Source organism: Lutra lutra, chromosome 17 (genome assembly GCF_902655055.1).
Source record: "Lutra lutra chromosome 17, mLutLut1.2, whole genome shotgun sequence".
Classification (NCBI taxonomy): domain Eukaryota; kingdom Metazoa; phylum Chordata; class Mammalia; order Carnivora; family Mustelidae; genus Lutra; species Lutra lutra.
This window is the reverse complement of record NC_062294.1, coordinates 26,321,552-26,575,660: the sequence shown is the minus strand read 5'-3', so window position 1 is coordinate 26,575,660 and position 254,109 is coordinate 26,321,552. Positions and strand designations below refer to the sequence as shown.

General features: G+C 50.7%; 7 protein-coding genes and 1 long non-coding RNA gene across 17 annotated transcripts; 4 read left to right on the top strand and 4 right to left on the bottom strand.

The window, feature by feature from the left end:
* Positions 1-11,121: 11,121 nt before the first annotated feature.
* Positions 11,122-73,481, bottom strand: CNGB1 (cyclic nucleotide gated channel subunit beta 1). The gene is made up of 32 exons (XM_047712557.1): positions 73,317-73,481; positions 71,213-71,270; positions 70,845-70,917; positions 69,922-70,042; positions 69,791-69,833; positions 69,557-69,593; positions 67,583-67,658; positions 67,267-67,300; positions 66,715-66,898; positions 65,824-65,899; positions 64,099-64,135; positions 58,499-58,661; positions 57,646-57,726; positions 52,158-52,245; positions 51,472-51,511; positions 46,139-46,298; positions 43,289-43,396; positions 40,836-40,993; positions 39,630-39,785; positions 38,404-38,612; positions 37,346-37,396; positions 36,994-37,080; positions 35,398-35,462; positions 34,425-34,547; positions 28,878-29,019; positions 28,001-28,160; positions 25,973-26,070; positions 25,791-25,874; positions 22,640-22,758; positions 22,239-22,385; positions 15,013-15,232; positions 11,122-12,370 (listed from the first exon to the last, which is right to left on the bottom strand). The coding sequence occupies exons 1-32, from the start codon at positions 73,479-73,481 to the stop codon at positions 12,104-12,106; spliced, it is 3,630 nt and encodes a 1,209-aa protein (XP_047568513.1). The 3' UTR covers positions 11,122-12,103.
* Positions 73,482-78,068: 4,587 nt separating this feature from the next.
* On the top strand, positions 78,069-86,125 carry TEPP (testis, prostate and placenta expressed). The gene is made up of 8 exons (XM_047711738.1): positions 78,069-78,151; positions 78,892-79,116; positions 83,036-83,097; positions 83,379-83,553; positions 83,945-84,006; positions 84,228-84,292; positions 84,880-84,912; positions 85,961-86,125. Exons 2-8 carry the CDS (start codon positions 78,894-78,896, stop codon positions 85,989-85,991), a joined length of 651 nt encoding a protein of 216 aa, XP_047567694.1. The 5' UTR covers positions 78,069-78,151; positions 78,892-78,893; the 3' UTR covers positions 85,992-86,125.
* Positions 86,126-92,325: 6,200 nt separating this feature from the next.
* On the bottom strand, positions 92,326-99,224 carry ZNF319 (zinc finger protein 319). 5 transcript variants are annotated; one of them, XM_047711089.1, is made up of 5 exons: positions 98,286-98,423; positions 97,373-97,492; positions 97,074-97,166; positions 96,018-96,115; positions 92,326-95,864 (listed from the first exon to the last, which is right to left on the bottom strand). In XM_047711089.1, exon 5 carries the CDS (start codon positions 95,861-95,863, stop codon positions 94,088-94,090), a length of 1,776 nt encoding a protein of 591 aa, XP_047567045.1. In that variant the 5' UTR covers position 95,864; positions 96,018-96,115; positions 97,074-97,166; positions 97,373-97,492; positions 98,286-98,423; the 3' UTR covers positions 92,326-94,087. The 5 variants fall into 5 exon arrangements, with proteins under 5 accessions (XP_047567045.1, XP_047567044.1, XP_047567042.1 ...); XM_047711088.1 differs by lacking the exon at positions 97,074-97,166; XM_047711086.1 differs by lacking the exons at positions 97,074-97,166; positions 98,286-98,423 and adding an exon at positions 98,784-99,224 and having other exon boundaries at positions 92,326-96,115.
* A 63-nt stretch (positions 99,225-99,287) lies between these two features.
* On the top strand, positions 99,288-117,625 carry USB1 (U6 snRNA biogenesis phosphodiesterase 1). Of its 5 annotated transcripts, XM_047711090.1 has the most exons (8): positions 99,289-99,474; positions 100,588-100,754; positions 103,123-103,306; positions 109,430-109,483; positions 110,617-110,722; positions 112,015-112,098; positions 113,142-113,242; positions 117,341-117,605. In XM_047711090.1, exons 1-8 carry the CDS (start codon positions 99,365-99,367, stop codon positions 117,468-117,470), a joined length of 936 nt encoding a protein of 311 aa, XP_047567046.1. In that variant the 5' UTR covers positions 99,289-99,364; the 3' UTR covers positions 117,471-117,605. The 5 variants fall into 5 exon arrangements, with proteins under 5 accessions (XP_047567047.1, XP_047567050.1, XP_047567046.1 ...); XM_047711091.1 differs by lacking the exon at positions 109,430-109,483 and having other exon boundaries at positions 99,288-99,474; positions 117,341-117,625; XM_047711094.1 differs by lacking the exons at positions 113,142-113,242; positions 117,341-117,605 and adding an exon at positions 112,901-113,134 and having other exon boundaries at positions 99,288-99,474.
* Positions 117,626-125,730: 8,105 nt separating this feature from the next.
* Positions 125,731-145,526, top strand: MMP15 (matrix metallopeptidase 15). The gene is made up of 10 exons (XM_047711858.1): positions 125,731-126,480; positions 137,559-137,707; positions 138,356-138,484; positions 139,710-140,017; positions 140,335-140,496; positions 141,490-141,743; positions 142,112-142,250; positions 143,164-143,314; positions 143,402-143,517; positions 144,923-145,526. The coding sequence occupies exons 1-10, from the start codon at positions 126,319-126,321 to the stop codon at positions 145,381-145,383; spliced, it is 2,031 nt and encodes a 676-aa protein (XP_047567814.1). The 5' UTR covers positions 125,731-126,318; the 3' UTR covers positions 145,384-145,526.
* Positions 145,527-184,053: 38,527 nt separating this feature from the next.
* CFAP20 (cilia and flagella associated protein 20) lies at positions 184,054-197,180 on the bottom strand. The gene is made up of 6 exons (XM_047712310.1): positions 196,837-197,180; positions 187,470-187,549; positions 186,658-186,769; positions 185,882-186,070; positions 184,964-185,074; positions 184,054-184,478 (listed from the first exon to the last, which is right to left on the bottom strand). The coding sequence occupies exons 1-6, from the start codon at positions 196,918-196,920 to the stop codon at positions 184,473-184,475; spliced, it is 582 nt and encodes a 193-aa protein (XP_047568266.1). The 5' UTR covers positions 196,921-197,180; the 3' UTR covers positions 184,054-184,472.
* Positions 197,181-197,468: 288 nt separating this feature from the next.
* On the top strand, positions 197,469-202,849 carry LOC125089116 (uncharacterized). Its single transcript, XR_007123859.1, has 2 exons — positions 197,469-197,538; positions 202,363-202,849. It is a non-coding gene; the product is annotated as an uncharacterized LOC125089116 (long non-coding RNA).
* Positions 202,850-204,776: 1,927 nt separating this feature from the next.
* On the bottom strand, positions 204,777-243,128 carry CSNK2A2 (casein kinase 2 alpha 2). 2 transcript variants are annotated; one of them, XM_047711005.1, is made up of 12 exons: positions 242,910-243,126; positions 242,005-242,116; positions 232,433-232,534; positions 230,010-230,060; positions 220,735-220,794; positions 215,935-216,018; positions 215,049-215,159; positions 214,706-214,807; positions 214,078-214,178; positions 212,687-212,835; positions 210,931-211,025; positions 204,777-205,220 (listed from the first exon to the last, which is right to left on the bottom strand). In XM_047711005.1, the coding sequence occupies exons 1-11, from the start codon at positions 243,011-243,013 to the stop codon at positions 210,949-210,951; spliced, it is 1,053 nt and encodes a 350-aa protein (XP_047566961.1). In that variant the 5' UTR covers positions 243,014-243,126; the 3' UTR covers positions 204,777-205,220; positions 210,931-210,948. The 2 variants fall into 2 exon arrangements, with proteins under 2 accessions (XP_047566961.1, XP_047566963.1); XM_047711007.1 differs by lacking the exons at positions 230,010-230,060; positions 232,433-232,534 and having other exon boundaries at positions 242,910-243,128.
* Between the last annotated feature and the right edge of the window lie 10,981 nt (positions 243,129-254,109).

Genomic DNA, 254,109 nt, shown 5'->3' with positions numbered 1-254,109 from the left:
AATTAGGTCAAATGTGAAGTTAAGCCAAGAGGCCTAACTCGGGTGATTTTGAGTCCTTTCCCCTGGTGATGGAATAAGCCTCGGAACACGTGAGAAAGAGCCAATCGGGATCCTTAAAACATGAAAACATGAAAAAGGCAACAAAAAGTCCTGTGTGGCATGGTCCTCTTGTTCTTTTATTAAGTTACTGCTTGCTGTCCCAATTAAGTCTTTTCCTTGGGAGGAAATGTACTTTTGAAGAACCTACGGTGTGGAACTCCAAAAACCCCAACAGAAGTACAAAATATTCAATTAAGAGTTTATATGTAGTTTTCAAATGTCATTTAGCTTCATCAGAGTGTGATAAGAAATGTGAGGGGCGCCTGGGTGGCTCAGTCGGTTGGGCATCTGCCTTCGGCTCAGGTCATGATCTCAGGGCCATGGGATCGAGCCCCACATCGGGCTCTCTGCTCAGCAGGGAGCATGCTTCCTCCTCTCTCTCTGCCTGCATCTCTGCCTGCTTGTGATCTCTGTCAAATAAATAATTAAAATCTTAAAAAAAAAAAAACAACATCTGCAGAGCGTCTGATTCTAGAAACTTGTCCTTCTACACCCTCCCTCAGCGGGGTTTGGTAGAAGCCCACTCATTGACCCGTGCCTGCTTACCTCACGGATACTCAGTAAAGGGAATTACGCGACTCCCAGAATCCATATCGTGTGATGTGGAACCCAGACCACTGCCCCGTGGTGACTGTACTTTCCAAACCTAGACTGAGGCCACTTGCAAGGACAATGACGTGTGTACACACAGATGGAGAGGGAAGTGGGGGCGGCTGGTGCATATCACCTCGGACCCCTCCTTGGGAAATGTATTACCTAGAAGTGTCTGAAAAGGCACAAATTGCACACAGAAAATGGAGCTGGACTTCTGATGGGAATTGGGAGGACGAGGGCAGGATTTGGAGGCAGCTTTGAAAAGCTTGGAAGAAAGCGGGTGACTGGCGGGCACAGTGGTTCAGGCTTTAGCAACATAAAGGAATGTAACAGTTAGGAGGGATGGACTCAGGAGGCAGGTCTGGGCCTGATTTTGGCCTTCTACCTGCCATTGAACATACGCCCTAACCTGTAAGCTGATGAGAGGTCCCGCTTTCATTTCTAATACGGTTACATTAAAGACGATGTGTTCTACTTGGATCAGCTCAAGTTTCCTGGCAAATTCAAAAAGAGTTTCACACATAGAGTCTTGGAAAACAGACTCCAAATAAATAAAAATTTTAAATTCTAATAGCGCTCACATAGGTGCCCAGAGCACTGGGTGGGGTGGGGGTGGGGGGGTTGGGGGGAGGTCCATTAGCTCCACGCGCAGGCATCAGCTTTCTCATAAATTCCAAATAAGGGAAACCCTTGCAATTAATTTCATGGGGGATTTAACATATATTATTAGGTGATTGTGAATCATTACCTTCCTAACTGGCACCCTTTGAAATGTAAATGTGTTCTTTATTCTCCAAACTCCCCCATTGTTTTCCTCCCGAAAATTCCATTTGGAAACAGTGTATGTCTGCAGATGTCACAGTCATTACCTCTTTTTTTGTTGTTGTTGATAAGTATGCTCTGCTTAGAGGTTTTTATAAGAGTTATCTTTCCTGTAATGAATACTCAGTGATTCAAGCCCGTCTTTTCAGCTTGCTGGCCCTAAGTGTCCCTTGATTAATGGACCTGTCGGCGGGATCAGCGGAGATCCTACAACAAAGGCTCAGCTTGAAAAATGTCACTTCTTATCCTGGTTGTCCAAGCACTTCTGGCTTACAAGAGTCTGTGCACCAATCGGACATCCCCTAGGATTTCATTTTGGGTTTGGTTAATCATAAGGGAAGTTATGTTAACGGAGGTAATTGAATTATTGAATGCAATAGGAAGAATTTCTTTTATTCAAACAATGCACTTCATAGGACGGAGGGTTTTCTTGTTCTATTTTTTCACTTCTGTCAGCTGAACGGCTACCTAACCATTTAAATCAATGTATAGATCAATATAAACAACATTCTTTTTTTTTTCCCCCTCCATTTTGCCTGGAGTTAAAGCCTTGCAAGAGGAGAGTTGCTTGGGAAGTGGGGGGGAAATCAAGTTCTTAAATGAAATTATTCCGCTTTAGTAAGTCAAAGACATGAAATCAGCTAAAATTAAGGCTGTATGCTTTGAAAGTCAATTTTTCCATGTGCTTTTATGTTGTTGGATTCCACTTCAGTGAGGGAATCGGAGCTCTCAGATTATAAAGGAGCAGAAGTAGGGCGACTCCGAGCTTCTAAATAGGCAATATTCTTTTTATTTTTTTCTAAAAGATTTTATTTTTATACTTAAAAATAAAATCTTTTAGAAAAAAATACTGAACATGGAGCTTGAACTCACAACCCCGAGATCAAGAGTCACATCCTCTAGCAACTGAACTAGCCAGGTGTACCTCGATAGACAATGTTCTTGAAAAATTATGTAACTGTCTGGGTAGAATAAGTTTCAAGGTAATTATGAAGACCAGTGGTCCCAAAGTCATAAAAACATTGACTACCTCAGTGTGTTCTACACGATAAGTAATGAAACGTACCAGATGCCATGCTGGGGTCCCAATAAAAGAAGGAAAACAAAACAAAAAAACACTTTCTTTCAATGTCTGGGGGGATAGAAATATAAAATGGAGGTCTCAAAAGAAACAAGGACTAGAGTTGGGTACATAATTTCCGTAACTCTAAAAATCTAGGGGCGCCTGGGTGGCTCAGTGGGTTAAAGCCTCTGCCTTCGGCTCAGGTCATGATCCCAGGGTCCTGGGATCCAGCCCCGCATCGGGCTCTCTGCTCCGAGCCTGCTTCCTCCTCTCTCTCTGCCTGCCTCTCTGCCTACTTGTGATCTCTGTCTGTCAAATAAATAAATAAAATCTTTTTTAAAAATCTAAATACTCTCGGACGCCTGGGTGGCTCAGTTGGTTGGACGACTGCCTTCGGCTCCGGTCATGATCCCGGAGTCCCGGGATCGAGTCCCGCATCGGGCTCCCAGCTCCATGGGGAGTCTGCTTCTCCCTCTGACCTTCTCCTCGCTCATGCTCTCTCTCACTGTCTCTCTCTCAAATAAATAAATAAAATCTTTAAAAAAAAATCTAAATACTCTCAAATAATAAGAAAGAGAACGTAAGCTTCGAGCCTAGACAACCAGATACAGCATCTCATGGAAAGTAAACGCGAGACTGGCAGAGCCCGGATCAGTCAGCCAGGCTCAAGGACTAACCGACTGGGCTGAAGCAGGGACACCTAGGTCCTATACATACCAGATTCAAGCAACATCAAGACTAATGCTCAAGAACCCAACATAGAACTGAGGACGACGACGTAGGGGCGTTGTGGATGTCATTCACAGCCATTCAAATGGCACTGAGTACAACCGGTTCTGTACTAAGTAATAAGACCCTCAACTGAATACAACGGAAGAGGCTCACTGAAGATACTGCAGATACACAGCTTCCACAGAGGGTGAAGATATTGACACACACTTTCAGCAAAGACCAAAGTTTACGCTGAAAGAAAACCCTAGAGAAATCCATAAAGTCTCTGCCGCTGACCCCTTTGTTATTGTCTCTTCTGCTAGGTATTCCACAAACACCCAAAACAAACTGCCAAGGAGAATAGCTCCAAATCTGCAAGCGCACAGAGCCCTGTGCACTGTTTGCTGGTTGTGCCATTCAATATCCTACCGTTTGCGGACAAATTCAGAGGAGTGTCCTTATTTTTCTTCATATTAGCAATCTCATAGCAGATACTGTTAGGCTCCTACTGTTTCCAGTGGGTGGGTGCCCTTTGGTTTCCTGGCAAGCCAGTCTGAGAAATTCTGTGATTCAGCAGGCATTATTCCTGGTTTCAGTTTACTGTCTTCAGGGGCATTACTCACATCTGGAAGAGTTATCCCAGGTTGCAATGGATAATTCAAATCTGAATCATACAAAGTTCCTAATATCCTTCTTAGTCTTCAAACATTTCTTCTCCATAGCTACCATGTAATGTTTCTAGAGAGTAATTTAAAAGGGGATCTAGCTGTATCCTCAGTTCCATCCTTTCAAGTAAATGTAGTTTCTACGAGAATGCGAGAAGTATTATTTTTTGGTACAAACTTTTGTGGCTCCTACTCCTTCCTGGCAGCTGTCTTCCCTGGTAAGTGCTGTTCATTATACATTTGCCCAAAGTCATCAATACATTTTCCTCTGTAGGACTGAGGTCAATCTGATTTTAAAATCTTTTAAACGCTTTAGGCTTATCTGTGGAAGTTTTTGGTCTTATCTGGATTATTCTTTTGGACCTATCTGGAAACACTTCAAGTTCTTTCTTACCCCTTCTTTAAGGAAGGAAAGGCTTTGGTTTCAGGAATTTGGAAGCGTGAAAGGTGGAGATGACCACAGCTGTCTATGTGTACATTTCTATATACACTGCTTATAAGGAAATTGAATTTCCCTGGATTTCTCTGTGCTCCGGGAAAAGCCCTCGCCTCCAGAGACCCTCACACATCCTGGTAATTAGACTGTGGGCATTCATCTAGCTAATTGCTCTTCTCTGAAAGGATGATGAAGTTCCTCTTATCTCAGGGAGGGAGAGGGCCAAAAGGCTCCAGCCAGATCTAGGGCTCTAAGTCAAGCCCCAAGGTGCCGGAAGTCTTCGGGGCTATTCTCGGCAGGTAGGTATTCATAGCAAAAGCAATGAAGTCCCCAAACTTGCAGGCCTCACGAGGGGTAAAAGCAGAGGCCCTGGGGGCAGTCTAGCTCTTGGAGAGACCATTAACATACCAAAAGGCTGGAGTTAGGTTTCAAACCCATTTGGTATCCAAGCAGAGTCATTCAAGAAGGAAGGGAACTATTTGCCTCCTTCCTCTTTATTAGCAGAGAAGCATTATTTTTTTCCTTGCATAGGACATTTGACCCCTGGCCAGGGATAAGATCTGGGGGACGTAGGGGTGGAGGTGATATACTCATTTCTTACTTTAAGGCAGTTAGTAAGAAATCTGTCTCGGATCCAGAACAACTTGTCTGTACATTCAGGATACTATTAACAATGAACATTAAAAAACAAACACTGACGGACTGGGTGATCTCACTGGGGTGGGTCCTTTCCCTCCTTCTCCACTAATCACGACCAGCTATAGAGAAGGGATGGAGTAAGGTGTTCAGTCAAAAGCTTGGTCTTGCCTTTGCAGCCTGGGGAGGGGGTGGTGGCGGGGTGCCCAAGGTCAGCAAGCAAGCTGCAGCCCTCGGTGGTGCATTTGGTCTGCACTGAGTGGATTGCCAGATAAGACACAGGACCCCCAGTGACATGCGAATTTTGGATAAATAACAAATAATTAGTAGCATAAGTATATCCCAAATATTGCATGGGCCATACTTATGCTTTAAAAAAAAATCCTTCATTCACTCATCTGAAATTGAAGTTTAACTGGACATCCTGTACTTTTATTTGCCAAATTTGGCACTCTGCCATGATGACAGTGACCTCTTAGAGATGCCAACAAGTCATGTCCATTGAAAGAATAAACTTAAAAGTGCCCTTTTCAGGAAGTGGGGGGTGCTTTCTCTTCATTTCTGAAGGGATGTTAGAGAACACTGTGCTCAGATACTGAATCTGGTCAATGTTGACATTCACAGTTATATGTTATGGGCTGAATGTGTCCCCTCCCAGTTCCTGTGAAGGCCCAACCCCCGCCCAGTGTGGCTGTGTTTGAAGAGGAGGCCTCTGAGGACATAATTACGGCTAAATGAAGCCATACAGGAGGGGCCCTGAGCCAACAGGAGTAGTGACCTTCCAAGAAGAGACAGCAGAGAGCTCAAGCTCTCTCTCCACAAGCCCAGAAGAAAGGCCTCGCAAGGATGGCAGGAAAGCAGCTATCTGCACATTAGGAAGTCAACCCAACCCTGTCATCTGGGGCTTTCCAGCCTCCAGAAGCATGAGAAGATAAACACCTGTCCTCTAAGCCGCCCAGTCGGTGGTCTGTCATGGCTGCCTGAGCCGACTGAGGCAACATGGGCACAGTTAACCTCCTAGGCGTCAGCTGAATTTTTTTTACAACCATCCTGGGGGAGACTGTTTTATTTCTCCTGGCTCAGAGATACAACTCCCGAGGCCTAGAAAACGGCAGACCAGTGCTGGCGCATAGAAACAATTGTTTAAAATATTTAATGACTGAAAATTACCGAGCTGAGGAGGCACCGTATGTCTGTGGCTGAGGCAGGACAGTGGTCTCTGGGCTCCTTTCTCTTGGCTGTTTCTGTCTCTAGCCCCGGGAGGCTGAGGCCCTAAGGACGAATCCCTTTGCCTGTGTAGGTTTGTAGGTTTTCCTCTTCTCTAATCTGGATTTACTAACTCCCTTCCTGATCCCCTCACAGCAGCTCGGTGGACACAACTAGTTGAACGGGAAGACTCTCTGAAAACCATAGGACACAATCCCCTGTGTTCTGAGCCTTACCTGGAAACGCAAGCAGTGAGAGGCAGATGCTTCTAGAAGATCATGCAAGAGGGGGGTCTGCCCCAGGGATCTTTGCTCTTGTGTCCTCGGCAAGACAGGAGGGGACGCTGGAAAGGTACCTTGATGCCCACATGCTCCTTGTGGGGTAAATCGCCGCTTCCCACTGAGTTTCCCATCCCCAGAGAAGCATTTGATCTTGGTCAAAATGGCCTCCTCTGTCCTCTGTTCCCTCCTCTGAAGGTCTCTTCCTGATTGAATTTAGAAACCACAGGTGCTTGGACCAGATCAAAGACATGGCCAGAGTGGGGGGCCTAGATCTTGAATTTTAAACAACCAGGAAACTCCCAGAAGTACTTTCATCCGCCTCAGTGAGGCTTCCTTCATTGTGAACAACGGAAGTTAACTCGGGCCAACTTCAGGTGAATGTAATCAAAATACACGAGGTAGCCTATGTAATGAAGAAAGAGCTGAGGAGTGGGCCAGGAACGACAGGAACACAGAGAGTCACAAGGACCTGAGCGACAGGAACAAACAGCATGTGTGGCCAGGGTGTTGGGGCTGTGAAGTCTCTGCTCCCACGTTCTTTCTTTCCCTCCCCATCTCATTGCCCTCCCAGCTGGGTGTTTTCAGCTGCAGGCAAGAGATCAAGGCTAAAAATGGTTTAATAATAAAGGTATATCAGGGATACCTGGGTGGCTCAGTCAGTTAAGTGTCTGCCTTCGGCTCAGGTCATGATCCCGGGGTCCTGGGATGGATCCCCCCGGGGTCCTGGGATCAGTCCCCCCCAGAGTCCTGGGACTGATCCTGCACCTGCTCAGTAGGGAGCCTGCTTCTCCCTTTCCCTCTACTGCTCCCCTTGCTTGTGCTCTCTCTCTCTCTGTCAAGTAAACAAATAAAATCTTTTTAAAAAAAAATATTTCATTGTCTCATGGAACAGTGTTCTGGAGATCATCGGTTTGGGATTGATGTCAGGCTCTGATTCGCTGATTCTTTGGCTGTTTTCTATCACAAAATGGCTGCCGCAGCTCCAGATGTCTATTCTCTCCCCAGCATTGCAAGCAGGAAGAAAAAGGAGTAGCAGAAATAGGGAGGTTCCTTTTTTCTTTAAGGAGGCCTCCTATCACCCTCCCTTTACAATTTTTTGGTTGGAACTGGTCCCCTGGCCACCGCTAGCCCCAAGGAAGGCTGGGAAAGTGAGCGTCTGGCTCACTTTCTGGATCAGAAGAGTGGTGATTGGCTTACGCCAGCGGATGTCCTCTCCTGGGGCTGGGCATATTGCTGCATGAAACTAAATTAGGACTCTGTTAGTGAGGAGGAAGGGGCAGGGGCTCTCCTGATTCAGATTCCCTGGAAGGAGAGCCCATGAGCGTGGTTCAGGTCACCTTGTCCGAGTCCCAGTGCATGACTGAAAGGTGCTGTGTCAAAAAGGGGCAGGATCCTGTGGCTAGAAGAAGGGAGATGAAAGCTGGGTGCCAAAAGGACACATCTCTACTTCCCTCTCCCTTTGGCCTTTCCAGATATCGGTTGTGGGGGCAGGGGGTGGTGGAGATTTCCAGCCTAGCAAGGACAGGCTCTATAATTTGTGGGACCCAGTACAAATAAAAATGTGGGAATGCCTTATTCAGAAATTATTAAGAATGTCAAGATGGTGGCAGCAGAGCATGAAACAAATATGGGACTCTTCAGAATACACATGGTAAGCTCTGTTTTTGTATGCAGCTGGATGAAATACATTCATGGATGGAGAGGAAGCCTGTGACTTATAGTTAAAATTCACATATGCCCAGGTGTTCATGCAAACTCTCCGTTAAAGAGCAAAGAAAGGGGTGATCACACCTCTTCTGTGTGTACACCCCTGGGAAGAGGCAGAATTCAGGGCAGACGGATTTCTCTGGGAGCTTCCACTGTACCCCAGCTGCAGCAGAGTAAAGGCGATGGCAACTCAGATTTACCCCTCATGCCCATTCAGACGTGGTAAACCCCATCTATTATTTAACCATCACTGCGGTCTTGTGCAGGGGCACTGTATCATCTGTGTCTTCTAGATGAGGTTGTTGGGGCTCAGAGAGGTTCATGGTCATCTGGGGACCATCAAGTTAGGGTTGGGAGCTGGGCAGTCTGAACCCAGAGTCCATGTTCATCAGCACGCTTCAACATTGGACAAGTCTAACAGAGCAGGGGTCGTCGTAAGCAGTCGGAGTGGTGAGACCAGTAGGGTTTGACCAGATGCAAAGGGGCTGTTTCTGAGGCTCTTCGAGTCCTGGGACCCATGGAGAGGTGTGCCGCAAGAATGTCCCTCCAGCAACAGGAACGGAGGATGGATGACAGCCCCAAGGATGTCACTTGCAGATAAGAGGAGACTGAACCAGGAAACAAACTTAGTTTTCCTCACCAAAGCAGCTGTCACACATGGTCAATTTCTGAAATGAATCCATAAGCCAGAAACATTTGTCTAAACACTTTAATTAAAATGCATTGTAATAGGATGAAAGCCAGCATCTAAGTGCAGTGTTCATGTTTGCTAAGAAAACAGATGAAAATATTCTAGGTAGCCAAACACATTGTGGTAATGAAATTTTACACAGCTTCTGTTTTAATCTTATTTAAAATATTTATATAGTTAAAAAAATAGTTTGCTATTCATTTTCTACCCCAGTACAGGAAATGTGGAGATATTTGAAATCGGTACATATTCAACACACATAAGTAAAAGATTCTGTTTCATCTGCAGAATTACAGTATTCTGAGCTGTACCAGCCATACCTTGGCGACCAACCAGTCCAATTCTATTTGGAGAATAATGTTAGCCTCAAATTCGATTTATCTACTATCCAACTTTCGTGAAAGCATCAAGTTTAATGAAATATCACAGTGAAATTAAGACACCGCTAATCTCATTTCAAAATCAATTTTCTTTCCGGGACAATTCTTGGGAACCTCAAGAATCTCTCACTTTATATAATAAGCAGTATACATTCAAGGGTTGATATCTAAAAGAATGAGTGTGTCCATATTAAAAAAAAAGATTCCTGGGGCACCTGGGTGGCTCAGTGGGTTAAAGCCTCTGCCTTCGGCTCAGGTCATGATCCCAGGGTCCTGGGATCGAGCCCCGCATCGGGCTCTCTGCTAGGCAGGGAGCCTGCCTCCCCCTCTCTCTGTGCCTGCCTCTCTGCCTACTTGTGATTTCTGTCAAATAAATAAATAAAATCTTTAAAAAAAAAAAAAAAGATTCCTTATAAAATAAGATCTCACAGTGAAGGTGCCTTTGAAACATTTTGCCATCTATTGGAGGGTAATACATGGACTGTATTGATATATCTGAAATACTTGGCTATAGATAGAAGCATTCTCTATGCTTGCATCTTAGAATATGCAGTGCAAATATGAGTATGATAAATGGGGACAATGAAGACAAAAATTAGCCCAAACCTCCAGACTTCCCCTATTTGGAAACAGTGCTTACTGTATGAAATTATGCATAAGATTTTTGCGTGTTGCGGCCTTACTTATTTATTTTTTTTAACAGCATGAGATTGGTAACATTGCCAATGTCTGTCCTCGGGAGATCGGTTCAACATCACGGTCCTTGCATACAATGGACCAGATTGAAGGCATGAAAGATCAGCACGTCCTCCATGTACTAAGAAGGGAGGACCTTCCAAATAAATCCAAGGAAAAACAACAGCAGCTCTAGTATGTTACTATTTGTGTACAGGGGAAAAAATAAAGAAAAGAAAAGAAAAAAAGGAAGGGTGCAAGGAACTGATGTAGTGGTTCGCTCCCAGCCTGGGCACCAGGGGTAGGAGAGATCATTTGAACTGCGTGGCCTTTCGTATCCGTGAAAATATGGTATTGGCTATGAAAGCAAATTAATAAAAGCTTTTTAAATGGCTAAAATCATGCCGCCCATCATTCTATTCAATGTGATGACTCAGATCACGTGGCAAGTCACCAGCTAGATAAATCTGTCACCCTGGGATCTGGAAATGCTTAGAGCAGCCTGGCAACTTCCATATTGTGTCATTTTTTTTCACAGGGGAGATGAATGTCCTGCGTTCAGTCTGATGGACAAACACACACGTTTGCAAGCCCTCGATGGCCCCTGTTGCAGGGCGCAAGGTCCTGTGATTTTACATAGAGTGGGCAGTATCTATTGGAATTCCGGGCCTTTTGTGTTCATTGTTGCCGGTGGAAACAAATAGCCCAATGCTAGTTTTCGTTGTTAATCACCCACTCCCCCAAGAGCCATTAGGTATGCAAATAAAATCCTCCCAATATTCAGTGACTGACTGATTCCTCCCCTCCCCACCCGCCCCCCTTTTATCTTGAATCATTAAAACAACAGGACTTGGGGACACCTGGCTGACTCAGTTGGTTAAGAGTCTGCCTTTGGGGGCGCCTGGGTGGCTCAGCAGGTTAAGCCTCTGCCTTCGGCCCGGGTTATGATCTCAGGGTCCCGGGATCGAGCCCCACATCGGGCTCTCTGCTCAGCAAGAAGCCCGCTTCCCCCTCTCTCTCTCTGCCTGCCTCTCTGCCTACTTGTGATCTCTCTCTCTGTCAAATAAATATTAAAAAAAAAAAAAAAGAGTCTACCTTTGGCTCAGGTCATGATCCCAGGGTCTTGAGATCGAGTCCCTCACTGGGCTCCCTGTTCAGCGGGGAGTCTGCTTCTCCCTCTACCTCCCACTCCTCCCTGCTTGTGCTTGCTTTCTCTCTCTGATAGGTAAATAAATAAACCTTTAAAATGAAACAGAACAACAGGTCTTATCTGGAGAAAGTTCAGGAATGTCAGGGATGTCAGCTGTGATTTCTGTCTCCTAGGATTAATGGAAGTTGCTGCCACCACCGTTAGAGCAAGGGTGTGAAAAGCAAACAAGCATGATCCCCTGCAGACCAGACTTGGCGGACTGGCAGGTTGTCCGAATCGCTCCTAGCCCACTGCCGGTAAGCCCACTTGCATTTTATCTGTTCTGAGATACTGGCATCGGCCTGGGAACTGAACACAGCCTGGGGAAGATCCGCACTAACCTCCCTAATGAGCACAAGGTCCCTAACGTGACTGCCCGGGATGGATCGTCAGGTCAGGTGAGCCGAGATTCCCATTTAGTCCAAAGAATATCATAACCGCCCTTTCTGCTGACAAGGTTTTTAAAGAAGTCATCTCTACACCCAACGTGGGGCTTGCACTCAGGACCCTGAAATCAAGAGTCAGATGCCCCATGAGGCTGAGCAAGCCCGGCGCCCCATCTGCCGACAGGTTTTCTATCCTTGAAATGTGGGAGATGAGATTCCAACATTCCATAATAACCCTGTAGCCGCCAACGGAGCTTCCCAGGTGCTGGAGCCCTGTTCTCTGCTCTATCAACTTTTAAAATAGGAAAAGAATTTTGTTCTTAAAAACCATAGTCGGGAGAGGCAGGGTTCTCAGGTGAGGGAACTTAGGGACACGAACACTACATTTGTTGACTTCAAGACGAGCCGTGCCAGAAGCCGAGGCCGGAGCAGGTACGACAGCCTCTATTGTGCCCGGGGAAGCTGGGCCTGCGCGAGCCGGCGCGGGGCTGGGGACCCGCCTGGGGCGCCGGGAGGGCGCGCCGGCACCTGCCGTGCCCGGAGCGGCGCGCTGAGGGCCGCCTCACTGGCCCTCCTTCTTCTCCTCCGGGATCTCCACCGACAGGGTCTGCTCATCGGGATCCGGGCCCGGGCTCACGCGGATCCGCACGGAGGGCTCTGAGGGCGCGGCCTCCGCCTCCCCGCCTTCCTCGGGCCTCCCACGGGAGGCGGGTGGCGGAGAGCGCGGGGCTGGGGGCTCTGGTTGCTCCGGGGGCTCCGGCTGCGGCGGTGCTGGCTGTTCCGGGGCGGCCGGGCCCGCCTCTCCTGCAGAGTCTTGCGAGCTCTTGGCCTGAAATCCGGAAAGGGCGATTGGTGAGGAGCAGAACGCCTGAGAGTTCTTGGAGGGGTCTTGAACACCTCGCCGTTCCCCTTCTCGGACCCCCAAGGAGGAGGATGGCGGAGCGCTCAGGGGTGCAATCTAATGAATGGGAAGTGGGGGGTCGGAGCGGCATCAGGATTATTTGGTAGAAACAGAATATATTATGGGGAGACTTAGGGATTAAAAGTCCCGGTTGGATTTAGTGGATATTTTTGGTCTCTGTTGATTGGCAGGGCTAGAAGCCAGAGAGAAGTTGCAGGTTCAAGCCCGCTCCTGAGCTATGGAGGAAAGAGAGGCTGTGACCAGGAGGGGGAGCCAGGGAGGACTTTGCAAAGCTAAGCCCAGTCCACCTGGCTGCCCTGTCCACCCTGGTTACCAGAGCTGGATGCTCCTGGGTGAATGAGATAATTTCTAAGCAAACAAGATAAAGGCTGAGATGGCGCCCTTTCTGGAAGGTCTTAAAGGTAGAGACCCCCACCCCCATGCCCCAGGAGAATGGGCAGGCTACCACTGGCATTTGGCTGGGCTGAGCCCCCATGTTTGGAGACTTGATGGGGACTTCCAGCCTCCAGCCTTCGGGGTTCCTGGGGACATTGGCCATAGTCTGTGTATCAGTAAAAATCCAAGCCTTCGTGGATACCCATGACCTGCCCTGCCCTGTGTGACCCACCTCTACTTGGACATAAATGGAAGGGAGAGGCCCACAGAGGAGGAGACCTGAATGGTCCCCAGCTATCCAACACCTACTTGAGATAGTGTAGGTAGATAGTGTAGATAGAGAATTTAAAATGAGAGCAGTCAGCATGCTCCTGAAGAAGAAAAACCCCTTGAGGTTTACTCAAATCACAGAGTGATGAAGGAAGGGAAGTAGGGCGGGGAACCCCACTCCTAGTAGAACCCAAGGCAGCTCTGGGGACATGTCCTGCTCTCTGCTTCCTTGTTCCTGCATGTTTGGGTGCACCTGTTCTGCCTTCTCCTGCTCGTCCTAAACTCTGACAACTCCCTTCCAGGGCGGGATGGTGCCTGTTACGGGACTTCCAGAAGCTTCCTGCTATGAATGGAACCAGAAGAATCATGGGCAGGTTGTCAGGTGGTTCATCATGTTCAAAAGGCTTTTCAAAGCTCTCCGAGCTATCCTGCTTCATCCCTGTGGCCACCAGAGGTGATCTGGTCTCAGGGATCGTGAAGCGCTTCCTCAGGGCACGGTGCTGGCGGTGACAGGGCTGGGAATCAGACCCATGTCTCTGGATTGTTATTTCAGAGCTCCTCTGCCATTCTGCCCTGATTGTTCTAAAACTGCCTTTTATTAGAATTCTCATGCAAATTTAATGCACCTCTCCAAGCTGCCTGGGTGAAAAGCTAATAAATACTCCGGAGCAACAAGCCCGGAGAAAGCCTTTGACCGGCTTGAGACAGCCTTTGAGACTAAGAGCAGTCTTGGAGTTCATGTCCACTCATCCCCACGCAGCAGCCAGCACTAAAGACCCCAGCTTGCTGGCTCGACCTTGACCCTGGCACTTGGTGAGCCAGACAATACTGTGTGTCCTCCATCAGGGGCCAAGGATGACTGCATCTTGAGAATATCTTGGAACCCTGCATAGCTTTGATGTCACCTCCCAGACTCTAGATGTCAAATGATCTCCAGATGGGTCCCCTGGACTCTGACCGGAGCCTCAATTGAGACTGAGTCCCCTGGGCTCCTTTGAATTCTATCGTGTAGACTGCCGCACCCTCCCTGCCACTGAGCTCCTGCCTACCCACCGCCCCCTTTCCCAGCAGCCTCCCTAAAGGACAGTCGTGAATAGTCATAATTAGTGCAATCATTCTAATTGGCATTTTTGGCATTAGTCACAGAAAAGAGTCCCAGAACTAATTTTAAAATTCCCTTCAGATTTCCGAGGGTGGGGACAAGTCAGCATTGTGCCTGTCGGCAGGGTTTTTTCTCTTCAAACCTCTTAAATTGTCACCGACACAAATATTAAATATGAGAACATCACTGCCATCTGGGGAGAGACATTCCCTGCCCACACCCACTGCTCCCACCTCTGCAACAGCACCAGGACTCCCCTTGGGGGGATGGCCCCCCTCAACCCAGGGGTGGGCACAGGAGCCTGGACTCCCCCAGGGCACCACAGCGAGTGGCTCAGGAATTGACACGTGACCCGATTCCGTCCAATGACAGTGAGCCCTGGGAGTTTCGCTGGAGTCATGGGGCGAGAGGGGCTTTCCGTGGGAGCTGCTAAACCAGGACGCCAGCCACCGTAGTGCTCTTGCGATCTGCAGCCATCCTGAGGGAAGCAGCAGTAACGGGATGGCAAAGCGAGTCCCACTGGCAATGTCAGAGATTTTGGGATCCAACCTTGCCTGAACTTTTCCGCTACTTGACCCAATCAATTCCCTGTTCCCTTAAGCTAACGTGAGCTGGCACAGTGACCTGCATTTCTGTCACTTGCCTCCTAAGGCATCTCTACCGATAGGAAGCCGGTGGGGGCGGGGGGGGGGTGGGGGCGGGGGGGGGCGGGGGCGGGAGGGACGGACATTCCCCACAATGAAAGGTATGGTCCATGCTCTGGCACCAAGTTGGGATGGTGGCTAGTTCCTCACCACGTTACCTGTTCCAGCAGCTGTTGCTGCCTCGCCGCGGCCTCCAACGCAGCCAGCTCTTTGAGCCGGGCCCTCAGGTGGGCAAGCTTGCCGCCTTTGGCCCCCTTGCCGCCCATCTTTCCCGCTACGGCGAGGGCGGCGTTGAAGAGCTTGGGGGTGCCTGCCCGGGGTGGCAGGATGAGCACGCTCTTGGGCTCCTTGGGCTTGTTGTTGTTTCTCAGCATGCGCCTGAAAGAGAGACGTGCCGGCCGGGTCATAAGCTTGCCCCCGGAGAGGAGAAAGGTATGTCTGTGGAAGGCTGTCTGGTGGAGCCCTGGGGGGCGGGGGAGGGTGGGCCGTCGTCGCTGAGTCTGTGGGCAAGCCCAGCGCTAACTGCCTGATGCACATGTCAGGGAATGATTGGAACGACCGGAATGACATGGCTCTTACGGTCTGGACGTTCTAGAGGAGGGATCGGAGGCTCAGAGGGGCTGAGTCACTTTTGTGAGGTCACACAGGAAATACTGAATGATGTTATAATAGATGGACTCAGAAACAGGGTACCCAGATGAAAAAAGACCAAAGCTTTTCTTCTCTTCCTTTGGCTTTTTTGTCATGTCACCATCCTTGCTGTCACCTCTGTTAACACTTAATGAGTAACTATACGTGTCAGGCCCTGGGCTTGGTCTTTTATAGGTGTTCTGGTGGCCCCTGGGGGTGCCCCGTCCTGGTGTTTGTGTCTCTGTGTGATCCCCTCCCAGCGAGGGCGAGGGGAATGGGTGATTTGCTTTTGACCAGTAGAATACAGTGAAGGTGATGAGACATCCTCTTTGTGAACATGTCACAGAGGAAGGTGATCACTGTCTTGCAAGGACACTCTCCCTTCCCGACTTTGCTGCAGCCAGGGGCCATGCCTGGGGGAGGCCCACGTTTCAAGAACCAAGGACAGCCACCAGCCAACAATTAGCTGGGAACAGAGGCCTCCAGTGCTACAACCACAGGGAACAGAATTCAGGTGACCTTGGAAGCAGGTCCTTCCCCAGGGGAGACGTGAGATGAGACTCAGCTCTGGCCAGCACCTTGATGATGGCCTTGGAACAGACCCACCAAAGCTGTCCCAGACTTGTGACTCACAGAAGCTCTAAGATAATACGTATATATGCTTTTAAGCTACTGAACGTGTGATATGGATAATCAATACATACTTTGTCATTTAAATCCCACAAAATCCTCTTAGGAAGGCCCCTATTTTTCTCCCTCATTTCAAATAGATATGGAAGACCAGAAGGGGTAAGTAATTTTCCCAAGGTTACACAGCTAGGAAGTGGCAGGGGCAGAATTAAAACTCAGATCTAGGGGCACCTGGGTGACTCAGTGGGTTAAGCCTCTGCCTTCGGCTTAGGTCATGATCTCGGGGGGTCCTAGGATCGAGCCCCGCATGAGGACCTCTACTCAGCAGGGAGCCTGCTTTTCCCCCTCTCTCTGCCTGCCTCTCTGCCTACTCGTGATCTCTCCCTCTGTCACATAAATGAATAAAATCTTAAAAAAAACAAAAAACAACCTCAGATCTAAAGGCAGTATGCCACCCTGCTCTGTAAATAAGGATAGACTCTTCCATGCAACAGAAAGCCCCAGCCTTTGATAGGAATTGTTCACGTTATAGATACGTGATGCATGATTTGGCTCAAGAACAAATGGATTTCATCTGCAATCTAGCAGGCCTCGACTCCTAATTGGCAAATTCATTCATCAGGGCTCCAGCAAACTTGTTTGTTTAAAAATGAGGCCGTTGCTGGCTGCTTATCTAATCAGAGGCAATGGATTTAAATTGTGCGTATTGATATTAATTGGCCAAGACTGGCGTTTTCTGGCTGGGGCTCCCTCAGGAGAACACAAACACGAGAATTCAGAGAATTCATCCGAGGCCTCTTCATGCCTGGCACTGTCACCTGTGTTATTCAGTCCATAATTCACAGCACGACAGTCTGTGGGAAGGCTCAGCGTGGTTCAGAGATGACACAAAAGAACTCTCTGTGGGACCTTTGCTGAGGGCTAATGGCCGTCTCTCTTTTGAAACATTATGCTGGCTTCTGGGACGTTTCCAGAGTCAGGAAAATTTCTCCTCACTTTCAGATGACGTGTTTTCCTATAAGCAGGATCGCACATTCACCCCTGGAGAAAGTGGCATGCATGAAAGCTTTTTGCCTCATCCCTTGGAGCAGCCAAGCCAGAGAGCTGAGCCCTCCCTGTCTCTGGGACCCCAGGTCCCCCATCTGTAGAGCAGGGAGCTGAGACAGAATCCCACACATGGCTCTCATCAGCTCAGATGTCCCAGGCCCTGGGGTTCTCAGACCGTGTTTTTCCTTTGATGGGCAGAGCTCCCTCACCACCCCTTGCCTCTGTCCTGAAGCCTGCCTGTCCAGGGAGCCCGGCTCTCTGATGAATCAGGCCACAGGGCTGGTCCCAGGGCCTCTGTGCGGCAGGACCGGATGGCTCCTCCTCTCTCCGCACCTTCTCCAGCGCAGGGCGGCATGCTCTCCGCACACGGGTCAGCAGCCTCTGCAGGATCCTAGCTGACTGGCCGAGCCCTCACCTACCCTAGCCAAAGGAGTGGGTGGCAGCTACAAACCTGGCTTTCATGGCCTCGCTCCTCTTGCGTGGGGGAGGAAGGGCGGGCGGGGGCCGTGGGGACAGTGCGCGCTCTCAGACAGAAACGGTAGAATTCTAAGTATTCGAGGTCGTTCGGTGGAGTCCCTACAAATGCTGCATTACTGAACACCAAAACCATCGCTTCCAGTGGAATTACAGGGTTAGGTTTCTGGTGAGCCTCTCACGACAACACTTCAGCAACTGATCAATACTTGTTTGTGTTCCTGTTTAACGACATCTGATCGAACCTGCAGTTTCATTAACATTGAACTCATCCCCCACAGCTCTGTGAGCCATGCCTGAGCAGAGCTTATCCAACCCGCGTGCCTTCTCCGTCCGGGACATCCCATCCTCCCTGCCCTGGGGAACGCACCTCAGCACCACACTTCGGGGCGACATCGCCAACGACAATCATAGAACTATGGACACTGCGGCGCTGTACGGCCCACGGAAAGACTCTTGTTGACCAGTGTTCAGACGCTTCTGGGTTGAAACAATAAAGCAGAGCGTCCCCTTGGTCAGCTTCTGCTGGGAACGTGCGCTTAGGACAACTCAAATCTCTCACTGCTCTCTCTACGCACATCCGAGAATGACTGGGGCTGCCCATGAGTGCTGATTTGGAGGTTCCGAACACATTTCAGTGAGTAGGTGAATTGCAGATACAGAATCGCAAATACGTGAGTAATGAGGACTGACTGTGCTTCCCTGCTCCTCGGGAGAGTCAGGGGAAGTGGGCAGATTTGGTGGGAGAAGGTCGGACAGACCAGCCTTTGGAAGGGCCCCATAGCTTCCTTAAGAGCAAACTGGTAAGTTGAGTTATGGGGCAGCTTCCTTCCTCAGGGGACCCCCCAGCATCCTGTGTGTATTATGCTCTAACCTCGACACGGCATCCTCTCACCTGGGCTTGCCAAAGGGGTCCTGTGAAAACCTAAGTCACATCAAGTCACCAGTCTGTGTAAAACCATACAAAGCTGCCATCTCCCTCAGACCAAGACCCAAAGCCACTGCAGGGCTTCACCTCCAAGACCTACCCACTCTCATCCCCTTGACTGCTCCCACCCCGCGTCAAGCTATGCTTATTTTCTGGCTGGTCCGCCCACACACACCGAGGCTGCTCCTCCGCAGGGCCTTTCCAGCTGCTGTTCCCTCTGGCTGGAATGTTCTTCCCTGCAAGCAGTCCCGCTCACTCTTTCATTCTGTGCAGGTCTCCCCTGAAATTCCACTTCCTCAGAATGGCTTTTCCTGAGCAACCTATCTCAAGGAACTCCCTTCCTCACCTATGTCTCCTCGGTGTGGCTTTCTGTTTCCTCATAGCTGACACATCACAGAATCATTCATTTCACTATGGTCGGCCTCCCCTAGTAGAAAGGCAACTTTATTTGGACCCTGCTGTGTCCCCGGGGCCCAGAACTATGTGCTCAGTAAATGATTATGAGCTATGAGTGGATATTGGTAAGTTTGTGCCCTTTATCATGACCTCCCTCTGTGTAGTTTATTTTTTGTGTCATTTCATAGAATGAGATAGAAAATAGGAATATGGGGTAAAAGGCAATGGAGGAAAAACTAGATATGTAGATTTAAAAGGCTTCATCCAGGGGTGCCTGGGTGGCTCAGTGGGTTAAAGCCTCTGCCTTCGGCTCAGGTCATGATCCCAGGGTCCTGGGATCCGGCCCCGAGTTGGGCTCTCTGCTCGGCAGGGAGGCTGCTTCCCTCTCTCTCTCTCTCTCTACCTACTTGTGATCTCTGTCTGTCAAATAAATAAATAAAAAATCTTAAAAAAAATAAAAGGCTTCATCCAATGGGAAAATTACGGAGAGAATTTAATGGATAAAGAGGAACAATTATTATTATGAACATTCACTGAGCTCTCCCACATGTCAGGTATCCTGCTGGAGACATTCGCACACACGCTATTTTATTTAATTTTCCCAAAAACAAAGTAAGGAGTTAACATACCCTTATTTTACAGAATTGCAGAAAACTGAGACCAGAGAAGTTAAGCAACTTTTTCAAGGCCACACAGCCAATACCTCAAACGGATAGGACATGAGCCCCATCATCTTCCCAAGCCTGTTGTAGATTTTTCTAGCACACCCATGCTGCCTCTGTCACTCAGCTTGAAACCTGATCTTAAGGATCTGAAAGCAAAAACCTGCTTCTCTAAAAAGTTACCCACTCTAGGGACACCTGGGTGGCTCAGTGGGTTAAGTCTCTGTCTTTGGCTCAGGTCATGATCTCAGGGTCCTGGGATCAAGCCCCACATCGGGCTCTCTGCTCCACGGGGAGCCTGCTTCCTCCTCTCTCTCTCTGCCTGCCTCTATGCCTACTTGTGATCTCTGTCAAATAAATTAAAAAAATATTTTTTAAAAATAAATAAAAAATAAAAAGTTACCCACTCCTCAACAGTACAAAATACAGAGGCACAACGTTATTCACTGTGATGCTGTTTATAATTGCAAAATATTGGAACTCTAACTCCCCATTCATAGGAATGCTCTGCAACTGTCAGAGGAATGAGGAAACTGATGGGTCTATGGACTGAGAGAGAACGTTTTCCAGGATCGGTTGGTGTGAAAAAAAAAAGCAAAGTTTAAAAGAAAATCTATAGTATGCTACGTTTTGAGTAAGAAGGGGAAAATAAAATATTCACCCATCTGCCTATTTTTGCAAAAGGAAACACTCTAAGGAAGCAGCAGAAACTAATGAGACTGGGCTCCTGTAGGGCTGGGCACAACAAGTCGGGGGAGCTGGGACTTCTCCAGGCACACCATTTTGTTGCATTGTGACTTGCGGTACCCTGCTGATGCTTGACATATTCAAAACAACAATAAATCAACAAGGATCGGGGCAGGAGGAATCATAAAAGAAGAGAGCGCAAACTGAAACACATGAGGCTGGGCAGATTTCAAATGAACAACTGTCCTTAAGGGAGGCAAAAGAAAACGAATCCAAATAACTCTGAACATAACACTTACCTCATAGGTACTTAGGCTAATGACAAGAAGAACAGCACCAAATATTAAATTCTGCTGGGAAGGCTTCCCCACCACCCCAGGGCTTTGGGATAGCAATTCTGAAATTTCTTTGTCTGTATTATAGGACTGAATAAATGAATGAACGTGATGAGGGTAAAGAGAATCAAATTTCTCAGTGATAGGGAAGGAATTTACAAAATATGGAAAAGGAGAAGATTAGAAAGACTCTGTGGTGTTGGACCGAAATTGTTAGATGGATACAGATAGAGATACAGATGGACAAATGCAAGTTGATATATACACAGACTTAGATGCGTGTGTATATGTAGATTTGCAATTGTATATATACTGGTGGGCATGTGGGCCTGTTTCCCAGCTCTGTCCACTTGGGAGCCTAGAAGCCATGAGCACACACAGTGCACAGATGGTGGTTTCTAAAAACCATTCCCACGTGCAAGGAATCAAGGCTCCTTGGAGAAATGGCCATTTCCAGGGATGTGGCAGAGAAAGTCACAAGATGAGCCTGGAGCATCTCACTGTGCTTGTAAGCAAGGAAGAGCTGAAATATTTCGGAGACATAACAAGGAGTCACAAAGGCCAGGCTGAAGAGGGGCCTCCTGGCCAAATCAGGAACAATCTGAGCACCAAAGGGTGATTGTAACAGGATATTTACAGAACAAAACAAATCCACATTGATATAGATAAATGAATAAACAAAGAAATGGGAAAGAAGAGGAAGCTCTTCCTCACAGTAGAAGGCTCCTAATAAATGTGGAAGGCATGACGGAATCAGAAAAATCACCATTCTGCAACCATGATGGCAATCGCTGATTTAGCAAGGAGCTCTCAGTGGATGCTGAATGTATCGAGTGAAGGCTTACTTGATGGGAAACAGGAGGTCTAGATAGCTTCAGACTGACTCCCCACTAAATACTTATTAATTACAAAGAGAAAAATGTTAACTCTAGAGTGCAGAAACCTTACCAAGTGATCAAAGGGAAAATCATCAATACTGGGAGAAACCAGCAGCTGGTACCTCTTGATATGCTGCACTAAGAAGAATGCAACATCACTTTTTTTTTTTTTTTTAAGTAGGCTCCATGCCCAATGTGGGGCTTGAAATCACAACCTTGAGATCAAGAGTCGCACACGCTACCAAGGGAGCCAGCCAGGTGCCCCACAACATCACTTCTCAGACATTCCTTCCCCCATGCAGAACCTGAATATAATCATGAGAAAACATCAGAACATCAGCTAACCCTAGGTGAAGGGACATCCTGCAAAATAATAGGCTTGTTCTCTTCAAAGAAGTCCAAGTCACCAAAGACGGAAAAAGGCTGAGGGGCCATCCCAGATCCAAGGAGACTGAAGATACGAGCCTATGTGATGAAACTGGGGAAACCCACACTGGATCCAGGAACAGAAAAGAAGACAGAAAAGGCCACAAAAGACATGATTGGGACAATTGGCCAAATCTGAAGATGGATTGGGGATGAGGTAGTAGCATCATTTCAATTCTGAATTTCCTGATTGGGATAAGGTACTATGGTAGGTAAGATAAAGGTTTAGTCCTCAAGAAATATGCACTGACAGATATGTGGATTTTTTTTTTTTTAATAAAAAAAATGTACCTGGCTTTCTTCCGGAGTAACTTCTGAGACTCAGGATAATGCACCAAAATTTCATTCAGGTCCTTCTTGTCCAGAATGAAGAGGTTGGTAAACCCGTGGGCGACCACATTGGCTGTGCGCCGATTCCCGCCCCCAACAGCCAGCAAGCTGGGGCAGAGAAGGGAGGAGGTGAGACCTGGCAGGCTGGCGTTGGGATCCCGCTAAAATGTCCCTTTCCTCCCGTTGCCCAGAGCAGAGGGCGGCCCCACACACCCAAGAGCTGGGTCCCACCCCCATATGTCAGCATCCACGCATGTTTTCCTCAGACCCGCCAAAGGGTCCCCTAAGGATGAGGTCCCCCCTTGACTACCACCACCACAGCTTGCTCAGGCCTGCCTATCTTATCCCAGCTCCCCCCTGACCTTATTTCTCCAAACACGGATCCAGCCTTCAGTGTCACCAGCACGGCCTTCCCATCAGGGCCACCCAGGACCTGCACCTGTCCCGCCTGGATGATGTACATCTCTCGACCAATCTCCCCCTGAAACAGAGAAGTGCTGAGCCCCTCTGCCATCATCAGAAGTGACCAGAAGACTGGCAGGGCTGGGCCCGGAGGCCGCTGGCACAGAGCAGAGGAACCTGGGGTGGCGTCCAGCCCACCACTGACATGGTGTGTGGAGCAAGGCCACTCGCTTCCTCTCTGAGGCCTCAGTCTCCCCATCTGTGGATTGGGAAGAGTGGCCACCTCTGGCCTGCCTGATGAGATTCTGTGGGGGAGTTAGTGGTGTGATGGAGAGGAAAGTGCTAGGTTAGCGAGAAGGTGCGAGTGTAATGGTATTCTACAAATTCCCAATTATACACGCCAATGGAGGGCCGGAGACATGGAAAAAATTAGCAGTGGTTCATACAGTACGTTGATACCTGTGCCTAGGACGTGTCACCTTAGGAGCTCGATAAGCATTTGCTAGGTGAAACAGCAGTGATAACGATATTGGTCACGAAGTCCAGCTCTCGTGCGACAGTTTTCTGAGGGAGGCATTGCTCTAAGTGCTGGGCCTGCTTAGTCCTCCACAGCTCTGGGGTAGGAACCCTTTGCCCAAGGTTGCAAAGCTAGGGCCTGGGAAAGTGGGGATTGGGGCCCAGTCTGGTTTCAGACCTCATGGGTGCTGTGGGTTGAATGGTGTCCCTCCCAAATCCATATGTTGAAGTCCTCACCCCTAGATGCTCAGAATGCGACCTTTGGAGATAGGGTCATTGCAGATTTCATTCGTTAAGTTGAGATGAGGTCATACTGGAGGTGAGTGGGCCCCTAATCCAGTGTGACTGGTGTCCCTCTTAAGGGGATATTTGGACACAAAGACAGGCATACCGAGATGACGATATAAAGTTACACAGGGAGAGGACAGCCATCTATATGCCAAGGAGAGAGGAACAGATCCCTCCCTCACAGCCCCAAGAAGGAGCCAATCCCACTGACACCTTGGTATTGGACTCCCAGCCTCCAGAACTGAGACACAATGCATTTCTGTTGCTTAAGCTGCCCAGTCTCTGGTCCTTTGTCAGAGCAGCTGGAGCAGGCTAAGGCAATGGTCTTAATCCCAAGTTAGAGCAAATGAATGGACGCATGCCTGCTTGAATGGCTTGCTTTGGACTGCAATCAGAAATACGCAGGCTGGGCGCCTGGGCGGCTCAGTCGGTTAAGCGTCTGCCTTCAGCTCAGGTCTTGATCCCAGGGTCCTGGGATGGGGCTACACATCGCACTCCCCGCTCAGCAGGGAGTGTTCTTCTCCCTTTCCCTCTGCCCCCTGCTCATGCTCTCTTGCTCTATCTCAAATAAAATCTCTTAAAATTAAAAAAAGAAAAGAAATACCCAGTCTGCCATGCACCTTCTAATCCTCATGCCCTCACAACGCCTCTCTCCCTGTCCATCACACCTGACATGTTTAAGAGGAGAGACAGCAAGGATAGGTCAATTGATGACACCTTGGATTCATTCAACAAACGTTTCCTGGGCTTCTCACACAGACATGGGAGCCTTAACAGGAAGAAAGCTTCGTGTCCCTGTTTCTGTGTCCAATTTGACACAGGGCTGAAGGGTCTACAGAGCTCCCCCTCAGCCCTGGGATGGGCGGCGGGGGTGGGGGTGGGGTGCCTGGTGTCCCAGGGGTGACTCAGCGAGATCATCACATAGCAAAACTGGACAGCAGGGGCATTCACACTTGCTTATCAAGTGTTCACTTCAAGGTCCCTCTGCCAACCCCCTCCACCTTGTTCAGCCTTCCTCATTTGCCAGCAAGTTCTACATTACCCCCAAAGATAGCTACAGCAGCAATGGCACCTAGCTCTGTAGGTACAGCTGATTCAACCTTCACAACCCCCCACCGTAACCCCAGGAGGGAATACCGGCAACATCCCTACTTCACCCATGAGAAGAGACTCAGAGAGGGTAAGCCACTGCCCCAAGGCAGCACAGCTAGGAAGGAGCCTGTGTCAGACAAATCACTCTATTGCTCTCAATCCCCTCTTGGCCTCTAGGGCTGCAGCTTTAAGTTTTCAACCACCTGTAGCACTGTTTCCCCATTTCTCCAGGCTCTCTGCTTCCAGAAACTTCACTGCTATACGGCATACAACTTGGAGATGGGGGCCTTCTTGGGCTGAAGTTTTCTGAGTCGCACAGGGGTTGCGTGGGCATTATTTTCATCTCTGTACACACACCCAGCCTTTACAGCCCTGTAACAAGGGGACTGAATTCCAAGTTCGTGCCCTTCCGCCCTAACCACTCACTCCCCAGAGGGCACTGGTCTCACCTTGAATGGGGAATGGGAGCAGAAATGGCCTTGACACTGGGTATCCCTAGGTTCAAGTGCAAGTATTTTCCAGGATCGGATGGGTGGTTGAAGGAGTGAAGAGAGCCTGGTATGGGACAGCGGGGAAAGGTGGGGCCTGTGGCATTGGGAGGGAGGGTGCCATCCTCTTTGGGGGCAACCCCTTCTCCACCCAGTTGACTCTTGCTATTTGGGAAAATGGGGCTCTGTTTTTAGCTAGACATCTGGATTTTTATGTGAAACCTTCATATTTGTAAAGGTTGGGGACAAAGTCAACATTGTTTTTTTAAGATTAGGAAAAAAAAGAACACCTAAAAACCACAAAACACTGTATGGGCTGCTCCTATGAGAAGGCCCTCGGTTTGCAGCCTGTGACCTATCCCAGCCACCCCCCCCCGACTCCGTTTTCCTGATAGGAAGACCAAGACCCTGGAAGCTGTTCCATCGGCAGAGTCAGGGCCCTACCTCTCGTGAGGTTCCTCACTTTCCTTTTCTGGAAAGTGGGGTTCCTCGCCCTGGCTCCCCTGGTCCTGTGTCAAGGGAACAAGGTCTGAGGCGCACTGGAGCTCAGTGCCCGCCTGGGGCCAGACAAAGGCTCCTCTGGCCAAACAAGTGGGGAGGCCTGGGCACAGCTCTCCTTGGGCTTGCTGACCCTCCTGGCCTTCAGAGCGCCCCCTTCTGCCCAGCTCAGGGCCGGCGGGTGCGCTGGGAACCTCAGCTGGCCTTGCAGCTGTCTGGGGCCACCCACCTTCTTGCACACGTAGTCGTTGGGCAGGTAGACGACAGAACGGAGCCTCTTCAGCATGTCAAAGATCAGCTGTCGGTCACAGCCCTGCCCCAAGAGGAGGGGGAAAGAATGCCCATTTAGAGGAGGGTGGGGTCTTGGGGCTCCCCAGAACCCCGGGGACAGGGGTGCTGGGTGGGCACTACCTGGAAGAGAGCCACTTTGCTGACGATGTTATAGTTCACGTCGATGGCAAGGTCCAAACGCATCTTGTCTGGAAGCTGCACCATCAGTTCTGACTCGTCTGCAAAGGAGACACTGGCAACAATCAGAGGCACATCCCGCCACCCCCCGCCCCCACACATGCACACACAGGGCCACACCATTCCTCTGCCACCCAGAGCCACACTGTATTGGAAGAGTTCCTCTCTGGGCTTTTTTCCCTCTGTGGGGAACACCACCGTGTACTTCCTTAGTTAACTTCTACTGCTTCTTTAGAACCCCTTACTAAATGTCACCTCCTCCAGGAAGCCTTCCCTCAAGATCCCCACACCGACTATTAGGTTCAGCAGTCTCTGTGTGGGCGCGCTGACCACACCCCTTATTGCAACGGTTTGCTCCTGCTAGTCTGCGCTCCTCACGCTCTGAGGATGTTAGCAAGAGCTAGAATACATCGAACACTCTTTTTACAGAGTGTTTTACAAAGATGGTTGTATTAAATCCTCCCAACAACCCGACAGGTGCCCACTACCACCATGCCCAGTTTACAGAAACTATAACAGAAACCGCCAGGCAGGGGCGGGGGGGTGGAGAATGGAGTCCATATCCCACCTGGGTCCGTGGTGCTCCAGAGCCTGTCCCAGTCTGCTTTGCCCATGATGAGGGCTGAGTGCCCAGCAGAGAGCCTGGCACGGAATGAATGCCTGTACTAGGGATGGGAAATGAACTAACTTGACCTAATCTTGATGCCCCTCCCACTGTACCACAATCATTCATGGGTTCAGGTGCGGATCTGCATGACCTGGGCAGCTGGAAACCCGCTCTGGTCCTTCATATGTGCCCCTGGAGAAGGGGGCAATGATTTAGATGTCACAGGGCTGTCCCTAGAATGGAATGATGCGACGGAGGGAACCATGCCTTGTACAGAGTGAGCGCACCAGCCAGGGACACTAACGCTGCCTCGACCACTCGCTGTCCACCCTCGGCTCAGGAGACCTTGGAGCTCAAGTGTGGCTTCTTTGAGGCCAGAGGGAAGCCTGTGGAAGCAGGGGGCCCTTGAATAAGCTGAGTGCGTTGAGGGACCCTAAGACACAGTGCCAGTGGCCCACCAGCTCATCAGTAGCCTCCAGAATGATGTCTAAGCTCTGAAAACAAAATTACTAGCTCCCAAAGATAAAAAGAGAGAGAGAGAGAGAGACTGGGGGGGGGGATTGTGACTTAATTAACACAGAAGTAGCATATTCACATTTCATTAAGCATTCCATTTCCAATTCAGGAAAACGGTACTACACCTGAAAACAGTGCACAGGTCAGATTCTCCCACTTCCCAGGAATTACTGAGTACACCCCATCATTGCCAAAAAAGGAGAAACAGTGGGGAGTTATATGCATTGTTGCAGCCGAAGAATTTCAGAAGCAAAGCATAACATCAAGTTTACAAAAAGTGTATGTGTAGGGGCACATGGGTGGCTCAGTCAGTTAAGTGTCTTCAGCTCAGGTCATGATCCCAGGTTCCTGGGATCGAGTCCCACATTGGGCTCCCTGCTCAGTGGGGTGTCTGCTTCTATTCTACCCTTCCTCCCTGCTCATGTTCGATCTCTCTCTCACTCTCAAATACGTAAATAAAATCTTTAAATATATATGTGTGTGTATGTATGTCTATGGAAAGAGAAGAGAGGGGATCTTCCTTCTGTCCTGATTTCAGCTGTACTTCCATCTCTGAGAGGGATGCATTTCAAGGCAGGGGAAGAGAAGGGAGGGCAGGCAGGACATCCAAAAGACAAGGCCCTCAAGTCTTCAGGGGTCTCCTGATGGCCCAGCTTGGGGCACCTCATGGGCTTCCCTGGGCCCCCCTCACTTGAATATGTTGGGGCCACAGCCAAGAGGCACCAGTGCTCAGGACCTCAGGGACACGGGTTAGAGGCAGGACCAGGGGATAGCTGGTAGGAGGAGGGAGGGGGATCAGGGAGGAGGGGGCAGGGGATAGCTGGTGGTAGCTGGGGCACCTGTCTTACCCAGCATGCCTTGGGACTGCCAGGTGTACTCGTACCAGGTCTTGACCCGGTTCTGCACAGACCTGGGGATCTTGTAGAAGTTCATGTACTTCACAGTGCTGTCCATGCAGCTGCGGTAGTAGGTCTGCCCGGCGGTGGCGGCCCCCACCACGTCTCTCATCTAGGCGCAAGGAGGAAGTGTCAAGGGGCAGAGTGGGGCTTGGGGCCCATGCGTTGTGAGCATGTGTATCTACTCGGACTGGGGGTGCATGAGGAAGGGGCCCAGGAGAGAGGGGACCCATGTCCGCACACAGAGGAGGCTACCGACGGGAGAAGTTCTGCTTCCAGTGTGGACATGGGCAGGGCGGGATAAGGCTGCCGAGAACAGCACCTGCTATGAGGAAATGCCTCGCTGGGCCAGGCTAATTGTGGTCTGACCTGGCCCCTCGGTGCCAGAGGCCACTTCGACCTCACTGGAGGAAATGTGAACCTGGTGTACTACTCCTTGTGACAGGACTGGATTCTGAGGCCATGGGACTGTGGCTTCAGGCAATGATTAGAATAAGAGATGCACCCCTGCACATTAGACACCCCCAGGGGTTTCTCTCCAGGGGAGCAACCCAAATCCCCAGCCTTTGCAGAAAGCCTTTCAGCCTAGCTCTCCAAAGATATCCCAAAGGGACCGACCTTTCCAGTGGAAGCCAGCGTACAGAAGAATGGGACCTAGACCTCTACCCCGTCCCCTTCACCCAGCAGGTTCCAGAGCTCTAGGCTCCTGAGTCCAGTCCTAAGGTCTCTCCTGGACTTAGTCCGAAAGAAATGACCACAGCTGGTGACATTTCTGACAGCAATGGGAGGGAGAGGGGCCCTGCGGGCAGGCGGGTGGCAAGCTAGCTACCTGTCCGATCATCACAGAGAAAGCGAAGACACCCGTGAAATAGTTCAGGCCCTGGAAGACGATTTCAAAGAGCGTTTTGGGGTCAGGCAGCCCACCAATGGTGATGAGGGTCTTCACAGCCCAGTAGTAACAGCGAATGTAACTAGAGAGAGAAGAGGAAGGGGACCTCGGTCAGCAAAGGCCCCCTTTTGCTGAGTCTGGGGGGCTTGGCTCTGACGGATGTGCAGCATGCAGAAAAGAAAACCCTTTATTTCTACGTGCAAGGAAAAGAGCCTAACAGCCACAGGGCACACGGTGTGCAGAGCACGTGCACAGATACAGAGGCATGTTGTCTCCTCTGTTTACATATGGGGAAACTGAGGCTCCAGGAGACTGCTAGAAAGACTTGGCAGGAGGGTAGACCAGGGTCTTCTGACTTCTGATGCCTGGACTCCTTGATATTATTTCAATTTCCACTACCTTCCCTTTGCCATCCTGGCATGTTGGTTCCCCAAAACCGAAAGCAATGTCTAACTTGGAAGATATCTCAAAGACCACGTTTTCTGACCCTCTCCCCTGCCCATCTCTTTTCCAGATGGGGAAACTGAGGCCCCAGAAGGCAAAGGAAACACTCATGGTCACCAGTGGGCCAGGTCCAGAGCTGGGATTAGAATTCAGGCTGTCATCTGCCTCTCTGAGCCTTCATTCACAGTTGGTAACGTCTCTCCATGGGTGCACGAACCAGGGAAGGGAGGTATGGGCGTGGGAGATGCCCTAAGCTTATCTCATTATCACAGAGGAGTAAGAGTCCCTCATACATCTGTTCACACCTTCAGGCTTGGCCGTCCCAGGGGTCAGCAGTGGGTGAGGTCAGCAGGGCTCAAGGACAAGATAATCCCAGCTGGCTTTCCTGTGCCTTCCTATCTTCCTACCTGGGCACACAGGTGGTGTCCAGAGCCTGCCCTGACCCCAGTGTCCTGATATACCCACATTTTTGAGGTCCCTGCTCAGCTCCAAAATCAAGACCATCATCCACTGGCAAATCACCCAGTCTGGGGATGACCCCAAGCGGGTCCTCCCCCGGACTCCGTTCACCATCTAGTTCTTCAGAGTCATAGTTAGAACATGGGCTCTGGACGGGACTGCCTGGGCTCAAACCCAGCTCTGCCACTTCCTAGCCGCCTAATGAGGACAAATTACTAATCTCAGCAAGCTTCGACTTCTTTCTCCTACGGTGGACATGGCACCACAGAGTGATCGTGAGGACAAAATGAGGTAGCAAAAGATGCCTGGGACATGACGGGCTCTCAGCCTTCTCTGTCACTGGTACCTGCCACATGCCCGCGGTTAGGGAACAACAGACTCACCAGTGTCCTCAAGAAGCTTACCATCTAGTGCAGACAGGCAAGAAATCGGGCAAAGAATACTGGGAGGGGGAAGCCCAGAGCTTGTTGGCGAGTTATGTTGGAGGAGGTCTCTGTCTCTGACCACTAGCTGGGAGGCCTGGGCTGGGCGCTGCGCCACCCTGCACCTCATTCACCACCTGGTGCGTAGAAATTTCTGGACAACACGCGGCTCCCCCATGAAGCCCCCGTCATACTGTCCCGGGCCACCAGAGGGCGTGCAAAGCAGCCGTAAGCAGGGACTGAGCTTAGTGGGTGCTCCTGGACCACCCCCCAAACTCTTTCTGATTAAGGAATCTTCTGTTGGCATGGCAGGTCTTAGGGGCCTCCCTGAAGTCTTCTTGTCTTCAATGCTACTGGGTCTGTGGGGACCCCTGCCTGCTCCAATCCAGGCAGAAGCAGAACAGGACCCAGATATGTTAAGAACTTGGGTCCTCAAGCCCCTGGGCCAGAGCAGACTCTCAACAAATGGTCACTATTTTGAAAATGATTATTACCCTTGATATTGGACTTCAGGAGGGATCCTTCACTCTTTGTGCTTTTTTGCAGATACTAGGGCTTCCCTGTAGGATTTCATCTGGAGAAGAGTAGGACTGCCCAAGACAGCATGCCCCTTCCAAGGTTGGCAGAAGGAAGTCCCTGACAGCTCTCCCCTGTCCTCCCTTCCCTGCTTCCCCTTCCACCCCAGGCCTGCCCATGATTGGGGGGGCCAGGCCCAGTCCTCGGACTTGGGTTCTCAGCCTCCTGGGGCACAAACCCCTTTGAGAATCTAAGGAAAGCTAGCCACCTTTTCCTTAGGGAAGCCAGCATGTCCTCAAAATTTAGCTCCAATTTTGGTGGTGGGTGGTGGTGGGACCCCTGTACAACTCTGGATCCTGGCTTAGCAGCCCCTCTCCTGGTATGCTGGTTTCCCCATAAGAATGATCATAGCTGGGGCGCCTGGGTGGCTCAGTGGGTTAAAGCCTCTACCTTCGGCTCGGGTCATGATCCCAGGGTCCTGGGATCGAGCCCCACATTGGGCTCTCTGCTCAGCGGGGAGCCTGCTTCCCCCCTCCCCCCGTCCCTCTGCCTGCCTCTCTGCCTACTTGTGATGTCTGTCTATCAAATAAATAAATAAAATCTTTTAAAAAAATGGGTTAAAGAATGATCATAGCTCATCACTAACTCTTGTCCAGGCATGACCCAGACACATTACACAAATGAGTTTATCATTCCTCACAAGAAATCTGAATGTACTACTATGCTCAGGCTGGAGAGGGGAAATTGAGTCCCAGAAAGGGGAAGAGCCTCAGCCAAGGTCACAGAGCGAGTTTTAATGAACATCTTCTGTTCTTCCCTGGACTCCTGTCCCTTAAGCCTGTGCCCTGCCTCTCCAGGCTCACGGCCCTAACCTGGACCCAGGTACTTAGGCCTCCCTTCCCGCACTGTCCTCCCTCCCCCAGACCACACAAAACCTTTGTCTCTAACTGGTTCATCGCCTTCACCCCTGTCCCTCGAGTCCATCTCTCCTCAACCATCACCAGCAGAGTCACCTTTCTGAGATCCCCCTGGGTCCTGTCATCTTCCTGCTTCCAAGGTATAGAGGCAAGAGGTGAGAGGGGAGCCGGGCTATCGTTCCATATCCTTCTGACATTGAAAAATATGGCAGCCTGGGGAACTCCCTGTACTTTCCTACCAACTCTTCTGGAAATCTGGAACTGCTCTAAAAAAATAGTGTATTGGGGCGCCTGGGTGGCTCAGTGGGTTAAGCCGCTGCCTTCGGCTCAGGTCATGATCTCAGGGTCCTGGGATCGAGTCCCACATCGGGCTCTCTGCTCAGCAAGAAGCCTGCTTCCCTCTCTCTCTCTCTGCCTTCCTCTCCGTCTACTTGTGATCTCTCTCTGTCAAATAAATAAATAAAATCTTAAAAAAAAATAGTGTATTAATTATAAGAATAATAATTTTTTTTAATCTTAAAAATGTTCTTATTCTTGGCCTAGCAATCCCCCTTTGGGAATTTATCCTGAGGAAACAATCAGACCAGAGGACAAAGATTCAGATACAAAGATGTTCACTGCAGCATCACGTGTCAGACTAAGGAACTGGAGACCCTCCAGTGCCCAGGGATGAGGGCATGATTAAATAAACACTGGCCTCTCTCCATGGGGAGGATATCAGGATTGTGGTTTTAAAAAAATTGATGATGGGCAAATATGCACAATATTCTGTTATTCTACATCTCTGTGGGTGACATATTTTTCCACATTATCACATTTCTAAAGTTGGGATGGATCTTACAAACTATGTGTCCATTTACTGTAATATTTCTCTTTTTTTCCAAAAAGCTACATTGACCCAATAATGTATCATAGAAGGAACTGCATCTTAGAAGAAAGAAATATAGTGAGGAATGTTCCTGATCCTTCTTCAATAATCAGGATAGGGGCGCCTGGGTGGCTCAGTGGGTTGAGCCGCTGCCTTTGGCTCGGGTCATGGTCTCAGGGTCCTGGGATCGAGCCCCGCATCGGGCTCTCTGCTCAGCAGGGAGCCTGCTTCCCCCTCTCTCTCTGCCTGCCTCTCTGCCTGCTTGTGATCTCTGTCTGTCAAATAAATAAGTAAAATCTTAAAAAAAAAAAAATCAGGATAAATAGATATGAAACAAAGAACCGCACAAAAGAACCCCACACTGGCTCCCCATCACCTAGAACCAGATATGAAACAAAGAACAGCAAAATAAAAAAAACCCACACTGGCACCCCATCACCTAGAACCATGCTATCCTGTAAAAATACAATGTGACCGGGATGCCTGGGTGGCTCAGTTGGTTAAGCAGCTGCCTTCGGCTCAGGTCATGATCCCAGTGTCCTGGGATCGAGTCCTGCATCAGGCTCCTTGCTCGGCAGGGAACCTGCTTCTCCCTCTGCCTCTGCCTGCCACTCTGTCTGCCTGTGCTCGCTCTCTCTTTCTCTCTCTCTCTGACAAATAAATAAACAAAATCTTTTAAAAAAATATGATGTGACCCACCTATGTAACTTAAAATCTTCCAGTTGTCACATTTTTGCAAAAGCAAAGGAAACAGGTGAAATTAATTTCGATAATGTTTTTTAGCGACCCAAAATATCAACGTTAATATCATTTCAACATGTAACCAATATTTTAGGCATGAGCAACAAGGCAGTTGACATGTTTCTTCATGTCTTCTGAACCTGTGTGTATTTCCCATCTCAGTCATGGTGACTTTTGAGGACTTGGTGGCACCCTGTGGCCAGCGGCCACCGGATTGGTTAGTCCCTGCCACCACACAAGATAGCTCTCAGAGCCTTGACAATGACGCCATTTTGCAACTCTGCACCTCTCTTCCAGCTGCTCCCTTCCCCAGAGCTTCTCTGCCCCTTCTTTCTACCTACCAAGGCCAAAATCAAACATGACTTTTTGTAATTGATGGTCCCATGCCCACGCCTCTCCAGCACCAGGCAGATGGTACACTGGCTGAGAATGCAACCATGCTGCCCCAGGTTCAAATTCCAGCTCTGGAAATTATGAGCTAACTGTGTGACCTTGGAAAGTGACTTCCCATCTGCTACCCCCTCTGTAAGATGGGAATGATGACAGTGCCCATCTCGAGTGATGACTGGAAGGACTAAGTGAGTTACTGTGTGCAGTACTTAAAGCAGGGCTGGTGCAGAATAAGCGTTCTCTGCTCTAAGTACTCACTGCTATGATTATAGTAGTACCATTGTCATCGTCACTACATGAGCATGTCCCACACATGCGGCAGCTCTCTGGACTGGCAAGTAGGGTTCACCTTGTTTGCCAGATCCCGCATGGCTAGCGATGCCTGGGGAGCTATGTTGAGAGGTGTGCTCTGGCCTCCTTCCCACTTGGCTTTATCCATGGGATAAAGGAGTAGATGCACGTGGGAGGCGAATTTGCCAACTCTCCTAGGCTCTAGGAGGCTGAAAGGACCTTTCTAGCAAGTCTTGTTCCTGTTTGTGCCCCCCTCTGCCTGGCACATGGCTGGTGCTCAGGAAATGTTAGCTCAGTGAGGACACAGAGATGTGGTCCTCCAACTTCCTCATGTCAGTGGCTCCTTGGGACTACGACAGCCTCAGCAACAGGGCAGCAATGGGACCTCTTTCCGGGACCCTCAGTGAATTACAGCCCCAGGAAGAAGACTGTGGCTCACCTGTTTCCCACGCCGTCGTAAACCCAGTGAGTGGATCCAATGCCCTGATAGGCTGATGCCCAGTAGTACAGACAAGAGTTCACATGCAGGCTATAGAGCAGGTAAGCCGTGGTCCTGATCACCCTGCAGAGGAAGGACACGCATGAACACAGTGGTGGAGCAGGTGGCCATGATCTCTCGCCCCAAGGGTAGGGACTGCAGGGAACAAACCCACCTTTACCCACCCGTGACACGTGCCTAGGTCATGCCCCTGATGGAATGTCACGGTCCGGCCCCACTGCCTGGCAGGATGGACACGTGGCAGACACCTAGCAGGATGGACATCCGGCTGGATGGACTGTGCCAACCACATGCTTGCTGGAGACTTTGCCAGCTAGGGATGGTGGCGTGTGAATGGCAAGCCGTCAAGGCCAGGGCCTGGGATGGCCCTGAGCCCCATGTGCCGATAGTTCTGGTGGTGTGAAGGACAGCAAAGGACAGCAGGAGCTGTAGCCTTGGAGGGGGCGGGAAGGGACAGACATGTGCAGAGAAGGACCACGTCATGAGAGACGTGGAGAAGCTCTGCCCCTGCCCGTGGCCCAGCTGGGCTTGTGCCCCACTCCAGCATTGAGAGAGGGCCCACTGTCCTTCCAATCACGCCCACTGTGATCGAGCAGGATTGAGGGGCCCAGTTCCCCGAGCTGAGATCAAAATGATGCCCAGCTCCGTGGAAATAGCGGTGAGCCGTGCACACGAACTTCTGTGTGCCCTCCTCACAATTGGGGGAAATAGGACATTCCTGGCTCTCTAGAAAAACAAACATCCCTTCAGAGAAGGGCCAGGAAGAGGCCTGGCTTCCGGTAGCACTGGGGCCCGTGGGGCCAGAGGAGCTTAAAAGGGGAAGAAATATGAGTAGAGAATGCCTAGGGCTGTTGCCGCAGACAGCCTGTGTTGTGTGCGCTCACGTGCGCGTGTGTGTGCATGCGTGTCTCACCTGTAAACATAGGCTTTGCTGAGGATGGCTTCCAGGCGGCTGTTAAACTCAAAGAAGGCCATGTACTGGGAGGAAGAGCAAAGCATCAGAACGGCCCCCACCCATGGCGTGCGGTGTTAGCCTCCCCCGGGCCCCAGCCCAGATGGCTCCTTCTGCAACGCCCCCCAGAGGAGGCTGGACAGTGAGCGTCCAACATCAGAGGTCTGGAGCCCTCTGAGGGGTGGGGGCCAGAAACTCCCTTTATCAATCCATGGGAAACCGTGACCTGTCTTCCCCTAGAAACTACGCCTAGTCCTGTTCTCACAGTTTGCATATGTGTGAGGGGCTCCCAGAAACCTCCCAAAGCCTATCATGACATTTTCAGGGGTGACGCTTCTCAGGTTAAGAACCCTGTTTGCAACATTTGCTTATGACGGAAACCATCTGATATAGAAACAGCACCCCTACCGCCCCTTACTTAGATCCCAAAGGCTTGTTTTTATAATAAAAGTGTGATAGTAGCTTCTCTTCTTTACTGAGCACCTTTGATGGCCGCGCTTTCTATTCATGACTTTCTTGCTAATTTACACGTGAGGTACGTGGTACCATTCTCCCTTTACAGAGAGGACACGGGCACTTCATGACATTGAGGCAGCTGCCCAAAGCACACAGCTGCTAAGTGGCAGAGGCAGGATTCGATCCCAGAGCATACTCAAAGTGGCCACACGGCACACGTGTTGTGAACATTGGAGAATGACTGTGGGGGAAATTCCCCGAGCCATGAGCTGGTCATCCTCCAAGGGGTCCTCCTGAAGTCCCTCCAGAGTTTACATGGGATGCAGGGCTCCAAGTTTTGTCCTGAGTCATGCTAAACACCAGATATGAATCCCATCACTATGGGCGGGGCGGGGGGTGTAAAACTCGGCTTGTGGATCCACAGTTGGTCTGCCAGGAAATCCCACTTGGGGGATTCCAAGAGCTCCAACTGGCTGTCAACCCTGGTCACACTAAACAGACCACTGCCTGGTCTCTCCTTTACACTGTGTCACCTTCACTGGGACACTGGCTCTGCCCCAGTGGCAGGAGGGACGACTGTCATGACACCAAGCAGCAATGAACAATGAGACAGGTATTAGGCTGCACGTCCAAATCTATCCTGGGTACTTCCCGGCTCCTGTGACCTTGAGCAAGTCACCCAAGGTTTTCAAGCCTCGGTGTCCCCATCTTTGAGACGCAGACAATCATAAAGCAGAAGTCCCTCTCTTGTGTTTCTGTAATGACTGAAGGCACAGACAGTGGAGGCATACTGCCTAGGTTCAAATCCGACTCTATTCCTTCTGACCTGTGTGACCTAGGGCAAGTTACTTAACCTCTCTGGTAAAATGCTGGTACTAACAACACTTGTAGGGTTGAAGACTATGTACTTATTAAGCTTCTGGAACAAATCCCTAACACACAGCACAGTAAAGAAGCTCTAAGACTTTCAGGGAATTTCCCATCCCCTCTGGGGTCACCCTGACGCCCCGCCCGGCCCCACTCCCCAGTGCTGCTCAGGGGGGACATCATGATGCTAGTGCAGAGCACAGGAGAGCTGAAGGCCCTGGACGGGAAGCCTACCTTCAAACAGCGGGGCAAGCGCAGGAGGGGATTCACACCAAACTTCAGGTAGAGCAAGTCCAAGGGCAGGAGGCAGAGCATGTCCATCTGAAATCCCCGTGGGACACCGCAGTGTATAAAACAGGCAGCCCCAGGGGGTTGGGGGCTGGGGGAATGATAGGGTCTCTACCTTGGGCGGAGGGGTGAGGTCAGAATGCACCCAGAGGGGCAGAGAGCCTTGTACCCACAAACCTCCCCGTGCCTAGCAGTGGGATTCTGGTGGGATTCACATCACATTGGCCCCGAAGCACCCAGAGTCCCCAGCCACACCTCCCTTCAAGGCGCGGCGGAAGCTTGTACCCTTGGTACACACCTTAAAGCGGCGAGATTTCAGGTAGTTATTGCGCATCTCCTTCTTGTCGGTCTGAAAGAAATGGAATGCTGACTGTGAGATGGCCAGCGAGCTTCATTCCTGACCCCAGGGGAGCCGCCTGGACAGCCCTGCAGAGTTTCCACCTTCCTATCAGAGGAACAGCCTCAGGAGGGCAGCTGAGCTTTGGGGAGAGAAAGCCTTAGGGTCCACAGGTCTGCAAGGGGGGAGGATAGACCTCCCGGAGAGCTGGAAGTGGTCCAAGGTCACCCAGCTAGATTCCGACTTCCTGGCTGGGGAGTCAATATTAGGGTCGTTCTCCTAGCACATGGGTCTTAACCGGACCCTTTGTAACCTGGTTTTCCGAGGAAACGGCTGCTGCTCTCATCAGGCTGCGGGAAGAGGCTGCCCAGGGAGTTCTGTTTCCTTTAAATTGTTCTAGAGACACAAGTGCCCGCCTGTGTGCAGAGGAGCAGCCCCCGCTAGGGTGACGTTTGGGAAAGTGACCTGCACAGAGATATAGGGACTGGGCCCTCTGCCTTCGCCAAGTCAAAATAAGGATTCAGTTTCCTCCCCGGGGAGTGGGGCCTGACCAGGGCACAGGGTCTCACACTGGTCCAGGCAGTGTGTTCTTTGCAGGACCCCCAGGAAATGTTGCTCACCAAGCGGAAGGGCTCTGCGGACATCATCTCAATCCCCCTCCCTGCAACGGTATGAGGTGGGAACAATGAGTTCCCCCATTTTAGGATGACAAAACAGAGGCTCAGAGGGGGCCTGCAGAGCTATCAGTGGTAGAGCTGGGATTTGAACCAGGTCGGTCTGAAGGTCGTTCCCTGGCCCACTTTCCCTCTTTAGGTCCACCCGGTGGTCCAGGAGCCCCTTCACCCATGATCAGGGTTTGGTGTGTGTAATTTGAACAATCATGGGTGCACGTCCCCGAGACCTTGTTCAATCGTCTCGTCTATCACAGCAGCAGCCCGGGTCGGGCTCCTGAAGGTCCTGCTGCGCCACCCCACCCCCCACCCCGGCCACAGGTCCCCCTCCCCCTGCCCAGGCCTCACAATGATGTCTCCCCCTCTGACAAACTGCAGGCGCATCTGGAACACAATGATGTCCAGGAGGTAGACGAGGTCGCACACATAGTCCATCAGCAACCACAGGTGGACGTTGTCCGGCGTCTGGTAGGGGAAGGCCCAGCGCACGGGAATCAGCCAGCAGTTCCAGTTCCAGGCCAGCACCACGAAGAACAGCCACAGGATGTACATCAGGTCTGTGGGGGAGCCAGGGGGCGGGACTGTTCTAGAACGTCGGCCGGAGGAGGGCTCCTCGCAGGAGCATCAGGGGAGGGCGTCCTTCTTTCCACGAGTCTATTCCTAGATGTGGCACTTCTGTAAGTGGGGTAGGCACGTGTGTGCGTGAGCCTGTGTGCCTGTGTGTGTGCGTCTGCCTGTGTGCCTGCGTGTGTGCGTGTGCCTGTGTGTGTGTGTAAAACTATCTCTGATTTAAAAATAAATCACTGCCAGGCCCTAATAAACCAGAATACTCAGCGGGGGGATGGGGTGTATTAGATAATAGGCAGCTAACTAGAAAACACGTTTGCTCTCATTCTCATTGAAATATTTCCAAAAATGTATTTCCTGCTTTAGTAAATACACAACAGTAAATAATGCCTGGAAGATGGGCACAGACAGGTGGGTGGGTGCATGGATGGAAGTCATGGGTCACGTGGTCATTTTAGAGACCTGGTGGACACCAGGATTGGCATCCTGTTCCCCCACGACTTCTTGTGTGACCACAGGAACGTCTCTCTCTGGCACCTACCCTGCTCCCCAGGGAAGGCACAAGGAGAGGTCAGCTAAGAAAGGCTGGGAGCTTCATAAACTGTAAAGTGCTGTGCCCATAGAAAGGGTTGTCATTGCCAAGGATGAGAACATGGGCTAAATAAAAGCAAAGTGAGAGGAATTCACTTTAGATGTCAGAAGAATCTCTGCCCTTCTCTGCTCAGAGCAGCAGCTCCAGGAAGGGGCCCTCGAGAGCAGAGTAGAAGGCAGACTAGGGTAAGAGTCAGGGTAGGGCTCCTAGTCTGCCACCAACTAGTCGTGCCTCGGTTTCCTTCTCTGTCAGGTGAGGGTGATGGTAGGTTCCTATTCAGGGGCTTTGCTTGTTTGCTTCTGGAGCTCGCTCGCTCTCCCCCACCCACCCACCCCTGGCTCCTCTCACTGGGCCCCCTGCCCTCACACAGCACACAGTGGCAGCAGTGGCTGGCCCAGTCCCACCCAGGACTCACTGGTGAGAGGGTCGATGCTTTGCGGAAACCGGTAGGACTTCCAGGGGCGGCGCTTGAACTTGCAGCAGAGCATGTCGCAATAATGCTCCTCCTCGGTCTGCCCGGCCTCAGCCGCCTTCTCTTCCGGGGCCGGTTCCGGGGCTTTCTTGGCTGGGGCTGCAGGAGGACATGGGGGACCATCTGAGAGGCTCCAGAAAGAGGGCAACCAACCACAGACTCTGGACCTGGAGCCGCAGGGATCCTGGCGGCCCCCCCATCCCCTGCTGTCAGCTCTGCGTGCGGAAGCCCGGGTGCTGTCCACGGCAAAGCCCACGGCACCCGGCCGGATAATCTTACCAGCTGCCAGGCTGAAGCTGCTTCTCAGGGATGGCCCAGAATGAAGTGTTTCTGGGCAAGTTAGGCGTTTTCAGAAGTCTGTTTGTGCATCTGTGTTTGGACCCCCTTGGTTCTCTTTGGAGGGCTAGGGGCGTTCCGTACCCCAAACCCCGCCCCCAAGAGCCAGAAACCAGGGAAACCTTGCTCTGGGTTTTTCAGAGCAGAAAACTGAACTCCTTCATCTCTGAAATGAGACACTGAAGGAGACCACAGCTTCCCTGTGCATTGAAGTTGATGGCGTTGGTGACCTAGGCATTGACTTCTTTAGGTTCAGTATGACTGTGTTTCTAGCTTTAGGACTGTGGATCCAGGCCCTGCTAGGTCTGTTGTTAGCGCCCTGAGCTCGAAGGTACAGTCCTCCTTTGGAAAGACCTGGAAAACCTCCCTGACAAGAGAGCACTTCTCTCATTTCCTCCTGGAACCTGGAAAGCACAAAACTTTGAGGAAGCGCCATGAGACTATTGCAAATGAGGCCTCCAAAAAATAAGACTGAAAAGAAAAGTGGGGGGTGACACCATCTGTGTACAAGGCCATGAGATCCCACCCAGGCTGGACCACCTGCCTGCCAGTGGGAAAGGGCCAGAAGGGTCGAGGAGGAAGTACTTGCCCTGTGGGGGGGTGGGGGAGCCAAATCGGATTGGATCATCAGTCACAACTTTGACCTTATTCCCTCCCCTGGTTCCATAGCTAAAGCTGTACATACAGGACCCAAAAATCCAGAGAGTGGGGAGCACCCCGACCATTTCCTTGGGGGTACCCTCACCATGAGCTTACAAGGGGCTCTAGGGGACCCATTTCTGGCAGGTTGAACCATCCCAGCTCTGGGCTTACAGGGCTTCGGGCTCTCCTCATCGGAGGTGACGTCAGGGTCGATGAGCTTCTCCTTCACCTTCTCTGTCCGCTCCTTGAAAAGCTTCACTAGCTCCTGCAGCCGGTCGTTGATGATGGCACTGTTCTGGCTGGCCACCGAGGCCGCACGATCCTGGCCACTGTGGACACACCTGATGCTGAGCGGGCTGGATGGGAAGGGACCCCCATGCCCCCGGGCAACAGCCGAGCAGCCTCTATATCCCACCCGGCCCCAAGGAGGCAAAAGCTGCCCCAGTTTCCTTCTGACACCAGAAACATCAAACCCACTTTAATAGCTTCTAGGAGGAAATTCAGTCTGAGGCTCACACCTGGGTGCCCAGCTTTTAGAGAATGTACCACACAGGATCTGATTCCGATGGGCGGTTCTGAGAAAACTTTGATCCCACTTGTGATTTAGGGGGAAACTCTTGGAACTCGGGTCAGGACGGTTAGCCCCAGTTTGGGGTTCCCAGGAGATTGGCGTCTGGGACAGATCAAAGAGGGGACAGGGCTATGCTTTTGGCTCAGGAAATAGTTGATGGAAAAAAAACAGTGCAGATCCATTCCATATCCTTTTAACTTCTAGGAATTTAAACTGTCTGTACTGGCAGCAAGAGAGACAGATGGACAGAGAGATGGACAGAGAGAGAATGAATGGGAGTCTGCCCGAGGCGCCGGTCAGCCTGGGGCAAGCACTCTGGGTGGGCTGAGACAGGCCGCAAATCAGCTGTCCTCTGCGTGGTGTCCTTCTGACCATCATGCTGAGCTGAGTGCAATCCTAGTGTTTTCACATCTATCTGTTTTCTGACATGGGGGCACCGGCAATCAAGTCCCCTAGTCCCCGGGTGCTCACCTGACGAGGCAGCTGGGGACCAGCAGCATGGGGACCCCAACAAAAAAGGGCACACAGGTATGCAGAGACGCAAATTGCTTGCCCACATCCGCTCCCTCCCGTGGGGAATGGTCGCTGGGGTGCAGAGTCCCTGTGAGGGCGGCCGGATGGGCTCCCCCAAGAAGAACGTGAGCAGACTTGCTGTGTGCATCTTCTGGACCCCCTGTCTGGCATTCTCTCCATCTAGGGCTGACCCGCAGGGCCTCAGAAGCCACACACAGGTAGCACAGCTGCTGCCACCAGGGTACCTAAACGACTGCCTGGAGGAGAACCCACCACTGACCTGAAACAGGTGTCTGGTGACATGATTATGATAAATGAGACATTGTGTTGCTTAAGCCACTGCATCTGTGGGGTCTAATTGTTATAGCAGCTGAACCCACCTCACTAATGTATGGGTCCCCGAGATGAACTCCTTAAGAGGCTTCAAGGGTAATTATTATTATAACTGATTCCTGCCCTGTTTTCTGGTACTAAACTCCAACCCTGTCCTTACCCTACTGCATAAGATGGAACTGCACTGTATATTCACATGGACCAGTGAACTATGGGTGAAGTTTGGATTTTTTTTCTTTCTCTTTTAACTTTTCTGAACTTTCCACAGCTCCCTAAAACATACTCCATAAAATTATGGGGGGGGGGGGTGCGTGGGAAGGCTGGCAGGAAAGCCCAGTGCCTCCTGTGGCCCCTCCAGAAGCTGAGGCTGGGAATAGGATGGGGATCCCAGGCCAGAGCCTGGGGCCGGGGGATTCACCATCAGCCAGGCATCCCAGACTCTTCCAGAAAACATCTTCTGTTGGCCCAGCCCTTGGAATAGTTAGATGTCACAGACCCAGGTCCTAGTGCCCTCACTGTGGCCTCTAAACACTGTCCCACAGACCAGTTTATAATCAGAATCAGCTGGAGGCTTGTAAAGATGTCAGTCCCCCAGGGCCCACTGTCTGAGCTTCTGGGTCTGGGCTGGGAGCTGGGAATCTGTATTTTTTTTTTTAAGATTTTATTTTATTATTTATTTGACAGACAGAGACCACAAGTAGGCAGAGAGGCAGGCAGAGAGAAATGGGCGGGGAAGCAGGCTCCCTGCCGAGCAAAAAGCCCAATGCGGGGCCTGATCCCAGGACCCTGAGATCATGACCTGAGCCGAAGGCAGAGGCTTTAACCCACTGAGCCACCCAGGTGCCCCGGGAATCTGTATTTTTAACAAGCTCCCTGGGTTTAGACCCCTGGAGATCCTTGTGGTCCTCGATCCCCCTGCTGACCTTCTCAGGGGTTTAGAGCCGGGACCCAACCTTGGCTGAGGGGCCGGGAGCCTCTCTCTCCTTTACAACAAAGACTCTGTGCATTTTACAGACTGTACAGAACCCCTAGGCCAGCCAGAAGCATCCTGGACAGGAGACCCAGCTCAGAAGCCGTTGGCAAAGTGGTGGAAGGTTCTAGAAACATCCATACTCTCCCCCACCAACCCAACCCTCTCTCCTTGTCTGCTCATCCCCACCCAGACTTCCAACCACCCTCTGAAACCCTGGGGGTGGTCCCCACTCACTCAGTGCCCTGTGGGCTGGACGGGTCCAACCAGGCAACCATGGGTGATTCAGCTGGTGACAGTGCCTTGAGCTCTTCAACGTCATAATCTTGGGAGGGCAGCCTCTTCCTGCAAGGACACAGACATGGAGGGGCCTTCAGCGAGGGCAGGAGCCACAGGGGGAAGGGAGCCAATCTTGACCGCTGCAGATCACCCAGGGCTGAACCCTGGGCAAGGGGGGAATGGGGCCAGGGGTGTTGGTGCCACCAAAGGGTCCTCACTTGCCTTCATGGAGAAAAAAAGAGAGAGGGAAGGGACACAGTCGCCCTCTGGACCTCAGTCTCCACATCTGTTCAATGTCCTAGTGTAAAAGTAACAACATTGACTTGGTATCAGGCAAACTGGATTTTGCATCCCAGTCCTGCTTCCCACTAGTGTGTGACCTTGGCAAGTGACTTAAACTCTCTGAACCATCTCAGTTTCCCCATCTGTAAAATGGGACCAGATCTACTGAACTCAGTGAGATACTCAGGACTCAGTGGGGCCTCAGCTAAAATGTTCTTCTGCTTTCCCCTCCTAGCACACGCCTTCCAGGCTCCCTGTCTGAGGAAGGAAGAGCAAATCCTCCCCGGGGTCCCCTGTCATTCAGTCCACGTCTTCCACAGGACTCTGCATCTGGAGCCATCAGAGTCCCGGCTGATGGTGTCTGGGTGTGAATTTACCTGTCACTCTGCCCATCCTCAACCATCTCGACTCAGGATCTCAGAGGCTTCTAGAGGGAACAGATGGAGGGATATGCAGCCTTGCCTTTATTCCAGGAGGCTCTGAAACTATCCTATGGCCTTCTGCCAGCTCACCAAGAATGGCAACACTCACAGATTCACCTCCTTCACACTCTAGTTAAAATTCCCACCCGTGAACACCAAGGCCAGAATTTGCACAGGTGAGAACCAAACTCAGTCCTCTTGTGCCCGGCCTGGTGCCTTCTCCTGAGCCAGGAGGGCACATGCTGCCTGAGATGCCAAAGTGTAGAACTCCATCAGCAGCCAGGCTCCCATAGCCCTGCTTCACGTGCAGCCCTGAGCTGAGCACCTTGCACGAGTTAGCTCACTGAATTCTTCCAGCAATCTCATAACAGGTGGTGTGTCTATCCCCATCTTACAGTAGGAACACAGAGGACTAGGAGTGTTCACTGGCTTGCCTCAAGCCTCACATCGGTAAGTGGTAAGATGGGAGTCACCTCAAACCAAGGCTTTAAGCTATGAGGCAGGGCCCAGCCCATGTGCCCCTCCATCAGGGTCTGTGATTTCCATGGCTTTTTGGTGCCTGTCAGTTGCCCACAATGCTCATTCCACCCCTGACCATAGGCAGTCCCATAGGCTTCCCAAGTCAGGTATCAGAATTCTCCCCTCTCGGGGTCAAGCTGAGGCAAAGATTCAGGTAGAGGTTCCCCTGATTTCTCAAAGTCAGGTTCAACTTAGAGCTCTCTAGGACAGTCTTGTCCGTTTATTTAATTCCTTGTTCATTGTCTATCTCAGTCCCACCAGAACATCAGCTCTGGGACAGTAGGCCCCTGTCAGGTTTCTCCGTGATGCATCCCCCAGCACCCAGAGAGAGCCTGACGCATAAAGATGTTCAATAAATGTTTATGAATGAATGAATGAGTCAATGAGTCAATGATAAGAACAAGAGAAGGCTCATAGGCCCATCCCATAAACAGAAGGCAGAGGGCTTAGATTCTATCCCCAAAGGAGCCTACTCTCCTCTCTGTGCCCAGATATCCACCGCCAACCTAGCCTATAAAAAGAAAACAGAGAGAGGTAGGCCAGATGTCTGTAACAATATTAGCTCTGTCTTTTTGTTTGTTTGTTTGTTTCTGCTGTGTTCTGCATAGTTCAATGAATGAAACAAAAGAATTAATGGGACAGTGAGTTGTGTTCCAAGGCTAGATGAGATTATGACTCTTTTCTTCACATTAAAATCAGAGAGCCCTCAGTTGGCCACATCTAGCTATCTCTGTTACAGCAGGCTTTTTACTTTGGCTGAGAGAGTCCTCAAGGACCCATGGACGGGGGAGCAATGATTAATCAAGAAAAAGGAACTATCTCCCAGTGCGACCACCACAGAAGAAGCACTGGCAGCTCCCCTGCAGCTTAAATGCAGTCATTCGCAAAGCATTGAACTGCACTTCACAGTTTGCCTACAGCTGTATACAAGAACTCTCTGTTACCTGGCTCAGGATGTTCAAAACCAACTCCAATTGTGCAACAAATTTCTATTAAGAAGCATAAAAATGTGCACAAACTTGACCAAGATTCCCACTTTTGAGAAAGGAGCCCAAGGACAGAAAGAAGCCCAAAGATGTCCAGAGCTTCACTATGGACGGTGTCCAACAAGAAGGGATTTGTGAAGTTCATTCTGGCACACAGAGCTGGAGGAAGGTCAGATGTGGTCTCTAATGAAATGTAATCCAAGTCACCCCTCCAGTGAAAACCACAAAAAACCATGAGCCCATAGACAAGGTAGTGTAGTGGGACAAGGGATGCTTATTTTTCTAGTGTTTTTTTGGTATCTCCATTCCCTTATTTTAAAGTAAAACAAGGGGGTGGAAATTAGCCTTGTCACATTTATTACCCACCTTCTATCTTACAGCTGATGGTACTTGGGACAGGACTTCCTTGGAGAATTCTTTATAGAGTCCTAAATCAGGGTTGAGGACCAGGAAGTGGGGCCATAGTCCCAGTTCTGACACCAAGTCACTGAGTGACCTTGGGCCAGCTGCTTTCCCCACTCTGGCCTCAGTCTCTCCTTCTGCCAAATGGACAGAGGGCACAGTGCTGTGAGAAGCCCAAGAGAAGCATAAAAGCTGACCTTTCGGACCCTGTGGCAGATCCCAGGACCGCGAGGGTGTCAGATTTGGCAGGAGAAGGTGGTGGCAGCTCAGGTGTGGGTGGGTTCTCCACGATGAGGGGATGGTGGGTCGTGTCAGCATCTTCCACCTGCACTTCTGGGAGCTCCTTTGTAGCCGGCACTTGGAGAGAGGGAGGAGAGGACAGTCAGAGAGAGAGAAGCCAGGTCCCAAGGGCTTTGCTCTGTTCTAAATAAAGCCACAGAAAGCATGTTTGGAGGGGCCACCAAGAGCCTCCCCTCCCAGTGGGGCCCACCGGATAGCTCCATGCAGGGGTGCAAGAATGCAGATCCCGGGGGCCTCTGAGGCCCTTGGCCACCCCAGACACCAGCCCAGGAGCTGCAGACGAAGCCATGACACCTTTGAGGCCTCAGAAGCTCTGGAGCGTGGTCTGGAGTCCAGGTCTCCCAAGCTCCGGTTTCCCAGGGCCTAGGGAAGACTCAAGGACCTGGGGTTTGGCAGTAGTGGTGGGGCGTAGGAGGGGCAGCACCCAGAGAGGGCAGGGGGAGGCTGAGAGAGTCCAAGTCTGAGGGCCTGGCCTAGCACATCCTCAGTGCTTCCCCTCTCTGGGCCTCAGTTTTCCCATCCCAAAGTGGGAGTCACAAAGGCACACGGCCTCACATTCTTGAAGGGCCTCAAATGGAGACATTGGGCAGTTCCTCGCAATCAAGGATAACAGCCTGTCCTTGAAGTATGTGTCACCCTTGTTTGGGAATGTGTTTTGGTACCTCCTTGTTTCTGGACATGCCAGGACCCCCTGAAATTCATCAGCCCAACTCCTCTCCTGACCTCTGAGAGGCCTGGTGCTGGGTCCAGTGTCCCATGACAGGGTCCTCCCTTGCAAGTCTGGGGTGGCCCTGCCTCAGTCTTTATCACCCACTGCAGGGACTGTGGGGACAGGCCTGCCTGAGGCAAAGCTCAGAGGATGCTCAGGGGCGGAGATGGGGCCCCCCTCTCTCGGCCATACCTGAGGAGGACCACTCTCTGAGAGCCGGGCCTATTGGACCCAGAACGAGGAAAGGGAGCATTCTGAAGCCCTTGGAGACTCAACTTTCTTTTTAAATGGCCGCCATGGGGAAAAACCAGCACTTTGTGGAATGTGGCTTAGGAGGGAAGCTGAGCAAGACCTTTTGGCATTTGCTCTTCTAAGCCTTAAGCCCTCAGAGGAAGAGGACGAGCAGGAATAGAGAAGTTTCTAAACGTTTAAGGAAGAGGTGTTGCCAGACTAACAAGAGATTTCCCCAGGCTGTGGAAAGCAGGAGAGAGCGTAAGGCACGAGGGACCTCAACCAGCTTCCCAGACCGGGCCGGGGTGGGGGGACTGTCCAAAATGCTCAGCGCCCCACACTGCCCCCAGCATAGCCCCAGGAGCCTCCGTAAGGCCGTCCTGGGGAGCCTGGGAGGGGGCAGGTCCTCCCCAACCCCGCCTCACTCTGAGCAAGACTCTGCAACCTCTGTCCCCCCCAGGAATGGAGGAAAACCCCTAAGCCCGGTGTTTCATGTTTATAGAACAAAAATCACATTATGAAAAATAGAATAACATGGCATGATGAAATTGGTTGAGAGAAGAATCATATTTACTATAAAGCCCTTCCTACGTGCCTGCCATCCGTTTCACTAAACTCTTAGTGCTTTATATAGATTAATTCTTTCCCCTTTCTGGGCCCTTCTAGAAGAGCACTGTTATTGCGTCCCCATCTTGTGGGTAAACTGAAGCACAGAGCGGTGAAGGAACCAGCCGCAGAGCTAAGATTTGGACCCAGGCAGCCTGGCTCTAAAATTTATCCTCTTCCTTCGTCCTGAGGCTAGTGACCCGCTCACGCAGAGGTCTCCATTTAGACAAAAGCTTGCTCCAGGTCAAGCAGCATCCTGGACACGGGGCTGCCTACAGGCTGCCATGCCGTACCCGCAGCATCTCACACCATCGCGGGCAGTACCACCATGGCTGCATCAGCCCATGGTCCCAACCCCGAAGTGGGACTGTTTCCCCAAGTGGGGAGGCTCCCAGGGACGAGGGAGGACACAAGGTGACTTTGGATGGCAAAGACACGACAAAGGAAACGTGGAATGAGAACATTCCTCCCATTTCAGTCCTCTCTAGCTTCTGAACGCACAGAGACAAAGTCTCAGCCCTGTGCCCCTCAGCCTTAACACCTTTGTGGCTAAGAGGGCAGGTCTCCCCTGGGAGCCTTCTGCAGGCCATCACCCTTTGCTGAAATTCTCCGCATGACTTGGTTTTCAGTTCATTTGCAGTTATTTCTATTTATGCACTCTACTTATGGCAAGCAATGCTGGTTGCCCACTGGAATAATATGGTAAAGGTTCCTGATTGAATAAACTTAATTAAATTTAAAAATGATTTCACTGAAAGAAAAATGGCAAGCCAATCAAAGTAGAATTGGTACAGAATATAGCAAAAATTCAGAAGGGATCTGTGGGGGAGGTGGAAATTAGGGGACACTCAGGAGTGAGTGGATCTAGGGCTTGCCCAGAAGACCCCGCCTGGGGGCGTCAACCCCTGTGGTGGGGCTGATCACCCTCGTTCTGTGGGTATTGCAAGCCAGGGAGAGAAGACAGCAGTGGATCTCTACTCACGAAATGTTCCATGCTGCCTGTCTACTGACCTCACAGGCAACCTTGCACACTATCCCCCCAAAATAAACAAATGAAAAGGGAAAGAGGGCGGGTCTGGCTTAAGTTAAAGGAGAAAGTGATAGGGGTTAGTCCAGAAGCACCCTGCTGTCCCTGAGTCCTCTTGTCATCCCGAAGCAAGCAGCGGGAGCCCAAGGGCTACCAGGATCCAGACTTGCCCTCCTTCCTCACTGGCCCCTGAGGATGCCTCCCTTTCTAGTTGGCCTGCAGCCACCTGGGGTCCTCTCCGTTCCTAAAATGGGATTTGCTAGGGAGGGATATTGACAATCCTCAGAAAGTCCAAGTCCCAGAAAATCCTCAGGATCGGTAGGATTCTGTGTGAAATGGGTCCCCACATTCCACTTCTGCCTCATTGCCCTCAATTTATTCTCTTTCTCCACCCAGATCTCCTAGCCTAGCTATCTTAGTAATTTATTTAAACTAGAGTGTGATTGACTACCTATAAAAAATGATGATCTGCAGAATGCAATGTTTAACCCAAAGAAATTAATTGCTAATTATGGGATTTTAGGTACAGAGATAAGTGGACTAATACCCCTTAAGTCACCATGTGGCAAGATAAAGGCATTGATCAACAGAGGAAGAGGAGGTGGTTTTCTAGTTCAACTGCTAATCCCATCCCTGGACCATGGCACCCATGCAGGGAACAGCCCAAGCCATGCAGGAGCCCACAGCACACGTGCAAGCATGCTGGGTACACGAGATCACACTACCTAGGCGACGGACCGAATTCCTGGTCTCCTTGGCGAAGTTGGAGTTGGACAAGGCCGTCCTCCGGTAGATGAGGATGGGGATGCGGGTGATTGAGGGGCGGTAGCTGGGCACATTGGGGAGATGCTCTGCCAGGATTGGGGGAGCAAGCCCTGGGGCCACCTGGCCGGGCGGCTGGTCCTGGACCAGGCAACTCAGCTCCACGTCCTGGCCTGGCTGAGCCATGGTGCTGGGGCCAGTGGGGCTCAGGCAGGTGTGGGACCCTGGGGACTACAACCAGGAACACAGGGTTGGGGGAGGCGGCGGGGGGGCCTCCTCCCCACCAGCGCCAACGTGGACCCGCCCCGTGCCCGCCTGTGCTTGTAGCAGCTGCCCCTAACAGCTGCCCCTAACGCCCGAACACCGTTTGTGTCCCTGGAGTGAACACTGAATGCGTCACCAAGTCATGCTGACTGGTCTACTCGCCAGCTCCAAGGGACAGCACTGGACTCCCCTCCTTCTTCTCTGTTAACCAACCACATGTAGCATTTTCCACCTCAGACAGAAAAAGTTAGAATCAGGGACGCCTGGGCGCCTGCCTTCAGCTCAGGTCATGATCTGAGATCAAGCCCAGCATGGGGCTCCCTGCTCAGTGGGGAGTCTTCGTCTCCCTCTACCTGCCTCTCCCCCTGCTTGTGCACTCTCTCTCTGACAAATAAATGAATAAAATCGTAAAAAAAAAAAAAAAAAAAAAGAAGGTGCTTTTCAAAGATCAGGTGGGGAGCAAACTTGGGACACCTGGGGTCAGGACACCTGCGTCTAGTCCTGTGTCATTTGCCGGCTGGCTGGTCCCCATTATGGCCTCCTGCCTCGGTGCCACACAGCTTTGGGTACCTTCGACACACTGTCCCCCTGCCACTCTGACCAACTGCCTTATGAGGCAGGTACTACTCTTGCCCTGTCTTTCTCGATTTGGGCGCCACAATTAAGAGAGGTCACACAGCCTGGCTCCAGGTCCCACAGCAGGCGGAGGGAGGAGCCCAGAGTGAAGTGCAGGTCTGTGGCCTTGAGTGCTCAGCCACTTCCTGCCCACTCAGAACCTTAGTTTTCTCATCTGTGAAATGGTCTGTCTGTCTCCCAGGGTGGCTTGAGAAGCATGGAGTCTCACAAGGCCAGGGCTCCATGTCCGTCTGTCTGGGGCTCCCCAGCCTGGCTCCCCGAGACTCTGCCACACCAAGACTGGAGTTCTCAGATTCAGGAGTGGGAGTGGCAAATAAGAGCAAAGTGCATGTGCTGGGTTCAGCCTGGGGATCTGCCCAGGAAGGAAAAGCTCATCAAGACACGGGGTCCACGGGGCGCCTGGGTGGCTCAGTGGGTTAAAGCCTCTGCCTTCAGCTCAGGTCATGATCCCAGGGTCCTGGGATCGAGCCCCACGTAGGGCTCTCTGCTCCTCAGGGAGCCTGCTTCCCCTCCTCTCTCTCTGCCTGTTTCTCTGCCTACTTGTGGTCTCTGTCTGTCAAATAAATAAATAAATATCTTAAAAAAAAGACACGGGGTCCAGGATGGGCCCTTTGCAAGCTTGGGTCCCGATTTTCACTCAGAGATGCTCCGTTTCATCCAAACCCTCTCTAGATGGTAGCCCAGAGAGCTGCGTTCCCAGCGAGTGCGGGGGTGGGGGCAGGAAGGGCTGACTGGGAGTGGGGTTTCCACGGGTCTGCTGGCGTCCCGAGAGCCTCCCGCAATTCCCCTGGGGCCTTTGAAATACATCACCAAGCTCTGATAATGTGGCCCCAAGACACAGAGGATGGGTTTTGCCTGAGGATGAGACAGGTGCAGGGGTGTGGGGACAGTAGAGATGGGGGTGGTGAGTGCCCTTGTCCCCAGGCTGCCCCCAGCCTGAAAGTATCATCTATCAAAGCGCTGTGCCCCGCCCCCCACCCCCAGCACACCCCTACCTTCTGGACTGACAGTCACAGCCTCTTCCTTTGGCAGCTCCTGCGGACAGGAAAGTGGAAACAAAAGCTGGACCATCAAGGCCCCTCCTCGCCCCAGGCCAGCCCAGATCCTGTTGGGAGATCTGTCTTCAAGAGGTCACCTGGGCCCCTATTCAACTCCTTGCTCTGCCAGATTGGTCAGGCCCTGCCCCTCCAGCTGCTGGAGCACCAGGAGATGGCCCCCACCATGTAGAGGGGAGGGCACCCAGAAGCCCTGGGCTCCCGCACCTGGACTTGGCGGGGGGTGTTCCCATGCAGCTCTGTGCATGTGGGGACCAAGCAGCCCCCACAGCACCCCTCCACCTGGGCACTGCCCTTCACAGTGGACGACTCTGTGGGACTCCATGGGGAGGGGTTTTCAGCCCCATTTTATAGGCCCAGAGTGGGGAGGTGATGTGTCCAGGGTCACACAGCCATGTGAGGACTGGCCTAAGGACCAGCTGCTACCTACCCATGGCCGTGTCACCCCAGGCCCTCCCTGACCCCATCTGACCCCTGGTATAAGCCAGGCCCTGCAGTACCCACCACCCTGCTCCCCTTTGTCCAGGAGGCATCTCACCAGCTGAAAATCCCTCTGTAAACAAAGTAGACAAAGCCCAGCCAGGCCCCAGAAGTAGTTGGGTACCAGGCCTGGTGCTGCTCTGTACCTGCTGCGAGGCCTTCTGGGGCTGGGTCCCGTCTACTCCACTTGGATCCTCACCAGCCTGCGCCTCCAGACAGCTATCCAGCAGGACACTGTGACCCCAAGGGGGAGGAGGAAAGGGCTAGTGTTAGGGGGGTTAGATATTTCCTGAGCCCTGCCTAATGGCAGCCAGACCCTCTGTTGGGAGCTAGTGCACAAAGATGGCCAAGAATAGGTCCTCACCCTCATGAGGCTCCCCAAATGGGACAGGCAGACCCCCACTGTGCCTAGGAAGGAAGCCTGCCCAGAGGAGGTGGCCTCTGGGCTGGACCTCAGGGACAATGAGTTTACAGTGAGGAATAGGCGAGGAAGGGTATCCAGGAACGGGGAACAGCATGTGCAAAGAAAAGCATGGTGGATGGCTTGAGGGATTGTCCTCTGCGGGGTGGGAACAAACCGTATTGAACAGTGTTCAAAATGTACTCCCAGCATCTCCCCTCTGCGAGCCTCTAGGCGACACTGGTGATGCAGGTCAGGCGGGGAGTATAAGAAAAGTGAGGCCCAGAGAGGTGATCTGAGCTGGCCAAAGTCACACAGCAGATTGTCTGACACCACACAGATCTGAGTCGGGAACCCCACTTGGCTTGGAAGATCTGATTTTTGAGAAGAGCCTGAACTCCACCTTTAAAGGTGGAATCTCCAATCTTTAGATGCTAGAAATTAATCCAAGTTAATAGACTCCTAGCAATACGTAGATAAACAAAAGAGCCCATCTACAGGTTAAACTGGGCCCTTCGAAGCCTGTGTGCGGCCTGTGGGTTAAAATGGTGACTCAGATCCAGGGGCCAATGGGACTTCCATAATTAGAACTGCATCCTGGTTCCTGGTGGCCCGCCCTGCCCCACAGACCTCTGTCAGCTCATGGAAGGCTGTCTGCTGTGTCCACCATCCAGAAAACCCAGATTCACCATCTCCTACCCAGAGCTCCAAACTTCAGCCCTCCCAAGGTGGGTGAGGAGGTGGGGACAGAATGGCAGCCCCAGTCAGTTTGGAGCTAGAGGCCTGGGAGAGGGACTCAGTCAGTGATCACACGGTCACAGTGGCCCCCATCCTCACCCAGACCACCCTGAGAGCCGGGGGCTGTGACTGGTCCCATTCCAGCTCAGCGATTGAAGGCACAGATGGTCCATCCACAGTCACACGGCTGGCACAAGGCAAGCCTAGATGAAACATGGGCATGTATGCAATGCTTGGCTGTCTGCCTCTGAGGTTCTACACGGCCCCACGGGACAGAGGAGTGAGGCAAGTGTCCTGAGGATCCCGGCACTCAGTTCTCTTCATTTCCCTTCATCGATACGTAGCTATTTTCCATGTAAGGGGCCTCAGCTGTCAGGGTCATACTCCCCACCCTGCCCAGGAAGAAACAGATTTTCTTCAAGAGATTCAAGTCTCAAAAGCAAGGGCACATGATGACTCTGCCTGAGCAGTTTAGCCTTCTTGGGTCCCTTCGTCCTTAAAAATAAAAATTATGTTTTGTGACTGCATTTATATAAGATTCAATACTATATATAACCTCTTCCATTGAAAAATTCATTTTCGGGTCTGACATTAAAAGAAATTAAAATGTGCTTGAAGGCCCCTAGATGTGAGATGGGAACCATGCCCTTCCCGGTTCTCAAAGCACGAAGGCCAAGGACATGAATATCCACAGCCTGGGGTCTTGCCCATTCTAGAATGAGGCCAGGAAATCCCTGAATGGCCCTGAGCACAACACCGGGAAGCCCTCGGGCTGCCTCTGTTTGCCCATCTGTCAAATCGGCAGGACTGCTCAGCCTGTCCAGCCTGACTTCTCTGAGGGAGATCAAAAGGGCCAGTGAGAATCTCATGAAAAAGTCAAAAAAGACACCCCATGTCTGGTGTCATTCTTGATCCTCCATCTCTCAACACTGATAAGCAACTCTCCTCTCATGGGGCATCAAGTGTTGGTTTTGCTCCCAGCTCTGTGCTCACTGGCAGCACACCCTGGACATGGAGGGGACCGTGGCTGAGCACCAGTTCTCTCGTCTGTGAAGCAGAATGAATACTCAGTGCCCAGAGTCTGGCATGGACACCAAGCATTACACAAATGGCCACCGTTGTCATGATCGTTCTCGTCATTATTATTACTAATAGTAAAGGAGGCAGCATCTGTGGGATTAGGAATAGCCCACGTGGATTGGGAAACATCTAACAAGCCCTACCGTGGCCCTGTCAGTACTACCAGGGGCTGCCTGGGGAGCTATGTACTCAACGTTCTCTTACCCCTGGTCAGCAATGTGCCCAAGGCCCCCTCTTGCCTGGCCCAGAAGCCACAGAGAACCCACTTCTAGAAACCTCCCCAATCCCAGGGCAGGATCAGAAAGACTGGCTGAGCTGGGCACCCCCGGACGACCCCCGCAGCCGGCCATCTGAGTTAAAGGTGCAGGGAGTAGCCAAGAGTTGACTATCTGCTCCTTGTCCCCCAGGTCACCTGGCAGGTGACAGCCCAAAGCAAGGGTCTTCGGCACACTCCTCACCAGGCACCCCAACCCTGATAGAAAGAAGGGGAGCCCTTAGGAAGAAGGAGCCACCTACTTGGGTCTCGCCGTCTTTGCCAACAAGAACGCCCATGATGCAGGAGGTCAGCTGGGGGCGATGACATACATCCCAAGCCCCTGGTCGGGAGCACACAGGGAGACAACTGGGAGAGCCCCAGCCCAGCCCCAAGCCTGCCAGGCCAGCTCTGGAGCCAGTGTGGCTTGGGTCGCTGATGAGCCACTGATCCTTCCTGCTTCTAATCAAATTGAGGGGATGTGCCGGGAACTCTGCAGAAATGCCCCCAGGGAGGCCAGGTGGGGACCGAAAGGCTGCGGTTGCTAGGAAAAGCTGAGCTGTTGCTGGCAGAAACCAGGTCGCTAGGCGACCGTCTGCCTGTTACCAGGGCCCGTGCACGTCATCAGTAACCCCTGTGCCTCCACGAAGCCGGCCCAGAGCATCCTCCCTCAGCCAGGGAAAGCCCAGTCCCTCTGCCTGTGCCCCACGCCCTCTGGCCCTCGCCCGGACACCACTCACTCTCCCAACTGGTGCCCCTGTCCCAACCTAGGGGCCCAGGGCCCAAAAGTTCCCGGAGTTGGAAACTTTGGATAGAAATTTGTATGGATACTTGCGTGCCTGGAGCATTTGTGGGTAGCTACATACATGTGCTTGTGTGCAAGAGTATGCGTGCAGGGCGTAGGGTGGCCACGTGCGAGTGTGTAGCAGTGTGCCTGCGTGTGCAGGCTATGTGTGGGTGTAACTGTGTGCATACCTGCGCACAACCCAGCGTGTCGGTTTGTGTGTATTTGTGTGTACATAGAGTGCAGATATGTGTGTGTGCCCATGTATACTGTGCACTGAGAACACATGTGTTTGCTACATGTGCGTGTGTGTGAGCACACTGACTTGCTGGCCTCTGAGGCGGAAAGCAGATGGCAGATGGGGCTGCACGAACATGGCTGGGCTGCACCTAAGTCTTCATCCAGGAGATCGGGTATCACCTATCAGGGAGGGCAGCCTGGCTCCAGGGGACCCAGAGGACAGAAATCAGACTGTGTCACAGAAACCATAGGGAAACATGCTTATTTTTGTGGAGGAAATAATTTCATAAGTCAGAGGTGTATAAGGATGGGATGGACAGTCCTCAAGAGGTTGTGAGCTCCCTATCATTGGAGGCAAGCAAGTAGGTGTGTAGCCTCCAGCCAAGAATGAAAAAATTATATGTGAACTAGGGATAGGTGGACTAAAACCAGAAGCCACTGAGCAGGCCTCCAGCCCAGAAGTCCTGTGTTGGTTTCACAGTGCAACGATTTCCTGCCTGGGACTGGAAGGGACCCTCAGTGGGGATGAGAACATCAAGGACATTTGATGGGGCGCCCACTGCAGGCCAGGCCCTAATATGCCTGCTACACAGCTGGCCCTGTCACCACTCTACTGGGGCTGTGTGTGTCTCCATTCCACGGATGCAGAGGCAGATGCTCTGTGCGGTGTGAACTTGCCCAGATCATTCTGCCAGGAGGAGCAGAGCCCATGTCTCAGGCCAGGGAGGAAGGGTGTGGGCCAGGGGACACCACAGAGGGCCCAGTGACAGGGACAGGGAATAATGCAAGGGACAGGTTAAATCAGTCTGGACTGCCCCATGATAACAGCCTCCACACGGCTCTCCCTGCCTCAGCCTCTCCACAGTGCAGCTGCCAGATCACGCCACTCCCCTGCTCACAAACCTTCAGTGGCTCCTCATTGTTCCTGGGAGAGCAAGTCCAAGGCCTTCACAACTGGGTCCCCTGCCTCTGAAGCACCATCTCCCCCCCACCCATGTCCACCAGCTGCACTGTCACTGTCCCCAGACATGTGGGCTGCTTTTGAGGCTCTCTTCGAAACCCCCAGGTTCTATGCTCTTCTCGTCTCCCACTCCCCTCTTTGGTACCTTTGGGCCTCTCCTCTCTCCACACCGGCTCCCCCAGCATCTCCTCCAGCCCCGTGGTTTCCAGTTCCGTCTATGCAGCCAGACTCCTGACTTTATATCTCCAACCTCTCACCCCCAACCCCACCCTCAGGTCCAGCTGTCTGCTCTCCATCTCCCCATCTGTCCCCTTTCCATCTGTCCTTCTGTCCAACACACATTGGGAAAAATCTTCTCCATCTTAGTGGTCTTTTTGTATTATTATTGAAATATGTTTGATACAGAACATTATATAAATTTTAGATGAGCAGCACGTTGATCTGACGCGTTTGTAGATTATAATGTGATTGCCACCGTGATGACAATTAGCACCTCTACTGGGTGATATAATGATCATTTCTTTTTAGTTGTTGGAATAATTAAGATCTAGTCTCTCAGCAGGTTTGATGACTAAACTTTAAGTGGTTTCTGATCGCCATTCTTGAAGCATTATTACGACTGATTTTTCTGTGTGTTCAGGTGTAATCTTTATGGATGAGAGCAGAGAATCAACCATTCCAGGAGGACAGAATCCAGGGTGGCCTTTGCGGGGTCAGAGGCATCCATGGTACCATTGTGGGCGGGGTGGAGGGGGACGCAGCCCAATGTTTTTGTTCTATGACAGGGGCTGTGAGCCCCTTGCATGGGCCCCTTCCCTCCTCCATCTATGCATTCAGCCAACACTCATTTGGCACCAAGGATCTAGGGACGTGGGAGTGAGCACAACAGACAAAATCCCCCACCCCCAGGGAGGCTGTATTCTAGTGTGTGTGTGTGTGGTGGGTGTGGGTATAGGTGTGTGGGAGGCTGTGAAGTGGTGGGCCATAGGAATTCCAGGTCATTGTGAGCACAGTGGGAGACCCCAGCTTCCCCAGCCTCTCTGGTCAGTGCCCAGCAGCACACAGCACAGAACAAACGGAGGTGCTCCCCCCGCCCCAACCAGAAGCCCCACTACCCCCACTGTAACCCTCCCTGGGTCACCCTTGCAGAGAAGACGAAGAACACACAAGCGCCTTACTCCGGCTCCTCCTCCTCTTCTTCCTCTTCCTCTCCATCCTCCTCCTCATCTTCTCTTTCCTCTTGAATCTGGGGCAGCTCCCTGAGTTGAGGTCAGAAGTAGGAAGTGAGGCCACCTGTAGCTCCCCCCATCTCACTCCTGTCTCCATTTTCAGGAAGATGTCCTGCAACCCCTGAGACCAGAGCTGAACTTCTCAACCAAGACTTGATCTAAGGAACCCCACCTGAGCAGCCTCTTCATGATACAAGGGACCTGACCCAGCCCCTGCTGTCCTAGTGTCATCCCTAGATCAGCCCCTGAGCCTCTCTGAGCCTCAGTTTCCCCATCTTTACAATGTAGGTCATGGGCCCGAGGACCTGAGACCTCCCAGCTCGAGAGGCTATCACCAAGATCGCTGGTGGGAACAAAGATCATGCTGTCCCTATGGAGGGCAAGTGGCAATCATTACCATGGTCACACGTTCCCATGCCCCATGACCCCATAGCCCCCCTTCCAGAAATTTGTCCTGGACACCTACTCATGTGCCTGTGTAAGGACATCTGTGCCAGAGTGTTTGTTGCACAATTATTTATAATAACACAATTTCAGAATCATAAATGTCTGTGGTGGGCAGATTAGTCCAATTACAGCACATTCACACGGTGGAATATTATGCAGTTGTAAAAACAACAGTGGGTGATCTTTCTGGGCATGGGAGGTAGAAAGACCAGAACAAACAGAGCAAGGTGCAGCAAGGAGGAGTGGAAGCAGGTTCGGTTCCTGTTCTGTAAGCCCCTTGGTACCTCTGGGATTCCCTACCACATGCCTGTTATCTTCCCAATCACTTTTTTCCAGGGCTTTTTCTGGGTCCCACCTGGGCATCTCCTCCACGGCTTCATTCTCCTCTTCATCAACTGGAACCACCTCTGAGCCCTGCAGGTCAGTGCCGCCGTCCTGACGTTCGTGCTCCTCCCAGTGAGGGTCAACCTCTTCTAGGACGAGATCGGGCTCCTCTTGGCCTCCAGGGAGGATGCAGACTGCAGGGGACACAGGGTGGGTGGGGGAGAGTGGGCTTGGGCCTCTGAGTCCCAGGGGCCACATGGGGGGGGCCTCGGCCATCACCCACCGTGAGCCAGCTCTCAGGCAAGCAGCAGGAACAGCACCATTAAGCGGGGAACCTCAGCAACCAGATCAGTGCTAAGGTGCCAGGCTGAAGCTCGCGATCAATCACACTGTCTCCTTCCAGTCGTCTTCCCCCTCCTTTTCCTCTTGAGATAGAGCTTCGATTACAGTTAGCCTGTGTGTCCCCTTGGGCCTCCTTGGAAGTTTGTGCAAAAGCAGAACCATGGCCTCACAGGTGATATGAAAGTTCCAGGCTGCAAGTGCACGGTGGCCTGGACTGTCCCGAAGGATACAGAGAGAGCTTGCCCCCTGCCTGTTCTCTAGATGCCGCCCACTGGTGACAGCATACTCATGCTCCTAACCTCAGCATCGGCTTCCAGAAGTCTTTCCCTTCTGGGCCTAGAGGCTCCAGCTTCCAATGGGATTGACTTTCTGGTAGTGAAGGTCCCATCTTCAGATTGGAATTGGTCATTTTCACTGTTTCTCCATGTACCCGGGTCTCTGACAATGCAAACGGTGTGGGGCTGTGAGCCTGGCAGAAGTGGGCATAGGGTAGTCTCATCAGGAACCTAAGCCCAACAAGCAAGAGAAAGGGTAGGGGGAAGAGGGGAGATTGCCTGGATGCCAGGTGTTCCCAAAAACTCCAGGTCTTGGCTGGTTCTTGAACCAAGCATGAAATTATGAACAGTGACTAATGGAAGTTGGTCTCACATCTTATCCTGTGGCTGGAAATTATGGCTCACAGTGTAGAAGAAAAATAATATAATACCAGCAACATTTACTGAGCACTTACTATGTGCCTGTAGTGATACACACAGATTAACTCAATGAGTCCTCACACCAACCTTTTGAGGTGGGAATAATTGTTACTCCCCATTTTTCCCCTCTTTTATATTATTCCCCATTTTACAGATGAGCAAACTGAGACCCAGGTTAAAACCTTCCTTTACAGGGTGCTTCCCATGCGCCTGGCACAGGGCTGTCTGTTTTCTGAGAGCTGCCCCTTCTGCTTCTGCCTCTAGCTCTCAAGAACAGACATTATCCTGCCTCACAGAGGAAGGATCATCCTGCCCTCCAAGGAAGTTTCCCCCGCCCCACCAGCATGCATCCTGAACTAGCCAGCCTTTTCCACGCCAGTCCTGGCTCCTCCGGCCCTACAAACACCCCTGGGGTCTGACCAGGGAGGGTCTTCCAAGCATGGCCCAAGTCCAGTGGTGGAACACATCATACATGTCATTCTAAAACACTGTCGTCATGGGGCAGCATCTCTACCCTGAGCAGCCACTTGGGGTGCAAGGCCCCACCTGACACAGCCAGGGACACCCAGGGGACAGGACAACCTCTGGCCCATGGGCTCATTAGCTTTCACCCCCTCTGCATGGGGAGAACAGGACTCTTGCCATTTTATAAACCACAGAGCCAGCTCAGAGAGCCTGAGCAACTTGGCCAAGGCCCCACAGGATGTCAGAGGCATTGCCAGGTCTCCTGACTCCTGATTCCCTGGGGTGCTATCCCAGGAGATAAACATGCCCTGGGAGTGTCTCCCTAGCATGGGGGGGCCTCTCCATAACAGGCACTGGATGAGCCCATATTTGGTGTTTTGAAGAGTTGGTGTGATCTTTGTTGACAGCCTTGCTTTCTTTATCAACCCTTTCTATTCAGGAGCTCTTTAGTGAGTAAGCATTTTACAAGCTTTTCCTCCTTCCATGTCTGTGCCAGGCCTGTGAGCCATGACTCTGTGGCTCTGAGAAGAGGACCATGACCAAGGCACTGGGCAGGCGGGCCAGGCACAGGGTACTCTGCCACACTGACCCAGAGCCGGGGTTCCGAGACCCTCTCTGTAGGCATCCAATTCACAGCTCTCCTAGCTTTTCCAGGGCCCCACCCTGGGGTCACAGATAAGGCCACTGAGGCACTGTGGGTGCTCAAGCTCCCACGGAAAGCCCTGCTCCATCTGGGGCTGAAACTTTGCCCCTGGGGTGCCTCACTGGCACACCAACTCCTGGCCAGCATCATCCCTGCCAGGCTCAGATGTCCCTCAGGGCATCTGAATGGGGTTCTGAGTCCAGCAGTGAAGTCCTCAGGTGCATCTGGGGACGGAGCTCCTGTTTCCAGGACCAGCAAACAGGGAGGGTAGGGGCATGGATTCCAGGCCAAGGCCCCCAATAGACCTGAGTTGCTGGCAAAGCCTGAGCCCTGGCTCACCCTCTCCAGCGCCGGGGTCCTCAATGCTTCGGGTGTGGCCCAAAATTCAAGAGCCTTTGCTTCCTCCACCTCCAGTGCTTGCTCAGCTTCAGAGTAGTCTTTGTGAAGTCACTCCCCTGCTCAATCACCTTCAATGGCTCCCCATTGCCTACAGTCTAGTCCCCTAAAATCAGGCCCCATCTTTTCTAGTTTCACCTTCCGAACTAAGAACTCAGGATTCACGGAAGCACCCACCTCTCTCCCTCTCCCACCTCCAGGCCTTTGCTCACTTTATTCCCTCTCCCGCATTGCCCTCCCCTTGCCGCAGGGTTGGGACGTGAGGGGTCTCCAAGGCCAAGGCCTGGGGGACAGTGTATGTGGGTGAGGGGGAACATGTTCCCCGTCTTTGGGAGGCAGCTGCTGCTCAGACTGTCCTCACGAGCACAGTGCAGGTCCATTACAGCCAGAGAGTCCCCATTTTTGAGAAGCCAGACTTTTCCTCTGCAACGCCACCTCCCTTTTAGAGGCTGGCAACTAATTCTAATATTGACAACCATTCCATGCCCCAAACACAGACATCTGTGAACCAGTTGGGGCCCAAAGCAACTGACTTGGGATCCCCGGCAAACTCCTCCTTCCTGCTCCCCCGACACCACAGGCCACGTGAACCCACCCATCTTCTGAACCTGAGCGCTCGTATTAGGTTCACCTGAAGCAAGGACATCATGCAGTCATAGTTTTGATGTGCCAATGTACGTTTTTTAATGTCAGTGAAGGTATGTGTCACTGTCCACTGGGGGACCCCAACTCTTTGAGGGAGAGAACACAGCCAAACCTAAGGGAATCCTCTTCTGGGAAAAACTGTGTCCCATGGGGCACCAGCTGGGGGCCTGGCGCCACGCTGAAGGCTGTGCAGGGGACCCCTCAAAGAGAGTCCTGCATGGCCTTTCCCATAGCCTTCTGGTGGGAGGTCCTCCTGCTTTCTAGCCAGCTGCCCTTGGCCGCCCTTCTCCTTGCTTCTGTGGAAAGGGGCCGGCCTTAATCTCGGAGAGGTGGCTCTGGGACTGGCTGCCCTCGCCCTGCCTGGGAATGTGGGGAGTGGCAGGGGGGCGTCACTGTTCAAGTAGGGTGCAGGGTTGACAGCCACCTCTTCCCCTCCCCTGCAGGTCTTCGGGGCACCCTTCTTTCCTTCCATCCATCCATCCATCCATCCGCTTGTCCATCCGCGCGCTCCCAGGACCCCTTCTGTCTTGTTTCAGAGGCCTCCCGCTGCTGCTACGCCTGAAACAAGACAGAAGGGGTGGGTGGCTGGGTGGGCAGGCGGAGGGAATGAACGAGCAGGTACGGGAGCGAGTGAATGGGCAGAGAGGCTAGGGGCAGAGCCAGCGGCGGGGAGGACACTCATCCCCCAGTCTGTTGGGCTCACCTCATAGCGTGGGTTAAACAGTGCCCCCACCCCACCCCGAAAACATATACTCAGTCCTAATCCCTGTAACCTGTGAAGGTGAGCTCGTTTAGAAACAGGGTCTTTGCAGACATCATCAGTTAAGGATCTCAAGATGAGTACAGCCCAGATTTCAGGTGGGCCTTACATCCCTGACTGGGGCCTTTCCAAGAGAAAGGATAGGAGACTGGACAGACACAGAGGAAAAGGCAGGAAATCTACAGGACCCTGAGCATTGCCAGCAGCCACCAGAAGCCAGGGGAGAGGCACGGGATGTTTTCTCCCCAGGGCAGAGGGAGGAACCAACCCTGCCAACACTCTGAATTTGGGCCTCGGGATCCTGGGCAGGCAGAAAATGCATTTCTGCCATCTGAAGGCCCCAGTTAGTGGTCCTTTGCTCCGGTAGCCCTATGGAGCTCATATACCTGCTTCCTGGCCCTGGGGCCCCCGTGCCCACCCATGCCCCACATACTCTGGGCTCGCGGGGAGGCCCCGTCCACAGCTGGCTGAGTGCCCTTCCTCCTTCCAGGGGAGCAGAGAGCGGGAGAAGAGGGGCCAGGGCCTCCATCTTCAGAGCTCTCTGGGGTCTCTGCGCCAGGCAAGGTCTTCTGTTCCTTTAGCCTCGACAACCATTACCAGGCCACGTGGATGCTAGTCACCACTCCGTGACAACCTGCACTCTGACCTCAGGCACATCCCTGGGCCTCTGCAGGCCCCAACAGGCATATGGGGCTCACTATTCTCTGCAGGATATCCATGAGACCAGACAAGCCCTGCACTGAGGCCTGCCCCTCACAACATCTTTAGCATCATCCAAATCCCATTTCTTCCTGTGGTTCCTAGGCCAGACCCCAGCTCAGCAGTCGCTGGCCCATCTGTACTCCAGGCTGTGGGGCCCTCCTCACCCTCAGCAGGCTGGTAAAGACCACCATCAGCCTAGTGGAGCTGGGGTGGACAGCCGGAGGACACCCAAGGCCCGTGCTCCAAGGGCCTTGTTCAGGGTGTAGCAGTGCCTCTACCCACAGGTCCTGAATTCTGCTTTGCTCACCTCTAGACTGTATCCCAGGCCTGGCACAGGGCAGGCCTTCCATGACCTTTGTGAGTAAATACAGGCCCCATGGGCCACATGCTCTTCCTGAGGCCATGAAATGAAGGAAGGACAGAGTTTGGATCCTAGCCTTCCCCTCCTGGCCTCCATCCATCCCCCGATACAAGTGCAGGTCTGGGATAAAGGGCAGCACGCAGCTCCCCACCCCACCCATAGATGAGGGGAACCCTCCTGGCTCAAAAGAGCTGGAGTTTACAGGACCTAGCTTCCCCAGGGAAACTCCATGCCTCGCCCCTCTCCTCTCACCCGGGGACTCTGCTCAGCCCCACCCATTGGCCCCGGGAAGCAGTGGGGGGCTCTCTCTGGGTGTTCCCAGAGGAAGGGGGTCCATCCAACTTGGCCTCAGAACAGTTTTCTCTGCATAGAAACTGGAAGGCAAGCCAGGTCCCCCAGCATGTCTCTCCCCAGCCCCGCAGAGGGGTCTCCAGCCACAGTCTGGCGCTGGGCCAGGCTGACCTGAGGGAAGGTCTACAGGGCAAGGGCTCTCTCAGCTCCAGGTCAGGGGCCCTGAACCCCCAAAGGAAGTCTAGGCCTGGCCAGCTACCAGCCCACTGTGCACTCAGACCGAGATACCCTCCCAGGGACGCCCATTAGGACCCACTAAGGTGTCACTTACTTGGCTGCATGTCACATGTCCCAGGGGCATCAGGCTCCTGCATGGGGAGAAAGGGGGGAAATGTCATGTCTCCTCAGCAGCCTCCCTGCCCCCAACACCCCTCCCAGCACAGACAGAAGCAAGAGGGTTTTCCTTATCCCCTACCAGGACACCCACAGAAGGTCCAGTTCCTCCCAGCCCCTTTCTTGCCTGCTTCTCCCCTCCTGCCTCTGCGCTTGCTCCCTGCTCCAGGCTCTCCCCTCCCCGGATCACCTCTTGGTCCCCCCTACCCAGCTCCTCTGCTAGGGCTGGGCCCCCTGCCTGAAATGCCTGATTACATTCTGCTCTCTGTGTGGGGAAAACCTCCTCCCAGCCTTCCCTGGGGAGCTGTCTCAAAGCTCTGTCTACAGGAAAGGCCTCTCCCCACCAGCACCCCACCTTCCCTTGCCCCAGCCCCATCCTCAGGGGCCCCTGCTCTCTGTGAGGGCATCTTCCTGGACACAGTGTTCTACCAGGACCCTTTTTTTCTTTTGGAAACCTCCAAAGCTGTGTCTCCTTTGCCCCCCCCCCCCCCCCAGAGGCCACATGGACATAGAGCCTGAGGGCTCGGCCTATAGGGAAGGGGACCCTGAGGCTTCTCATCCACCTCCTGCCGCAGCCAGGACTGGGACCCAGGACTCCCACCCCCCAGTTTCAGGTGCTGCTCTCAAGATACACAATTGTCCCCAAGGGAGAAGGGCCAGGTGCCAGGTTCTTTTTTATTATTTTTTAAAGATTTTATTTATTTATGGGGCGCCTGGGTGGCTCAGTGGGTTAAAGCCTCTGCTTTCGGCTCAGGTCATGGTCCCAGGGTTCTGGGATCAAGTCCCGCATCAGGCTCTCTGCTTGGCAGGGAGCCTGCTTCCCTCCCTCTCTCTCTGCCTGCCTCTCTGCCTGCTTGTGATTTCTGTCAAATATATAAATAAAATCTTTAAAAAAAAAGATTTTATTTATTTATCTAGAGAGAGAGAAAGCATGAGCAGGGGGAACAGAAGAGGAGGAGGGGCAGAGGGAGAGGGAGAGAAAGAATCTGAAGCAGACTCCCTGCTGAGCTCAGAGCCGGAAGTGAGGCTCAATCCCATGACTCTGAGAACAGGACCTCAGCTGAAATTAAGAGCTGGCTGCTAAACCAACTGAGCAAGCCAGCACCCCCAGGTGCCAGGTTCTTGGAGAAGGAAAAGAAGAGGTGCTCCCCCACCTACCCATGTAAGAGTCCTAGCTTCTCAGAAATGCACAGAGGGCCCTCTGTTTTCCTGCAAGCCCCACTTCTTTCCAGAACATTCCATGCCTCTCCTGTCTCTGGCCCTTTGCATATGCTGATCCTTTGCCTGAGGGATCTTCCTACACTCCCATCCTACTTCCACCTCGGGTCTCAGCTTGCAAGCCACCTCCACCGGGAAGCCTTCCTTCATGTTCCTGGGAGGCTCCTCCACTGCACCCCGCATCCTCTCTGCTCCCTCCCCTGACTATGACCCCTGGTTAGCAAGGCTGGGCCAGCACTTCTCACCCCTATGGCCAAGCTGCCCCACAGTGTGTGTGGAAGAAATGTGAGCCAAGCAGATGGGCAGATTGCCTGGGCTGCACTCCCACGACAGGCTCCCTTCTTCCTTCTATGCCCCCCAGACCATCCATCTGAGCTCCCAAGACCCTTCCCACCCCGACCGAAGCCCTGCTCCGCCCGCCCCACTCCACTCGCTCCACACAGACCTGCTCCCCAGCCTTCCCGTGGAGCGTGGGCTGCGGCAAGGCCCTCTCCAGCCTGTGCAGGAGCCAAGCCATCAACCTGCATGTGGGAGAGAACAGGCCATGTCTAAGCGGCAGGGCTCATGCAGAAACTGAGACCAGAGCCGGGTCCCCACCACGGCAGACAGCAAGCCCAAGGGAGGCAGATCAGAACCCAGGTGTCCAGCCCCAAAGACCGTAGCCCTCCGCCCTGGCGTCCCTAGGCCAGCCTCTGGGACTGCTCAGACCCTGGCAGGCAGCCCAGCAGCCTCCCACCCGATCTGGAGGTGCAAGCCAGCCTCTTCCCTGCCCCCAGGGTGGGAGCATTTGGCCACACCTGCCCCGATTTTTAAGGCACACAGCCTTAGGCTCAGCAGCTCCAGTTCCTTGGACTGAGCTACAGATGGACTTGCACGTGAGCCAAATCATGCTTGTACAAGGCCACTGAGTGCCGCAAGAGTGGAAACAAACCTAAACGGCCAGCAAATGGCTAAAGCGAAGCTGGTATAGCTATATGATAGGGCACTTGGAGGCTGCTGAAGGAGCGAAGCAGGCCCACGTGTACAAGACCACCTCTAAGAGACACTTTCCAGTGAAAGAAACGACATGTGGAGCAGTCTATAGATTTTGCTGTTGTCTGGTACGTTTTCAGCTACAGGAGAACTGGACCCCCCGGCTTGTGTGTGCAGGCAGAATGTGTTGGGTGACAGTGGTGGACAGGGCTGCCCTGGGAAGGACTGCTGGAAATCCCTTTAAATTTTCCCCCAGGGGGATATGTTTAATTTAAAAAACTAGTTTGGTGAAGTGTTGGGTGTGGGTCTGGAGCAACGTACTGGTCCCGCTCCCCAGGAAAGGTGCAGCATTTGGGGGACTCACCTGGCAGGGTCACTGGGGGACAGCAGGGAGGAAGCCTGGGAGCTGGGCTGGGGCTCTGAGGTCAGCTCCTCCTTGGGCTCCGGGGGGCCCGCCGTGGGCATGCAGGGGCTCTCTGGGGCCTGCAGCATGGGCTCAGTTTCCAAGGTCGGTTCTGGGTTCTCCACGCAGTGGGGAGAGCAAGAATCTAAAAAGGACAAGGCAGGGCTCCATGTGACCCCTCATGGGCACTAGGGGGCCAGATGCCAGGCCCCAACATGACTGAGTAGGGAGTCCCTTGGGCCCACTCCAACTACCCCCTCATCCAACGGACATGGAACAGAGACTCAGAGAGCTCAAGGGACTTGTCTGAGAGCTCGCAAGACCGTCCCACACGACTGGCTTCCCAGCCTGGACTGAGGAGGGGTTCCAAGGCCCACCACAGCAGCCCACTCCTGGAGAGCCTGGGTGATGGCTAAGATCCTCCCCCAGGATCCCTCAGGCCCCAGCAGCACCCCAGCCCAGCCTGTGACCATGCTGGGTAGCCCATCCCAGATCCCCTCCCTGTACCTGGGCCCAAGGCAGCATCGTCAGGCTCATCTCTCCAGTCCTAGAGCAGAAACAGGGAGTGGGTGCATAGAACAAAGCAAGCCCTGTGCATTCCCCCCGCCCCGGCCAGCTGTGCCTAGGGCAGGTGGGGCAAGGGGCTCCATCCTTCCCTATGAACCCCCCTTGCTCTTTTGCAGTCACTCCTTTCCATCTAGAACCCTCCAAGGAGGACAATACCCCCTCTATGTGTCCCAAGGGTGAAGACAGCCTGCTGGGTCCTTCCTGGGGCCCCAGAAACCCTCTCAGGTGGTCATCTGCCTGCTCCCCCTTTTCATTGACTTACCTTGGAGGTTTTGGGGGGCTGAGGCAGCACTTTCTCCAGATTCTGCTCAAGCCACCTGAGCAGCCAGGGTCCAGACCTGCAAAGGGGCCAGAGGTCAGTGGAACAGCCTAATCACACTGACCTGAATGTCTGTTGGAGTCCCAGGCTTCGACCAGCCCTTCCTCACCTCTGGTCCCACTGTGCACAATGGAGACCCTCTCCTGGATACTCTGGAAGGGCCTAGGTTAAGGGGGGAACTTCCACCAGCCTCAAATTCTGACCCGTGCCTGGACCAGGCCCGGAACAACAGGCCTAGCCCTGGCCACCTGGGCAGCAGGTGAGGAATAAGGGCTGCCTGGGAACCTGAATGCAGCATGGGGGAGAGGGGTGGGGATGGCAAGTCCCTGTGCCTGGCCCAGATAAGTCTGGCTCCACTGGTCTGGTAGCAGTGCAGTCACACAGGGGCCGATACTTACAAGGGCCTAGTTTGAGTTTCATGCTGTTGTCACCACCTTAAACTCAATCTTAAACTTAAATTCTTTAAAATATTTATTTATTTGTTTATCTTAGAGAGAGTGAGAGCGAGTGCACAAGCATGAGAGGCAGAGGCAGGAGAGAGAATCTCAAGCAGACTCCCCTCCAAGTTGCAGAGCCTGACACAGGGCTTGATCCCACCACCCAGAGATCATGACCTGAGCCAAAACCAAGAGTCTGACACTCAACCGACTGTGCCACACAGGTGCCCCAAACTCTTACTAATTTTTTAAAGGAATCCTGCCTTTTAATTTTGCACTGGGTCCCACAAATTACATAGCTGGTCCTGAGGCAAATGAGTCCCAGATCTATCTGGCCTCCATGGGGCAGCCTCTCCATCTGGGAAGAAGGGAAGCTCCCTGTTCCTAGGGGAACGCATCCCCCCAGGTTGGGCCCAAAAGAGAGCTGGCAAGCCCTCTAGGGGCCTTCATCCTAAATGGCTTTATTGGTCTTGTGAGTCAGCAGAGTGGCCCTGGGGACCCCTGAGCTGGGCAGCTTCCAGGAGACAAAAAGAAATAGCCTGTGAACTAGAACAAAGAGTGAATGAATGGAGTACATTCATTCATTCATTCATCCCCTCTGTGCTGAGTCCCCTCCTTATGGCAGGCACGGTGCTGGGTGCAGGGGGAGGGGGATTCAACAACAACAAGACAAAAGCCTCTGCCCTCAAAAACCCAACAGTCTAACAAATGAATAAGGGGAGGAATGAATGAATCAATGGGGTGAATAAGGACGAATGCATGACTCTGGGATTCCAGCAGAAATTGCGAACTGGAGGCTTCAGGCTTACTTGGGAGGTCCACAGGGTCCCAAAAAAGTTTCAATTAGTTGGCAACAGCTAAAAATTAAGGATTACATAAAAACCTAAATTTCTAGCTTCTCTTGAAAAATTAGAGGGTCTGTCCACACTGGGACTGAACTCCTCCAAGGCACGGGCAAGAGGGGCTGAGTAGGGACCCGCATAGAGAAGGCCGTGGGCTCCCCTGTTTGACATAGCCCTCACCCAGCCGGCCATTGTCCTTGACAAGACAGCCAGCTGCCCACCTTGGTCAAGTCTGAGAAGTTCCGAAGCTATTGCCAACTGTGAGGCCAACCTGGGTACCTCTGTGTCCCCCACAGCAGCCCCAGCCTTGCCCTTGGGCTCTACACGACACCCATGTACACCAGCCCATCTATGAGAACCCATTCTTGCCTATTCCCCAGGGCCCCTCACCTGGGGATCTCCCAGAAATCAGGACAATAAACACAGGGGAACACAGGGCCCTTTGGCTCCATTTTATGGATGAGAAAAGGGAGGTCCAGAAGAGATGAGAGGCAAGTCCAACATCACACACTGAGGTGGTAGTGGACCCTGCTTCTGAACCCAAGACCCTCAGCTCTGCACACATGGCTCCTCCCACTTCACACGTTACACATGAGGCTCAGGGGCTCCCAAACCAGTGCTCAGGGATGGGGACTCACCTGGTGTCCTGGGCCCCAGGGGCCTCCATGAGTCCATCTGCAGAAGAAAGGAAGGTGGTCAGCAGCAAGAGGCCCATTCAGACCCCCTTCTCAGGTCAGCCTCACTCAAACCCAGGCTCAAATCTGGGGCCACTCTGCTAAGAGTCCCCCACCTGTGGGCTTTCTGCAGGGGCAGGGCCCACACCAGGCTCCCCTAGTCCTATCCCCGAAGAGCCATCCCGCCTCCTGGCCTACCTGAGCCCCCAGTGTTGCACTGCCCGGATGTCTGTGCTCCTGCCTGCCAGGACAGATGGACAGTGAGGACAGAGAGCCCAGATGCAATGGCCTCCCACCTCACCCACCTCAGCTCCCAGCCCCAGAAGTACCTGAGTAGGACCCTCTGGGCCAGCAGCAGCGCTCTGGACGGGCCCACCACTGGGGACCGGCTGTGGGACAACCTTCTCCATGCCCTCCTTGAGCCAGCTCAGCACAGAGCTGCTGGAACTGCTGAGGAACAGAGATACAGACCTACCCGCCAGCCCACAGCCCCTCCCTGGTCCGAGGGGCCCTCCACAGTGTCTTAAAGAACTCAGTTTGAATCCCAAACGCCTATCTCCCAACTCTGAGACTTCAGATATGCCACCTTCCCCGAGTCTTGTGTCCAGCTTGGAAAATAGGGGACACTGCACCTTGGCGAGACCAGGTATGTCCAGGGCCATCCTGAGCCCACCCCTATCAGATGCTGGGTACAGAGCAGCCAAGTTCTGTCATCCTGCTTTCCCCCTAACCCTGGCTCCAAGGGGTCCCCTCCTATACCTGCCACACATCCTGTGCTCCAGAGGGTTGAGGGCTTCCTGTGGGGTGCTTCCTTGTGGCTGAGGCTGGGTAGCCTCAACAGGAGGGTCACAGACTCACTGCCTGAGGCTAGCCCCCCACAGGTAGGCTCACTTGGATAAGCGCTAATGGTCTAAAATGAGCCAACTTGGAGACGTCATCTAAAAGTCTGGATTTCTGGCTCAGTTAGGAAAAGTGGGAAGCTCTGGCTGCACTGGATATGCATTTCCCCCAAGCACTGAGGACACTCTGGCCCCTTCTCACTGTTTCTCTTGGTCCCACTGTCTACCTGGCCCAGGAGCTCCCTGCCCTCTGCCTGAGGCTCCCTTCAGCCAGTTTCCAGGATGTTCTGTGCAGTTGCCTGTGAATGACTAGAGACCTGAGAGCAAGGCTGGCCCCCACCCCCAAGTGGCTCCCTAGTTTTGGGGGGGCGGTGAGGCGCTGGCCCCCAGGAGAAGGAAGGGCGGTGTGGTACCTGTTCACTTCAGGAACCACAGTGACCTGGGCCTGGAGGGATGTAGGCGAAGTAGGGGCAGCCTCCTGGATGTCTGGAAAAGAGTCCCTCATACTTTAGATCTGGAGCTTCAGAGTGGTCCATTTCTACCCTGCTAGCAAAGTCAAGGCAGAGGCAGGGGAAAGGGGAGAGCCCCAAGGGAGTCAGAAGGGCAGGCTTCCAGCTCAGCTCAGCTATAAGGTCCCCAGCAGCCCAACCCTCAACTTCTCTGAGCCTCAGTTGCTTAGTCTGTGAAATGGGCCCGCCAGCCTGTGGATGGGGCAAGGTCCAGAGGGGGAACACACTCCTCCCGGCTGCCCTGCCCACTGACCCAGGCTTCCAGCACTCACCCTCAGGGCCTGGATCAGCTACAGCCAATTCCTCTACCCCCAAAGGCTCCTCAGGTGGCTGGAAGGTTCAGACAGGACCATGTAAGCCCTCAGTGAGACCAGCCTGGTTCAGACTGGGGTAGTCCCTGACCCACCCGCAAGGGACCCCCTCACCCCACAGGACCAAGCCGCTCTGTTCTCACAATCGTCCCAGTAAATCCTGTCAGCTTCAGCTTGGGACACTCCCTTCCCACAACCCCAAGGGGCCTCCATCACAGGTGGGGCCCTCACCGCGCCCCCCATCAGGGTAGCCCCCCGGGGCCTTCCACATCCCTCAGGAAACCGCCCCACTCCAGCGGCCAAACAGGGAGGAGGGCTGGCACAAACTGAGGTAGGGGGAGCTGAGCGGACCCCTCACATCTAGCCCACGGCCAAAGCTCTCTTCCTTCTTCGCACCAAACCTTCCACTACACCCCCCCCCCAGCCCCCGGGGGCATTCAGCACGTGCCAAAGCCTCTCATCTGCTTCCCTGGCGGCCGCACCTACGGCTGCGCATGCGCACTCACGTGTACGGGCGAACATGAGCGCGCACGCAGAGACGCTGACACTGGCGTGCTCACCGTGACGTGTAAATGTATGAGCTCCCGTAAATCTCCACATATGTGCAGAGGCATGCGTACATGAGCACATGCGTGTATACAGACAGTAACACAGGGTGTAGACACACGTGAACAGACACAAAAACAAGTTTATCTGCCTGCACGTGCATGTGTCCGCACACGTGCATTTGCACTCGCATGTGCATGCATTCCTCACCACACAGGTGTGTGCAAACAGGCACATGCAAACCTATTCATATATATGTGTGCAGGCATGCAGGTGTACACATGTGTAGATATCTGCAAGTATCAGACACAGACACACAAGTGTGATCATATGCACACAGATATTTGCATATACACACAGAAACAGATATTTGTGTGTATACACAAGTACATATATGTATGCTCAGTCACATAGACATGGGCTTATACACACATGCACTGACACAGACATGTCTCCATGAGCACATCCTTTCATGTGTGTATTAACACAAACACATATAGATGAACATACATACACGTGTACACCTGCACACACAAAGTTCTGCATCTGAACACGCATATGTGAACAGGCATGCACAGACATACAAAATATGTACATGCACAGACATGCAGATACATATAAACCTGTCTGTACATACATACATGCACAGATACACAGACATGTGCGCAAACACAGGAATACATTCACAGACTCAGAAACGTTTGCATACACACACTTACATGCTTACAGCCTGCCCCACGTGCACATGGAACACTGATGCATGTATGCGCACGTGTGCATGTATGTGTATTATGTGCACACGTGCACACAAATATGTACACGTTTGCATGCACATGGCTTGCTAATGCTTATGTATGTGCAGGTATCCCATTAAGGAAACAGGGCACGCACATGTGTGTACACACGTGCACATGGGAATACTATGTGCACAAACCCTATCCCAGGGTAGTCACTGTTTCCTGAACATGCCCTGCACTTCCCAGGACTCCCCCTTCCTCTGCCAGGGACACTCCACCCTCTTCATCTCCAGTCACACTGGGCCCAGCCCACCGTGTCTGGGAGGCACTCCCCCACCAGCTTCCACTCTCCAAATTTAAGATGATTCTCTCCCTCTTCTGAGCTCCTGTAGTTCTGCCTGATACACTTGCTTGGCCCTCCTGGGAGGGGAGAGCTGAGCCCAGCGCTGGACGCCCCGGCATTTCCTTATCACCTCTGTCTGCTGTTAGAATGACCTGGCTGGTACTTGTCTACTAAGCCCCCGGGGGGCGATGCCTTATTCCTCATCAGGCTCCCGGCACAGCGCACAGGCCTGGCATCAGTTAGAAGCTAAGTCAAATCTGTGTCACTGAGCTTCTGGACTCGTGGTCATCAGGATCCTGATGGATGGGAGGCAGAACTGGCAAGTTTGGATGCACTCGAGTTCCCCCCACAATGGAAGGTCCCTGCAGGGCTGCTGACCCACGGTGGGGATCCCCTGAGCCGCGAGCCCAGCTGCCCTTGCTCAGCCTCCATGTCTTACCGAGGATTCAGCCCCTTGCTCAGCCTCCCCCGGGGCTGTTTCAGGTTCTGGCCCTGGTTCCGGCTCCACCTCTGGCTCTGGTTCTGCCCCCTCTTCTTCCTCTGTCTTGGTCTTCTGAGGGGTCCCTGGGGGCTGAGGCAGCACCCTCTGGACCCAGCTCAACATCCTGACACCTGCAGGAAATGGGTCCTTAGGCACCCCCACAGTGCCCACCATGGCTCCCACCACTTGGGACCGCTCTTGTGGGTCACACATTTCCTTTCTCTCATTCATCTTTCAAAACATTTCCACAAATTATACCTCCAGGTACTCACCTGATAGAAATACTCAGGCAAAAAAAAAAAAAAAAAAAAAGGAAAGAAAAGAAAAATACTCAAGCCAAAAACATGTGTATAAAGAGGTTGGTCACCACAGTGTTACAACAAAAGATGAAAAAAAATCCAAGTATTCATGAGTAGGACCCTGGTTATTGGAAAATACCTGAATGTTCATCTATAAGAGAGACACGTATTAAATAAATTATAATACATCCAATAATGGAATATTATGGAGCCATTAAAAAAAAGTGGCTCTATTTGAACTAATATGGGAAGATGTACATGCTCTGGACTCCAGTCATGACCAAATTAATTAAACTCTCTGTGCCTCAGTGTGCTTGTCTATCAAATGGGCATGTTACAGAACCTATCTTGAGAGGATTGTGAGGATAAAATAAACAGATACAAATGTGACGGGCATACACTGGGAGCTTAATAAATGTTGACTGAGACTCATACTTGGTGTCAAGCAAAAACACCAATTGTAGAATATCATGTTCAGCATGATCCCAATATAAATTTTTAAGGATATATTATGAATTGCGTACGAATGGAAAATATTTTAACATAAACGTGAACCTATTTTCATGATGTAAAAATGCTTAAGGTGACAAATTCCCTTTTCAAGATGTACTGTCCTGCCTTATTTGGGTCCAGTCTCTGGCATCCTTTCCCTTCTGGGGAGGGAGGGGCCTCCATCCTTACAACTAAATCCTTGTGGGCTGGCCTGGCCCAGGGAGCGCCACACAGGTTCGTATGTGGGAACTCCCACCCTCAAAAGGCCCTTCTGAGGTGATGCCCCATATGACAGAGTGCCTCTCTGTCCCTCCTCTGCCAGGGACCCTACCCCCACGCTGAAAAGGACAGGCACAGGGGCCAGGATCCCTGCCCCAGTGCCCAGCTCCCCACTGCCCCCAGCCATGCTCCCTGCCCTTCTACTCACAGCCCTGACTTCTGCCCCAACTCTGGCCTCAGCCACCCAGCTCTCTTGGGAGAGGCTGTGGTGAGGGGCAGAGCTCCAGGTGGGAAATCAGATGCCTGACTCCACGTCCAAAAATGGGAACCTGAGCCAGACATGAACCCCTCCGGCCTTCCATTTCCTTGCTGGATGGAGGTGCAGACACAGTGATTTCCCAGGTGGAGAGAGCCCAAGATCATATGTTTAGGATGGCGGATGCCACAGCCCCAGGCAACCCCATGAGCCCAAACGGAGCTAAGTGTCGTCTACCCCGGATCACATTCACCTCATTCTCCCGCCTGCCAGCAGCCTCAGGAAGGTAAGTGCTACCACTTTATAGCTAAGGAAACAGAGGCACAGAGGGATCGGAAGACTTGCCCAACACCACACAGCTGGTAAGCAGCCAAGCTGAGTCACACTCAGGTCTGCTGGCCTCCAGATGTCCCACGTCTACCCCTGCAGGCCAGTCCCGCAGACCCTTTCCCAGTGGGCAGCACTTCTGGTTTTCTGAATCTTCTGGAAATGACCAGGGAAGCCTTCCCCTCTCCCAACTTTTCTCCTTCCCCCAGATCCAGTCATTTCCTCCCTCATGAACATACCTGCACGTCCCTGCCCACTCCACAATGATAGGGAGGCAAAGGTGGGAAGGGGGAGCTGAGAGTCCAGGGTAACTATGGCGCTGGGACCACCAGCCTTTCAGAATCTTCTGGGAAGCTGGTGACAGCAAAGATTCCTAGGCTCCTCTCAACCCTCTGTGGGACCTGGAACCTGCATGTCACAATCTGCCTTGAGGAAGCTCCAGGTTCCCAGACTTGCCTTATTCTAAATGCCTTGGTAGAAGGAGAGCATAGGGGTCCCACCAGAGGTCCCTCTGAGCCGCGACCCCATCCTAACTTACCCACTCAGATGCCGACCACCAGCCAGGAATCGCCTTCTCCCCACCACTTGCCTCTGGTCTCTCAGACACAAGGCGGATTAGGCAGCAGTGGGCCGTGTGCAAAGGATTAGTAGGTGCCTGACAGAGGTGGGGTGGTGGTGGTGGAAGACAGGAGCTGGACAGCCAGGCAGCCAGTGGCAACCCTCCAGGGGCCAGCAGGGATCCAGGTCCCAGGGAAAGAGCCCCAAGTGGCCCTGGTTGGGGCACCACAGGTTGCCAGGGGACCCAGTGCACCACACACCTCGGCCAAGGCACACTGTGATCGATGGGAGAATAACACCTTTGTGTCCCCATGTGAGGGAGTGAGGTGCCGGGGGAGCAGTTATCCCATGGGGCCCTGCATGGCTGAGGCTTGCCCTGTGGCCCCCTCCCAGAGCTGAGCAACCTGGAGGTAGCAGAGACCCTAGGGAATGGGCAGTCGGATGTGCCTGGAGGAGAGCAGGTGCTCTAGGGTAAGGGAAATGAACAAACTTTGGCCATATGCCAGCTGGGAAGACCCGCATGTTCGAATATATGGAGGTAAGAAGCCACACTCAAAAGATACCGATGAGCCATATAGATGAAGCTCAGAAGGGGCAAAATTAACCTGTCTTGTCTACGGCTGCGAGTACAGATGTAAAGCGACCAAGAAAAGCAGTGATGTCTTATAGCCAGAGAGCGGTTACCTCTGCGGAAAGTTGGGCTGGGGAAGCTTCTAGGGGCTGGCAGGGCCCTCCCTGTTTCTTGCTTGCTTTAGCTGACATCAATATTTTATTCTTTTTTAAGATTTTATTCATTTATTTGACAGAGAGAGACAGCGAGAGAGGGAACACAAGCAGGGAAGTGGGAGAGGGAGAAGCAGGCTCCCCGCCAAGCAGGGAGCCCGATGTGGGGCTCGATGCGAGGACCCCAGGATCATGACCTGAGCCAAAAGCAGACACTTAACTGACGGAACCCCCTAGATGCCCCTGGAATCCGTTTTTTAAAACAACTTACTGAGGTATAATTTCTATGCCATAAAATTCGCCCATTTGGAAGAAATTGACTGAGCGAGGCAATTTGCACCACCCAGACTTAGAACCTTGCCATCGCCCCAATGAGACCCTTCATGCTGGATGGGAGTCAACCCCCATCCTCAGCCACAGATCTGAACAGCCACCGATCTGCTTCCCGTCCCCCTAAGTGGGCCTCTTCTGGACATTTTCTATAAATGGCTCATACAACACACGGAGTGTTTTTGTGTCTGATTTCTTTCATTTACCGTGTTTTTGAGAATCACCCATGTGGTACCATGTATTAGGACTTCATTTCTCTTAAATTCCTGAATATTCCTTGGTGGGGATATACCACAGTGTAGGAACGGACACTTGGGCTGTTCTCACCCATCGGCTATCTGAAATCGTGCTGCTGTGAATACTTTCATGCCAGCTTCTGTGTGGTCATCTGTTTTTCCCATATGCTTGGGAAGATTCCTAAGTGTAAAATTGCTGTGTTCTGTGGTCATTTTATGTGCCGTGTTTCAAGAAGCTGCAAAGTTTTTGCAAAGTAGTACCTGTTGTCTTGGCCTGAATAATAGATCGTGGGCTCTCGCATCATAAATTATTAGTTACGTTATATATTTACGCACTTGCTGCATTTCGTTGTATTTTATAACTTTAAAAAAAATTAACAACCAATCAGGGGTGGGTGGTGGGTAGAGGCAACTGTGGGAGAGTTTTCTCGAAGGGGTGGGGCTCGGGGATGCTGCCTTCGGGGTGGGGAAGGTGGGAGCCCTGAAGGTGGAGCCACGAGGGAGCCAGACCCCACATGACCCTTCCAGGAGGCATCTGCCAGGACCCAGGAATCTCCGCACCTGGGCAGAGGTCTGTGGAAGATACGCGAATACAGGCAAAGGCATTAGACTCTCCCCAGGTCTCCCCACCTGGGGCCTGCCGCCGCCAATGGCTGGTACCAGGGTGGTGGGCAGGCACCGGGGCTTTCGGGTGCTGGGCTTAGCCACTTGTGACCTCTCTTTCCTGGAAAGGAGGGAGGGAGGCTGCAGGCCCGCAGAGGGCCAGGGCTAGAATATCACCTGCTAATCCCTACCCCTGCTGAGGCCACCACTCTCCCTGATCCCTTTATGCTGACCCTGGCTACTGGGCACTGCTAATCGCCACCCCCTGGAGACCCAAGGGCTGGGGGTGGGGGGCAGGGCAGCGCCCTCTTCTCTTGGTCGCCTAACATGGCAGGGCCTAGGGTCTCGCCCAATGTAGAACCTTGGGGCCCAAAGAGAGACAGCGATTAGCCCAGGATCACACAGCAGGCCCTGGCTCGCCCTGGCAGGGCCACCTCCAGGGGGTTCCACTTCCCATCTGACATTTCTCAACATGCCTGGTTTGTTCTAAGGCCTGGGAGACGGCAACCTTCAGGAAATCCGAAAGCGGGAGCCAGTGAGCAACAGCCCAGGTAGCTGGCTCCTCTCCAGCGTTGCCGAGGAGTGGGTGCCCTCACAATCAGGCGGCAATGGGCGTTGTCTCTCTGCAGAATGTTCCTTTATTCTCCTACTGTATAAGGCACTGGGGCCAGCCCATCTCCCTGCCTCTTCTCCCCACTGAGTGGTCAGGAGAGCAGGAAAGCCTCACAGGCCTGTGTGCCTGCAGACCAGGTAGCTGCAGTTGGGGGTCCAGGAGCAAGGAGTCCCTTCCCCCCTCTTCTCCCTGCCCCACTTTCCTGCCCTCCCTGGGAAGGTCCACCCCCTGAGACAGCTTCCCTAGGGCCAGTCCCCTTGCCCTCTCCCTGCTCCTCCACCATCCAAGGTCCCTGCTTCTCCTGCTCACCTACCACTCACCTCCACCTCCCGCACCAACTGGGTCAGGCATAAAGCAAGCCGACTCCACAAATTCTCACTCAAGTTTCAATGACGGACAAGCCGTGGGAATAGCCACTCTTTAAAGGGAGGCATGGAGCAACCAGGAATGCTTTCCTACTTCATATCTCTCATGCCTCGCCCCTTATTTAAAACTACCCTATGTCTCCCTGTAGAATTTTGAGTAAATGCCAGATACTTTCGCTAAGGCCAGAAGTCCATAATTAGCTACTCAGAGGCAAACGAAGCTAAATTCTGAACCCACTTGCCGGGGCTGCTTCCCGATCACGATTTAAGAATAGACTCCCATGCGTCTGCTTTTAGGCAGTTCGGGCCCCGCACACCTTGTCCTGACCTGTCAGAGCCCTTAGCCAATCACATGTGTGCAGGGGGCGGGGAGGTGAGTCTGAATGTCCCTGACTCCGCAGGGGGAGCCCCCAGCTCTGGGGAGGAGTGTTGGGCGAGTAGAGAAATCGGCAGCGGCCAAGGTCGTGTCACTCCATAGAAGAGTGTTGGGTCGGGGTGTCTCTGCTCCCCAGCCATGGCCCGGATCATCGACCTGGTGCCCTGGGACGACGGCTCCACGCACGTGTACGCGTCCCCCGCCATCCTGCTGCCGGTGGAGCCGCGGCGCAACGCGCTGGCCGGGGTGAAGCAGCAGCTCTACCACCCCGCCCTGCCCAGCCTGCGCCGCATGGACATGGACTCGGTCAAGGCCTGCCTTTCCGACGAGCACTGTCGGTGCTCCACCTACTGCCGCAGAGGTCGGGCCACCTGGCTGCCGCTGGCCACCTGGCCCTCCCTGGGCCTGGGGCTGGGCAAGAGGTGGGGCGGGGGGGCAGGGCGTGGATTCCAGGAGAGCTGGAGGGGCCCGGCATACCCGCCCAGGTCTCAGCCCTGCTTCCTTATCAGGAAAATGAGATAACAGGGCCTCCCTCTTATTATAGTGAGATTAAAACCAGCTGGGAGAATCCGGGAAGGGAGGGAAAAAGAAAACCAGATGAAATCAGAGAGGGAAGCAAACTGTAAGAGACCCTTAGTCATAGGAAACAACCTGAGAGGGGCTGGAGGAGAAGGGGGTAGAGGGATGGGGTCACTGAGTGACGGGCATGAAGGAGGGCATGGGATGGGATGAGCACTGGGTGTTACCTACACCCAATGAATCACCGAACTCTACCTCAGAAACTAATAATACACTCTGTTAATTAATTGAATTTATATAAATAAATGACAAGCTAAGAGAAGCACTTAGAGTCCTGCGGAGGCCAGAGTATGTGCTTAAGATTAAGGTATCGGTATCGGTGGTTACTCACAGAGAGAGAAGTGTGCAGAAGTCAGCCATCGGGATAGTAGGAGATTGTAAAGTGACAGCTTCGGCCCCGTCTGCTCTCCATGCGGAAAAGGAAGAGAAAGACCCTCCTCACACTTGAGAGTGTGGACAGGAGAATCTTTGGGCTGAAGAGGCCGAATGCACCCAAGGAATAGCCCTTCATCCATTGAAAAGCTTGGGTGTGGAAGTGGGGGTATCTGTGAATGAATGAATGAATGAATACATCTTCATTTCAGCACAGGTATTAAGTTCTTACTTTGTGCCTGATGCTGCCCCAGAGGGAGGGAAACAGGGGTCAGCATGCACAGGGGGCTGGAGGGGAACTACTGCCTCAGGTGTTGGGGGAACTCAAGGGGTTTGGCTGGGCTGAAGGACAAGGCTGGGGCAGCAGCAGGAGCCGGGGCTGGGGACAAGGATACTGCTGCTAAGATCAGGGAGCTTTGGAGGCAAAGGGGACCCTCCAAAGACTTGAAGCAGAAAAGAGGTCTGTGCATCCTGGGGCGGTGGAGGGGATGGAGGATGGCTCAGAGGGACCAGAGGTGAATGGGAGCTGGGGGATATGACACTGGGAGGGACCACAGTCTTCAGGAAGGAGTAACTGTGTTTTGGCCACTAGAGAGGGTTTGGGAAGGTATTTAGGAGAGGAAGGAACAGGATTTGGTACCGGTGTGGGTGAGGGGGAAGAGTGGAAAGTATGGAATGAGACCCAGGTTCCAGCTTGGGTGACAAGTAGGGTGAGGGTGTCAGGGATGGCATGGAGATCTCCAGAGGTCTCACATAGAGCCCTAAAGGGCCTAGATGGGAAATGCTGGAGGTGGGTAGGGAAGCAGTGAGGAGGGAGGGATGACAGGTGAAGTGGAGCCCCTACGCCTGGCCCTCTAAGGGGGAGCCTCCAGCCATGGGGCCCCAGCTAACTGCGGCGTGGGAAGGCTTAGCATGCTTCTTCCAATTTCCTGGGTTCTCTTGGAAGCCAGGAATCTAGATCTTTAGAGAAAGCTCTTGATTTAGATATGTATTTTACTGCAGGCATATGCCTTATGTAATAAAAGCAGTAGAGTCACGGGTTCAAAATTCAAAATGCTATACCAATGTACATCCTAACATCTCCCCACCCTCCGCTGACTTACAGGTAACCTGCCAGTTTCCAACGTATCCTTCCACTGTTTACTAATGCAAATACAAACATAACATTCTTTACTCCCCAACCTTTTGTTATGAAGATATTCAAACATAAAGAAAAGTTGAAAGGATATACTATGGACACCTGTGATGGACACCCGTGCCTTCCAACTGCTTCAGCTAATCCATTACCATACCTGATTATTCTCTCTCTAACACACACACACACATACACACACACACTCACATGCTCACACACACTACAGCAAGCAGTTCCCAGGGACAACAACCTCCTGTATGATACAATACCACGATCACATCTAGAAAAGTGAACAATAGTTCCATAACACCTACTCTTCGGTCCATATTGAAATGTCCCATGGGGTGCCTGGGTGGCTCAGCAGTTAAGCCTCCGCCTTTGGCTCAGGTCATGATTCCATGATCGTGGGATGGAGCCCCATATCCGGCTCCCTGCTCAACGGTGAGCCTGCTTCTCTCTCCCGCTCTGCCTGCCGCTCTGCTTACTTGTGCTCTCTCTATCTCTCTGTCAAATAAATAAAAAACTTAAAAAAAAATGTCCCAAGTGATCCGTAAAGATGTCTCATAGCTTTAAGATCCTTCCGGAACCAGACTGCAGTCTAGGATTGCGCATCCCAGCTGGTTGCTATGTGTCTTGTTTTAGTCTGAAATAGTCCTCCCACTTTCCATTTTCCCCTATTATCAGCTTTTTTTTTTTAAGATTTTATTTGTTTATTTTGACAGAGAGACATCACAAGTAGACAGAGAGGCAGGCAGAGAGAGAGAGAGAGAGAGAGAGAGGGAAGCAGGCTCCCTGCTGAGCAGAGAGCCCGATGCGGGACTCGATCCCAGGACCCTGAGATCATGGACCTGAGCTGAAGGCAGCGGCTTAACACACTGAGCCACCCAGGCGCCCCTATTATCAGCTTTTTAAAGCTCAAAATAGTTACGTTGTGGACAGTCCCACGTTGTGAATCTGAGTGATCATTTCCTTACAACGTTGTTTACCTTAATTGTTTTCTGCGAACTAGAAACTAGATGTAGAGGCTTGGTTAGCCAGGTAACGTGTTGCTGGCCAGAATCTTACATGGGGGATGCATGCCACGTTTGCTCTAATACTTGAGCGGGAGATTCATAATGTTATTATCCTGCTGTCGTGATGCGAAGTGTGATGACTTGGTCACGGTGGTGACCTGAATATATTCTTCTCTGCCTCCAATCACCTGTTTTAGGTGATAAAGCAAAAGGTAGCGTACAGCATATACCCTTGTGAACCTTGGAGGTTTCGTATGGAGAATTTGCTCTCTTTTAAGTAGCTTCCTAGTGAGGATGTATCAGAGTGTTTTTAGTGGGTCCTTTCTAATGACAGACCCTTGAGCTGCTCTGTCATTCTCTGCTACCAATAATGCTGAAATGGGTAGATCTTTTGCCCATCTATTTCCTGGTTGTACACCTGTCATATGGGATAAATTCCCAGAAGTAGGACTGGAGAATCTGAAGGTATGTGTATTTATACTTCTGGTAGATAATGCCAATTGCTTTCCATAGGCTGGAATCAATTTATACCCCCTCTGGCAATGTTATGGCAGCGGCCCTGTTTCCAATAACTGCACTAACTTTTGGACAGTTTCCAATCTGATAGGCAACTATTGGCATCTTTAATGTAGTTTGAATATGCATTCATCTTATTGTGAACGTGGCTGAGTGTCTTTTCATGTGTTTTAGGGACCATCTGCATTCCTTGTGTTTGTGTGTGAATTACCTATGCAAATGGCTCACTCGTTCTCCTTTTCTCGTCTTGATTTCTAGGAACTCTTTAAGGAAATTGCACCTCATTAAAATAAGTGGAAATATTTTTTTCCCATTTGCCCTTTGACTCCTGTCAGTTTTGCCAAGCAGAAGTTTGTTTTTATGTATTCAAAGTCATCAATCTTCCCTTTTCGGCTACCAGACTGTGAATGAGCTGGTATGGCCTTCATCACCCCAAGGTTTCAAAGGAACTTACATGATTCCCTCTAGTACTTTTATGGTTTCCTTTTTCTTACATTGAAATCTTTGATCTACTTAGAGTTTATCCTGCTGTAAAAGTAAAAAAATCTATTTTATCTTCGGTTTTTTTAAGTTGTCACATATTTCCAGGAACTTTTAAAGCAGGGTGGGCCAAAGTTCTCCTGAGTGGGGGAGACACTTCTTCTCCCTCTCTCTCTCTCCTTCAGATGACTTTGACAATGCCTACTTCACACTTTTGGGTGTCCCCAACAAACCCCTGCAGTGCTTGGTGAGTGTCCTTTACATCTGGCCCTGGGTTGGCTCAGGGGAGAGGGTGTGAAGGTCCTGCCTGTGCCCAGCCCCAAGTACCTGGGGTTCTTCACCTGCCTGCTTGGGCCCCTGCGTCCTTCTGATGTCCTATAAAGGGCTTCAGGTTCTCGGCAGGAACCTGGGTCGGAGGAGGTTGTCAGCCCTTGTCAAGTTGTCAGCCCCCTGCTATGGGATGGTCTGGGTCGAAACCCTAGGCTTCTGCAAATACCACTGTGGTTCTGACTCCCATCACGCTGGCAGGACGTCACGGCGACCGGCCAGAGACTCCGCAACAGGTGCCGCGAGGGAAAGCTGGTACCCATCGTGCCGGGCATCAAGCGGGTCGACTGGCCCTGCTTCACGCGCGCCATTGAGGACTGGTCCCGCTTCGTATCCTCGGCCGGCGAGTTCAAGCTGCCCTGCCCGAGCAAGAGGGGTCAGTCTACCGGGCGCGGAGGATGCCCCAGGGTGGGAGAGGCCGGAGCACAAAGTGCGGGCAGGGGGCATCGGACGGACTGGGGCAAAGACGGCGGGGAAGCTGAGAAGCTTCTGGGGCACTTAGAGCGGGCAGGATCGAAAGGGCTAAGGGAAAAAGAGGTGGGGCTCTTCTTGGGGAGGGGGCAGGGGCCAGATCCCGGCCAGAGGGAGCCATTGGGGAGGAGGCTGAGCGTGCGGCGGACTGGGACTCTGGGAGCCGGATCTAGAGGCGGGACTGGCTCACCCAACAGGTGTGGGCGTGTTGGATCCAGGGGCGGGGCTCAGGTAAGAGCAGGGGCGGGGCTTGTTCGGGGAGGGCTGGGGGCTGGAGAAGGGTGGTCTCTCCACAGTTGAGAGTTTCAGTGGATATGCTGTGCGGTACTTGAAGCCGGAGGTGACTCAGAATTGGCGGGTAAGGAGGGCTGAGCGCTGACCTGTCCCTGGGGACCAGGCGGTCCGGGAGGATTGACTAACAAGTGGTGGGGGTGGGGTGAGGTGGGGGAAAGGACGGCCAGAGCAGGGTTTCCCAGTCCCCAGGGACAAGATCTCTGGCGGAGAGCGCTGTGGGGGGCGGGGGAAGGGGTCAGTGTTCCCCTCGGCTCACGGACCCCCCATTCCTCTGGCCCGGACCAGTACTGTCTCAACCAGAACCCCAGCCTGGACCGCTATGGACAGAAGCCCCTGCCTTTCGACTCCTTGTAAGTGACGCCACAGGCCTCCGGGGCCCCATACCTGGAAGAGGGAGGATGGGGTCTTGGTCACTTTCCTCGGAGCACCTTCAGTAACTCTTGAAAGTGTGAGTCCGGGGCGCCTGGGTGGCTCCTTGGGTTAAGCCTCTACCTTCAGCTCAGGTCATGATCTCAGTGTTCTGGGATAGAGCCCTGTATCGAGCTTTCTGCTCAGCAGGGAGCCTGCTTCCCCCTCTCTCTCTGCCTGCCTCTCTGTCTACTTGTGATCTCTCTCTGTCAATAAACAAAATCTTTAATTAAAAAAAAAGGAAAGAAAGAAAGAAAGAAAGAAAAGAAAGCATGAGTCCCGGGAGAACTGCCAGGTTCCAGTACATCACAAGGAAATTGACGTTTCAGAATGAATAGTTGTTTAATCAAACAGAGGGTCCTGTCCTCCAGTCCCTGACAGCCCCACCTTTCCGAGGGGAGGCCTTAGGTGGGACCAGGATGGAATGTCATCCTTCTGGTGGGATGGCGCCTCCCGAGATGGGAGTGAGGTTCCCGAGAGGGTCGACCTTCCTCAGCTTGGGCTCACCTTCCTCATCCCTTTTTCACAGGAATGCTTTCCGACGCTTCGGTTCAATCTACAGGTAGGGGAATGACCCTGCTCCTGCTCCACACCCGGCCACTCTGGGCTCAGGCAACTCTCAGACCCCTCTCTACCCCGCCTGGCACCAAGGGATTGGTACCTCCTGAGTGACATCCAGGGGGCCGAGCTGCTTCCCTCCAGAGAGATCCACCCCAGGCGAAAGTGCACCCTACTGGGAGTTGGGGGGGAGCAGAGTGCGTGTCCCACCCAATTTGGCTCAGACTAGGCCAAAAGGAGGAAAGCCCACCAGGGAGGAGAGCAGAGGCTGATGGAGAGAACAGAGAGTTTGCCTTCTGGGATGGGGGATGCAGATAGGTCGGAAGGGCTGAGGCTCGTGTTCCAGTGGGAAGGTACAAGGTGTATGGTACTCAAACATCATTTGGCCATATCACCCTTCCCTCCACAGCAGCAGTACCACACTCCAGGGTGTCCCCCGAAATCATCAGCACAACCAAGCCACACCTTTACTGGTGCTGTTTCAGGGCCTAGGCAATCCTTCCTTCCTTCTGGAAAATTCCTCCTCACCTTGAAAGCCCAACCTAGGTGTCCCATCCTCCTTGAAGTCTTCTTCCCTGACCCTCTGCCTCTCCCCTCCTCAGGCTGGTCACCACAACTGCATCCCTATCTGATAGTCCAGAACCTATTGTCATATAATTATCAAGGGAAGGTTTGCCTTCTCCCACCTGCCCTGTGCACACACAGGGGTATTCTTCCTAATATTTTCCTACCATATAATGCCTGCCAGGGTAGGTGCACTAAATGCTTGAAAAATGAGTAAAACAGTGCAGGACTGGGGAATCAATGAGAAACAAAGATGAAATGAACTGGAAGAGGGGGTGGCTTGAAAGTCAAGCAGAGTCTCTGAAAATATATAAACAAAAGGAACTAGGGAGCCATTGAAGGCTCCAGAGCCATAGACAGGATAGAAGTTGTGTTTTCAAAGCCTTGAGGATAGCAAGATGGGTTTGTGGGGCAGGCGTACAGAAGGATTGCTTGGTTTCCCCCAGGTCACCCTGGAGGTCTCTGCCTCACTCTGTTTCTCTCCACAGTCGTGTCAACTACCTGACCCCCTGGCATTAATCTGTGAAAAGGAAGCCAAGCCCCAGGCTGCTGGGCTGTGCCACTCAGGTTCTCCAGCTGGATACAGGGTGTTTTGTGGTACCACCACCTCCCTTAATGTTCAGCCTGAGTGGAAATAAACCCAATAGTAATAAACCAGGCCTGTGTGTGTGTGTGTGTGTGTGTGTGTGTGTGTGTGTGTGAGCGCACGCTCTTTGCAGGGACCAGGAGAGGGCTCAGAACCTCAGGAGACGCTGTCTTACCTTTACCTGCCCCGCCAACTCCTGGAGGACTGGTGGGGGGCGGAGAAAAATGTCTTATGACCACAAGTAAAGAGTTGGGGGTCTAAACTGGGTCAGCTGGGAGTGAGGTGTAGGGGCAGCCTGGAAATTGGGTTTTCCCTGTGCCCCTGTCCCCTGATTGCAGCCCCACAACTGAGCCCCCTCCACCTCAGACTTTGAACTTGGGCCCCAAAGAGACAAAAGGAGGTTTGAATGGGGTTTTTCGATACTGCTCTCAGAACCTTCACCATATCTGTATACTCTGGGGGGCTTCCCCGGGCCCAGCAGGCTCCGGGGGGCTAGAGGCAGCCTCCAAGCATGGAGCGAGAGTCACCTACTCTATCCATATAGCTTCAGGACTAGCCCTCAGATCTGTCCACCAAACTACAGAGAGGAAGGCATGACATCCTGGGGAGAGTCATGGGCTGTCCTGGGCCAGATATGGAATAACCCTGCTCAAAAGCTAAGGAAGCATATTTCTGGTGTGGCTAGGGAGAGCCAGGACCAATGCATAGCTCGCAGACCTTCCAGATACCCCACTCGCATCCCACTTGTGAGCAGTTTGCAAGACAGATCCCAATCTGGGTAAATAGCCACCAAGCTCTAAGACTATTTGAAAAGACCCCTGCTACTAGGATCTGGGGCCTCAGGGATCCTTGAACCTTCTGAAATCACAAGCAAAACTGCATGTCCCCCCACATATATATTTTCCCATGGAGAGGCTCCTTGTTTTCATCTGATTCTTGGGAGAGTCAGTGCCCACAAAGGTTAGGAAACCCTTGACTTACATTTTCCCCATCTTTTTCCACTAAAAATTACTGAGCACCTACTATATGCAAGCTGGGTCTCAGGTAGAAGGAATTTGAAGAATAATACCAGCCTCTTATTTCTGGCCCCTATGTTACACTGGTCAGAACACGTTGCCATGTGACTCATTATCTCCTCCACGCCTCATCCCCCACAACTACTCTGAAAAGTGACCAGAACGAATGCTATCCTGTATCCCAGATAGGAAAACCGAGGCTGAGATCAGGAAGGAGTTCACTTCAGCCACATCCAGAACTCAGGACTCAAAGCAAGTCCCAACACTTGACACAGTGTTCACATACATACAGTCTGCGCTCGATATCGTGGAATAAATCATTTCCCAGAACGGGCGGTCTTTTGTTCAAACTTGGGTAAGAAACAAGGAGATAAGCTGTGTCACTATTGTCTGATAATGTGGACAGAGCCTGCCCTACAGACTCTAGGCTGATTTTAATTTTTTTTCAGGATGGAGGTGATGGTTACTATCCTCATATTGAGGTGAGGGACCATGGCATCTGTCTCTTTGTCCTCAATTGTGGGATTTGCTGACAACAGAGTGGGAGCATGGGGACGAGCGGGAGCACGGGGAGTGGTAAACAACAGAGCCCCTTCCTCCCTGGGGGCCTTTCGAGAAGGTACTCATCCTCCTGCCATTTCATGAGGAAAGAAACTCTTCCTTCCAAACCCAGTGAGCAGTCCCCCTGGACTGAACCTCGGGAAGCCCCTGGCAGAACCTCTTGGGGATGTCAGAGCCCCATTCTGCAAACCTGAGTGCCTCCTCCAACATGACAGCTCAGAGAAGAGATAGATTTGCCCAAGACCCCCATCACAGCAGGGATGCCAGAGTCCTGGCCTTTGTGGGACTGGGGACAGCAGGAGAGCATACCTCAGTGTACCAGATGGAAGCAGGTGCCTGGGCGGGGGGGTTCCTGGCCCTGCCTCCTTGATGCTAAATGAATGGGCAAGGCCCTCTGGGAGTTTGGCCCTGCAGACATTTGAGACTTACCCGGACCCATGCTGGGTTCAGGAAGGACACAGACCAGATGCCATCCCTGCCTGGGAGATGTTTCCAGTCCAGGAGGAAGAAGGCAGGCCCAGTTGGTTTGAACTGGAAAGCAGAAGGTGAGAATGTGGGCACACCTAGACCATGTTCCTCAAGTCCAAGACACCATAAATGGTAACCCACACGAGCAATGGAATTAGGTTCTTGCTTACCAATTGTACACTTAATCCTGATTCCACAGACCTAAAAATGGGTGCCCAAGAATAAAGGAAATGCAGAGTAGTTGAGCATTAACAAGCCTGACTCAGGATATACTTTTTTAAATTAATTTATTTATTTTTAATTAATCTCTATGCCCAACATGGGGCTCGAACTCAGGACCCCAACCAAGATCAAGAGTTACATGCTCTTCTGGCTGAGGCAGCCAGGCACCCTAACACTTTCTATTTTTTAAGTGCAAGACAATGTATTAAACACTTTGCAGACACCATGAGGTGGGTAATTTTAGACCCAGTTTATGGGTGATGAAATGGACTCAGGGAGGTTAAGTGCCTGGCCCGAGGTCACACTGCTGGTGATTGGCAGAGCTGGCAACCAAAGCCTGCCTACCTGACCCTTGAGCTTGCACACCACATTCCACTGCCTTCCCACTATGAGAGAAATACAAGCCAAGAATGGGGAGAAAACCCAAGGGGGCTTCCTGGAGGCGGGGACATCTGATAATCCCACCCAGAGGGCAAGAGATGGGAAGAAGCCCCACTCCCACCTAGTCTGGGTCACTGTCTCCTGGTCTCGAAGTCCCTTCAGCCTCAGGGGACTCCTTACTCAGCATAAATAGATCACCTTAGAAAGATTTCTTATGGCCGCTACCTTGGGGACAGTCCAGCCTCCATGGCCTCACCCACAGGTTTTCCTGGCCAGGCCTCCAATCCACGTCCCTAGCCCTGGGGCTCAATGCATTACCCTATACCAAACTCCCCACCAGCCTCCTTGCTATTCTGAACACCCAGACTCTTGCCTGCCTCCTCACCTTTGTTCAAAGCCTTCCTCCCACCAGAAATCCCTTCCCCATCTCTTCCTACCCAAGTCCCACCATTTCTCGGAAGGCAGCTTCTCTCAAGTGCTCCCTTCTCCCCGCCAGTCTTCCCCGATACAATAGAACAACTCCTAGCCTCTGGCCCACAGTTGGCTCTAAGGAAATACTGCACTTGGAGGTTTCTTTTATCTCTCTGAGTGAACAGGGAGGCTTAAGAATGGGGCCTGGGGCCACCTAGGAACCACACACAGATCTGGGCTAAATGAAACAACTACTACAAAGTAATAGTTGTGTTCATGACAAAGTAACACACAAAACACATCCTCACCCAGGGCCTGGGGCTGGCAATGGGGATGGATCAGGGGTGAGGGGAGGGTCAGGGAGGACTCACGCTTAATCTTTTGTGCTAAAAATCTGAACCTTTGACATTTCTGACCCTACCTTTTGATACGTGAAATCCTCAAACCTCTCTCCTCTAAAGTCTTAGCTGTGTGCTCCTGCAGCAGCAGCTCAGGGATGAACAAAGGCAGGAACGCAGACCTAGGTTGAGGAGGCACGCACAGGGAAGAGGGAGACCCCACGGGCACCCCCTATTCCCACCCCTCCTGTTGACCTCCTTTTCAGGACCCCGAGGAGAACTGGGCATCCCGGGCCTAGAATCTTTGTAGATTTGTGACAATTAATAGGGCCACGGCTTTTCCCGGAGGCATGACCTTCAAGGAACAAAGAAACACCCCCCCCCTCCACCTTTGAGGATGGGATGTGGACTTATCACAGCCCAGCCAGGCGCAGCCTAGGAGGCCCCGGGCCAACGTCCAAGACTGGAACAGCCCATGGGCCTGTCAGGCCTGCTCTGGAGGAGGAATGAGGGAGGGAGGTGGGAGGTCAGGATGGAGGACTGGAGACGCACAGAAAACTTCCACAAAGGCATCTGAGGAGGCCTCTGCGCAGATGGGGAGACAGAGCCTGGTGGCTTTAACCCATCAAGGAGTCGAGGGCCCACCAGAGGGCTGGGCACCCCCTCTGCCAGCTGGTGAGGAGCTTTCCTACCCCCTGGTCAGACCGGAAGCCAGCACTGGGCCCCAGCACCACGGCCAGCCACTGTGCCCGGCTTCCTGGGCCGCAAAGAGCAGGTTGGAACCAGAGCCCCAGGCCTGGGAGGTTCAGAGCCCAGGGCTGACCCATCCCCTGTCTGTTCCCTACCAGACCAGCCCCCACAATTCCAGGCCTCCTTCATCACCAATGTGTGGCTTTGGTCAGCCAGAAGGGACTACTCATGGCTGCCCAGCCCATCTCCTGGAGATGGTAGGAGGCTCTGACCAGCAGGTGGAGGAATAGGGGTTATGAGTGAGGTGTCAGGGTAGGGGTTAGGAGAGCCCCGACATTAGAGGGTAGAGTTAGGGCAGCCCCTCTGGCCTCTGACTTCCAACTGTTCTGCTCTCCTGAGTGGCCACCCATATGCCCTACCTTCCACATAAGCCATTTCACTGTGCCCTCACCCTAGAGTTGCCAACTCCCAAGTGGGAGGTTTCTGTCCACCTCTCCCTCTTGCTCCGCCCCATCGGCGGTCGTCCTGATGTCAAAGCTCACCCCAAGGTCCCACCTTCACCCTATGCTGTCAGTGGTCGGGGCAAAGTGTATGATGCCCCAGAGACCAAAGGAGGTGGTATGAGTTTACACCCTGCATCACAGGGTCCGAAGTCCCCTCATGAAAATGCTCAGCTCTACAAGAGGGAAACTCACATCCACCGTGGGATGCAGGACGTTGTGGGGGCTCCTGGGCCTGTGGGTGGGCGGTGATCAGCTGCAGCGGACACCTGCTCAAGCCGGTCTGCACCACTCCTGCCGCTTACAGCTGAAGCCAAGCTGAGACAGGAAGACCACAGACTGGAGGCCAGGAGAGGGAGGGAGAGGAAAAGGAGACAGGTTCATCCTGTCACCTTCCCAGAATTAGAGTGTCAGGTCTCTAAGGACCCTTAAAGATCAGGGTGAAGACCTCTGCTTCAGATGGGGAACTGAAGAGGGGCAGGTAACAGGTGCCTAGGGTCACTTTTTATCAAAAGGCTAGTACTTGAACCTGAACACCCAGGCTCCCAGGCTCCATTCACTGCCCTGGTTTGGTCGCAGACTGGAGTGCAGGGCTGAGGGCCAGGTGGGAGCTTTGAAGAAGAGAGGATGGAGACAGAGCAGGAGAAAGTCACTGAAGGCTCCTGGTGAGCTCAGCCCCGCCCCACCAGGGCTCCTGCCCCAGGCACACAAAGAAGACCATCATCCATTCAAGAAGGCCAACCTGAAGCTATAAAAGCTAGTGCTTTCCAGAAGTCTCTTCAAGGTAGATGGGTTTTGTCTGAGGTCATGCAGCTAGCAAGGAAGGCAGGATTGAAGCCTGGATGGGCACAAGGGGCGCTGGGTGTCCTCCGGCTGACAAGTGGACGCCTGCAGTAAGGGACCGCATGGCTCCTCAAGGGAGGTCCTCGCAAACATGGGCACACACAGAGGGAGTAGGGGAGTATGGGGTGTGTCACCTCTAGGGTCTGCCGGCCTTTCCACTAGCCTTCTGCACCCAGTTTTGAAGCCCCCCGTGGCATGGGCAGCTCCTCATCCTCTTGACTACTCTCCCCAACCCAACCTCCAGAGTAAGGGGCTGACCACCCTCCCCTGGCCTGGGTAGGCTGTTTCTCCCTCTCCCGCCATCTCTACCCCTGCCTTTGAGAAATGGAAGGAGCCTGAGTCACAGCTGGCCCACTGGGGGCCTGGGGCAGGGGACTGAAAAAAGGCAGGTTGGAAGGTGGAGAAGGGAAGCGGCTAGCTGGACATGCAGATGGATGGCCACGGGAGAGTGGGGCAAGAGCAGGCAGTCCTCTGGGTCAGGGCTCCTGGCTGGGGCCACCACTGCGCTGAGCAAGCCCTAGTTTCCCGCAAGGGCAGAGCCACCATTCAGGCTTTGCCATGCCAGGCTCCCGGCTTCTCCCCATCCACAAGCTGCCCATCCCTCCCAGCCTGGCTCCCTCCACCAGGGCGCAGTTAGACCTCCAGCAGGGCGGGAGGCCGCCCGCTCCTGTACCCCTCTGTCTCTCTCTCCATGCCCCATCACTCCCCAGGGGAAGAATGACCAGAATGAGCAGTGCTTTGGTCTGTGATGGTCAATGTCTTTACTTCTAAAGCATACATTGGACTCACTATATATTAACATCAAAAGGGGCTATCTAAAATGGAGTCATTCTTTTTAAAAATCCAAATTTTCACATTTTTATATAAGATCCAAAATGACATGAAATTAAACTATACAATGTTATGAACAGTATAACAACTGCTTTTAGAAAGCAAAAGGAAAGGGAAAAATTAGCAGTTGGGCCTGTTGTCGGCCTGGGTTCCATGTCTTTTGAGGCATTGTGACTGAGAGCCAGCACCGAGGGCAAGGACCAGCCCCTCTCTGCAGGCACAGGAAGGGAGCCCAGTCCCAGAGAGGAGGCGGATGTGGGCTGTTCAGCCTTCTCAAGGTGAGAACGAGACAAGGCAGGCCTCCCTGCTCCTCTGGGCCCTTGGTGTGAGCACTGATTAAAGTCTTTCAAGACCCACGCCCAAGGAGGGCTGGAAGAGGGCGGGGCAGGGGCACAGCTGGGTTCAGAAGAATCACTTTGATAATAAAGGTCCTTTGGGCTTCCCAAGGGCCCCCACCCCCGCTGGCCAGCAATCTCAGTCAACTCCAGGCACCTACTGGCTCCCTTAACAGCCCCTTCCTTGGCCTGCTCCCTATTGCTCTGGGCACCCCTGACTCCATGAGCCCCCGGGGGCAGGGAGAAACCTACAGGGACCCCAGGAGGACCCCAGAGAGAATCTCTGGCCTTGGAAGTCAGTGGATAATGTCCAGGGCACCTTGGCAGCGAAAGACCCCCGGGGTCCAGGCCAGGAGCCAGACTGATGGGGAGGATTCCCAGGGGCTGGGAGAGCACTGTGGAGTCAGAGTCCTTTCACTTCCTCCACCCTGGGTGCCCAGGCCCGGTCTTAGCCCAGAAGCAGAGCTGGGGCAAGCTGTTTGGGGCCGCCCTTGACACTTTGGTTCACACATTCAAGGGGGAGGGCACTTGTTTCCGTCCACTGGTAAGATCATGGACTTGGCTCTGCTTCCTCCCAGGCACCAAGGTGGTCTAACAATCCCCTTCTTTCACATCAGTAGTTCTGTCAGGCCAAGAACACACTCCCCAGAGCTTGGAACCATGCTGCAAAGGTAGGAGGGGCGCTTTCTGTATAGCAGGAGCAGCCCTCAGTACGAAAGCTGCCTTTCCTCCTCTCCCTGTGGACGGCACTGTCCCTGGCTGAGTGTGTCAAGGGAGAACTTTTCTGCCTCCTCCCTTCTGGCGAGGCTGATTCTCTCCAGGCCCACCCCGCTCACAGATGTGCAGCCCTCCCGTCTGTCTCCCTGTCGGAACCTGGGAGGCCACACCGGCCCCTAGCTGGAGCAGATGGAGAGGCCTGCAGCTCAGGCTCACCCGTCTGCCCTTCCTGGTCCCCAGGACTACATCACGAAGCTGGCCTGCTCCCTCAAACAGCGACTTGGAGGACAGCTGCCCTACATCCAGCCCACAAACGGGATCTAGCCCTTCTCCCAGGCCTGACCACGACCATCCTCTTTCCTACCCCATCTGGTTTCTAATTAGGCTGAAAAGTTTGGGGAGGTGGGGCTGACTCCAATCCCTCCTTGGGGTGGATTGAGACAGTCCACTTGACTTCCAGCCTGGTTCCAGGCCCCCAGAGATAAGGGAGGCTGATGGCTCTCAAGTAAGGGAATCCTGTAATGGGAAAGAGGTTTGTGGGATCAGGGCCAGCCACAGCAATCTGGCTCCCCACACCCTACCTCCAGGCGGGTACCAGGAGTGCTGGGCACCCCCATCCAGCCTCTGCCCATACCCTCCGGCTGCAGAGGGCACAGCGGGTAGAGTGCGGGGCAAGGACCGTTGGGGGCGCTCGGAGGCGCGCATTTGGGCGGCACTCAGGGCAGGCAGGCAGCCACCTGGTAGGCGCCCTCGGCAGCCGCAGCGGCGGCACTGTGCTGGGCGCTGTGCTCCTGCAGCAGCGCCACGTCCAGGAAACGCTCGCCGCACCACACGCACTTGAACTGCTGCTCGCGGGCGTGCACCCCCTGGTGCTTGTTGAGATGCTCGCGCTGCTTGAAGGCCTTGTCACAGTTGGGGCACTTGTAGGGCTTCTCACCCGTGTGCACCCGCCGGTGCCGCTGCAGGTCGGACGCATACTTGAAGCGCTTCTCGCAGTCCGGGCACTTGAGAGGCTTCTCGCGGGCTGGGTCACAGCGGTGCTGCACGAACTCAGACGACGAGAAGAAGCGGCGCTCGCACAGGGTGCAGCGCAGCGGCTTCTCAGCGGCCGAGCAGTGCGCCAGCTGGTGCTTCTGCAGGGCGGACGCGCGCTTGTAGGCCTTGCTACACACCGGGCACTTAAAGGGCCGCTCGGCCGCGCCCGGCAGGCACTTGTGCCGCAGCAGCTCGGCCGACTGGTCGAAGCCCTTCTGGCACACAGGGCACTTGAAGAGGGTCTCAAGGGTGTGCACGTGCTGGTGGTAGAGCAGGTGGCTGGGCTGCCCGAAGCCCTTCTCGCACAGGCCGCACTTGAACGGCTCCTCGGCCTTGTGCGTGCGCCGGTGGCGCATGAGCGCGTACTGTTGCTTGAAGCCCATGGGGCACAGGTCACACTTGAAGGGCCGCTCTGCGCTGTGCGTGCGCTCGTGCTGCCGCAGGTCCGACGGCCGCTTGAAGGCCTTCTGGCACTCGCCGCAGCGGAACGGCCGCTCCCCGCTCGGCGTGCACGGGTGCTGCAGCAGCTCTGAGGACTCCTTAAAGTGCAGCTCGCACACGTTGCAGCGGAACAAGTGGTGCTCGCCCGAGTGCGCGTACATGTGGCGCACCAGATGCGAGCGGTGCTTGAAGGTCTTCTCGCACACGGCGCACTTGTACGGCCGCTCCGAGCTGTGCGTGCGCTTGTGGTGCACCAGGTGCGACGACTGGCTGAAGCTCTTGTCACACAGCGTGCACTTATACGGCTTCTCGCCCGTGTGGATGCGCTCGTGCCGCGACAGCTCCGACAGGTGCTTGAAGGGCTTCTGGCAGATGGGGCAGCTGTAGGGCTTGTCGGCCTGCTCTCCAGGGGCCACGGCAGGCGGCGGCGGCGGTGGCGCGGGGGCTGGGGGCAGGGGGGTGGCGGCTGCAGCGGCTGCCGCGGGTTCTGCCGCCTCCGCCGGCTTGTAGGTCTTCTCGCAGATGGAACACTTCACCAGGCCGCTCGTGCCGCTGTGCGCGCTGTGGTGCTGCGCCAGCGACGTGAGCAGCGAGAAGCCCATCTTGCAGACGCCGCAGACGAAAGGCTTCTGTTCGGCCTGCACGCACTGGTGTTCCAGCAGGTCCGTGGCCTGGTGGAAGATCTTGAGACACTGCGTGCACTGGAAGGAGCGGTCGTGGCCCGCCAGACACTGGTGCTCGTGCGGGCTGGACAGGTGCGCCAGGTCGTGGCCACACACCCCGCACTTGGGGCCCGGCTCGCTGGCCGCCTGCAGGGGCGCGTGCTGCGGGGGCTGGAGGCCCGGATCTGGCTGCAGGAGGATGCCGTAGACCGCACAGCCCAGGGGGTTCTCCGCCGAGCCCGGGGGCAGGGTGTGCTCAGCCAGGGCCGGCGGGGGCTCTGCGTGGTGCTGAGGCTGCGGTGGCTGCGGCTGCTGCGGCTGCGTCTGCGGGGGCTGCTGCCAGCTCTCCGACATGCTTGGGAAGATGAAACAGGGTTTGGAGAGTAATGGCTTCAGTTTCCCGCTTAAGGCGATCCAGCCCAGGGAGAAGCTGCCCAGGATCAGGTATGGACCAAAACCTCAGACAAGGCACAGAAGAGGGACTGGTCAGACAGCCCGAGGCATTAACCTAGGCGGACCACAAGGCTCTGCCTACAGGCTGGCGTGGCTCTCTGAAGCAGGGTGCCCTCGAGGCTGGAGGGGCTCTGCCTTCCCCGATGACTGGTTCTGGAGGGAAGAGAAAAACCGTGAGCTTCACAGAGAGATACACAGCTGGTCCCTGGACCCCTCTCCCCATTCTGCCTGCACTCACCAACACTGTGGACACATCAGGGAAGAGAGAGGAGTTCCGGGCTGGAAGACCCGCTCTCTTCACACAAGACCAAAGAAGTTTGCTGAGGGCTCAGCCCCTCGAGCAAAGAGAGCTTCCTGCCTCTCCAGCCTCCAGCCAGCCCTCTTTAGTCAGCTGTCTCTCAGATAAGGGTCTGGGATGATCTTGCCCCTAATACCAAGAAGTCATAAATTCTGCTCATGCTCCAAAGGAAGAGGGAGGGCCATGACGTCCAAACCAATTTCAGCAACTTAACTTTTTTTGCAAATAAAATTCTTACTTGGAAGTCCAATATGTTATTAGATAAAAGCAGAGAGGCACTGGTGGAGGACACCCCAAGGCCTTCCAACTCCTTTCCCCTGGCTGCCCTGAATCTCAACCCAGGACATCCCTGCTCAGGGTAATAGCCCACTGGGACGGAGAACCAGGCCTTCTAGACCTGAAGCCCCAATGGCAAATGGCCTCAGGCAGCCAATATTTAAAACAAGTAGAGGAACTGAGGACCATTTCAAAAAACTTATTTTGTGGGGTGCCCGGGTGGCTCAGGTCGTGACCCCAGGGTCCTGGGATCGAGCCCCGCATTGGGCTCCCTGCTCAGCAGGAGGCCTGCTTTTTCCCTCTCCCACTCCCCCTGCTTGCGTTCCCTCTCTCACTGTCTCTCTCTCTCTCTGTCAAATAGGTAAAAAGCTTTTAAAAAAAAATATTTTGTGAGGGGCTGACCCACATCCCTCTCAACTATCCCCCAGGCCCTCCATCCTGACCACTGACCACGTGCCTATTCTTTGTCCACACAACTGTTAGGATGGCCTTGCAGAGACCTGAGCCAATGTAACAATGATTGGTCCATAGACCCACCCAGCCTGGAGGTCTCCACAGCAGAACATCCTGCTCTAGTTATCTCCCAGAGCACCCAAAACTCCTAAATCCTCCAAATCACAGTGGCCAGGCCTGCAGGAAAAAGTAGGCAATCAGAAGTTTCCCTTGGCAATGTGGAAAGAAGCATGCTAAGCACAGAGCATTTCTCCTCTTCCCAGGACAACCTGGAAAAGACAACCTTTCCAGAGACGACTGCCTTCCCTTGCTCCAAGTCTCTAACATTTTGGGTAACCAATGGAAGGTAAAGACCACCCATCCCAGGCAAATCTCTAACTCACCACTTTGTGGCAGCAGAAGGTAATGACAGCGAGAGGGAGGAACTTTTAGAATTACATGCAACCGACTTTCAGGTTTCCAGCTTCTCTGCCTCAAACATCGAAAAGTTTCTAAGTTTTCTCCTGAAGGAAAAAGGAGAAAAAGGGGGATGCCTTCAAAGGCCAGCCCTGTCTCTAACTGTTCTGCCCAAGAAACCTAAGAGTCAAACCAAAAACTGTCACCCACAGCACCTTCCAGGAAGGAAAGAAGGAAAGGAGCCCCGCTCGGGGTGGAAGCAGCAGGTTGCATGAGCAAGAAGGTAGGAAGCCTCCCCAGGAAAGAGGGAAGAGGGGCTACCCTGAGCTCAGTCTAGGTCCGGATGTGCCAACCCAGATCATTTTTCCCCCCTCCAGCATGAATGGCTGCCAGAACCAGGGTTCCAGATCCTGGGCCCCCAGCTCAGCTGCCCACCCTGCCCTTTCCAGAGGTGTAGCCCCGAGGCCTTTCTGATCGTGCCGCAAAGAGGAGAGACTAGGATAAGGGAGGCAAAGGGAGGCCCCCACCTGCGCCCCACGCCAGCCCTTCCTCCTCCCTGGGAAACCGAATGAAAGGCGATCACCTCCCTGCCGGCAATGCCAGCCTGCCCAGCTGGGCTGCCTCCTGTCAGCCCTCACCAGGAATGGCCGGGCCGCTACGGGCCAGAGGAACCCGCCCCGCAGGCGATTGGGCCCGAAGAAGGCCCCAGGGCCGCAGGCTGGGCCCGGTTAGGAGCTACGCGCCCTGGCTGGCCTGGGCCGCCCCAGAGCTCAGGAGGCCGCCGGGTCGGGCCGGAGGTGGAGAGGGGGAGGTGGTGGTGGCGGGCGGGCCGGCTGGGGAAGGGGTGCGGCGGGCGCGGGAGTGGCCCCCAGACGCAGCCCCGAGCGCCCCGCCGCTCACCTGCTCCAGGCCGCCCGCGGGGTCAGGCGCGGGGCGAGTGGCGACCGGCTGCTCTCTCGGCCGCCCCTTTATTCCGGCTCCAGCGGCGGCGGCGCGGCCTACGCGCACTGCCAATCCCCGGCCTCGAGTAGCGGCGGCGGCCGGCCTGGGGGCGGGGAACCGGCTAGCGGCGGCCGGAACCGAGGAAGAGACGTGCGTGGCCGGAATAGCCGGGCCAGGGCGGAGGAGCGCCGGGAGGGCGGGCGGACGGACCGACGGCCTTGCAGAGACCGGCGGACAGGCGGGCGGCGCGGGGGCCAGGGAGGCGGGGCCGGGGGAGGAGCGGCAGCCGGGGCGGCGGCGGCTGCAGGAGGAGCGGGCGGCACGGAGCGAGGCCGCCCCCTGCCGGGGACCCCGCGGCCGGGCCGGGTCGGACAGTGGGGCGTGCGGGGTGGCTCTCCAGTTGCCTGCCCTGCACGCCTCAGCTGACCCAGGGAGGGCGCCCCGCTTCCCACCAACCTGCTCGGCCTTAGGGGAGGAGGCGCGCCCGGCCCGCGGCCCGACGCCCGCTCTTGAAAGGAGGGGTCTCCTAGACCCTCTGATCTTCTGGAACTGACCCGCCTCTGACTAATCAGCTTGCTCTTAGGAGACGGGCCCCCGAAGCTCGGACCCTGGACCAGCTTGAGGAGGGGTGTCCCGGACCTCTGATTCCGTCTGGGCCTCGAGGGCAGTGATCTCCGCTGGGTCTAGGGCGCTGACCGCTGATCCAGCGACCGTCCGTGGCAAGGAGGTCTGGTCGCGGATGGCTGCTGACAGAGGAGCGAACAGAGAGGTCAGGGCCCAGAGCGATCTGTGAAATGGGCACACAGAGGCTAGGTGTGGGGTTCCGGAAGGCTCCAGGTAGCCGTGAAGGCTCTGCAAGCTGGCAGGCGGCGTGGTTTGAGTGGTAGAGTCCCGCCAGAGTCCTGTGGGGCCCCGCCCCTCCAGGCCCCGCCCCGAGGCGGTGCTTCCCCTGGCTCCGCCCCCGGGAGGGCACTTCCGGCGCAGCGGAATTCCGGGTGCGATCGCTCGCGGATACGGCCTGTTGTGGTGAAGGCCCCATGAGTGCGGCGCCCCTGGTGGGCTACAGCAGCAGCGGCTCGGAGGATGAGGATGAGGCCGAGGCCGCGGCCGGGGCCCAGGCGCGACCCGGAGCTGGAGGCTGCCGGCGGTAAGGAACGAGGAGATCTTTCTCGGGAGGGTGCTGGTTCGCGCGACACCTCGACGGGACTCGAGCGTCCGGGGGGAAAGGGGCAATGATGCGGGGCGGCTCGCCAGGGAAAGAAGAGGGGCACAGCGGGAAAGGAGGGTCCGGAGGACAGCCCTGGACACAGCCCCAGAGTGCCCCCACCTGGCTAGGCCAAGGTGAGGAGGCAGGAAACGTGGGCTCGGGTCCAGCCTCCAGCGCTGGCCGCCGGGATCTCCTGGTGCCGCCGGGATCTCCTGGCGCGCACCCACAGCATCGTCCTAGGTTCGTTTCCACATTTGGAGAGTGTTTTCATTCATCCGGTAATTACTCATGGAGCATCCGCTCTGCGCCAGGCTCGGACTGGGACACTCCGCAGTGAACGAAACAGTCGAAGTCTGACTTCGTGGAGCTTCTGTTCTCAAGTGCCACGCCTGGTGCTTTTAAGAGTGCCTTTCAAGCAGTGGCATCTCTGTTGATCTCACAATAGCTCTATCAGGTCGGGATACACTTTACAGATGAGGAAACTGAGGCCTACACAGTGCACATGACTGCCCAAGACCCCAAAGCTAGGAAGCGCTACCCCAGTTCAGGCTTGTCTACCTAGGGAATGTGACCTCTGAACCACACTGTGCTTCCTGCCCAGTAGTCTCCCGTGGGAACCAGGCCCCCAGCTAAAGTCAGCCTCCCAGGGCTGTTGCGAGACCCAGTGAGACAGTACTGGGGAAAGAGTTTTGTGGTTATCTAGAAGCTGCCTGCAGCACCTGGTGGGAAATGGATGCACACAATCACCCTGGATAAGGGGTTACGACTTTTTTTTTTTTTTTAAAGATTTTATTTATTTATTTGACAGAGAGAGATCACAAGTAGACGGAGAGGCAGGCAGAGAGAGAGAGAGAGAGGGAAGCAGGCTTCCTGCTGAGCAGAGAGCCTGATGCGGGACTCAATCCCAGGACCCTGAGATCATGACCTGAGCCGAAGGCAGCGGCTTAACCCACTGAGCCACCCAGGCGCCCGGGGTTACGACTTTTGTTGTAGCTACAGAGGTAGAGAATGCCAGGAGGCTAAGTGTGCTCATTTCCTTTTTCTCTCTTGCAGTTCCCAGAGCCCTCTCCCCAGCCAGAGGTTGCCAGTACCCGACAGTGTGCTGCACATGTTCCTAGACACTGAGGGAGAGCCTGAGGATGACCAGGAAAAACATGGAGGCCGGGTGCGCACCTTCCCCCATGAGCGGGGCAACTGGGCTACCCACGTCTATGTGCCATGTGAGTAACGTCTAAAGGGCGAGAGGCTGAGACTGACAGGTGCCTCTTTCTTTTTTTTTTTTTTTTTTTAATTTAAAGGTTTTATTTATTTATTTGACCGACAGAGATCACAAGTGTGGGGGGGTGCCCTGGGAAGCAGGCTCCCTGCTGAGCAGAGAGCCCCATGCAATGCGGGGCTTGATCACAGGGCCCTGGGATCATGACCTGAGCCGAAGGCAGAGGCTTTAACCCACTGAGCCACCCAGGCGCCCCTGACGGGTACCTCTTGATGGGAGGAAGCTGGCCCCAACCAGGAGGAACAAGCCAGAAACCTCTGACATGGATGGTAGGAAAGAGATGGACTTAGCAGAGAAAATTGGGGAGTTTTTCTGTAAACTTGTTTTCAGTTTCGAATTCATTGCCTAAATTTTTTTTTTTAATTAATTCTGGGTATAATGTTTTCCCACTCATGAGGAGGTGACCAAGGGAGGGTCTAGGGCAGAGTGTCAAGGCCATCCTGGAGCGTGGCTGTAGCTGGCAGTTTATTTCTAAGAGGCCCCTGGGTGTGCTGGGCAGGTCTCCCCTCCCGCCCCCACCAGCCTACATGAGTGAATGGCAGGCAAATAATGCCCAGGCTTGGCACCCTTTAGTAAGTTACTGGACTTCCCAGAGCCTCAGTGTCTTTTTTTTTTTTTTTTTAAGATTTTATTTATTTATTTGACACAGACAGATCACAAGTAGGCAGAGAGGCAGGCAGAGAGAGTGAGAGGGAAGCAGGCTCCCCACTGAGCACAGAGCCCGATGCGGGGCTCTATCCCAGGACCCTGGGATCATGACCCGAGGGGAAGGCAGAGGCTTTAACCCGCTGAGCCACCCAGGCGCCCCGAGCCTCAGTGTCTTTATCTCTAAAAATGGGGATTATAGAAATCTGTATCTCCTAGGACTTTTGTGAAGATTAAATCAGGTTGTTTATGTCAGGCTCTTTTTTTTTTTTTTTAAGATTTTATTTATTTATTTGACAGAGACAGAGAGGGAGAACACAAGCAGGGGGAGCAGGAGAGGGAGAAGCAGGCTTCCCATTGAGCAGGGAGCCCTATTTGGGCCTCGACCCCCAGACCCAAGGATCATGACCTGAGCCGAAGGCAGCCGCTTAACGACTGAGCCACCCAGGCGCCCTATTTATGTCAGGCTCTTAACACAATACACAGAGTAGGTGGTGCCCCTTAGTATTTTGTGTTAATCAGGTCAACTCTTAGAACCTCCATTTCCCCATCCACAGAAGAATGAGTCTCTACACTGCCTGCTCACCAGGGCGTTGGGATAAATTGACTAACACATGGGGCGCAAACAGTTACCCATGCAGCTCCAGGCCCACATTTGGTTAAAAAAGAAGAAGAAGAAGAATATGTGAACATTCAGTGGTGGTTGTTGTGGTGTTCTTCGTCTTTGTGAAAAATTAGGAGCATTCTAAATATTTATCAGGAGATTCAACGTCTAATAGGGACTGATAAAGGAAGTGTTGTTTGTGATTATGGATTACTGTGGACCAGTGACCATGAGCTTGCCCGCTGCACTGAAAGGAAGACTGTCCACCCTGTAGTGTTACATGAAGAAAGCCAGTGGAAGAACAGTTTGAATGGTACACTCTCATCTTTTCAGCAAATAAAATGTGTACACTAGGATAAGCACTGAGAAGAAAGGCATCCAACTCCAACAGTCTTGATCTCTAGGGTAGTGGTCTTGAAAGTTGGGTGTATGCCCCCTGGGGAGAGGTCAAGATGAACCATCTGGAAGAAAAGTATTAGAACTTCTTTATATATCTCTTTTTATCTCATCTTTTTAAAGTTTCTGTTTTTGGGGCGCCTGGCTCACTCAGTCAGAAGAGCATACAACTTGATCTCGGGGGCATGAGTTCGAGCCCCACGTTGGGTATGGAGATAACCAAAAAATAGATAAACTTTAAATAAATAAATAAAAATTTCCATTCTCGAGAGTGTACATTTTACAGTGGACATAATTTTGTAACATGCACATTTGTAATATAAATAAATACACGTTTATTGCAGGGATGCTTATGAGTTTGTTTCCTAATGGCCCAGGTGATCAAAACAGTTTGGAGGCCGCTGCTCTAGATGATAGGATTTCAGGAGGCCCTGCTTTCTCCTTTGCATATTTCCTTTTCATACTTGAACTCTTTACAGTGAGCATACGTGTGTTACTTCTATAACCACAAAAATCATATTAAAATACATAGAGCTAGGCTGCTCTCAAAGTAATTGTCCCCAAAAGTCCAGAGTAACGAAGGCCTTTCTCTGCCTTCTGGGATTCTTCCTTCAGTCACACGGCCCTGGCTAAGAGAATGGCCCGCCCTATCCACTCTTGCCTCCAGATGAAACGAGGGAGGACTTCCTGGATCTGCTGGACATGTTGCTGGCCCACGCCCAGACATATGTCCCCCGGCTGGTCCAGATGGAGGCATTCCACGTCAGCCTGTCCCAGAGCGTGGTGCTGCGGCATCATTGGATCGTCCCCTTCGTGCAGGCTCTGAAGGACCACCTGGCCTCCTTCCAGCGGTGAGTGCCTGGTGCTTCCTCTGCTTCTCCTCCCCTCAGCTCCTCTTCCTGTCCTAAGCTACTGTGGGGGGTGTAGGTGTGGGGCGTACTACCCTAGCCAGCAGACCAGACCTGAAGGTTGAACACTGAACATCTGGAGCCGCCTACCATATACCCCACCTTGGGTAACTTTGGACAGGCCACAGAAGCTCTGGAAGCCTCGCATCCTTACCTTTGGGCAGGTCATGGAAGCAGTGGTAGCCGCCTCCAAGGGGACCTATGAGAGTGAAATGAGGTCATGCGGGCCTTGGCGTGGTGCTCGGGGAAGGATGGGACCTGGACCCCGCCTCTGGCTTGGTTGGCTAGCCTCAAACTTTTTCTTCCTCAACTTTGCATATCTCTTCTTCCTACCAGAGTGCCTTTCCTCCTGTACTTGGCCATATCAAAGCCCTGCTGCTTCCCAGAGGCTCTCCAATTTGGCATCTCCCCCAGAGTTCCCCAGTCCCTGGAATCATCTCATACTGGGGCAGCTTATACCCTCGTGCTCATTGCATGCCTATCTGGTCCTTGTCCCCTGGGGAGCCAAGCTCCCGCAGGCCCAGGAGCGCCCCTTCTTTCTGAATTCCCCATGTTTCTGCTCCAGGTGCTTTGCTGACTATAGGCATCAAATGGATGTTTGTTGAATGACTGAGCAGGAGGAGAGAGGGATCCTCTGAGTGTTGGTTCCAGAAGGAGCCCAAGAAGCCATCCAGTTGGTGGTTTTCTTTGCAGAGCCCCTGCTTCAGAAGAGGTGTTACTCAAAAGCTTGGACGTGGAGTTGTGTAGGAGAAAAACTGAAGTCTTCTAGCATAAGCCCCACTCTCCCAGTGTGGAGGCCTCAGTCCCAGGAATTCCGTAGACGAACTCCACCCAGGTAGGGAACTGCCCGTTTGCTTCAGCCCTTTCTGAGGGCCAGAGGAGGAAGGGATTTGTTCCAGTTCAGTCAGCCAGAGAATTAGGACTAAAACTTCTCTCTCCACCTCATTCAGTTCCCCCCTCCCCCCACCCCCGTTTTTTTATCATCACTACCAAACTGATGGAGCAATATGTCTGTTAGTCAGGACATACTGGTCACAGATACCAGAAATCCAGCCCAAAGTAGCTTAAACTGAGGGGGAGTTCATAGGCTGGTATAACTAAAAAGTTCAGAAGTCACACTGGCTTCATGTGCGAGTGGACTGGGGTGACCAGAAGACAGATCTGACTGTCATCATCTCTTAGATCTGTGTGGGCTTCCTCCTCACAAAGGCAAAGAGGCCTCTGGCAGCTTGGGGCTGCCAGTCTACCAGTCTGGGAAGCCAGCCCTCTTTTTTAAGAGCTTCAGCAAAAGTCAGGAACGACATTGATGGGTCTGACTTGGCTAACAGGCTCTCCATCTGTGAGTTCAGCTAGCAGAACCTGTCCCCTTCTACGTGAGGCTGTTTCAGTTACCTGCTTTCTGCTCTGTTCTCTGGGTAGAGGTGGAATGTCAGCTGGGTCTGGGGCCACATGACTTTGGCAAAATGGACTTTATCACCACACTGCATGCATCTGGGCTGGGAGGACTGTGTGAGAACGAAACCTGTGGCAGGAAGCCATGATGCGGGGCTCCTCTGCATGCAGTGGTCCTTCACCTGGACAAGTCCCTTACTGGGGCCTCTGGAAACTTTGCCCACAGGCCATTGCTAGAATTACTGGTCCCTGGGAAGCCCAGATGTCGCTTATCCTCTTGCTGCCTGCGGGACCAAAGAACAGCATCTAGGTCACCAGGCTGGCTCTCCTTGCTAGCACATGGTGTTTCCACCCCTGTGTCCTGGAGAAAGCCAGGCTAGGTGGCCTCTTCAAGTTTGTCTGATTGAGCCTCTGGCCAAGAGTGGGCAGCGCACCTTTGATTCTGTTACTGCAACTGAGGGAATGCTGTGTTCTGACTGGCCAGGCCTGGGGCATGTGTGTACCCCCGGGGTAGCAGGGTAGAGACTCCTCCACCAGCAAAAAATGGGAGAACAGCCCTCCGGTGCAAGTTTCCTGGGACAAGAGGGGTTGGTTGGCGTCTTAGCCAGGGTTCTGTGAAATCCGGAGAAGTGGCTACTTGCCACTCATTAGGCCCAATCAACAGTGTCATCATCAATGTCATGGACTTGGTTAAGCTTATTCTAACCCACTGTCGTTCTTTGAGATCGTCTGGCTTCTGCACAGGCCAGAGAGGAGAGTGGAGTGGAGATGTGGGAATCCCCTCCCCCGTGTCTTTCAAGTCCTTGGTAGTGACACTGATCTCTGCGAACCCTCCAGGGATGGAGTATTGCTTCTGATTCACTACTTTCCTAGGTCGAGGCAGTTCTGGTAGCTTCCAGTGGCTCCCCTACCATAATCACCTTCGCTCCACAGGTCAGGGAACAGATGTGGGGATTCTGCCAGCCGCTGAGTGTGTATTCCAATTATGCTTTCAGAACTGGAGGAATAACCACAGGGTGGGTTTGGGGGCCCACCGAGACAGGCCTGAGCTGAAATTCCATAGGTCACTTGGCCTCCATGAGCCCCCACTCTGACTAGAGAGCCACAGTGATGTTTTGGTCTCCTGGAATTAGTTCACGTCCTTATCTGGTAGTTCCCAGAAGGCCTGATTATTTCCTTTTCTCTAATGCACAATTACCCTGGCAAAAGGCCATAGGTCCCTTTTGAGAAGGCTAGGGGAAAAATGAACTATAAAATTTTAGTAGTGTACCAGGGTCCTTCCTCAAAGGGACCGGCCCTCCCCTTCATTCAAGGGGTCTTAGGTCCATAAACTGGCTCAAGTCTGGAAATTGAGGGTCCATGACTTTCCTTTTATGATCGGATTAGACTTTGTTCACTCGGCCTGCGCTGTTTCTGCTTATATAGATGAAGTAAGACTTTTGCAGGCTTCCTGTCTAGCTCACTTCTTGGAGTGCCCTGACAATTAGCCAGTACCCTAGGCCTGCCCGAGGCTCTGCTGCCTTCCATGGTAACTACACCCACCTCTCAGCTTGGGTGTCTCCAGCTCCCTCACTGGAGCCACCCCTTGGTCCACGTTTCAGGCAACTAACCCAGCAAACTGTGAGGTCCTTTCCCATTCCCCGAGCTGCGGCATTCATGCCGGATCTCTGCCTCATGAGCCCGCATCAGGAAATCGGCCTGAGCCAACTCTACGAGGCTTGCACCATTATCCCACACCTTTAATAACCACACACGTTCCCTGGATTTCTGCTCATGTAGATCAGAATACTCAAATAGTACTTTGAAGTATGGCACATCTCACGAGTCCCGCTTTGTACCTCACCTTTAGGGGACTGCCAGGACTTTAGTTATAGGTCTAGAAGCAAAGTAGGGGGTGGAAGGGGTGCCTGGGTGGCTCGGTTAAGGGTCTGCCTTCAGCCCAGGTCATGATCCCAGGGTCCTGGGATCGAGCCCCAAGTCACACTTCCTGCTTAGCTGGGAGTCTGCTTCTCCCTCTCCCTCTCCCTCCCTCTCCATCCCTCCTCCCTGCCCCTCCCCTCTGCTCCGGTGTTCTTTCTCTCTCTCTCTGTGTTGAATAAATAAATAAAGTCTTAAAAAAAAATTAAAAAATAAAATAAAACAGCTTTTAAAAAAAAATAGAAACAGGGCGCCTGGGTGGCTCAGTGGGTTAAGCCGCTGCCTTCGGCTCAGGTCATGATCTCAGAGTCCTGGGATCGAGCCCCGCATCGGGCTCTCTGCTCGGCGGGGAGCCTGCTTCCTCCTCTCTCTCTCTGCCTGCTTGTGATGTCTCTGTCAAATAGATAAATAAAATCTTTAAAAAAAAAAAAAAAAGAAAAGAAACAAAGGGGTAGCGGGAGTGGGTCCTGAGGAGCCTCACCATCCTCCTGCAGGGTAACCCTCAGTGCCGGCTGAGTCCCCACAGATGGAGGTGGCAAAGCCCAAACCACTGTTGTCGGGGGCCGCTTCCACTGGGAAGGAAAGCTTGTAAGAATTTAGGGGCTCAGTGCTTCCCACGCATGCCCCTTCCAAAGGATCCCCCGTCTTTCCCAGGCAGTGCTCTCGCTTAAACGGTAGCAGTTCAACTGGTGTAATTCAGCCAATCACAACACTTGGTTCCACCTTTGATTTTTCTGCAGTTACAGCCCTGAGGCTATGGGACAGGAGGGTCTCCCTATCAGGGCACACCTAGAGGTTCCTAGGTCCTTGATGCTGCCTGAGTGCAGAATTCGAATCCCCAAACTCACCTTTTTCTTTTAGCACTTTGGCCACATTAGGAGCAAACAACCAATGTCATTATATTCCGTAGTTTCCCCCAAACTGTTAGAAAGTATCATACAGTCACTTAGCTCCTTCTAATAGATGGTTGCCTGGGATGATGCGGCGCAGATATCATACACGTCTCTATAATCGGTTCCCACGTGGACTACCAGCGCTCGATTTACTACTAGAAATAGTAGTGTCTTCGAATCCAATCAGATTAGAGAGCCAATTCCAGAAGCCTCAGAACCACTTCAGAAAACTCAACCTTAAAATCCTGGTTTAGAACCACTCTTGGTACCGAAATCAGTGTTGGGGCTCTCTAGAGAAACAGAACCAATAGGATAGAGATAGAGACAGAGATAGAGATACAGAGAGATTTATTATAGGAATTGGCTCACACAGTTAGGAAAGTCGAGAAATCCTATAGTCTGCCATCCGCAAGCTGGGGATCCAGGAAAGCCAGTGGTATCATTCAGCCTTGAGTCCAAATGCCTGAGAATCAGGTGTGGGGGTGGGGGAAGCGCTGGGGATAGGAGATGACTGATGGTATAAGTCCTGATAGAACCTAAAAGCCTAACAACTGGGAAAGTCAATGTCCAGTGTCCAAGGGCGGGAGATGAATGTCTCTACTCTAGAGAGCATCGGAGCACCAGTTTGCCCTTCCTCTGCCTTTTTGTTCTGTCCAGGCCCTCAGTGGATTGAGTGATGCCCTCCCACACTGGGGAGGACCTTTTGCTTTATTCCTTTCACCAATTCAAATGGTAATCTTTTCCAGAAACATCCTCACAGACACACCCAGATTTCATGTTTTACCAGCCCTTTGGGCATCCTTCCGGGCAGTCAAGTTGACACATAATATTAACCCTCACAGTTGGGCACGAACCTCCAGCGTCCACTTCAGGATGTTTGTCAAGTCCCTTGCTGAGCTCTGGGTAAACCTGATACTTAAACCAAGCTCCTGCTGGTTCTGTCGCCCCTTCCATTTTCCCCAGAAGCGATGCATTAGGAAGCTGAAGGCTGATGGGGAGGCCAAAAGTTCACTGAGTCTGAGCCCCGGACAGGTTGTGAGATTCTTGCGAGCGTGCTAGGTTGTTGTGTTCCGTCACATGGAACCTTGGCCTGGAGGCCGTCAGTGATCATTTCCTGTAGTGGGATTTGCCACGTTGGTCCACAGGGGGCCCCCCTAAGATCTAGTTTCTCAGAGAATACAGCAGGAACCAGCCAGAATGAAAGGACTTACTGACTGAACCCAATGGGCCCTGTGTAACTGAGCTGAGGGATGGGTGGATATGTGGGCGGGCAGGTGTTTCTGCCCCATTTGCACACCAACAGAGACCCACTTCCCCTCATTAAAGCATCATAGGTGACAGCAAGGGCTTTGGAATCAGACAGACTGAGGTTAAGATTATGGCTCACCAAATTCAACTTTACCTGATCACAGTTTCCGTGTCTGTGGAATGGGCAGAGTTACAGCGCCCGCGTCACGGAGTCGCATGCGGATTCCCTCAGCTCATGCCTGCAGAGCCCTCAGCTCAGCCCCTGGCGCATGGGAAATGTTCGTCTCTTATCGCCTCTTTGATGAATAAGACTTTCTCAGTTCCCGGCAGTAAAATTGAAATAGTCTCATTGTTCATTGGGATGAACTGCTATTAATAAAACTTTCGCCAGCATCTGAATGAAGTTATGTGTCACTTCAGCTGGGTGATGACGTAAGGCCTTGTCCAGCTCTAACATTTTAGGGTTCAGTTATACCACCTGTATAATAGGATAACAAAATGAAGGGTGCAGTGAGTTAACGGTATTTTCAAAGTCCTCTTTTTTAATATAAACTTTTCAGATTCTTTTTTCTTATTATTCTTCCTGAAACATGGTCTTTCCTCTTCTAAATTCCAGATTCTTCTTTACTGCCAACCGGGTAAAGATTTATACCAATCAAGAGAAAACCAGGTGGGTCTCCCTGTCTGCCCCCAGTTCCTTCTACAAGGTTCTTTGGAGTAAAGATTCAAAGGGTGCTTTGCTTCTGGCCTGGTCTGTCCCAGTTTTTTCTTTGTTTGTGTTTTTTTCTTTTAAAGATTTTATTTATTTATTTGACAGAGAGAGAGAGAAAGCAAGAGAGGGAACAGAAGCTGAAGGAGTGGGAGAGGGAGAAGCAGGCTTCCTGTCAAACAGGGAGCCCGATGTGAGCCTCGATCCCAGGACCCTGGGATCATGACCTAAGCTGAAGGCAGACGCTTAACGACTAAGCCACCCAGGCACCCTCTTTGTTTGTGTTTTAACCAACTCTATGACTACAAAAGCAGCTGTTCCCAAATCTGAACTTTCATTAAGAAAAATAACCAGAGGAACGTGGAGGGGAGGGGGACAGAGGTAGAGAAAAACATCTTGGTAAAGTGAACAAAAGCCTGCCACTGGAAAAAAACATGGGCCCCTGCCCAGCTCCATCCCCAGTTGAATGTTTAGCTCATACCGTCATCTCCATGACCTCTCATTTCCATGCCGTCACACGCCTGCCCTTGATACATCCATCACTGGGCAGTCGTGAGGCACCAATGAGCCCAGCATGTTTCAGAAGTGGTGGAGTGGGTTGAAACTAGGAGGTAAGGGATTAGAGAGAGTGACAGTAGGCAAGTCATCTAATAAGTTTCACTGAGACCGGGAGGGTGTCTGGCTAAAGATGTGGGCTCATGGCAGGATTTTTAAAGATGAGGGAGCATGTCTGAGAGCTGAGGGGAGGGGAGCCGGTGCCCAGGAGCCTCATCCCTGAGAAACAGTCCAGACTCGGGAGTGATGTGAGGGGTTATAGACACGTGGCAGGGGCAAATGAAGGAGTTCCTCGAGGGTCATGAGCCCCCAGGAATGAGGAGAGATCTGTGGTTAGAACTGGGGAAGGAAGGTTTAGGGACAGAGGAAAGAGCCAGCTCAGAGCGCGGGCAAGCGAGGCACCCAAAAGGGGAGGAGGGAGAACCCCCAGCTCTGACCTGACTACTTCCTGTCGCCTCCCCTGCCCCCAGTGCGGATGGCTTGTGTTCTCAGGGGCTGCATCTCATGCCCACGTTATCTCCACTTCTGCCCGCCCCCAGGACCTTTGTCGGACTTGAGGTCACCTCCGGGCACCCCCAGTTCCTGGACCTGGTCTCGGAGGTAGACAGAGTCATGGAGGAATTTGACCTCACCACTTTCTACCAGGTAATAGCCTCTTCCTCTCCAGTGGCCCGTGGAAGTGGCCAGTGGAAACAAACCATCCTCAAAGGAGCCCTTGTTAGAGGCAAACTGAAGAGCCCTCCAGAACTTGCCCCCGTGAATCGTCCCAAATGCCAGACTTCAGAGGACACAGGCCTCCAGGACAGAGGGGAGTAGAGGAGCCAGGGGCGCACTCAGGTGCAGCCCATCCGAAGTCCGACGCTTCATAGAAATCTCTTGTTCCATCTCCAGTGTGCACAAGATTTACCCATTCTGCTCCATATGGATCCATGTTCATGTTTCTTTTTTAAGAAACAGTGGTTTTCCCAGATTTTTTTTTTTTTTTAGTGAAATTGACACACCAGGAAGAATGGTGGTTTCCTCCGCCTTTCTGTACCTCACTCCTTTCTGTACCTCACTCGGGGTGCCCCATGCCCTCCAGGGGTATTTGACTCCAAACTGAGTATCAGGTCCTTAAAGGACCCTTGGTTTTGCTTGACGTCGTCTTTTAAAACCTTGCTGAGGCATAGGAGTATGAATTTCAATGGAGATTATTACTCATAATTTTAGACATTTTGGTTTTTGTTCACTTCATCTTAGAAAGTATGTCATCTATTGAAATGTTCTAGATCAGAAAATAGAGTTGGAGCCTGCGTTCTCGTCCACGTCCCAGATTGAATGACTGTTAAGGGAAAGCCCCTGGAAGCAGGACTGTCTTAGTCAGCTGAGCCCATCGTAACAACATACCCTAGATGGAGTGCTTTAAACAGCAGAAATTTCTTTTCTCACAATTCTGGGGCCTAGAAGTCCAAAAGCAAGGTGCTGTCTTGGTCCACTTCTGGTGCAAACTCCCTTTCTGACTTGCGGATAGCAATCTTCTCGCTGTGTCCTCACATGGTAGAAAAAGAGGAAGCCAGCATCCTGCCATCTCTCATACAGGCACAAATCCCATCACAACGGCCCCCCTTTGATAAGCTCCTCTGAACCTAATTGTCTCCCAGTGGCCCCATCTCCAAATACCATTACATTGGAAGTTGAGGCTTCAACATAGGCATCTGGCGGGTGGGGCGGGGAGAGGTCATGGACACAATTCAGTCCACAGCTTGGGCCAACCCATAGCTCTTTCATCTGTGGAGGGTGCTTGGGAACAACACTGGTCAGCACTGAGGGTCTAGATCCTCATGGAGCAGGCCAGGGCTCCGGCAAGGATACCATGACAACGGTCACAGACCTCCTGTAACCTCTGCACCTGCCAAGGCATCCAGACGACCTCCTGCCTCCCTGCTGTTCCTCCACAGGACCCTTCATTCCACGTCAGTCTGGCCTGGTGTGTGGGGGACGCGCGTCTCCAGCTAGAAGGGCGGTGCCTGCGGGAACTACAGGTGTGTTCGCAGTGCAGGAGCACAGAGGGCACCCAGCGCCAGCAGTGACAGGCCATGTGTTGGGGAGTGGGAGGGTTGGCGACAGGCCCTGAGGATTATGTGTGCAAACCAGAATCTGGGCGAGGAGACCCCTATCACCTCACCTCTCTACTCAGATGGCAGTCCCTTGGCTGCAGCCCCCTGGAGCCTATTAGCCAACCAGACTCTGGCCCCAATGCAGACCTAAACGCAGACCTAAGAAATCAGAATTGCATTTTAACAAGATCTCTAGGGACTTGCATGCACGTTAAAATTTGAGAAGCACTGCCCTCCACCACTGATCTGAGAGAATGTTGTAGGCCTCTCCTGAAGTCCTAGCAAGGGCCCAGAGGTCTAAGGCTCAGGTGCGCAGCAGGGACCAGCAGGTGTTGGAAATGAGTGAACCGTGCCAGGCGTGAGGCTCGACCACCTTGGTAACCCTCCTGTTCTGCTAAGTAGGTGAGACAGTTCTCCTTCCCATCAGGGCCCTCGGAGGAGCCGGGACTCCTCCACTGTTGGAAGAGGAGAGTGGGGGATGCTGCCATGCAGGGATGTGGACCGTGTCGCTAGCACTTCTGTTTTTCAAGGGAGACCAGAAATCCAGACTTTTACATGCAATCTCTCATTTTCAAATGTTGGCACTAATGTGAATTTTTTTAAAAACATGCTGCAAGACAGACAAAGTGTGTGCTGGAGGATAGAGCCACTTCTGCTCTTGGCCTAGTCAGGCCATGGGGTAAAGAGCCCTGGTTTCAGGCCCCAGCAGACCCCATCCCCCTTCCAGCTTTATCGGGTTCTGAGCGTCCACTTCCTCCTCTGCAAAGTTGGGATGATAGGACCCACCTCCCCAGACTGCAGAGCTGATGAGACAAGACTCCTAAGCATGGAGCCTGTGCGTCCCTCAGCCTCCCTCCGCAGTGCCTACCTAACCCCTGAAGGATTTTAGTAGGCTGATCTTGTTCACAGTGCCCTCTGGGTCCCTGATTCCCCTAATGCGACTGTCCTTTCTCGTCTTCCGGGGGAAGAACATTGTGAATGAGTTTGAAGACCCCGAGATGGTGCTGCGTGCGCATGCCGAGCAGGTCCGCTGCAAGTCTGGGAACAAGTTCTTCTCCATGCCTTTGAAGTGAGCACCAGAGACCCTCATCCCAGGCCCCTCTGCAGGCCAGGCAGAGACGGAGAAGCCTGCTCCAAGACTTGGCGAGGCTCCCAGCCTCCCAGAGGGAGGCCTGGTCTGGAGCGCAGGCACTGCTTGTGGTTCCTTGGGGGCTTGTTTGCTCCCAGCTGGTTTGGGTGCAGGTCCAGCCCTGCTGTGTGTGGTCATTATCAGGAATCACCAGTAGAGGGCAGCCTGGGCTTCCTAGTTCTAGATCTGTGGCCTGTAGACTTGCCGGGCAGAAAAGAAAGTCAGAGTCATGGTGAGCCCACCCAGACTCAGCCAGCAACCCCACTGTAGCCCCTCCAACAAACGGCCCCGACCCCACACCCTCCCCACATCGGCTGTTTGCATTTGAGGCCATTGGCCTCCGACTGGGTTCCCCTGGCTCTTCTCTACTCATGCTGGACACACTGTTTTAATGGGTCCTCCCTCCCTGAAGTTCATCACTTTTATTTATTTTTGGTCTCCCCTCTGGTGCCAGCAGAGGCCATCTCAGGGCCAAGGTGCAGAGCTTTTCTCCCCCCACCCTCCCCCCACCTCCTACCTCCCACTCGCCCCCAGCCAGGTGCCTGGGGAACCGGGAGCAGATGTTTCATTTTGGCCTGGCTATGGCGGCTCTAAGCCAGCCCTCCAACGCTCTGTGACCTCTGGCTTCTCCTCAGCTTTCCCAAAGAGACGGAGGGGCAAGGCCTTCCCCCAGTTCTCTCTCCACTGCCTCCAGCCGCCTGCCATGGGCACTCTGAGGGGGGCTCCAAGGAAAGGCCAGGGGTTGTCCGGGCCTTTTATTTTCCATCAGGCCTTCACCAGAGCAAAAGACCAGTCCTCTCCAGTTGTCTTCTCTATCTCTGGTGATGAGAGATATTTTTATGTTATGGTTTTCAATTATGTTCCAGTAAAAATTACAGTTTCAATTTTGGGTTTTGTTTGGGACTGCTTCTGTTGTTCAGCTAGGTGACAAGATGACTGTCCTCTGCCTGCACCTTCTCCAGCATGCCACTCAGTGTCAGGGGTACTCTTGGGAGTCCCCGTTATGGCTTTGGAGTGGCCGTGAGAGGAGGCACTAATGATGCCTCAGTAAAGAGATAGTGGGGTCACCCGGCCTGCCAGGCCTGCACCCCAGACAAGTGGCACAGACCACCTGTGGCCCAGGGCAGGGCCTGTGGCTGTGGGGGGGAACCCCAACTCCTCATCAGTGTAAGCACAGACATGCAGACCTGACACTGCTACAACATGTACTGCTACAACACGTTCAGAGCCCTTTCTAGGACCATCTCCTCTGTCCTCCTGGTAACCCGCGCCAAAAAGTAAACTGGGGAGGAATGGGTATTCCACTTGTGCAGAAGAACAGCTGAAATCCCTTCTCTCTGTTCTGCTCTGACCTCAATCCTCCCCCGGGGCTCCCAGTCAGGCCTGCTCTCCCCTCCTCACCCCAGGCCTGGGGAAAGGGGACCTGCCACGCCAGCTCTCACTGCCTCCTGCACCTCTGGGCTCTCTGAGGCAAGCTCCCAATCCCAGCCCAAAGATGTGGGAACTCACTTTCTGTGCCCGGTTCCCCAACTCCACTGCACTGATCTGCTGATTCAACTCCAACCTGGCAGTCAGTTCTTACGGATTTTGAGGTCACGCTGGAAAGGGAGAGGAAGCCCGGCCTCCTTCTGGGCCTGCAAGGAACACAGCAAATGTCCTGTGCAGTGGGCACTTACAGGGCCACCAGCTCTGTGTCGGATGCTTACAGCCAGGGAGCAGCCAGAGCCCCGGAAGAAGAATCCCCATCCCCAGCTCTGCACTTCTCACACTGGGGAAGTACAAGCAACATCCCGATTTCCGATTTCTGGCAGGTTCTAACCTCAGCGTGGAAGCCAGCCTCCACCTAGGCGGCTCTGTAGGCCCAGACCACCCGATTTTCCTCATCAGGACCACTGGCTCTCCCCAGGAGGGCAGCCCCACCATGAACAAACCCAGGAGGGATGTGGCCCGGATGGAATTACAGTGCAGCAACTTGAAGAAATGGGCCCAGATCGAGAAGGGGCTCCTCAGTGGGGAGTGGCAGGTGGCGATAGAGGCAGGAAGCCAGAGAGTCCCTGAGGGGGAGTGGGGCAGGCCGGCGGCAGGAGGCTGGGCGGCAGGGACTTGGCAGGAGCCCAAACACCGAGTGTGCCTCGGAGCCCAGCCGCCGGCTCCCCAGCGCTCGGCTGACAGTGCAGAAGCAGCTGGGGCTCTTCCATAAGAGGAGATGTGATCCGAAGGCAGACGATGAGACCAGCACAGCCTGGGGTCCACCCCTTGGCAGGCTTAGCTCGGAAGAGGGAGATGCTCCCGATGGGGATTTTCTCACACCAAAGAGAGCGCAAAATCAACACATCTGGCCTGGGTGTCCTCAGATGTTCCCTGCAGGGCAGGGAAGTGATCTTCAAGGCCTCCTTGGCCCCTTTCCACCTGGCACTCTTGGCTCTCTCTGTAGGCCTCTCCAGACCACCCCAGCTTTGTCTCCAAGGAAGAGAGAAATTACCTCAGCTTGTTTGTTTATGCCTTGTCTTGGTACCGGGAGGCTGAGAGGCCAAGGGGGAGGGGCGGGGTGGCAGCCAAGGATGGGGGTGGGGGTCCAGGGCCTGGTTCTGACCCACAGCTTGTGGCTTTTATGGGGACCTCAGCCACTACCTGAACCAGAACCCTCCTTCTACCAGTGAAGAGATAAACCCAAAGAGGGGAAACAACTTGCTCCAGATCGCCCAGTAAATCAGTGCTGAGGCAGACCCCCGCCCCCACCCCAGGCCTGGCTTCTGATCCCCACCTGTTTGCACAACCCCTCACTACCCCTCAGGGGCTCACAGTGAAGCTGGGCGCTTTGATCCAAAAAGGCTCCAAGAAAACAAGAGGGGCAGGGTCGGGGGAGGCTCTAGATGAAATGGTATTAGCGAAATGTGGGGAAGGTTTAACGCTGGGTAACAGAAGGCTAGGCCCACGGTGGCTGTCCTGCCAGTCCCCTCAGGTCTTGGGCACTGGCCAGATCCTGCAGAGCCACAGGCCCCCATGACAGACGGGTGTACAGACCCACCTTGGAGCCTGCAGGGGCCAGAACCCAAACACTGGGGCTTCAAGGTCAGGTCACAAGGGATGCCTCCTCTTTAAGTAGGATTTACCCCAGGAGAGGAACCTCCAACAGAGAGAAAATAATTACCAAGCTGACCACAGGCCTGTAAGAGCATTACTCACTGTTCCTGGGTCCCTCTCTTAACTAAAAACCTCCTAAACTCAAACTTTTTTATTTATTTTTTTTTTCAAGATTTTTTTAAGTAATCTCTATAGTGTGGAGCTTGAACTATCAACCCTGAGTCCCTAGCTCTACCGACTAAGCCAGCCAGGCGCCCCTCAAATCCTTCTTTGTAAATTGACCAATTGGCAATAAATATCGTGAAAGATTGCAATGGGTTCCGTTAAACCAAGACAAACCTGCTGTCCATTTCTGACACCTACCATACATTTCAGAGTAAAAAATTTAGAAGCCCACCCCACTGATGACGGTGAGCACAGTGCAGATATAGAACTGTTCGATCATCGTGTTGTATACCAGAAGGTAATAGAACACCTCATTGTCAACTATACTTTCATTTTTAAAAACATTTAGAAATCCATTTCTCAAATGAGGGGTCCCACAGAAAAGGTAGTGGAAATGGATAAAATTGTCCCAAACTTTTCCCTGAAGAAATAAGACCTCTCTGTGTACTTGCTGCTATAGAATCCAGTTTGGCAAGAAACCAGCTAAATCAGTTTAGCGAGAAATCCCCATCCCTGATAATCCAATCATACTCCCCATCCCCACTATCCCCAGGTGATACAGCCTGCCTCAGCCAGAGCCCACCCTAGACTCACCAGCTCCTTGTAGTGATTTCCCATCCACCAATGCCTCCCACCCCCTACCCCCTTGCCTATAAACTCCCCTTGTTCTGGTTGTGTTGGGAATTGAGCCCAGGTCTTCACTGGAGTCTCTTTCCCTATTTTGAGAGTTTTTTCCCGTAAAATCTATCCTTACTGCTTTAACTTCTCTCTGACTCTGTTTCTCCTTAGTGGTTTTTGGTGCGGTGACCCAGATGTGAACCAGAACCAGCATCAGACTCAGAGACGTGACAACCAGGCTTCACGGTGTGCACCTAGACCCTCTGTCTCCACTCTGTTTGCTGGCTTGGGTATCCTATGATGAATCTGACTCCAGAGCCCATTGCTTTGAATAAATGTCCCCTGAAACACGGAGAGGATTTGGATTCTTAGGATTCTGAGTATTCTCTAGAAGCTGGGTCAGAGTCCCAAGCAAGCAGCTGTTTGTAAGAAGATGCGTTAGATCCTGGGTGAACAGAGGCCAGATGAGTCCTAGGCTTTTTTGATTTGAGGAGGCCTGTCTCTGTAAGGAACAGAGGCTGGGTTAGAGTCCCAGGTACTTCTGTTCCTAAGAGTAAAGGTGCCGTTAGTCAAGAACATGGGAGCTTTTCAACCGGCTGAAAGCTCTCCTCAAAACTCCTGCTGACTCTATCCTTCTAGAGCCAAATGCTGTCCACTTTCTTTCTCATTAGCAAAACTTCACCAGAAACTCTCTTTACAGTGAGCCCTCTGGGGAGCTCTTTGGATATGCCCAAATTAGTCCACCTAAGGGGAGCCTTAGGGCAAAAGAAACAAAATTCTCTGATGCACAATGCTCTGCTTTGTTCACTTGGTCTGAAGAAGCCAAAAAGTAACTAAATGATTCAAACCTCATACAAACTATAGAAGTACTTAAACAATGACTTCAGAGAATCTGTTCTGATTCAGTAAACTCTCTAGAACCCTTCACGGCCTCCTCGCAGTTTTCCTCATACCCATCCCTCTCTCCCAAAATGTCCTTCACCAACACACGCCCAGCACCTCCACTCCCTGCACCTTGAAGGTGCACCAGACCCCCATCTCTTGCAGATGAAGCCGAGGGCGTGACCCCCTACCATTCTTAAGCCATGGTTGACAGAAGAGACGCCATTCAAACCTTGGTCAAATTCTCGATCAGAATTAACATGCCACCGACGAGGACTTTCCTGACTCCTGAAAGAAATGGAAAAGGTTTATTGGCTACTTTAGGCTTTTTCTGGGGCATGCTCTCCAGATTCCCAGATTTAGATCAACTTCTCCACCTATGGTTTGGCCTTGGGGGTGCCTCCTTTGGGTTTGGAAAGGTCAAAGGAGCACCATACCTGAAGGTCATCGAGGGTATCAGACTACCTCTAACTCCCATTAGAAAAATGAGGGAAGAAAAAAGAAAAGAAAAAGAAAGACAGAAGCCATTCTTTAGGTCTCTCTCACCAAAATAGATTGGTCATGTATTCAAAATTATAAACGAAGGTGAAATGTGCCTAACGATCACCATCAGTTAAAGACAATAGGCAGAAACTCTCTGGGCTGGAACTGGCAAACAGCTGCAGCTCTGGCCACAAGCTTTGGAAATGGTCTCAGACCAGAGGTCCCTGACACATTCCAGAGAAATAATATTTCTGGCAAAATGCAGACATGTGTAAGCACCAGCCATTAGCCCAGCGTTGGGAAGATGGTATTTCAGAACCACTGGGAATACAGAATGCTGGCTGACAACACTGCAATTAAAACAGCCAGGAGGACCTGAGAGTTTTCATCTACTGCAAATTCCAAAATCACCATCTTCCATCGATCGAGACACTTGCTGAAATTGTAAGAAAGAAGGATGTTGGGCCTGGGAATGCCAAGCCTCAAGAAGACGGAAAAAACCCGAGTCCCGTCCTCACCAGAAAATTCTTGACTCTCCCCCTAAGAAGTAGATGTCCAGTGCCCTCCACGGCCACCAAACTCACAAGGGGAAATAACCGTACGCGTTCAAGGGCACCCCACCACAGTTCTCACTGACTCCGGGGCAATGTGTTCTACTCTTAGCCACGGCTTGTTTCCTACCCACGGGGAGTTTTCATAATTTACCTCTTATCTGCCTGCCTCTGTCTCCACCCCTTCACATTTCCATGGGAACTCCTGAAGCTCGGTACCACTTCCTTGCCAGTTCTGCCAACCCGGAAGCCTGTTCGGAAGGCATCTTCTCATGAGTAAGAGATAAAAGTTCATTATGCCCTAGAAAGTCTCCTTCTATAGGTCCCTGACTCCTCCCCTCCATGTCTACCGTCCCTAGGGCTCTGTCTGACTTCCTTGGGGTCCTCTGCCCCCTTTACCTAACACCTTCCTCACTGGATATTTAAATCAACTATGGGACAGGATTCCCTCTTCTTTATGGATATAAATAGATACAGAACCCCTGAAGATAGAACTAGATCTCCATGCCCCTCCCCAGGATTCCTCAGGATCAGTTAAAGTCAGAAGCTCTGCAGGGGCCCCACCTGATAATTCAAGTTTTATTAGACAAAAAAACTTCTAATCCTCACTTCTAATCCATGCAATACTCCCATTTTGGCCATCAAAAATACCAAGTGGGCAAAAACATCAGCCCCAGATCTGAGAAGCTGTCAATCAAATTCTTAAATCCAGATTGGCCTTGGCACCTAATCCTAATGCTATTCCCTCTGCCACTTCTTCCAACCCCCCAAGTACTTCCCAGCCCCCAATTTGTGTTCCATCTTGTGTAGAATTCCCCTTCCTAAGGAGTCCCAGTATGCGTTCTCCTCCCCTGGGAGAGCCATCAGCAGGCTCCTACAATGCACTCCCCGTACACCCTAAATGCCAGTTTGAGGGACTTAAAATTCCCAGGAGACTCCACTTTAATCCAACATACAGATGACCTCCTTCTGTGTTCTGACAGTCATGACAACCTCTCTTGGACACCAACTACCTTCTTAAGGCTTTAGCAAGAAAGGGCCACCAAGCACCCAGGGACAAAATTCAGCTAAGCCCCCGTGAGTCTGATATCTGGGTCATGGTACTCTGGCTGTACGTAAAACTGTCTTCACAGACCAAGGCTCCCCTATTTGACATTTTCCTCTCCCTGAAAGAAAATAACAACGGATAGGCATTTGGGATCTTGGAGGATCTGCAGAATGTAGCTAAACCAACATTCTCTCCCACCGCCTCACCCCCTTAGTGCCATGACTGAGGAGGCAGCCCCACACCCGGGAGTCTGGGGGCGCCTATCCAAAGATGTTTTTGAGAACCTTAAGGGTTAGAACCACCAAACTTGTCCCAGCGGCCTTTGATTTAGCATTAGGTCATCTGCTCGACATACATGTTCCTTCTGCTGCACAGATCCTACTGCTTGATGGAAACACATAGTACTTTTCTGCCTCCTGACTTATCGCTCATGAAATCTTACTCTCTCCCTCTCACATCGCCTTACATCACTGTCCAAACCCTGCCACCTTACTTCCCTCAGCCACTAGTGGGATGCCCCCCGACTGTGTCCTTAACACTAGACCATGATCATGTCCCAGGCTAGATTCCTCAGAAGCCTCCCTCCCTCCCCCCCTCCCCCACACACACTGACCTCACTCTTCATTTCAATGGCTCCTACCTCCTTAAGGAGGATGGAGCTTTCCGGGCGGGAAATGCCATCACTGATCAATGTAAACCTCTAGAATACTGAGCCCTGTCAAATGTCAAATCAGCCCCCATTGCTGAGTTAATTGCTTTTACTTGGGCTTGCATTAAGAGCAGAAGGAATAAAGGTTAACATATATACTGATAGCTGCTATGCCTTTGGGGTAGAACGTGACTTGGGTATGTAAAACAGAGAGGATTCTCGACAGCAGCCAGTCCCCCAGTTAAAAACAGACCCCAAATAGCAGAACTTCTAGAGGCACCTGTATTATCCCAGTAGATGACTATGGTAAAAACCAAGGGACATGGCACGAAAAATTCAGACGCGACCTAAAGAAACAGATGGACTGATAAGTACGCTGCATTAGCAGGCTGCTCCCTGCCCACCCCAAAAATCCAAGCAGGTTCCAAGCCTTAGGACTGTGCCCTTGCATCCTGCTTTCAAGACCTAGACCCCCAGCGGGATTATTCACTTTCCTTGAGAGAGCACTATTTTAGGACGGCTCCTCAGGCAATCATAAAAGAAATCCACACGGCCAAATGGTAGCTTCAGACTTAGAAAGAACTGGATGGGGAAAGCTGTGTATTTAAGCCACTCAGATGGACTTTAGAAACACCAAGATGGCTGCTCCACAGTCCCCAAGTTCATCTCTTGAGTCACCTTGTGTGATTTATTTGACACGGCTCACACGGAAAAGGACAAAATGCAGGGTATAGTACACGAACAGTCGTTCGGACTCTTCCACTTTTACTTGCACCAAGCGATTGCCCCTGGCCTCAACGACCAGAAACACAAGCCTGGGAAAACCCTAAAGGTACAGCAAGGAAGGGAAGCAGCTTGCCCTCCACCGTTTTAACCCAGGTGATTAGCCCCGTGAGAAAACCCCGCACCCATTCCAGTCCATCCTCACAAGGGTCTCGTCTTTTCCTTTGTGATTTTACCACAGGCCCTCTTCTGAGAATGAACATTTATCATTACACTTCCCTAACCAGCACTAAATACGGCATAAAAGCCCCAGGCCACTACAGGGTTCCCTGGAGATCCCTCATGGGAATGGAAATGTCCCCACGGCACCTCCTAGCTCCTTTCTCAGACCCAGCCCAACCACACAGAAACCACCTCCAGACACAGCTTTCCTTCTCCTCAAAATTAGCATTCTCTGGTTATCCTCAGCCACCAGATGGTTATTTCTATGACCCCTGGCTAATTTCCGATGGTTCTGACTTTGGGGAACCCATGCTTCTTGGCTGTTCCTTGCCAACTGGACCTTGCTACCTATCAAACTTACCAAATCTCTCTTTTTTTTTAAAAAGAATTCCTTTTTTTTTTTTAAGGTTTTATTTATTTGACAGAGAGAGAGATCACAAGTAGGCAGAGAGGCAGGCAGAGAGAGAGGGGGAAGCAGGGTTCCTGCTTAGCAGAAAGCCCAATGTGGGGCTCAATCCCAGGACCCTGAGATCATGACCTGAGCCGAAGGCAGAGGCTTAACCCATTGAGTCACCCAGGTGCCCCCAAAATCTCTTTATCTTACTCTATTTCCTGTAATCTTCTTGCATTCATAAATTCTCTCTAAAACAACCATGCCCTCCCTCAGGGTCACCTCGCTCTCACTATAAGAACAAGAGGTATCAAATAAAAACCACAATGAGATGCTACCTCACACCAGTCAGAATGGCTAAAATTAACAAGTCAGAAAATGACAGATGCTGGTGAGGATGCAGAGAAAGGGGAACCCTCCTACACTCTTGGTGGGAATGCAAGCTGGTGCAACCACTCTGGAAAACAGCATGGAGGTTCCTCAAAAAGTTGAAAATAGAGCTACCTTACGACCCAGCAATTGCACTACTTGGTATTTACCCTAAAGATACAAATGTAGTGAGTCGAAGGGGCACATGCACCCAAATGTTTATAGCAGCAATGTCCACAACAGCCAAACTATGGAAAGAACGTAGATGTCCATCAACAGATGTACGGAAAAAGAGGATACGGTATATGGGGAATATATATATTCCCCATTGTATATATATACAATGGAATACTATGCAGCCACCAAAAGAAATGAAATCTTGCCACTTGCGAAGATATGGATGGAACTAAAGGATATTATGCTTAGCAAAATAAATCAATCAGAGAAAGACAATTATCATACGATCTCTCTGATATGAGGAAGTTAAGAGGCAATGTAGGGCGTTTGGGGGGTAGGAAAAGAATAAATGAAACAAGATGAGAATGGGAGGGAGACAAACCATAAGAGACTCTTAATCTCACAAAACAAACAGGGTTGCCGGGGGGAAGGGGGTAGGGAGAGGGTGGTGGGGTTATGGACATTGGGGAGGGTGAGTGCTGTGAAGTGTGTAAACCTGGCGATTCACAGACCTGTACCCCTGGGGCTAATAATATATTATATGTTAATATAAAAAATTAAAAATTAAAAAAATTTTTAACTTTAAAAAAATTAAAAATTAAAAAAAAGAAAGAAAGAAAGAAAAGAACGACATCCCAGATCTTCCTATAGGTGATCTCCGTTCCTGGGAAGGTGAGGTAGAAAAAACAACCACAAAACTGGGCCTGTGTCCATCCAGGACCTCTTGACTTTGCGGGGGTGGGGGAGAGTTTGCCACCTTTTTAGGTACCAACCCTAGGAATTTATCACCTGGCTCAAAAGTTAGATTCCACAACAGAATCAATCATCTATTCATTGCCGAAGCCATTCACCTTGTCCCTGGGTAATACCACTGTGGGTCTCGAATCAGTGACTGGCTAACTACAAGAAACCCAGCTAGCCATTCTCCATATGACCCTGGTTACAGAAGGAGGGCACTTGCCCGGTGGTCAGAAGTAACAAGTGTGGGGCGCCTGGGTGGCTCAGTGGGTTAAAGCTTCTGCCTTCAGCTCAGGTCATGATCCCAGTGGGATCCAGCCCTGAATTGGGCTCTCTGCTCAGCGGGGAGCCTGCTTCCTCCTCTCTCTCTCTCTGTCTCTGCCTGTCAAATAAATAAATAAATAAATAAATAAATAAATAAAATCTTAAAAAAAAAAAAAAAAAGGAAGTAAGGAGTGCATCTTCAACCCCAACATTCTACCGGACATCTTTGCCATAACCAGGAAGATTCAAGAGGTGAAGGAAGAAATGTTTCACTGCCATTCTAACTCACACCACCAAGGAAGGACAACAGGTTCTTCCTTGGTAGATCTCTGAAGGTCTGTGAAGTTGGGTACACATATTGATTCCGTCTCCAGTGTTCATCTACCTATCTTCAAGGTATTCCTCTCATTAAAGGTCTTGTGTCTCGTATTGAACAGCCATTATCTACTATCACTAAGGTTCTAAATGATTAAAAGGCAACCACCTAAAAAATGGACTTAACGTTGTTCAGAGGAAAGAAGAATTTCTTTTCTTCACTTGAGCAAGGCGGGGGAGACTGACAAAGATTCTTTGCTTGACCAAACTTTAGTCAGGATCCCCTGAAACCTTCTCCCCAAGGAGGCCCTTCTGTGTACTTCCTTCTAGAATCCAGTTTAGCAAGAACCCTGCTAAATCAGTTTATTCAGAATTTCCCAGCCTGAGATCTTATCACGCTAGGCATCCCTACAACACCTCCCCACACACACCAGGTGATATCTTTAGCCAGAAACTTCCCCAACACCCCTCCAACCTCCCACTCCACTTGCTTATTGGCTATAAATCCCCCCTGTTCAGGTCATATTTGGAATTGGGTCCAGTTCTATACCGGAATCTGTCTTCCCCTACTGCAATAGTTTTTTGTTGTTGTTGTTTTGGGTTTTTGTTTGCAATAGTTTTTTTTTTTTTTTAATAAAATCTATCATAGGCAGTTTAACTTCTGTTTTCTTTCACAGTGCTCTTTTTCCTTACCTGCCAGGTCTCTCAACAGGCCTTTTCCAAGCTCAGCGGCTCTCTGCCCATTTCCGGGAGGTGAGGCGGGCTGGGCCACCCCAGGGCTTACTCTAGAGAAACTCACCCTCAGGTAGGGAAAATTCCCATTCCCAGTACTGGGAAGTAGCAGAGGAGAGGGAAGGTCTCCACCCTCCTGCCCTACCCCTGGGGTCTTCACCTCGTGACGCTGGGGTCAGTCTGTGTGGCCAGAACTGCCCTTGGTCTGGATTCACAGTCTCTGTGGACTTTGGACGGAGGCCTCTCGCCACCCCAGGCCCTCTGCATCCACACAGATGGCCTGCTCCCGCAGTAGGATTAAACCTAGCACTTTCAGCTCAGCTCCATGGAAGTTTTGCCCACTGGCCCATCACCTTGTGGAACTGCCATGTTTTACTTGCATGAAGCAGTATGCTCTGCTTGGACAGCTAAAGTGTGGAGACAGCAGAAGCATACCCAACCCTCAGCAGCCCTTTGCCCCACATTCCACATAAAGACATGGAGGCGGCAGGTAAGAGGCGAAAAGTGCAACTGCCTCCCTCTGAAACCTGTGCTCTTGCAAACGCAACCGAGGAGGGTCACTCAAGGACCAGTGGCATCCTGAGGCTTTTGAAAAGGCCCAGGGACCAACAAGCCGCTAGATTTTTATGCTTTTTTTCCCCGACAGGACACTTGGGTCCCTCTGCCCTCGCCTCCCCCCCTTACTGCCCTCCGTTGCCTTAGTATCCCTACACACCCGCCAGGTGGGAGAATGAAGAGTCTTTCTTCCTCCTTGCTCCCTCCCTCTCTCTAGGGGGTTGCTAGGAAGCGGGGCGGGGGGGGTGCCAAACCCGTTCTCCACAAGCACCGTGGGAGTGACAGGGGCGGGCTGGGAAGGATTCACTCCTTCTGTAAAGAGCAAAGAGCCTCCTGGTTGGACTCCACCGCCGGCACCTGCTACCGAGTAGCCCTCCCGCCGAGGTACCGCCCCCGGCCGCCGCCCGGGCCCGCGCACCGAGTGAGCACTGGCCCTTTAAGAGCAGCGCGCGAGGAGGAGGGCTGGGAGCGCCCAGAGCTGCGCCGAACTCGCCGGGGACGTCGGGCGCCGGCTCCCTGCCTCGCTCACTTGCTCCGACCGGCTCCCTGCGCCTCCTCCCGGGACTGCGCGGGGACCTGGGCCCGGGTGGGCGCGGGGCGAGCAGAGTCCCCGGGCGGGAGGCGCGTGCTCTGGGCAGCACCCGGCCCCGGGAATGGACAGAGGGAGCTGGGCGCGCAGGGGGCGCCGCGGGACCGGGCGGCCGGAGCGCTGAGCCAGACAAAGGCTCAGGAGTTGCGCTAGCTTTCGGGAGCCGGGCGCCGGGCGCCGAGGCTGCAGGACCCCGCGGCGGGCGGCTCCGGCCGGCCACCTCCCCCGCGGGCCGGCCCCTCGCGCCCGGACCTGCCCTGCCGGCTTCTCCTCGGGCGTGGGAATTTGCTGAGGGGACCTAAGCGTCTCCGGAGAGGACAAGGACCAAGAGGTCTGCCGCGCGCCCGCCGGGCGGGGAGCCAGGGAGCGTCGCAAGTTTCCGAGCCGCGTGCGGGGCTCCGGCGCCGGCCAGCCGGCGAGCCCTGAGTGCAGCGCGCCCGGCCAGGCGAGGCGCCGAGAGCATGGGCAGCGACCGGAGCGCGCCCGGACGGCCGGGCTGGGCGGTCAGTGTCCTCGGCGGCCGGGAGGCGGCGGCGCGGCCGCGACTGCTGCCGCTGCTCCTGGTGCTTCTGGGCTTCCTGGGCCGCGGCGCGGCGGCGGAGGACGCAGAAGTCAACGCCGAGGTAAGGACCCCCGCCCGGCCCCTCCGCGGCGGGCTGGGGGCTTGGGGGCTTGCGGGAGGGAGCCACGCCCGCGGCCTGGGGCTAGGGGTGGAGGGCGCGGAGACAGGCCCGGGTCCGAGAGAAGGGGGGCGGGGAAGAATGGGGCCAAGCTAGCTGCCCCTCCCCAGCTCGCCCGCTGCAGCGCACCTCATCCCAAATCCTGGAGAGTGTAGGACTCGCACCCCCTCTACCCCTACGGCCCTGCCCCGGGCACTGATCCGCCCCAGCCCGGGTCCCGGGAGTCGCTTCTGCTGCCCCCAGCCCTCGCTCCCCTCCTTCCCTCTCGCCGCGCGACTGATTCCTCGAGAGTCCTGAGGGCGCGCGGTGACGTTCCCTGCGAGTGGGGAGGGGGCGGCCCTGGGGGCCCACGGGCGGAGCGGGCAGCGCTCCCGCCTCGGTAGCCTCTGGTCTGGGTGACAGCGAGCCGCGAGTGTGGCGGGCGGGGAGGGGGGAAGGGGTGCGAACCTCCGAGACAGTAGTCTCGTCTTGCGGAGGCGCTTGGGCGACTTCCTTGGGCTCTTGCGTGGAAGCCGCCCCACGGCCAGGTGGGTCCGAGAGAGACCCTGTCTCCCCTCGGCGCTTCCTTCCACTAGAGCCCCTACGCCGAGGCCTGGGTTGGAGAGGGCAGACTCCGAACGTGCTTTTATCTGGAGCCCGCCTGACGTCCCTCCCGAGCTCCGTCTCCGGATCGGTCCCGCGAGTGACCAGGCGCGGCCTCCTGGGCATAGAGTGGAGTCCAGCCAGAATCCCCACCGTCACACGTCGGCTCCACAGGGTCGCCCAGCGCCGTCCTCCGGAGCACGGACAGTGAGGATACCAGCTCCCTCGCCCCAGCAAAAGCTGGGTCCCTGCTGTCCAGAGTTCTAAGACCCGACTCCCTGCCCGGAAGTAGGAGAGGGGTGCACTAGGCAGGAGTGAGCAGGTGGGAGGAGAAACGCCTCTGTGCTGACCCGGGTAGGCTCTGGCCTCGGTGCCCTTGGGCCGGCCTGGAGCCTCCCACAGCCCGGGCTGTGGGCCTGAGCGCCTTCTATTTGCAGCGGGCCGGTGCTCCCTCCCAGCCCCCTGGCGGCTTCCCCACCTCCCCCGGCAGCCTGGGAGATTTTTCCGATGGAAGCCTGCCCTTCCCCGCCCTACTTTAATAAAAGCATGGAGGAAGGGCAGGGAATTCCTCCCGGCTCAAGTTACACCTCCCAGCCAGTTCCCCACCTGCTTTGCCCTCCCTCCCTGGCCAGACCAGGGAAAGCTGCGGGGAGCCCAGCTTTGGCTGGAGGTAGAGAGGAAGCCCAGCCCATGCCCTGTCCAGCTCCCAGCGCCCACCGCCCCCAACCCCCATTTCACACAGGTGGTCAGGCAGGAGCTTGTAGGGAGTTCCTGCTGGTGGGGCTCCCATCCAGGTACTGGGTAGAGAGTGCTTATTAGGCTCACCAGCTACTCTGGAGTGGAGGACCCAAGGATTCCAAGTCAGAGACCACCCTTGAGGAGTTTACAGTCTATTTCAGAATGGCATCTCTGGGGGCACCTAGGTGACTCAGTTGGTTAAGCGACAGCCTTCGGCTCAGGTGATGATCTGGAGTCCCAGGATGGAGTCCTCATCAGGCTCCTAGCTGAGCAGGGAGTCTGTTTCTTCCTCTCATGTTCTTTGTCTCTCTCATTCTCTCACAAATAAATAAAATCATTAAAAAAAGAAAGAATGGCATCTCTTCACAGGAACTGGGTGGCCATGCCTGTGAATTGGCATCCTGGATGGCTAGGAGCTGTGGTGCTGGGGCCTGTGGCTGGAAGGGCTTTACTCTCTTTCCTTTGTTTCTGCTCCTCCATCACCCCGCTCCTCTCCCAGCTGCAGGAGTTCCCATAGCCCCGGGCCTGCACTGTTAGCCCTGAGTACCCACAGACCAGAGCCCTAAGCCCGTGGTGGCTCTGGCTAGAAATCTGTGACTGGCCTGTAGACTGTCTCCTGGGGGCAAACCTGGGTTGGGGCATTGCTGGAAGAGACTCTGGATGGTAGAAGGACCCTTGATGTTTGATGTTGGAAGCCAAGGTAGAGACAGATGGGCTGTACCAGCAAATACACTTGGCTTTGGAGTACAGGCTGTTCTTTGAAGCCTGTCGAGTCTGTCCAGATTTGGGCCTAAAAAGTCAAACCGCTTCAGCAACCAGCCCATTTGCCAGGAGGCCATGGGAGAACTGTCCCCAGGCCCATGCTAGCTGAGGACCAGCATCAGAGACTTCTGGGGCTGGCCCTTACCCCAGAACCCCCATAGCTCCAGACTTTAGGTCAGGCCATGGCTGGCACCTTCTCTGAGCAGCCTGACAACTGAACCCAGGCCAGCTCCTCTCCCTTCCCTCTCCGACTCCCAAGACAGAAACCGCAGCAGTTTCACCAGACTAAGGAATCAGGAAACCCGGCGTGTGCTAGGAGCTGGCTGCCACCTGCCACCTGCCAGGCCCCAGCCTGGAGATGGCTATCTTCCTTGGGGGAGCTGCCACTGAGCTACTCTGCCCTGCCCCACTGGCTCCCCAGGATATCAGACCCATGCCCTGCCGGACTGAGGTGCCAGCGACAGCTCCTGGTCTCCCTGCCCTCAGAGTCCAGCCCCCACCCTCGGCTTCCGGTCCAGGAGTTTGTTTCTGGCTGCAGCACCTAGCCTGCTTATATGCCTTTTGTGTTCACCAGAGAGTCTCTGGTCTCCCCTCCACCCCTTTTAGGCACAACTCGAGGCTCTCAGCCCTGCCCCATGGAGGTGACTCAGCTGCCAGAGTTCACAGGTGTGGTACCACCACCGCTAAATGTGGGCACATCCAGGTGTGCCAAGGTTGAGACTCCCACACATCTTCCTTGCCCCTAGGTGGTGGCTGAGCAGAATGAGCAAAAAGAGGGGTGCAGGCCAACCCGAATTCTGATTTTGACCTTCAGATCTGACTGGCAAGCCGAAGCCCCAGGCTTCCTGTGTTCCAGTCTCTGCTCACACTTCATGCTGGCCCCTGGGGGTCCCCACGGGTGCTTTCCTTTTAGTACCCTTTCTTAGATGTGGAGAAGGTGCAGAGGTTCCCTGTGTCCCCCCTCAAATAAAAGGGCTACATGTGAAGGCCCTGTCATCAGGAACCTGCAGAAGTTTCGTCTTCTCCCTCCTGTCTCCACTTTTCAGTCTCTTCTCTTAACAGACCACTCCTTTCCACAGTCTCTTTCAAAACTCTGAGAAAACTGGGCTGATTGGCATGGCCAGGGACCTGGTGTCCCACTGGGCCCTGCCCTTCACCCTCAGTCCTCTGCTGGGTCCCAGTGCTGGGGCCGCCCTAGGGTCCAGTTGGTCTGCTGCCTCTGTGCAGAGACAGCCCAGCCCGTGCTTGTCTGAACAGCATATCTGCCTGACCTGCTTATTCTGACCCCTGGACAAAAATGCCTTCCTTTGTCCCAGCCCAAGGAGCAGAAGAAACAGCCTAGAAACACAGCCAGATCCCCCACAGGAGACCTTCTCCAGAACCCCAGCACTCACAGCCTGTCCTCTCTGAGGCCAACTCAGAATGGCAACACTGCAACCCTGGGAGAGATGCACCCTGGCCAGCACTTGGTTCTGGCCACTTTGAGCCTTGACCAGATGCTCCCTGCCATCGTCCCCTCTGCCCAACTGGGATTTTGGCTTCTGCCTGAGGCCAGCTGTGGGGGTTGCTGTGGTCACCACGGCCCCCCAGCTCGGTTTATAGTTGGTGCTCTAGACTGAATGTTGGTATACTCCCCCAAGTGTATAGGTTGAAACCTGACTCCCGAAGCGATGGTATTAGGAGGGAGGCCTTTGAGAGGCGATTGGGTCATGAGGATGGAGCCCTCTTGAAGGAGATTAGTGCCCTTATAAAAAGCTGCCTGAAAAAGCTCCTTTGCCCCTTCTACCATGTGAGGGCACAGCAAGAAGTAGGCAGTCCACACCCCAGGAGAGAGCCCTCCCCAGAACCCATCTGTGCTGGTGCCCTCCTCTTGGACAGCAGGCCTCCAGAGCTGTGAGCAGTGCATGTTACCAGCTGCCCAGTTCATGGTATTTTTGTCACTGCAGCCCAGATAGATCAGGACATCTTCTGTATCATCCCAAGGCTGATGTGGCTCGCATAGCTGGCTGACCAGGAGGGGGCCCAGCCCCATGGCCAGCTCTGCTTTCAGACCAGGGGATGTTGTCTCTGCGGCCGCAGAAGCAGGGAAGGGTTGGGGGCCGTCTGCTCGGGTGCCCTCCACCACACAGGGTCCTGGAGGACCCCACAGATGAGTGTGAGGACCTGGGGCCATGCAGGCGGTAGAACTGTCTGAGCCTGCAGCACCCACAGGTGCCTTCTAGCCGGAGGATCCCCCTGAGTCAGGGCTCCCATGAGGCTGCTCCCCAGAAGGACACTGGTTCCAGGGGGTGCCTGGAGACCAGGGGCTATGGACTGGGCCCTTTGGGGAGGTACCCCAGATTGCTGTATCCCCAGCAAGAAGAGCATAGGCATACAAGCTGGGCTTGGATCAGAGAGACAAAGAAGGATGCCTCTTACCAGATCCCATGCCCCTCGTGGGAATAGCAGGAAATGAGCAAACTCAAACTCAAAGAGACAAGTCAATCTGACAGCTAGACAGACAGATGAAGACCTGGGGGCCAGCCGTCACCCAGCCTGTGGAGATGCTTCCCATCCTACTGCCCTGATGGTCAAACTGCCCGCACTGGGAGGCCAGGTGTGGAGCAGTTTTCCAGGGCTGGCCCTTAGCCCTGAGAACTACCTTGTCCTCCCAGGACTGGTGGCCACCCCGGGGGCTGGGGTGAGAGCCCAGCTTCACGTGGAGCATTTAGGAGCATGGCACTGGGTACACAGGAAGCACTTGCAAAATGGTGGCCAAACAGTGACAGTGAACACAGGTGGCATCTGCTGTTGTGTGCTGGGCAAAGGCTGCAAGGGGCCATCCTGGGGGGACCCCGCGGGGCTGGAGCCAAGTGGGAAGGAGGTTGTAGAGGTGGGGCCAGAGCTGCCCTTGGCCATCCCCCCGCCTATCCAGCCACCCAGGCTTTGCCCCATAAGCAGCCCTATGGACACCAGTAACACCTACAGTAGAGTTTCTGACCCCCAGGTCTTCATCTGTCTGTCCAGCTGTCAGATTGACTTGGATCTTGGAGGCCCCAAGGCCTGGCTCTCAGCCAGCCCCGGAAACCACTAGCAAACAAGACACATTCACCCCACCCACTGGCCGAAGGACCGAAGGACCAAAGGACCCATCAGTTCTTCCCTCCAGGTTAAGGACTGCAGGAGCCAGCTGGGAGGGGGCAGGGTAAAGAAACCCAGGAATTCAGGCAACCACCTCCTTTCTGCTCCCCTGGCTGGGCATCCCGCAACCATAGCCCCTTCCCCAGCTGCATCCTTCAGGTAGTGGGGGAGGACAGCTTGAGCCCCAAATAAGCAAATGTGTTCTTCTGGAACTGCTAAAATATGGACCATGCTGCCTCCAAAAGGTAAAGGATCCAGCAAGGACAGGGGGCCTGGCTTGGTGCCCCCTCTCCTCACTGGCCTTGCCTCTGTGTCGTCTGTGCTATCATCCCTGCGTGGTGGGAAGGGAGTGATAATATTGACTCCTCTTTGCAAGGAAGGAACTCAAGTTTAATCAGCCCCTTCCAGTGCTCAAAGGCCTGTTACATGGACAAGCAGTCAGGACCCAGGGGTGGGTGTCCCCAGGAGGCAGATTTCCGCTCAGCCTAAGGAGCAGCTTTCCAATAGTCACTGATGCCCAAAGTCAGAATGGGCTACATTGGGGGCAGTGGGCACCCTATCTCTGCAGGGGTGCAGGTCCTGGGGTCCTGGCCCCACCATGGTCCATAGAAGCTTCAGCGAGGGAGCTGGATTCGAAGGCCCTGATGTCTTCTCCAGACTGAGGCTGGACAAGTCTAGGGCTGGGTTGGGTAATCTAGCTGGTGCATGGGCTCTGGGCTCAGCTTCCCCGGAGATGGGGGGCGCCCAGGGTGCATGACTGGCGTCTGAAGGGACCGTGGTGGCCCAGGACCACAAATCTCTCTCCGAGCTGGCTCTGTGCCTGCCAGGGAGTGCAGAGCCAGGCCTGCTCCCAGGAGCCCACAGACCCGGACACGGAATAAGGGGAACGAGCACGATGAGGAGCTCACACCACCGAAGGTTTGGTCCGTCACCGGCAGCCCTGACATGATGCCATTTATGCCAGGCTGGCAGGGTCTGCTTGGACTGCAGAGGGAGCTGGGATGACAGCAGCAGAGCCTCCCGGAGATCCTGCTTATCGCTCAGGGTCCGTTAAGGCCGTGGGCGGGGCCAGGCAATCTGAGGCCCAGGGAGATGGGGAGCTGGCTGTGGCTGTGGCGCAGCGGGCCGCTCCCCCTCCCCCCACTCCCACTTAATGCACAATATTGATCCGCAGCGCCTTCTCAGACATACCCTCCCCGTAGGCCTGCCTTGGCTTTGTCTCAGCAGTTCTGGGGGGCAGCCCTGCCGACATGGCCCCGCGCCCAGACCCAGCTGGAGAGGTGGAGTGTGGGGAGGGTTAGCCGCCCTCCCCCAGTGCTGTGCTGGGCCAGAGGCTTGTGCGGCTTCACAAGCGGCCCAGGCCAGTAATACTGCTTGTGGGCTCCAGTTCTAGCCAGACAGCTGTGTGACCCTGGGTGGGCCACTCGCCCTCTCTGAACCTCATTAGCTGTACAGTGGGAATGGGGTCCTTGTGAGCATTGAATGGGATGACTAGAGTCAACTGCCCAGTCCACGGCAGGTTCTCAGCCTACCGCTATGCTTATGGCCTTTCCTCGGGGCAAGAGGGCCAGGAATCTGCCCTCAGACTCCTGACGGCCCTACGTTTCCTTACTGGGGCTAGCCACTCACCTGAAGCAGCTCTACATACCTTTTTTTTTTTTTTTTTTAAGATTTTATTTATTTATTTGACAGAGATCACAAGTAGGCAGAGGTGGGGAGGGAAGCAGGCTCCCTGCTGAGTAGGGAGCCCAATGTGGGACTCCATCCCAGGACCTTGGGATCATGACCTGAGCTGAAGACAGAGGCTTTAACCCACTGAGCCACCCAGGTGCCCCTACATACTTTTTTTTTTTTTTTAAGATTTTATTATTTGAGAGAGAGAGAAAGCATTGGGGGGAGGGGAAGAGGGAAGAAACAGACTCCCCACTGAACAAGAAGCCCCTGAGATCATGACCTGAGCTAAAGGCAGCCACTTAACCTACTGAGCCACCAGGGACCCCACATCTATACGTACTTATGGGATGGCAGCCCAGGAAAGAAATGGCTAGAAGAACCGGGGTAGGTGGGGTCTCTCTGCATGGTCCCTGGAGATCTCTTCAGAACCTTCCCTGCCTCCCACGAACAGTGACTCTCATAGAGCAGCTCCCCCTACTTTGCTGCTTCCTGACTGGGCTGTGCCACAGTTTCCCCACCTATGAGACTGGGTAACGAGGAAGAAAAGGAGGCTACTTTTGTGAAGGACAGAGTTTACAGTCACCACTAAGAACAGCAGGGGCTTGAACACAGTCCCTCCCCAAGTTCGAGACCTTGGGAATCACAACTCCCTTTTGGTCTGTGGCAGCACAGCACATCAGCAAGCTGGGGCTTCAGGGGTGCAGGCAGCCCCTGTCACAAGCCTGTGCACCCCAATCCCGTGCTCTTTTCCCTCCACGTCCTCGCCTCCTAGGTTTGTCACCCTTGGTTCCGGCAGGAGGGTGGAGAGGAAAACCCTCCCGGGGATGGGAAGAGCCCGCACAGCCCTACCGGTGGTGCAGACTGATGGGCACTTGGCAGTCAGCCCTGAGCACAAGTTTGCCACAGTCAGGCAGGCTCCAGCAGCTTTTGCGCCCCGGTCTCTGGGAATCGGCCGCTCGGGGCTTAGGCCGCGTATCTGCCCCCTGCCATCACGTGCCATTGCTCCCCCGCCTGGCTTCTCATCCTGGTCATGGGCCAAGGGCATTGGTCACCAGGAGACTGAGGGCTCAAGGGTGGGCTGATTATGAGATAGAAGTTCTTGGCCTCCCCGAGACCCCAAGGGTAGTTGTCTGTGGGGAGGAGGGTCCACAGGCACCCATGGGACCTTCCTGTGCGGCCCCTGAGCTGCCCCCAGGAATGAAAGGCCCCACTGGCTGGGCTGGGCTGGGCTCTGGAGCTCTTCACTGCAGATGGGCTCAGCTCCCCTCCCTTCCTCTCCCCAGGGCCCCAGTCTGAGCCTCCCCTGCCTGCCCTCCCCTGTCACTGCAGACACCACTAATCAGCCCCTTGGTGGCCCGTGATTGCGCTCCCTGAGATATTTTTACCTTATGCAAATAGGCAATGTACGGGCGCCCTCCTCCATCAGCAGGCGGCTCCGCCTCTCCCCCTCCTCTCATTGCCAGAGCTGGCCTGGCATCACCGCCTGGCCTTCCGGGTCTGCCCCAGCGTCTTGGGGAAACTGCCCATTACGGGCAGTGGGCTTCCCACCCTGTCCCTTCCATACACTTAGAGCCTCAGGAGAGGTTTCCTGTGCTTGGGAAGAATAGGGAAGGAGACCTTGGCTAGAGAGGGGAGGAGGGTCACTAGGGGGGGGGTGTACCTCCGGCACGCCTGCTTCCCACTGCTGCTCTGCCCTTACCTGAGGCTGCCTGGCACTCAGGCCCTTCAATTCTTGGGAGAGGCAAAAGGCTGCTGTTCCAGGGACAACCCGACAGGCCTCCATCATTAATAATACACTTCCTGAGCCCCTTTCCCTACCCGGCACCTTGCCACGCAGGAGTGTGGACCCCCAGCGAACCCTCCCAGCAATCTGGGTGATGAGGCAGGTCCTGGTCAGGCCCACCCTGGAAGTGGGATTTTTACTCTGCAAGTTCCTCCTCCCCAATGCTTCTTAGAGGCCAGTGCCTGGGGTCAGAGAGCCAGCCAGCTGAGCCCTACAGGCGCCTCCAGCTCCTCACTGTCCCAAGGCAGGGGAGCTGCTCCAGGACAGATACTCCCCGCTGAATGCCCAGGGCTCTGCGGTCAGCTCCTGCCTCCTCTTCTATCTGATGCGGTTTTCTTTAAATGCAGCACTTACTTGATGAGTTTGATTTTTTTTTTTTAACAGCACTAACTTGTAGCCTCTTTATGCACCTGGAAATAAATAAAAACGTGGCGGTCTTAAAAAAAAAATTAGTCTGATGACAGCCTAAAGCACAGGAGGCATGCAGCCACACCTCAGAGGTGTCTGGGCCAGAATCTGTCCCCCACTCTGTCACTGGAGCTGATGGTTATTTCCCAGCTCCGTGTCCCTGCCTCCTTGTTCAGTGGCCATTTCCTAGGGCCTGGGAGGCCTGGAAGCTGGGGCTGGGCATTTGTCCATGCCACCCTCTTTGGCTCAGCAGCCACTCCATCCAGCGCGGCCACCTGCACACCACTGAGCTGGCTGTGGGGACCACCCAGTCATGTCGGGGGGATGGCAGGTGGCACTGAGGGAGCAAGTCCTTGAGGAGTTAGATTTGATGCTGGTGGCAGACAGACATGGGTGTGGCCCTAGCCAGCTGACACAGGGCTGTTGGTCCACGGCAACCACCATATCTGGCCATCATCCTGCCTTCTGGGACTTCGATGTGCAGCCTTAACCTTCCAAAGCCTCACAGAGAGCAGGCCGCAGATGCCCTCACCCTGGCAGCCCCCAGAGACCCAGGGCGGGCCAGGAAAGGTATGAAGGACACTTCCATGGGGCCAAAGCCCACAGCAGTCCCTGGCCTCTGTGTTCACCAGCAGCCTCGCGTGGTGGTCACCATGTTCTCACGGCCAGGATGAATTCTTAGCACAGTTCAGCTTGGCTCCTCGGGGATCCCATCCTCCAGTTGTGACTGTGACGGGCATGTCTGCTCACAGACTTGCAGGCGTGAATCCCTCCCTCTATGGGAACACCTGGTCTCCCTGGGAGCCTGGAAGCCCCTGGAGGTCAGCACACTCTCTCGAGGTCCTCCACAGCCTCCAGCTGGCGGTGTCTGGCATAGAGAGGGCGCCACAGAAACACTTGGCAGGAGGTGGGGGTGGGTGGATGGATGGACAGATGGATAGATGGAGGAAAAGACATTCTAGAAGGCTGTGGAAGGGGATGGGCACCCCTGTTGTGTGCCAGCTGCTTTTCCCAGGGCTGCCCCGTTGTTACCTGAGAAAACTCAGTCCCGGTGAAAACAAAGTGTTTGTGGCAAAGCAGGGACTGAACTTCGGGTCTCCCGTCTCACCCTGCTGGGCCCGGGTGGGCTGCCTGAATCCATCTGCTCTTCTTCTGGGGCTTACGATCTCCAGGGGAGCAGCACCAAGGGGCCAGTTTTCCTACTTGGTGCGACTTCAAGAGGTTCTGAACTCCTCAGGGTCCCCGGTGGTCTACCAGGAGTGGTAGGGGGCTGCCCTGGAGCAGCCAGTACAATGATAAGGACAGCTACTGTGGACTGTCCTCATGGACGCGGTTTCCATCCTAACAGGGGAAGACAAACAATAAACACCGGAAGTGGAATATATAACGTGTTAGACGACAAGTACAGGGAAGGACAAGAGGGGATCCAGGGCACGCAGATGGGGGGGGTCTTTTTTTTAACATTGTGTTGTCAGAGAATACCCCTCCAACAAAGTGAGGTGAAAGCAGAGACTGAGGAAAATAGGGTGGGAGCCATACAGATGTCTGAGAGAGAGCGTTTGGGCAGCAAGAACAGCGCGTGCGAAGGCCCTGAGGCAGCAGTGTCACCATCTGGGGGCAGGTGGGAGGAGTGAGGGCTGAGGGCTGAGGCAGGGGCAGGTAAGGAGGGCCTGGCAGCTCCCATAAGAACTGGCTTTTCCTCTGAGCTGGAAAGTCTTTGAAGGATTCTAAGCAGAAGCGGAAGATTGACCAGATCTGACTGTAAAGGCCTTTTGTTCTGCTCTTGCATGAGAACAGACTGTAGGAGGTGGGAATGGAGAGAACAGTCCAGAGGCTCACACGGTCCCTGCAGCTGGAGGGGGTGGCGGCCACGGTGGGTGGACATGGGATGCAGGCTGTGTTTAGAGGTAGCAACGCTAGATATGCTGACCCAGGGGTGGCCTCTTCTTTGCAGAACTGGCTGAGGCTCTACGGCTACCTGCCCCAGCCGAGCCGTCACATGTCCACCATGCGCTCCGCCCAGATGCTGGCCTCGGCCCTGGCTGAGATGCAGCGCTTCTATGGGATTCCCGTCACGGGCGTGCTGGACGAAGAAACCCAGGCGTGAGTGCCTCCGCCGGGCCCTCCTCCTGGCCTGCTCTGACAGGGGTTTGGCAGGTGGAGTTTCCAGAACCGAGTGGCTTAGATAAGAAATGGCGATTGGTCTGGTCTTCCCTGCTCATTCTGATTGCCTGGGCAAGCCTGCCCGAAGCTCTGTGTCCAGAAAGCTGAGGCGACGGGCTGGGCAGCAAGGAGCGCGGGATTAGTGATGCCTGCCATAGGCATGGGGATGGGGAGGAGCGGCACGGGGGCCCTGGCTGGTGCATCCTCGCTAGGCCTCGGCTCTGCGCTGAACCTGACAAAGGTGACAGGACCCAAAGTCACATTCTTGAGCATGAACTGAGCATAATGTATCACGGACACGGGGCCTCGGGGGTAACTCTCCCATTCCTGGGTGATACCGGTGGGAAAGGGATCACCTTCGTGGAGTCCCCTCTGGGCACTCGGTCTTCCAGTCTGAGGTCAACCTGCCTGTTTTTCTGATGAGGAAATTGAAGTGCAGAGATTGTCCCCCACACCCATACAGAGGCAGCTGGAGGCCAAAGGCAAAAGGGTGGTAGAAGAAGGTGGACTGCCTGGAAGAGGCAGAGCCCAAACAGACAGGCACAGGGAGGAAGGCTCCGGGCTTACCCCTTTGTATCCGTGACGCAGGTGGATGAAGAGACCCCGCTGTGGGGTGCCAGACCAGTTTGGGGTGCGCGTGAAAGCCAACCTGCGACGGCGGCGGAAACGCTATGCCCTCACGGGGAGGAAGTGGAACAACCACCACCTGACCTTCAGGTAGGCACCGAGGCTCAGTCCTCCCACAGCACCAGCCGGAGACTGCTTGCTCCTCTCCCCATGCTGGCTGAGGCCTCAGGCTTCATAGTGGGCTTGTCTGGAAGGCTTCCTTTCCCAGAAGCCCACCCCAGGGTGCCCAGCATAGACTGGCCGGCCTGCTCCCACGCTGACAAGATCAGCTGCACTTCCTAGGCAGTCTTCCCCCAGGGAAGGTCAGGACCCTTGGAGCTGCTTCCGCTCTGTCCTCCTTCCCTCCCGGATCCCCACCCCAACCCGCCAGCAGCGGGGGGCTGGTTGCAGAGCTGGGGGCCTCTGCGGTGCCTGGCACATGGGGCTTCAGGCATCTAAGGGGTGGGGGGGTGGCAAGGTGTTGGAATCTGGCATTTGCCAAGTGGGCAGCAGCAAGTCCCCTACAAAAACCCTGGTCTGCGCACCCGTCTTTGGCGAGAAGCCCCCTCTGAGCCCTGAGCCACAGAGCAGTCCCCAAGGACTCCTCTTCGTGTTTCAGTCCAGCCACAACCCCATTCGCAGCTATCTCCCCCAGACCGACGTCATGGCCCAACCAGCTTTTAAAGGAGATCTGTCCAGCACACAGAAGCTTAATCTGATTTATGTGGGTGATACCAGGCCTCCTCCTGCCTTTATCACGTGCAGACTCAGGGGCCGCTTGCTTTCTCCATCAGCTCATTCTTATCATCCTCCCAGCTCCCCAGGATGAGAGCACGACTCTCCTTTTCCCATTTTACAGATGCAGAACTGAAATACAGAAAGACGAAGTGGCCTGCCCAAGGTCATGTAGGTCATGTCAGAGCCCGGCCTTGAACTCAGGACAGCCTGAGCCTGAAGTCCAATAATCAGAACCGCTTGGCCCGTGTTTTCTAAACCTCAGCCATTTGTCTCCAAACTGTCTAGTTCTTTCTCTTAGCTACAGAGCACCTGTTCTCTTATTTGCTTCATGGTTTTATTTAAGCGAATTGGACACTGTACAGCTTTACTTAATGATATCTCATGAACTCCCGGGTTTGACGTATTAGTTCTCTTTTCCAGATTCACATCAGAGTAAACTAATGGTTGGTATTGACGGGCACTGTTGGTAAACCAGCTGAGAACTTGGGCGTGTCTCTTGGGACCGGGTATCTTCACCCCCACCCAGTGGGTGCTAGCAGTGGACAGTGGAATCCAGTAGGCCCTGAGTTCACTCCCTTGTTTCCCGGCCCACCTGCAGCATCCAGAACTACACAGAGAAGCTGGGATGGTACCACTCACTGGAGGCAGTGCGAAGGGCCTTCCGCGTGTGGGAGCAGGCCACGCCCCTGGTCTTCCAGGAGGTGCCCTACGAGGACATCCGGCTGCGGCGGCAGAAGGAGGCTGACATCATGGTACTCTTTGCCTCCGGTTTCCACGGCGACAGCTCACCATTTGACGGCACAGGCGGCTTTCTGGCCCACGCCTATTTCCCTGGCCCTGGTCTGGGCGGAGATACCCATTTTGATGCAGATGAGCCCTGGACCTTCTCCAGCACTGACCTGCATGGTGAGGACACTAGGCCAGGGCAGGGCAGGGGAGGCAGAGGCGGCACTGGGCATTGCCCTCTGAGCCTGTTTAGCAGCTACAGGGTTGGGAGGGGAGAACTTCCCTCGGAAGTTCTCTGGAGCACTGACCCTCCATCTCAGTCAGTTGTCCCGTTATCTCTAAGGGATGGTAGGGAAGCAAAGGGATCATCGTACCCATTTCCCAGGTAGGGAAGCTTGAGCCCCAGCATTCAGAGCAGCTCAGCCTCTCCTAAATTGGCAGAAGGGCCAGCTCTCTGATAGCCACAGAGCTGACTGTGCTGCCTGTCCCCACTGCAGGGAACAGTCTCTTCCTGGTGGCAGTGCATGAGCTGGGCCATGCCCTAGGGTTGGAGCACTCTAGCAACCCCAGTGCTATCATGGCGCCCTTCTACCAGTGGATGGACATCGACAGCTTCCAGCTGCCCGAGGACGACCTCCGGGGCATCCAGCAGCTCTACGGTGAGTGGGCAGCATGGGTATGGCCTGAGGGCTCTGCACACCAGTTTTCGACTCCCCACCGGACAAGGCATAGGTACCACCAGTAACCCTGTTTTGTAGATGAGGAAACAGGCCCAGAGAGCATTAGTGACTTGTCCACATCACTCAGTGAGTAACTGATGGGGCTAGAAGTCACACCCAGGGCTGGGCAGCTCCAGGCCCTGGGCCCTCATGGTGACTCCAGGCTGGGATCCCCAAAGCCCCTCATTGACCCCTCTTTCCTCTTCAGGGTGAATGGTATTCTTATTAGACTGGGCATGCCCCTGCAGTCCCAGACCCCATTCTTCCCCGTTTGTTCCCAATCCCAGCCTGTCCCAGGTTCTCCAGGCAGTGTTGTTGGCTTTTTACTGCCCAGTGGCTTGAGGCAGGTGATACCCCCTCCACCCAGGCCTCACCCGAGAAGGTCTCCAGTGGTAAGGTCTCCTGAGGACCAGTTCTGTGGGTCAGAGCCTATGCTCAGTGCCCCACTGAGCCCCTTTTTAGGGCTGGCAGTGTTGGCCCTGCTGGGCAGGTGACAGACACTCCTTTACAGACATCCTGGCAAACTGGCAAAGAGATGGGCCCTTGGCAGAGGTCACAGAGCCATGTTCTTGCCTCTGCATGTGTCCCCTACTTCCTGGTCCACTGAAGCAGGCTAGTGCCCTGAGGGGAATGTCCACAAGGGAACGTGGACTCGGGCAGCCTCAGGGACACAGTGACCCATGTCCAGTGTGGGGAGGTCGAGGAGGGGGCTGTATGGAGGAGGATGGAGGTCCTGAGTGTGATGGCTGGTGTGGGGGAGGAGTCTGCTGTGAAGAGATGGGGACTTGCACCTGACTAAGCCTACCACCAAGGCAAATGTCCCTCTGGGCTGGGGGCCCCAGGGTCCCCTGGTTCTAAGTAGGAGAACCTGGCATTCAGGCTGGGTTCTGGGGCTACCTGCTGACTTCCCACTCCCCCCACCCTGCTCTGCAGGCACCCCAGATGGCCAGCCACAGCCCACTCGGCCTCTGCCCACTGTGACTCCCCGGCGACCAGGCCGGCCAGATCATCGGCCCCCCAGACCCCCCCAGCCACCACCCCCAGGTGGGAAGCCGGAGCAGCCCCCAAAGCCAGGCCCCCCAGCCCAGCCCCGAGCCACGGAACGGCCTGACCAGTATGGCCCCAACATCTGCGACGGGGACTTTGACACAGTAGCCATGCTGCGTGGGGAGATGTTCGTGTTCAAGGTCTGGCCCCTGCCCATGCCTCCCTAGCCCCTTGGCCCCATCTCAGAGCAGGAGGGCAAGCCCTACATCCCATTCCAGGAGCCTTTCCTCACCTGGCTGCCCAGACACCCCCACCCCCCTTCACTGAGCAGCCTATGGGGAGCCATCAGACCCTAGACCAAGAAGACACCAGCCTGAGGGACAAGGGGCTTGGCCAGGGTGACACAGACGTGCAGTGGCCTGTGCCCCACCCAAGGCTCCCTTCCCAGGGCTGCCCTGGTCTTCTGAGCTACCCCTCCAGATCTCCCTGACTGGGAAGGGGTGGATCAAGGAGAGGCCTCTCCCAGGATGAGGCTTGCTCTGCCCACTCACACACACGCCCTCCCCAGGGCCGCTGGTTCTGGCGGGTTCGGCACAACCGTGTCTTGGACAACTATCCCATGCCCATCGGGCACTTCTGGCGTGGCCTGCCCAGTGACATCAGTGCTGCCTACGAGCGCCAAGATGGACGTTTTGTCTTCTTTAAAGGTAGGTTTCGGTAGTGGGAGCCCTGGGCACCCTTCCTGCCCTGGCCTGGCCTCCAACCCAATGGGCCCGAGGGAGGAGGAGAGCAAAGGGCTACGTTTCACGTGTCATCCTATTGTCCACTGTGGGGGAGATGCATCAAGGCCAAGGGAGGGGTGGGGGAAGGTAGATGGAAACCAGGAGACACCTGAGGCCCTGGGGGCCAGAAGCTGCTCCGACTGGAGGCGAGCTGCCCATCCTCTGCAGCATGGGGCCTCCGCATCGGTTCCCTCCTTCCTTGCCTCTTGTGCCTCCAGCAGCCCTTCCTCATAAGAACAGATCCCCCGAGCCCAGGGCAGGATTTCTGGGGTCTGCCGGCAGGGACAATGGAGCTCCCTACTGCCAGCCCTTCCTTTGGGGCCTGCTCCCCTGGGGAGGGCCTCCAGGGCAGTACCCCCTGACGAATGAGCTGTGTCCCCAGCCCCCCTGCCAGCCTTAGCCCACGCTAAAAGCCCCTGAGAGGCCAAACAGGGCTCCCCCTCTTCCTCTCTCTGTACAAGAACTGTTTATGGGGGTGGGACGGATGTTCACACGGGAATGCAGGCCATTTATAGTGTGACAGGTGTGTGCACAAATGTGAGTGACTTGTACATGTGTAAGTATGTCGCAGGTGCCCATGAGTTCCAAGTGCATGTACACACAAGTGAGTTGCATTGTGTGTTATCTTGGGTGTGTATAGGGGTCAGTGCCTATCCTGTGTAAAAGGGTGTGTATGATTGTGTGGTGTATGTGTGTACACTCATGTGTCATATGTATGCGGTGAGTGTGGCTGTGGATGTGAATGGATTTGTGGGCCCAGGATAGCACGCCCCATGTCCCCTCCCCACGCATGCCCCCCAGCCCCCGACCTGTCCTCACCGACCTCCCCCTCCCTCAGGTGACCGCTACTGGCTCTTCCGAGAAGCAAACCTGGAGCCTGGCTACCCTCAGCCACTGACCAGCTATGGCCTGGGCATCCCCTATGACCGCATTGACACAGCCATCTGGTGGGAACCCACAGGTCACACCTTCTTCTTCCAAGGGGACAGGTGAGCACCCCCTTCCCTAAAGGGAGAAGGCTCCAGTCCAACCCCCCCACCCAGAGAGAACCCACAGCCTGGTACTTTTGGTCCCAGGTATTGGCGCTTCAATGAGGAGACGCAGCGTGGAGACCCCGGCTACCCCAAGCCCATCAGTGTCTGGCAAGGGATCCCTACTTCCCCCAAAGGGGCCTTCCTGAGCAACGATGCAGGTATCGGGGCCCACCCCCTGCAGCCTGCCTAGCACTCACCATCCCCCCTTCTCCACACCCAGGACTCACCAGCATTGCGATGGCTGGTATGGGGAACACTGCTGTGGCAGGCCCCAGGCCGGGGGCTTCCAGAGCGTGACTCTCTTGACCGTTCCTGCATTGTCTCCAACCCCTTTTTACAGACAGTCAAACTAAACCATAGAATTTTTTTTTTATTTTTTTTTTTAAGATTTTATTTATTTATTTGACAGACAGAGATCACAAGTAGGCAGAGAGGCAGGCAGAGAGAGAGGAGGAAGCAGGCTCCCTGCTGAGCAGAGAGCCCGATGCGGGGCTCGATCCCAGGACCCTGAGATCATGACCTGAGCCGAAGGCAGAGGCTTTAACCCACTGAGCCACCCAGGGGCCCCTAAACCATAGAATTTAAGGGCCCCAAGTCCCTCCGCAAGGGAGTTGGAGAATCGAGTCCAACCGGGGTCTGCCTGTGTCCAGAACTGGCGCTCGTAATGGCCTTGCTCCCTACAGAGTCCAGCTAGGCCTGGGCAGCCCACAGGGAGCTTGAAGTGTGTGTGTGTGTGGGGGGGGTGAGCTTGGCTCAGGGCGATGGAAGGCTAGGGTCCTCCCAGAATGCCCACTTTCCCGCCTGGAAGGAAGCCTGACCTCTGTCACTATAACTGAGCAACAGGGAGGGAACTGCGGCTTTTATTTCTCCAGTGGGGTCTCTGGCGATCTAGAGAAAAACCATTAGTCTTGGTTTCCCGGTTCCAGGTTCTTGGGCTCAGGGGAGACCCTGTTGGCTCTGCCGGAAAGCCAGTGCTTAGGCCAGGCACGTGGCATTTGTGTATGATGGCATCACTCTGCAGCCACTCCGATCTCATTGTGTCCAGCAGAATATGGACTCACCCCTCATTCAGAACTGACCCTTCCTGGGGCTGATGGGATGTGGGCAAAGTGCCCAAGGCTGCGGAGCTTGTCCAAGGCAGCACTGGGCTCTGTTCCAGCCCAAGGCTGTAGGCTGGCTGTGTGGCCTTGAGCAAGACACTGGCCTCTCTGGTATGGGATGAAGCCAGTCCTGGGACAGTATGGCAGGGCCCCCTGACTGTAGCCCAGGTGACCCAGCGGGCTGCAAGACCCTTCCATGTACCACCTGGGTCAATGTCAGCCCAGCCAGGAAGCAGGGGAAGCAGAGTGGGGCCCTTGACCCAAACCTGCCCCTCTCTAGAGCCCCTGCCTGGCTCCTCTATGCTGGGAGGGGACATATTTGAAAATGATCAGGCTGGCAGGTGAGAAGGAGGGTACTTTAAAGCCAGGGTGCCTCCAACATGTCCTGGTCTTCTTTGAGGGTCTGGGGCTGGTGGTGGAGGTGGAGCCTGACATCGCTCATCCCTGCTTCCCCACCCCGCAGCCTACACATACTTCTACAAGGGCACCAAGTACTGGAAGTTCGACAACGAGCGCCTGCGGATGGAGCCAGGCTACCCCAAATCCATCCTGCGGGACTTCATGGGCTGCCAAGAGCACGTGGAGCCGGGACCCCGATGGCCCGACGTGGCTCGTCCACCCTTCAACCCCGACGGGGGTGCAGAGCCCGAGGCGGGCGGGGACGGCGAGGAGGGCGAGGAGGAGGGGGGCGAGGCTGGCGGCGCGGGGGACTTCGGGGATGGGACCGACGCGGACGGGGGCAGCCGCGTGGTGGTACAGATGGAGGAGGTCACGCGGACGGTGAACATGGTGCTGGTGCTGGTGCCGCCCATGCTGCTGCTGCTGTGCGTCCTGGGGCTCACGTACGCGCTGGTGCAGATGCAGCGCAAGGGCGCGCCGCGCGTTCTCCTCTACTGCAAGCGCTCCCTGCAGGAGTGGGTCTGAGCAGCAGCGCTGCCCTCCTGCTGCGCACGGTGCTAAGGGGGCCGTGGCTGGCGGGACCCAGGCTTCTCCGACGTCTGGGTAGGGTGCACCAAGCCAGAGCCTTCCAGGGCTCCCTCAGCCCCTGGGTGGGGGCCTCGCCAGGCCCTCCAACCTCCCTGCCAGCCCTGCCCCGATGTTTATTTATGCCCAGCTTTTGTTGGGTTTTTTGTTTTTGTTTTTGTTTTTGCACACTAATTGAGTATTTGTTTCTACTTTGCTGACCAGGAGCAGCGGTCCCTCAGGGCAGGGGTTAGAGCTTTCTACAAATAGTTCTGTTCCGGACAGGGAATGAGCCGGTTTCCCCGCCCCCCCAACAACACCTCTGCCTTGGCCACAGCCAGGGAAGCAGAGGGTCAGAAGGTCTAGCTGGAAAGTGGCTAAAAGGTTTCTGAGGTTCTTTCCCATCCTGGGCCCTCCTCAGCCTGAGCTGGCTTTGGAGACTGGTGGGGTCTGTGGTCTCCACCCACCCAAATCTCTGCCTTGGGAAGAGCTTTCCCCCAAGGGCAGCCCCAGGGCCCAGGGGACAGAAGGGTAAGGTGGCCTACTGGCTATGAGTCATGTGGAGTTTTGAGTCCTTCCCTGCTCACCCCTCTCAACCCGTTACCCAGGCTTCTTGTACCTAAGATGCCTACCCTAGCCCTACTCAGTCAAGGGGCCCACGTCCCCAGTGCTCACACACCCCTTGAGCCTACAGAAGAGGCCCTGGACCTGCCTTACCAAGGACCAAAGGGGGTCTGCCAAGGCCTCTCCACCCAGGGACCTCACCCCCCAGGCTGGGCTTCCAGCCCCCGTCCACTCCTTATCTGAGCTATGACCCACCTGGGCTCCTTCCCTGGGTTTCCTCCCACTCTCCCTCACCCACACCACCGTCCTCAGGGGTCTCAGAATCCCACGGCCTCAGACACCTGCTGCCAGGCTCCCAGCTGTCCCAGGAGGACAGGGGGCTGATGGGTGCCCACAGCTCACCACGCATGCGGCGTAGGGGTTCCTCCCCTCCAGCTCCCAGTCTCCCAGGGCACTGGGAGGAGGGACACTGGTGGACAGAGGCCAGCAGCTCTTTCCCTCACACAGACTTGTGGGATGCGGTTGCAGAGTCTCTAAAGGAGCCCACTGTGGTCTGCAGACTCCCCTTCTCCTTGGCTCAGCCCCAAGGGCAGGGACACTTCCTCCTTTTCCCTCCCAAAGTAAGCAGGAGGCAAGGCTGCTGTGGAAATGGTACTGTACAGCCGGCTCCGTCCCCTCTGCTTCCCCTCAGCCCTGAGCAAGCGGGTCTGCCACCCAGATCCCCGACTCCTGAGGGAGGGGTATCTCATGCACTGGCCTGGAGCGTGGATCCAGCAGCTTGCTCCCCACTCCGTCCTCAGAACCGGAGAACCAGCCAAGGGATGGAGGGCAGTGTCTACCCCCATACATTTCTTTCTGTAAATATTCTGCACTGATTAAATTGTACAGCCGGCAAGCGTGGCCTCCTTTGTAAGAGGCCCTGGGCCGGAGCCTATGGCTGGAGGGGTTGCAGGTGACAGGAGTGAGTCCAGGCTATGATGAGGGCACCTGCCCTCCATGCTGAAGAGACCTTGTTCCCGGTTCTACGGGGCCTCCTTCCCAGTGGCCCACTGGGAGGGGCAGAGCTCAGAGGAAGAGTGAGGGGTGGCTGCCCTCCACAGACCAGAGGCAGGTGGGGCAGGGGACCCGGGTTTACCCGGCTGAGGAGGGACAGAGAAAGAGTACAGAATTTACTGGACATTCATTCATGAATGTAAGAAAGGGCATCCCAGCTTCCTACAGCTCCCTACTCCAGGCCGGGCCCCCCAGCCCTTCTTCCACCCATCTACACTGGGTTCTGGGTGGCCTGAAGACCCAGCATGGAGGCAAGAGATGGGAAGTAGTACCACTTTGGATTTGGAAAGTTCCCCTTACTACATGCTCTGCTCAAAGAGGGGGTGGGCACCCAAGATCTGCCCTGTCATCTTTGAAGAAGCAGGAAGTCTCACCCTGGGCAACCTGCAGAGGAGAACCAGCAGAGCAGGAGACTGAAGCCTTACAGCCCCTGGGATCCGATGGGTATGGCTGGCCAGCCTTGGACCCCACACCATCCTCTGAGCCAAGCTAATAGGCACTGGCCTGCACCCCCCAGAAGTGCGATGGTCAGTTATAGTGGGGGTTCCACCCCAACCATGGAGCAGGCCAAGCCTCTACAACAGCTCAGAGCAGGGTCCTTCAACCTGTTCCAGGCCCCACCCTCCCCTCAGCAGCACACCTCCTCCCCAGCCCCCCTTGATCCCACCCTTTCCTCTCTTTGTGTTGAAAACTGGCTGAGGAGAGTAGGAAATGCTGGCCCTCAGAAGCCCCAGAGGCCTGTCAGGCTCCACTAGGAAATGGCCCACGAGCCCCCTCACCCCAGGGGCCTTGGCGGGCAGCATGGGGGTCCAGGGCGGACACTGTCTCATCAGCTTGCTTGTGGCAGAAGCCACAGGGCTCCACCCAGGTCTGCCTGAAGCCTGAAGCCTTAGGGTCACCAGGCAAGTGGGGGCATAGGGACGAAAAAGGAGAGGCTGCGAGACCTCTCAGTGAGCTCTTCCTCAGAACCCAGGCCAGGGAAGAGACTTGGCACAGGAGGCTTCGGCTTCTCAGGAAATCGCCTGAGGAGACTTCCACCCCCAAGCTCTCTGGTAAAACCTCAGAGCAACTTAGTGGCTGAAGGAACAGCTCATCTGGTGAGGCCCATGGGTGTGAAGGTCTCTAAGGTTTGGGTGTCAGGCCTCAGCCCTGCCTCCCCCAGCCCCAGAGAGCCCCGCTTTGCAACTTGACACCACCCCCACCCCAAGGATTAATAGGAACCTCCATCTTTAAATTGGTTTTGTTTAATGTGACTGCATCTGAACTCACCATGGCCCCACAGCCCCCATCTTGCTAATTCCCCAGTAAGATAATTAAGACAACAGAAAGAAGCAAAATATAAGTCCTCTCCTACCCCAGGCCAGTGTTGACAGTATGGCATTTTTCTTCCAGCCTTTTTCCCCTCGCATTTGCACAGCCTGAAGTTTTAGAGTCTAAGACAAGCTGGGCTTCGACCCGAAGCCCCGGGTGCTTACATCTCAACAGAGTGGGCAACTCAACCTGCCGCATGGACTGCTGGGAGGATGGACAGAGGATGGGCAGCTATACAGCGCTGGTCACACTCCCTGGGATGTAGCACGTGCTCAATGGGCGATTGCCACGCCCATCAACTTGCACACTTAATGAGAAAAGTGGGCCTCAGAGAGGTCAAGGACTTTGCAAGGTCACACAGTTAGGACATGGCCCTGCTGGGAGAAGCACCCAGACAGATTGACTTGCACAGCTGCTCAGCTCCAGCTCACCCTGGTGCTGCTGGAGAATAGAGACAGCCATGAGGAGGCCCCTGCCCACCCTGGTCTTCCCTCCCCACACATTCTAGGCATTGAAGACCCCAGGGCCAACAACAGAGCCCCCTTTCAGGCTGGGGCAGGGGCCAAGTTGGCTGCTTCGTCCCCCTTCGACTTGGCAGAAAAGCCTTTTTGTTGTGGCTCACACAGAGGCCATTCTCTGGCTCACGGGCCGGAATGGCCAGCTTCCTGTCCATCCACAGCCTCCCAGACAGCAGTGGACTCCTCCACATCAGTCTGAGAGGAACGGCTTTCTATGCCTCCACGACACCCAGTCCTGCTTCTGGGGCCCAAGGCTGACAGGATTTACCCTCCAACTCGTAAAACCACACGACGGGGTAAGGGTCAGCCGCCCCTCGGCTCTCCCAGAAAATGCCAGAGATTCCAGGTCTCAAGGCACTTTCAGGGCAGAGTAGTACCACCCTTGCCCCACTGCTCAAGTGGACTTGTGACCCACAAAGCACTGGTAGAGGCCCCTGCCCGGCTGTTTGCCTTGTCTCAACTGTCCCTTGCCCGGGCTTGCCTCTATGCCTTTGTCTATGCTGTTCCCTCCTCCCAGAAAACCTTTCCCTGCACATTTCATGCTGTCTCAATTGTATAGATCCCTCAAGGCCCAGGTGAAGGCTTGCCTTTTCCAGATTCCCACCCTCCCTCCTCAAGACAGCTGATTTTCCTTTTTCCTCTAACTCACCCAGCCCTCGTGTCCTGACTATTGTCTCCAAGCCTAGCCCACCCATCCTTTTTTTTTTTTTAATTTAAATTCTAGTTAGTTAACAACACAGTGCAATATTGGTTTCAGGAGTTGAATTCTGTGATTCATCATTTACACCCAGTGCTCATCCCAGCAAGTGCCCTCCTTAATGCCCATCACCCCTTTAGCCCATCCCCCCTCACCCCCCCAATTCCCAGCAACCCTCAGTTTGTTCTCTGTCATTAAGAGTCTCTTAGGGCTTGTTTCCCTCACTCTCCTTTTTTTCTTTTCCCCTTTCCCATATGTTCATCTGTTTTCTTTCTTAAATTCCACATATGAGTGAGATCATATGGTAATTGTCTTTCTCTGACTGACTTATCTTCACTTAGCGTAATACACTCTAGCTCTGTCCACATCATTGCAAATGGTAGCCCGCCCATCCCTATAGGCACCCAGTTGCAAACCATGGCTCCACTGCTCATGAGCTGTGTGTCCTTGGGCAGGGCACTACTTGTCTCTGAGCCCAGATTCCCCATCTGTGGAATGGGGCTAACATGTGTATCTCATACGCTTTTGAGGCTTGACGGAGTGAAGCCTTGTAAACACTTAGAACAGTCCCTGGCCCATGTCAGACTCTAAACAGTTTGTTACTAATATCTCTATCTTAGGTGCCGGTGTACATGATGGGCCCAAGCAGGCTCCCCTCCCTCCTTGCCTTTCTCTCCAGGACTGGTGGTGGGGCAGGTCAAAGGTCAAGGAGCCTGGGGGCAGGTGCCAGGAGGAGGGACATTCCAGTCCCACCAGCTCCTCTCCCAGCTGCCAAAACCCCTCCTCAGCCTCCCTCAGCACCAGCCCTTCTTCCCAGACCCTGACTCAGGTTTCTCTCCCAGGTCCCCTGACACCTCCCACCCCCACATTGTTCACGCACCTCGGTCTGCCAGAAATAGCCTCCAAACTCCCCTTCATTTCCAGCCGGGCTAAAAGGCCCCTCCTGGAAAAAACGATTATCAGTCCCCTGCCAACATGGATCACAGCAATAAACTGGATTCCATTAAGAAATCATTCTGAGTCACTGGAAAGGGAGAGGCAGCTATACCCCAATAATTGCGTCAAAGACACACAGCACCACCCTAAAATCTGATGGCTCCAGTCACATCAACCCCTCTGTACAGATGGAGATACTGAGGCCTGGAAGGGGGCTGATTTGGCCACAGTCCCTCAATGACCCTGAACTGTGAACTGTCTTCTGGTGTTCCAGCATGACTCCCTTCCACCACTGCCTCCCCAGCCCCCACCCCACAGTCTTCTCCTCCTCCCCCCTGCCCCACCCCTATATGGGACCGCCCTCTTCTGCTCTTTGGAGAGCTGAGGGCAGGGTGATTAATTCTGCCTTCCAGATAAAGGGCATGTCTGTGCTTCATAGAGCACAGATCGTGGAGAGGAGCTCTGCCCTCTGCAAATAGCCCCCCATTGTCCTGTGAGAACAACCCCTCCCTCTCCCCTTCTCAGGCCTTGCAATCTGGTAGAGCTGACCCCATTCCCTTGGTGGTCAGATGATCTTGTGACCCACGACCAGCCAATCAGCATCCCAGCTCATGGTTCAGGGTGGGCAGAAAACCCATGCCGGCCAATCAGGGCCTCCCTAGGACTTTTCGGGAGGCCCTGGAGGGACAAGCTGTGTCTGCCAGGATTGCTGAGCTACTGGAGCAGAAGCCTGAAGTGGCGAATGGGTTGTCCTGCCACGACATGGAGAGAGCTTGCCCCAGAGCAGAGATAGCACAGAGGGAAACAGAGCCTTGAAGATTCTGGAAGGCACCACTGGAGCACCTGGATCCAGCAATGCCTGAAGCTCTAGGGCCCTAGGCTTTCAGTGACATGTACCAATAAACTCCCTTTATTTCTCAAGCCAGTGTGAGCTGTTACTGGTTTGGGACTTGGCTTCTTAGGTTTTATCCTGATTGATGCCCAGGGTTCCAAACTTATACTTAGCTTAACGCCTTCTTTTTGCCCCTCTAGGACTCTTCACAGGATAGTGCCAAACCCCACGACCACAAGGCAGCCTCTCTTCAACCCTTGAACGTTTACTGAGAACGGGGGCTCTCTCTCAGGACCCTGACACAATCCCCCAGCTTCAGTAATGCTGCCTAAGACAACACGGGGCACCTGAGTCTCCCCATGGGGCCCTGGAAATCAAGAAGCCAGATGGCGGCAGGTGTGGGGAGCTGGGGAGGCTCAGTTAACTATTCCCTGGCTTTTCCAGGTTGCAAAAGGTAATACATAGCCATTGGGGACAATCAGGAAACCACAGAAAAGGCAAAGATGACAACAAAATACACCAGCAATTTCTACTCTCCCGCCAAACAGTCCTAACATTTGCCTGTAAACCCACAGGCTTTCCCTTATGAGTATATACTGACATAGTTTATTTTTAAAAAGTGAGTTCATACCAGGCATGTTGTTTCTTTTACCTGCCTTTCCCATTTCATATGGCATGAGCTTTGGATGGGAAACATAAGATGGAGAAAACTCTCACTTTATCAGTTGCTTGCATTTTTTCTTTTTTTTTTTTTTGGAGCACGCATGATATGCCCATGATGAAAGAACTGAGTAAATGGTATAACTTTAACCCCCTTTTTTTTTAAAAAAGATTTTATTTATTTATTTGTCAGAGAGAGAGGGAGAGAGAGCAAGCACAGGCAGACAGAATGGCAGGCAGAGGCAGAGGGAGAAGCAGGCTCCCCGCTGAGCAAGGAGCCTGATGTGGGACTCGATCCCAGGACGCTGGGATCATGACCTGAGCCGAAGGCAGCTGCTTAACCAACTGAGCCACCCAGGCGTCCCACTTTAACCCCTTTTTGTAGATTGTTTTCTACAACATTCTTTTGGTGGATGCATTCTATGGATGCCCCAGAGGAGTTTCCTCAATCTGTAACTGCAAGACAGTTACAGATAATATTTTAGAAACATCCATAATTGTCACTAATAGTTCTCAAAGGCTCATTTGGCACCAGCCACCATAAGCTCTACTACAGTTGATCTTGATAAGTACTTCACCGGGTAGTTCTTTTGTTTTCACTTCATACCAGAAGAGTACAGGGCTCAGAGAGGTGAAGGAATTTGCTCAAGGTCACACAGCTAATCAGGGGTGAACTCAAACCACACCTGTTTCTGACCACAAAGCTCCTGCTCCTGACTGTTCATTTATTCAATCAATCAATGCCTGCTGACGTCAGGAGTCAGGCCAAGGACCCAGCAGTGAGTAACACAGAGACCTTCCTTCCCAGGACTCACATTTGAGGGAGACAGGCATCCTAGGCAGAGGGAATAGGCTGTGCAAAGATCCTGAGGCTGGACTGGGCCTGGAGTGTTGAAGGAAGAGAAAGGAGACAAGCAGCATGACAAAGGGGAGGTGGTGAGGATAGAGTGAGGGGTTACGTTCAGGCAATGGAGTCAAGTGTTGGATTTATTCTAAGCCTGACAAGAAGGCTTTGGAATATTTTAAGGGGTGGGGAGGAAGGTGTCATGATCTCCGATTTTAAAATATTTCTCTGGTTACTATATATTTTGATAAGCTACCTTTGCAAACAGCCAGCGTTCTTGCCTTTAGAGAGAGTCCTAGAAGTGAAATCACCAGCCCATTATGTTCTAAGACTTTTATTACATACTGACAAATTACTCTCCAGAAAGAAAGTAGCACCTCCCTTGAGTGACTGAGTGCCCAAACCCCTGTCTCCACACATTAGGTAGGAGATCATTTTGTTGTTGTTGTTTCTGTTTGTTTGTTTTAAGACTTTATTTATTTGAGAGAGAGAGAGAGAGGGAAAAGCAGGCTCCCCACTGAGCAGGGAGCCCAACAGGGGCTTGATCCCAGGGTCGTGGGATCATGACCTGAGCCAAAGGCAGATGCTTAACCGACTGAGCCACCCGGGTGCCCCATGAGATCATTTTAATCAAAATGATTGGTAAAAGTAATATTGCTTTGTTGGTTTTATTTGTAGTCCTTTGATTGCTGTTGAATTTGCACAATTTGGGGATTTTTTTAGGGGTGGGAGGATTGCCTGCTCATGCCCACTGCCCAGTTTTCTTTCAGGGTGTTTCTTCTTATTGAACTCTTTATATCGTGAGGAAATTGGCCCTTTGTTAAGGAATGAGTTTTATTTTTTTTTTTAAAAGATTTTATTTATTTATTTGACGGAGAGAGAAGTCACAAGTAGGCAGAGGGGCAGACAGAGGGGGAGGGGGAAGCAGGGGCCCCGCTGAGCAGAGAGCCCGATGCGGGGCTGGATCCCAGGACCCTGAGATCATGACCTGAGCCAAAGGCAGAGGCTTAACCCACTGAGCCACCCAGGCACCCCAAGCAATGAATTTTAGAGCTATAAAGTTCTCAGCCCAAGCCCCTCATGTACAGATGGGTAAACTGAGGCCTGAACAAAAGTGGGTATTGGCCCTAGTCAGTGCTCTGAGTTCTCTGGAGCCATGCTGGTTCCAGGAGGATGTCCAGGCCAGCTGTGTTCACTGCCTAGTGAGAATTCCCCTCCAGCCCCTCCTGATGTGTATAAGGTTCTTTCCCTGTCTCCATCCCCAGCTCCCCACCAGAGCCTCTTACTCAGTTCCTAATGGAGAGGAAACCATTTTGCAGACAAGGGGCTCTGTGTGCAGGTGATGTCACCTATGAAAGAACAGGTCCCAGAGAACAGAACTTAGTTTCCGGACAGGGTGGGGTTTGGGGGGCAGGGGGCTATGCTCTTGTCCTTTCGTTGTCCCCAGATACCAGGAGAGGACACATCATTTGATTGGGACGCTGGCCACAAGACACCCCACACCAGCAGTCTGTTCTAGGTTCTGGGGACAGCAGGAGCAGACCTCAGAACATTCGCAAAGGGCATTAGAGAAGGGGTAGTGGGATGAGTCAGAAAAAGTCCTGGATCAAGACTCAGAAATCCAGGGTGAGAGCCCAGCTCTGTCTGGCAACTTCCATGAGCAATCTGCCCTTGCTGTAAGATGGGGATTCAGTTCAACAGTGGACTTAAACTTGGGCAAACACAAGACCCCGCTGACTGCAGTGGCACCAGTGGTGTCCCCCCGGCCTGCGCAGCCCCAACCCACCTGTTTCATAGCTGCATGCCTTCATCTTCCCTTTAGAGAGCCAGCCCTCTCCTGCTCTCATTTTAAGACCTGCAGAAAGGCTGCCCTTCGCCTCAGCTTTAAGGATAGGTGAGAACCAGGTGGAGTGAGTCCCCTAGCCCTTCGTGCATTCCTATTGGGGTTGGGCAGGGGTCCAAGGCACCTCTGGCCTTTGCCCATACCCGGGAAAAGCTTGCATGGAAAGTGAGTAGCGTATAAGGAAATAGAGACAGAAGACAGAGAGATGACATTGTCTGAGCCGCTGACCAGACCTGACGTCAATACCCTTACTTTTTTGCGAGAGCCAATAAATACTGTCTTTGGTCAGTCATTTAAGTTGGAATTTCTGCAATTTGTAACTGAAAAAATACAGCCAAACACAACCATCACTTAATCCAGTTCTTCGTCACCAAAGTCTGGGGCTCGGTGAGAACAGACTCCCCTCAGGTCACGCACAACTTGGGAGTGGAGGGACAACTCTGCCACCCTTCCAGGTCATAACAGACCCTGCCTGAGCCAGCCACGAGGCAGCCTTTGTGGAGACAGGAATGTGTGGCTCCCTCCTCTAGGCTGGGCGTTTGGCTCCCAAGGTGTGAGCAGCAGTTTTGGAGCCCCCTGTCTGGACCCATGCCCAGTCCCCTGCCAGCCACTCCTGGCCACTGTCCACGGTGACCGGCCTGCGGCACCTTCCCCCACCCACCCTGTCCTGCTCTGAAGCAGGACAAAAACCTGACAAGCGTGTTTTCACCAACCTGAGAGTTTCGGCCCCTCTTTGGGGACTGTTTGTGTTTCGGGTCACGTTGTTGGCTGCCCTCACCTCTTTCTTTCCTCTGCCAAAGTGTGTTCCCTAGGCTGTCAGACCTCCGGGAAGCTGGCCATTCCTGCCCTGAGCTGCCCGGTGGGAATCTCCCTCTCCTATTCCAGGCCCTTCTATGTCCCCTGTGCCAATTCACTGTCCCCTCAGAGTCCAGCAAACGGGAGGTACTGCCTCCATCTTATTGACATGGGCAGGGGAGGGCGGCTGGCTCAAGGCCCTTACACAGATTAGGGGCTGGGGTCCATGTATAAAGTCACCCCCAGTCCAAGGCCTTGCCCCACCTGCCCACCCCAACTTGACCACCAGACAGGGAGCAGGCGTGGTGGCAATGCCGCTCTCCTAGTCCATGTACTCATTAACAAGAGCAGAAACAGACCAGCCCTCACAGCAAAGGGTTGGCCCTTGACCAAACCCTGCCCCCGACCTGTTTTTGTAAATAAAGTTTTGTTGGAACACGGCCACTCTTCCCCAGCTGTGTCCAGCCATGCCCCCCTTATCCGCAGTTTCGCTTTCCGCAGCCTCAGTTACCAGAGGTCAACCGCGGTCCAGAAGTACATGATCCTCCCAATGGAGTTGTTAGAAGGTCAACAGTGGCCCGATGCTGCCACGTCTCCATGCCTGTGTCACTGGCCTCACCCCATCTCCTCACGCAGGCATGTTATCACCCCCGCATGTTATCATCGCGAGAAGGAGGGCGCTTACAGCCCAGTAAGAGAGAGAGAGAGAGAGGGACCACATTCACATAACTTGTATTACAGTATCTTGTTATAATTGTTCTACATTTTTAAAATATTTTATTTATTTATTTGACACAGAGAGACACAGCGAGAGAGGGAACATAAGCAGGGGGAGTGGGAGAGGGAGAGGGAGAAACAGGATCCTTGCTGAGCAGGGAGCCCAATGCAGGGCTTGATCCCAGGACCCTGGGACTATGACCTGAGCCAAAGGCAGATGCTTAACCTATTGAACCACCCAGGTGCCCTAAATGTTCTATTTTATCATCAATTATTGTTGTTCATCTCTTACTGTGCCTGATTTATAAAATAAGCTTGGGGGCACCTGGCTGGCTCAGTTGGTGGAGCGGGAGACTCTTGATCTGGGGGTGGTGAGTTCAAGCCCCACATTGAATGTAGAGATTTAATTAAAAAAAAAAAAAAAAACCTCAAAAAAAAAAAAAAAAACCTTTATCATAGGCATGTATGTACTGGAAAAAAACATAGTATATACAGATTCACTTCTATCCGTGATTTCAGGCAATCCCCCCCACTGGGGGGGGTGCTAAGAGGTGGGGGGAACTATTGTACCTTCTATGGCAGGGACAGGGTTCAGTCACATCAGAAGCCATCTGGTCTCCAAACCTAAAGTATTTACTATGTAGCTAGGGCCACGTTATGACTTTGTTTTCTTTTTTTTTTTTTTTTTAAGATTTTATTTATTTATTTTGACAGAGAGAGATAACAAATAGGCAGAGAGGCAGGCGGCGGAGGGGTGGGGAGCAGACTCCCTGCTGAGCGGAGAGCCCGATGCGGGACTTGATCCCAGGACCCTGAGATCATGACCTGAGCCGAAGGCAGAGGCTTAACCCACTGAGCCACACAGGCACCCTATATTATGACTTTCTAGGCACTTTTATGCCATCATGAGCCCCTTCCTTGTAAAAAAATATATATACCCATAATTGTATAAAATGATATTTTATGACTGTATTGGTATAAAGACAAATATAATCCAGGCTGTATTGTATTCTCTTTTTTTCTAGTCATTTTATTTTATTTATTTTTTGAAGATTATTTATTTATTTGAGAGAGGGAGCAAGAGAGAGTGAGAGAGAGAGCACAAGTGGGAGTAGGAGTAGAAGGAGAAGCAGACTCTCTGCTGAGCAGGGAGGCTGATGAGGGGCTCAATCCTGGGACTAGGGGATTGCGAACTGAGCTGAAGGCAGACACTTAACCGACTGAGCCATCCAGGCTCAACTTTCTAGTGAGTTTAAATAAATTAAAACATTTCCATGGGCCTCTAGAACAAGTGTGGACCCTAGACACTGCACCCATTGTGCATCATGGAGAAATCGGGCCTGAGTTTGCCACACTTTGGGTCCCCTGTTGCTGAGAGTAAAGTCCCAGAGGGAGACACCCCTATGGTTGGCCCTCACCTTGGTCCTTACTCCAATAGTAAGGAGGCAGGGAGAAGTTTGATGGGTTGGAAGGGAACCATTCAGGGCTCAGAAAAAATGACTGCCTATCTTTCTTAGGATCAAAGTACTTCATGGGGCACGGGGGTGGCCCAGTCAGTTAAGCATCTGCCTTGGGCTCAGGTCATGATCTCAGGGTCCTGGGATCAAGCCCTTCATCGTGCTTCCTGTTCAGCAGGGAGCCTGCTTCTCCCTCTCCTTTGTCCCTCCTCCCTCCTGTGCTCTCTCTCTCTCTCTCTAATAAATAAATAAAATCTTTGAAAAAAGTATTTATTTCTTTTCAAGTTTCCATATTTTATATTTTTTAAATTTTTAAATAGTTTTTTGGGGGTAATAAATAATAGATGGTTGTGGATTAAAAAATATTTTGAATGTCCCAAATAATTTGCAAACGAATGTGGCTCTCCCTTCCACCTCTGTATCCCCAACCCCTTGCTGCCACTGGTGGGATTTCTTCCCAGCAGACTGCGTACACGAGAAGGGACGTGTGCACAGGGTTGATCACACACACTGTCCCACTCCCGGCCTTTCCCCCTCTTATGTCTATATTCTTTTTTAATCTTTTTAAGATTTTTTATTTGTTCAGAGAGAGAGAGAGCAGAGCAGAGCAGCAGCCAGGAGGAGGGTCAGAGGGAGATGGAGAGGCAAACTCCCCACTGAGCAAGGAACCATAAGAAGAAGCGGGACTCGATCCCAGAACCCCAGGATCATGACCTGAGCCAAAAGAAGACGGTTAACTAACTGAGCCACCAGGCTCCCCTTAAGGCTATATTCTTATGCATAAATGCAGCTTGTCTTTGTTGAACTTTGGTATTCCACTGAATGAAGATACCATAATTAGGACATTTGGGTATTTTTCTATTACAACAGTGGAATCACGAACACTTCTGTAGAGATCAGCCACGCCAGAATACATTTTTTTCCTTCCAAACAAATCTTTCAGAAAAGGAGTCTCTTTTTATACAAGTTTTGATAAACTCTCTCTCTCCCATTACCTGAAGCTTTCTGATTCCTTTATTTTAAACAAGGAAGTACTATTTGCAGAAGACACAATAGCCTGAAATGACCTCAGCGAATTCTAATTTTGGATGTTTATGGCGGACACCCAGCAGAAAGAGTTGGGGGGGAGAAAAGGAGGCAAAGACATTTAACACAGATTTAGTATTTTTCCTGGGGATATGACTTCACAATTACAAGTGTTAAATAACACTGTAAACAAACCTTTCAAAAATTACTTTAGAAAGCAATGCTTTAAAATTAAGAGGGCCCATTCAACAGACACCATTAGAGAATAAACAGGAAGCCACAGAGTGGAAGACACTTGTAGTCCACATGTCCAACTAAAGACTTATATCCAACATATATAAAGAACTGCTACAGAACAATAAGACAAAAAAGCAGATGATCCAAAAGGAAAATGGATACATGACTTGCTCAGCACTTCATTAAAAAAGGATACCCCAATGACCAACAAACATATGAAAACAGAGTCCATTAACCATTAGGGAAATTCAGATTAGAACAACAATGTAATAACACTATTAACCCACCCGCGAAAAAAAAAGAAAAGAAAAGAAACAAAATGAAGAAAACCACTATCAAGTATTGACAAGGATGTGGAACAACCAGAACTCCTATACCTGTTGATGGGAACACAAAGGGTACAACTTTGGAAAATGGTCTGGCCTCATCTGTGAGGGCTAAACATATGCGCACTCCCTGACCCAGAAGCTTCCCTCCTAGATGCAGACTCAGCAAATACACATACACCTGTTCACATAAAGGCATGTGTACAAATATTCATAGAAGCACTGTGTGATTGTGATTCCTAATAAGAAATATGGGGTGCCTGGGTGGCTCAGTGGGTTAAAGCCTCTGCCTTCAGTTCAGGTCATGATCCTAAGGTCCTGAGATCAAGCCCCACATTGGGCTCTCTCCTCAGTAGGAAGCATGCTTCCCCCTCTCTCTCTGCCTGCCTCTCTGCCTACTTGTGATCTCTGTCTGCCAAATAAATAAATAAAAACCTTTAAAAAAGAAAAAAAGAAAGAAATATACATTTGGTCTTCTTCAAGGTTCCTGGCCTAAGATTTCTAAGACCCTTGGAATTTCCTAAGTGTTGGGAGCTAGAAGGTGTCTTTTGTTATGTTAATGAGATGACTTTTGGAAAGTCCCCGAGGTTACCTATGGATGGGGGGGCTTGTTGCCAGGGAAACCAATCAATAATTGGAGACTTGGAAAGTTTAGTTCCACCTCCAGCAAAGGAAGAGGAACTAGTGATTGCCCATGATTTAATGGATCATACCTATGTAACGAAGTCTCCATAAAACCCCAGAAGGACAGAGTTCTGAGAGCTTCTTGGTTGGGGAACCCGTGAAGGTTCACCCCTTCCCCATGCCTTGCCCTGTGCATCTGTTTCTGAGTTAGATCCTTTTATACTATTAAACTGATTATCTAGGAAGGAAAATGTTTCTCTGAGGTCTGTAAGTGGCTCCAGCAAATAATCCAACCCAAGGAAGGGGCCATTAAAAGCTCTGATTTACCGATTGTGGATCGGAAGCGCAGATAACAGTCTGGACTTGCCATGGGGATCTGGGGCGGGGAGGGGGCGGGCGGAGGGCAGTCCCGCAGGAGTGAGCCCTTAACCTGTGGGCTCTGATGCTATCTCTGGGTAGATGATGTCAAAATTGAGCTAATTGCTTTGTGATGTCGAAAAAAAAACTATAGCAGCACTAGTACTATTAAGTACTCTTTTAAGTACTATTGGTGATAGCCAAACAAACCAAGTGTCCCTTGACAGTCCAACGGATAACTGTGGTATAAACATACACATACTATGAAGTAGTAGAAATGAACAAACTATAACTGGTAATGGCAGAATCACAAAAGGGTACATACTGGATGAGTCCATTTGTATGAAATATCTGGAGACAGGAGATTAAGGGTTACCAGGGGCCAGGGTGATGGGGAAATCAGGAGTTACTGCTTTATGCTTACAGGGTCTGTTGGGTGATGGAAAAGCTTTGGAAACAGTGATGATGTTCACACAATGTCATGAATATAATTAATGTCACTAAATGTACACCTAAAAATGGTTTCAATGGCAACTTTTTAAAAATATGTTACCACAATAAATAACATTTTTTTTTAAAGATCCCTATTTTACAAATAAAGAAATGAAGTCAAGAGGGGGGATTTAAAAAAAAAAAAAAAAACCAGATCAAACCAACCTCTGGTGTTAGAAGTCAGGCCAGTGGTTCTGCGTGGGTGGGGGACAATGGTCAGGAGGGGACGTGGTAGGGTGGTTTCTGATGTGGTAGGGTGGTTTCTGATGGGCTGAGCATGTTCTCTTGATCTAGATGCTGGTTACATGGATGGGTTCTGTTTGTGAAAAATTCATCAAAATACTTGCATGTTTTTCTGCATGTGTATGGCGAGATGAAATGGACCTACACCATCCAATATTTGGCAGAGGGCCATCTGGAACCTGGGTTAATTTTAGGGACAGCATCTTAGGTGCCTGTTGCAAACACTTTAGATGACAGTCACACTGGAAAGCAGAGGGGGCACTCAGAGTGATCACAGTCACAGTGATGAAGAAACAACAGAGGTGTGTGGGCAGAGTGTAATGCAGAAAGAACATCATTATTTAATAAAATATGACAGAGCAGACAAAGCTACACTTCCAAAGTGGTGTATTGTTTTAGATAATAGGTGATTTTAAAATATCCGTGTGTAGCTAAGTCAATACATTAAATATTTGAAGGATGTGAATGTTTAACCGACATACCTGAAAGTTCTAGAGACAAGCTGGCTCACAGATGTGCAGTCGTTTTTTGTTTTTGAATTTTTACCATTTTAAATTGCGGTAAAATACACAGAGTATAAAATTTACCACCATGTGGGGCGCCTGGGTGGCTCAGTGGGTTAAGCCGCTGCCTTCGGCTCAGGTCATGATCTCAGGGTCCTGGGATTGAGTCCCGCATCGGGCTCTCTGCTCAGCAGGGGACCTGCTTCCCCCTCTCTGTCTACTTGTGATCTCTCTCTCTGTGTCTAATAAATAAATAAAATCTTAAAAAAATTTTTTTACCACCATAAGCGTTTCAAGTGTGCGGTGCAGTGGTGGTAAGTACATTCACACTGTTGTGCAACCGTCACTGCCATCCATCCCTAGAACTCTGTCCCTCTTGCAAAACTGAAACTCTATGCCCACTATGCAATACCTCACCCCCAGCCACTGGCCACCACCATTGTACCTCTGTCTCTACTACGTACCCCATAGAAGTGTAATTATACAGTCATCGTCTTTTTGTGACTGGCTTAGTTCACTTATGTTCTCAACTTTCAACCATATTGTAGCATGTGTCCAAATCCCCTTCTTTTGAAAAGCTGAATAACACTCCACGGTATGGATATACTACACCTCGCTTATCCATTCCTCCAGAAGTGGAATCACTGGGTCATAGAGTAACGGCACCGTTACCTTTTTGAGGAACTGCAGCCTGTTTTCATGTCAGCAGCACCAATTTACACTCCCACCAACAAATGCACAGGGCTCCGATTTTTCCACATCCTCTCCAACACGTGTCATTCTCTGGGTTTTTTTTTTTTTTTTTTTTTTTAAGATTTTATTTGTTTATTTGACAGAGAGATCACAAGTAGACAGAGAGGCAGGCAGAGAGAGAGAGAGAGAGAAGCAGGTTCCCCGCTGAGCAGAGAGCCCGATGCGGGACTCGATCCCAGGACCCTGAGATCATGACCTGAGCTGAAGGCAGCGGCTTAACCCACCGAGCCACCCAGGCGCCCCCATTCTCTGGGTTTTGACGACAGCCTGCTAGATGTGTCATTGCTTTTGTTTTTGTCTATGATCTCTTTGGGAAGTAGAAGATTGTCCCATATTTGGGCAATATGCGGTTATTAATATGCATGTGCAGGCATGCCCAGCTCAGGGATAAATCCCTAGACGTGCAGTTTCTGGATCAGAGGATGGGTGCATATTTAAAGTCACCAACTTCTCACAGAGGTTGCCTCAGGTCACACTGCCACCAACAGTGTGTGAGAGGGCCAGTCCCCCCCCCCCCCACCCCCGGCACATCGCCATCCCTGCCTACAATCAAATACTTCCATCTACCGATGTTTTCTGCTGGTGGCCCTGGTTCTCTGTGCGGAAAGTGAGGTCCTTTGCCCTTCCTTCAGGACCACAGCAGTCATCAACCATCCCCCACTGGGTCTTGTTTCAGGCCCTTATGAGACTCCCCTCCCGAGTATCCTCTCCTTCATCCCATCCTCCGCAGAGGCAGCCCAAAAGATTTTTCTCAAACAGTCGCACCCTCAAGCTTGCAACTCTGTGGGGGCTCCACGTCACATGTAGCTGTGTGGTGTCTCAACAGGAATTTGCCAGCAATTTGCTTTTGAAAACCGATGCTAGCAGCTGCAAGGGGACCCCATTGTCTCTCTTTGGGTTCCCCCGGAAGTGAGCCTGGTACAGGGATTCCAGGGAAAGTACTGCAGCATATCGCTGATGATCCGGGAACTCGAGGACAAGAGCAAGGAAGTGGTAAGGGAAAGGAAGACAGAATAAAGGGCATGTTATCAAGCTAGTTACCAAAGTGGGAAACCAGAGCTTATCCCCCTGGAGGACTAGGGGGGTGGGGTCGCACATGCACATCTGCCATCCCGCCTGAGACTCAGGAGCTGCAGCGCTCCACACCAACACCCATCAACAATGGGTTGGGGGCTGCCCTGGGGCGCTAGTCTCTGGCAGTTCCAGAGCAAGTTCGCAGGTAAAGAAACGCAGGAGCTGGCAGCTGGAAGCTGGACCAGCATGCCTAGACCAGTAAAGGCCTGGGGGCCCAGCAGCCTCTGCCATGCCCTATAATTGTCTCCCCGTTACGTCTTCTTGAGTGAGCAAGAGAAAGGAAGAGTTGAAACTGGTGCAGGGAAATCTGCATCCCACCAGCTCATCTCGCTGTAGCCGCAAGTCTGTGGCTTTCCAGAACTCGTTCTGCCTTCCCCTCATACCAGTTTCTGGATTTTGCTTGGAGGAATCCCAGCCAACTTCCCCATCCTCTGTCCCTGGGGTTGGAGAGGAGCTGGCCCCGCCCCTCAGGTACGTGATTCTAGCCCAAACAATCAGCAGATACCATCAAGCTGCTGGCTGTTGTGATTGGTTCAGAGATAATCAGATAATCCAAGTATCCCCATCAAAGGTCTTCTCTAGACTAGATTTAAGCCACTGCTAGGAGAAAGGGAGTGGGGTGGGGGGCAGCGGTCTTCTTTTCCCTCGCTTGTGGGTGTGGAGCTGTGGGCCACTCTCCTGTCATCAGGAAGCATCTGCGTGTTGGTGGCTGTTGCCTGAGAGCCACTTAGGGAAAACCCGGCAGGAAAGTGGAGACTGATGATTGGTGACCCCTTGAGCCCTGGATGCAGTCGAGCCTAGAGTGGGTCCACCTCTGACCATTTAGATACCAGGGCAAATAAAGTCCCTTTTTAGTTTAAACCAGATTGAGGTGGGCTTCTGTTGCTCACAGCCGATGGAGTGTTAACCAGTGCACCAAGGCACCTTGATAAACATGGTCCCTGAGGATAATTGTGGGGCTTCCCTTGCCCACACATTTTGGGGACAGACTGTCAGTGTGGGTCTCCCAGGGAGAGACAGGGGATATTTTCCTCATCATGGGAACCAGGGCAGCAAAGGTGGGAGAAAGACTAGAGAGGCTCCCATCTCACGTGCACCATGCTTTCCCTGCTCTCTCCTTTCTTCTCCACACCCTGGCCACACCAGGCTCCTCACCCTTTCCCACTGAAGCTCTGGGTCTTGGGTCCTGCCCTTCCTGCCTCTGGGGATCCCCACACTTCCTCATTCCCACCCCACCCTGCTCAAATATACCCTTTTTGCAAGGCTGGCCTGGACCAGACTGCAAACAGAATGTCCTTTTCCCTCCTCCTGTGCTCCTGTTTCTATCCTATTCAAAGCAGAGCATGGGGCTCAGTCTGATAATTCATTCGCTCGCTTTTACAACAGTCATTCACCGAGTACCTTCTGTGCTTCTGTGCATTAGGAATATAGCAAAGGACAATACAGACAAAAATCAATCTTTCTGGAGCTTACAATCTAACGGGAACAGACAATAAAAATCAATGCATCAGGAAACCGCATGTGGTATATCTGAGAGTAAGTACTAGAAAGAAAAATCAAGGGAAAGAGAATAGAGAGAGCTGGAATGTGGCCAGAGAAAGTCTTTCTGAGAACGTAGCATTTGAGCAAAGGCCCAAATGGGGACTGGGAAGTATAGTAGATTGAATGGTGGCCCCCAGAATATATGTCCACATCTGAGGGTTTTGCAGAACTGTTAAAGAATTTCTGTCGTTGGGCCACCAAGTTTGTGGCAACTCATTAGAGCAGCCCTAGGAGACGAATATAGGATATAAATCGTGCGGGAACCTGGGGAAGAATATTCCAGGAAGAGAGAATCTCGAGGACAAAGACTCTGAGGCAGGGGCCAGGCTTGGTGGGTTTATGAAAGACCAAGGGGCCAGAGCAGCGGGAACACACTGAATGGGGGAGCTCAGTGGGAGGTGAGGGCACAGGTTTAGGGGACTTGATCATGAGATCATGTAGGGCCTTCTTGGCTTTTACCCTGAGTGAGGTGGAGCCAAGAAAAGGTTGGAGCAGAGGCGTGACATGACTGACTTACAGTTTAAATACACAAAGGAATAAATGAATGCACGGCAGCCAATCCCGTCACATCCCAATTACGTCTATGTCTGTTATGCCGCTGGACTGTGAGCAACCTGAGTATAGGGACTGTGTTTTAACATTTTTTGCATCCCTACAGTACACCCCTAATGCCTGTCCTGGCTTTTCTTGGCCTACGAATCTATACAAAAATGACCAAAAAATAGGCAAAAGGAAAATTCAAGTTTAGCAAACATAGAAAGAGACCAGCTCAGTTGCATTCCTTGGTATTCATCCAAGAGAAATGAAAGCATGGCTCCACAAAAGACTTGCCTATGAATGTTCGCAGCAGCTTTATTCATAAATAAAAACTTAAGCAGCCCAGGTTTTCATCAACAGGAGAATGGATATTTGTGTACCCATACAATGGGTACCATACAATGGATATTCAACACACTAAAGATAAAGCAATGGATGTTGGATTTATCCCACACTACTCAGTATCACAACTAACTAATGCCATGACGTAGATCCGTCTCACAGAAATAATATGGAATGAAAGAAGCCAGACACAAATAAGTTCAAACTGTCTGACCCCATTTATAGGAAGTTCCAGAACAGACCAAACTAATCTGTGAGGAAAACATAAAAACCATGATTGCCTCTGGAGGATGGGGCAGAGACTGACTAGGTAGGGACAAGAAGGAATCTTCTGGGGGTCACATTCTGTATCATGATAGAGATCTGGGTTACATAAATGTATGCACTGACACAATGAATCAAATGATACACTTAAGATTTTTGCCTTACCGGGTTGCCTGGGTGGCTCAGTTGGTTAAGCATCTGCCTCTTGATTTCGGCTCAAGTCTTAATCTCAGGGTCCTGGGATGGAGCCCCATGTCAGGCTCTGTGCACAGCATGGGATCTGCCTGTCCTTCTCCACCTGCTCCTTCTCTATGCTCGCTCTCTCTCTCTCAAATAAAATCTTAAAAAAAAAAAAAAGATTTTTGCATCACCCATGTGTATATTTTATATACAGTGGAAAAAAATAATCCTAAGCAAATACTGAACTCCAGTTAATGATACGCATGTTCCAGTGTTTAGAGATGAAATGTACTGATTTCTGTAACTTACTCTGAAATGTGTCAAAAAAAAAAAAAAGAATTGGGGACACCTGGGTGGCTCAGTCCTTAAGTGTCTGCCTTCGGCTCAGGTTGTGATCCCAGGGTCCTGGGATCAAGCCCCACATGGGACTTCCTGCTCCCTGCTTCTCTCTGTCCCACTCCCCCTGCTTGTGTCCCCTTTCTCACTGTGTCTCTCTGTCAAATAAATAAATAAAATCTTTGAAAAAAAAATAAGAATTGATGGGTGGATAGATCAATGTGTGTTAAAGCAAGTCTGGTAAAATGTTAATTGCACAACCTACATGGTGGGTAAATGAGTGCTCCTTGTACAATTCTTTCTACTTTTTCATATGCTGAAATTTTCATAATAAAATGGTTCTGGGGGCAAGGAGGCTCAGTGGTCAGGAATGTGCCAATTATGAGATTCTATCTTCCACATATTGGATCAAAACACAATAAGACTCTATCTTCCAAGCACTGGATTGCCAAAAATGTTCAAGACTAGTGATACTCAGTGTCCGCAGGGGTGTGGGGATTCTCATATACCCTAGATGGATGGGTCTGCCACAGGGCCCCTGCCAAAGCTATTGGCCTGGATGCCCCCACGAGCTTCCTTCCTGTCCCCTTCCTTCCCTGAGTAGCTGGTCCTTTACATGCAATGTATACAGTGTTGTATCCTGTTTTCTCATCAGCATTAGATTATCAACATTCTCCAATTTCTTTAAACAGTCTTTGTAAACACTGTACTTAAAAGAAAAGAGGCATTGCAGGATTTGGGTGTTTGGGTTTGTTTTGTTTGGTTTTTGATGATGACATAGTTCATTGTAGAAAAATTAGAATATACAGAAAAGAACAAAGAAGAAAATAAAAATCCCCAAAAACCTCCCACTCTGACGTTTTGTTGGCCCCCGCCCTGCCCCTTCTGTGCATGTGTGGATATGCATACATTCACACAGAGTTTTATGTTTGTGTGCATTTGAACAAAACTGGGATCCTATAGGACATTGTGTTTTATTACTTGATTTTCTTAAAATTCGCTGGGATGTGGTTTTCCAGGCTGCCTGGTTCTTTAATGAGGAACCGCATGATTTTTCCATTGTTGGAAAATGGAAGGTAGGGTCAGCCTAGTACTTGCTATGCCCTTGGGGAGCCCCAGGCAGGGACAGGCCCACCGACCCAGCTTTTAGAGGCACGCAGGCTCCTGGGGTCCAAGGGCCTGGCACAGGCACCCACTGATTCTGGGAGGGGCACTCCGTCCCCCTGGCCCCTGGCCTGGCTGCCGCAGCAGGCCCTGCCACCCACCACCAGGCTCCACTGGGAGCCAAGCCCAATCGCTGTCCCCTCTGGATTCCGCTGCCTGTCCTGGCTTGTCCTCCCTGTCCTGAGCTGCCCTGGCTGGGCCCCGAGTCCCCCTGAGGACTGTGGGAAGAGCCGGGAATCTGGGGCCAGCCGTCAAGGAGTCTTGCTTCAGTGAGGCTTCTGGCCCAAGCAGCAGCCTCTGTCCAGCCCTCAGCCTAGAGGAAACCCCTGCACCCCAGGCCTCATTGTATTGTCAGGATGTCCCGTTTCCTGACCGCCTAACCTATTTATGGGCCACAATGGCTGCTTCCCTGGGGAGGCCCCTACTGTACTTGGGCCCATCCTCTTTGGGCTTCTGGACCTGGCCCACGTGTCATATCCTAGACCTAGCCTGGGTTTGCCCTGGGACAAGGACAGTAAATGGGTGTCACCTCAGATGCTGATTCAGTAGCTCGATGGGGCCTACCAGGGGCAGGGTGAAGATTGAGGCTCTATCTGGACTCAGCAAGAGAGAATATGACAGTCCATCTGCTGTGACCACGGTATGGTGCTGAACAACATGAGCTTATGGCCTGGCGACAGCAATCCTCTGTTCCGGCCCAGCTTCCCTTCTCATCTCATCTACTTCCCTTCCATGCTCCTCCCCTCTAGCCACAGATTTGCTCTCCTTTGAACATGCCCTGATTTTCTCTGCCCCAGGGCCTTTGCTCGTGTTGCTCCTCTGGCCTCTTACATCCTCCCTCACCCTGAGCGATTATATCACACAAGATTTATCAAATGGGCCATTCAGCCCCAGTGAGCTGTTTAGTTCAGCAGTTCTTACTCAACCTTCAAGGCCGCAATTCTAAGGCTGCCTCTTCTGGAAGGCTCTCCTATGCCCCCAAGATGGGGCCACAAAACCCATCCAGCCCTGATACCATTCTAAAGGAGAGACCACTGGATCAATTCTGTGGGTATGGTAGGTCTAGCTCCCTAGAAGCAGAGTCTGAAGTGGGAATTCTTGTCTGAGTCTGAGTAATTTTTTTTTTAAATTTTATTATTTGACAGACAGAGATCACAAGTAGGCAGAGAGGCAGGCAGAGAGAGGGGAGGGGAAGCAGGCTTCCCGCTGAGCAGAGAGCCCGATGTGGGGCTCGATCCCAGGACCTTGGGATCATGACCTGAGCTGAAAGCAGAGGATTAACCCACTGAGCCACCCAGGAGCCCCTGAGTCTGAGTAATTTAAGGAGAGCTTCAATCCATAGGAAAGTGAGGGAAACAGACCAGGGCAGAGGCAGACGCTGAGCAAGATATGGTTTCGGAAGAACTCTTGCCTCAACCAGATCCCCCAGGAACTCCAGAGCATGAATGGCACCACAGAATGTGTGGACTCCAGAGGCATGGGGACTAGGCTGCTCTATGCCTATGGCTGTCATTTCCCATAACCTCCCAGGCATCTCCAGGGAATGCAGTGCCCGTCAGCCAAGGGCAGCCTCTGGACGGGGGTGTGCAGAGAGCAGCCAACAGCATGACAGCTGAGGGGAGGGGCACCAGCCTTGGGATCTGGGTGGCCACGAACAGCACCTGCCTCTGGCAGTGTCCAGCACCCCTACCATGCGTGAGCTGCCCAGAGCATGGTGTTTGAGGCACTGCAGAGCTCAGAACTGGGTACCAGAGAGCACTTAGCATCTGATAGACGAAGCTGAGCCCAGGGGAGGCAGCAGCTTTGGACTGAAACTGGCTGAGTCCATGGCTTGAGCCCCAGTGCCTTCTCATCAGGCCTGGTGTCGAAGTCCCTGGGCCCCTTCTTCTGGTTGTGTCTCACCTCCCTCCCCTTGGTTGTGTTACTCAGCCTGGCTCCACGTTGAGCAAGCTCTCTGGGAAGGCCATAGGCCTCTGTGTAGAGGCTGTTCTGGACTTGTCACCAGCCCAGTCTACCTTCCACTCCTCTCTCTGGCCCAGGCATCATCCCTACACAGGTTACCTCCTGACTGGCAAGTAGGATCCCAAATGCCACCTCCTCCTGGAAGCCTCCCCAGACTTGCCCAGTCCAGCCAAGTGGGCTCTCAGCTCCACTCCCCACCCTAAAGACAACTTTGGGATTTACATGATAGAAGATGGTTTGTGCAAGAGCCTAAATATTAGAAGCTTCAAAATAGTCTTTCTATTGTTGTTGTTTTTTTACATCACTCATTTCTCCAACCATGCCTCCACAGAGACAGACCTGCTGTAGTGATACAAGCTTGTGAAGCTGGCCTGCCTGGGTTGTGGTGGCCATGCCGGCTCATGATGGCCTGTTTCGGGGGGTGGCAGCAGTGTCCCTATAGTCCTCTGATACCCTCGGTGTGGTGCTAGTCGGTTATCATGGGCTTGGGTGGGTGGCCACTGTTGATAGGCTGCATGATGCGAAGTGAGTGTATGTACTGGTCTCAGCTTTGCCTTTCTATGCTCATTGTGCTTATTTGAAATCAAGGTCTCTAATGTTCAAAAATAAGGGTATTTCTGGAAATGGGGACTAAATGATAACAAATCTATACTTCATGAGCCCATTTAACACCCCACAACCTGAACCAGGACCAGACACTTAGTACCTATCAGTGGATGGCTGGATGGATGGATAGTTGGGTAGTTAGGTAGATGGGAGGGTGGGTTGGTGAGTGGGTGGATGGATGGATGGGTGGATGGTTGGGTAGCTGGCTGGGTAGTTAGGTGGCTAGGTAGTTCGGTAGATGGGCAGGTGGACAGGTAGATGGATGAATGGGCAGATGTGAGTGAATGGATAAGTACCTGCTTAAAAATAGAGAAAATGGGGTTCCAAGAGGGAGTACCACTTGCTCATGGTCACAAATAAATGGCAGAACCAGGATTCCTTACTTATTCTTAGGGCATCCCAAGCCCACAGTTGGGGAGGCATATCAGTATAGAGGGAGGAGGCCATAAGGACTCGCAGGTCTCTGGAGAAGGGGAGAGGTGAACTTGCTGCTTCCTGCCCCCTGGTGGTGGTGGTCAGGTCTCCAGCCTCTCAGGGACCTAGGTCAGCCAGGTGACAGTGGTGTTTACACTGGGATGAGACGGTCAGGGTTCAGAGATGGGGTCTGAGGAAGGGCTGGGTCCCTTTGGGCAACCTAGGGGAGGAGAGGGTCCATGCCCAGAAAAGGGGTAGGGGCTGGAGGGGTGTCCAGAAGCCTCACTCAGCATTCCTAGCTTACTGAGCAACCTATTTGGGGACAGCAGGGAAATTGTGGTAGGGTTCAGGCCAGGCAGAAGACAGAGAGGAAGGGGAATGCGCCTGTATTGATAGCTCCTCCAGGAACCCATTCGGTTCATGCTTGGAGGAAGGAAGAGAGAAAAACAGGCCATCACATAGACCACCAGGCAGGAAGCTGGAATCCCAACTCTGCCCCAGGTGTGCCTTGAAATCTTGGGCACAATCACCAGGCTTCAGGAGTTGCCTCAAGGGTTGGTCTGAGGACAGCCAATATCCAGGGAGCTCAGGGACACATTCCTGCCCTTCCTACCTTGGCTTCTGTGATCCTCCCATCAGCCCTAATAGGGAAGCAGAGCAGGTGTCATGCCCACGTCTCAGATGATAAGATTGACGCTCTGGGTGGTGAGCTCAGGCTTGCCTCCTTCCCCCACTGATGCACCGTCTCTCCCATACCCATGGCTATGCGTGGTGATGGCTGAGCACCTCCATTTTCCACCCGCACTTTGGCTGCACCCCAGGCTCTTGCGCGTGTGCATGCATGCACACACACACACACACACACACACACACACACACACACACACCCCTCACACCCCTGCCCCCTCTGCAGGGCTCCCCTGGGCTCAGCAGAGCTAAGGGTGGGAGCCGGGAGCAGAGCATGGTTTTTCCAGCTGCTAGGCTGCTTCTGCCAGAAAGTGAGGGAGGAAGGAATGGGAGGGGAGTGAGTTGGGGGTGGAGAGTGGAGTGGGCCTAGGCAGCACTGGCTGCCTATTCTATGGAAGGATCAGTTTTTCCCTGGAAACACTCAGTGGAGTCCTGCCTTCCACCCTCTCTCTTCCTGGAATGAAGGTTTGGGATGGAGAGAAGGTCCCAAGGCCCACCTGTCTGCACTCACAGTCACGCCACTGGCCCAATGCAGGCTCCAGAGGCCCGGCGCCCACCTCAGCAACGAACCCAGGCTCCTAAGGACATCTCTGCCTCATGGAGGGAAACTGAGGCAGATGATCTGAAAACCACCTCCCTGCACAACTCAGTCCTGTCAACCCAGAGGAACACAGTTCAGTCGATGACTTCCGAGGGATCGTGGCGACCAGTCCCCTGCCTTGGGAATGCCAGGGGTCCAGTGCGGGGCTACTTCCCTTGCAGGCCTGCTCTGTTGTGTAATCAAGGAGTTACTGTTTATGTCCAACCAGATCATCCCCATTTCCTCCTCTGTGAGCTGGAGAACACACTAGGCCCTGCTTTGTCCCTGCCTCCCTCCCTGGCCAGTGAGACCTAGGCTGGCGGTGCTGGGTGTGGGGGACATGGGCAGTGGAAGCTCTAGGCCAGGAAGGACTGGAGGAAGTCCTCTGGCTTCTGGCTCCTTTGAGTGGCTATGGCCTAGATCCCTCTCCTTCCCTCTCACTCCCTCTCTGCCTCCTTCATTCTGGCCTCCGTGTGTACTCCCTGTGTCCTCACCCAGCATCTCCTCCCTGGATGCCTGTCTTTTTATGCCAGATCTCACTTTCTCTTTCCCTGCCTTTCTTTAGCTTTCTTGCTCCCTTCTCCCTCTCATTTTTCTGTTGGGGCAGTGGCTTGGCCATGTCCTCACCAGCCCTGCTGGCTCCTCTTCTACCTCCCCTGCTCCTGGACCCCTCTCCTGGCTTCTCTCTTCCCTCTCAGTCCCAGACCCTGAGGAGGACCCATTGCCTTCCTGATAAAGTCCTTTCTCTGTTGCCAGACTTGTTGGCCCTGTGTACCCCCCTTTCCTCCTGCCACCCCCCCACCGCCCCTCGCCAAGAGCCTCCACCCATTCTAGGCACATCTTGGCCACAGGCTCGTCCTTCCTCTGGGTCTTTGCACTTGTCCCCTTCACCTGGAAATCCATGTGCCTGCCCAACTCACTTCCTGACTGAGAGCCCTCCCCACTCCCTGGGCTTTCACAGCTCAGCTCTCTCTGAAGGTAGGTGTCCGCCCAGCACAGAACGTCGAAGCTGCCGTCTATCTGAGAGACCTGATGTGGGTTAAGGGTGGGAGATCCAGGGAAAACACTACCCAGGAGGAATCCTTCACTGACCCAAGGGGAGGCCAGTTGAGGCGGAACTCCAGAATAACAGAGCTGGGGTGGGGGTTCCAAAATCACAAGCCCAGACCTTTCATTTGACAGCTGGTGAGCCAGGGCTCCCTCTGTGGAGCTCCACACAGGTACCCCCAGACCCAGCAGTGCACGGCTCCTTGCTCTTGGGGTGCTGCTGGCTGATCAGTGCCACCCCAGCAGGCGGCCCTGGGGCCCGGCAGACTGTAAATCACTACCATTGTCTGCCTGCCCCCAGTCGCGCCCATACTTTAAAAGGGAAGGACAAGAATCTCCCCATACTGGCCCCTCTGCCCGCCAGTCAAGAGGCTAGTGCAGCAGAAGAGAAAAGGGGTCTTTATGCCCACGGGCAGGAGGGCACCACATCCCCACCCAGTCCCCCCACAGTGCCCTCTGGTGAAAGGCGCCTTTGTGAAGCCTCCGAGACTGGCTGGAGCAGACACGCAGCCCACCCCAAGCAGGAGGCGGTGGCAGGCAGCTGGGGGGTGCTCGGCCTCTGCGGGGGCCAGGGGTCAGAGGCCACGGTTGGGGAGGCCTCGGGGCCCAAGGACCTGAGGAAGAGACTGAGCAGTGGCAGGAAAGGAGAAAGGACACACTCCCACTGCAGCACTCGGAAGTGGTCTCACAGCTGCCACGTCCTGTGTTCACACAGGCCCTGACCTTCCACAGCTGCCCAGGGGCAACTTCCTGTGGACCCATCACGGGGGAGGCCCGGCCTCCCTGCCTCCTCCCAGATGGCTTTCTCACCTGCTCTAGCCCTCAGCCACTCATACTTCAAGGCTTCTGAACCGCTGGCCACCCTGGGGGACCTAGAATGTTCTTCCCCAGGAGACCGTCCCACTGGCTGCCATCACAGAGAGCCCGCGACTCCCCACTCTACCTGCCCTTCCCCACCTGCTGGCCCTCTAGCTGACCTCGTCCCTTGTCCTTTGCTGCAATGTAATTTCTGTCAGTCTCCCATCTAGAAGGTAAGCTCAGTGAGAGCACTTCTGCTCATTTCTTTCCTTTATCTTGCCCCCAAGCCTGACCCACAGTGGGTGCAGGCTGCATATTTCTAGGAGAGAATGAACAGATCATTTCCTTTCATTTACCCTTCCTCCTACCCTGAAAAGGAGGCATAGGGGTTCTCTGTACTGAGACTGAGGCCTCTTTCTCAAAGCTAGGCACTGAGAAAGAGGTAGAATTGGGATTCCAAGTCAAGGCTGGCTGAGCCCCCAAAGCCGTGCTTGTAACCGCCCTGCTCCCTGCTTCCCTGTGGCAGGCACCCCGCACACACCAGGCCCCCTGCCTGGCAGGATCCCAAGGACAGAAGGGCTTAGCCCTTAGGGAATGTTCTTGAGGATGCCCTTGGGAGGCAGCTCTGGAGCTCCAGTAGCCCCATCCCTCCCTTGCAGGCTGGATGGGATCCAGTGTGGGGTCCTCGGGCAGAGCGCCCTCCCTGTGAGAACAGGGACCAGCTTGACGGCTCTCTACACCTCCCAGCTGCATGTCTGACCCTGCCCAGTAACGCTTCATGAGGCAGGGCTCCTGCTCCCTCTGGGCATTAGTGCCCCCCACACACACCCAGGCAGGGTGCTAACACCTGCCTGGCAGGTGTACCTGTGAAGTGCACAGGTGAAAATCTGCAGGAAAGGGCTCCTGGGACCCAGAGAGTAAAGCCCCAGATAAAAACATGACCCTTATCCATCTGCAAAGGCCTGAAGCTGGCAGGAAGCTAGGGGTGGGAAAGACGCCAGAGAAAGGCTCAATCCCCCTCAGCCCTCAGCTGGAGGAAAAGGCTGAGCCAGGGCTGCCAAAGCTGTGAGTCAGCCGTCCCTGAAAAAACAGGGAGCCCAGGGCCCGGCACCCTGAAACCCAGACCTCCTCTGTGGATGGGGAAGGTGGAGAGGGTCTCTCCAGGGAAGAGCAAAGGAGCAAAGCCACCCAGCCAGGAGCCATCAGAATCTGTCTCTTCTGAGCCTGGTCCAAGGACCTGGAGCGATGCTGGTAGCACCTGCTGGATCACAATGGTCCCTGGGAAGGAGCTTCCTGACAAAGGCCACATGGGGTAGACTGCACCCTCCCTGCAGACTGCTGCCCCGTGCCCACAAGCCCACAGTGCACTCCTTGCCCAGGCCCCTCTGAGCCAGGGACAGGGCCTTAGGGAACAGCAAGACAGCCCCTTCACTGCGCAGATGGGGGATCATCCCAGTAAGGGGTCCCACAACCAGCCAGCAGCCAAGTAGAGACCCAAGACCTGGCACTTGGTTCTGCCTTGAGGACAAGTCACTCTAGTGCAGCTGCCCCTCTTGGAGCCAGGTTGGATGCTCTGGCACAGGCAGGCTCTGACTCCAGAGTGAAGATCCCATCCAGTGCCCCCTGGCTCACCCCATCTTTCTCCACCCCCCACCCCTACTCACAATCCAGCCACATGGAACATCCTGCAGTTCCCCAAACTGGCTAGGCTCTCCAGCCTCCAGGCCTCTGCCCACGCCGTTCCTTCTGCCTGGAAAGTCATTGCCTTTTCCTTTCCCTGTACCACTCTACTCTTCTCAGTGTAGACAGTAGATGTGGATTCCTCCAAGAAGTGCTCCCTCTCCTCCTGCTTCCTCTGGATTCCTACCCACCATAGAGGCCACTCTGAAGGGCTGTGGTTCAGCTCTGGCTCCTAGTGCCAAGGCCTGTACACAGCAGGACTCAGGGTTTACTCGGTGAGGGGCCTGCAGATGAAGGGGAATGAGCTCCCTATGTGCTGGAGGGTCTCTAGGATGGGGAGGACCTTTCTCCTCCCTCTCTGGCTTCCCTCCACTGACCACTTTGGTAGCTGGGGCGATTTGGGGGGTGGGGAGGGCTGTGAGAGGCGGGGCCACTCTCCCTCATGCTATCTCTGTTGCCTTGCCTTTGGAAGGGCCCAATCCACCCCTGCTCTGTTGGCCCCATTTCTCACTTTGGCTTTCTGAGCCCCTGCTGCTAACTGTCCCCCCACCTCTGTACTTCTGTGTTCAAATCCCAGGCACAGGGATTTGAAGGCTGAGTCCCGCCAGAAGCCCAAAGCAGGTTGACAATCCAGGGAGCCAGTGATTCACTCAAAAGTCTATTCATTCATTCAAAAGATGTGCCTTGAGCCCCAGACCTGTGCCAGGCCCTATCCTAGGTCCTGGGGATACAGCTGGGAAAACGGACGTGGGCCCTGCCTCTCAGGGCTTACAGGCCACTGTGCTCCTCCTTCCTCCCTGAGCTTCTGGGAACCTCTGCCTTCCTCCCTGAAGATTTCTTCCCTTCTCCTCTTTATGAAACCCCTCCCGGTGCCCTCTGTGAAGATAGACACACTGCTGGGGTCTTAGAGGGAGGCCAGCCCTGATGATCCCGGTGGGTCCTTCCCTAAGCACGGTCTATCCATTCTCAGTGGATCCCCACCACAGCCCTGTGAAGTGCCTATCACTATCGTAATTCTTGTTTCTGTAAAATGGGAAGGCTCAAAGAGGCCAATTTTATGGCCTGAGTTCACAGGGTGGGTCGGAGCCAGGGTTCAAGGCCACATGGGCATGTCCTAGAGGGAAGGGCATAACCTCTGACCACTTGGCTCTACCCTGCCCAGAGTGCTCTCATCTGTTCATCTCATTCCCCTGCAGTGACCCCACGGGCAAGAAGGGTAGGTGCCACCAGAGAGTATGGTCTCCATCAAACTTGCTTTCTGCTGGGAGGGAGGTGCTGAGGAGTTCTGCCTAGAAAGGGGGTGGGCAGTGACCACAGGCTTCCCAGCCGGCTCAGTCCCTTATGGGCAGCTACCCTGCAGCCCCTGTCTCTGTCACAGGGACCTCATTTCCCTCCCCACTGTTGCCAGTGGCACAGGGGACCAATCCAGATTACACTCAGGACACTAGCTCCATGTTCCGCATCCCCCGTCACTGGCCTGTTTCCTCCCTGGCCTGTCATCATCCTCTACAGCCCTGGTCTCAGGGAGGACCGTGTCCTGCTCCCCAACACCCCCTACAATTAATCATCTGGGTTGCCCTCCCAGTCAGGCCCAGCTTTGGCCCCTCCAACCCACCCTGCTGCCAGGCCCCAACACAACCATCCGTGTCTCCTGGTCAGAAGCCAGTGACCAACTCAAAATAACTATTTCCCTTCCCTCCAACACAACTGTCTTTGCTGAGCAGGACAACAGCTGCAAGGGATTAGGGGGTGGGGAACAGAACCAGAGAGCCCCCCACCCTCAGCCCTACACCCAGGCCCAAACCCACAGCGCTGGAGGCTGAGGTAATGGATTCAGGGCAAAAGAGGCTGCCTACTCCAGTGTCTGGGGCTGCCTTCCCTCCCCCAGTAAAGTCCTCCTCCCCTGCAGCAGGAAGCATGAGGGGAGCTGGAGGACAGTGGCCTCCCCCAGCCCAGTCCCCTAGCCAGGCCCACCTCCAAGCCTGAGGTTGCTGCCCAGTCAGGAAGAGGGAACTCTTTCTACAATAGGAAGCCCAGTGACCCACTCTGGGCCTTTGCTCCTGCTGTTCCCTGCGGATTGCCCTTCCCTTTATGCCCAGTGTCCATGCCTCCTAACCCCTCAAAGTCCTCCTCCAGAATTATAGCCTCTACCTGACCACAGACCGTCTCTAAGTTTCTCACAGGACAGATGCCTGGCAAGAATGACACACCATTGAAATGGCAGAAGCACCCTCCGCTGGAGGGGATGGGGAGCCCTTTTGGACCCCACTGGTGAAATGGACTGACCAGGCCTCACTCTGAGCAATGACCTGTCACCCTGGGCAAGCTCAGGCGGAAGGACCAGGGGAGGCATCACTGGGCTGAGGTGAGCCCTGAGACAGCTGGGAGCTGAGTCCCCAAGGCAGGGTTCTATCACTGCAGTGCCCGCCCTAGGCACGTCTTACCAGAAACAGGGTGCTCCCTACCTTCCAGGCTGCTTTCTCTCAGGGTGGCTCCTCTGTGCCAGAACTTGAGTCCGGCCGCGGGAACTCGCCATCTTTCCCAGGGGCCACTCTCTCCTCCCACTCCCACCTGCCGGCTCCTCCCACCCGCCGGCTCCTCCCACCCGCCGGCTCCTCCCACCCGCCGGCTCCTCCCACCCGCCGGCTCCTCCCACCCGCCGGCTCCTCCCACCCGCCGGCTCCTCCCACCCGCCGGCTCCTCCCACCCGCCGGCTCCTCCCACCCGCCGGCTCCTCCCACCCGCCGGCTCCTCCCACCCGCCGGCTCCTCCCACCCGCCGGCTCCTCCCACCCGCCGGCTTCCATAAACATCCCTAAAGTACAGGGGTTTGGAGAACTTTCAGCTGCTGGTGCCTCTGAGGTTCACGGAGTCCACAGCGGGAGGGGAGGGCAGTAGCCAGCATGGGTTCCCCATACCATGGAGCTCAGCCTTCTGGGGGATGGGGGGTGCCCCAAAGTGCCCTTCAGGCTTCAGGTGCTTCCTCCGGCAAGTGGGGCACAATGGGACCGCTGATACCCAATTCTCACATCAAAGGCTTGTGATCCCTCTGGGGTTCGGCTCCCTAAGGTAGCTCAAGGTTCTTCATTTCCCATATTTGAGGTTGCTGGGATCTCCTGGAGCCAGGGCAGGAGCTGTGGTGTAGAGCATCTCCTGTCCCACACCCCTCTGCCAGCACACCAACCAACATGAGCACAAACTCTGGGAATGAATCTCTGCTCCCTGTAGTTATTACACAGGAATCTCAGAAACGCCTGTTCACTGGGGAAGTGAGTCAAGTTCAAATACGTGACTGGCCAGAAATGTTATGTAGGTACCTCTGTCTCCAGTAAAATGGGGCCTAAGAATTTGGCAGGCCCAGCCACCTGAGACCTGCAGAGGGTTTCCTTGTGACCCTCCTGTTCCCCAAGGAAATGCATCCAAAAAGAGCAAAGAGACACCAGGCCAAGCTTTCGGAACAGGTGGCACGAATCTTTCTCACAGGCTTAGTAAGCAATGTCCTACATGTGGTCTGGGCTGGGCTTCAGAGCAGCACCCGGCTGGGAACCAGCCCAGAGGGACGGAGATCTACAGCTCTGCGCTGTCTCTCGAAGGTGGCGGTCCCTGGCAGTCACCAGGAACCTGCCGTGCTGGCTTTGGTAGGTTTCCAACACCAAGAAAAGAGGCTTGGAAGGATTCTGTTCTTCAGACTTGGAAGGCCCCTTCCGAAGGCACCTAACGCTAGTGCCTGCATCCCCGCCCAACTACTGGGAGGGTTCACAACTGAAGACATTGTGGAAGAGTGGGGGGCAGGGGGCAAGTGATGAGAGAACTCACAGAAGTCCCTGTTCATCTTTATTCCCCTCGTGCACTGAAACAGCAGAGGCTCCTGATGACATTCTCCGCCCCTTAATAAGAGGATCTGGCTGACATGCTTCCATATCCCACCCCTCGCACACTGTTTTGCTTTGCTTCAGACACCATGGATACCAAGAGGCACAATTTTTCCAAGGCTCATGCTCCATCCAGCTGTTCAGTGCCTTGTGGATTTATGATCTAGAGGGCCTCTGCCACAGCCCAGAGGCACTGGTGGTTTGCATTATAGGACTCCATATTTCCAGGTTCTGGAAAAGGGGCAGAGATGTAAGTGACATACTAGAATTTTGCATAAAAGGAACTTAAAGCTTGAGGGGTGCTTTGCTTTATGCTTTCCTTCCTTTCCAGCATCGGGCCTCTCTGCACTCAATTCTTGCTTGAGTTGAATTGGAGCAGCTTCTCCAGTGACAGAAACACCAAAAATCACCAGGGGAAGGTGTTCACATGCAGATTTCTGGGCCAGATTTAGATCAACTGCGGGAGAATCTGCATCTTAATGAGCTGGGCCCTAAGAGCCTGCATTTTAATATTAATAGGCCAGGGCTAAGTAATCTAAATTTGACCTTTTTAAAGATGAGAAATATAATCAGAAGGGTGTATTCAACAGTGCATGTAATTCAAATTGTACTGAAGCAAATATCCATGTGCAAACAACTGCCCAGGTCAGGAAATAAAGCCCCGGTGGCCCTTGGAATAAAGCCCTGGCAGCACCTCTCCCATCACGCCTGCCCCCACCCCACCCCCGTAAAGCAGTCCACTGAATTTGGAGGTACTCAGTCCCCTGCCTGTCACTAGCGACGGGTGGTCCTCCATACCTCCAGAACAGTGCACTGTTTGGCTTATCCAAACATCAGAGAGAAGTGGGCCCGTTCCCACCACATTACATCTCACTTCCTTGCTGGTGGTTGTGCTCCCTGTGTTGCTGCACTTAGCTGCTCTATGTCCCTTTTCATGGCTGTATTGTGTTCCACAGCACAAAAACAACACAACTGATGGGACCCCCACTCCCCCACCCCTGTCGTTCATGGGCTTCTCTTGCAACCCGGCTCTGAGGTAAGTGTTTCCATCTGGCCTTTTGTTGAGGAGGAAAGAGCAGGTCAAAGACGTCGAGTGATTTAAGAGCCCGGCGCAGGGGTTCTAGAGCCTGTGAGCTTCTGCTGGCGACGGGATCGCTGTGTCAGCTCCTGCATGTTCGTCTCTGTGCCTTGGTTTCCTCATCTGTAAAATGAGAATAATAGGGCCTGTTCCTGTGCTGCAAAAATTCAGTAACACAAATGCATGTGAAATAATTAAAACTTCGCCCCTTCAAACATTTTCAGAAATGGAAACTGGGACTTCCATCTTCCTTCATATTCTTTGTGTGCTTTAAACTTCCCATGAGCAGGGGCTACCTCTGTGACCCATTAGTGAAACACAGACCTTTACCCCTGCCGGTTCATACTCTTAGCCTCAGTCGCCGAAGGTCCACTAACAAGCATTTGTGAAGTGACAACCAGGCCAGCCCTCCTCACAAAGTCAGAGCTGAGTATGGTCCTCGAGCTCTTTCCAGCAGCCAAGTCTGACCTGGCTCAGCCACCTAGAGGGATTCTCTGACTTCTCACTGCCCTCTACCAAAAGGGCACAGCCAGCCGCACAGGAGGCAGGGGCCACCAACGCCAGGACAGGGATGGCACAAGACTCCAGTCAGGCAACCCGGGTCCTGGTTCCATCCCTGCCAGTATTTGAGGGGCTAGCCCGTGTCTCTCTGGCTACGGTGCCCTTAGCAGTAAATGGAGGGACAGAGGGCTCTAGACAAGGAGAGCACCAAGATCTTTCTCAGTGAATTCCCTGACCCTTGAGGCTTTTGGCTAAAGCTGCTGGGGTGCTGGGGAAATCAGCTTGGAGGTTGTTCTCTGGCACACCTGTCTCCCTGAGAAGTGCCCCAGGAGGGGGCTGGCCTGGTACAGGGAAAGCATTCAATGGGCCAGTGGCAAATAAGGGATCCATTCTCCGCCAAGATGAGTCCTGCTGGGAGTGGTTGCCCACCTATGCCAACGAGTTCATGACAATTAACTAACACTCTTGTTTGGAAAGCGATTCCTTCTAACACACACTGTGACTTCCAAGGAGCCTCATAATGCAACCCTGGTTGCTTCAGTTTCTATCATCTAAGGTCACTCTGGCCCTAGCACTGTGAAGGAAGCTGCTAACGCTCATGGTCTGTCCCTTCCTCCTTCCCTCAGCCTCACAACTGGGTGTCGCCATCTTCCTGGTGAGCTGCAAGGCCGAGGGCAAGGGGCGTTGCAGTCATTGGTGCCACAATTCACAGTGGCCTGGGTCCAGCTTAGATAATACATCCCATCACCCTCAACGCCCCCTCACTTCCTCTCGGATGGATATGTAAAGCATCTGGGAAGTCAACAGCTGTTGCCTTCCACACCAGAGAGGGAGGTGAGGTAATCCCCATACATAGTCCAACAAGTGCCTCGGGGTGAAAGGGGCTCTGTGTGGAGGAGAGTGTGTTACTGTATTTCTCTGAACTTCCAAGAGCACTTCGCTGATGGCCTGGCACTGAAGAGTGACGGAAAGTTAACCGGGGTTTCTCGTCTCCACAAAAGCATCTTTCATTCCACAATCGACCTCATATTGGAAGGAAGATTTCACTGTACAGTGAGCAGAGACAAGAAACTCTGTTGCGGTCCCTGGCCACCCCACTGCCACCCACTTCTGAGGATTCCAACCGTCATGTGACCCCGAAGGTTCAGGAGACAGGCCCACGGAGTCTAACAACGGCATTGTTAGTATGTTTAAGGATGGAGAAGTGGGATGACACTCAGCTGTGACTGGGGTTGGCCCTGAAAGAAGAGGCCTGGTCACCTGTGCGGATGGCCCTCTGTGTGACCCACTGGTGCCTGTCAGAGGGGAGGCATCCATGAGAAAGGTGGTTCCCGTCTAATTCTTAGCAGGGAAAGAAAAGGGCAAAGTTGTCCTGAGTGACCCAGCTAGGTGTCAGGCACTCGGCAACTGTGGGAAGTGAAGCTCCGTGAGGCATGAGAGGCAGTGGTGGAGCCCCTTCCCCTCCAGACTCTACCTCCCCAACGCAGCCCCCTGCCCCCAGCTGCCTCCAAGACACGGTGCTTACCCACAGCACTCTCTGGAGGATGAGGACGTGGAAGAATGCTTCTTGCCATTTAACTTCACAGAAGGCAGCAATGGCAACATCAAAGTCAGCGCTGTTTTTACCTCTTGTCGAAGTCAAAATGGCTGGTGCCCACGACTCCAGAGCCATCTCTGTGGAACAGAATTGAATCTGGGGGAGTTCCCTGGGGCGAGCATGGGATCTAGGATGGCCTTCTGTTCTTTCCTTGACTTGGAAATTCTTGTTACATAAATATTACTTTTCAAAAACTTTTTTTTTTTAATCGTACAAGAATCCTACACGTTACAGTAACTATTCTCTCTGGATGCCGGGAGTAGTTCTGCTGTATCCCTCAAGACCAGGTATATCTGCACATGCCCTCCTCTGCCCCCAGACTGCTTTCCCCAGAAATGTTGCATGGGGTAGAGCTACATCATCTAAGTGTTTCACTTTTCTAAATTTAACTATTTGTGCCAGGGTCTGTCATGCCACTAACCAAGCATATGCCCAAGAAGAAGTGTGATCAGGGAAAGTAGGGTACGGTTTCAGTTCTCATGTGATTCAAGTGTTTAATCTTTTTTTTTTTTTTTAAAGATTTTATTTATTTATTTGACAGAGAGAGATCACAAGCAGGCAGAGAGGCAGGCAGAGAGAGAGGAGGAAGCAGGCTCCCTGCCGAGCAGAGAGCCCGATGCGGGGCTCGATCCCAGGACCCTGAGATCATGACCTGAGCCGAAGGCAGCGGCTTAACCCACTGAGCCACCCAGGCACCCCTGATTCAAGTGTTTAAAGAAACACTTTTCTTCTAAGTCACTAAATCCAAGGCAAGCACTTCATCTGGAGCTTACACAGGGACATGGGGAGTGGCTGCCAGGCTGAGAGACACTGGGCGTGCTGTTATAGAATAGCATGTGCAGCTCCAATACGACAACTTCCTAGAGTATTTAAGAGCATTCCCGGGGGGCCTGGGTAGCTCAGTTGACTGTCTGCCTCTTGATTTGGGCTCAGGTCGTGATATCAGGGTCGTGAGATCAAGCTCTGCCTCGGGCTCTACACTCAGCTCAGTCTGCTTCAGATTCCCTCATCCTCTGCTTCCCCACACCCACTCTCTCTTAAATAAATAAGAAAATAAATAAATAGATAATAAAAAGAACTAAAAAAAAAAAAAGAGCCATCTAGACTAGATGCCACTTTGTCTTAAGCTTGACATGGGCCCTAAACCCTAGTAAAATGACTCTACTGGTCATATGCTGGGCAAATTTTTTTCCATTTAGTTTATCTTGGGAGTTGTTCTGCATCAGTATCTACAGATCTGTCTTTTTTTTTTTTTTTTAAGACTTTATTTATTTATTTGAGAGAGAGGCAGTGAGAGAGAGCATGAGCGAGGAGAAGGTCAGAGGGAGAAGCAGACTCCCCATGGAGCTGGGAGCCCGATGCGGGACTCGATCCCGGGACTCCGGGATCATGACCGGAGCCGAAGGCAGTCGTCCAACCAACTGAGCCACCCAGGCGTCCCCTGTCTTGTTCTTTACGTGCTTACTGCAAGCTACTCCAGAGCAAGAGTGTAGGGGATATTCTTTGGAAAGAGTTCTATCTTCACAACATAAAGGAAAAAAATATATTTAAAAAAATAAACTAAAAACAAATTTACAAACCAAGAATATAGTATTTTATTTATTTCTGGATTATGAGTATTACACAGCATATACATATATTTAGATAATATATAAAACAATGAATAAACCGTAGGAAGAAATATTGGTCTGAAGTTGCCTTACGGGACATCTTTAAATCTGTAAGTTCGTGGTAAGTGTATCTCCCCACACACTGAGGCAGGCAGCAGGATAAACTCCACCATTTATGTTCCAAAGGACGGCTTATTCCTCACTGTACTTACAATGCAATTATGGCATTATGGCATGGTCACTGGTGTCCACAACAGGGGACACCAAGTAATAGATAAAAGAACCACAGCACAGTAAACTAATAGAAATATTTGTTTTTTGTTGGTTTTTTTTTTTTTTTTTTTGCATTGTCTTCCAGATAGTTTCCTTTTTAAACTAAGAGCCATGTCCAGTTATTGCTGGAGAAAAAGAAACAAACAGAAGAAGCATCAGTTTAAGTTATCAGAAAATAGATGGTCAGTGCCAATGACAAGAAACATCCCCCCTCCAGACTCTGGTGACACTGCAGGGGACACCGGACTGTGCGGAAATGCACAATGTTCAGCAGCAGTCAGGCATGTAAGCGGCTGCCATTTTGTCAGAGGATACCGATGGGCCGTTGAAGAGGTTTGGATGGAAGACATTCTCCAAGGAAGGCTTATGAGCAGGAAGCAGGGAGGAGTAGGACCACCTTGTGGAGGTGGGGACAGCAGTAACAAAACATTTCACAGGACTGATCCTGATTCAGTGGTGATGGTGGAAGGAGACCTTAGGAAGATCTTAGGATGAAAAGTACTCCAGCCCCCATGTCAACATGGAGAGGCTCTGCGGCTGACCTCAAAAGAGCACACTTTCCGGCTTCCCCAACTCACCATCTGGCCTCCTCCAAGGAAGGCCCCCTTACCTTTGCTTTGTTCTGAACTGGGAGATACAGTTTGAACTCTGCTGGCAGTTCATCTTCTGAGTAGAGTCTGTCTGAGAAGTAAACCCTTCGGATGCGACAGTTTGCATGAATCTGTGGGTGCAAGACTTATTTTAAGAAACAAAATATGGGGGCGCCTGGGTGGCTCAGTGGGTTAAAGCCTCTGCCTTCGGCTCAGGTCATGGTCCCGGTGTCCTGGGATCGAGCCCCACATCGGGCTCTCTGCTCAGCGGGGAACCTGCCTCCTCCTCTCTCTCTGCCTGCCTCTCTGCCTACTTGTGATCTCTATCTGTCAAATAAATAAATAAAATCTTTAAAAAAAAAAAAAAAGAAACAAAATATGGGGGTGCCTGGGTGGCTCATTTGGTTAAGCCACCGCCTTCGGCTCAGGTCATGATCACAGGGTCCTGGGATCGAGCCCCGCATGGGGCTCCTTGCTCAGCAGGGAGCCTGCTTCTCTCTCCGCCTCTGCCTACCGCTCTGCCTGTGTGCTCTCTCTCTCTCTGACAAATATATAAATAAAACCTTTTTTAAAAAAAGCAGGATGTATGACATCCTTGTCTTTAAAAAAAAAAAGGAAACAAAATATGATTGGCCTTCCTCTTTTCTTGCTTCTCCTGGAGCCTCTCCCATGATGCTGTCAAAGCTTCCTCTCTTTGGCATCTCCTCAGCATGGCCTGGGGTGGGTTCAGGCAAGAGGGATATTTTGCTTGCTATGCTCTCCCACTATATCTGAGCAGACCCCTGAATGTGTCCTGGATCTTTCTGAGCCCTCTGGACAGTGACTTGGGCCCCTCAGCCAGAAAGCCACACTGTTCTGTCACAAGAGCCACAAGCCAGCAGCAGGCAGAGCACACTCCCCTCTCCTGTCCGGGTCTCCATCAGGAAAGGAGCTAGTACCTGCACTCTTAGGGTCTCGATATAATTTGTGCCGTACGCCCGCCTAGTGAAGTCTGACAGATTGAACTGAATCTGGTTCCAGCCATCATCCAACCGCATGGGCATGGTACAGATGAAGGGTTTGACTCGGGTGGTACTCTGGTAGTTACTCGCCCGAAACCGCCGACGCACATTCTTGTCATCTAGTACCTATGAAACACAGAAAAAGAGCCATAGTAACTCTACTTTGGAAGAAGGAGACAACCTTGGTGACGCAAGGGACTGAACTCCCATAGGCTGGTTTCCCAAGGCTGAGGCCCAAGGGAGAATAAACAGACCAGATACAGGTCACACTGGATGCAGATGGCCCGGAAGCAGCAAGTTTATCTTGTCAGTTGCTGAGACATCAGCTGCTTTAGGGCACATGACACAGCCGAGGGCCCACAGACCATAGAATGATTTCATAAACATTCTTCCATTTGAAAAATCACAAGTACTACAACGAAGACCAACAATAACCAGCAGTGAACAGACACACTCTAACCTTCAAGCTTTGCGATCCCATAGCTATCGTTCAGACTTCCTAGGTGCTTGCTGCTGCTTTAAAAACTTGGCATTGAAGTTTGATTACTAATACCAAATTTATGTCATAATAATAATGGCTGCACCAAGTGTCTAGCAGAGGCAGAAAAGACACACAAAAGAATAAGTATACTTTCCTAGAGCTACTTTCTCTTGCAAGTTGACAGGTTATCCCTCTGGTAGAGCTAAGAGTATACACAAGTCCATCTACTAACCTGTACTTCAAAGGTAAAATATTTCTTCAGATTTTTGATAATCATGACGAGGAAGGGAAGTTTAATCCCCAGCGTCTTCTTTGGGTCTGCAGGACACGTGATGTATGTGGTGCTGCAGAGAGAGGAGACACTGATAAACACGCCGGTTGCCTTTTCTTCTGTGGGACACACCACAAAAACACGTGATCCAAAAGGTAAACTGGAGAGTAGATCTAGAAGATCCAGACACATCATCCAATAATCCCTCAATCCCGATGCTTTAAAAAAAAGAAAAAATACTGGACTCCAAAACACAAGCTTCACACATGGCTAGACATCAACAAGAAAATACCTGAAAAACAAAGCCTGGCTGGCAAGATGAGCAATTTCCTCCAGTGAAGACGGCTCCCCTCTGGTCTAAGGAGCCATCCAATAATAGAAAACCCAAACTAAGACCACAATAACTAGGAAAACCGCACTGTGGCCCAGGTCACCCAATGGATGATTAGTGCCACCCCTCCACGCATGTCCACATGCCTTGGTCAAGTATTAATAATAATATAACTAACCCACAGCACTTACTATGGGCTGAGCAGGCGCTAAATGTGTTTACACACAATTCACTTACTCAATCTTCACAATAACCCTATTATCCCTATTTTACAGGTGAGGAAACTGAGGCGTGAGGGCTTAAGTAACTTGCCCAAGGCAAGGTGTGAGCAGCAGAGCTGGATCCCCATTGGGTCATCGCCCCACGGTCTGTGCTCTATGAACCCCTACCATGCACTGCGTCGCCAGCGCAGTGTCTCTGGGCGAACAGAGGGACTGCCTACCTGACATTTGTTCCTTCAATCTCTAGCACCAGGGACTGGATGTCATTATCAGTGATTCTTTTGATGTGGCCATTCCGTACCTACAAAGAAGAAAATTAAACTGATCAGTACTGAAATATTTGGCAATAACTTTGTTAAGATTTTGAAGGCCAAATGGAACCATTTAAAGGAGACCACAGTAGCCCTCGAGGCATGACAGAACCGTGTGACATGGCATACTGAGCTTTTGTGTCAGCAAGCCATGATATTCCCTCTCTACAGGGTCCCATCAGCCAGCACAGGAACTGCAGGTGAGCTGGCAATCCATCCTCCAGGACAATGTTGTACACACTGGGCACGAGGGACACTCATCTACATTCTCTGACTTAGTCCAAACGACAACCAAAATCACTAGGTAGCTGGTATTTCACAGACGTGGACACTGACACCCGGAGAACACAAATGAGGATCCCGAGAGAGTCAGGATGAACGACCAGGCTTTCCACAGCCCCTGCACTGCCTGACACACTCTCGCCAGAAAGGACGAATGCTGGGTGCCACTGAGAAGGAGGGTGGCAACCAAAACAGGAAAGCATTCCGCCCTCAGTAGGGAGCATCATTCTATCTTCTACAAAGCTTAGTACTGTGCTCCTACTTCCCGTTTCCCTACCTTCTGTTCCCTAAATTCCCGTGTGTTGTTTTTTTTTTTTAAGCTGCTTTCTTTCTTTTTTCTTTTTAATTTAAATTCTAGTTAGTTAACACAGTGTAATACTGGTTTCAGGAGTAGAATTCAATGCATCACTGCACTGGGGGGATACGACCCCCAGTGTCATCACAACAAGTGCCCTCCTTAATGCCATCACCATCTAGCTCATCCCCACCCACTTCCCTCCAACAACCCTCAGTTTGTTCTCAATCGTTAAGAGTGTCTTAAATTTCGGGGTGCCTGGGTAGCTCAGTGGGTTAAAGCCTCTGCCTTCGACTCAGGTCATGATCTCAGGGTCCTGGGATCCAGCCCTGCATCGGACTCTCTGCTCAGTGGGGAGCCTGCTTCCTCCTCCCTATCTGCCTGCCTCTCTGCCTACTTGTGATCTCTGTCAAATAAATAAATAAATCTTTAAAGAAAAAAAAAGAGTCTCTTAAATTTCAACTATTTTTTAAAAAATATTTTATTTATTTATTTGACAGAGACAGCGAGAGAGGGAACACAAACAGGGGGAGTGGGAGAGGGAGAAGCAGGCTTCCTGCTGAGTAGGGAGCCCAGTGTGGGGCTCAACTGCAGGACCTGGGATCATGGCCTAAGCCAAAGGTAGACATTTAATGAGTGAGCCACCCAAATGCCCCTAAATTTCAACTTTCTAAAGTAAGAATTCAAGTCTCATCTTTGCCATACACAGAAGCCTTCTTTAGCATTTCATCCCAAACCGACCTCTCTTCTTTATGATTTGTCTGTCTGGCTCATGTAGCCTAGAGGTCTTAATTTAGCACCTCATCCCACATTGTCTTGTACTGTCTGCTGCATATGTAGGAGGTATAATATGGGGAGAGATCAATACTCAATATGGATTTCCCTTTTCAAAATAATTCAGGAAAGCAGAATTAACTTCAAGCTCTAAACTCGGAAGCACCTAACATGGACGGAGCAGAGAAAGGCACAGGCATTTTCAACACGGGGCTGGCCTATTAGGGCTGAATGTATTCACAAATGAAAAAGATCTACCAGCTTTAGAACAGTATGCTCCAAAATCATGTAGTCTTTTTCCAGGTATAGTGAAAATGGCTGTACTGGCCTGTCATGGTCAATGACTCAATCCTTTGGCTTTCCACTGGGCTTGCACATTAAGAGAGAGCACAGTGTCAAGTCTGACAGTTGCATTTTTCAAAACTGCTCATTAATAATATGGCATTTTGTGTTTAGACCTCAGTATCTATGACCTCTGTTACTATGAATTTGATCCACTTACGGTGTGCTTGGTATTCCCATGTAAGATCAGATATTACTACTGCCCATCTCCTCCTGAAAGATGCAACTGAGTCTTGCCTCCTCGAAAAAGTCTAAGCTCAAAGGTAGGGATCAAGTATTAAGCATCATTTGTATCTTCTACAATGCTTAGTACTATGCTAGGCATAAACTAAGCATTCAAATATTTGCTGACTTCTGGAATTTGTCACCCTGAGAGTTGGCAAGGATGAATAGATTCAAGGAGGATTTTAAAAAAATTCCTGGATAACACATCCACCATGGACTATTATAGGAAGCCAGAGAGCCTGGGGTATGTCACAAAGCCCGGGAAGCTGCCAGCGTGAAGAATGCTTTCCCACAAATCAGCCTTTGGTGCCCATTATCAGAGACAGAATGCATGGTGGACGGGCCCCAGATCTCTGCCAATGCAGCATTTCTTAGGTCCTTAAGACACAAATGTCACATTGAAGTGCTTCTCAAACAAAGCTGGCGACACCCAATGCCCTCCTGCTTCGAATTCTGGGCCTCTTTCCCAGGGAGATTAAGAGCACAAAGCCCTGGGTCTGTGTACCACATGCCAACACTGCCCACCTCATCCCCCATATAAACACTCTGGCAATATTCACGAAGCAAAAAACACGAAGTGGCAATATTCCTCCTCTGTTTGCTAGCCCACAGCTGCTGGGGAAAATCAAGCCGACTTTTCGGTGAAGGAGGAATCAAACAAGAAATTATTTCCGTTTCCAAATAACATGATGCAGTCACATTGCTAAGAGCTGCCAGTATTCCAACAAGACACAAACACTAATTTTATAACATACCTCTAATTGTTCTAATATAATTATAGTTACATCTAATATAACTTCATTCTTTCTTTAAAAGGTACATAATGCAACATCAAACAGATGGTTAACTTGAAAAGATTAAGGGCTAAAGGACAACTAAAAGGCAACTTGTTGCAATTGACCCAACACTGCTTAAAAGCATGGCCTCAAATCTTGGGTCTTCTGAAGGTCTCTCCTAGCACAATGAGAATTATCTATCAGCTCCAGAAAGCCCAGCCAGATTTCACAGGGAAGAAATGTTAGGAAACTTGCTTCTGCCCATCTCAAAGTTTACAGCAGATGACTTCACTCCAGCAAATGTGATTATTCAAGTCTTTACAGAAGAAAACAATGCCTTACATTGCACGCAGAAGCCAACAGACTGGAAGTCAAAACAGACTTGGTGTAGTCTCTTCTGCTTTTACCCCAGAGGCAAGCTCATTTTTAGCTAGACTTTCAATAACTTCCTAAAGAGAAATTTTTCTCAGCACACATCAACCACCACACTCATAGACTTAATTCTTACAAAATTAATTAACGTAGTCCATAAAACAAGAGAAGTCAGGAAAAAAGGCAGCTTTTTCAAAGGAATGCCACCAGTCTCTCTGGAGTTTTAAGTATTCTCCTATCACGAGCTGCCAGAGCTCTGAAATCAAATTAAGTTGATTTGTTAGTGAATTATGATTTTTCTCCTTTATTAAGTCAAATACACACTGGAAAAATACTCACTGCAAATGCTCCCTGGAAAAGAGGGGTGGGGAGGCTTGGGGACGCAATTAACCAGAGATAATAAGCACTTAAAGGAAACCTCCTCAAACCTCTCTAGGTTCTAAAATTAGGATCAAAGGGAAAAGGAGTGGACAATTTGGGGCAAGTCCTCCCAACCACCCTCCCTGGCAATCTGGCTGTCACCGCCTCAAACTGTAAAGGTCTTCCAGGAAGCCACCCCCTCCTCCTCAGTCCAGCTTCTGACAAACACATATAACAAGATACATGGCCTCAGAAAGCATTAACTTCCTTTCCTCAGCTCCTTCCAGTTCAGAGGTCGCTAAGCAGGCCTGGCTTTGAAATGAAGACAAAATGAACTGGTCAGCATTTATTGCTTACGGTGGAAGTGGGTTTATTCTACTTCCCTCTCTAAATGAGAAAGTGCCAATTGTTGACTTGTCAATTCTTTTTTATTTTATGACACACTCCCACTATCAAGGTGTGAGCTACAAGTGTTTCATTCCTCCAAAAAATAAACAAAGCCAATCTCCCCCCCCATGAACTCCCTACCCCCACCTGCCCCACCCCCCACATCACCACCCCCAAGCTATGAGCCACAGAACCCAGGCTACTAGCTATTACAAATGAGAATGGTTCTCAGCCCCTGCAGACAGACACCAGGAAGGGAACCTTCAAGACCTTCTTGCAATCAGTCTCCCAGGCTTTCCATGGTTGCTGGGGCAACTAATAAAGAACAGTGATTTTTTTTTTTTTTTTTTTTTTTTTTTCAATGTAAGCTCCAGGGAGGAGGGTCAAGCTGAGGGGAAAAAAGTACTCCTGGGATAGGGAGGAAGCTGGCCAATGCTCCATATTTCTTCAAGTGTTTTAAAAATAACACATGAGTTGTATGCATTCCCTGCCCCCACCTTTCATTTCTCTGGCTCCACCCACTTATCCTGGCGGACAGCTGAGCCCTCAGCCATCTGGCATCCTAGTCTTAATGACACATGTTCCAATTTACATTAAGCCATTAGAGCTGTCCATTTCAGCAGGAAAGTTTCTGCTGGCAGCTAGGGGCTGGGATCTAAGTCTGAAAGCAGGCAGAGGGAGACCTCTGTGGGGAGAGCTGGGCATAGCTCTGCCTCAAGGCTTGGGCTTTGCAGGCTCCAATGGGTCAATTAAGTGCACTGCTAACCAGTCTCCCTAGCAATTCCTTGCAAGGGCAAGTATAATCAAAACTTATGCCTTCGCCCAATTATAGTAAAAGCTGTCACTCCGAATAATAAACATCATCAGACTGATCCAGGGAAAGTCTTCCAAACAAAACAAAACAAAACAAAACAAAACAAAACCACCAAACAAACCGTTGTACTACCTTCCTGCCCAAATGCCCTTGCCTCTATGCTACTGGAAACTGCAGCAGTTTAACAAGGTACTGGTAAGGTTTGTTAATTTAAAACTGGGTATAGAAACTACCTTTCTGGAGACAGTTGATTTTTAAAATTGGGAACAGGGGAAATAAATAAATAAAATTAGGAACAGGGAATGGGAGTCTAATACTATCTAGCAACAACCACAAAGTCTGGTTCTAATATTTAGCTTTGGAACAGGCAAGGATCAGCAGCAGCTGAAAGACAAGGTGAGAGGCAAGAAAGGCAGAGAAGCTGGTATGAATTAACATTCTCATCTAGTAAACTTTTAGCATATGAGACTTAGATTTATATGTGAAATATGAAAACTGTATGTTTTATATAGGCATAAATGGGAATAGAACCATCTGGTATTTTCTTTACAAACCAGAAGTAATGTCTACATTAAACAAAAAAGTCCTTTAGTAAATGTAGTATTTGCTGGTCCCAAAAGTTAAGGGAACATCAAGAAACCCCTAATTTCTTCTCAGCTGAGGTCTTGGGGCTCCTGGGTGGTACAGTCGGTTACGGTCCAGACTCTTGGTTTCAGCTCAGGTTATGATCTCAGGGTCGTGGGATCAAGCCCCACTTCTGCCTCTGGCTCAGCGGGAAGTCCACTTGAGACTCTCTCTCCCTCTGCCCCTCCCCTCTGCCCTCCCTCTCATGCTCTCAAATAAGTAACATTTTTTTTTTTTAAATTGCAGAGATCTCTGTCAGGAAGATTAGAGTATAGCCAGGCATACAGACTTTCAGAAGCTAATTTCAAGTATGAGGAGTCTGATGAAAAGGAAGTAGAGGTTCTCTAAGGGGATACAAATGAACTTAACCTGGAGGGACAAGTGGATATAAACTAATGTAACCTGAGGAAGTGCCTTTGCACTGTGACCTAGAGACTAATGAAGAGTGGCAGGGTGGGTCCCAGCAGAGGGACCAGCAGGTATAGAAGCCTTGAAGGTTCAAGAAGGGTTTCAGTTCAGTGGGAGGTCACTGCTAAGGTGAGGAGCCTGGGGGACGTGAGCCTGGAGAAGCAGTGAAGCGGGCACCAGACCACGTTGAAGCGGGCACCAGACTATGTGCTGTGAGGCCTAAGAGCCATATTAAGGCTTTGGGCCTGGGAAAGCCCTGGTACAATGACAAAATTATCCTAATTTCTGAAGTCTGACTTTACTGCACTTCCTATTCCTCAGCATCAGTTACAGACTTACTTACTCTTGAGCAAATTCCTCAGTTTCCCACCCTATTTAATACTGTATGCTATAACTCTGCTGTCAAGCATTTCTTATATACATCTTCATTTAATCTCCATAATCATGGGAGGCGGTAGCATCATTACAAAATGAGAAAACTGAGTAGGTAAGTACTTGCCCGAGGTTACACAGCATAGGAGAGAAGGCAGACCCAGGACACAAATCCACTGTCCCAACTCCAGCCCTGGGGTTTCAAGGTAAAATACTTTTCTTCCCCTTAAGGAACTGGTAGTCTAGTGGGAAATACACAATAAACTGGCAACCGCCATAAGTGTGCTGTAGAGGGCCACAGGTGTACAGAGGAGACCTAACTTAAGCTCCCAGTGAAATAATGTTTAAATTAAGATTTGAAAGATGGAATGGGGGGAGGTAGTATGAACTTCAAGGAGTGTAGGATAAATGCAGGTGTTACAAATATTAGTAACCACACCCGTGAAAATGGAGTTTGTCAATTCACTGGTATTAGGAATATGGCATTCACTCCTCACATTCATTAGGAGACGCAGAGCCTCAACAGAAGCCAAACCTAATTTTTCCAAGATTATTCTTCACAAAAAACAAATAGAGAAATCCTGTCTTCATAAACTCGGAAGGAGAACAGTAAAGTTTGTGAAATCAAAATAGTAAAAATAGCCATATGTACCTACTGGCAAAGGTCAGGGCCATTTCTAGATAATTGTAGGCAATCCATCCCTACCTCTAATAGACTTTGCCTTTACTACAACTTTGCCTTACTCCCTGAGAGCAGGGAAAATGTCGTCTTCTCTCTTCTTATCTTTAACTGTGGCTCAATAAATCTTTGGTAAGTCTATCAATTCCCAGTGTTTCCCCAACTGGGTTGGATTCCCGGCACTTCCTGAGGACTTTGTTAATATAGCCGAGAAAAGGCACACATACAACAAAGCCTACGGATCTGACCCCAAACTTGCCATTTTCCTTCCTTACCTTTTCTTGCCCCAGGGAAAAAAATTCACCCCTAACACTTTTCAGTCTAAATAGGAAAAGTAGAAACATAATTAACTTTTACTATTACAAGAACTTTGCCTAAAATGAGTGTTACTCGAAATGTTTTGTCTGTTTAATTTATTCCATGTAACCCTGCCAGTTGTTCTAATGTTTTCACACATGTTTATGTCATTAGGGTACCATCTGACCTCTAGTGGCGTTGTTAAGGGACACAGTGCACCATGGTTACTTTGCTTTTATGTTCCATGTGTAAACATGTTGACTAATCAAAAAGCTGCATTTGAAAAATAAAACACACTACAGAAGACCAAGCTCCAGAAGGGTTAAAATGGACAACTCCGGTAAGTTTCACCTACTAGAAATGCTAAGGTCTCACCACCCCTGGAATTTTTTCAGGGTTAGTAAGTTCTCTGACCTGCTCTGTAAACCCCTCTTAGATTAGGTCGCATTCTCTAGTTCGATTGCCTCATACTGACACTTTTGTTACAACTCCATGTTCAGTGGCACACAAGGCCACTCTCTCCACGACAGTCCGTAACTAAGTCAAGCCACATCCTTACAAAGTTTTCAGGTACATTCACTCCAAGCTCTCTTTGCAGAGATGTGATTTAGAGTTTACAGTGTTTATTATAATGTGAACAAAACCATGGAACTGAAAAACCTCAGTAACATAGGGGAAAAAATTAAAGAACTGCTTTCCTGTGTAATACTCTTGGTATTAGCCTTAACTTGTGGATAGAAGCACTGTGAAAGAAGAAAGCTGGTCAGGTTTTTCAGATAAGCAAAAGGCTCAAACAACCCACTACATTCAGATCTTTCAACTATCTTACAAAACTGACATTAAGAACATACCACCCTCAATGCTTCTTTGGAAATGCAGATATCCCTAGTGATGACAGGCATAAGGCTATCTGTGTTCTCTCTCAATCTCTAGGTGGCCCAAAATGCTTATCTGGGGATATGGGAAGACAAAGATTTGTTCTGAGATGAAATCCAAGATTCTTGACTTCATTACCGATAAACTGCTTATGTAGATGATTCCACATCCATCTCTATAAAAACACCATTCAAGGGGCGTCTGGGTGGCTCAGTGGGTTAAGCCTCTGCCTTCGGCTCAGGTCATGATCCCAGGGTCCTGGGATTGAGCCCCACATCGGGCTCTCTGCTCAGCAGGGAGCCTGCTTCCTCCCCTCTCTCTGCCTGCTGCTCTGCCTACTTGTGATCTCTGTCAAATAAATAAATAAAATCTTAAAAAAAAAAAAAAAACACCATTCAACATACCACTTCTTTCTGTTGTCCCCTGAGGAATCACCTGCCTTTCACAATAGAGTACCTGTCTTAACTTAAAAAGGGGGGGGGGGTTTACAGCTGACAGAGAACATGCATGAGAAATGAAATAACGAAGTCATAAAATGCAGACCAACTCACAGCATGCTAGACACACATGTCCCCTACTCAATACCTCCAAAAAGGAGACGAAGGGCAGGGTCATCATCTCCTGGGCTCAGTGAAAGTGTTATCCAGTGGATACCTCAATAAAAATAGTGAGGCTGGTACGTGGCTCTGAGCTTATTACTCCAAACAAAACTTTATCACCATTCTGCAATTTTCCTGATGTAGACACCAAGCACGGAAGGCACAGCACAGACCCCAAGTAGCAACGAACGTGGAGCAGGTGCCAAAGGGCACCGACTTCTACCTTGTTTGAGATCACTGGAAGGAAAGGAGCGAATGAATCATATCCAAACACAACTGCCTTCTGGCTTTGTCCCTGTGAGGATGCCTGGAACAAAGACTCTGTGTCTTGTGCCCAGCACAGTGCCTGGCACAAAACAGGCTACCAGTAAATATGTGTGAAATCAGTGAACAGCAGCTTCTTTCATCTCTATGTTCCCAAAGCAACCTCAGTTAAGTTTATGCATTTCACGCTAGGATATGGGCATTATATGAATGGGGAAACCGAGGCTCTGAGGAATTGACTGACCAAGTCAAGACGGTGGCGAGGGACCACTGTCCCAACCCCACCACGGCCGCAGGACACTTAAACACCAGCCACGCTCACCCTACACGCAACCCCCACCCCCTTGCTGACAAGACGTCCATACCTCGCGCCTCTGTCACACCAGCCTGGGGACAGGTCACAGCAGCGCCCGCCTGGCCTCCCCGGAGCTCCAACTTGGCACAACTACCCGCCACCACCCCGTCCCCAACCCCCGGAGGAGGGGGCGCGGCCCCTGCACCCCGCCCTGCCACCGCCTCCCAGCTCCTAACCTTTTTGTCCCAGATCTGCAGGGGTTTGCTGCCAATGCTGTAGAGGATGGAGAGGAAGCCGCTCTGGAATGTGTTTTTGAACATCTCGCCCGCGGCCTTCCCAGCCGCCCCGGAGCCGACCTCGATACGAGCACCAAGTGGCTAAGGGAAAGCAGGGGCCGGTCCTGGTTCGAAGATGAGAAGCTGCGCTCCTGGCCGCCTGATCTACCCTTACCCGCGGCTAAACTTGGGAGCCAGACTCTAAGTCCTCGAGTTTCAGCTCTCACAAAATATACGCAACCTCAATTCAGAAACCACAGCAACTGCCTCCCGCGCCGCTCCTCCCGCCTTAAATGGAGGCGACGGGCCGTGCGCCGCGTAACATGGATCCCTCCGCCTGTTTGACCCGCCCCCTGAGCGCGAGGAGCCCAATCCTGCCACAAGAATCACGAACTTCCTGTCCCTTCCGCTCTTAAGTCCCGCCCCAGTTCCGCCTCCTTGTGGAAAGAACTCAGTTGTCAAGGAACTATTTTTCCTTCGTAGTCCCTCAAAGTTGCTTTTAGAAGGCGGAAGGAGATAGAGGATTGTGGAATGTGTGGTACGCGAACTCGGTGTCAAGGAAATGTGGCTGGGTAGGGTCAGGGGAGTGAAGACCTGGCCCCGCCCCCTGGGGGACTGGGAGGAGTTACAAGGGCAAAAGAAAAGTGGAGAAAGGCGCGGAAGGTAGCGTGGCTAAGCAATTGCTTACCTGGTGTCCTGAGAATGTCAAATAGATGTTGGCTAAGTGCAGGATAATATTAAAGCAGCCGACCCTTATTGTGTACTCACCGTGCTAAGCACCTTATACGCATCATTGCTTAATTATCAAGGGAGTCGCTATGACAACTCCACGTTATCTCGTGGGATGCAAACCAGTGCTCTCAGAAAATGTATTACTTTCAATGCACTAGCAAACCAAAAGCCTGAGCATTAAGATAAAAGCAGAAATTAATAAAATTAAACAAAATAAAGTTGAGTTGGTTGAGTTGAATCAATAGCTGTTTTAAATCAATTAATATTTAGAAAAGGTTTAAAAAGACGTAAAATAAGCTCTGATATTTCACGTGTGGAAGAAATCGCGAATGTTGGAGACCAATCGCTGCTGAGCATCTCCTCAATATTATACTGTGTGCCCAGGCCTGTGCTGGGTATTGTGGCTGCCAGAAAAGGAGTTTGCTATTAACATCCTCATCAAAACCGCTACAAATAGCTAAGATCAGTTGAGCATTTATTAGGTGTCAGGCACTATACTTTAGTAGAAGAGCTTTAGCCTTCACTAGATCATTTAATCCTCACAGCAACCCTGTGAACAATCTAACCAGAATTTCCAGACATGGTGTGGGGTGGGGGATGGGGGATGGAATATATGGATCTTATTAGAGTAGAAAGTCAAATTCTTTTATATGAAACTTATTTTTGGATGACTTATTTTGGATGACTTGTTCACTTTAGGCCAGTGAACAATTTATCCCTTGTTATTAAAATGTTCAGGGATCCTGCTTTGCCTCTTCCATCTTCTGATGACCCTAGATGTTCCTTGGCTTATGGCATCCTCACTCCAATCTCTCCACCATCTTTTTTTTTTTTTTTTAAGATTTTACTTATTTATTTGACAGAGAGAGAGAGAGATCACAAGTAGGCAGAGAGGCAGGCAGAGAGAGAGGGGGAAGCAGGCTCCTGCTAAGCAGAGAGCCCGATGTGGGGCTCGATCCCAGGACCCTGAGATCATGACTTGAGCCAAAGGCAGAGGCTTAACCCACTGTGCCACCCAGGCACCCTCTCTCCACCATCTTGACATAAACTTCCTCTGTGTCCTCTCCTCTTATGAGCACACCAGTCACTGGACTTAGTGTCCTCTTTGAATCTAGTAAAACAGCATCTTGAGAATGCATCCACCAAGTCCCTCTTTCCAAATAAATGCCCGTTTCTATGTTCTGGGTGGACATGAATTTTGAGGGGACACTATCCAACTCACATATACCTCATCAGAGAGGACTTCTTTGACAACCAACCTGGAATGGCACCACTCCCACCCCAACTATTTGTCCCCTACCCCACTTTATTTCTTTTATAGAATTTGTCATCACTTCATCATCTATATTACTTATTGTTATCTCCCTTCCCCTGATTTTGATCTTCTGGGAGAAAGAATTTGGTCTGTCTTGCTTATAGTTGTCTTCCCAGTACCCAATCCAAGTGCTTGCATAAAGTGGGAATGCAGTAAGTATGTGTTGAATCAGTGAATCTGAGTCATGGACCTGTGGTCCTGGTCACTGTAGGCCCAGCACAGGCTCTGTCTCTCCTGGCCTCAGTAGCTCCACACCAGCCAGCCAGTGGAAATCTCCTTCCACTCTGAATTGGGGCTCGCCTATCCCATTTGCCTGCTCACATTCCTCTCAGTAACAGTGCGTTCTTAACTAACATGGAACACCTTGAGCGAGTGTGGGCCTAAGTGCCTCGAACAGAGAGCCAATCAATGAGTGAGCTGATGGAGAAAATGAATGTTTGCTTCTCCTAACTACCCATTCTCAGTAAGCGTCTGCCTTAACTGTGTTCTGTTGTTTCTTACGTTGGGGTTCAAAGTTGATTGTGATTATGGCTTTGGCTACAGTAAAGATGATTTGTTCAAAGGTTTGGAAAACATAAATTAGTGAGTTGGCTCCATTGTAGGCTTAATTTTGGTGTGCAAACTTTTCAGGTGCAGACTGTGTCTTCTTCTGCACATGTGTCTCAGCACCTACACATCACGGCAGGCACACGATGACTGACTGGATGGATGGACGAGTAGAGTAGAGCCAAATGCTCATCTCTGACATTTACTTTCGTTTCAAAGTTAACATTGGCCAAATTAACCTAAAACTGCCTCTCACAGAAAAATGCATTAAACACTATAATTCTTGGGGTGCCTGGGTGGCTCAGGGGGTTAAAGCCTCTGCCTTTGGCTCAGGTCATGATCCCAGGGTCCTGGGATCGAGCCCCACATCGGGCTCTCTGCTCAGCAGGGAGCCTGTTTCCCTTCCTCTCTCTCTGCCTGCCTGTCTACTTGTAATCTCTGCCTGTCAAATAAATAAATAAAATTAAAAAAAAAATAAACACTATAATTCTTTTTTTTTATTTTAAAGATTTTATTTATTTATTTGACAGACAGAGATCACAAGTAGGCAGAGAGGCAGGCAGAGAGAGAGGAAGGGAAGCAGGCTCCCTGCTGAGCAGAGAGCTCGATGCAGGGCTTGATGCAGGGCTTGATGCAGGGCTCGATCCCAGGATGCTGGGATCATGACCTGAGCCGAAGGCAGAGGCTTTAACCCACTGAGCCACGCAGGCGCCCCAACACTATAATTCTTTAAGACTGCTTTCCCTTCATCAACATGAAGTCATTTAATGACAAAACACAAGAAAAAATCTTGCTAATGAGCTGCTTTCTTCAATGATTCCTATAATCAGAATGGGGTGGATGAGTCAGTTAAAAAAGTAATAAATAGAAAGGAAGCAGAATTTACTGGGACAGTAAAGGGATTCCAATCTGGGTAGTGGGTGAGGAAGCTCAAATGATGCAAATCAGGCCATTAAGAGTTTCAGAAGAGGTTAACATTATTCTAACTATCATCAAATGAGGTACAAGATAGGGGTGGTCTTGAAAACCTCATTACTACTGCAAGGGGCTTAGTTTGTTGACCTAAAATTTGGGTAAAACCATTGTAGAAGAAGCAACCAGTACTTGACCATCCCAGAATCTTGGACCATGGATGTATCACAGTCCTGAGTTTAGACAGGTTACCTTGGTAGGATGTCAACCCACATAGAGATGAATACAAGTAAGTCAAACCCATGATATCAGTAATCCATGTCAACGTGGGGAGTAAGCTTCCGATTATTGTGACATTTCGTTATTTAAGATAATGTATTGGAGAATCAGATACTTTGAATTTCATTTGAAATTCTTAAAGGAATGTGAAATTAAATCTGTGATTTTAATTTAAAAATGTTGAAGACACTAAGTTTATAAACAATTATTGTTTCAAGATTTTGACTTATTAAATCTATGAGTTTAAGTATGTTTGCATTTGAATGCTTAGGAAGACTTCATCCGATTTTAGGTCTTTCCTTTTAGCTATTGGAAATATTTGTAGAAATCAAACAGATTAAATATATGGTTGACTTTGAAATGTCTAAGAAAACTAGATTAAGTGTGCAAGCAATATTTAGTCTAACCCATTATATTTTGAGTTGATTGAGTATCAATCAAGGAATAAGCAAAAGTGTTTATATATAAAACCAACTAGTTGGTAGTTAGAACAAGATTTGGAAATCAATCTTAGGAACACAAAATAGATTTTAAATGTACAGCTTTAATTATTAAGGTATTAGAAACACCAGTAATTGTAAGCATCCTTTTCAGTGTGCAGAGGCTCTGGTCAGACACCAGAACCCAGGGGACAGTGTTTGCTCATGTCAAAGCCCAGAAACTCTGAACACTGGCCTCTGAGAGACACAAGGGACTTGCCACACACTGGCAAGGCAGAGTTTATGCCTTACTCCTCCTTGCTGATCGGGGTGGGAAGGTACAGTAATGAGGGGAGTAGTTGTGCCTGAAGAATCACCCTTTAGCTCAGAGCAAAGACGGAAGACTGCCTTGGAAGTGGGTGTTCAGTTGGTGGGTGAAGGACCACTGCTTGCCATCACCAGTGGTTATAGCCAAAGACCATCAGCCCTGATGACATCAGTAAAAGATCCAATGGTGGGCAGAAAACGCTCCTGCTCATCTGAGAGTGAAGTTCAAGTGGGACTGTGTTGGGCCCCTGCGCATTATTGTTGTTTTAAAATTTTATTTTTTAATTCACATACAGGAAAATGTATTCTTTTGGGGGGCTGTACAGTTTTGACAAAGGCACTGAGTCACATAACCATCGCCATATTTAGGATACAGACAGTTCCATCAACCCCCAAAATTTCCTCCTGTTATCAAGCCCCCCACCCTGTCCTGGCCATGCCGAATCCCTGGTGACCACAGATGCGTTTTCCATCTTACATTTTGCCTTTCCCAGAATGTCACAGAAATGGAATTACTTAGTAAGTAGCCTTTTGAGTCTGGCTTCTTTACTTAGTACTATGCATTTCAAATGCACATTTTAAAAGCTTGCTGAATATTCCTCAAAGTGCTGCTCATCCATTCTATACCCACCCTCTGCCCAGGGATATTTTATGACATTTGCCAGCCCCCTCCTTGCTTACTTTTGAAGGCTTCCCTACAGCATATCAAACATATTAAAAGGTAGCCATTTTTCATATTTAAGGTAACTTTTTTCTTGTTTTTTTTTTAAAGGATCTTTAAAAATTGCTTTTAAATGATTTGATTTGGTGATTTTAACACTTCACTACCATAAGAGAAATATTTTTTAAAGCAAATAACAATGAAGCTCATAGGATTGGAAAGACAGATAATTACATTTATTAATTTTTTATTTTGTAACTTTCTTATGTGAGCGCCAACACTTTTTTTTTTTTCAGGTTTCAAACATTCCTGCTTTCCTGGAAAGCTCAAAGACTGTAGGCACTATGTTCTGAGTGCCTGACAGAGTCCCACAAGAGTTCCACAGCTAAAGGCATCACAGTTCCAACCTAGACCAGTGAGAGAAGGGAAGAGAAGCCTGCTTTCTCTGAATCATGGCAATGTCCTAAGACAAAACAAAACATATGGCACAATTCCTTTTTAAGGTTTTATCTCACAAACACAATGTACCGCATAAAAATATATGTGCAAATGTGTTCACTGCGGCATATTGGTAATAGTTCTGCCAAGAGTCTATCATCGGTAAGGACTGCTTTGCCTGTGGTACGTCACCCGCCGGAACACCACCCAGCCACGAAACACAGGTGAGGTAGATCTGTACATGCTGACAGTGAAACTGTCACAACTCCGGGAAAGCACAAGTTGCAAAAAAAAAAAAAAAAAAAAAAGACGTACAGTTTGATGACATTTCTGTAAAAATAAAAATTGTCATCATTTTTTAACTTCATAAACGTGAAGGAAAAAAAAATCACAAGATATACGCCAAATTTAACCATAGCTACCTCCAGGAGAGGAAAGAGATTTCGTATGTGTTTGTGTGTGGCGGGGTAGGGGTGGGCGTTAGGTGGGGGAAAGCTTTCATGATTGACTTTTAGGTAACATTTGCATTTTTTGCCGTGAGCATATAGTACTTTGGTAATTAGAAAAGTTAAACAAACATTACTTTAAACAGCCCAAACACAAAGCAGGAGCACTGAGATGAGAACTGATACTCTGGATTTCCAAGCACGCTGCAGATAAGCCTTATAGACTGTTTTTGGGTAAGCAGGTCCCCTGTCCCCTTTTCTCAAGGTCAAAAAAGCCTAAGCAAAAACTCCTCCTTTCCCTTTATTCCACAAACTCTCTCCCACCCAACAGTAGTCATCGACAAAAAAGAAACGTATCTGAAATGCTTGAGAGGTTTCTGGAAAACAAGACTTGTCCACGGGGAAGTTAAAGAGCACCTCGGTTGAGAAGATAAACGGGGAGCTAGCATTCAGGTTCTGCATGGCATCTAAGAATTCCCGAGCCAATCAACAACATCTACTTTGCAGAGACCCTTCTCATCTGGGAAGGTTCTCAAATGCCAATGGGTCAACATGGAGTGATGGGCTAGGTAGGTAACATGCACACACGAAGCACCATGTCTGTAGGAGCTTCGAGGATGGGAGACCACAAGAAATTTGCAGAGCCTTGAGTCAAAAGGGCCGCATGAGAGAGCCTGCTTAGGAAAACCAGGCCAGCGGTGGTGCTGCAAAGTCCCAAGTCCATCCACTCGGTGTCCTGTTGGCCTTACAGTCCGCTGGCAGCAGGCCTGCGGGCCCTCGTCGCTGGTGTCCGGGGCCAGGCACTGTCTCGGGCTCCCACACCTGTGCAACTGCTTGGATACGATAGAGGCTGCTCCAAGGGACACTGTGACGCCGTGATGACCCTGAGGGGCCTCTTTGCTTTCCCCCCACAACTGCTTCAGAAACTGTGAGTGTCCACACCTGGGTTCCCCCAGTCACCTGTTCAGGACAAGCAGCAAAGACAGAAGAAGGAATGTTGTGGGACCAAGTGGCTTTTGTGGGGAACTAGTGGGCGCCCCTGAGCCGCATGGGCATCGGGGTCTACCCGGCTCTCTTGCTTTCTACAGGCTGTGGAGGACGCAGTCCACAGCCAGAGACAAAGCTGAGTGGCCACCAGGTTGTGGCTGCTTTCAGCTCCCTGTGGCACAGCTGTCCTGGGACGGCAGGCCTGAGGGAGCCAGGGAAGACTTGTTTGTAAAGCAGGATTCGTTTTCACATAATACACCTGGTGTTGCCACTGCACACTCTCACAGTCATGTGGGCCACAATTCCTTCCAGCTCATGGGAGCTTCTGAATGCCACGAGAAGCAGCCCTTGGTCTGGACCTGAGATCCTCTGACCCCTTCCCTACTGCAAGACCGCACACTCAAGCAAGCTCCATGTTAAGATGCTTTTCCAGAAGGAGCACAGGGAAGGTGGGGATGGGGAGGTGGAATGAACTATAGAGACACCGGCAATAGGAAAGCAAAGAAGGGGCTAAGGCATCTCCTGGAGGTCACCAGAGGTGACATCTGTCTACCGCCTCGTCACTGGGTTAGAAGGAAGGGTCAAGGCAAAACACAGCTCTCTTGGCTCGCTCGATCTACTTAAGTCACCTGCCGTTTGCCCCATTCTCAGGAATAGTTCACGATACCTGTTCAACTTCTCATCTCTGGCCAAGAGTGTCCTTCAAACCGGCCCTTCTCACCGCTGGGACTCCCCCTGCTTTCCTCTGGCTAGAACCTGGCACGAATGCTCTTCATTCAGTCCTCTGCGGCCACGGGTCTCGGTTAATGGCCCCTTCCACACTGAAAACTCTCCATACATTTCTTTTAAAACCTTTTATTCAATAATATATACTTTTAAAATTATAATATGTAACTGCCCGTCATGCCGTAGATTGCCCCCGTGCCCCCACTGTGGAGTCTGTGGTCGGCTAGTTAACGTGGTCTGCTGGTGGCCACAGGCCGAGTCAAGGGGGAGCAGAGGAGCAACAGTAACCCACGACCATTTTGCATACCCTTCACATTTCCCATGCTTTCTGGGTCAGGAGGAAGTCAACAGGAAGCCAAAGGCGTATGAACCTTTTACATTCAGAAGTGAGGTTTGATATACGGTGGTGGGCTGCCCTTCGGTTGGTCTGGTTCGTGCTGGCCAAACCTGCCACCATTTTGTGTCTGCTCACGGAACGTGATCTCTCTACACACGTTAAGACGTTTTGATTTGGTTCTTGTTCTGCTTATGGAAAAGTGGGAGGAACCGCAACAGACCTGGGGAAAGAGATGGGAGGAGGGGAAAGACGGCATTAATCAATCTGACCCGGAGTGAGGACAGGCCTTCACTTGCCTGCGGCTTCCTTCTCTGTAAGAGTGCTGGGAGCAGTGTGCAAGCTGGACTTTCCCATGCCACTCAATGGAAAACCTAGTAAGAGCTAACTTTATGGTCTCAGGTTTCAGCAATACCCTCTTCCTTCCTCTTGTGATTGCCACTCACAGAGGTGGTCTTAGGCATGGCCTTCTGAGAGAGCAAGGGGAAAGCTCTGGACATGGCATGTGTTCCCTAGGCCTCCTTCCCACCTCTTGGGTCCGGAACACAGATTTGGAAGCACCATGGGCTCTGGACCATTCTCTGCCAGCCGAGCCACAAGCTCAGCAGTCCAACTCCAGATCCCCATCAGCCCTGACCCAGTTCACTGAGGACATCTCGGGACTAATAATCAGATGACTGTATTTACGCTGGGGAAGCGCTGAGTCCACTAACAAACAAAGCAAAAAGGGAGCTCAAATATTTTTAACTCTCCCCTGGGAGCAGCGGTGTGGCATGGCCTGAAAACCCCGTTTCTCCTTCCATGTCCAGCACAGTGGCGTGGGCGGTAAGAGGCCAGCGGCAGAACTCTAGAAGCAGTGCTCAGAGATCGGCACTACAGCAATGAGAAAGGACTGTGCCCCCGGGAAGCGGTCACAGAAACATTTCATGAAAACTTTCCCTGGGTCAAGGAAGGGAGATCCTACATTCTTGAGAAAGGCCACATGGTGCGGAAGGCTAAGAAAGAAAGGCCTATTTGCCTTTAAGCACTTTGGCAACTGATTTCCAAGCGTCCAGCGCCACAGAGGGATCTGTCAGGGAGAAGCACGCTAATTAAAGACACCACCATCTGCCAAATGCAGACACACAATAGCGCGTGCCTGCTTGTGATGCACGGAATGCGGGCAGGGAAAGATGGTCATCAACGCAGAGCACTCTGCCACAGAGGTGTGTCGGGCACTGAAATGGGCCGATCCCAGAAGCAGGTGCCCTCGGCGGAAGCGAGTACCAAGGAACCACACCCGCCCCACCGGGACACCACTCCGGCCCCACCTCACAGGACTGAAGGTGGGGATCCGCTGCATTGCCCATAAACCCATCTTTGCAGTTCAAGGTGTACCCCGCCTCTCCCCCAAGACACAGGAAACACAAGCCTAAGGTCCCCATAGCAGTGGCTGGTCTCCCGCTTGGGAAGCTGGTGGTTGTCAACATTTTTATTTATGAAACAGGACTGAACATGCATTTGTCTTTCCTCTAAGGGCAGTGGCATATCAGTCATATATCAGTCATCCAGTGATACAAAGAGGTGGCCAAGTGTGTCAGAAGTGGTCACTTGGCAAAGATCACAACCCAGGCAGTGGTGCTTTTCTGCAAACAGAAGGAAATGGTTGGCTCCACAGGTCTTGAAGATTTATCCAAGCTTTCCAGGGGGTGGCAAGATTTCTGTCCCAACCTCTTAGTCACCATTTACAGCAAGAAAAGCCAGCAAGTGCAAAACTGTTAATTTATTGATTCAATGAAAGCTATTTTTTTTTTTTTAACAATCCCCAATACATGCAGTTCAGGATTAAGTATCACATTTGTAGCACATGTTGAGTCTCTACACAGAAGTACTCAGCTCGTCAGCCGTATAACCCATCACATCACTTTCCCCAGCCTCCACGGCACCTGCTCGTAGTCGTTTCCATGAACCCATCCATAGAGCTCAGAAGTATACGTTGTTATTACTGATTTTCTGGGCCAGATGTTTTACCGCCACCTCCCCTCCCCCTCCCACCCTGGGATTAGTTTTTTAAAAGCAGGACGTAAGGCCATCTTAGGTTGATTAAGCTCGCTGACAAACTCAGGCTTCTCATATGCTCCTGTGGACCCTGCTTTTGCTTTTGGAAGGGCTTAGAGTTCAAAAACCTTGACTCTGCTCCATTATGATCCACCCCTACTTATTTGTAGGAGGGAAATTTGCTTTATCTTGTGGGTGCTCATGCAGTAACACAGGTTTCTAAACAAATCGTGCAGTCTGAACTGGCATTAAGGGAAACGGCCAAGTGGGCTCTCTTAGAACCATTTCAGTGCATATAAAAAAATTCTTCCAATTGCTGCTTGTGTTCCCCAAAGAGTTTTGCTTCCATCTTTAATACAGCACCTGGGAGAACCTAAGTCATTTCCCTGAGTAGGTGTGGACCGAGACCCACAGCCGCCAGCTCTCTCTGGGACTCGGCATCTGCCTGGAGGGCACCACTTCCAGTCCCGCTGGAACCACTCCAGGCGCCGTGCCCATCTCAGGACACCATTCCAGCTCGTGAAGGTGGTGTCCCTGAATTCTGTCAAGAAGTCATGCTCCCTCCTCAAGATCTACCCTTTGACTCTTTTTCTTATTGGTTTCCTTTCTTTTAACCACCTCCTGCCTGAGCCCCCAAGGATTACAAGCTCTTCTGTCTTCTCCAGCCAAGCAGTCTGGGTCCCTTCCTTCTCTGCGAGGGAGCACAGCAGCTTTGAGCCCTGGGAGCAGCGACGTGCTAGAGGATGTCTGTTAAAGCCGGCGCGGTGGCCGGTGTGCAGGCGCCTCAGAGAGCCACCATCGGCACTGCTGTCATTGGTAAGAAGACCCAGGAATGCTTGGTCTGTGCTGTCCACTTGACTTCTCCCACCTAGTCCCCTCCCAGTGATGGGACAGGAGCGGGCAGCTGATACAATCCAGGGGAGAGGGAACTGCAACCAAGCTGCAGGTGAAAAGATCACTGGGCATCTCATCAGTTCTGCTCTCGCCATGGGACTTGTCAGCTGAAGCCAAGCCTCGCACTTAGGCTCACTTGTGGCCCATCAGCCCTGACAGACTAATATATGTATTTGGCAAAGGAACATTTTGTTCTCACCATACCAGGCCTATGTTGTTGAACACAGGCAGGACCTGAGATGATAGTGTAACACTACCCTGTTCCCCACATTTTTTGCTTTTCTTTAGGAAATAACTAAGTCCTTATCATAGGCACTTTTAACCAGTTATAAAGTAACAAAGCAAACAAAATGGCTAATCAAAAATACTGAGATGAACTTAAGAAATAATCTGCTGACCAGACAGGATATTGGGTGGGTAAATATACCACAGCTGAGTCTAAGTATAAAAGCAGACTCCCACTCAAACACACACACACACTCTCTCTCTCTCTCTCACATCTTCTTTCCTTGCCCACGCCTCCCACTTTGGGAACTTTTCACGACCATCTCCTAAGCCAGGTTAAGTACTCTGAAATCTCCAGGGAGCTAGGTTCATCTGGCCACAAAAGGGCTCTGGAGATGGGTAAGAGAAAAGGTCAGGACTGGACTCACTTCAATTGGGAAAGAACCTACAGCCAGCCAGCCAGTTAGCTGTCAAGACCAGACTCAGAAAGAGATGGGCATTTTAAACTCAGTCATACTGTCTAAGGCAGGAAAAGAAGTGAAAAGCATAGGTGGTGGAAAAGTAAACCATGCATAAAAAGAATTACTCCTGTCAGAGTAATTCTGTCAGAGCCGCAGTCACAGAGCCAGGATAGGCAGCTTAGCTGTGTCTGCACCGACTAAATCATGATCAACGGAGAGAGGCAGAAGTATGTCCATCACCTGACTATACTCCTCCAGATAATTTCGCTGCGCCTGGGGAACCCAAGGAAAAGAAATGGGGTTACTACCTCACCAAGACCCTCCAGTATACTCCTCCTGCCTGGTCCAGACAGGCAACTTTAAAAAAAAGAGGGGGGGGGGTGGGCGAGAATGACAGAGGAGGAGATGAGAGGTAGGGGACAAAAAAGACTCACAGCGGCACATCTCCCTGATAATTACCAACAGTGCTGCCCAGAAGGGCACATCAGAAGGCTTCCATGCCTGACATACGAATACAGGTGCAGCTGAGAGCTCATGCCTTGGCTTCTGTTTTCAGGTAGAACAAATGCATACATCAATATACAGAATGTGCAATATAGGCAAGTAGTATGAGAATCTAAACTGAATGCATTTCCTGGCTTTGGGGTCTTATTTTTAATTTTCAATCTGTAACGTCAACTCTAGTAAGAGTTTTATTTGCATTTTAAATTCCCACCAACCAAACGACAAAAATACAGTCTACATATAGAGATAGGACCTGCTACCAATACCAATGCGATTTTATTGGAATACGGAATGTAAACAGATGTTTTCAAACAAACAATCTAACCTTATAAAAATGTATGGCATTATTAAATAGTTAATAAAGAAATCCTACGGTCTGATGTGGGTTGACACCTCGAGCTCTAGCCTAGCTCGAAGTCCCCACAGCTGTGGCATGGCTCTGCAGCTGGGGGAGGAGACTGCTTGCAAACCAGACTGGTGACAAGTCCCCAAAATGAAATCAGCCTGTTTACTTTTTAAAACAGAATCTAGCTTCCTTTGCTAACACGAAGGCTGGCACAATGGATCCCGAGCTTTGACACTGACTCCAGGAGCTCCAACTAACCCCCCAGGCTCCCCAGATGATGATTGCTCAGTCACTGGGGTACGGGCTGGCCCTGCACACACGACCCCAGTCCCTGCCCGTGAGAAGGACAGCTCTGCCATCGCGTTCACATATGACCTCTTGGAGCTTCCAAATGCAGCTTACCCTGATTATAGAGGGAAATTGCTTCTCATGGGGATAAAAAGGCAAAAAGGGTGGGGGGTGGGGGAAGAGTACGTTTTCTCACTCAATAGGTCTTTTCCTAAATACATTCTAATAGGATGTTTCCCTCATTCCCCAACCTGCCTGAAGACCTACTTTCCAGCTTTCATTATGGTTATGACCAAAAAGTCTCTATTTCAGAGAGGTGCATGAAAATGGGCACACACACAGGGATGTATGTGCTGGGAAATGGTGAGGTTTTCCTTACAAGGCTGCAAAAAGAAAAAAAAGGCTACACGGAAAAAATAGCAACAAGATTTTATGGTTAGGCAAATCAACAAAGGTTACAGTGAGCTCCAAGTTATGCACTGCGCATCACACTTCTGATGAGACAGAGGGACCTGTTCACGGCGTCACAAGGTTTCAAGTGATGCCTACTGACGGCAAAGGGGCCTCTCGTGAGCGCCCGCAGTGTGCTCCCAAATGAATACACTTAGAAGAAAACTGCAGGGGTGAGGTACATTTCCCAGAGAGCTCATGTCATAAAAAAATACATAAAACATGAATTTGTAAAAGAGCTTAAAAAAAAAAAAATACTGTCACTGTTTTAATATCTCCTTTTCATAAATGAGGCTGGTGTGTCAGTATAGACTGCTGACGTTTTGCTAAATCTTGAGCCTGAATCTCACACCAAAGGAAACCCAGACCACAGTGGAATAGATAGGAAGTCAGATATTCAGAGCTTGTTGACTGAACGGGTTAATTCAACAGTGGCCTCCTGTTAAATAAAGGTAAATGGACAACAACTCCGAGTCTCTCCTCTCCCATGCATTCCAAAGGGAGCGTTCCCTCAGATCCTGAACTATGGGCATTGTCCTGCCGCCACAATGGCAGCTCCCTGTAGACTAGTACTGGGGGATTTCTTTCTTTTTGACAGACAGTTAGGTCTTTACTCTTCTTTGCATTTAGAAGGAATGACTAGAATTTCTTTTTATCACATTGTAGTTTTCCTTCAAGATTTGGGTTTGGTTGGTTGGTTTTATTGGCAAGCATCAATGCCGCATTACCCGTCGCCTTCCAAGTCTTCACCGGGCTGCCGTGAGGCCACTGGAAAGCACAGCATTGTCTGCAGAAGGCTGGGACTGCTCCTTCACCACGGGGTCTGCAAGAGAACAGGATGGAAGTCAGCCGAATCTGGGCTGGAAGCCGTGGGAGGCACCATCATGACAATCCCCTTTCTGCAGTGGGGTAGAGAGAGACGGACAGACTGACGGGAAAGCCAGGGTCAGAAGGACAACAGAAATTACAGAACTAAGGTTAGAGAAAAATCAGACACTGAAAACTAATCGGGGGAATTTGCTCTTCTAGTCAGTTCTTGCACTTCCTTCAAAGGGCAAAAGTTCAACTATGGAGACTCTTGGAAAACAGAGGTCCACAAGCATTGACTTCCCACTGCTCAAAATCACTACTAATCTTCTTATGTGTTATTTTCCCTGAATACTAATGTCAGGTCCGACCCCCAATTTCTTCAAATCATGTGCAGTAATGAGCACTTGGGAGCAAAGGAATGAAAAGAGCCATTAGAAGACCTATCAATTTTAAGCAACAGTCATTTGAAACACTTTTTTTTTTTTTTTTTTACAGAAGATGTGTATTCAGAAAAGCAGACAGATCATGAATTACGTATTACAAACAATCAGAATTCTTTTTTTTTTTTTTTTAAGATTTTATTTATTCATTTGAGAGAGAGACAGTGAGAGAGAGCATGAGCGAGGAGAAGGTCAGAGAGAGAAGCGGACTCCCCGCGGAGCCGGGAGCCCGATGCGGGACTCGATCCCGGGACTCCAGGATCATGACCTGAGCTGAAGGCAGTCGTCCAACCAACTGAGCCACCCAGGCGTCCCAAACATCAGAATTCTTAATTGACTCTAACTCAGAGGGTGAAAATAGCTTCCTATGCCAGAAATTGGAAAGAGGACCCCCTGCGTTGTGATTATCTGAGGTCTAGAAGGCCAAAGGGTAAAACCTTTCTAATTTGTTGTCCACTAATGCTTACAGGCCAGCAGGTTCAAGAATTGTATAATACAGGTAAGATTTGCTTAATCTCTAGAAGGGAAGAAAAGAAAGGACGATAGCATACTGGCCAACCCAACAGACAGGCTGAAGGTTTTTTTCTTGATTCAGAGAATGAGCTAAGACAGGTCCTGTAACCTTTATCCCCAGTCTCCTCTGTGCCTGGACCATATCATCTCATGTTGCCAGCAATTAAGGGGAAAGCTTATTTGAGACCTACTGTATTGCGGGGGAGGGTGGTACACATGCAGACAATAAGCAACCCCAGGCACTGATCCATACCCACACTATGATGGGAGACCCAAAAATTCTTTAACTGAGGAAGGATTTTAGTGAGGTCTTTCCACACCTGCTTTCCTTTTCTCAAATTCCTTTATTTAACATTTCCTTCTTTAAAAATATACCACAGTCACCTTATTACTTTAAACTACTTGTTTTTTGAGGGGAAGGTATCTTGGGTTAGGGTCCCACACAGATGTATGTATCTGAAAACAATGTTCAGGTGCTCGTGATCTCCCAACTCAGGGCCACAGGAAATGGTCCACAGACCAGACTCCAGGACAGCTAAGGCAGCGGACAAGCAAACACCCTGCAGACCAAGAAACGGAATGGCAAAACTGTCTCAACAGTCGAGAACCAGTGAGGCCAAATTCCACAGATGATTCAATCCAAACCGCTAGAATTCTCCTGACTGGCCTCAAAGATAAGCAACTATTTCTCCTTTAATAAACTACACCCCGGGAGACTCACAGAAGTACGGGTGCTCCATGGCCTCTTTGGCAGTCAGTCTCTGTTGATGGTCATATCGCAGAAGTTTGTCCAGAAGATCTAGAGCCTCGGGGCTGACGAGGTGTCTGTTCTCACTATGGATAAAGTTTTCCCAGCGTTTCCGTGAATGTCTGAGAAGGAAAGGGAAGCGTTAGTACCGAGATTCTACTCAACAAGACTCCTGATGTTACTAGGGCTAAAGGCAACAAAATCTTAGACTATTGCACTGATTTCAATCTCGTTCAATCTCTTTCTCACCGTATCTGCCCCACCCCCCACAGGGACACTCGCAGCATCCTGAAACAAAAACCAGTGCTCTCTGACAAATAAAAGGAGCAAAAACTTCGACATCTCATTTAGAATCCGTGGCACCTTCCTAGATCACCTCTTAGGCATCAGGCTTTTAGTCCATTTGGTGAGGCACAGAGGTGATGGGAGTTATTTTTGTTCAACAGAAATATTTAGAGAGCCAACCTCAGAAATCTAGAGGCTCCATAAAACACTGAAAATTGCCAATGCATTTACTTTTCTTTCTTTCCTTTTTTTTAAAAGATTTTATTTATTTGACAGAAAGAGAGATCACAAGCAGGCAGAGAGGCAGGCAGAGACAGAGAGGGAAGCAGGCTCCCTGCTGAGCAGACAGCCCGATGTGGGGCTCGATCCCAGGACCCTGAGATCATGACCTGAGCTGAAGGCAGAGGCTTAATCCACTGAGCCCCCCAGGTGCCCCAATGCATTTACTTTTCAATACTATCTCACTGTACCTGCAAATATACTTTAAAATCCGCTTTTTTTCTTTTAAAGATTTTATTTATTTTATTTGACAGATGGAGATCACAAGTACGCAGAGAAGCAGGCAGAGAGAGAGGAGGAGGCAGGTTCCCTGCTGAGCAGAGAGACCGATGCAGGGCTCAATCCCAAGACCCCAGGATCATGACTTGAGCCGAAGATAGAGGCCTTAACCCACTGAGCCACCCAAGTGCCCCAAAATTTGCTATCTTGTAAAAATCCATTACACAGAACAAGAAAAAACTATAAAGCTCTTACTCAAAGAAGAAACATAGTTTTCTAAGATTTTCCATTAAAATAAGCATATGCTGTATCAGAAAGATTTTTTCCTGTAATAGGTTTTTGTCTTCCATTTTCTACTGACAGGTTATCTCTTAGAGAAGTACAGTGACCAGAAGACACATGTAAACAATGCCCAGCTACCTCAAAGCAAGTTTAAAAAAAAAACAAAACAAAAAAAAAAAAACAGGCAAAAAAGGGAGGAGGTTTCAATTTTGCTATGATTAGCAAGTGATTTCAGCAACATTCCCAGTTCTGAAATAGGGTAAATTAAAACCCTCATTCTCTCTCCCTCTCTTACTTACTGTCCCAGGATATCGTTGAAGTGTGGATCTAGGTCTATGTGATATTTCTTCAGATAACCATACAGCTCATCTGTACCCAGAACCTTGGCAATGCGAACAAGCTGAAACACAAAACAAACTGACCAAATCACTGAGCACAGAGCTCACTGCAGGCCTGGGAGGACATGATCCCAAGGCACTGGGGGCTTCCACACCACTGAGTCCCCAGGGACCAGATGCAGGCTGGAGCCTGAGACACACAGGCGGCAGACCCCAGGACATGATGGTCACAGAACGCAAATTTCCAAACTGCCTTTAAAATGGTAACAACTTACGACAATAATCTTCCAGAAGCTGACCAATTCTGGGGGCATCACAATCTAATGACTACAGTCTGGTTTTATTAGACAAGGGCTGCCTGACTTCTTCACAGGACTCTCTCTGGAAGTTGCGCATAAGAGAGTTTTATCTGTCTCTGCATTTGGGGACCTGGTAACCACAAAGAGTCATGCAACTCTTTACCCTGAAGCAAAACTTCTGTGCAGACACTGAGTGACATTTAACGGCTTGAGGACAGCATCCCTGTCATAGGACTCCATTTTCTTGGCATCTGCCCCACACAGGGAAGAGCCAGTCACTGTTTGCTCACCTGGTCATAGTTGTCCTGTCCGTGAAAGAAGGGCTCCTTTCGAAAGATCATGCTGGCTAACATACAGCCCAAACTCCACATGTCCAAGCTGTAATCATACATCTGGGGAAATAAGGTCAGCCTGTCAGTGAAGAGTGTTATAAATGCATTTCTCTGATCTGGATTTTTAGTCTTTAGTTGACCTTTGCATATATTTTAGAATTCAAAGAAAAAAAAAGTTACTGAGAAAAATCTGAAATTAATACTTCAGGCTCGGTTCTGAATGTATCCAAAGAGCAAAGGAGGAGAAGCCCTAAGGAAACACACAAAGGCGGGGGGGGGGATGCTTGGCCAGGAGTTTTACCTGATAGTCCACAAGGAGCTCCGGGCCCTTGAAATATCTCGAGGCTACACGGACATTGTACTCCTGAGCAGGATGGTAGAACTCTGCCAGACCCCAGTCTATCAGTCGCAGCTACAAACATGACAGAAATCAAACATGTAAAGGAGTGATTCCAGATGCCCATGCCTTAGAACGAGGCCACATCACATCAGTTAACAATTACGTGGGCCACATGAAAAATGCTATCAAAAATTACACTTTCAGTAATGGTGGAAGGGTCCCTTCTAGAGCAGAGCACTCAGAATCTTATTTGCTTTTTTTTTTTTAATTTAAATGATCCTGGCTTTTCATTCTCTTCAGATCAATCAAGCTTAAGCCTTTGACTCTGCGTCCGTTTCGCTGGCATGTGTAACACACTCCTCCGTCATTAAGAGCTGCCACGACTGACAGGGTTGGGGACACAGGCCCCAGTCCAGGCTTGAAGCACTGCTCCAGCCTTTCGTTCATCTCCTAGCAGCGGATTCGTCCACTTACCAATCAGGGACAACCAGAACCAGATATCGAAAATAGGAGAGACTCAAGTGTACTCGTAAGGCCAGGCACATGGATTGGTCTAAGGGTCATTAAAAAGAGGAGAAACCATCAGCTGGAGTTTCTTTGCACGTCCCTCTGGAAAACCATGACCGAAGTAAACACAGGACGACAGTGAGGCTCAGCTGCCTACTTTTCTTGCGTACACGCTTATGCAAAGTAGACAGCAACACCAGAGACTGAAGAGGGAACAGTAACACAAGTCTGCCGAAGACAGCGGTAAACGGGTGTGCGGTACCACTTGGGTACTGGCCAGCGCTGCGTCTGCCCTAGGCCTTCCACGGAAAGCCTTGTCGCTGCCTGGCTGCAATGGTACCTTTTTCTGCTGGTGATCTATCATGACATTGTGAGGTTTCACATCCCTGTGCATGATTCCCTTGCTGTGGCAGTAATCCAGGGCCTATTAGACAAGAAAGCACAGAGAAAAGTAAGCAAACCATCTACCAACTGCGATGCAAGCATATTCTTATTATTTGTGACAGCTTGGCTTGGATGCACGCTCCCAAAGAGCAGCTTACGGTCCGTGACAAAGGAGAACAGGCATGCTTCAGAAGGCCTCCCTTGCTCTGGGGCACCCTATGCCGGCAGCTGGTGGAGAGGGGGCTCTGTGAGGGAGGGGACAGGGAGACGCTTCCTACCTAGGTGTTAGTAGGTAACACTTCACCAGCCACCTAGATTTAGAAATCCTACACTCATCTGTTGGTCTAGCTTGATGGATTTAAAACCAGATCTGGGAACACCCTCTCACAGTGGTTCAAATGGCACGCAAGAGTCACTGTGGGAATGAAGACGTGTCGTTCAACATGGACCCAGTGTTCTAGTATTAATATTTTCTTTTACAAACAACCCCTAAGCCAGGGGCCTCTAAGAGTTCTATTTTTACTCTAAGGAAAGATACTGCTCCCTACAAGACAGACGACACGCAGATACGATTTTAAGCATAGAAGTCCATGATTTCCTTTAGCACACTCACAGAGTTGTGCGACCGGCACCACAATCCCGTCTTGGAACTCTGCCACCATCCCAAGAATTCCCTGTCAGCTTGCCTGTGATCGGTCCCCACTCCTCTTTGCCCCTACCTCAGCTGTAACCACAAACCTGCTGTTACTGCCGAACTGCCTTTTCTGGGCATTTTTAAAGTGAGATAATACAATATACAGTACTCTGCCTGCCTTCCTTCAGCATAATGTTGCCGAGACTCATCTGTGTCCCCCTTTTGTGTTGCTGAGTAGTAATCCGCTGCAGGGCTGTACTAGCTGACGGACATCTGGGTTGTCTCCAGTCTGGGGCTAAACAAAGAACACTGCTTATGCATGTTCACGTAAAGATCTCTGAGAGGACACAGGCTTTCACTGCTCTTACACAGATTCTTGAGGGTGGAAGTGCTGAGCTGTCCATCAGTTTACACTGAACTTTTTAAGTCTGCCTGATCATTTTCCAAAGTGCCTGCTCCATTTTACATCCCCAGCAGTCACGTATGAAGGTTCTGGTTTCATCACATCCTTGCCAACAAACAACTTGTCACTGGTTCATCCTCGGGATTAGCGCCTTTCTGGAGGGTCTCACGTGGGCCCTCACATGGATCTGAATTGTATTTTCTAACTGGGTGATCAAGAGGACATCTTTTTGGGTCTTAGTGGTCATCCTGCATCTTCTTTGGATAAATACTGATTCAAAACTTTTTTTTTTTTTTTTTTTTTTGCCATTTTTATCTTTTACCATTTTTTCTTTGGGTGGTTTGTTTTAGATAATACAAAAATTTGCTTCTAATTCTCCCTTTCTGAACACAGTAACTATTCCCACACATTTTAAATTAGGCCTTCTGGCTTGTCTTCAAAGCACTGCAGCCTACTTGACCGCCATGATTTCCTCCTTAGGTAATAATAATCATAGCAACCTATCATCTTGTGCTTCCTACTATGTGCCTGGCACTGAGTGCTTTTAGGGGAGTTTTCCACAAGACAAGATTAGGGTTTTTCCAACTCAGCACTGCTGACATCTTGGACACCTGGGACTTGGGGTAATTCTTGGCTGGGAGAGCTGTCCTGTGCACGGCAGGATGTTTAACAGAATCCCTGGCTTCTTCCCACCAAATGCCAGTACACTCTTCCCCATTGTGACAACCAAAAATGGTTCCAGATTTTGCCAAACTGACCTGATTGAGAACCACTGGACTAGGTCAGAGAATGAGCTCTAGGATCAGCATTCCAGGAATAAACAAATTCTGCTTTCCCCAGACACAAAAAAGTAGGTAGCACACGATGCTTAATATACGAGGGTTAAAAAACAGACAAAACTAAACTATGGTGGTAGAAGTGAGAATAGTATCTTCAGAAAAGGGATCCTGAAGAGAAGGGGCAGATGAGAGCCTTCTGGGGTATTTGTTAATATTCTCCACCAGCCCTGTCCAATAGAACTTTCTGCAATGACAGGAATATTCTACAGTTGCACTAATATAGTAGCCACTAGCCACAGGAGGCCACTGAACACTGGAAATATGGCTACTGCGATTAAGGCATGGATTAAATAGCTCCCTGTGGGCAACAGCTACTATACCGGGCAGCACAGTACCATACAGATCTGGGTGAAGGTTTCACTTATGTAAAAACTCAAAAACCTGTACACTTAAGATTTATTCATTTATGGAAGTTCTACTTCGACTTAATTTTTCTCTTTGTTTTGCTTCACAACAACAGGTGTAGCAAGATTCTACAATGGCTCTATGGCAGTGTCTTTTGAAACCAGGGCTCCTGAGAACACACCTCCCCGGATCTGAATCGGGAGACTGCACTGTGTACCCAGCAACCACTCAATAGCCCTAGCCTCAGTTTCTTTGACATTTTCCGTGAAGCTGAAGATCTCTTTCTCAATCCCCATTTTATTACCCCAAAGAAAAAATTCAGCAAGTGTCGATTCTGTTATTTTGCCTAGTCTTTGCCCAAAGGAATGAACTAATCAGGACCATAATACCTGGGGTGTAAGAAAAACCTAAGGAGAGCAGAGGCTGAACAAGTACAGTAAGGGAATTAATTCTTTTGCCAAGTTCACTAGTCAGACTCCCTGTGGAGTCACTGACATGCTTTTAAATTCCTTGGGGGAGTTATTTCAGTTTCAAAATCTGGTATTATCTGACCATTAAGCATGAAAAACATTTTTCAAACTTCGTCTGGGGTTCTGTGCCTCATTAGCAGAAAGAACACCCTTACTGGCTAGCTGTTACCTCCAGAAAGCAGAAGGGATATCAGACACACAGTACCATCTACATGACCCGCCTGGGAAGACCTGCGTCATCGGGATGTCTTCCCTTGACTTAAGCACAGCTGTACTAGGTTTAAATCTTCATCTTTGGTGTGCTAAGTGAAAACCACAAAATCTTAATACCTTACTTAAAAAAAAAAAAAATAACCAACTGTTGGATTTGGATTGCAGCTCTCACTGGGTGGATGCATGGGGTTCTCCGGCAAGTACCTCCAGAGATGGAGCTAGCAGACTGCTTGTAAGAGCACAACACTGCAAACCTCTTCCCCACGGACACCTTCCATTCTGGTCTGGAGAGCACATGCAGAAAGGTGTGATAAAGCAAGCTCTACCTTCACATGCTTCTGATCTTACTGGCAAAAGAAAGACCCATTAGTTGTAAGAGTGGACTCTTAAATTGGCCACCTTGGTACTAATGACAAGTGGTCTGTATAAGCGCTTCTAAGAAAACACATTTACCTCACAAGCTAGTTCTCCAAACCCCCATTCCCTAAAGCTTAGCTTTAATTAAACAAGGGATTTTGTTCGAGTAACTATTCACAATCCCATTAAACTCCTCTTGGCAATTTTCTTCAATAATGCTAATAACTCAGTCATCTCTATCTTTCAGAGGTTCTTAAATTGAGATCCACACCCCCCATAAAACTTCATGTAACACTGTAAATTTATACATGTATTTTGGGGGGAGTTTATATGTTCTCTTTAGATTCTTAGTGATTCATGACTCAAAACTACTTAGGAGCCATTGGTCTATTCCATTTTACAAGCCATTTTAGAATTCTTTACCTAAGTGTTCACCTAGACAAACTAAAAAAGATCATTCCTCCATCAACCAGTAATGTTTCAAAATTTCCGTCTTGGGAGATTACTAAGACAGCTAGAGGACCACTGCCCCACCCCCAACCTGCCATCACCTCTCCGTGTGTGTACACATCAGTCAAGGCTGGAGGGTAGGCTGGGAAGGGGATTATGAGTGATGGCGAGAGAAAGATGGCCACAGAGGCCTACCTCCCAGCACGCACGTCCCTCCAGACTGTGATTTCAATGCTCTGCCCGTCAAAAGGCGAAGTCTACTTCCCCATTCTTTGAATCTAGGCTTGGCCAGGATTTCTTTTGCCAAGAGGGCATTAGGAGACAATGATTAAAGCAGAGGCTTGAAAAGCGCTTACACATCAAACTTTGCCCTCTCGTGCAAGTAGGAAAAACGAGGCCACCATAGGAAGAAGCAGCTTAGACTAACACCTCTGTAGAACGAGGCTTCGGCTGGCTATGCCAGCTGCCACCCCCGAGATGTGAATGAGGCCATCCTGCACCAGTGTGCCCCAGTCACGCTGACCCAGGCAGAAGACTCACCCAAGAACCCACAGAATTAGGAGAAATAATAAATAACTTTTTAAAAAGTGTTAAGTTCTGGGTGACATGTTATACCATGAAAACTAACAGTGTTAATTAAACAGCAAAAAGAAAATCCAAGAGCCAACAAGAGCTACAAAGAAGGAGGTTCTGATTCCTGGTATCTCTTGACTCGGCCACTTTTCTCAGTTCCACTGGAAAGTTCTTATGTAAAGATCTATTGACAGAGATCTCAATGTAGGTTAAAAGAGAAGCAAAAAAATCCCTTGGGGTACATGGCTGGTTCAGTCAGTAGAGCCTGCGACTCTAGATCTCAGGGTCATGATTTCAAGCCCTAGTTGGGTGTGGAGGCTACTTAAAAAAAAAATTAAAAAACAAAAACAAACACTTCACGAAATTCTCTAAGTATCAAGAAAGAGTCTGCCTGAGTTCTCTTTGTCCTTTCTGAAACTTCTCCTTTAATGAATACACCTGAAAAAATTCACTGCATATGAATGCCACTTACCTTAAGTAGCTCATACATATAAAACCGTATATCGAAGTCTGTCAGGATCTGGTAAAGTTGCTGAAACAGATTTCAGAAAAGAGAAAGTTAATTAAGTCTCATCGCATCTTGTCATCCCAAATACTGCTCATCATTCTCTGTAAACTTACTACTTAAGTCACTAAAGAACCCCAGGACTTTTTTCTACTACCTGTCTGGAACAAATGGGGATAAAGGCCAAGGGCAAGGGTGTAATACTTCTGCCTTTGTTGGGGGTGGGAGGAGGAATTCCAAGGGAGAGAAACATTTAATTCAACATGGATCTTTTAAAAAATTTGTTCAATGTTCCATGATTTCAACACCTCAAATTACATTATTGTGGAGATGAAGTCCAAGTTGTCTGACCATCCTCATATTCTTTTTTTTTTTTTAATTTGACAGGTCACAAGTAGGCAGAGAGGCAGGCAGAGAGAGACAGGAGGAGGCAGGCTCCCTGCTGAGCAGAGAGCCCGATGCGGGACTTCATCCCAGGACCCCTGAGATCATGACCTGAGCCGAAGGCAGAGGCCCCAACCACTGAGCCACCCAGGCGCCCGCATCCTCATATTCTTACTACACTTCAAACTAACCCCTGGAGCAGCACAGTGTCCGTTAGAGAACTACGTTCTGAGTGGAGATCAGAACTTCATTGGCCCATGTGGTAAAAAGTGGCAACACAGTGTTTGCTCAAAAAGAAACAGGAAGGGATGCCTGGGTGGCTCAATTGTTAAACGTCTGCCTTTGGCTCAAGTAATGATCCCAAGGTCTTGGGATCAAGCCCCACACTGGGCTCCCTGCTCGGCTGGGAAACCTACTTTTCCCTCCCCACTCCCCTTGCTTGTGTTCCCTCTCTTGCTGTCTCTGTCAAATAAATAAATAAAATCTTAAAAAAGAAAAGAGAAAAGAGAAAAAGAAACAGGAGGAAAATGACTGCTCTAGCTCTTGGAGATAGTAAGAGACTTAAGAAAGGAGTAGGGGAGAGAGAGAGAGAGAGAAAAAAAAAAAAAAAAAAGAAGACAGACAGGTACTGAAAATGATTCCAGGCCAAAAGAACAAACAAAGAGTTCTCATACTGGGACAAAAGGCACACCCACTGGGAGTCTGCTCTTTTTTATTTTTTAAATTTTCATTTCTAAGAGGCAGAGTAGCATTAATACATCCAGGTTCATTAAAATCATCACAAACCTTCATCAGAAACTATACCAACACTTTTATCTTAGGTAATAATTCCAAGTAGATCTGTTCCCCATCAGTCACAAGTAGCACTTTCTACAAAATTAGTCAGCATAACTTGATTAAACATATTTTATTTCTTTATTGGAAGACTCCGGCAACAGAGGAGAACTCTCAAAGGGGCACTGACCAGCCTATACGATGTGTCTGTGTGGAGCAAAATTACACATCTCTATTTGTCTGTAGTTACAGGAATGATATAAAGACATAAATAAAACACGGCTTCATATATATGTAAATGTTTCTCTCCCTTGGAATTCCTCCTCCCACCCCCAACAAAGGCAGAAGGACAGCAGGAGCACAGTGAAATAAAGGAGATTTTTCATTGCACACCATTTTATATTTTAGATCCATGTAAATACACTACCTGTTCAAAAAGATAAACAATTTGCCAAGAATTAAATTTAGTATCTTCTAAGACCACCAGGACTTAGCTTCTTTCTCAAATTTCCCTTGTTAAATAAAAGTAGTTCTCCCTCTAGCTTAGTAAAAACATATGCCTTCATCAACCTCAGGCAGCAGAGGGCATAAGCCCATACAGACCAGTCCACTGGTGGTCTCTGGGCTGGGAAGGAGCTACACTCAGGAACAAGGGAACCACATCTCCTGCTCAGGAGGGACTTGGCTGCGGAGCAGCCAAGCACTCAAGTGTTCTGCTCTCCTGCAGCTCTGCACTGCATGGAAGACTTCTGAGCCAGCACACCAACAGCCTGGATGCACAGACGCAGGCTGAAGATACTATCTCTTTGGGTGTCAAATCAGCTCCTCCTCTGAGAATTAAGGAGATCGCTCCCAGATACGGTGCCAAGTTGAACCCCAAGTCAATAAACAGGCCATGAAAGTGAAGTGAGCATTTTCTAACCCGCAGAGGGCTGGACTATTTTCTTTCCAGAGAACAAATATGGGCTGTTTTATCATGTGGACGTTTATCCGTGGAAGGCTTTCCTCTCCTGTCGTGCGGCATCTACACCAAGCATCTGTGTAAATGGTGGTAAGGCCTAACAACGTAAGTACTCGGGCTGCCAGCATTTATAGCTACTCCAACCAGCATCAATTTTATGCAATATAAAACAATAAATGAATAGAGTGGTTAGGTCTAATACATTATGAAGTCCCAAATGACAGGCTGACATTCACTCTCATTTCTCAGGCGCTCTGGGTAGGAGGAGCCCAAACTACACCTGTAACATTTTACCACCTGGGCCTAAAATTCCGGACTTGCCAGGGGCCACAGTCTGGCTTCTTCCAACTTTTGCAGCTCTGTCTCTATTGCCACTCCGGGGCAGGTGGGGGTCCCCCAACTCCCAACCAAACGAACCTGCTGGCCCCCTCCACTCTTCCTTCTCCAGTGTCCCCACCTCCCCACAAACCTAGAAGATCCCACCCGGCTCCCTTAGCCTGCAAGTCAAGACAGGTGACAGGTGTCCCTTCCTTCTCTGAACCTTCTGGCTATTTATTGTCCTCTGCAGTGTTCAGAGGACACAGACAGCAGCTGTGTCCCCAAAGTTAATGTTCCCCACTCAGGTACTGGCAGCGACCTGAGGTTCTCAAGATAACCTCACTCAGCTGTGAGCAACAAGAGGCCACTCCACTCTGCTCTCACCCCAAGTCCCACGCCAGCGCCCCCACATATCAGGACACACATGGTGGGGAAGAAAAGGGTACTGTGGCTGGTGGTTAGTCGCCAACTGGCTGACTCAGGATCTCTGCTTCCCCTCCTCCAAGCATGCAAGGGGCACCGTACAACCTGGTCCATATGCTAAGTGCTCAGATAAGATGACAAAGGAGGGGCATATGTGGTCTAAATTCCACCCCATCAATGGTGGTTCTCAGCTTGCATCCAGAAGGCAATCGATAAATATTTGTCTTTGATAACATTCACCAGTCAATGGAACAAAATTAAAACTATCTTCCAGGAAACATAAGTGTGAAGAGTCCATGATGAGTTATAAAGGGAAATTTCACAAGAACCACACTTTCCCTCCATTCTTCTTGGCCAGCTATGTGGAGAACATTGTTAACCAACCAACTGCAAAGTGTTGGCAGGAAGTTAGCTTTGCTTATATTTTCATGAAATAAATGACTTATCAAAAGCAAAACAAGCCTATGCTTCCCAGAAGATTACAAAGGTGCTGAGGAAGAAACTATTCACCAATCCTAGCTTGGTTCCAAAGCCTCAAACACACTGGCATTTTCTCAGAAATTAGACCTACTCCAGGCTCAAGAGGCCCAAAGTGGAAATATCCTGGGACTTTTTATTAACCTCAGAAAGTCTGAGGAGCAATGGAAAAATGGCAATTTGGTCAACTGCCTCAGACCCTCCTTGGTCTAAAACTGCCACCCAGAACGGAATGGCCCCATGTGGCCTCGCTCTCACTGTATACTTGTTGGTCCTCAAAGACTATGGGTGTACTTCGGCTGCATCACGATCAACCCGAGGAGGACTATGCAGCTCAAGAAGGTTCCCAGCCACATGTGGGAATCACAGACACAGCAAACTCTCACCCTACACACAGAGCTTGCAGACTCCCTCACACACACAGCTCAGTCTCTGCCCAGAAGTCCCAGTGGTCCCCCAAAGAGGGAGAAGAAAATGCAGAGGCAGTGGGATATATAGTGTGAAAGGTGTTTAATGCAGCTGTCACCAGTACTGGCATTAAAACATAACCCCAAGATCCAGAATAAAATCAAGGTCAATATTTTTAGAAATTTACGGAAGCAGAACAAATCATTCATCAAGCAAATCAAAGTTATTACTAATCACTGGAACATGTCTTACAAAGAAGATCCTTTCCACATCAAACTACTACAAGCATTAACAAGGCCTCAAGACATCAGCTAGTCAAGGCCCACCTCTCTGGGAGTGATTTAGAAATTCTCCACAGAGCAATATTGGTCTACCATCTTCTCAAACAGACCCTATTCAGGATCCCTTACCAATCTTTATAATGTCTAGATGATATACTTTGTATCACTATAATGTTACAAAAATTAAAATGTATATTTTAATTTACATTCTTCCAAAAGCACAGAAAACTGAGAAGCACGTCTCAGTAGAAACTTTTTCTGCCACAACTATACTTCAGCTTCCTTGAGAAAATGTCAAGTTTAAGAGTTTTCTGTAACTGTTTATTTCAACCATTAGAGAGACTGGCTTTTCCTACTCCTTTGTTCAGAAGTTTGTCTTTTTTTCTAAATGTCACGATGTACCTTTTATGACCACTCTGACACAAAGGAAGCATAACTGATGATTTCAAGGCAAAAACCAATGAAACCAGTACCTCCACCATAAAACAAAGTATCAAGGGGAAAAATGAGGAAGGCCATAGAAGATCCGAATTGAATTAACAAGCTTGATATTAAAAAAAAGCCATGCACTGAAGTCACAAAGCCATTGTCAATAAAGTCCAAATAACGAACATTATGCAGGTCATGTTCCTCGGGACACAGCGCAGCCAAATCAGGAATCAACAATGAAAGAATATTTTTGTTGAAAAACCATGTGGCTCCTCTATCACATTATTCACAAACATGGCTATGAAGGACATTCTTATGACAATAATTACCAGGAAACTCTTGAATATGGACTCTGTACCATGTATCAGATGGCATCATCATAGAAGTATTAAATGCCTTAAGAGTACTAATAGTATTGGCAGGTAGGAAAAGGTCCTATCCAGTTCCAGTGCTAGTATATTTAGGAGTGAAGTATCATGATGCCTACAACTTACTTTGAGAAAAAAAGAGATAAGAGGGGAGGGGAGGGAAGAGAATTAACAGCAAATGTGGTAATTATTAGCAACTGGTAAATCTAGGGGAAAAACACGACGGTATTACCTGTGCTACTCCTTACAATTTTCAATAGGTTTAAAGTATTTCAAAGTACAAAGTCAGGGGAGAAAAACCCAAATCCACGAGTTTGGAATTTGTACCTCTTCTTTTCTAAAATAAAGATTTTATTCATTTATTTGAGAGAGAGGGAGGGGAGAGATGAGCAGACTCCAAGCTGAGCGTGGAGCCTGATGCAGGGCTCCATCCCACGACCCTGAGATCACGACCCAAAGTAAAGCCAAGTGTCTAATGCTCAACACACTAAGCGACCCAGGCACCCCTGGAATTTGTACTTCTAACGTGAAAACTACACAGAAATGAGTTCTATAACCATGGAATGTGTAGCTGAGACGGTGCTTGGGGGGCACAGACTTCAAGCCCACTTACCGTCAATCAAGAAAGACAGAAATACATGAAATGAGCAGACTTCCACTCGAGAAGGTAGGGGTGAAACAATGAAAATTCAAGAAAGAAAATAGTTTAGGAACAAAGAAGGGAGGAAGAAAGAAAATAATTAAGACAGGAACAGAAATGAGGAAATAGAAAAACAGAAGCATTTGAACAATAAAACCAAAAGCCGTTCTTCAAGTATTAATAAGAGAGATCTCTAGCAATACTGGTAATTTTTAAAAAGAGACAAAAGGCACAAATAATGTTGGAAATGTAAAGGAAAACATAATTACAAACATATTACAGTCTTTAAGCCCTCAGAGAATTCTATTAATAACTTTATGTAAATATGAAAGTGGACAATTTTAGAAATAGATACCATCCAAATAAACTCACGAAGAGACAAGAAACCAGGATAAACCTTTCACTTACATGTATGTACATTCTGAAAAGGAAAGGATAGTCCAAAGTCTCCCTTTCTTCCCAAAAGACAAGTAGATAATCCCTATTTCATATAAACTTTGAGAGAAGAGAAAGGAAAAGCTGCCCAACTTATTTTATGAAGTTAGGATAATCAGGAGTCTACAATAGAACGAAATTATGGATATAAAAAAATGCTGAAAAGAACAGGCTGCAGGTTCTATCACTGCTCACTCATCAGATACTAAACCTGGGACAAACCTCCTCTGAGCGACACCTTAAATCCAGTTACTAATACACTTAACAGTAAAATGAAAAAAAAATATAAAGAAGCTTTTGTAAAAAGACAGACACAGGACAAAATAAAAAAAGCCTGAAGGGCATGAGGACATTAAACTAGCTGATTTCTCTATTTGTGGCCTGTCATACTACCTGGAGCAGAAAACGACCATCCTGTCATGATCTGCTTTTCCAAGATACACATCTACTACCTGGATACTTGACAATCTTGTAAGCTGACTAAAATGGCAGGGCCCGACCACTCAAAGGGGCCCCCCAGTGTGACACTGCAGCTCAAACACATCCTACACTCTGCATCTTCCTGAAGTTCCTCTCCAGGAACAGTGAAAGGAGTGAGGCTTGGGGGATTCATTCACAGTAACTAAGAGAATGGAAGAGATGACAACACTTTGAAGCAAGACAAAAATGTCCACTGACAAAGCTGAAAATTCTGTCAAGAGCAGAGGGGGTCCAGAAGCAGACAACCTCACATGGAAGAGCTACAGAAAGGCTCACAGTGACCCCAGGTATCAGTGAAAGAGAGTCAACAGATTTCAGCTGAAAACAGGAAAACAAGTTTAAAACACCACACTGAGGGGCACCTGGGTGGCTCAGTGAGTTAAAGCCTCTGCCTTTGGCTCAGGTCATGATCCCAGAGTCCTGGGATCGAGCCCCGAGTCGGGCTCTCTGCTCAGCAGGGAGCCTGCTTCCTCCTCTCTCTCTCTGCCTGTCTCTCTGCCTATTTGTGATCTCTGTCAAATAAATAAATAAACTCTTTAAAAAAATAAAACACCACACTGAAAATGGGGAGTTACATGAAAGCGCACCTAACATTGCCCCCGGGGCTCCTCCGCTGGAGGCCGAGAGGCCCGCAGCCCGGCTTGCATCCTCCAGACAGGGGCTGACAAGCAGTCATCAGTCATTTCATGACTCTAAAGAGTAGACAGTCAAAAACCATGAGATTTCAGACAATTGTAACACAGACAAAAAACAACACACACAAAAAAGCATTTGAAAGAAAAACCGAGAAAAGAATATGAAGAAGAAAACATCGCGGGGTGGGGGGGATCCACACATTCTCGGTGAGAAAATAGAAGATATTACATAAAAGAACAGGATACTACTTTTAAACTTCTGAGAACTGAACAGAGCTAAGAGATGAAGTCTAACATTTGAATGAGCTCTAGAAAGTGAGAACAAAGAAGGGAAGAAAATCAAAGAATGTTAAAAATATTGTTCTAAAACGGAAGGACATGAGTATCTAGATGGAAAAAGCCCAGCAAGTGTCCAGAACAAAAGATAAAAGTGACCCATTCGAAGGAACATCATTGTGAAATTTCATAGACTGCGACTCAAGAGAAAATCCTAAAAGCTTTCCAAAGAAAAAACCAAAACCCAAACCAGATCATGTAAGGTAAAACCAGAACGGCTTCAGTGGTAATACTGGAAAAAGCTCTTCAAAATTCTGAGAAAATTATTAGTTACAACCCAGAATTCTAGGCCACGGCTAGTACGTTAATTGGAAAGATAAAATAAAAACGTTTTCAGATATGCAAGCCTCAAAAACCATGAATTTACCATGACCTCTTTCAAGGAAGCTCCTGGAGAACATGTGCCATTAAAACATCCCTTCGAGAGTTAAGATGCAAGAGAAGTTAAGATTTCTCCAGGGAGTTAAAAATTCCTGCAAACCGATCTTCTGCGTGCTATTAAATTCACAGGGCAGTTGTCAATTTAAGAAACAAAAAATGCTGATGTGAAAATTTTACATGCGTGGCCAGACAACTGATAAAAACTCATTAAGGGAGCAGAAGCATTTAAAACTTAGGTATTTCACTATGAAGTTTCATTTAGACCAACTTTTAAACTTCTGGTATTTAGGAAAATGCTTGGTTTCATTAAGAAATGCATACACATTCCCACTCATGTACTTACACCTTGATAAACCTGGGACACTCGTGGCGAAAGTGTGACTGGCCACGAGTATCAGCAGAGAACTCTACTAGCTAAACACTGGCAGGCTGACGAAGACACTGACATCTACCGCCAAGAGCTCACTGCTGACTTCACCTTTAAGGAGTCCCGCTAACAAGGAAACTTGTTACACATGGGAAAGCTACACTGTATATAAAACTTGCTTATTGTTTCACAAATTATAATATCCATGTTTACTTATTTTCCACTAGTTAACCTAATTCAGAGTTGTTTTAGAGTGACTACCTAAGACAAATTAAATGTGAGATAAAGCTTTTATTTTCACCCAAAAGCCTCACTCCTGATACCAGCATCTTTCAACTGCTACTATGGTTTTGGCCCTAACTTCCATCACAAAAAAATCACAAGCTTATGATTCACTGACTGAGTGATTATAATCACCCAAAAGTTCTCCAAAGACCCCTCAAAATCAACACCACTATTTTGTTTTTATACATGGATTCACATTATGTTCTACCATGTCTAGAATAACTAGCCCCCAAAACCTTACCAGAAGCTAAGGTTGTAGTGTCTGAACAATAATAAAAACAAACTCATGAAAAACCAGCTTAAAACCGTGCTTTTAGAAGAACACTTCAAGTCTATATCAATATGCATTATAAATATAAGAAATGTAAATAATCCTGGATAAGGCTTTTCTAAAGCACAGGGACACTTAACTAGCTTTTCTGGGTCATTTGCTTTGTATAGTGTTGGTGAACACACAACATACTGACAGCTTGAGTCCTACAGACGGCTTCTTTTCACATGAGCCCTGTAACCATTTACCACTTCCTATCAGCAAGGGTAGATTCCTACGCAAATCAAGTATCTCCCTAAAACCATGCTGTCTAAAACAGGAGTGTTCCAGATGAGGTATTAACTTAGACCCAGCCCAGCAGCTATTCCCAGAGTAAGCAAGGCAAAGGGTGATGAGTAATTTCACCAAATGCAAAAACCCTACCCACTTTCTGCATCCTATACTCAGGCGGTAAGGAATCCGGATTTATTACTTCCCACTCTCACCAATGATTTCCTGGTCCCCTCCTGTTCTGGCGTATCAACAGTACTTATCGCCAACTGCCCATCCCCCGTTAACCCCATGCCAGAAAGAAAAAGCATATACGCACCTTAAAATCTGTATTATTGATATATTCAAATACCAAAGCTGGGGTCTTTGACTGCAAGAGAGAATAGTAATGCCTCATAAGTATTCAAACAGTAAACGTGCTCTGCTTCTGTCGTACCGATCTATCCCCAAATCCCACTTAAATGAAAAAGGGATTCACTCATCAGGGAGAGCCTATTAAGAAAGTGTCCTCTTGAGACTATGTGTCTGGAATTTGCTTCAAAATAAGTGCGGATAGTGGGTGGTGGGAAAGCGGACAGCAGGGAGATGAAAAGCAAAGCTGGCCACGAGTTGCGGCACTGCTCAAGCTGACTGATGTGTGCAGGGAGGTTCACTATCTTACTCATTTTACTTTTGTAAATGGTTGACATTTTTCCTAAGTTGTTTTTTTTGTTTTGTTTTGTTTTAAAGGAGATGTATTCTCTGACCAACCTGTCAGTGGGCCTGGCACAGTATTTGAAGAATTACATTCTGCAGTATTCCAGTCTGCCAGCCACAAAAGGAGTGACATGTTTTCATCTTGGTTTGGCAAGCCAGATGCATTTTACAGAATTATCCTATGTCTTGGGAATCTATCATAGGCCTTTTCAGGATCCAAAAGGAAAATATCTATGATTATCAATCAGCAGGCTATAATGTGAAATTACTGCCTTGGCTACATACCACTAGAGAATGTCTCAATTTACAAAGTAGATGTGATCCCCCTCACCCTCAAATTATACATAACCAAGTATTTCTAAAGTGCTATAATCTTTAATGCAGTGAGTACAAAATGTCTAATATTTCCTTGTATAAATTTTTCGAATGCCAGATTTACTTAAGTAAGGTAAAATAATGCTCATTAACAGTAATAAGCTTTCAAAATTAGGAGAAAAGCAGGGCCTTAAAGGGTTATAGAAAATCACCTTAGGAATCTTTACACTAGAAAGTTTTGCTCAAGGAAGCAGGTAAAAGTTCCCTAGAAACAGGGCACAGTATGTGCACATGGGGCTTTGTCAGAAAGAGCAGTAGTCCCAGCAGCACTGGTCAGAGGGTTCCTCACTAGCCTGAAGGGGAAAGGGCTTCATCAAGACCACCAGATCTCTCTACTGCCTGGGAGTGAGGCCATCTCCCTAAAACTTAGGGGAGAAGGGCTCCCTCCATGGTTTTAATCCAATTTTAACTTACTCGTGTTCCATATTATATAAAACACACACATGCCTTAAGCAACACATTACAATATCAGTAAGACAAGTTTCACTAAGTTCTACTAACTTAAAGGCAAAGTGCAGAGGCCGCTGGTACAACAGTAATATGTACTGGGTCACGCTGCAGGCTGTTTTCAGTGATGATGGGAGTCCAGAGTTAGTCATTCTAAAATCAATCCAAGCTCCTCAGGCTGGGATATATTTTTAATGGCAATAAGCTAGAATCTAGCATATAAGCACTCTTCTCAGTCTTCTTAGGGTCCCGAAGGCAAAATTTTCTTGATTCTTCAGTTTAACGATACTGTGTGATCTTGAGCAAATCACCAAACCTCAGAGCCTTCAGCTGTCCTATCTGTACAGTGTAACAATGTGGCCAATCACAGCACTGACTCCAGTGGACTGCTGAGGATGGTCCTGAGGTCCAGAACAGTGCCCAAACACAGTAAGCAGTCAGAGCATGTTCACTAGCGCATCGTTTCTTTATGATGTCTTCATCATAAGCAGACAGAAGCAAAGACCTACTTCTTCAACGAACAGCCAGCATGGGAGGATAGGAAAACAGGTGAAGTAGAAGAGATGAAGAACAGAAATGGGATGGGAGGTGGTACATAAACACTCTGGCTAATCACCTCCCAAGAAAACAAAATTAAATAGCACATCTAAGAGGGCTACAAAGTAAGCATTTTTAACAAAAATATTTAGTTGTATCAGAATATACAACATGAGCCCCAGGGGTAGACAGTGAATTAAATTCTAGTAGGAGAAACAGCAAGATGCCTTCCTCAAAGGGTCTGTGGGGTTGTGATCTCTATGCCAGGTGTCCACGTGGAGATATTCGGTATTTCCCTCTGTAAGCCCAGACTTTCAGATGTCAGGCTTAATGAAGTGAAGCAAAATAAGGCCAACTAGAGGTAATAAGCTTTCAAAATTGGGAGAAAAGTAGGGGCTTAAAGAAGACATTTAGCAAACATTTGTGGGCTGAACCGGAACAAGGTAATAAACTGGGATAGGGATTTTTCTATACATACACTTTTAGGTTTCATAAAAGTGGTGGTGGCTACTTCATCTTTGGGCCACCACGGTTTTTTCTGGCTTTCAAAACTATTCAGGAGTAGAAGATGAACACAGTCATTCCCAATACGTAATGATGTTTCTCATTATTCTGACATTCTGTGTCACACCACGCACACATTCATGCACTCACTTGCTCCTTCTCCCCCAACCGTCAGGCACCTACCACGGGGTCCTTCACAGTGTCAATCAGCTTAATGATATTTGTTCCACCACGAAGGTTCTCCAGAATCTTAACCTCTCGTTTTATCTTCTTTTTCTTCACTGGCTTAAATACACAAGAGTAATCGGAAGTGAGATTCCTTTTGAAGTTAATAAATAAAACCTTAAAACAATGTCAGCTAATCAAGTGGCTACCGGGCTATCTTGCACACCATGTCACATTAGAGAGCGTGTCTAAATTAGAAAAGAGAAATCAAGATAAAAATGGGGACTGCCCTTGAGAATGTTTGAGATTAAGTTGAATACAGACTCATACAGCATATGTGTCAGATCTTTAGGTAGTTACATTCAGGTCACTCACAAATTTTGAACACCCATGTCATACTTTAAAAATAAAATGCCTAGATAACTGCCAAATGGAAGGCGTGCATTACAGCTCTGAACAGCTGTATATCATGCACTTGCAAATGGAAAAACCGAAACAAAATTGTGAGACACCTGCTCTTCCAATGAGTTACATGTAATTTTGTCTTCCAGGAGCGAAGACCAGTTCACTGACATCAAGTTACAAACTTGTTTCCCAGCTGCTGGCTCCCATTTCCTGTTGCCACTCCCATTTCCTCAACATCTAGAATCTGAAATCAGCACAGACCTACTAAAACTCCCCAACACATCCCACTCCTAAAGAAAGAGATGACGGAGCAGCAGAGGAGAAAACGGGTATCTGATCCAGTACCGACTGGAAACCTCTGCTACTCGCTAACCTTTCCATCTGCTGGGTAGCAAAATTAAAAATCGCAATCAGAAATACTAGCATTACATGTGCTATTTCTTGTCTTGAAGAATTTGAAGAATGTAAGCAGTTCTGGAACAATAGTCACATCACAATTACATTTTACAAAGTACTCAGAACACTTAACTGGCATGTAGTAAGCACTCAATAAATGGAAGTTTGATTATTTTCATGTATTTAGTTAGTAACAAACCACAAAATTCCTATGTAGTGGACTCAGCCTAGCTGAACCATTTGCCCAAGGTCCCACAGCTGATGGTGAAGGATGGGGGTGGGATTCAGATCTAGACAGTGCCTCTGTAGGCCTCCCTCTTGGCCACGCTGCTCTCATTTCCCAAGTGTGGCTAGGAGAGAAAGGGAACTGGGGAAAAGGAGTATTCGATCACCGAGACACTAGACACTGTTCTGGTAGCACGGGTAAAGAGTATCCAATGGGTCTTCAATGAAGTAAGATTTTAAAAGCCTGCATGTGTGTGCTGGTGGTGGGAGGGGAGAGATATATACATATGCCAGAGACATCGTCACCTTTTGTTGGTCACTAAGCTACAGCTCTGCACACATAACAAAACAGAGGGAGATTATGAAACACAGAGCACCTGCATCACCTCTAACGGGGTGTTTGACTGACAGGCTGAAATCTGGCTGCATTCTTCCAAGCCAGCTGCCACACTCACGTCCACTCTGCTTTGTCAGGGTTTGCGGGAGAGTAGATCTAGCTACTGTGTCTCTCACCCACTTCCACTTAGGAATTGTACTCATTCCCTTTTTCATAATTAGGGAGCTCAATACTTTGGGGGAAATAAAGCACTTGAACATGAAGTACAACTTGATAAAAACAAAAACAAAAACAAAACAAAAAACAGCCAGAAAAGGACATAACTACAAAATAAGTAAGCTTCAAAAATGTCAATGTCAGGAAACAGACTGAACAACTGTTCCAGATTAAAGAGATACGACAACTGAAAGTAACACATGACCTGGGATTTTCTTTTGCTATAAAAACATTATATGGACAATTGGCAAATGAGAACAGGGGCTGCAGATTAGCTAACAGCACTGTATCAATGTTAGTTTCTGATTTTTGATCATGGCACTGTGGGGTTACATAAGAATTGTCCTTGGTTTTAGGAAATGCACACTACAGTAGGGATCACTGCAATTTACTCTCAAGCACATAACTACATGCGTTTATACACACACATATGTGTGTTTATATATAAGAGAGAGAAAAGCATAAAGCAAATGTTAACATTTGAGAAATCTGGGTGAAAGACATATGGGAATTCTTCTAACTTTTCTTTAAAGCTGAAGTTATATCAAAAAGTTAAAAGAAAAATAAAAGCTGGCTACTGTATCTATAAATTCAGCCAATGCTACCAGCATATTCAATGTAAGAAAATTCTAGAGTTGGAAAGCAGTTACAGATCTGTGAGAGTGGTCGCAGAGGAAAAAACACCCCACAGCCAGAGATCTGTGTACACCAAAAACCTTCCTCTCCCCCTAACAGTGAATCAGTACAGGGGTAACCCACTAAGTTGCCTTTATGACAATGCCCCACATAAAGCCTTGCTTTGCCTTCCTGTTAGTCAGCAACAGGTCAGGCAGGGACATGGTTCCTGGACAATGCCACTAAGATTTAGGTATCTCTCATGATGTCCTAAGGTAACTTATGGAGCAAGAGAACGTATTTTGCTACTCAACTGTCACCTGTCCAACAACTTCCTCACCTAGAAGACTGGGGACAGCAGGGCAATTCTGAGGTGGCACAACAGACTCTCACAGCACCTGGAATTCTCACATCCTGACAAATGACCAAGAGATCATTAAAAAGGAAAAGGGACCTACAACCCAGGACATTGCTCCAAAGCATGGACATCCATTCTCTACAGGAACCAGGCCACAGGGAACTTCCTTTTGCTGCAAGCTTATTCCTCTGAACCTGGGACATGGTTTAGAAGCTAAAAAAACCAATGAGCTCCCCGGGAATGAAAGTGATCATTTTAAAGCTGTAAACAGAATGAGAGAGAAAAGGTTAGACTCTATAAAGGAAGACCCTTCACATCTTGTGGAAAACAGATCATGGATTTTATAGAAAAAAAAAAAAAAAATGCTTCAAGACTGTAGCCCAGTGTTTGCATTCACCCACCTGCAGCTACACAGAGAAAATACGCATTTCCCTCACAGTCTCATCATTTCATCCTGCTAGACAAAGTCTCTTCCAGTTACGGTTTATTTATTCCAATTCAGAGAATATGTTTAAAAATATTCAAAATGAATCAGTTTAGAAATGAATCAGTTTAGTTGTTTCCCAATATTCTTTTTAACTCAAAGTCTAGAAGAGAAAAATGGCAAAAAGCTAAAAAAAAAAAAAAAAGAAATTAAAGTATTAAATCAAGTTTCAATAATAAATGAATTATGGTGCACACCTAGAGAGAATGTTTAAAAGGGAAAAAACTCAATTTGAAATTTTCTGTGCATGAGCTCAGAAAAGGAAGGAAAAGGGAGAGAGGGAAGGAAAAAACAAGAAAGAGAGAAAGGAAGAGAAAAAAGGGGGGGGGGGGGGTGAAAGGAAGGAACTTTCCCAACTGTTTCTGCCCACATGGTGGAGAGTCCCAGTGATTCAGGACAACCTTGTTCAACATAATCCAAAAATTAAGACTACTTCTTTCTCCCTACTGACCAACACTGAAAAACTTAGAAGACAAATTTAGTGATAGGTTGCTTAATTAATGAAGTCAATGATCTGTCCTATTTACTTAGGGCTGATTTTTAAGAAGCCAGATCTGAGAATGATTTCAACTACTAGCATTTGATTGTGATTGAATTTCTGAACTAACGTATACACAAGGCTTAAGAATTAGGACCTCAGGGCGCCTGGGTGGCTCAGTAGGTTAAGCTGCTGCCTTCGGCTCAGGTCATGATCTCAGGGTCCTGGGATCGAGTCCCGCATCGGGTTCTCTGCTCGGCGGAGATCCTGCTTCCCCCTCTCTCTCTCTCTGCCTGCCTCTCCATCTACTTGTGATCTCTCTCTGTCAAATAAATAAATAAAATCTTTAAAAAAAAAAAAGAATTAGGACCTCAATAAATCCCAGCAAATGTTAAGAGGCAAAGTCCCATTTTCATTTCTTTCTAAGCACAACTGAATTAATAAATTCAAGACAGGCAGAAGGTGGTTCAGAACTTGCAAATCTGGAACTACTCTGATTCCAATGCCACAGTGACAACTGAGAGACTAGTTTCATTGCCTACAGTAAACAATCACAATGAACACCGGTTGCCAGGGATGTGGGACAGAGTAAGAAAGGAAAGTTCAGCCTGGATGATAGCATTTATTTTATCACCTTGAGGCATCCCTCAAATCCACTGCAATTGACCCGAATATAAACATTATCTGGGCGGTGTCATTTCTTCACAGCAACTTTTCTCTTAGTCTTTCAAGTCCCTTTCCAATTACGTTATCGACTCCTTGAGACTATTTTTCTCGGGGGTGGTGGCGGTGGTGGTGGTGGTGGTGGTGGTGGTGTGTGTGTGTGTTTTAATTTAAAAAAGCAAGGCATACAGCAGGCCTTTTGAATTTCGAGAGAATGGTATCGTCTTTTCTACTCCTGGTTTTGCCCTCTGAAATCATTCATGTAGCCCAGCTGAAATACTGTTATTAGAACCATATTTTATTGCTTTCTAAGTGCAGGCACTGTTTTAAGCACATTTAATCCACCTCTAACAATATTCTGAGAGGAGTTCCTATTGGCGCAATTTTACATGAGGACGCTGAGGCAGAGTTTAAATACCAGCTCAAGGTCACAGAGTTGCCCAGTGTTGGGAAAGCCCATCTGAATGCAGGCAGTACTTCCAGGGCCACTTTTGGGAAAGGAACACTGTGTAGATGACTAAAACACTGTCATGTACCTACCCATCTCTCCCGAACTAATCATTTAATTCTACCAACAACCCTGTGAGTTCCACAGGAAATATATCCATTTTATAGATAGGAAAACAGAGTCAAGCGGGTATAAATGAAGAAGCTGGTTCTAGAACCCAAGTCTCCTGCCCTCCATTTATAGCAATTCTTAACACTATACTGCCCTCATGATGAGGTGGCAGATCCTAAAATCAGGCTCTAGAAACTATCCACAGCCATACTATACACATAAAAATGGGTCCTCTATGCCAAGATCCTTTTTTTACACATGGCTCACTCTCCAACAAACTCTCATATATTAGAGGGATAAAGCTGTTAGCCCCGAAATCTGGCAAGTTATCACGATGAGGGAACTGTATGGGTTAATAAAAGTGTAAAAGCACTGGTTATTGTGGCTTCAAACCAACAAAGTAACATTTCACAATGCATTCACCAAGCTGCTGCAGACTCAAACCAGAGAGGCCCTGCCTGGGTCCCTGTAGCTCTCTGGGTATTCATCTATTCCGTACTCCATCTAGTACCCATCCAGGTCAAGCATTTCCTAGAAGAATAAGTCCCCAAAACCATTAGAAACAAATTCACTTGACTTTTAGTGAATGTTTATCCACCTTTCCAGCATAGTTCAATACCTCAAAAAGTCAATTATCCAGCAAATGTCATTAACTGCTCCTCACAGCTACAAGATTCCATGAGAAGGACAGAGGACCCTAGTGCTTTCACCCCCTAACCACGTGACCCCGAGCAAACTGCGTGCTCTGGGTCTCAGTTTATCTGTAAAAAGAGTTTGGGTCCTAAGGTTTCTCTGCTCCCTTATTTCATGATTCTGTTTCACCACACTCTCAAGCTCAGACCTTACAATCACAATATTGGAAACAGCACTAGGGGCCCCTGGGTGGCTCAGTCGGTTGGGCATCGACTCTTGGTTTCAGCTCAGGTCATGATCCTGGGGTTGTAAGATGGAGCTCCACATTGGGTTCTGCACTCCGTGGGGAGTCTGCTAGAGATTCTCTCCCTTTGCCCCTCCCCAACCCTACTCCCGCTTGCACACATGCATGCTCTCTCAAATAAAATAGAATCTTAAAAGAAACAGCACTGACTAGTTCACACAATTTTTAAAATTTGTATTATTTGATGTTAGTAACACTTTAATAATACAATTTTAACTACTTTTATACCATAAAACATTTGTAGGAATGAAAAAGAATCACAAAAATTTTAGAAAAATCAATACTAATATCTTGCTTCAGGAAAATGACATCTTGGTGTACTGGTCTAACAAAGTACCTTGAGGGAAAACACCTACCACCGGAGAAAGCAGAAATACAAGAGAAAGCCCAGCACCAGCATGCGTGAACATCACTCTGATATGACCTAGACAGTCGCCTGCTCGCTCTGAAGTAACCCCACAAGACAGGTCACTGGCAGGCCTCCCATCCTTCTTTTCCCACCACTTCCTCACAGCACAACATTTAAGAAACAGCTACAAATATGCTAAGCACACTTAAAGAGTAAACTTATATTACCACCATTCTTTGTTTTAATTTGTGGATTAACCGCTGGGGGGCAAAATGGACTTATCCAACTCTTCATAAGACTACCTTATACTGTCTTGCATGAGAATTTCCAAATCAGGGCAGCATGGGTTCAAAACACTGTACACTTTTATTTAAAAATGGTATTGCTCTTAACTTCTACTTAGGAAATAGGAGTTTTCACTTGAAGGAACACAAGAACAGCTGAAATCCATACATAGGTGGTGTCCACAAAACGCTACAAGTTGTCCAAAATGGCCAAATGCTTTTATTTCTGTGTATACCCTCCTGAGTGGTACTACAAAGGAACTGAGCAATGGACTTCTCTAAATCAAAAGATGAAATTTTCAGCACCGAAGTAACTCTCTCCCCTCATATGTTAATCCTTCCCACCCCCTCCCCCTTTCTTTTTCTCCTTAAAACAGTTTTGGCCAAAAAAGATATAACCTTCCTATTGATTGGAACATTTTAAGATTTCAACCTCACAATTTCACTTCAAAATAGAGAGTAAAATTTTGCTCACCGACTTTAAATTGCTAAAACCTCTAAAGAGTTCCAATGTGTTTTGACCAAAAAAATCTACAGCTGCAAATTAAATGAGAGAATTCTGTGGTCATTAATTCATGTGACCATTCTCTTTTACAGCAAAGAACTGAAGGAAAATGTTATTGACCAAAAAGGAAGACAGCCCTGTCTTTAAGGAATATACCTTCTCTCTCAGCCACCGTATGTGAGTACCCTTCCTGCAGTTAAAGTACAGTAGTAGGCCTTTTATGAAGAGAGCTTTTTTCTAAATTCCTCTGAATTATAAGCAGCTGGAACTCTGTTAAGGGCCTAATTTCCTATGACCAAACACTGTAACAAAAGATATTAGTCATAACTTATCTGAACAGGGGCAACAACTTGGGATCAAGACACTGTCCTCTAAAAAAAAAAAAAAAAAAAACAACCAAAAAAACCCCAATACTTTTAATCCACTTTAATTCAGCCTGTGAAAACGAGAAAACCACAATATCTTTAGTAGTTTCTTACCTATCCTTCAGCTAAAACAAAATCTAGACAAAAATGCCACAGGGCTTAAAAAAAAAAAAAAAAAGAAAGAAGTGAGGGTGGTTTTCACCAGTGGCAACGAACTGTTGCCTGCCTTTTCAGGCTGTACCCTGAAAAGAACTTGTATGGAAAAGATACAAGAATACTTCATTAACTAGAGCATCAAAGGAGCCTTCCAAATCTTATTCCAGAACACAGGACCTTATTCTGAGGATCTTACAAACCCACATTAAAATGAGGGGAGAGGGGCGCCTGGGTGGCTCAGTGGGTTAAGCCGCTGCCTTCGGCTCAGGTCACGATCTCAGGGTCCTGGGATCGAGTCCCGCATCGGGTTCTCTGCTCAGCAGAGATCCTGCTTCCCTCTCTCTCTCTGCCTGCCTCTCCATCTACTTGTGATCTCTCTGTCAAATAAATAAATAAAATCTTTAAAAAAAAAATTAAAAAAAAAAAATGAGGGGAGAGAGAGAGAGAGAGGAAGAAATAGGAAACAGGAGTTCTGGCTAAGGGTCATTTTAACATAGTGGTATCAGGTAAGTAAGTTTTCCTGTCCTTAGGTTTCTTGCCTGTAAAAGCAGGCTTCCATTTTGGGTTCCCTAAACATATCCTGTGAATCTCCAGGGGGAAAACTATCCAGGAATGGATGCTATGAAGATCTCTAGAAGGAAGACTAAAGAGCAATGCGATGTTCTCTTGAATAAACGTACTTTCACTTACATATATACCTAAAGCCATTCCTCCAATGGACAGGAAGTTACACACTTATTCTAAAAATGCTGCTACTGCATAAAAGTTTAGTATTTTTCTGAAATTGTTCTGGAGTCAGCACTTCATTCTTTCAAATGCACAGCAGTGGAATACGGATATTCCTAAGTTCAATTTATGCCTTGCTCACTCCTAGAAAGATTTAAGCAGCTTATATTAAAAACATTTATGCTTATGTATAAAGGAAAAAATCATACGGTGACTTCCCTGAAGGGAACATTTCTTTAAATATTTATACTTGTAAAGAAAAAAAAAAAAAAAGACCATGTGACTTTTTAGGTCCAATTCACATCTGGGGAAGAGGGGAGTCAAACTCCCCATCTTCAGTATCAATTCCTCACTTCTCACTCCAGTGCCTCTGACGGCACAGATAACTTTGCCTACTTCTCTCTACTTCAACTCTGCTTCTTCAACACTGGGCTCAAATGGCACTGAGTAACAAAGCTGATCACTTTTCTGAAAACTGATTTTCAGACAGCGTAAGCCTGACCCCTCATACTAAACAGGGACAGAGCTACCCTAACTCTGTCCTTAACACACAAAAACAGCTCTCCAATCCCACATCCTTATTCACTGAGCCTCTGCAAAATGGCCACATTGGATATCTTGTACATGCAAAAGTGTTTATATTAATCACTCTTTAGTCTTTTCGATATTTCACTAAATGACATGCGCACACATTAAGTGATCTGGCAACGAAGAAGACCCTTCACAGATTCTAAGAATTACCTTTTTTTTTTGGTACACCCTATAAAACATTATTAAAGTTATCCAACCAGTTACCTAAAGGAGAATTTAGCCAACTCTTCATGCTCATTAAGATCATGTCTTCACCAAAGAGACCATAAAAGACGTATCTTTCTTAAACTCAAGCAGACTACACCAGACACTAAGACTGTTTGTTCCAAGTATTAATTTTAGTGATTGTAAGTGTACTCCTTACTGCTCCCAATTTCACTTTAACTACATGATAAGCAACAATGAACCTTCTGCACACTACTGGATCGCCGTATCCAACCCCACCTGACACACTCTTACTGCCAAAGAGAAGAAACAACTGATCAGCCACTGAGGGGTTTCCACCCAAGCTTCAAACTCATCTTTGGAGCTCCTCTCATTTCTTCCAGCTTTCTTTCTGGAATAATTTCAAGCACCAAGGGTAACAAATCCCACGCTCAAGGAGCCCCTCAATTGATAGGATCTTCACTGGAAAAGGTTTTCTTTCATCTGAATCCCTATCTCCTGTTTTAACAAATGGACCCTTTGGAATTTTCACTTTGGGAGCCCACAATGACATTTCAGAACAAGTATGTTCCCGAACAACCGTGCTTAGATTTGAAACAGGTCTACAGACGTACTTCAAAGTTCACAGGAAAACGGGTGGGAAGAGTAGTTAGTGAAGGGACATCAGACAGAATCATACGTGAAATGAGACCTTGCACTGCTCGTTCTACAATGCGGCTGAAGTTTACGTCTGGACCAGTGAACCACATTTTTAATGCCACTCATAAGACACTCACCTTGAGAATTTTTACAACCACTCTCTCATTGTTGGTGATGTTAATGGCCTCAAATACTTCACTATACTTTCCCCGACCAAGTTTTCGAACCAGTTGGTAATCATCTTGATTACTGTGAAAGGCAAGAGTGACACATAAATGCCAGGACTTGGGATTAACCAAGCCTATGCCCACTATACACCCCCATCCAGCCACTTCCATTAATCAACTTTTGGAAGCGTCTATACATCAGGACACAACTCATTCCCTAAATGAAAGTCACAACATAAAGTTGGCTCCTTTCACTCTGCGCACAGCTCCTAACCTAATTGGTCCACCACAACTTGGGGAGCAGAGGTAGGAAGGCACGGCTCTGAGCCAATCTAGAAGGGTGAGCAAAGCATTCATCGTGGAGGCTCAGAGGGTGCCCCGCTGCCTGGGGTTCCACAGCAACCGCCTTGTATTTCACACCCCAAAGGTACCAGCGCCTGCTTTGGAAATGTGGATGTCTTTAAAAGATTTCCTCCCACCCAGCCTCATTTCAAAAAACTAAAAAGGCAAGAGAATTTTAATAGCTCCAGAGGACAGCTGCTGACTGCCCACCCCAAATAGAAACCCAGAAGTGTAAGGAGGAAGGGCTGCTCCCTCATTTCCACCAGGCTTCAGTCCCTGGACCTTACACTTCTCAGTAAGAAAGCATTCCTTGGGTAAGGGGAAGAGAGGGGTGCGCAAGGCGGGGAGAAGGGGAGACAGAGAGAAGAGGACATGTGCGGCGGGGGAGGGGGCTCTGCTTCCTACCCCAGACCCGAGAAAGCGCCGGCCAGCGGCGGGGCGGAGGGGAAGGCAGACCGCGGGGTAGGGGGCCAGTGCGGTTTGCTCCGGGGAGCGGTCGGGCGGGGGTGGGGGGGAGGCGGCGGCGGCTTTACCCCCAGCTCGGGACGTGAGCCTCATAGTCCCAGTACTCGCGGCTCCTCAGGCTGTTCACCTCGGCGTAGACCCGGGCCCTGCTGCCCGCGGCCGGGCCGGGCATGGCGGGCGGGACCGGGGGGCGCCGCGGGGCGCAGAGGGCGGCGGCGGCGGCGCGGCGGGGGGCGCGGGGCGGCGGGCAGAGGAGGCGGCGGGCCGCGGGGCGCCGGAGGAGGAGGAGGAGCGCGGCGGCAGGCGGCCACGCCAGGCCGGGCCCGCGGGGGCGGGCGGGCTGGGGTCGCGGGGGGCGCCGGCCGAGCCCGCCGGGCCCTGGAGCGGCCGGCGGGGCGGGCGGCGCTCGCGCTCCGCGGCGGCCTCCGCTCGGCTCGCGGCTCCGAGGCGGCGGCTGTGGCGGCGGCACCAGCAGCGGCGGCCGCCGGCCGGGAAAGGGACAGCGGCGGCGGCGGCGGCGAAGAAGGAGGAGGAGGAGGAGGAGAAGGAGGAGGAGGAGGAGGAGGAAACCCGGAAAAGGGGCCGCGCTCACTAGGAGCGGCCGCCGCCCGGCCCGGGGCCGCCCAGCCTCACAGCGCCCCCTGCAGCGCGGGGGGACCGGCCGGGCGGCGCCGGCCCCGCCTCCGGCCCCGCCCCCGCCCCCGCCCCGGCCGCCCGCCGCCCGGAGCCCCCCTCTCAGAGCTGCCCTGCCGAGGTGCCGCGAGGGGCGCCCGCCACAGGGCCTCCCTCAAGCAGCTGACGGATGCCTTGAGCCTTACCCATCGCGGGCGCTTTCAGAATTCTCCTGGCGACCCCTACCTCAAGCCCTCCACCCTCTCGTCATGCAGAGTTTACCCGCCCCATACTGACCCCGTTCTGACCCTCCCGTCAACCAACCCGTCCCCATCAGGTCTCTCCCGATGACTCACTCTTACCACTGAGAACATCCCTCACCTCAAGATTTCTTCTTCCCTCCCGGAGACACCTCCTCTTTCTCTGATGGATCCTGCCCTATCACCCAGGATTCTTCAACCTCAAGACTCCCCCTTCTCCCTTCAACCAGAGCCTTCCTTCCTCACAAAACCCCTCTCTTACACGAGCCCCTAATTCCCTTCCAGAGCCTTCCCCGAGAACCCACCGAATGCTTACTTCTGTCACTTGGTTAAGCTGGAGTGGGCCAGGTAGCTCATTGTAAAGTTCCTGTTTTTCCCTCTGTAATTAATAAGCGGTATGTGCGGAGACACTTTGAGACTATGAACATGTCCTGTTTTGGGGGGAAGGACAGAGCAGAAGAATAGTGAGTCCTGCCTGAAGGGACCTGCGAGCGGTTGGGCATGGACGGAGGGTGAGGTTGACCAGGCAAACTTTGTCCTATTTTATCATGTTGCTTTTTAGCTCCTGACCTTCTTCTCTCTTTGATCTTCTGGACCTTTCCTTTGTCTTGCTTTCCCCTTCCACATCCTTTATCAACAGCACTTCCCACTGGAACTCTGACTCCAGTCCTGTTTTATATTCTGTTTTCTAGGTGGAACCCGGCTTCTCCTTATGGTTAAGAGCATAGACTGTAGAGTCAGATCCACCCCGGTTGATTCCTAGCTGTATTGCTTATAAACTGTGTGACCTTGGGCAGATAACTTAACCTCTCTGTGCTGCAGATTTTACAGCATAAAAGCAGTAATGGCCTTCTTCTCAGGGCTATGGGGAGACTTGGACAAGGTAAACCATGTAAAACACTTAAAACAGTGTCCAGCAGTTACCAGGTGCTCAGTACCATTGTTAGCAGATCCAGAGCCTTTTTCATATCACTTTTCCCTCCCTGAGACCACCACATGCCCAGCTTTTGGTTCCTTCCATCCTCCAAGTTTGGCCATGGTTGCCTCCAATCCTTCCATCCCCACCTTCCCATGCCTGCCTTCTTTTCCTCCTCAAGTCTCAAATTTAAGGCTCATTTTATTTACTTGGATGTAGATTATATCTAGTTGTGAACATGGAATGACATGAGTTCAAGGTCCTCCTACTCTGACATCTTCCCAAGCAGTCTTTAAGTTCATTTTATAATTTAAAATATTTTTTTATTATTTTGGGGCACCTGGCTGACTCTGTCGTTAGGCATCAGCCTTTGGCTCAGGTCATGGTCCCAGGGTTCTGGCATCGAGCCCCGCATCAGGCTCCCTGCTCAACAGGAAGCCTGCTTCTCCCTCTCCCACTCCCCCTGCTTGTGTTCCCTCTCTCGCTGTGTCTCTCTATGTCAAATAAATAAATACAATCTTTAAAAATTATTTTTATTATTTCTTAATGGATTTTTTTTAAGGGGCACCCAGCTGGCTTAGTTGGAAGAGCATGTCACTCAGTCTTGGGGTTGTGAGTTTGAGCCCCACGTTTGGTGTAGAGATTACTAAAAAAAAAAATAAATTTAAAAAACCCTTTAAAAAAAAAAAGGATTGATTTATCTATTTGAGGAAGGGAAGGAGCAGAAGGGAGCGGGAGTGGGAGAATCTTAAGCTAACTCCTGACTGAGTGCAGAGCCCAAAATTGGGCTTGATCTCACAGCCCTGAGGCCATGACCCGAGCTAAAATCAAATGTGGGATGCTCAAGAGCTAGGCCACCCAGGTGCCCCATATTAAAAACAAAAAATTAATGGATTTTCTATTTAAATCTGTAATTGTTTTTTAAAGGTAAACTCTACACCCAATATGGGGCTTCAACTCACAACCCCAAAATCAAGAGTCGTGTCTCTATGGACTGAGCCAACCAGCCAGGCACCCCTTTAAGTTCACTTTAAATGGCAGAGTTGATACTTCTCTATCTCAGCATTCTATCCTTCAGAAAGCTGCATATTTTGTAATTGTAATTCTCTCTCCTCCAGTGTAAAAACAGCATCAGAGCAAGGACTGAATCTGAATGCTCACCACTGGCTCACCAGCATTTGCCACATTTAGAGGCTTTCAGCAAATAGGGTGTTACCCCACAGATCACTAACTAATTAGAAAGTGGAGGTCACTGCTGTAACCACGAGTCAAATTTAACATCATCAATAAAGGACCAACGGACCCTGTGAAGTGATGCACCAAGAAGGGACAAGGCATCTGCCCAAAATGCTTAACTTGAATCTCATTATGAGGACACAATCAGACAAATCCAAACAGGGAAACATTCTGCAAAACAGCAAAGTCTGGGATTCTTCGAAACTGTCAGTGTCACAAGAGAAAACAACACAGAAGAAAACAAAACTCCGGAACAGTGTTCTTGATTAAAGGAGCCCGAGAGAGAGAGCTCTGTAATTCTGCATCCCATCCTGAATGAGAAAGGTAGGAAGGAAAGGAGGAGGGAGTGAGGGAGGGAAGAGGGAAGGAGAAATACAGCCAAAAGGACCTTAATGAATGGGACTCCTGGGGCAATTTGAATATAGGATGTACATTACATAATAGTATTGCATCAGTGTTAAATTTTGTGAGTCTGAGGGTTATCTTGTGGTTATGAAGGAAAGTCTCTTGATCTTAGGAGTTACATGCCAAGTGTTTAAGGATGAAGTATCATAATATCTGCGACTTCTTCTCAAATGGTTCTCCAGAGAAATGTGGGTTCCCTAGGGCCCAAGCATACATGGGGAGAGGGGAGCAATTAGGGCAGAAACGTTGATAGTTTTAGAATATAGTTGAAGACTACATGAGATCACAACTTTTTAGTAGATTTGAAATTTTCAAAACAAAAGCTAGAAGAAGATAAATAAAGCATTTATAAAGTAAGTGCACTTTGGAATTTAAGTCCAAACCTCTAAACCTCTCTAAATGTCTTCCATGCAAGAAGGCACAAACATTCTCCAGCTCTTAATGCCGCATTTGGATTTTTTTTGACAAGTCCCTCTGAACTAGTCTAGGCCAGAGGTTTTAATCCGGAGCCCTTGAATGAGCTTCCTGGGTCCAGGAATCCATCACACAGTAGGCAAAACATGTGGGTCACTGCATATGCGTGTGTGTGTACATGTGTGCACCCCAAAATGGTTCCAAACCCCTGGTCTGACTACTAGGTCCAACCCCAGTGGGGGTCCCATTCCTCACCTCCACCCCTTTCCATGTCTGACCCCACACATCCTCTCTGCACCTTCCTCTCATCCCTCAACACCTAACCCACACCCATCTCACGTAACCTGCTCTCATACTTGCTGGGATGCCAAGGATTCACCCACACATCACTCTGGTGCAACACACTCCTGGATTTGGCTGGCACTTCACTAACTCAGCCCCGAAACCTGCACTCAGTCCTCCCACAGCCACACTGAGTATGTTTTTATGATGTGTTGGTGGGTAGGTTGGGCTCCCTATGGCCTTGGTGGAGACCCACCACCTCTCCTTCCTGCCAGCCCACCATACGGTGTATGAATTAAGATTGGCATTTGGGGATGGTACCAATGCAGTCCTCACCGGAGTAAGTCACATCAGGATATGGAGAGGGACAGGCCGGTAGCTCTGCAGGGTTGGGTGACAGTGAACCATAATTTATTTCCCCTAATTACTATGTGTGTGTGGGTTTAGGGGTGAGTATAATCCAGGATTACACAAGGGAGAATGAAAGAGAGCATCTTGGGTCAAATAGGTCAACAATTTCATACCAACTCTTATGCTCCCAAATTCTATATAAACACACACACACACACACACACACACACACCACAAAAATGTAAAACCCTCAGAACACCTTCTAGCTTCACAAGGTCTATTTCTAAAACATTTGAGAGAATTCAGGCTTTTATCTTATTTGGCTGTTTCTAAGAACTTAGCCTAAGAAAATAATACAAATTATGATCAAAGAATTATTAAGAGTGCTGACAATTTACATGTTCAGTATCACTGAAACTTGCAAAAACCCTGAGGCTAAAACCCACTGAATTTGTACTTTAAATGGGTGAATTATATGGTATGTGAATTATAGCTCAAGAGAGCTATTAAAAATGCTGAGGTTGGAGTTGTAAGGATCCTGTTTTTGCAGCTGAGGAAACCAAGACTCTAATGACATTGGAGAATTGAGGCAGAGAATGGATTTGAACCAAGGCCTTTCTGACCACCAACTCCATTTCTGTAATCCTTTTCTAATTCTACACATCCCCCTCCCAAAAGACCCAAAGACATTCATCATGAAAATCATGAAAGATAAAACAACTCAAATATCCCAAATTGCAAGACTGCTTAAATAAATTGTGGTATATCCCTACAGTACAATATTAGGCCCCATAAAAAATGATGATCATCCTGAAATTTTAGTGATGCAATAAATTTTATCATATATGTTTTTTAAAAGGGTTATCTATTTATTTTTAAAAGATTTTAATTTATTTATTTGAGAGAGAGAGAGCATGTAAGCACAAGTTGGGGGAGGAGTAGATGGAGAAGGAAAAGCAAACTCCACACTGAGCTTGGGGCCTGACGTGGGGCTCAATCCCACAACCCTGAGATCATGACCTGAGCCAAAATCCAGGGTTGGATGGTTAACCGGCTGAGCCACCCAGGCACCCCAAAAAGTGTTTTATAAGTAAGCAGAATAACACCACCCTCCCTGCCTTGTTCTCCAAAGATAATCTACTTTCTAATCTCTGTAGCTTGTGAATTTGTGACTATGTTACCAAACTTGGAAAAAGAGACTTTGCCGATGTGATTAAATGCAGGATTTTGAGATGGAGAAATTATCCTGCGTTATATCCAGGTGGCTTTAATGTTGTAGGAGTCCTTAAGGGGAGGCAGGAGCATCAGAGGTAGATGTGGTGATGGAAATGGTAGTCAGGAGGGTGTGATTACTGGCGTTAAAGAAGGAAGGGGGCCATGGGCCAAGGACTGTGGGCAGCCTCTAGAAGCTGGGAAAAGGCAAAGACACAAAGATCTCACCTAGAGCCTCCAGAAGGACTCCAGACTTGCCAACACCTTGATTTTAGTCAAAAGAGACCCATTTTGGACTTCTGAGCTCTTGAACTATAAAATTATAAATTTGTGTTGGTTTATGCCACTAAGTCTGTGGCAGCAATAGGAAATAGGAATAGGAATAGGAAATTGACCCAGTGGTATATGGTTATTCAACATTGATCGGGAAACGCACAAGTCTGTGAAAGTTGCCCTTCTTTACCTTTCATGCTCCCACAAGTTGACATGTATCCTTCAAGGTCCTTTGCTATGTATGCAGTAAGGACACAGACTACAACCCACATTCTTCTGTATTGCTTTGCTTAGTTTCAAAGCAGGATACTGGAGTGTATGTATAGATTTAGCAGGTAAGTTCTCGGGCACGTAACAAATGCATAGGGAAAGAACTGGAAGGAAATACATTAAAGTGCATTTGAGTCTTTTATAATCAGAAAAAATGACCGATGTTTACAGGTTGTTGACTACCTAGCCCTTCCCCCAACAACTTGTGAGTTAATGGAGGCTTTTCCCTGGTTGGGAAGGGAATAGATGGTAGGACAGTAGGGTCTTGAGTTCTCTCTGTAAGGAAGGGGTCTACAGGGAATGCAGGTCCTCACCTCAGGGTGTCTTTGAGGCTCCAGACAGGTGAATAAAATATGTAATTAGGTCCCACTGGCAGCAATTCACCTCAGTACATTTATCTGCAACTTGCTTAGGGCTATCACTTTTTTATTCTTTCTTCCCCCCTAATTATCCTTACAGTGTGACCCACTCTGCCCTCCACCCAGAAAGTGCCTGTGAGGGGACTGAGGTGGCAGTTGTGGTGGGGGGAGATGGGGCACAGCCTGCCCAGGCTAGAAGTGATAGAAATAGAAATTTTCATCTGGTTCTTCAGTGAGGTCCCCTTTATTTAAGGTTGCCCGACTGGAAAGGGGGCACACTTTTAGCCCCCATTCCTCAAAACCACCTATTTTTTTTAAGATTTTATTTATTTATTCGACAGAGTAGGAGCACATAAGCAGGGGGAGCGGCAGAGGGAGAAGGAGAAGCAGGCTCCCCACTGAGCACGGTGCCTGATGTGGGGCTCAATCCCAGGACTCTGGGATCATGACCTAAACTGAAGGCAGATATTTAATCAACCAAGCCACCTAGGCGCCCCAATACCCACCTATTCTCAGAAGCTTGGTGAACTCAGATTTTCCTAATACTCTCAGGGAAGGAGGGATAAGATCACTTGGGCTAAAATATGAATAACAGCTCTCTAAAAGGGTTAAGGAAGGTCAGGACTAAGAGATTTTTCAGAATGGGTCCTTAATCCTGGATGGGGGAGGGGTATTTTGGAGGGAGGGTAGATGGTACTTCTCTGGGGGCCACACCCACTCGGGGAGGTTGTGGGAGGCATTTGGAGGGAAGTGGGCTAACCTCCAAAATAGCAGGCGCTGCGCCCCTGGTGAGGCCATTGTACTTCGTGGACCTTCATCTGCTTCCTGCCCAACTGCTCTTCCAAACTGTCCAGAATCACCATCACCTTTCATGCCCCATCTGTCACCAAGCCAGCTGGCTATCTGTCCAGATGACTGCTCACTTCCAGCCTCCGGTCTGGGTGCCCATAACCTTTGCCCTGATTTAAGCCCGCATCATCTCCTCGGGCATTGTGAAGGTCCTTTTCTGAAGTGATTTCTGGGCTGTCAGACTCCACACATGATAACTCAGGGTCCTTAACCGGGGTCGGTGCCTAGGACTCAGTATGCTCATAAACTTGGATGAAAATAATTACATCCTCATTCACAAACCTTTAAATGAAATTTAGCATTTCCTTTCATGATGGATATAGTAAACGCTCAAAAACAAAAATAAGAACAAAGCACATGAGCTGTACCTGGGAGTCTGTCACCACTAGAAATCACAGATATTTGCTTACCACTTTGCAGTTGGTGTTAAAGCAGAAAAGTTTGCTGCCCAGAAGGACCAGCTGCTCTAACTGTTGGAGGCAAAAGAACATGTAGGAACCTCCTGACGTTGGGCATCCCCCCCTAGGTTTTAGCCCCCACTCTTCCTCATCTTAGGGCATCTGCTTAGAAGATTCTGAGCCCGAGATTGCATAGCTTTTTATTCCTGCAATAGATACTAGTGACTATACCAAGGAATTAAAAAAAAAACCCCACAGAACAGCAATAACAACAGTAACGAAACTAAAAGATGTTGCACCTACAGGCTCTACTTTATGTTCTAGGAAACACATCATTTCTGGGTCCTTGCGGAAGTCTTCCTGTGTGACTGGAAGATGGCCTGGGAAGCCCAGATGCTAGTGATGGGCTTGGGAATGTGCAAGGCTTGGCTGCCCTCAGTGGGCACAGAGGACAACAGAAGTCCTCACGGATGAACTGCCAGCCCCAGAAAGCACAATCCAAGCCCAAGAAGAGAATCCAAATTCCACACCCCTAAGGTGGGATCAATACCTTTGCTGAGAAAGTGGAGGAGGGGATGCAGGTGACAGTGGCAGAGATGATTGGGATAAGGTGGTCCTGGACGGTACTGGTCGGTGGCATTGGTGGAACCATCGCGGAGTCAGGCAGGAATTTGCCTTAATTGGAGCAAGAATTGTGTTATTCTGCCAACACCATAATCCTTAGACCCCATTCTGATTTTTCCATTTGCTCCAGTGATGTCCTTTAGAGCCAAAACATCCCTGCTAAACCATGTTTACTAAACCATGTTTAGTTGGCACTTTTTAAAAATTGAGATATATGGACATATAATTTATTAGTTTCAGGTGTATGACATAATGATTCATACATGTTCGTACCATGAAACAATGACCGTATTAAGTCTGATTAACATCCAATGCCATACATAGCTACAGAGTCATATTTCATTCATCTTTCTCGGTTTAGAGCAGTTCCTCCATTTCTTTCCAAAGATTATTATCAGTTATTTTGTAATCTGTTCCTCGATTTGGGGTTATCTGATGTTTTTTTCATGATTTGATTTAGGTTATATATCTTTGACAGAAATCACAGAAATAATGCATATCATAGAAAAATGTATATATAATCGCCAAAATAACATATGTATGACAGAAAAAAATATATAAAATGTATATATATGTATGTATTATCACAGAAATAATGCTGCGGGGATGCCTGGGTGGCTCAGTTGGTTGGGCATCTGCCTTCGGCTCAGGTCATGATCTCCGGGTCCTGGGTTCCAGGCTGTGTTGGGCTTCCTGCTCAGCAAGGAGTCTGCTTCTCTCTTTCTCTCTCTCCCTCCTTCTGCCTCTCCTAATTGCTTGTTCTCTCTCTCTCAAATAAATAAATAAAATCTTTTAAAAAAATAACGTAGTTTAAAAACATAATGCTGTGTACTTCTCATTGCCTCCTATTAGATGCTGGATAATTTCTATTTGCCCCATTACTTGAGGTATTAACTTCAATCACTTGATTAGCATCTGCCAGATTTCTCCACTGTAAAGTTACTCTTTTTACCTTTTTAAGAACTATTTTATGGGGAAATGTTTTGAAAACTGTGTAATTATCCTGGTCCTTATCAAACTATTTATTTATGTTAGCAGGGACTCAACGGATTCCTAGTTTATTCAGTGAATTGTAATTGATTCTTGTCATTAGGTATTTTGGTATTCAAGCTGTCCTTTATTTGGCTAATGGGGGACCCTTTGAACTAGTTCCTGTATCCTTTTGATGTGTCATACCATCCTTTGAGCACTTTCTTAGGTTGTTTGTTTGTTTTTTGAGAGAGACAGAGAGAGCATGCACGGAGAGAGGGAGAAGCAGACTCCCTGCTGAGCAGGGAGCCTGATGTGGGGCTCAATCCCGGGACCCCAGAGTTATGACCTGAGCCAAAGGCAGATACCCAGCTGGCTGAGCCACCCAGGCGTTCCAGCACTTTCTTAGTTTTTGGCACAAAGAATGTTCCAGGCTCCTCTTGAACTTTCCCTGCCCCTACCTGGAATCAACCATTTCTCCAAGGGATCCTGATTGCTTTTAGTGGGGAATAATATTTGGAAGTCAAGATCTGGGCATGAGGTGTATTCACTGTTATTGGACCATTGCTCCCAGGCCTTCTCCCATGGCCTGAGCTACAGATTACATGTATGTATGCACGCTCGTGGACGCACATGCACACACACACTCACGTGCGCGCACACACACACACACACACCCATTTCCATCTGTATTTATTTCTATATATATCTGTGTCTATTGAAAACCATGAGTTCACTCCCTATCTCTGATTCCAATCTATCACCACAGAATTCATTCTAGTCTTCTCCCTTGCTATATTTGTAACCCTCTTTTCTGACAGTGAGCAATCTGGCGTGTGCAGGACTCTTTTAGGTGGAGGAGGGAGTGCTAAGAAATGTCTCTCTAGGAGGTGACATTGAAGCTGAGACTCAAAGGGAATGAGGGCAGAAGCCATGTAGATTCCGGGAGAACAGTGTTCTAGGCAGAGCACTGCAGTCCTGGTGGCCCTGAGCACACACAAGCTCCTGTGTCTGAGGAGTGGCCGGATTTCCTGTGGCTGAGCCCGTGGGCCCGTGATGTCAGCCAGGTAAGAGAAGGAAGTTCAGGTAGCGCTTTGTAGACCATTCTAAGGACATTGGTTTTTTAATAGTGGCAAAGATAGGAAGCTGATGGAGCATTTCAAATACAGGAAGGCTGTTCTTTGGTGAAGGATTGCTCTGACTGCAAAGTGGGGAGGCAGGGAGACCAGCGGGAGATCTGCAGGAAGACTGAGAGGAGGCGTTGGCTGGGAAGGTGGTGAGAAATGGTCAGATTGGGGAATCATTTTGTAGGGGAAGCCAACAGGATCTGTGTGAGATTATAGACGTGGCACGTGGAGTGTGAGAGATGGGTGGCAGTACGTGGGTTCTGTAGGCTTGTTACATAAATAAAAGGGGAAAATTATCTGCAAAGCACTTAGTACCCCGTGTGGACTGCCCTAAACTAATCACAATCCCTGTTTATCACTGATGAATGAAGGTGCAGGTGAAGGGCCCGCAGATCCAGCGCTGACCCGCTCCTGGCATCCTGGAATGCAACCTCTTGAGCAGAGCTACCCCTTTGCCACCAGGGCTCCTTCCCATCCCTCTCCACCCTGTCCAGTGAGTCAAAACACCCACTTGCTCCAAACCCTGTCTTGGCAGGGTGTGGGTTGGCATCTGATAAGTTCATTCGCAACCAGCTGTTGACTTCTTGCAAGATGCCTACCCCTCTCAGAGGTATTCACATTTTCAAAAAGGTGGCAACTTGTTTACTGAGTTTGGGGTTCTGGTGGGATCTCTGACAGTGACTCTGAGTGATGAAGGAGGTGGTGAAGGAG

What these genes read in the sequence shown, in the direction of transcription:
- ZNF319 (XM_047711086.1), bottom strand. Translation starts at nt 95,863, where the DNA reads ATGTCGGAGAGCTGGCAGCAGCCCCCGCAGACGCAGCCGCAGCAGCCG.
- MMP15 (XM_047711858.1), top strand. Translation starts at nt 126,319, where the DNA reads ATGGGCAGCGACCGGAGCGCGCCCGGACGGCCGGGCTGGGCGGTCAGT. An exon ending in TTCTTCTTCCAAGGGGACAG is followed by an intron (nt 143,315 to 143,401) that starts GTGAGCACCCCC and finishes TTTTGGTCCCAG; the next exon opens with GTATTGGCGCTTCAATGAGG. An exon ending in CTTCCTGAGCAACGATGCAG is followed by an intron (nt 143,518 to 144,922) that starts GTATCGGGGCCC and finishes CCCACCCCGCAG; the next exon opens with CCTACACATACTTCTACAAG.
- CSNK2A2 (XM_047711005.1), bottom strand. Translation starts at nt 243,013, where the DNA reads ATGCCCGGCCCGGCCGCGGGCAGCAGGGCCCGGGTCTACGCCGAGGTG. An exon ending in TCAATAATACAGATTTTAAG is followed by an intron (nt 220,795 to 230,009) that starts GTGCGTATATGC and finishes AATCTGTTTCAG; the next exon opens with CAACTTTACCAGATCCTGAC. An exon ending in CATGGAGCACCCGTACTTCT is followed by an intron (nt 211,026 to 212,686) that starts GTGAGTCTCCCG and finishes GTTCTCTTGCAG; the next exon opens with ACCCCGTGGTGAAGGAGCAG.
- USB1 (XM_047711090.1), top strand. Translation starts at nt 99,365, where the DNA reads ATGAGTGCGGCGCCCCTGGTGGGCTACAGCAGCAGCGGCTCGGAGGAT. An exon ending in GGAGCTGGAGGCTGCCGGCG is followed by an intron (nt 99,475 to 100,587) that starts GTAAGGAACGAG and finishes TCTCTCTTGCAG; the next exon opens with TTCCCAGAGCCCTCTCCCCA. An exon ending in GGTGCCTGCGGGAACTACAG is followed by an intron (nt 112,099 to 113,141) that starts GTGTGTTCGCAG and finishes TTCCGGGGGAAG; the next exon opens with AACATTGTGAATGAGTTTGA.
- CNGB1 (XM_047712557.1), bottom strand. Translation starts at nt 73,481, where the DNA reads ATGTTGAGCTGGGTCCAGAGGGTGCTGCCTCAGCCCCCAGGGACCCCT. An exon ending in TGTGACTGTCAGTCCAGAAG is followed by an intron (nt 46,299 to 51,471) that starts GTAGGGGTGTGC and finishes CCTCTCTCCAAG; the next exon opens with TGCCGGCTACAAAGGAGCTC. An exon ending in TACGACGGCGTGGGAAACAG is followed by an intron (nt 29,020 to 34,424) that starts GTGAGCCACAGT and finishes TTCTCTCTCTAG; the next exon opens with TTACATTCGCTGTTACTACT.
- CFAP20 (XM_047712310.1), bottom strand. Translation starts at nt 196,920, where the DNA reads ATGTTCAAAAACACATTCCAGAGCGGCTTCCTCTCCATCCTCTACAGC. An exon ending in ATTGAAGGAACAAATGTCAG is followed by an intron (nt 186,770 to 187,469) that starts GTAGGCAGTCCC and finishes CTCTCTCTGCAG; the next exon opens with CACCACATACATCACGTGTC. An exon ending in ATTTTACCTTTGAAGTACAG is followed by an intron (nt 186,071 to 186,657) that starts GTTAGTAGATGG and finishes TGTGTTTCATAG; the next exon opens with GTACTAGATGACAAGAATGT.
- TEPP (XM_047711738.1), top strand. Translation starts at nt 78,894, where the DNA reads ATGGCCCGGATCATCGACCTGGTGCCCTGGGACGACGGCTCCACGCAC. An exon ending in ACAAACCCCTGCAGTGCTTG is followed by an intron (nt 83,098 to 83,378) that starts GTGAGTGTCCTT and finishes TCACGCTGGCAG; the next exon opens with GACGTCACGGCGACCGGCCA. An exon ending in AGGTGACTCAGAATTGGCGG is followed by an intron (nt 84,007 to 84,227) that starts GTAAGGAGGGCT and finishes GGCCCGGACCAG; the next exon opens with TACTGTCTCAACCAGAACCC.